Below are 288,358 nucleotides of genomic sequence, written 5' to 3'. Positions count from 1 at the left end.
TACATGTGCGTGCACTGGTCGCAAGCTTTGAACCACTCCTTTTTGGGGATAGCTGGTCAAAAAGTTTGAAAACCACTGAGCAGGTGCAGCACAACCTCAAATTGTAGGGAGAGAGGATTGCCATAAATTAATATGCAGCTTTAAAAAAAAAAGTGGTAATCAATAATATGAACCGTTTACTTTGCATGTTCATCAGCAATGGGGTATCAAGCAACAATTACTAGCATGTCTTCTGGTCTTTTGGTATGTAAGAATAGCTTGAAATGTATAATTTACTTATGAAGATTGCATTTGGAAATTGTTGTTAAAATGTATTAAGTAATCAAAATGAATTGTAGACAAAATAGTGAAAAGGGCTGTCTGGTAGCCTCAATAAATAGACAAAGATTTGTAGTCATTGCCTGTACAGATAATGTTTTACTTGACTTGAGACTTGAGTTGAAAAAAAAACTTGATTTGACTTGCTCTTAGAATGCACAACTTGGGACTTGACTCGAGACGATCCGTTCTACTTGGGACTCGACTTGGACCTTGTGACTTTGCTTGTGACTGGAATAATAGTGACTTTGTCCCACCTCTGTTGCCAACCACCCACCCATGAGTCTCTGTTTGATCACAAGGTGTTATCATCAGGATTCCATATGATGCAACTGGAGGGAAAGGCTCATGGATACCCTGCCCAAGGCTACATTATAGAACTATGGAACTACATTATGGCATTCCCACAACAACACGTGTCATGAGTCATTCCGTCCCTGGATTGTTTGTGGGCAAATGCATTACAGATGGTGATTAGATTTGTTTGTTTGTACTATGTGAACAATTCCCAGTTACCGTAGGGAACGTAATCAAACACATATTGGATATTTAGGATCCTTAAGTATGCATGAACATTGCAATATATAGCAATTCTGTGTAGTAGCCATGACGGGCATTATATTACAATGCTATTACTATGCAACTACATTGCTGTAGTCTTTACTTATAGCTGTTCTAGTTTTGCATAGGAGATGACAGTCTTGGTCAGACTCTGTTGCTGCGTTTTGTTCTGGATAACTTATGCAACCATTACGAAAACTGATGGCCGGTGTGATATTTCTAAAGATTACCGTGCGTTGTACTTGGCTATTGTATCGGCGGATTTATATTTATATAAAGAGGGGTTGTGGTTGTCAGTGATAACAAATGCACTGACAAATACCTGGACAGCGTGCCATTTGGAATTCATTTAACAGGCAAGGTAAAGATAAACCTCCCTGTCTGGGCTCCGGTCGGTAAATCACGGAAAAGAGACAATGAATTAAACAGGTGAAGAAGTCGGCTCTGAAGGACAGACAGCGCCAATGCAGACCTGGGTTCAAATATTATTTGAAATCTTTGAAATACTTTTGAGTGTTTGCTCTAGTCAGCCTTGAATATCAGATGGACACGGTTTGCAGTTTTCGGATTGTTCTATTGGTTTTGTTTAGCCATGAAAGCTCAAGCAAGCGCAGCTGAAGTATTTGAAATTTATTTGAATATTATTTGAACCCTAGACACTGTATATTCATCAGAGCCCAACGTCCTGCCTACAGACGCTATAGGTCACTGCTCACTCCGCCAAAACGTCACCACGCTGTCCTTTTTGGAAATGTTAGTGCAGTCAGCAGTAACAGAGTTAGACAAATATCTCACATTTTCATCTCTGGTTTCTGAGGATTCAATTCTAGGGAGTCATACAAAGGACACAATCTCCTTCAATCATGCGGTGACCCTGAGGAGAGAAGAGAGGATAAACAAAGGAAAAGAGGAGAGTGAAGTAAAGAGCACATACTGGAAGGAATAAACAAGCCAGGCTTATCTTGACCATCTGGGTTAGTGATATGTGTGCCAGACCAGCTACTGTACTGTACCTCTCATTGTAACGGTTGTCGTCTGGAGATAGAGGACCAAAGCGCAGCGTGGTTAGTGTTCATCTTTTTAATGGAAAACTGAACACTTCAAAAACACAAAACAACAAAGTGACAACCGAAACCGTTCTATCTGGTGCAGACACACAAAGACTGAAAATAACCACCCACAAACCCCAACAGAAAACAGGCTACCTAAATATGGTTCCCAATCAGAGACAATGACTAACACCTGCCTCTGATTGAGAACTATATCAGGCCAAACAAGAAACACAACCTAGAAACACAAAACATAGAATACCCACCCAACTCACGTCCTGACCAACTAAAACAAATAACACAAGAACTAGGGTCACAACGTGACAGTAACCCCCCCCCCCCCCCCCCTTCCCCCCAAGGTGCGGACTCCGGCCGCAAAACCTGAACCTATAGGGGAGGGTCTGGGTGGGCATCTGTCCGCGGTGGCGGCTCTGGCGCTGGACGTGGATCCCACTGCACCATAGTCTTAGTCCGCTTCTGTGGCCTCCTAGGAACGGCGACCCTCGCCGCCAACCTATGACTGGCAACTCTACGAAAGGGCCACGCTGGACTGAGGGGCAGCTCCGGACTGAGGGGCAGCTCCACACTGAGGGGCAGCTCCGGACTGAGGGGCAGCTCAGGACTGAGGGGCAGCTCAGGACTGAAGAGCAATTCCTGCATCGCCGGCATGACAGGCGGCTCTGGCAGCTCCTGGCTGACTGACTGCTCTGGCAGCTCCTGGCTGATTGACGGCTCTGGCAGCTCCTGGCTGACTGACGGCTCTGGCAGCTCCTGGCTGACTGACGGCTCTGGCAGCTCCTGGCTGACTGACGGCTCTGGCAGCTCCTGGCTGGCTGGCGGCTCTGGCAGCTCCTGGCTGACTGGCGGCTCTGGCAGCTCCTGGCTGGCTGGCAGGTCTGGAAGCTCCTGGCTGGCTGGTGGCTCTGGAGGCTCCTGGCTGGCTGGTGGCTCTGAAGGCTCCTGGCTGGCTGGCTGGCGGCTCCTGGCTGACTGGCGGCTCTGGCGGCTCCTGGCTGACTGGCGGCTCAGGACAGACTGGCGGCTCTGGCGGCTCAGGACAGACTGGTGGCTCAGGGCAGACTGGCGGCTCTGGCGGCTCAGGGCAGACGGGCGGCTCTGGCGGCTCAGGGCAGACGGGCGGCTCTGGCGGCTCAGGGCAGACGGGAGACTGGCGGCTCAGGGCAGACGGGAGACTCTGATGAATCTGGACAAACGAGGCGCACTGTAGGCCTGGTGCGTGGTGCCGGCACTGGTGGTACTGGGCCGAGGACACGCACCTCATGGCGAGTGCGGGGAGCAGGAACAGGGAGTACTGGACCCTGAAGGCGCACTGGTGGCTTAGTGCGTGATCACGGCACTGGTGGTACTGGGCCGAGGACACGCACCTCAGGGCGAGTGCGAAGAGCAGGAACAGGGAGTACTGGGCTCTGGAGACGCACAGGAATCCTGGTGCCGTGGGCTGCCACCGGAGGGCTGGTGCGTGGAGATGGCACCGGATAGACCGGACATAGAAGGCGCACTGGAGATCTGGAGCACCGAGCCTGCCCAACCTTACCTGGTTGAATGCTCCCCGTTGCCAGGCCAGTGCGGCGAGGTGGAATAGCCCGCACTGGGCTGTGCTGGCAAACCGGGGACACCATGCGTAAGGCTGGTGCCATGTATGCCATTCCAAGGAGACGCACTGGAGACTAGATGCATAGAGCCGGCTTCATGGCACCTGGCTCGATGCCCACTCTAGCCCGGCCGATACGAGAAGCTGGAATGTACAGCACCGGGCTATGCACACACACCAGGGACACCGTGCGCTCCACCGCATAACACGGTACCTGCCCGGTACAATGCCCTCTCTCTCCACGAAAAGCATGGGGAGTTGGCGCAGGTCTCCTACCTGCATTAGCCACACTCCCCGTGTGCCCCCCCAAATAATTTTTTGGGGCTGCCTCTTGGGCTTCCTTGCCAGCCGTGTTCCCTCAAAGCGCTGGCTCCCTTTAGCTGCTGCCTCTGCTCTCCTGGCTGCCTCCACCTGTTCCCATGGGAGGTGGATCCCTTCCAGGCAGGATCTTCTCCCATGTGTAGCAACCCTTGCCATCTAGAATGTCCTCCCATATCCATTCCTCCTTATCACGCTGCTCCTGCTGCTGCTGCCTGTTACCATGCTGCTTGGTCCTTTTTTGGTGGGTGGTTCTGTAACGGTTGTCGTCTGGAGATAGAGAGGACCAAAGTGCAGCGTGGTTAGTGTTCATCTTTTTAATGGAAAACTGAACACTTCAAAAACACAAAACAACAAAGTGACAACCGAAACAGTTCTATCTGGTGCAGACACACAAAGACTGAAAATAACCACCCACAAACCCCAACAGAAAACAGGCTACCTAAATATGGTTCCCAATCAGAGACAATGACTAACACCTGCCTCTGATTGAGAACTATATCAGGCCAAACAAGAAACACAACCTAGAAACACAAAACATAGAATACCCACCCAACTCACATCCTGACCAACTAAAACAAATAAATAACACAAGAACTAGGGTCAGAACGTGACACTCATCTGGAATAGACATCGCCTTTTTGCAGGAAAAGTCTAAGTAAGTCTGGCAAATGAAACTATATTGACCCACTCTGTCTTGTGGTATAAGCACCAGAAGAGGAGCAAGGTACATGCTGTCTTATAACCAATAGTGGAGACAAGACCGCTGATATAGCTGAACTTATAGCTGTAACGTAGCTAGCTGTATGCTCTCCATCCAGATGCACTGTCACTTTGCTTCAGACATGGTTAAGGCATTTGAATGGAGACCGTAGGTTCAGCTAAACGCCATCTCCACTACTCGTTTATACAACCTTTATACAACGGATGGGTCTAATTCTGAATGCTGATTGGTTAACACCGCATTCCAGTGTCTATACCACATGTTACCACTGGCTAAATTTATGACATTAAAATGCCTATTTACTCTGAACCATCTGAATGCAAAATCCACTGTCTCATCAGCCCAACCAGGCAATTTATAAACTTGATCTCCACTATTAGAAGCATCTAGACATTATCTCACATTTATTTTAGACTAACATTTAGTTTTCAACCACAGAGATTTGTATAAACCTTGCTGTCTGTCTCGCCGACATTTGCAACATTGTTTCAATATTCAAATTCGCATAGTAATGAACATGTCGGAATGAGACAGACAGGCAGCTTTTCTCAGCCATTCGAAATCATGAATTAGCATATTTTTTATGGATACAAAGAACTATCAATAGAAAACAGGTCAAACTAGTTTGCAACTAGTTTGCAGTCTTTCCAGCTTCAGTTTTAAGTGATTGTGTTATCTGTGTTGTTGGCTATCTTCTCTGAACAACAGTGTCCTGACGAGAGAGCACATTTCTATGCCAAGTGAAATCGCACATCATCATCTCATTGTTATGGATAAATGTCACTAGAAAACAGCTTAAACAAATGCAAATGCAGCTATTTTGTTGTTATTCTGTCTGCACTGTTTGATGTGACTGTAAATTAGCCGTAGTTGGCTAGCTAGCAAGCAAGGGATAAGAGTTTTGGCAGCCAGTATGGCAATAGAACATTTAGAACAAACGACTCAGTTGTGTCCATAGATACAGAACAAAAAGACTTAAAGACTGGGTCACATCTTTGGCAACCGAACTGATAGAACGAACGACCAGCCGGCTTGGGTAGCAAGATTTGTTTCGGGACTATATCTTGTGGAAGGATGAAATAGTATGAATGCATTTATCAAAATAAAAAAAGTTATGAAAATAAAATGTATTGGTCACATGCACGTGTTTAGCAGATGTTATTGCGGGTGTAGCAAAATGCTTGTGCTTCTAGCTCCGACAGTACAGTAATATCTAACAGTTTCACAGCATATACCCAAAATACTCGTAAATCTAAGTAAGGAATGGATTAAGAATGTTTATTTATTTCTATTTTTACCTTTATTTGACTAGGCAAGTCAGTTAAGAACAAATTCTTATTTTCACTGATGGCCTAGGAACAGTGGGTTGACTGCCTGTTCAGGGGCAGAACAACAGATTTGTACCTTGTCAGCTCGGGGATCTGAACTTGCAACCTTGTGGTTACTAGTCCAACACTCTAATCACTAGGCTACCCTGCCGGCATTGGACTAAGATACAGTGGTATAGTATAGAACACAGTATATACATATGAGATGGATGATGCAATATTTACACACAATTAAAGTGACTAAGATACCGTAGAATAGTATAGATTACAGTTTACACATATGAGATTAGTAATGCAAGATACGGAGACATTATGAAAATGGCTAGTGTTTACTTTCCTTAAAGTGGCCAGTGATTCCTAGTCTATGTCTATAGGCAGCAATCTCTGATGTGCTGGAGATGGCTGTTTAACAGTCAGTGGTGTAGGATAGAATATAATATAGTATATACATATGAAATAGGTGATGCAATATGAAACACAATTTAAAAGTGACTAAATACAGTAGAATAGGGTGGAGTGCAGTTTATACATATGAGATGAGTAATGCTAGATACGGAAACATTATTAAAGTGGCTAGTGATCCATTTCTAAAAGTGGCCAGTGATTCCTAATCTATGTCTATAGGCAGCCTCTGATGTGTTAATGATGGCTATTTAGCAGTCTGATGGCCTTGAGGTAGAAGCTGTTTTTCAGTCTCTTGGTCCCAGCTTTGATGCACCTGTACTGACTTCGCCTTCTGGATGATAGCGGGGTGAACAGGCAGTGGCTCGGGTGGTTGATGTCCTGGATGATCTTTTTGGCCTTCCTATGGCATCGGGTGCTGTAGGTGTCGGAGGGCGGGAAGTTTGCCCCCTGGTAATGGGGTGGCAGGTAGCCTAGTGGTTAGAGCATTGGGCCAGTAACCGAAAGGTTGCTAGATCGAATCCCTGAGCTGACAAGGTAAAATTCTGTTGTTCTGCTCTGAACAAGGCAGTGAACACATTGTTCCTAGGCTGTCATTGTAAATAAGGAATTGTTCTTAACAGACTTGTTTAGTGAAATAAAGGTTAAGAAAAACGCATCACACTTTGGAGAGCTTTGCGGTTGTGGGTGGTGCAGTTGCCGTACCAGGCAGTGATACAGCCCGACAGAATCCTCTCAATTGTGCATCTGTAAAAGTTTGTGAGGGTTTTAGGTGTTAAGCCAAATTTCTTTGGCCTCCTGAGGTTGAAGAGGCACCTTCTTCACCACACTGTCTGTGTGGGTGGACGATTTCAGTTTGTCAGTGATGTGTACGCCGAGCGACTTGAACCTTTCCACCTGCTCCACTGCGGTCCCATATACTGTATGTGCATAGGTGGGTGCTCCCTCTGCTGTTTCCTGAAGTCCACGATCATCTCCTTAGGTTTGTTGATGTTGAGTTATTTTCATGGCACCACACTCCCAGAGCCCTCACCTCCTCCCTGTAGGCTGTCTCATCGTTGTTGGTAATCAAGCCTACTACTGTTGTGTCGTCTGCAAACTTTATGATTAAGTTGGAGGCATGCTTGGCCACACAGTCATGGGTGAACAGCGAGTACAGGAGGGGGCTGAGCACGCACCCTTGTGGGGCCCCAGTGTTGAGGATCAGCGAAGAGTTGTTTCCTACCTTCACCACCTGGGGGCGACCCGTCAGGATGTCCAGGACCCAGTTGCACAGAGCGGGGTTCAGACCCAGGGCCTCGAGCTTAATGATGAGCTTGGAGGGTACTATGTTGTTGAATGCTGAGCTATAGTCAATGAACAGCATTCTTATATATGTATGCCTCTTGTCCAGATGGGACAGGGCAGTGTGCAGTGTGGTGGCGATTGCATTGTCTGTGGATCTATTGGGGCGGTAAGCAAATTGAAGTGGGAGGGGCAGGTAAGGTGGAGGTGATGTGATCCTTGACTAGTCTCACAAAGCACTTCACGATGATAGAGATTACGGGGTTAGAGTACTACGGGGTGATAGTAATTTAGTTCAATTACCTTTGCTTTCTTAGGTACAGGGACAATAGTGGCCATCTTGAAGCATGTAGGGACAACAGACTGGGATAGGCAGAGATTGAATATATTTGTAAACACAGCCAGCTGGTCTGTGCATGCTCTGAGGATGCGGCTAGGGATACCATATGGGTCGGCAGCCTTGCGAGGGTTAACATGCTTAAATGTCTTACTCACATCGGCCACAGAGAAGGAGAGGCCACATTCCTTGATAGCGGGCCGCGTCGGTGGCACTGTATTATCCTCAAAGTGAGAGAAGGAAGCAAGATGTCTGTGTCCGCGATGTGGCTGGTTTTCATTTTATAATCCGTGATCGTCTGTAGACCCTGCCACATACGCCACATACATCTCGTGTCTGAGCCGCTGAACTGGGACTTAACTTTGTCCCTATACCGACTTTTAGCCTTCTTGATTGCTTTGCGAAGGGAATAACTACACTGTTTGTATTCTTCCATATTCCCAGTCTTCTTGCCCTGGTTAAATGCGCTTTCAGTTTAGCATGAATGCTCCCATCTATCCACAAATTCTGGTTGGGGTAGATTTTAATAATCACAGTGGGTACAACATCTCCTATGCACTTCCTGATAAACTCATTCACCGTATCGGTATACGTGTCAATATTATTTTCTGAAGCTACTCTGAACATATCCCAGTTTGTGTGATCAATAATGTAAATCATTATTTGAATATTTTGGTAACCCGTTGTATAAAAGTATTAATGCCCTCGGAGCCAGTGTTTGGGCTTAGCAACATCTGTGCCAACATATCCTCCAAACACCAGCTTTATCACTTCAATAGCTCAACCTATTGGCTACTGCTGAAAAGAGTGTATAGTCTAGCTGAACCTACAGCCCTGTCACTTTGATTAAGACATTGTTCAGGAATCTCATGTCATGGCTTTGTTGGTGATGAATTGATTTCATGAGCCATGTCATTTTTAAAGCGACAAGTCATTTACATTTTCCCCTTTTCAATTTCTGAACTCGAATGTGCATCTTAGAACTTGCTCTTGTTTTCAGTGCAGTGCAATAGAGATATTTCATTTTTAATAAGCATCAATGATACACTCTTAGAAAAAAAGGTGCCATCTAGAACCTTAAAGGGTTCTTTGGCTGTCCCCATAGGACAACCCTTTGAGGAACCCTTTTGGTTCCAGGGATAACCCTTTTGGGTTCCATGTAGAACCCGTTCTACATGGAATCGAGGAGTGTACTGAGCTCATTTGCGAACAGTATAGTATTGAGTGGCTGTCGGGGAAAATGAATTGATGGCAGATGATAAGAGATACAGATAAGAGATACAGATTGTTCTTCTAAATTGTATTCAATTCCATATGCAGAAGATATGTCAGCAAATTCCTTGAACTAAAGAAGAAACTAAAGTAGTGCAAATACAGAGAGTCACTTCAGATCCATGATATTGCCATCTTTACAGAAGATCTCTACAGTTCAAACTTGCTAAGCGGGTTCATACATGATGCACCTTTGAGTTGGAATAGTACTGTATGTGAAGTGTGGATATGGAGATATGAATATACTGTATTTCCTCAAGAGCGATAGATGAAAGGGTTCAACCATGGGTTGAATTGGTGAACAATAGATCATACTTCCTGTTCTAATTCAAGTAGACAGTGACTACCTCACACACACGGTCATTACCAGTGGCGGTCGGTGACATTTATTTTCACCTGTTTATCCCCTTTTTGTTCAATTTGCTTCCGTTTAAGAAAGGTTTTTCAACAGAATCGGCGGAATGAATACAGCACTGGTCACACTTACACCCCTGAACACACTTTCATAGCAGCCACATACAAACAGCAGGAACATTTTGCTTGTTGTATCACGTTTCAGGTAAGACCCAGATGCAGACAATGTTGAAGTAACAACAGTTTATTAATTGAACAGAGGCAGGCAAAAAGCAGGTCAAGGGTAGCAGAGGTCAGTAATCCAGATACAGTAGGTGGGGCAAAGGTGCAGGATGGCAGACAATCACAAAGACAGATGAAACACATTTTGGTGTGACACGTTGTATAATTCCTTCTATATTCTATGCACCCTCCTCCTATCACCTCTTCGCTTCTGACTTCATTGCACAACACATCAGCTCTCTGTAACCATTATATTATAACCGCTAACCACATCCTATTTCATTGTCACCATATCAGCTAATGATGTAGTAACATCACAGTCAACATAGCTGCTAGAACTAACACATTAGTACACCTGCTGCAATCATGTAGTACAATGTACAGTCGGCAAGCAGTTTAGCAATTACACCGGCGGGCCCCCGTGGCAAATTAATAAAACCAAAAGCTTACCTTGACTTGGAAGACTTCCCGTGTTGGATAGCCATAGCCAGCTAGCTAACATAACATCCCTCTATGTTTGAACCAGGTGTTTGAGTAGGCTAAACTAGCTAGCTGCATTCGCTAGCTACAGTATGTGAAAGTGTAAAAAATACAACTAAATCTCGCTCTTTCTCTCTCTCCCTCTTCTTCATTTTTAAAGAAATGTATTTATTAAAAACTGTTCAATTGTCTCTCTTTGAGCTACTCACCACATTGTATGCACTTAAGGGATTACTAGCTGTAGTTTATGCTTTCAGTACTAGATTAATTATCTTTGATTGGGTGGACAACATGTTAGTTCATGCTGCAAGAGCTCTGATATATTGAAGGACATCCTCCGGAAGTTGACATAATTACTATGTTAGTCTATGGAAGGGGGTAAGAACCATGAGCCTCCTAGGTTTTGTATTGAAGTTAATGTACCCAGAGAAGGACGGAAACTAGCTGTCTTCCGGCTACACCATGGTGCTATCCTACAGAGTGCTGTTGAGGCTACTGTAGACCTTTGCAAAACAGTGTGTTTTAATCAATTATTTGGTGACATGAATATATTTAGTATAGTTTTATCTAAAATGGATAACATTTAAAAAATGTTTCACTATTTACAATTTTATAAAATTCACTGAGGAGGATGGTCCTATCCTTCCTCCTCTGAGGAGCCTCCACTGCTCATTACGCGGTTTAGAGGAGAGAGCAGGCCAGGCACTGGGGACATCCTTACGGCTCTGTAAATAAGTGCCAGAATGATGGCTGATCCCTGCTCCCTGTCGTGCGTGTGTACGGCTCCAGGTGCGAGTTAGTTCTCCATGCTGTGGGCTTGGGGGAGAGGCTTTACCAGGCTTTACAACCTGTATGTTTGCTTTGTACCTTCAGGAGGATGGATGGATCCACAGATTGTGATGGAGGACAGATGTAACTGACAACCAGCGTGTGTCAGCTGGGTGAGGAGCCTCTGTCCTGCCTCAGGCCTTTGTATAAATCACACAGAGCTCACACAGAACTCTTAACACCACGACTAATGGACAATGTTGCTTCAAGTGGTGGAAGACATATGTATATACTGTATATATTCAAGACTGAGTTTTACTCCCAGCTGCCTGCTGGGAGGATGGATGGATTCACAGGTTAGGATGTGAGACAGAGGTAAGTGAAAATGGCACCCAGTTGTTACTGGGTGAGGACGTAACTGACAACCAATGTGGTTCAGCCGAGTGAGGAGCATCAGTACACATTCTCTCTCCATCCTCTATGGGATTTCGTATGGGCAGTTCCATGGCTTGTACAGGCATGACGGCACTGCATGGACACCCGTGGATGCAAACTAGGAGAGGATCCTGCTACTCTCTGTCTTTGTCTGTCAGTGGTGTTGCTGTTCTCTGGCTGTCTGTTAGATCTCATGTGATATGCATTATATAGCCCTATCCCAGCTCTCCCTGAGGCTCTCCCCATGGGACCAGTGGTAGATGTAGGACCGGTTTCCTGGACATAGATTAATCAAATCAAATTTTATTTGTCACATGCTCCAAATACAACAAGTGAAGACTTTACTGTGAAATGCTTACTTATGAGCCCTTTCCTAACAATGCAGTTAAAAAGTAAGAACATTTTACAAATAGATAAAAAATAGTAACAATAAAATAACACAAAATAACAATAACGAGGCTTTATACAGGCTATATACAAGGAGCACCCAGTACCGAGTCAGTGTACTGGACTACGAGGTAGTTGGGGTGATTGATTGAAGTAGTATGGACATGTAGGTAGGGGGTGAAAAGCAGAAAGTCCGGGTAGCCGTATAATTAACTGCTTGGCTTTCTTACAGCTTTGGGGTAGAAGCTATTCAGGAGCCTTTTGGTACCCGTGTTTAAAAGTCACATGTACAGGGTTGCAGGTGTGATTGCAGGGTACAGTGAAAATCTTAGGCTCTGAGTTCCAACATGCAGGACTAAGTGAAGTAAAATAATGAAAAACAATAATAGAAATAGAAATATACACAGTACCAGTCAAGTTTGTACACACCTACTCATTCAATGTTTTTTATTTATTTTTTACTATTTTCTACATTGTAGAATAATAGTGAAGACATCACAACGAGGAAATAACACATATGGAATCATGTAGTAACCCAAAACATGTGTTAAATAAATCAAAATATTATTTTATATTCGAGAGTCTTCAAAGTATCCACCGTTTGCCTCGATGACAGCTTTGCACACTCTTGGCATTCTCTCAACCAGCTTCATGAGGTAGTCACCTGGAATGCATTTCAATTAACAGGTGTGCCTTGTTAAAAGTTAATTTGTGGAATTTCTTTCCTTAATGCGTTGTGACAAGGTGGTATACAAAAAATACCAAGTCCATCTTATGGCAAGAACAGCTCAAATAAGCAATGAGAAATGACTGTTCATCATTACTTTAAGACATGCAGGTCAGTCAATTTCCAGAACTTTGAAAGTTCTTCAAGTGCAGTCGCAAAATCTTCAAGCGCTATGATGAAACTGGCTCTCATGAGGAACATTCGAGTTAACTGCACCTCAGATTGCAGCCCAAATAAATATTTCAGAGTTCAAGTAACCGACACATCTCAACGTCAACTGTTCAGAGGAGACTGCATGAATCAGGCCTTCATGGTTGAATTGCTGTTAAGAAACCACTACTAAAGGACACCAATAAGAAGAATAGACTTGCTTTGGCCAAGAATCATGAGCAATGGACATGAAACTGGTGGAAATCTGTGCTTTGGTCTGATGGGTCCAAATTTGAGATTTTTGGTTCCAACTGCTGTGTCTTAGTTAGACGCAGAGTAGGCAAACGGATGATCTCCGCATGTGTGGTTCCCACCGTGAAGCATAGAGGTGGTATGATGATGTGAGGCTGCTTTGCTGGTGACACTGTGATTTATTTTGAATTCAAGGCACACTTAACCAGCTTGGCTACCACAGCATTCTGCAGCGATACGCCATTCCAACTGATTTGTGCTTAGTGGAACTATCATTTGTTTTTCAACAGGACAATGACCCAACACACCTCCAGGCTGTGTAAGGGCTAAATGACCAAGAAGGAGAGATGCTGCATATGACCAAGATGGAGTGCTGCATCAGATGACCTGGCCTCTGCAATCACCCGACCTCAACCCAATTGAGATGGTTTGGGATGAGTTGGACAGCAGAGTGAAGGACAAGCAGCCAACAAGTGCTCAGCATATGTGGGAACTCCTGCAAGACGTTTGGAAAAGCATTCCAGTTGAGGCTGGTTGAGAGAATGCCAAGAGTGTGCAAACCTGTCATCAAGGCAAAGGGTGGCTACATTGAAGAATCTAAAGTCTAAAATATATTTTGATTTGTTTAACACTTTTTTTGGTTACTACATGATTCCATATTTGTTATTTCATAGTTTTGATGTCTTCACTATTATTCTACAATGTAGAAAATAGTAAATATAAAGAAAACTATTGAATGAGTAGGTGTGTCCAAACTTTTGACTGGTACTGTACATCATAACATCTGTATCAGTGATGAATCAATAAATGTTCATTGAGGTGGAGGCAGAGTAAAGACTATTTAGGGGATGGGGTGGAATGAACATAGAGGGAGCAGCATGACCATTGATGGGGTGTGGGGACCAAGTGATTTATTTTTTTAAACAAAAAATATATATATTAACAACTGCAACAGGGATTAATGCATGTGTGTGGGGGGGGCATAGGGGGATAAGCAGGTAAGGAAAGTGACCATTGAGGGGGTGGAATGTCCATAGCGGGAGCAGCAGGGGGGATGGGGGAGCAGGTTGCAGACTAGTGGTGGCTATTCATTAGCCTGAGGGTAGAAACTATTGGCCAGTCTTCCAGTTTTTGCTATGATGCTCCTGCACTTCCCGCGTCTTAGTGATTGAACAGGGGATGGCTTGGGTGGCTGGGGCCGAATTTCTTCAGCATCCTGAGGTTGAAGAGTCGCTATTGTGCCTTCTTCACCAGTGTCCGTGTGGTTAGACCATTTCAGCTTCCGTGTACGCCGAGGAATTTGAAGTTATTGACCATATCCACTGCTGCCCCATTTTGGAGGGTGGGGGGCGTGTCCAGCCTAGTTCATCCCGAAGTCCACAATCAGCTCCTTTTGTGTTGCTAACGATGAGGGAGAGATTGTTTACTTGGCACCACGTGATCAGAGTACCTACCTCCTCCATGTAGGCTGTCTCATCATTGTTGGTAATCAGGCCTACTAGGGTTGTGTTGTCAGAGAACTTGATGAAGGAGTTGGAACTGTGTGAGGCCACGCAGTCGTGGGTATACAGGGAATACAGGAGGAGGCTAAGCATGCACCCCTGAGAATCCCCCGTGTTGAGGGTCATATGTGTTGTTGCCTACTCTCACCACCTGGGGGTGGCCCGTCAATGTCCAGTATCTAATTGCAGAGGGACGTGTTCAGTCCAAGGGTCCGTAGCTTAGTGATGAGCTTGGGAGGGCACTATGGTGTTGAACGCTATGTTTTAGTCAATGAACAGCATTCTCACGTAGTTGTTTCCTTTGTCCAGGTGGGAAAGGGCAGAGTGGGATGCAATAGAGCTTGTGTCACCTGTGGATCTGTTGGGGCGGTATGCGAATTGGAGTGGCTCCAGGGTTTCTGGGATGGTGGAGTTGATGTGAGCCATGACCAGCTTTTCAAAGCCTTTCATGGCTACAGATGTGAGCGCCATGGGGTGATAGTCAATTAGACAGGTTACCTTGGCGTTTTTGGGCAGGGAACTATGGTTGTCTGCTTGAAACATGTGGGTATTACAGACTGGGTCAGGGACAGGTTGAAAATATCAGTGAAGATACTTGCTAGCTGGTCAGTGCATGCTCTGAGTTCACGTCCTGGTAATCCGCCTGCCCCTATGACATTGCAAATGTTAACCTTTTTAAAGGTCTTACTCAGATCGGCTACGTCGAGGGTGATCACAGAGTTGTCTGGAACAGCTGATGTTCTCATGTATGGTTCGGTGTTGCTTGCCTTGAAGTGAGCATAGAAAGCATTTAGCTCATCTGGTAGGCTTGCGTCACTGTGCAGCTCGCGTCTGGGTTTCACTTTGTAATCCGTCTTAGTTTGCAAGCCCTGCCATATCCGACGAGTGTCAGAGCCGGTGTAGTAGGATTCGATCTTAGTCATGCATTGACGCTTTGCGAGATTATTTATAAGTGTCCAGATTTGTGTCACGCTCCTTTAATGCGGAAGCTCTAGCCTTTAGCTCAGTGTGGATGTTGCCTGTAAGCCATGGCTTATAGTTAGGTGGGGACTATGTCATTGATCCACTTATTTATGAAGCCAGTGACTGATGTGGTAAACTCCTCAATGCCATCTGATGAATCCTGGAACATATTCCAATCTGTGCTAGCGACTGAGTCCTGTAGTTTAGTGGCCGCTTCATAGGACCATTTCCGTATTGAGCGCATCACTGGTACTTCCTGTTTTGAGTTTTTGCTTGTATCCAGGAATTTAGAGTATAGTGTTATGGTCAGATTTGCCAAATGAAGGATGAGGGAGAGCTTTGTATGCATCTCTCTGTGTAGAGTAGAGGTGATCTAGAAAAAACAGCTTGATTTATATTTTCCATCTCCTTGTTCAGCCACGACTTGGTGAAACATAGGATATTACAGTTCTGCAGATCATGTTGGCAGGATAGCCTTGAACGGAGCTCATCCAGTTTATTTTCCAATGATTGCACATTCGCCAATAGAACGTAGGGTAATGGTGACTTATCCACTCGCCTTCGCAGTCTCGTTAGATATCCCGCACGCTGACCTCTATGAGGCTGCTTCCATCTCCTCCAAGTGACGGGGATTTGGGCATGGTCTGGGTGAGCATTATGTCCTTCGCCTCCGATCGGTTGAAATAGATCCAAATCGAGGTTAGTAATCGCTGTTTTGATGTCCAGAAGCTCTTTTCGGTCATATGAAACGATAGCCAAAACTTTATGTACAAACAAAGTTAGGATCAGGTAAAACAATTATAGCACAATTGGTCAGGAACCAGTAAAGCGGCAGCCACCCCCTCCGGTGCCATTATATAACCCTGTAGTCCTGGACTAAAAAACATTATGGATGGAGAATCTCCATTCAACATGGTTCTTGTCGATTACTACTCACTGGGAAAAAACTAGTTGAATCAACATTGTTTACCGTAACTTCAACAAACGTGATGACGTTGAATCAATGTGGAAAACTGATTGGATTTGCAAAAAGTAATGAACGTAAATCCAATGACATTGTGAAATGTTTTTATATTCAAGGTAGTTGACAACTCGACCAAAAGTAAATCAAAACTAAACGTTGAACTGACATCTGTGATCAGTGGGTAGGCTTAATCTATGTCCAGAAAACCTACCCTTCACTCATTTCATTTCGTAGCACCTCAACATTATTCTCTCAGAAACTGGCCTGTAGTTTTTACATCTCTGTTTCCTGGTAAATTACAGAGTAGAAGTAAAACAAATTGGGTAAGTAAGCAGTGTGCTACTGAAGCACACCTGCCCATAATTTGTAGCTTCGTGTATAATGATTTTATAATAGCCCCAAACTAGAGAGCAGAGATAAAGAGCTGTAGAGCTTGATATAAGAATAATGCTTGTCTGTTTGTCTTCCAAAATGTCATGAGAAATAGAGCTAACATAATTGAGCCAAGGGCATTCAGATTCATTCAAGATGCAGCTAACTACAGCTTATTCATATCAAACCATAGTACCTTTGACCTTTTTGTACCCCAGGGAACAACACTGTACCTTAAAACGAACCCTAATTTTGAGTGTGTGGATATACAGTGCAAATAGAAACTCTACACCCCCTTGAACGTTTTCACATTTTTTATAAATTTTTTCCTACCTACTCCACATTTTCAAAGTGAAAGTTATAGAACATTTTCCAAATTAAGAAAGAAAATAACTGAATTATCATAATTGGATAAGTCTCCACCCCATTAGTGGAAGCACCTTTGGCAGCCATTACAGCTGTGAATCATTTCTACCAACTTTGCACTCTTAGGGCAACATATATCCATTGCTTTTATCAAAATTGCTCAGGCTCAGTACATTTGTACTAGGCTACTCTGTTTTTTCCAGGCAAAACTGGGAAAATTAAACAAGTGCTTTTTGGTCATTAATCTGGATATGTGTGCCCGCCTTTGCGTGCCATTGCTGATGACTGGTCATTGGTCAACAGTGAAGATGCACAACGTTTTGGTTCTGAAGCACAGAATAGATGTTTTTGAAACAAGAATTTGGTGCAATGCAGTAGGCCTATGTTAGTGACCAAATCGGATAAGCAAAGGTATAAATATAAAATACAAATGGTAGGCTATATGTAGCCTATTAAAATATATAGGAAAATAATTACCCCCAAAACCTTCTTGTGACCCCCACTTAGAGAACCACCGTGCTAGCCATATGACCTGTGTTGATTGACAGTTTGCTGGTCCAATCAAAGGGCAGAGTGTGAGTTTCACTAGCACGTTTATTTTTCTGCAGGTGCGATGCTGCTGCTACTGTTTCTGGTTGCGTGGAGAATAATCCACATAGACTCTGTGCAACAAAATGAGTAACAAAACGTTACAAAACCTGGCCAGATAATTTCAAGTCAATGTCAAATCCCAAGTCTTGAGGCTACAAGTCCAAGTCAAGTCTCAAGTTTTTATTTTCTATCAAGTCGAGTTTCAAGTCATCAAATTTGTGACTTGAGTAATAATCAGAAAAGTATAGTATAGTCCAGTACAGTACAGTACAGCAGTGGTTCCCAAACAGTGGGTCGGAACCCACAGGGTCGCGGCAGGGGTCTAGGTGGGTCAAGGGATGACATGTTTTGTGCATTGCAAAAGTACAGTAGAGTAAAGTATTGAAAAGCTAATTTAGTGTTCTGTATTATACCCTATTTTAATGTACTCTACAAAACTAAACTGTACTTTACTCTCCTGAATTAAACTATACTGTCGACCGTATTACCTCTCAAGAGATTCTCTTCGGTTATAGTCACAGCCGTGTATATTTTCCCCCAAGCCGATACCACAACGACTCTCAAAGAACTTCACTGGATTGTATGCAAACTGGAAACCACATATCCTGAGGCCGCATTTATTGTAGCTGGGGATTTTAACAAAGAACATAGTGGAAAAATGCTACTGAAGTTCTAAAACACTCGACCACTACTACTCCAACTTCCGGGTTGCCTACAAGGCCCTCCCCCGCCCTCCCTTCGGCAAATATGATCACAACTCCATTTTGCTCCTCCCTTCCTATAGGCAGAAACTCAAACAGGAAGTACCCGTGCTAAGGACTATTCAACACTGGTCTGACCAATCAGAATCCATGCTTCAAGATTGTTTTGATCACGCTGACTGGGATATGTTCCGGGTAGCCTCCGAGAATAACATTGACGAATACGCTGATACGGTGACTGAGTTTATTAGGAAGTGTCTAGGAGATGTTGTACCCACTGTGACTGTTAAAACCTACCCTAACCAGAAACCATAGATGGCAGCATTCGCGCAAAACTGAAAGCGCGAACCATCACATTTAACCATGGCAAGGTGACTGGGAATATGGCCGAATACAAACAGTATAGTTATTCCCTCCGTAAGGCAACCAAGCAGGCAAAACGTCAATATAGAGATAAAGTGGAGTCGCAATTCATTGGCTCAGACATGAGACGTATGTGGCAGGGTCTACAGACAATCACGGACTGCAAAAGGAAAACCAGAAAATGCCTCCAGACGTCTTGCTTCCGGACAAGCTAAACACCTTCTTTGCCCGCTTTGAGGATAACACAGTGCCACCGACGCGGCCCGCTATCAAGGACTGTGGGCTCTCCTTCTCCGTGACCGACATGAGTAAGACATTTAAGTGTGTTAGCACTCGCAAGGCTGCTGGCCCAGACGGCATCCCTAGCCGTGTCCTCAGAGCATGCGGCGCAGACAAGCTGGCTGGAGTGTTTACAGACATAATCAATCTCCTTATCCCAGTCTGCTGTCCCCACATGCTTCAAGATGTCCACCTGTACCCAAGAAAGCAAAGGTAACTGAACTAAATGACTATCGCCCTGTAGCACTCACTTCTGCCATCATGAAGTACTTTGAGAGACTAGTCAAGGATCATATCACCTCTACCTTACCTGACACCCTAGACCCATTTCAATTTGCTTACCGCCCCAAAAGATCCACAGACGATACAATTGCCATCGCACTGCACATTGCCCTATCCCATCTGGACAAGAGGAATACCTATGTAAGAAAGCTGTTCATTGACTATAGCTCAGCATTCAACACCATAGTACCTTTCAAGCTCATCATTAAGCTTGAGGCCCTGAGTCTGAACCATGCCCTGTGCAACTGTGTCCTGGACATCCTGACGGGCAACCCCAGGTGGTGAAGGTAGGAAACAACACCTTTACATCGCTGATCCTCAACACTAGGGCCCCACAAGGACGTGTGCTCGGCCCCCTCCTGTACTCCCTGTTCACCCATGACTGCGTGGCCACGCATGCCTCCAACTCAATCATCAAGTTTGCAGACAATACAACAGTAGTAGGCCTGATTACCAACAATGATGGGAGGAGCTGAGGGCCCTGGAAGTGTGGTGCTTGGAAAATAACCTCTCACTTAATGTAAAAAAAACAAAGGAGCTGATTGTGGACTTCAGGAAACAGCAGAGGGAGCACCCCCCTATCCACATCGACGGGACCGCAGTGGAGAAGGTGTAAAGATTCAAGTTCCTTGGCATACACATCACTGACAAACTGAAATGGTCCACCCAAACAGACAGTGTGGTGAAGAAGGCACAACAGTGCCTTTTCAACCTCAGGAGGCTGAAGAAATGTGGCTTGGCACCTAAAAACCCTGACAAACTTTTACAGATAAACAATTGAGAGAATCCTGTCGGGATGTATCACCGCTTGGTACGACAACTGCACTGCCCACAACCGCATGGCTCTCCAGCGGGTGTTGCGGTCTGCCCAACGCATCACAGGAAAGCCAGAAACATCATCAAGGACAACAACCACTGCCTGTTCACCCCACTATCATCCAGAAGGCAAGGTCAGTTTAGGTGCATCAAAGCTGGAACCGAGGCGCTGAAAAACAGCTTATATTTCAAGGCCATCAGACTGTTAAATAGCCATCACTAGCACATTAGAGGCTGCTGCCTTATATAGACTTGAAATCACTGGCCACTTTCATAATGGAACACTAGTCACTTTAATAATGTTTACATATTTTGCATTACACGTCTCATATGTATGTACTGTATTCTATCCTATTCTACTCTTAGTCTATGCCGGTCTGACACTGCTCACCCAAATATTTATATATTCTTATTTCAATTGCTTTACTTTAGATCTATGTGTATTGTGTGTATTGTGAAATTGGTAGATATTACTTGTTAGATATTACTGTATTTTAATGGAGCTAGAAACACAAGCATTTCGCTACACCCGCAATAACATCCGCTAAACACGTGTATGTGACAAATTAAATTTGATTTGATTTTTACTGTACTGTACTCAATTGTACTGTACTCCACTCTATTAAACTGTACTGTACCATACTAAACTGTGCCGTACTATACTGTGATTTTCAAACTTGTGAAACATAGAGTAGACGTCTATGATTCGTTCAGAAAGTTAAATCTAGAATTGGCTTCCTATTTCGCAACAAAGCCTCCTTCACTCATGCTGCCAAACATACCCTTGTAAAACTGACCATCCTACCGATCCTCGACTTTGGCGACGTCATTGACAAAATAGCCTCCAATACCCTACTCAATAAATTTGATGCAGTCTATCACAGTGCCATCTGCTTTGTCACCAAAGCCCCATCTACTACCCACCACTGCGACCTGTACGCTCTCGTTGGCTGGCCCTCGCTTCATACTCATCGCCAAACCCACTGGCTCCAGGTCATCTACAAGACCCTGCTAGGTAAAGTCCCCCCTTATCTCACCTCGCTGGTCACCATAGCAGCACCCACCTGTAGCACGCGCTCCAGTAGGTATAGCTTTCTGGTCACCCCCAAAAACCAATTCTTACTTTGGCCGCCTCTCCTTCCAGTTCTCTGCTGCCAATGACTGGAACGAACTGCAAAAATCTCTGAGACTGGAAACACTTATCCCCCTCACTAGTTTTAAGCATCAGCTGTCAGAGCAGCTCACAGATTACTGCACCTGTACATAGCCCATCTATAATTTAGCCCAAACAACTACCTCTCCCACTACTGTATTTATTTTGCTCCTTTGCACCCCCATTATTTCTATCTCTACTTTGCACATTCTTCCACTGCAAATCTACCAATCCAGTGTTTATTTTTTAAATTAACTTTTTACTTGCTATATTGTATTTACTTCACCACCATGGCCTTTTTTGCCTTTACCTCCCTTATCCCACTTCATTTGCTCACATTGTATATAGACTTATTTTTCTACTGTATTATTGACTGTATGTTTGTTTTACTCCATGTGTAACTCTGTGGTGTTGTACTGCTTTGCTTTACCTTGGCCAGGTCGCAATTGTAAATGAGAACTTGTTCTCAACTTGCCTACCTGGTTAAATAAAGGTGAAATAAATCAAATAAAATAAAAAATTTGATCTGGTCCGCAAAGAAATAAATACTATCCATCATGCTTTACATTTATATTTTGGTCATTCAGCAGATGCTCTTATCCAGAGCTACTTACAGTCAGTGCATTCAACTAAGATAGATAAACAACAACATATCACCGTCAGTAGTTGAAGTGTTCTTTATTTTCTAGGTTGGACTACTTTGAACATTATCGCTGCCAGTTTTAAAGCTTTTGAAAAAGTTAACATAAGTACATTTGACAGATGGGAGTAACTCTAAATGTTCTGTTGCAATCTTCTGCTGGCTCCTCTTTCGTATATTAAGAGGCTTGAAAAATTACGCTTACAAAAATTGAGAATGTATGTGCATTTGAAATTTGTATGTACAATGTTCAATGTCGGAAAATACTTATTTTCAATTTCCAGTAAATACGGGTTTTAACCTTTTAATTCAGCACCTAAAATGCACCTAATGTTAGCTGGATATCTACAGTACATCTCCATTACTGGAAAACATTTATGGAAAAGGCTGATGCCACAGTTCAAAAGAAACCATCACCCCGTTATGGCCTAAGAAACACATATGAGGAATTATTGATAACTATCCATCCCCATCGAGCCATTCCAATACCAGACATTATCTGAGAATCACGTCTCCAGATTAATGGTGAAATAATGCAGTCTGGTGCTGCAGACACTTGCCTGCTATCTGCAGTGTCTTTATCCAGCACTAAACATCACTGTATTCCCAGACCCAGCTGATACCTTTTTGATTCGGTCTATCAAAATATAATTATGGCAGCCACGCAGTGACATTATTGCTATCCGGCTTTCTATTTTACCCAAACAGCATGAGCCCTGGAATATAAATAATAAATAAAAAAAGCAAACTATATTTGTACTGGATGTAATGAATAATTGAATCCAAGACAGAGGTAAAGTTCAGACTAGACAGGCTTCTGCTCTGAGCATACAGTGCCATCTAGAGGCCGACTGGGGAATAGTCCAATAAAACTAATTGCTGCATATGTATGTGAGTGTGTACATGTTTTCCTACACTATCAGGACCAGAATGTCGTGACAAGGTAGGGCATTTTTTTGGAAGGGTTAGAGTTAAGTTTAGGGTTGGGTTATGGAAAATAGGATTTTGAATGGGAATACATTCTTACTCCCCAAAAAGTCCTGAAATTTCATTTTAAAAAAGCTGTATGTTTGCATGTGTGTGAGTATGCGCACTAGCCTACGTCCATATCTGAAAGGGGAAAAAAATACCTCTTCAAAAGAAAGTGGTTAAACGGGCCGATGGAAAGATCAGAGTCCCGGGGTTGTTGTTAATTCCAGGGGAATGGTCATTCCTGGTGCCACAGAGGGTCTGGTCAGGGCACAGGCTGCCTACCAGGCTGCCTGGCCCAAAGGTGCGTTGAGTGTTAGGTTATTTTCCTGACACCACACTCCGAGGGCCCTCACCTTCTCCCTGTAGGACGTCTCGTCGTTGTTGGTAATCAAGCCTACCACTGTAGTGTTGGCCGCAAACTTGATGAATGAGTTGGAGGCGTGCATGGCCACGCAGTCGTGGGTGAACAGGGAGTACAGGAGAGGGCTCAGAACGCACCCTTGTGGGGCCCCAGTGTTGAGGATCAGCGAGGTGGAGATGTTGTTACCTACCCTCACCACCTGGGGGCGGCCCGTCAGGAAGTCCAGTACCCAGTTGCACAGGGCGGGGTCGAGACCCAGGGTCTCGAGCTTGATGACGAATTTGGAGGGTACTATGGTGTTAAATGCTGAGCTGTAGTCGATGAACAGCATTCTCACATAGGTATTCCTCTTGTCCAGATGGGTTAGGGCAGTGTGCAGTGTGGTTGAGATTGCATCGTCTGTGGACCTATTTGGGCGGTAAGTAAATTGGAGTGGGTCTAGGGTGTCAGGTAGGGTGGAGATGATATGGTCCTTGACTAGTCTCTCAAAGCACCTCATGATAACGGAAGTGAGTGCTACAGGGCGGTAGTCGTTTAGCTCAGTTACCTTAACTTTCTTGGGAACAGGGACACTGTATATGCACACACACACAAACATACGCACGCACACATGCACATGCACATACACACTGGCCTTCCAGCCTGACATGGCGAGAAGCCATGCGCAAAGTTTTATCAGCTTGTAGACACCAGCAGAGTGATTATCCCTCAGCACATTAGAGAGGCACTGCAGATAGATTTTTCTTTGGTATCAACTCAAAGGGTAGTATGTTTCAGGCCTCCCTAGGTACGCTGTTGTCTCTCTCCTGTCTGTATCTGTGAACCTCCCTGTCCCTTACACATTTCAGACTCCCATCCTCCCTCTCTCCCCTGGTGTTTTTTTGCCAGGCTGGGCATAAGGAACCTTTCCTGTATTGTTAACTAAAATTACCACCCCAGACTGCTTTCCCTTCCTCCCTCACAGACACATACATGCACACAGACACAGACACACCATCAATGCCACCTTCCTCTCTCTTTGTGTACAGGTAGTAGGAGTCTTTCTTTATTGTCAACCACAAGCCTGCCCTACCTGAAACACATGTGCAAGCTTTTACATACACACACATACTCTTGTACAAACACACAGCCTCTTCCACCCTCCCCTAGGCACCAGCTCTTACAGCCAGTTGTTGTTCCCGTAGTGGATTCCCATAATGGTTGTTGGTGTTTATTGCTGGCAAGGCTTGAGGTTTCACTGACTGGCCATATTCCCAGATAGTGTGCAAAACTCCGGGGAAATGGCAGCCATTTTAACTTCCCTCCTCCCCATCTATCTCTTCCACTCTGCATTCAGTGCTTGGTTGGTCTGTTTTCTTTTATGACAGTGGTGACATACATGCTGTTAAAACTTCTTGATGCACCCATCCCGTTAGCGGGATCATTTTCGTCAACATCTGCTGAATTGCAGAGCGCCAAATTCAAATTAAATTACAAAAAATATTTAATATTCATGAAATCACAAGTGCAATATAGCAAAACACAGCTTAGCTTGTTGTTAATCCACCTGGTGTGTCAGATTTCAATAAAGCTTTTCAGCGAAAGCATACCAAGCGTTTATGTAAATACATCTCAGTAGACAAAATATTACAAACAGCTACCTGCCAAGTCGATTGGTCACGAAAGTCAGAAAAGCAATCAATTAAATCGCTTATCTTTGATGATCTTCGGATGTTTGCACTCACGAGACTCCCAGTTACACAATAAATGTTCCATAAAGATTATTTTTATATCCAAAATACCTCCATTTGGTTGGCACTTTATGTTCAGAAATCCACAGGTTCGAGCGGTCACGACATCGCAGACGAAAATTCCAAATAGTATCAGTAATGTGTGTAGAAACATGTCAAATGTTTTTTATAATCAAACCTCAGGGTGTTTTTGCAATATATAATCGATAATATATCAACCGGTACTGTAGCTTCTTCAATAGGAAAGAGAGAGAAAATGGCTGCTCCAAGCTGTTGCGCATGCAAAACGTTGCTGGCACAAAACGTTGCTGGCACCCAGCCATCCCCTTACGCGATGTGATCTTTCTCGCTCATTTTTCAAAATAAAAGCCTGAAACTATGTCTAAAGACTGTTCGCACCATGGGGAAGCCATAGGAAGAGGAATCTGGTTGATATCCCTTTAAATGGAGTGAAGGCAGGCTATGGAACATGGAGCTTTCAAAATAGAAGCCACTTCCTGGTTGGATTTTCTTCAGGTTTTCGCATGCAATATCAGTTCTGTTATACTCACAGACAATATTTTGACAGTTTTGGAAACTTTAGAGTGTGTTCTATCATAATCTGACAATTATATGCATATTCTAGATTCTGGGCCTGAGAAATAGGCAGTTTCATTTGGGTATGTTTTTCATCCAAACATCAAAATACTGCCCCCTACACTCAACAGGTTTAAGAGTGACAGAACAAGAGTCTCCCCTCTCTCCACTGGGATTCTCTGCCTCTAACCCTATTACAGGGGCTGAGTCACTGGCTTACTGGTGTTCTCCATGCCATCCCTAGGAGGGGTGCGTCACTTGAGTGGGTTGAGTCACTGACGTGATCTTCCTGTCTGAGTTGGCGCCCCACCTTGGGTTGTGCCGTGGTGGAGATCTTTGTGGGCTAAACTCGGCCTTGTCTCAGGATGGTAAGTTGATGGTTGAAGATATTCCTCTAGTGGTGTGGGGGCTGTGCTTTGGCAAAGTGGGTGGGGTTATATCCTTCCTGTTTGGCCCTGTCCGGGGGTATCGTCGGATGGGGCCACAGTGTCTCCCGACCCCTCCTGTCTCAGCCTCCAGTATTTATGCTGCAGTAGTTTATGTGTCGGGGGGCTAGGGTCAGTCTGTTATATCTGGAGTATTTCTCCTGTCTTATCCGGTGTCCTGTGAATTTAAGTGTGCTCTCTCTAATTCTCTCTCCCTTGGAGGACCTGAGCCCTAGGACCATGCCTCAGGACTACCTGGCCTGATGACTCCTTGCTGTCCCCAGTCCACCTGGCCGTGCTGCTGCTCCAGTTTCAACTGTTCTGCCTGCGGCTATCGAACCCTGACCTGTTCACCGGACGTGCTACCTGTCCCAAACCTGCTGTTTTCAACTCTCTAGAGACAACAGGAGCGGTAGAGATACTCTGAATGATTGGCTATGAAAAGCCAACTGACATTTACTCCTGAGGTGCTGACCTGTCGACAACCACTGTGATTATTATTATTTGACCCTGCTGGTCATCTATGAACATTTGAACATCTTGGCCATGTTCTGTTTCAATCTCCACCCGGCACAGCCAGAAGAGGACAGGCCACCCCTCATAGCCTGGTTCCTCCCTAGGTTCTGGCCTTTCTAGGGAGTTTTTCCTAGCTACCGTGCTTCTACACCTGCATTGCTTGCTGTCTGGGGTTTTAGGCTGGGTTTCTGTACAGCACTTTGAGATATCAGCTGATGTATGAAGGGCTTTATAAATAAATTTGAGTTGATGTATAAGATTGCAGGTTTGTTAAAAAATCACTGATGCTGGGCTTTAGCCACTCTCCTCTATCCTCTTTGATCCTCTCCTGTCCTGTATCATAGCAGGGGTTTGGAGTGTTTGTGAGAGAGAGTGGCCTCCGCACCACACCTCACAGTACAGCACAGCAAAGCATCGACAAAAAGGGAAACTTTTAATTAGCTACATGGAACACAGCTATGTTTGTTGTTCTCTGAAAAATATATATTTGTCAGAAGTGCAGGCTGCAGTAATACTGAGGCAACACCTGAAACTAATACCAAAAGGGACCAGGGACCATAGGGTTCAATATATACCCACTGGGCAAAAACTGGTTGAATCAGCGTTGTTTCCACGTCATTCAACCCCAAAAGTCATTGTGATGATGTTCAATCAATGTGGAAAACTGATTAGATTTGCAAAAACTCACTGAAACTGTTAACCTAAATCCAATGACAGGGTGACATATTGTGTTGAATATTTGTTAGTTGGCAACTCAACCAAATGTAAATCAAAACTAGACGTTGAACTGACATCTGTGCCCAGTGGGTAGGGTGCCATTTGTAGCTATTATTGAGTTATCAATCGGATTATATGTGTAGCACAGGGGACAATTTGTCTGTAAACTTGGGAGAGAAAGTTGGAGTAGGAATCCTCCCTCCTCTAAATAAAATCATCAGCACCATAATCATCTGTTCTGAGATGGGGCTTCTTTATAAATATGCTATATTCATTCAGTGTGACGGTGGTCATACAGAGGGTGGAATGTTGAACAGATTCCTGTTTCAATCAGTCAACTGTAGATACATCCCAAATGTCACTCTATTCCCTATATTACCAGAACCCATAGAACTAGTATATGGGATAGAGTAGGGTGCCATTTGAGACGTACCCTGTGTGTTGCACCATTTCACTAATAATTATTCAGATGAAATTTATTTTATTCACCCTCCTGAGCTTTCCTGTATTTTTACAACAGGGAGTTGGGAGGCTTCTTGTTATTTTGTATTATGCAGCCCCCCTGGGTATACTTCAACAACTCTAAAACCTCCACAATAGCCTTATGAATGCAGAGGTAGTTCACTGTCATAAAGAAAAAATTCACTGTCATAAAGAAAATGAAATCCACTTGATACAGGACCTTTTGGATCATTTGCCTGCCAGTAATGCTCTGTAATAAAATGAAATATGACACGCCAATTTAATTACGGCTTCGGGAAGGCTCGTCTTCCCTTATAGTATAAATATTGAATCAGGGCTTCACTCTGCCTCTTTTCAAAGCTCCTCTCCCTTGTAAATGGTGCCACTCGGGGCATAGGCACACATTTAGAGGGGAGTCAGAACAACTGGTGGGGAGGAGAGCTAGGAAGGCTCTACAGTAGTGTGTTTTGTGTGTGTGTGTTTGAGAGACTTCACACAGAGCCTCTCTTCATCCCTCAGCAGTGTGTCTGGACTTCCATAAACTCTTTGACCCCTCTGCTCAGGCCATTCCCTCCTGAGTGTACAGTGGGTCAGACTCATAGTAGACCTGACCTGTCGGAGAGTCTCTGTGAGAGCTTCCCCGTTGAGAGGTATAGACCCGCTTATGCATTCACTGCTCATGTGTGCGGGTGGCTGCCTAACCACCATCGCCATTCAGAGAAGAAGAAGAAGCTTGCACAAAGGAAGGTTGTGGACGGAATGAAACACAATGAGCTGGAGGATGGATGCCCTTTTAATCATGTAAATAAAGACACTACACACAGACACACACATACCACAGGCATGCTATTCGGGTGCTTCCTCTCTAAACCTGTCAACCCATTCGCTCTCAGGGTACTCAAACTTCCATTTTATAATGACTCACATGTGAATCATTACAATATAGCCTTAAGGGTGACAGAGCTTGCCAGCTTGACGCATTGTTAACACCATGCCGCAGAGACAGGGGTTTCATCCCAAATGGCACCACCCTATTCCCTACATAGTGAGCTACTTTTGACCAGGGCCCATAGTCAAAAGACTCTGGTCAAAGTAGTGCACTTTGTAGGTAATAGGGTTCCATTTGGGACGTATCCAGGACCTGCCAGAGGATTAAACTGCCTAACATGGGACAGGGGCCATCGACGTCGTGCTACAATCCTATTCAGATCCCTACCAACTCTGACTGTCAGTACAGGCTAATGTAAATGTGTAATTGGAGTGTACATGAATGCAAGCCTACTTCTCTTACAGGGTGGCATGAGTCTTTCATAGAAGTAGCAGTTCTATTTTTCAATTACTCGTTAGATCTCACTTATGGGTAGCGTCCCCGTTTAGGGACAGAGTCTAGGAAGATCCAATCACACGTCTGCCGTAGAAAGACAGGAGCAACGGCCAATAGTGGACCACTCCACTTCCCATATAAGGGGCCGTATTCCGCTCCTCGCTTAAATTTATTCATCTTCTTTACTAATTCGATTAAGATCCTCTACTCTCCTCACCTATCGACCTGGGCCTGATTTCCCGATAGCGATGGAATTTAGGCTTACGAGTGTTTTAACAATGCATTGTTCCTACAATGGCCGAAGATGTAACATTGCGTGGTGTTTTGGGAAACCAGAGAGAAGGGTCGCAAAGTGCATCTTAGGAGCATGTATCGATACTGATAGGATCGAAAGAAAGGGAGTGCTGCTCTCAGATCAGCTTTTTCGATTCAAATCTTTCCTTAACATAATTATTTCGCAATACTGATGTGAAATATCTCCTAGAGACATAACCACCTACAGCTGCAAATATTGAGGCGACTTATTCTAATGTTTACCCAATAAAAATGCACTAAATCACCGATTGTGCATGTTAGGCTACACAAGTTAGGGTACACATCATGAAATATATTGAGACAAATTACAGACAGTAGCCTACAAGTGGCAAAACAGAACTCAATTGATTGAACATGAATGTATTTCAATATGATTGAAATAGGCCTATAGCCTACTGTTTATATTTTAATATAGTCATCCCGTGTTTTTGTTTGTAACAATTAAAGACATTGACAACTTTGTATTTTGTAGTGAACTTTGTTCTAAAGTTATCGGTGGTCACAGAGAGATGGATAAACCATGTGATTCTATGTTTAGCAGAGTTCTTCTGTTTATGAAGTGAGGCGGGATGGCAAAAAAAGCATCTAACAATGCACTTAGATGTTTGCATTTACGATTGGTCCTAGGCAGGCGTTAGATTAGGAGCGGTTTCAAGTGCAATTTAAGAGATTTAACGACGCTCCTACAAAGGTTCTAACAATGAGTTTAGCCTTAAGATGCTTTTGGGAAACTGGGCCCTGGACTTCTGCTTACCTGTTCACAGGTGGACCATCAAAGACTCTACCACCGAGCGCAGGACAGCAGCTTCTCATCGAGAAGATTGAGCTCACACTGGCTCAGCTAGCGTCACACAGCTAGCTCTCGTGAAATGCTTATGTTTCTAGCTCCAACAATATCTAGCAATACAATAACAATACACACATAATCCAAAGTTTTTCTTTTTAAATAACAAGAAATTAAGACGTACTGAATCAGAACGAGCAATGTCAGAGTCCGGATAATAAATATATTTGTATGTGAATGGTGTGTATAGACAGTATATTAATAGAAAAGGTATGTATAGCAGTAGTTATATAGGATGAGTATTGACTATAATACAGTATATACTGTACATATTAAGTGGGTAAAATAGTAAGTAAACATTATTTAGGGGACCAGTGTTCAATGACTATGTACAGTGCATTTGGAAAGTATTCAGCCCCCTTGACCTTTTCCACATTTTGTTACGTTCACAGACTTATTTTAAAGTGTATTAGAAAGAAAGAAATCCCCTCATCAATCTACACATAATACCCCATAATAACAAAGCAAAAACAGGTTCAGACATTTTTGCAAACGTATTAAAAATATCACATTTACATAGGTATTCAGACCCTTTACTCAGTGTTGAAGCACCTTTGGCAGTGATTACAGCCAACAAGCCTTCTTGGGTATGAAGCTACAAGCTTGGCACAACAGTATTTGGGGAGTTTCTCCCATTCTTCTCTGCAGATCCTCTCAAGCTCTGGCAGGTTGGATGGTGAGCGTCACCGCACAGCCATTTTCAGGTCGGGTTCAAGTACGGGCTCTGGCTGGGCCACTCAAGGACATTCGGAGACTAGTCCAGAAGCCACTCCTGCATTGTCTTGGCTGTGTGCTTAGGGTCGTTGTCCTGTTGGAAGTTGAACCTTCGTCCCAGTCGGCGGTCCTGATCGCTCTGGAGCAGGTTTTCATCAAGGATCTCTCTGTACCTTGCTCTGTTCATCTTTCCCTCAATCCTGACTGGTCTCTCAGTCCCTGCCGCTGAAAAATATCCTCACAGCATGATGCTGTCACCACCATGCTTCACTGTAGGGATGGCGCTGGGTTTCCTCCAGATGAGACGCTTGGCATTTAGGCCAAAGAGTTCAATCTGGGTTTCATCAGACGAGAGAATATTGTTTATTATGGTCAGAGTCCTTTAGGTGCCTTTTGGCAAACTCCAAACTGACTGTCATGTGCCTTTTACTGAGGAGTGTTTTCAGTCTGGCCACTTCCATAAAGGCTTGATTGGTGGAGTGCTGCAGAGAGGGTTGTCCATCTGGAAGGTTCTCCCATTTCCAAAGAGGAACTTTGGAGCTCTGGCCTTCTCACCCGATTGCTCAGTTTGGCCAGGCCAGCTCAGGAAGAGTCTTGGTGGTTCCAAACTTCTTCCATTTAATAATGATGGAGGCCACTGTGTTCTTGGGGACCTTCAATACTACAGATATGTTTTGGTACCCTTCCCCAGATCTGTGCCTCGACACAATCCTGTCTCGGAGATCTACAGACAATTCCTTCGACCTCATGGCTTGGTTTTTGCTCTGATATGTACTGTCAACTGTGGAACCTTAAATAGACAGGTGTGTGCCTTTACATATAATTTCAAATCAATATAATTTACCACAAATGGTCTCCAATCAAGTTGTAGAAACATCTCAAGGATGATCAATGGAAACAGGCTGCACCTGAGCTCAATTTCGAGTCTCATAGAAAAGGGTCGGAATACTTATGTAAATAAGGTATTTATGTCTATGTTTAATACATTTGCAAAAACCGGTCAGCCTGGCCAGCAAGAGCGCTGGTAAGCTAGGTGATACTACCGTGTAGGTCGAGAGAATAGTTGTCTAACTTAGCTACCTGATTCATGCTGCTTATTCCCACCAAGGTGGAGGAAAGGAAAGAGACTTCTGAGATTTGGATAGCCACACTAAGCTAACCTAGCTAGCTGACGAGGAATGCACAGTGTGCGTTATCTCCACCCGGCCCAGCCAGAAGAGGACTGGCCACCCCTCATAGCCTGGTTCCTCTCTAGGTTTCTTCCTAGGTTTTGGCCTTACTAGGTAGTTTTTCCTAGCCAGCGTGCTTCAACACCTGCATTGCTTGCTGTTTGGGGTTTTAGGCTGGGTTTCTGTACAGCACTTTCAGATATCAGCTGATGTACGAAGGACTATATTTGATTCGATTTTGCTTGCTGTGCACTTGCTCTAGCTAGGCTATTAACCCTTCAGGTGAACGCTAGCTAGCTAAATGCCAGGACTAGCCGGCAGCACAGCTAAGCATCAGCGAAAGCACACGACTAGAACTAGCTCTCTCTACCTACACGGTAGTATTCTTCTCTCACCTAGCTTACCAGCGCTCTTGCTGGCCAGGCTGACCGGTCCTACCTTCCAGTAATGCGGTCTTGAAAACCCTCTAGGCTGTACAGCAACTCCACCTTGCGGTGCTCTCTGACTTACTGCGTGCCATTTATGACAGGTTTGGAGCCCACTCCACAGAGTCATGGCTACCGCTTCCCCTTGTGAGGATAACCCAAGCCAGGCACCGGAGCCCCATCTCTGCCCCTGTGGCCTTTGCATCCCAGAGAAAGGCTTCCACCCTCTCTGCTTTGCCTGTTTGGGACGAGAGCATTCTCGAGAGGCAGTCGACTACCCAGAGTCTTGTCTGCACTGCAGCACACCGTCTAAGGTTAGCAGGAGAAGGATACTAAAAAAGACAGCTCCTGCTCCACTGGCACCCCCGCCTCTGAGCCACCCCACAGGGTAGGGGACAAGAGCTCTACTGTACCCAGCTGGGCAGAGGTGATGCATAACCTTGATTATCTTCATTTACTGAAGACATGATCTCGGGAGAGGGGAGATAACAACGCTCATGTAAATAGCAGCCTCTTCAACTTTGAACCAGAGGATGGAGGGGGAGCCCCCGCTTCCTCTTTCACAGGCACCTGCATCTGTCCCCAGGCGCCTCGCCAAGCGCAAAGCTGGTGAAGAGGTCGCAAATCCCCTCCGGGATTACAAGCTCATCGACATCTGCAAGCAAGCTGCGGCCAAACTCGCAATCGAATGGCCCAATGTCTCTCTGGACCAAGGGGGAGGCAGGGATTTGTACGATGGGAGAAGACTCCCACCACAAACGACCACGACCAAACCTAGCATTCCGGTGGTAGCGTCTTGCCTAATCGAGTAAAAATGTTCCTGGGAAAAGCCTATTTCCAGTAGACTAACCCCCAGTGGTTCCCCTACCCTGAACATGCAGGGTATGGATGAGTCCAGTTTCCATAAGCCCCCTCCGGTGAAGCCCCCTTTGGCTAACTACCTTAACACTTTCCCGCTACCATTTGTCATAACCGCAGCCCATTCGGTCAGAGCACTTATTAACATGTCCACCTTACTTATGGCTTATCAAGCAGAGCTGCTGGAAAACATGGCAAGTCAATGCACAGCTGACCCTGCTATGTATATGGGAGGAGATCTGTGTCATCTGGAATGCCCCTATTACACACAGTGGGTTGTTTGGAAAACATGTCAGAAATGCGAAATCCTTAGGACGGAGGACAACGTCTGCATACCCCGCAGTCCCGGGCCCTGTGGCGGATCACAAATGCCCCATGGGGGTGTTTGGAAAGGGACAACGAATAAGCCTCAAGAGCCCTAAATCCTAGCCTCGCAGCGAAATATTAATACCCAAGCGAAGTCCCACACCCAGGGCCGACCCGGACAAACAGTCCTTCGCTGCAATCACTACGAAATTCTGACCTCTCAAGCAGGTTAGCGTTTTTCGTCATGAATCTTGTTCTGGATGCAGCTCTAGTCATACAATCTGGTTTTAAATCAAACCCTAACCTTAACCACACTGCTAATCCTAATGCATAGCCCTAACCTTAAATGTAGACTAAAAAGCACATTTTTACAACATAGCCAATTTTGACTTTGCAGCCGGCCTATCGAAAGGAAAATCGCTCACTCGTGTCATACTAATATGGCATGGTGGCTATAGGACCATCTGATATGTGTTTCCAAGGGTTATGCCTCTGTTACAGATCTTCAGCTCTGCTCCCTGGTACAGTGCCTTCAGAAAGTATTCACACCCTTTTACCTTTTTCCACATTTTGTTGCGTTACAGCCTGAAATGTTGATTTTGTGTCATTGATCTACACACAACACACCTTAATGTCAAAGTGGAATTTTGTTTGTAGAACATTTTTTACATGAACTAATTAAAAGCTGAAATTTCTTGAGTCAATAATTATTCAACCCCTTTGTTATCGGAAGCATAAATAATCATAAAATTGCATAATAAGTTGCATGGACCCATTCTATGTTCATTAAGTTAATTCATTTCAGTGCAGGTGTTTGTTTACACACAAGCATATATGTACACAAGCACATATATACGCACGCACGGCTGCACACACACGGACAGACACAAACATTTCTGTACGGTGCTTGTCAGCAGGTGGTAGCCTACTAGTATGAGTTCAGTAAACATACTACTTGATGAATTGTGCATGTGGTGCTCCTGGGTAAATATGGTTAGACAGCACTGTAACCGTTTCCTACAGCCACTTGTTTCCATGCCAACCACAGCCCCTGCTCTGCTGCAACTTTACAGCACGATAAACACAAAAGGCTGATAGATTTCATTGGTCCTCTTTCTGTTACTGATCTGGGAGGATGAGAATGTATAAGAACAAAGTGACAGGAGAGGAAGAGAAAAGGTGGCATTATTGCAATCTGTTATGAATTTTGCCTCAATGTCCTAGATTTAGTGGTTGATCTTTGATTCTAAATTCAAACCTTGTGAGTTGATTGTTGACTGCATAACATGTATGATTTCAGTCCATGACATTCGTGAAAAACTCATACCTTATTTGTTCAGTATATACCCCTGTCTGTGTGGACTTTGTGTGTGTGCGAGCTTTGTGGAGACATGTCTTATCATGTTATGAGAACATGGCCATGTCAGACCTCACGGCAGGTATTGAATTGATGTATTACGGGGCGGCACGGAAAAATAAAACCTTGGGCTTTTCCTCTGCCTGGCTGCCGTTATTGCATTTGACAGGACAGTGACCACATAACTCAATCTTGTCAACACTCAAATTGAGGCCCTTGAGAAAGTGTTCCGCCATTGACCTGCAAATTCTTTCTGAGCCTTGTGGCCAAGACCATGTTTGCTCACTTCACAGTTGTGGGTTGTGTGCAGATTTGGGTTCAAATAGTATTCGTTCTCTTTTCAAATACTTTGATCGTTTGATTGAGCCTGCCTGAGAATGGCAGATTTGACTGACTTTGCACTGTTGTGACTATGTCAGTGTCTCAATCACACCAGACAATCTCAATCAAGTGCAGCTGAAGTATTTCAAAGAACACAAATACAATTTGAAACCCCGGTCTGGTTGTGTGTGTGCCAGGAGGGTGGGATGTGGGCTCTAGCCCTTCTAGTGTGCTGCAGAATCAGGATGCTGAAAGAAAGTGACGAAGCCCTGGTGATACTCGCTCAGTCTTCAGTTTAACTTTTTTTCCAATCATTGGAGTAGAGCAGAATTAATCACTCTTAGAGCTGTCTGTTCCCGTCAGCCAGAAGCAATCCATCTCTGAACCGGCATCTGTAATTTGGCAATAACTGTTATTTTGATTAATTCGCTGACTGAAACGGTTCCAGGACTTCCAGGAGAAGTCAATCGACAATGACAGATTGATGATGCGTACCCTTTAAAAGTCAATGCCCCCAAACTTCGCAATGATTGGGCTATATAAAAGATATTACAGATATATGTTGTAACCTCTTAAATGTGATGATGTAGGGATCACTGTGTTGGATGCTCCTTTGTAGCGTGGGGGCCTATACTTCAAATGCACTTTGTCAGCGGAAGGAAGCTTCAAGCTTGTTGCTTCTTCAACAGACACACGTTATCATTAGCCTCTAGCTGTGACTGAGGGCTGAGCTGCTGAGTGTTAGGGTGTGTCTCAAATCACACCCTATTCCCTACATAGTGCACTACTTTGACCAGAACCTTATGGGCTCTGGTCAGAAGTAGTGCACTATAAGGAATAGGGTGCCATTTGGGACACACACTTAGTGCTACTGGAGATACTTTACAGCGTTAGCTTGTTGTGTTGCGTTTTCAGACTTTGCTTTCTTGTTGCTGCTGGAGAAGCACAATTGGTGACATTCCTCAAGCTAACCACGTCCCTCCTGTCTTCCCAAAGGTACGGAAAGGGATTTAGGTATCAAAATATTTGAGCTATCCCACAGTGTTTATCAAAAGAAAAAGCAGATTCAGCATGTGTTGTTCACATATTTTCTCTTCACCTTGATTCTTCTTTTTTTTTCATCTATTTTTTTTTTACAAAATTCATGTTCACTTCAATCCCTCCCCCTCTCAAGAGATTGCAGGGATGGAAAACATTGCTGATGTATTTTGTCATTTCATTTGACCAGACAGAGAGAGAGAAAGAGCCACACCCCCCAACCTTGGGGATGTTTGTTTTAAACACCTGGCACAAATCTTTCACGGACAAGACCATTTACACTGTGAGAGGAATGTGAGATTGTCTCACTTCCACTATGAATGGGTAATAATAAGTGGTGTGGCAACATTAGGATTCATCAGCCACTTCAGTCAGTCTACTATGGTAGACTGACTGAAGTGTACAAAACATTGTGTACAAAACATTAAGAACACCTGCTCTTTCCATTCCATAACATAGACTGACCAGGTGAATACAGGTGAAAAGGTATGATCCCTTATTGATGTCACTTATTAAATCTTCTTCAATCAGTGTAGATGAAGGGGAGGAGACAGGTTAAAGGATGATTTTTAAGCCTTGATACAATTGAGACATGGATTGTGTATGTGTGCCATATAGAGGGTGAATGGACAAAACAAAAGATTGATCTGCCTTTGAACGGGGTATGGTAGTAGGTCCCAGGCTCACTATTTTGTGTCAAGAACTGCAATGCTAATGGGATTTTCACACTCAACAGTTTCCCGTGTGTATCAAGGATGGTCCACCACCCAAAGGACATGCAGCCAACTTGATACAATTGTGGGAAGCATTGGAGTCAACATGGTCCAGCATCTCTGTGGAACGCTTTTGACAACTTTTAGAGTCCATGCCCCGATGAACTGAGGCTGTTCTGAGGGCAAGCGGGGGTTGCAACTCAATATTAGGAAGGTGTCCTTAATGTTTTGTACATCGGCTATGCATCCCCTTCATGTCTGGAATAAGCAAGAGGCATTTATGCATTCCCTTAGCCTAATTAGTCATCTTTGTTTATCTTCAAAGTATGTTAACCAAACTCATACACCTGCTAACAAGCACCTTAGACGTTTTTGTGTCTGTCCGTGTGTGTCCGTGTGTGCAACCATGCATACATACGTGCGTGCATATGTGTATTTTATCCTGTCTTTGGCCATTTGATGGATATTTATATTTACATTTTATTTAATCAGGGGAGCACAATTGAGACCAGGGTCTCATTTTCAATGGTGCCTTGCATGAGGACATAAAATTAAATATAAAACTACAAGATACAATAACAAGTGCATTATATTATAACATCACAGGCATCGTAAGCAAATTATTAAAGTCAATCAAAGCAATTGCACACCTCTGAACTCATTTATCATCAGGGTTTTAAACTGTGGTTCCAAACATGTGGAGAATTTAAACTAAAATCAAATTTACCTAGTTCGGTGGAGACCCGAGGAATCTCAAGAGAGTTAACCAACCCTGTGGGTTGGTATATCATGTTTTTATACTTTAGAAAATAAATTAGGTAAACAAAAAGTGATCTATGGGACTTTAATGAGGGACCAGCCAACCTTTTGATACAGGATATTGTTATGCGTATCAAAACTATCACCTGTGATAAAGCGAAGGGCGGTATGGTAGACGGCATCCAAAGGTTTAAGAGTAGTGGCTGCTGCATTCCGATAAATGGTGTCACCATAGTCAAGAACTGACAGGAAAGTTGACTGTACTACTTGCCTCCTGCTGTTCAGGAAGAGACATGATCTATCTAGTTCTATAAAAGAAGCCTACTTTAAATCTCAGCTTCTTAGCTAGCTCCTCCGTATGTTTTTAAAATGTCAAATTATTAGCAATCCAAAAGCCCAGATGTGTATAGGCAGGAACCTGCTTGATGAAAGAACCATCCAAGTGTGTAAGACATCTGAAATATTTCTGAGAATTAGAAAACAGTATACATTTATTTTTCCCCGCATTAAGTACCAATCAACAAGGTGTTTCTGCAAGGAAACAAAATCAGATTGCAGCTCCAACATAGCCTGGTCAGCTGTAGGGGCAATAGCATACATAAGTGTCATCTGCATACAGATGAATGTAAGGTTTTTGCAGATAGACCAATATTATTTATATAAATAGTAAATAGGACAGGTCCCAAAATCGACCCCTGTAGGACACCTTTAGTATTGTCGAGGTAACTCAACACCAAACCACTTACAAGACGCCTGGTTGAGGCCCATTTCAGACATTTGAATGAGTAGGGGATGGTTGACAGTATCAAAAGTCTTGGATAGATCTACAAATATGGCAGCACAGTGATTCCTATGATCTAAGCAATTTAATATATAATTTAAGACAAGGGTATCTGCTGAAACTGTGCCATGTCCAGGTCTAAAACCAGATTGGTGCACATTAAAGGGATACGTCTGTAACGGTCGTCGTATGAAGGAGAGGACCAAAGCACAGCGTTGTAAGTGTTCATCTTGGCTTTTAATAAGAATAATGAACACTGAACAAAACAATAAACGACAACGTGAAAAAAACAAATGGAAACAGTTCCGTGTGGAACAAAACACTGACATGGAAAATAAATCACCCAAAACTCAAAAGTGAAACCAGGTATGGTTCTCAATCAGGGACAACGATTGACAGCTGCCTCTGATTGAAAACCATACCAGGTCAAACACAGAAATCCCAAAACATAGAAAAAGGAACATAGACAACCCACCCAATTCACGCCCTGACCATACTAAAACAAAGACATAACAAAATAACTAAGGTCAGAATGTGACAACGTCGGGATTTTGGCAAGGAGGTTCTTTATCTAATTGCCCAGAGTCAGCATGCTAGCAGATACCCATAGACTTCGTCATTGCACTAATTGCTAGTTAATATTGGCTCGCAAAGCTCCGTCTAACTTCCTTCATACTGGACAGAGAGAAATAGAAATGGCATCCACAAGTTCATAAGACTCTGGGGAAGTAGATAAAGGGCCTCATTGCCAAAATCCTGAAGTATCCATTGAAGAACATAATGTGAAGTTAAAAAAAGTTCTTAGCTGAGAGTTTGCCAGTGATTCTAATACTTTTGCATGGCAAGATAGTTTATAAATTGGGCAGTAGTTATCTAGGTCAGAAGGATCCCCACCTTTGTAAAGGAGGTGGACATGCACCGCCTTTCAGATCTTAGGGACAGCAACAGAAGCAATTGTTAAATAAAACATGTGGGTCAAAGGTTCTACAATGATGGGGGTAGAAATGGATCAAGCGAATCAGCTACTGTAGATTTCTTTACATCAATATTTTGCAAGGCACTTACATCATTGACACAAAATGGTTCAAATGAAGAAGAAAAAAAGACTAAGTGCATGGAAGTGCATCATTCTCTGCTATTTGTTTAGAGGTGAATAAAGGACTTCCTCTAGTGGAACTTGACGTATTTCCAGAGACCAGTCTTTCAAATAGATGGCCAGCTGAGGCAAAACGGTTATTAAAAGCACCACAAATGTATTTTTTTGTCTGTTATGGGACCGGAGCCTGTCATAACCTGCTGGGGCAATGAGGGGATTGAGGGGTTTTTTCTCCAAATATTTGTCCAGAATATAGATAGATTTCCACCACTCTTAGATACAAAATTCAAGAAGTATGTTGATTTTGCTTTTCTAACCAGAGTAAGACACGTATTTCTCAAATGTCTGAAGGACTGCCAGTCAGAGGTAGAATCAGCAAATCTAGCTTTAGTCAAAGCAAAGTTTCTTTCATGAAATCTTTCAGACAATTCATGCGTAAACCATGGGTTAGACCTGTCCTTTACCCTTAATCTCTTATATGGGTCATGCTTATCTGCAACAGAGTCAAACAGAGAGGTAAAACATTTAAGGGCCTGATCCGAATCAGAGATAGATGACCTGGGAATCATGCATCCCCAGGTCATACAAGAAATGTTGCTAAAAATGTCTCTTTGAAATGATGCGCAGGTAAGATTTCGGTAGCTTAGGATCTCTAATGTAGACAATGGGACAATCGTCACAGCTCATTAGCAAAGATTCCATTGGCTGTATACTTATGAGGGGTGTTTGTCAGAATGATATACAAAAGAGTAGATTTTTCAGGGTATTTCAAGTTGGTTTAGATATCAGTTGAGTTAAATTTAGCTCAGTACAAATATATTTCAGTCTATGATACTGGCATCAACCAATCCAGGTTAATATTAATAATTCAGATTTAGCATAGTTAGACAGCAAGTCAAACAATTTGTTATGAACAACTAGGAGGGCCGATGGATGGCGATAAATTCTCACTAACGTTAGTTGGGCATTATACAATAAAAAACAAAATGGTAGTATACCCAATGAAGAACACAGCATCATGAAAAGAGAAGAGGTTCAAAAGGCTACATCATCAGAGCCACCGACTGACACCGCTGTGAGATACTGTGTAGGTAGAGGATGTCGGAAGGTAAGGAGAGAAAAAGGAAATCTCTCTCCAGGGGCAAGAGATTACCACACCACTACACCAAAGGAATGGCTGGTGGTTGTTTTTATTCACACACCTCAAATTCAAACAACTTCAAAAGAACCTGGGGAAAAAAATTGCTCAAACAATATCTCAGAGGCTTCAATGGAACATCGAAGTACTGTTAGATCCCTCTGAATTTTCCAGATGCACCAGAAGCCTGCTGCTCTGCCAATCTTTAATTAAAATCTGACCCGGAGCTCCCATATGGAAAACACACTCTTCAGAGGAAAGAGGTACTGTGATAGTCACCACTCCAGCTATTTGATACTTGTTGTTATTGAATTTGCAGTGTTAGGGATCAATTTAGGTACAGCCCGAATTTCATCAGATCTTTCTATTGATTGGAATGCAACGCAAGGTCACCGACAGTCACCTTGTGATCATTTCTAATAGAGGGAGCGAGAGACCCAGGATGTCTTTCTAAACCAAAAGTATCCTAGTATTTATGATGTGAAGATACAATGTCGCCAAGAAGATGTTAGGTGCCTGCATGCCACTTTCCTTCCTACCACAGCATCAAAGGCCTTTAATTGGTGTTGTCTACATCAAGTAGTAATTCAATATGATTTCAGGAGGAACACATAGGAGATTTTGGAAGGGTAATTGCCTAACAACTGGTTTTTGGAGGGTGATTACACATTCTGGGAAGACAAGGGGATTTAGAAATTAAGTGACAGGGCCTGAGTCACAGAGCAAACACACACACACACACACACACACACACAGTGTATTTCTGCCTGATTACTCTGAAAGGAACCACCAGCCTGCTGCAGTGAGTCTCTCTCTCACTCTCCTCCCCCAGGAATGCACTACTCACAAAGACAGCCTGATTGTGCTGTATTTCGATTTGACAATATGAATGTGTTTTAAATGGGAAGAAATAACCCCTTGACAGCCTTCATATTTGTATTTATTATGGATCCCCATTATCCGCTGCCAAGGCAGCAGCTACTCTTACTGGGATCCAGCAAAATGAAAGGCAGCCATACAACTTTAAAAACATTACAATACATTCACAACACAATGTATGCCCTCAGGTCCCTACTTCACCACTACCACATATCTACAATACTATGTGTATGTGTGTGTATAGTGCGTATGTTATCAGGTGTGTATATTTTTGTGCTGCTTCACAGTCCCCGTTGTTCCATAAGGTGTATTGTTATTGTTTTTTTAAATCTAATTTTACTGCTTGCATCAGTTACTTGATGTGGAATCAAGTTCCATGTAGTCATGGCTCTATGTAGTACTGTGCGCCTCCCTCAGTCTGTTCTGGACTTGAGGACTGTGAAGAGACCTCTTGTGGCCTGTCTTGTGGGATATGCATGGGCGTCCGAGCTGTGCGCCAGTTGTTCAAACAGACAGCTCGGTGCATTCAACATGTCTATACCTCTCATAAAAACATGTAGTGATGAATACAGTTTAGTGAATGATTTGCCCCAAATACAATGCTTTTAGTTAAAAAATGATTTAGGACTCATTTATTCCTTGCTACCCACTCTGAAACTAACTGCAGCTCTTTGTTAAGTGTTTCAGTCGCTGTAGTAGCTGACATGTACAGTGGTTGCGCCACTAAAAGTTTTGCGATTATGCTGCGGGACTTGGAGGTCATTTGTGGTTTAGTACGGTACCCTGCGTCACCACTTCATTGCTCCAGCAAGGGGGAGTTAGAGCACTGATTATGCTTTTGGGTGTCTGACAATGAATGAGCGACATAAACCTAAATAGAAACTGATAATTGTGCACGACGTCAGTACTACCTACTAAAACTGTTGTTACACTAAGGTTTTATTATTTTATTTTGCTCTTACTGTAGGCCACTCCCAACCGTCACGTTATACAGCACCTGGGTGACACAACGGTCTAAGACACTGCATGTCTGTGTTGCTACAGATGCTGGTTCAATACACGTGCCGCCCTCGACTGGGAGACCCATGAGATGATTATAGGTTTTTGGTTTCTCTCCGTCTAAAAACTGAAATAAATAATTCTAAATAACAAAGTGGCTTTATTTACAAATTAGTAACAATGTCTCACCACATGTTCAAGAATGGCCTTTTTCTCACTCATTTTATATTATTTGATAACAAAATCTCAAATATTTTTTAAAACAAAGCAATTAATATTAATTTAGAATTATATAAAAGCCTGTTGGATATTCTCACAGATTATTATTAACCCTGTTATTAGCAGGACAATATATATTGGTCAAGGCTCCCGAGTGGCGCACAATGGGACTGACTTTCAGTTCTCCAGCTATATCCACTGAAAGCATGCGAGGTTCAAGGCACGAGGGCAGGGGGCATGGGATGGGCCACAGAGCCGCGCACAGAAGACCGACCTAGCCCATGGGCAACACTTTAAGGGGCATTGCACTAATAATGGCGCTGACGAGGGAAACGTTCCCGCTGTTCTGTTCTTAGTGCCAGTCTGCATGTTCAAAATATAACAACATAACTAATAATGGCATCTTTATGCTTTCGTTAATAAAATAATGATAAAAATACTCTTTCAGAATGCAAAATGCTTATTTAGTTATGGATCCATAACAAATTACTATGGGAATAAATATCACTGAATTACAGAAATACCCTCCAATCCTCTATATGTAATTATTGTCATGTCATATTTTTCGATATACTGTCGGCCTACCGTAGGCAACATGAGTCTCACTAGTGTTGAGTAATGTGCTGTTAAAAGTGGTGGTCTTGTTTATTTAACCTGTTAGTCCTATAGGGGCAGTATTTCATTTTTGGATAAAAAGACGTGCCCGTTTTAAGCGCAATATTTTGTCACGAAAAGATGCTCGAATATGCTTGGAATTGATAGCTTTGGAAAGAAGACAGTCTTACGTTTCCAGAAATGCAAAGATTTTCACTGTGAGTCCCTTAGAACAAATGCTTCGGGCAAAACCAAGATGTATGACCGACCAGGAAATGCACAGGATTTCTGAGGCTACGTTTTCCATGATCGCCTTATATGGCTGTGAATGCGACAGGAATGAACGGACTCTTTCTCTTGTTTCCCCAAGGTCTCTGCAGCATTGTGACGTATTTGTAGGCATATCATTGGAAGATTGACCATAAGAGACTACATTTACCAGGTGTCCCGCTAGGTGTCTGCGTGGCAATTGGTGCGCAAAAGTCAGGTCCCGGTATTTTTCCATTCAAATCTCAGAACAAACCAGGCTACAAGGACGGTGCTTTCAATGGAGAGAAATATGACAAACCACCTTCAGGATTGATTCAAACGTTTTCCATGTTTCAGTCGATATTATGGAGTTAATTCGGAAAAAAGTTCGACATGTAGGTGACTGAATTTTCGGTTAGTTTCGGTAGCCATATGCATAGTAACAAAAGGGTGTGTCCTACACAAGAATCTTTCAGGAAAAACTGGACATCTGCTATGTAACTGAGAGTCTCCTCATTGAAACATCTGAAGTTCTTCAAAGGTAAATTATTTTATTTGATTCCTTGGCTGGTTTTTGTGAATATGTTGCGTGCTAAATGCTAATGCTAACGCTAAGCTAGCTATCACCACTCTTACACAAATTAGTGATTTTCTCTGAGACGACAGGATTGTTAAGAAAAGGATAAGCTTGAGAACATGCATATTTATTTAGTTTCATTTGCGATTTTTAAAAATCGCTAACGTTGCGTTATGCTAATGAGCTTGAGGCTGTAGTAACGATACCGCATGCGGGATGGGGCGGACTAAGAGGTTAAAGAGCATATTGAAGTTAGAAGCAACAGGATTTGAAGCAATAGCCTACAACTATTTTAGCACCATTTCGCGCTGCTCTGAGACAAGCATGGGGACTGGTCTTTAAGTCAATGAGATTTTTATTTTCACTGAATCTCCGTTTAGGTATTGGTTAGACTAGAATTAGAAAATTAGGATGTGCAAATGTTATGCTCTTAGTGTAAACTTTATTTAACTAGGCAAGTCAATTTAAGAACAAATTCTTATTTACAAGGACAGCCTACTCCTTCCTCCCCATCGGGGAATTGAACCCCGGTCTCCTGCGTGTCCGCACGACATGGGGATTGTTTAGCTAAATAACCCAGTACTTTACTCACGACTGTCACGTTGTACAGCTCACGTTATGTCACGTTATGTTCCATCCGAACGGAAACCCAAATTCTTATTTTCAAGGACAGCCTACTCCTTCCTCCCCGTAGGGGAATTGAACCCTGGTCTCCCAGGTGCCTGCATTCTCTAGTACAGCCACTATTGAAGGCTATCAAATGCTTCTCAAAGATGCCCTCTGGTGGTCAAACTAGCACTAAATAGCATTAATAGTACAAGTGGTTCACACTTAAATAACGTGCCATAGAATTCTGCAGCACCATGCAAGCTGCGCTGCAGTACGTTGCAACTTTTAAAGGACGAACCACTGTATAGTGATGAGTAATCCGCATACAGACACACTGGCTTTACTCAAAGCCAGTGGCATGTCGTTAGTAAAGATTGAAAAAAGTAAGGTGCCTAGACAGCTGCCCTGGGGAATTCCTGACTTTACCTGGATTATGTTGGAGAAGATTCCATCGGATGTGCAGCCAGACTTATTTGCCATTTCTTTTGCCTCATCCCTGTCAGCCATACAATGTTTTAATTCCTCATAAATCCACAGGGATTTAATCGTTTTTACAGTCATTTTCTTAATGTGTGCATGCTTATTAGTAAATGGAATAAGCCATTTCATAAAAGTGCAGCGTCTGTTTGCTCCTCATTACATACCACAGACAAACAAATATTCTTTACATCAACAACATAGGAATCACTACAAATTTATTGTATGACCTCTTATACACTATATTAGGCCCAGTCTTTGGAACTCTGGTTTTCCTAGATATTGCTACTATATTGTGATCACTACATCTGATGGAACTGGATACTGCTTTCAAGCTAATTTCTGCAGCATTAATAAAGATGTTATCAATAAATGTTGATGATTTCATTCCTGTGCTGTTTCTAACTACCCTGGTAGGTTGACTGATAACCTGAGCCAGGTTTCAGGCACTGGTTACAGTTTTAAGCTTTTTCTTGAGTAGGCAGCTTGATGAAAGCCAGTCTATTGAAATCACCTAGAAAATATACCTCTGTTGATATCACATACATTATCAAGCATTGCACACATGCTATCCAGATACTGACTGTTAGCACTTGGTGGTCTATAGCAGCTTCCCACAAGAACGGGCTTTAGGTGAGGTAGATGAACCTGTAGCCAGATTACTTCTACAGTATTTAACATGAGATCCTCTAAGCTTTATAGAAATGTGGTTCTGAATATAAACAGCAACACCTCCACCATTGGCTTTTCAGTCATTTAAAACCTTGTATTACTACCACTGTATCAAAGCTATTATCTAAGTGAGTTTCAGAGATAGTCAGAATATGAATGGCATCTGTTATTAGCAAATTATTGATTAAGCTACCTATGTTAACATGGGCTATTTTGAGCACTTTTCTTCTGGGATGCTTACTTGTTTTCATTGTTTTACTAGGAAGCTTAGCAGAAGTAGATATCCTCATGTTATTTGTGTTAGTGCAGGGTGACCTGCACACAATGGACTTTCTTACTAGGGTACACTGCCTCAGTGCTAACAGCATAAATCTGGTTCATAGGCACATGACTACTGCATGCAATAGCTGTAGGATCAGCAGAGGCATTCAGGGCAGTGAGAGGGACATTTTGCTGAAACATTAGGACAACTCAACGTCAAAATGAGTTGGCTTCGGCTTCTCCGGCTCATGACATGCGACCAACATTGATTGCCTTGCTCCTCTTGCTGTGCTCCTTCGACTCCGCTATCAGATGGGGGAGCTCCGGGCAACACTGGCCAGATGGATAACGACAAGGCAGAGATGCATCCAACAAGTGTGAACGCCGTCCAGACACCGACATTGAAAAGGTTAAACATTCCACTCTGCCTTTTCCGGTTTCTTAAGTAGGCTGGCAACCTGCGTGATCAAGGAAGCCACCTCAAGTCTATAATCCTCGGCAAGCAAACAATTGCCGTATTGGAACTCTGAGTGATCCAGTTTGTCCCGAAACAAAGCGTAGTAGATACAGCTTCTACAGTGCTGGAACCGTTCATTTATTTCTCCAGACAATGAGGGCTCCATTGCAAAACTCATCTGGGACTAATTTTGTCGGCTTGATGGCTATCAGTTTAGCGGCTCTGTCAAGCAGGCTTCAACCGGTCTTAAGCGGGATTCCGGGACAAGAAATACCAGTTCTAACTGTTAAAAGCTAACCGCGTCGTGGAATCCACATAAAAACAAGTTTGGTATTTATAATTAACGAATATTGGTTATGTTTAGGTCAAAAATTTCAAACGGAGTGTTTCCAGTATAGTGTTCAGCTGCGCACCCTCGCAGACTTGAGATCCTCAGTCTACAAGATAATGGAACAGCAGGATAGGGGCAACGGCTGGAGTCACAACAAAATCAAATATAATGTTGCGGAAAAAGTTTGGAATGACATTTCATGTGTAGAACATCTAAAGACCTGTATCACTACACTGACAGCTTTCTAGTTTCTAACAGGATGTATTTGGGTCTTTTTGGAGCCTTGGTTCATGTTATTTCAGGACCCTCATACTACACAATGATGAGGTGGTGATTTTTGTTTCTCAAAATCAATTGAAATCACTAAAACGGTGTCTGGACCCTTCTATAACATTTCATTTACATAACAAATAAAGATTTGCTTGTAGAAAAGAAAACTTTCATTTAAGACCAAAATGTAAGTTTTTCTTTCATGACTTTTTACAATATATTTGACTTTGCAGCTGGCTCATCTAGCATAAAGATTCATTACAATAAACGTCAACCTGTGAGCCAGGATGAAAACAGACCCGGACAGTGTTTTTAAATATTTTTTTACACAATATAAAACATAACTGCAGCCAGATACAATAGAGAATGCAATAGAACCCCTGTGGTAATGTTTTTTTTAATTATTCAATACTGTAATTGGAAAAACAACCCCACAACAAACGGTGAACATGAGTTGTATCTAAATGCGTTTGGCTCAGATTCAGATCGCCTATCATATCACTGCATGTCAATGTTCACAAGCTTCCTATGCCTACAGGGCACCATTTTGATGGCACTGGTAGTACAAATTATGCACTGACAAACCACGTGTTAACCTTATGCAATGATCCTATCATCCCACTGCCATCACAAGTCATTAGTCACAACTTCCTATCTGTGTTTAATGTTCCACATTAGAGGGAAAGTGGCATAGAGTATAAATAGCTCAAAATATGTAAACAACAACAAGGTCAGGGTCAACAGAACAGACAGACGCACTACAGCTTGAGTGCAGTCTAGTGCTGGCAGGAGTTCACTTCTTTGGCCTAACACTGTGTTGGGGTCCAGGGCCTCATGGCTAGAGCCGGGATGGGTGGAATAACAAAGAGGACATATGTGCACTCAGTAAGAAGTAATGCCATATTCATGAGACGAAAATAAGTGGGGGAGGCCATGTAATGCCATATTCAAGAAAATAACAACAGAAAGTGATAAGATAATAGGTTGGAGGCAGCATGGAACCTTTAACAGTGGCAGATAATGTAAGGGATAAAGCCAACTTTCTGTACATCACCTTAGAAACAATGGACAACGCAGTGGGATGAGGTGGAGCCGGGTCCCTTCCTTTCGATGTGGTGGAGCCAGGTCCCTTGCCCGAGTACATATTCACAGGTAGAAATTAATGCTTTTTTTAAATAAAAATATTTTTAAAAGTAAATTCGAACTTTTCCATCCTCCCACCAAACCTGATTGATAGTCCATTGCCTAAGACGTGACCCAGTTGTTCATTCTTTCTGTTCTACATCTAGGGCCGCAACCCAGTGGTTCGTTATTTTTATTTGGTTGCCATGCTGTCAGGCAACGTTCTTATCCATTGCTAGCTGGCTAGCCAACTACGGCTTACACAGTCAAGTCAACCTCTGCAACCTCCCCCCCCTAAAAACTAAAAACATTTCTCATAAGAAACTAGCTCCCTGGTATACAGAAAATACCCGAGCTCTGAAGCAAGCTTCCAGAAAATTGGAACGGAAATGGCGCCACACCAAACTGGAAATCTTCCGACTAGCTTGGAAAAACAGTACCGTGCAGTAGCCTTACTGCTGCTTGATCATCTTATTTTTCCAACTTAATTGAGGAAAATAAGAACAATCTGAAATGTATTTTTGATACTGTCGCAAAGCTAACTAAAAAGCAGCATTCCCCAAGTGAGGATGGCTTTCACTTCAGCAGTAATAAATTCATGAACTTCTTTGAGAAAAAGATCATGATTATTAGAAAGCAAATTACGGACTCCTCTTTAAATCTGCGTATTCCTTCAAAGCTCAGTTGTCCTGAGCCTGCACAACTCTGCCAGGACCTAGGATCAAGAGAGACGCTCAAGTGTTTTAGTACTATATCTCTTGACACAATGATGAAAATAAACATGGCCTCTAAACCTTCAAGCAGCATACTGGACCCTATTCCAACTAAACTACTGAAAGAGCTGCTTCCTGTGCTTGGCCCTCCTATGTTGAACATAATAAACGGCTCTCTATCCACCGGATGAGTACCAAACTCACTAAAAGTGGCAGTAATAAAGCCTCTTGAAAAAGCCAAACCTTGACCCAGAAAATATAAAAAACTATCTTCCATTCCTCTCAAAAAATTTAGAAAAGGCTGTTGCACAGCAACTCACTGCCTTCCTGAAGACAAACAATGTATACGAAATGCTTCAATCTGGTTCTAGACCCCATCATAGCACTGAGACTGTACTTGTGAAGGTGGTAAATTACCTTTTAATGGCATCAGACCGAGGCTCTGCATCTGTCCTCGTGCTCCTAGACCTTAGTGCTGCTTTTGATACCATCGATCACAACATTATTTTGGAGAGATTGGAAACCCAAATTGGTCTACACGGACAAGTTCTGGCCTGGTTTAGATCTTATCTGTCGGAAAGATATCAGTTTGTCTCTGAGAATGGCTTGTCCTCTGAGAAATCAACTGTACATTTCGGTGTTCCTCAAGGTTCCGTTTTAGGACCACTATTGTTTTCACTATATATTTTACCTCTTGGGGATGTCCTTCGAAAACATCATGTTAACTTTCACTGCTATGCGGATGACACACAGCTGTACATTTCAATGAAACATGGTGAAGCCCCAAAATTGCCCTTGCTAGAAGCCTGTGTTTCAGAAATAAGGAAGTGGATGGCTGCAAACTTTTTACTTTTAAACTTGGACAAAACAGAGATGCTTGTTCTAGGTCCCAAGAAACAAAGAGATCTTCTGTTGAATCTGACAATTAATCTTGATGGTTGTACAGCAGTCTCAAATAAAACTGTGAAGGCCCTCTATGTTACTCTGGACCCTGATCTTTTTTGACGAACAAATCAAAACTGTTTCAAGGACAGCTTTTTTCCATCTACGTAACATTGCAAAAATCAGAAACTTTGTCCAAAAATGCAGAAAAATGTATCCATGCTTTTGTTACATCTAGGTTAGACTACTGCAATGCTCTACTTTCCGGCTACCTGGATAAAGCACTAAATAAACTTCAGTTAGTGCTAAATACGGCTGCTAGAATCCTGACTAGAACCAAAACATGTGATCATATTACTCCAGTGCTAGCCTCCCTACACCTGCTTCCTGTCAAGGCAAGGGCTGATTTCAAGGTTTTACTGCTAACCTACAAAGCATTACATGGGCTTGCTCCTACCTATCTCTCTGATTTGGTCTTGCCGTACATACCTACACGTACGCTACGGTCACAAGACTCAGGCCTCCTAATTGTCCCTAGAATTTCTAAGCAAACAGCTGGAGGCAGGGCTTTCTCCTATAGAGCTCCATTTTTATGGCATGGTCTGCCTACCCATGTGAGAGACGCAAACACGGTCTCAACCTTTAAGTCTTTACTGCAGACTCATCTCTTCAGTGGGTCATATGATTGAGTGTAGTCTGGCACAGGAGTGTGAAGGTGAACGGAAAGGCTCTGGAGCAACGAACCGCCCTTGCTGTCTCTGCCTGGCCGGTTCCCCTCTTTCCACTGGAATTCTCTCCCTCTAACCCTATTACAGGGGCTGAGTCACTGGCTTACTGGTGCTCTTTCATGCCATCCCTAGGAGGGGTGCGTCACTTGAGTGAGTTGAGTCACTGATGTGATCTTCCTGTCTGGGTTGGCGCCCCCCCTTGGGTTGTGCCGTGGCGGAGATCTTTGTGGGCTATACTCGGCCTTATCTCAGGATGGTAAGTTGGTGGTTGAAGATATCCCTCTAGTGGTGTGGGGGCTGTGCTTTGACAAAGTGGGTGGGGTTATATCCTTCCCGTTTGGCCCTGTCCGGGAGTATCATCGGATGGGGCCACAGTGTCTCCTGACCCCTCCTGTCTCAGCCTCCAGTATTTATGCTGCAGTAGTTTATGTGTCGGGGGGCTAGGGTCAGTTTGTTATATCTGGAGTACTTCTCCTGTCTTATCCAGTGTCCTGTGTGAATTTAAGTATGCTTTCTCTAATTCTCTCTTTCTCTCGGGGGACCTGAGGCCTAGGACCATGCCTCAGGACTACCTGGCATGATGACTCCTTGCTGTCCCCAGTCCACCTGGCCATGCTGCTGCTCCAGTTTAAACTGTTCTGCCTGCGGCTATGGAATCCTGACCTGTTCACTGGATGTGCTACCTGTCCCAGACCTATTATTTGACCATGCTGGTCATTTATGAACATTTGAACATCTTGGCCATGTTCTGTTATAATCTCCACCCGGCACAGCCAGAAGAGGACTGGCCGCCCCTCATAGCCTGGTTCCTCTCTAGGTTTCTTCCTAGGTTTTGGCTTTTCTAGGGAGTTTATCCTAGCCAACGTGCTTCAACACCTGTATTGCTTTCTGTTTGGGGTTTTAGGCTGGGTTTCCGTACAGCACTTTGAGATATCAGCTGATGTATGAAGGGAGCCAAATACAGGACCATTCTGGAAGAAAACCTGATGGAGTCTGCAAAAGACCTGAGACTGGGACGGAGATTTGTCTTCCAACAAGACAATGATCCAAAACATAAAGCAAAATCTACAATGGAATGGTTAAAAAATAAACATATCCAGGTGTTAGAATGGCCAAGTCAAAGTCCAGACCTGAATCCAATCGAGAATCTGTGGAAAGAACTGAAAACTGCTGTTCACAAATGCTCTCCATCCAACCTCACTGAGCTCGAGCTGTTTTGGAAAAAATGTCAGTCTCTCGATGTGCAAAACTGATAGAGACATACCCCAAGCGACTTACAGCTGTAATCGCAGCAAAAGGTGGCGCTACAAAGTATTAACTTAAGGGGGCTGAATAATTTTGCACGCCCAATTTTTCAGTTTTTGAAAAAAAAAAGTTTGAAATATCCAATAAATGTTGTTCCACTTCATGATTGTGTCCCACTTGTTGTTGATTCTTCACAAAAAATAGTTTTATATCTTTATGTTTGAAGCCTGAAATGTGGCAAAAGGTCGCAAAGTTCAAGGGGGCCGAATACTTTCGCAAGGCACTGTAATTTGGATTTGATTTGCAGCCGGGTAACAGCAAAGTATCTGCATATTTAATCTGTTTTCTTGTGACATTCATTTGCATGCATCTATAACAATTAGCTGATGATGCACAAATTTGCCTGGCATAGGAAGATGTTCCTTCTCATCAGGACACTGTTCATTACGAGATCACATTGTATATCAAACCCTAGGCTAGAAGCTAGCTAAATAGTTTGTAGCTAGCAAACATGCCAATATGAAAACACACACAAAATAAAAATAAAACACAAACATGCTGTGTAGCTAAGGTAACAGATATCCCAGCTGTTAAATCAGAGACTGATGAAGATAGACTATTACCTGATAATAAGACTGGTGGTGTTCTGTGAGGAACCAACCACACAGTAATGAGTAAAAGGACCACATTCATTCTCCATTGGTTCAGACCTCAATCATAGGGTTCTCTTGTACCTTCTGTACTCACCAAATATTTGTCCCCAAAAGGAGCAGCAGTGTCAGCTAGAGTTATATGAGTGAATATGATAATTTTACATTCCTTGTTCTGCCACCATTTCCAATATTAAACAGTGAGCCACACTGGCAGAATCTGTATTTTTTGGGTCCAGGCTGATAATTGGCTGTTTCACCTTTGGTTTCTGTCATTTCTGTGAGAAACTTACAAGGACCATCATTTATTTTGTTGTTATATCACTTTCAGTTATAACCCTCAGCTTGCCAGTAGCAGAACCAAGGAACCGACTAGAACCAAGGAACCGATTAGATAGACAAGCAAACAGTCCCCAAATGTTTTCCCTTTACACTAAGTCCAGATGCCATGAAGCAGCAGGAAAACATTTGATATTTTTGCTCCATTTCCTTTCCCACTTACTGCCAATAGCTAAGCCTACCTTTCTTAAATCTAAAGCCACATGCCCCTAGTTCATTCCATCATGCATTCCCATCCAAGTCAATTTGCTTCACCCCTCCCCTCCATTTTCTTTCAAATTACATTTCAAAGAGTCCTTGGAGACAGCAGTGGCCTGAGAGTTGGTGGATCACATTTTCTCATTAATATAGTGGCACCGTAGATGCCTTCTGATTACAGCATGAATAATAAATATGCCACTGCTGAGTCTCCCTTCAGTGGGTTAAGCCCTACTGTTTAATTCACGGTCAATCCAACAGTATTAGGGAAACTGCTTCTCCACAGTGGCAAATGGAACACGACATTGTTGTTCCAGGCTTAATAAACAACTAGTCAAGTCCTGTAACTGTAGGGAAGGATATTCTCAGAGAATCACAGTCAGGGCTCATGAGAATAGTCCTGTTGCGTTTGACATGCCGTTTCGATTTGAGAAAGTAAACTGTGTTCCTTAATAGCAGTTTCAGATTGTGTGTTGAATGTCATAACATTCACAAATTAATTGGTCGCTATATCTTTATGGTTCTGGTTCTAATAGTTGCTTGAGTGCCATTCTTAAACTAGTCCATTTTCCATTTAGTCTGACAAATCACATAACAAGATCTGTATTCACGTGGAGTTCCATAAAAGCATAAATAAACAAAAGGGAATACATTTAAGCTTGATTTTCCACACTTCAATCCACTGCAGATGAAAAAACAACAAATTCAAAACAAATGTCTGGGAGTGGTCCCTAAGCGACGGCTTCACTGGCTCAATATGCAGTTCATGAACTAACAATTACACGGCGATCTGAGGGCTCCTGAACATGCAGCTAATCTTTATGTCTGAATAACATAATATACATTACCAGTCAAAGGTTTAGACACCTACTCATTCAAGGCTTTTTCTTTTTACTATTTTCTACATTGTAGAATAGTGAAGACATCAAAACTCCAAATTAACATGGAACCAAAAAAAGTGTTAAACAAATCTAAATATATTTTAGATTATTCAAAGTAGCCACCCTTTGCCTTGATGACAGCTTTCTCTCAACCAGTGTCACCTGGAATGCTTTTCCAACCGTCTTGAAGGAGTTCACACATATGTTGAGCACTTGTTGGCTGCTTTTCCTTCACTCTGCGATCCAACTCATCCCAAACCATCTCAATTTGGTTGAGGTTGGGTGATTGTGGAGGCCATGTCATCTGATGCAGCATTCCATCACTCTCCTTCTTGGTCATATAGCCCTTACACAGCCTGGAGGTGTGTTGATTCATTGTTCTGTTGAAAAACAAATGATAGCCCCACTAAGCGCAAAACCAGATGGGATGGCGTATCGCTGCAGGATTTTTGGGTTGCAGTTTCTGAGGCTGGTAAATGCTAATGAATTTATCCTCTGCAGCAGAGGTAACTCTGGGGCTTCCTTTCCTGTGGCGGTCCTCATGAAAGCCAGTTTCATCATAGCGCTTGTTGATTTTTGCCACTACACTTGAAGAAACATTAAAAGTTTTTTTACATTTTCCAGATTGACTGACTGTTATGAGCCCCTTTGGCCCTGCAGTCTAGGGGGGATGGAAACGAGATCCGTAACATATCTCATACAAATCATAACAGTGAAAAGGAACAGTGAGAACCTAAATCTCCCGTCAAACACTAAAGGTTTTATTGCTTAAACACACGGTAATGGGGGGGGCTGAGCTGGACCCAAGGAAAGAAAGATCCAGAAAACCCTAAGCTAGTCTTACCTGCTTCAAGCACAGCTAGCTAACTAACCAATAAAATACCGTGGGTGGTCCGCCCAGTTCTAACTAGGGTATTTAGACAATGTTTTCCTACGGGTAATGTATGCCCATGGGCGATTTTTGGCTTGGTATCCCCTTTTCCTACCAACAAACAAACAGTGATACACCACAACAATACATACTCACAGGATAACGGACAAATGTGACATGTAGGCGCAAAAATAAAAGAGAGATGGCTCAATCCAAAGAGAGATAGAGAGTTTGGGAAAATAACTGACTGGGTTTTAAAACCAAGTGAAAGGGGATGTGATTGGGTAAGGGAAAAGGAGCAGGTGTGTCTTCAGTGGCGACTGATTGGCGACTGATGAGTGACACCTGTGACTAGGGCAGAAGGAAATAAAACAAATACACACACAGGATACTTGTATCAGTAACACTGACCTTCATGTCTTAAAGTAATGATGGACTGTCGTTTCCCTTTGCTTATTTGAGCTGTTCTTGCCATAATATGGACTTGGTATTTTACCAAATAAGGTTATCTTCTGTATACCACCCCTACCATTGCACAACACAACTGATTGACTCAAAAGCATTAATTCCACAAATTGACTTTTAACAAGGCACACCTGTTATTGAAATTATTATTGACTACCTCATGGAGCTGGTTGAGAGAATACCAAGATTGTGCAAAGCTGTCAAGACAAAGGGTAGCTACTTTGAGGAATCTCAAATATAAAAGATATTTGATTTGTTTAACACCTTTTTGGTTACTACTTGATTCCATGTGTTATTTCATAATTTTGATGTCTTCACTATTATTCTACAATGTAGAAAATAGTCAAAATAAAGAAAACCCCTTGAATGAGTAGATGTGTCCAAACTTTTGACTGGTACTGTATATGTGGCATACATAAATAATGCACAATCTTTCTAATTATGTGAAGGGCATCCTTTTGGTTCAGGCAGAGAAAGTTATGTGCTGCTATTCTTCCTCCAGTATTTTCAAGGAAGTATGTCTCCCGCTACAGGTTACAAGGGGTATATTCTCAACCCGCATCACCCCGTGTGACTCAACAACAGTCCGTAATAACAAATGCTATACTGATAGGCAAGATAATCATATGTAAACTTTGTGACTGCAGTATTTAAATCACTGACAATAACATGTCTGTTTGTCACACATCATTGCTCTTTCTCTCTCCCTCTCTGTTGTGTCCACTGAGCCGTTGGGCCCACCCTGCAACCTCATTGGATAACGCTGTGTAGGCCTCTTGCTAGCTGTCACTCAAAATGCGAGGGGCTGAAGCTCATTGGCTGAAATTCTAATTGCTAGGGGCTGGCCCACGTGGGGAGAAATGTAGGGAAAAAGGCACGGCACCGCTTTAAGAAAACAGTCGCTTCCCAAAGTGGGAGGTTTAAAAATACTTTCTTAGTCACCAAGTACCGGAGCATGTCTTTTACTACACCAGCTTAACCCTCCAATGTTGTTACGGTATTCTTTACGGGCACATCTATTGCGCAGGAGATAGTTGAGTTAAAAGCTTTTCATATAATATAATATTTTTAACGTACTCAATAATTGACTTTTGAATTGATCCATCACACAAAAATGATGGCAATGTGTCACTTATTAATATTTGACATTTATTAGTATACCTGAAACTTTAACAAATACTGTACATAATAAATAAATAAATACTAATTGTATTATTAGAATTATTGAAGACTTTCAAAACAGCTTTAAAAAGACCCAAGAAGTATCAAAACAAAGTCAACAAAGTTTACATTAGCTCTAAAAGTTTTTCCTTCACCTTGTCTTCAATGCTCGCAAAGTATTTCATTTGGGCGAGAAGTGCTTTGGCAGCTTGACGCTCTCCTGTTGAAAAGAAAAAAAACTGTATGTTGTGCAAAAGCGAAAAGAAAGTTGAACCATGTGACTGACTCACAAGCACATCTGAAAGCATCTGAATTAATACCATAAGACTGAACAGTGAGTAGGAGGGAGAGAAACATAACACTTTAGTGTCTGAGGGCAACATACCTTTGTGCAGCGATGGATCTATTTGTTCAGTCAAGTCTTTCAATTTCTCTGCAAGTAAATGGGGAGAAAAAAGTTTAAATACATTTTGCATTGAAATGCAATATGGTACAATTTCCAAAAATCACATCCCGTAAGCTTATCAAAGCCATTACTGTAAAAAATAAACAATACACTGATTAATTTTGTTGAACTCCCTTCCTGCAGGTTCAAATCAACATATTCATGAAGAAGAATAAGTAGGCTGAGTAAAATTATTATTTTAACCCACACCTTTCATAGAGGCACCTATCTTGTCCGTTTCTTCTTTGCTCTATGCCTCATCCAGAGCTTCGTTATCTCCATCAACTCCATAAGAAACATAGGATTGGCCCCATTATCCGTCCCCTCTTCTATGTGCATGATCTTCAGCTCCAGCTGAAATAGAAGCAGGAAGTCACTTACAATGACTGATTCAACCTTTTCGTTTTATGACATGGAATGGAAGACAACATTCCACCGGTTGTCACAGATAGCAGGCAGTCACATAAAAAGACAGGATTCAAACGGTTCATTTTCCGACATTGAAGGGAACACAACATTCCACAACTGTCTGGGATGCTACAAAAACAACCAATTAAAAGTCTAGATGGACTGACGGAGGCTTTGTGCTGCTGAATGCTATTTAGGGGGTCAAGGCTGGGTAAATGTAAAATACGTTGTGACAAATATTGCTGTTAAAATAGTTAGGCTACATAAATACCATTTGATGAAATTGGTTTTAGAAAAGGGACTCAAGTGAAATGGTGCCATCGTTCATTCAAAATGGGTCTATTTTAGGGCTCTCCAACCCTGTTCCTGGAGAGCTACCGTTCTGCAGGTTTTCCATCCAACCCCAGTTATTAGAATCAGGTGCGCTAGATTAGGAGGGTTGGAGTGAAAATCTACAGGACAATCTACAGCACACGCTTTTTCAGTTCTGCCCACAAAATGTTCTATAGGATTGAGGTCAGGGCTTTGTGATGGCCACTCCAATACCTTGACTTTGTTGTCCTTAAGCCATTTTGCCACAACTTTGGAAGTATGCTTGGGGTCATTGTCCATTTGGAAGACCCATTTGCGACCAAGCTTTTAACTTCCTGACTGAAGTCTTGAGATGTTGCTTCAATATATCCACATCATTTTCCTCCCTCATGATGCCATCTATTTTGTGAAGTGCACCAGTCCTTCCTGCAGCAAAGCACCCCCACAACATGATGCTGCCACCCCCATTCTTCACGGTTGGGATGGTGTTCTTCGGCTTGCAAGCCTCCCCCTTTTTCCTCTAAACAAAATGATGGTCATTATAGCCTAACCGTTTCATCAGGTCAGAGGACATTTCTCCAAAAAGTACAATCTTTGTCCCCATGTGCAGTTCTAAACCGTAGTCTGGCTTTTTTTATGGCGGTTTTGGAGCAGTGGCTTCTTCCTTGCTGAGTGGCCTTTCAGGTTATGTTAATGTCATACTCGTTTTACTTTTGTACCCGTTTCCTCCAGCATCTTCACAAGGTCCTTTGCTGTTGTTCTGGGATTGATTTGCACTTTTCGCACCAAAGTACGTTTATCTCTAGGAGACAGAACGCATCTCCTTCCTGAGCAATATGACGGCTGAGTGGTCCCATGGTGTTTATACTTGCGTACTATTGTTTGTACAGATGAACGTGGTACCTTCAGGCGTTTGGAAATTGCTCCCAAGGATGAACCAGACTTGTGGAGGTCTATAATTTTTTTCTGAGGTCTTGGCTGATTTCTTTTGACTTTCCCATGATGTCAAGCAAAGAGTCACTGAGCTTGAAGGTAGGCCTTGAAATACATCCACAGGTACACTGCCAATTGACTCAAATTATGTCAATTAGCCTATCAGAAGCTTCTAAAGCCATGACGTCATTTTCTGGAATTTTCCAAGCTGTTTAAAGGCACAGTCAACTTAGTGTATGTAAACTTTTGTCCCACTGGAATTGTGATACAGTGAATTATAAGTGAAATAATCTGTCTGTAAACAATTGTTGAAAAAATTACTTGTGTCATGCACAAAGTAGATGTCCTAACCGACTTGCCAAAACTAGTTTGTTAACAAGAAATTTTGAGAGTGGTTGAAAAATGAGTATTAATGACTCCAACCTAAGTGTATGTAAACTTCTGACTTCAACTGTATGAATTGCCCCCCCCCCCACTCTTTAACATGTCTCCTCCACTTCATCTACACTGTTTTAAGTGGATTTAACAAGTGACATCAATAAGGGATAATAGCCCTCACCTGGATTCGCCTGGTCAGTCTATGTCATGGAACGAGCAGGTGTTCATAATGTTTTGTACACTCAGTGTATATTCTTTCATTTTAATCGTCACACTCTTCATTACCAACAGGTGCAGAATACAGTGAAATGCTTACAACAATACAGAGAGAGAAAATAGAGATATTTGAAAAGTAATAACATGTAATAATAAATACACGAGTAATGCTAACGTGGCTAATATATTCACGGGGTACCAGTACTGAGTCATTGTGCAAGGGTATGAAGTAATTGAGGTAGATATGTACATATAACTAGAAATAAAGTGACTAGGCACCAGGATAGATAATAAAAACAGAAGCAGAAGCTTATATGAAGAGTCAAAACATTTTAGTGCGAAAGGTTCAATGCAGATAGTCCGAGAAGCTATTTAGTTAAATAGTTAACCAAATAGCTACCCGGACTAACTATTTAGCAGTCTTAGGGCTTGGGGGTAGAAACTGTTCCGGGTTTTGTTGTTTCCAGACTTGGTGTATCGGTACTTCTTGTCGTGTGGTAGCAGAGAGAACAGTCTATGACTTGGGCAGCTGGAGTATTTTACCATTTCCTCTGACACTGCCTGGTATAGAAGTCCTGAATGGCAAGGAGCTCATTCCCAGTGATGTACTGCACCGTACGCACTACCCTCTGTCATGCCTTGCGGTCGGGTCGGGTGCCAAGCAGTTGCCGTACCAAGCGGTGATGCAGCCAGTCAAGATGCTCTCAATTCTGCAGCTGTAGAACTTTTTGAGGATCTGAGGGCCCATGCCAAATCTTTTCAGCCTCACTACAGCCCCGTCGGTGTGAATAGGGGCGTGCTTGGCCCTCCGTTTCCTGTTGTCCAAAATCAGTTCCTTGTTCTTTCTGACGTTGAGGGAAAAGTTGTTGTCCTGTCACCACATTGCCAGGTCTCTGACCACCTCCCTATAGGCTGTCTCATCATTATCGTTGATCAGGCCTGCCACCGTCATGTCGTCACGAAACTTAGCAATGGTTTTGGAGTCGTGCACGGCCATGCTGTTGTGGGTGAACATGGAGCACAGAAGGGGACTAAGCACAAACACCTGAGGGTCCCCTGTGTTGAGGATCAGCGTGGCAGATATGTTGTTATTCAATCATTTCATCCAAACTGCTTTTTGGTGATTGAAAGATGAATGAGGGCCACACTCCAGTCCATCTGGTGGTGGTAATGCACTTTAAAGCTAGCTAAATGTTCATGAATGCTTCATGTGTGTTTCGACCTGTCCCCAAATTAATATAGCTGGTTCACGGTTGGTTTTGGTATTTTAACCTGCATGTCATGAACGCATCTGGTGTGGCTAGACAAAATCAATAAGCAGAAGTACGGAGCCGGTTTGGTCAGCATGTAAAGGTGAGAACACAACAGTTCACCTGACAAGACTGAATCCAAACATTACACTGTTGAATTTATGTGCATTTTACATTGACTGTACTTTTCACAGCATTTGTTGAAAAAGAAAGCTGAAAATACTCTGGATACATTCAGTAACATAATAATAATACAAAATGTGGGGTAGGTGCAACATAAGACCAAGCAATTATAGAGGTTTGAGTAAGAGGACTAACTGTTGTCTCCAAGGCCACACACCTCTCCAAAGTGTGTACAGTTCCATAGCAATTTCAATGCACATTGATTACTCAAGAGAAGAACCTTCAGCTATTAGTTGCCTCTTTTTTTTTAGCTCTCCTAGCTGTGCCATTAAGGAACTAAAGCAAGGACACGTTTTGTTTTGAACACATTTTGGTTTGCATAGAATAACGTTTTTCCGCAGCTAATTTTCTTCACAATACGACAAACAGGCCAATTCTGTTTAGGACAACCCAAGGTTTGACGCCATGTCATCATTGAACCTGTACATCAAACATAGCTATAATAAATGTTGATAACGTACATAGCATGAGTTTTATCATATGGAAATGTTAAGTGCAAATTTGGACTCACAGGTGTGTGGTTTTCTTGTACGACATCAAAGCAGTATTTATTATAATCCTTTCAGAACATATCGAGTCCTCTTGATTTACACCATCTCCCTCACTCAGACAACAAAACATTTGCAAAAGTATCCCAATTAGCAGGAGGGATGGGAGCATCTTCCTTTTGAGGGTGGTCCTCACATGTGGGTCGTTCCATTTGAATTTGATTACTTTATGATCGCACCCCTTTTGATTTTAATGAAACCTATACATATTTGCCCATGGTAGAAGTGGTCAGAATGTGACTTTTTGGACCTGAATGCCAAAACATTCAGGAGATAGTGCTCAATGAGCTGAGGTAGAGGGAGGACATGCCTATGAGGGACTTAAATTGGTACTAGTAAATAAATTGGGTAAATAAATTGGAACTAGTGGATCTGGTGTCGTGTATGCCATGTTTTTCAATTGCCCTCGACAACATGTGAATGCAATGAGTGTGAATGCAATTAGTGTGAGCAAACTAAAGGGATAGGAATAGGCAACCTGGTGTCAGAGCACTTCGTATTATGTACATAAATCTGAGATGCTCTATTTAGTACGATACGTTACATTTTGTATAGTCAAATCAAATTTTATTTGTCACATACACATGGTTAGCAGATGTTAATGCGAGTGTAGCGAAATGCTTGTGCTTCTAGTTCCGACAATGCAGTAATAACCAACAAGTAATCTAGCTAACAATTCCAAAACTACTACCTTATAGACACAAGTGTAAGGGGATAAAGAATATGTACATAAAGATATATCAATGAGTGATGGTACAGAGCGGCATAGGCAAGATACAGTAGATGGTATTGAGTGCAGTATATACATATGAGATGAGTATGTAAACAAAGTGGCATAGTTAAAGTGGCTAGTGATACATGTATTACATAAAGATGCAGTAGATGATATAGAGTACAGTATATACGTATACATATGAGATGAATAATGTAGGGTATGTAAACATTATATTAGGAAGCATTGTTTAAAGTGGCTAGTGATATATTTTACATAATTTCCCATCAATTCCCATTATTAAAGTGGCTGGAGTTGAGTCAGTGTGTTGGCAGCAGCCACTCAATGTTAGTGGTGGCTGTTTAACAGTCTGATGGCCTTGAGATAGAAGCTGTTTTTCAGTCTCTCGGTCCCAGCTTTGATGCACCTGTACTGACCTCGCCTTCTGGATGATAGCGGGGTGAACAGGCAGTGGCTTGGGTGGTTGTTGTCCTTGATGATCTTTATGGCCTTCCTGTGACATCGGGTGGTGTAGGTGTCCTGGAGGGCAGGTAGTTTGCCCCCGGTGATGCGTTGTGCAGACCTCACTACCCTCCGGAGAGCCTTGCGGTTGTGGGCGGAGCAGTTGCCGTACCAGGCGGTGATACAGCCCGACAGGATGCTCTCGATTGTGCATCTGTAGAAGTGTGTGAGTGCTTTTGCTGACAAGCCGAATTTCTTCAGCCTCCTGAGGTTGAAGAGGCGCTGCTGCGCCTTCTTCACGATGCTGTCTGTGTAGGTGGACCAATTCAGTTTGTCTGTGATGTGTACGCCGAGGAACTTAAAACTTACTACCCTCTCCACTACTGTTCCATCGATGTGGATAGGGGGGTGCTCCCTCTGCTGTTTACTGAAGTCCACAATCATCTCCTTAGTTTTGTTGACGTTGAGTGTGAGGTTATTCTCCTGACACCACACTCCGAGGGCCCTCACCTCCTCCCTGTAGGCCGTCTCGTCGTTGTTGGTAATCAAGCCTACCACTGTAGTGTCGTCCGCAAACTTGATGATTGAGTTGGAGGCGTGCGTGGCCACGCAGTCGTGGGTGAACAGGGAGTACAGGAGGGGGCTCAGAACACACCCTTGTGGGGCCCCAGTGTTGAGGATCAGCGGGGTGGATATGTTGTTGCCTACCCTCACCACCTGGGGGCGGCCCGTCAGGAAGTCCAGTACCCAGTTGCACAGGGCGGGGTCGAGACCCAGGGTCTCGAGCTTGATGACGAGCTTGGAGGGCACTATGGTGTTAAATGCCGAGCTGTAGTCGATGAACAGCATTCTCACATAGGTATTCCTCTTGTCCAGATGGGTTAGGGCAGTGTGTATGAATAATGAGATGAGACGGCCTACAGGCCGACGAGTCGGCCTACAGGGAGGAGGTGAGGGCCCTCGGAGTGTGTGTATTCATTTGTGGATGTCCTTGATCCATTTTTTCGTGTGATATGTTACGAATTACAATTTGAATGATAGGTTATGAATTTGCAAAAATGTACAATATGTTACAAATGTTTAATGTTAGCTAGGTGGCTAATGCTAACGTTAGCTAGTTGGGTAACATTAGCTACGTTAGGTTAGGGTTCAGGTTAGGAGTTAGGTTAAAGGATTAAGGTTAGGGGAAGGGTTGGTTAAAGTTAGGGGAATGGTTAGGTAACATTCTAAGTAGTTGCAAAGTAGCTCAAATGTAGTAAGTAGTTGATAAATTGCTAATTAGATCAAATGCTAAAGTTGTCTGTGATGAGATTCGAAAACACACAACCTTTGTTTGCTAGACATTGCCGTTATACACCCACCCATCGACCCTCCTTTCATTTTAGAATAAGTAACCTTTTTATGTAACTATACCAAACATAACATATCATACTAATGTGAGTGTCCCGGATTTAAATTGACTAAATTACGTCTAGTCTACGAGACCTGGGGCCTGTTGCACAAAAGTAGAATTAAGACATCCGGGATAAATGACTCAGCTGAGCTCAATGAAGCCAAAACATGTGCGTCCAGGCTTAATTGGTTGCACAAAGACCAAGCCAGGATGAGCAGACACGGATTCATTAAGCCAGGTGAAACCAATCCTGGATAGGTGCGCGCTCACGGCTCACTCAAATAGACCCCGCCACAGATCACAGATTAACTGATTTACCATGGCAACTAGAGCCGCGTACTTTTCCCCGTCGGAAGCACAAATCCTCATGGAGGCATACGAGGAGGTAAAATATATAATTAAGAAGAAAGGCAACACCGCCACAGTGATAAAGCAAAGAGAAAAAGCGTGGCAAAGTATTGCAGACCGCCTGAATGCGTAAGTAGTGCACAATTACACACTCACCGCTCCGCTGAAACATCACAATTACAATTCAAATATTTAATTCACATCTCCAAAAATGCAGTTGTACTGTAATTATGAAACAGTTAAATTTTTAATTGAAATGCACTGCAGATATGAGTGAAATTGTGTAAAGTAACTCCATCACACTGTATAAAGCTATGATAAATTTTTAGATATTTTTACTGAAAACAAGACAAAAATACCAAGTAATTTTTGCAGTGTGACTCCATTAAATGTGTGTGTGTGTGTGTGTGTGTGTGTGTAGATTAAACATGAACGGGCCAAAACGGACATGGCAGCAGGTCAAAATCAAATACAAGAACATTCTGCAGAATGGTATGGTCCCTGACTAATATTTAACAAAGCACAAGCATATATTGTACCCAGAAGGTGCCTGCTCACACATTGTCTGTACTGTTTTAGCAGTGAAAAAGAATACCCACAGACAAGGCACGGGTGGTGGGTCACCAAAGGCTGACCTTACCCCAGCAGAGGACATGGCCTTGGAGCTAAATAAAGGCAGGCCCGTCTTAGAGGGGATCCCTGGGGGAAAGAGACGAGCATAGGTTCCTCCCAAGATGCCACCCGCTTCATTCAAGGTATGTCCTTCCATCTCTACATGGGATACAACCACATTCATATTGAATCAATTTGGACTGTCTGACTTTGGTTTACCTATTGCCTTGCAGTGCCTGGCAGCACTGTGTTCCTGTTAGAGCCACCAGCACAAGCACCAGACGATGCTGATCCAGTGAGTACTCCATCAAAGGCATACTGTAGGCCTGGCATGTCTTGTCTACTAGCTTCAATATGAATCCGATTAAATGTGATAGGGTGAAGGCCCCAGTGCAGCAGCAACAGCACATGATGGAGACGATGATGATGAGGAGGAGACCATCTCTCTGGATTCAGAAGGCATGAGGTATCATGTTAAGACTGTGAAAGTACTATTTACTCTACAATGGTGAGGAGTCCTCATCAAAATCAAAAAATCTAATTTCTTTTACAGGACCCAGATGCTATACAGTGGGAAAACCAGCCTGGCAACATAGTGCGTATTAATAAAAGGACACCACATCCTGCCAAATTCCAGCTGCGCTAATTGTATTGTGTTCACAGAGCTCACAAGCTATCAGAAAGTTGTATGGCAACCACCTCCGGCGCCAAATAGAACTGTCAGACATAGACATTCAGTACAAGAAGAAAAAGATGGAAAATCTTGCACTGGAGTCCGAAATAAAAAAGAGGACAATTAGGAAACTGGACCTTGAAATAAAAAAACTTGAGGGAGGTGAGATATGCCTTCAATGTACACTGTATGCTAACTGTAACACAAATGTATTAATCATTATTTTTCTTTCATCCCCCAGCTCCAAGAAGATGACACAGCTCAAAATAAAAATTAGGTATATTCTCGTAAAGTCAAGTGAGCCATGACATATGAGCTCTTATTGTGAGCACACAGGACGGTGGCATCTTTCTAAGGTTTTTTTTATTTTCCCAGCAATCAGTACAACCAAGTCATCGTTATAAGGCATCGCCCTCTTTTGCCCACCCCCCCAGCACCAGGTGTGGCCACTAGCCTATATGAAGGCCCAAAATTGTGTGTTCCTTTCTGCTCTGACAATGGCATGCCCATTCGTGCGAGATGTGGTGGATGAAGAAGCACTTGTGCTGAGGAGAGCCTTCAGGCGAGAAAGGGTCTTCAGGGACCGGTTGGACCCACTGGCCTTCCCTGATGACCATCTATATGAAAGATACAGGTTTTCTGCAGATGGCATCAGGTATCTATGCAGACTACTGGGTCCCAGGATTAAGCACTGCACGGAGCCATGCACTGAGTGTGGAGCAAATGGTGTGTGGCCTTGCGCTTTTTTGCTAGTGGAGCCTTCCTGTACTCAGTGGGGGATGCAGAACAGCTGAACAAGGCCACAATTTGCCGCACAATAAGGAGTGTGTGTCTGGCTATCAAAGCATTAGCAGATGTCTTCATCTCCTTCCCTGGCCACAGAAGACTCTGTGACATCAAAGAGGAGTTCTATAGGATTGCAGGTAAGAGGATCTACAAATTACAGGACAACTGTTAACACATAGTAGGATACTCATTACTTTGTGTGACAGGTTTCCCCAATGTCATTGGTGCAGTGGACTGCACACACATAAGGATAAAAGCCCCCTCAGGTGCCCATGAGGCCGATTTTGTGAATAGGAAATCCTTTCACAGCATTAATGTTCAGGTGAACATAACTTTTTGATATTGTCCATTGACGAACACTCTGCATTGCCAGTGATGTGCATTGATTGGTGTAATATTCCTCATCTTATGATTTCAGATGGTCTGCAATGCTGACTGTGTGATCAGCAATGTTGTGGCAAAATGGCCTGGCTCAGTCCATGACTCCAGAATCTTTCGGGCCTCTGAAATCTATCACAAGGTAAGCCACACAACCCCTATTTATAACCATCATGGCTGTGTCAAGAATATCACTGTGTTTATGAGGTAGTAATGATGAGATTTTGTGTTGACAGGTGAATTCTCTGGTGTGTTGCTGGGAGACAGGGGGTATGGCTGCCAGCCTTTTCTCCTGACACCTTTCACAGACCCCCAGGAAGCACAGCAGGCCTACAACCATGCCAGGACCAGGGCCAGAGTTGAAATGACCTTTGGCCTCCTGAAGGCACGCTTTCACTGCCTTCACAAATTAAGGGTCAGCCCTGTTAGGGCATGTGATATTACTGTGGCTTGTGCTGTCCTCCACAATGTGGCCTGCCTGAGGAAGGAGAGGGCCCCCAGAGTGCCACCAGCCATGGACTGGGACAATCCGGCAATCTTCCTGATGACGACAGTGGTCGGCTGCTGAGGGACCAATATGTGTTGAATTATTTTAGTTAGTATGTGTGCTTTCAATTTTGGTTAAATATGTCCTGCGGTGGCAGAGGAATTTGGTTTTTTTGGGTTCGTTTTTGACGAATTTGGCCTCTTATGATGTTTGTGCGGTATACTGTGTGTAATACAAGGCTGCAGGGAGGCTACTGCATCCATTCATTTGTCTGTTCAGTTGATGTGTATGGATTTGTCCTGCATTTATTTTAGTGTGCAGACATGCAGGGTGTGTTATATACAGACCTTTGAATGTGTATGTATCATTTTGTATAATATGCTTGGATTCTGTGCTTTCCATCTTGTAGAGTCACTGTGACTTCAGTTTCGAAAGGAGCTGATGGTTTACCTGCTTTGTTTTGTCCTTATTCAATAAAGGAACATAATGTTACACATTGTGTTTTTATATTCATATGGAATGTGTATTTGTTTATATGACAGAGTACTAGGGCCACACTGAAGAAAAAGGATAAAGTCATAAATTTATGAGGCTGGTTCTTTCTGCAGAAAAGCTACATATTGTTTTTACAGTTTTGATACTTATGACAATGTGATACTTAATATTCTGGCACATCAGCATGTCTTTGTTTATGAAACCATACTGAAGTACAATTTCACGAAATGCCCCACATCTGTCATTTTAACAACTGTCCTCCTTTAAAACAACTGGTTACAATATTATGACTTGTTTTTTTCCCCTCTGTGGCCCTAATATTCTATCATTTTATATATAGCCTTATAGTCTATGGGAAACTGTAAATTATCTAATGATAGCAACATCATCTAAAAATCATTTTTTATCCAAAATCATTGAAATTAATGATCACAAACGTTTAAATAATAACAGTGGGTCTAGTTATATGTGATAACAATGTATAGTGAGCAGTGAAATAACTATTGGTTTCCATTTGTGGTGACTGCTGACTGACATTAGGGATGAGATTAAATAGATCCTGGAATTTAGCCTGGTCTGGAGCAGGCTAGCTCCACAGAATAAATCTCCATGGTAATTTATACCATAACATATCCTCCTGCCCCCTATCCATCTTTAGTGCAACCGGATTACGGATCAATTGAGCCAGGATCACCAAGATATCCTGGCTTAATCCCTTATCCTAGTTTTGTGCAACAGGCCCCAGGCTGGGATAGGTTGTGTGTGTATGTGTGCACAAACAGTTTGTGCGTTAGAAATGCGATATGATCACTCACCAAGCCCTCATCTGGAGGCTGGACAAAATTACAATATAAACAGAAGAAGGCTGGAGTTTGTTCAACAGACTGTCTACAGTTCTAACAGTTCAGCTTTACAGACGCTGTGCAGAAAGTCCTTTCCAGTGAATTGACATGTTTCACCTTACTTTCATTCTGTGATGTGAAATCTATGCCGTTGTTGTGCCAAGTGTCTTTACTGCTAGTGATCGAGTTGTTGTATAGTTTTGCATAAAAAAGAGGAAGCCTTAGATACGCATTGTCTGTTCGCCAATAATGTATGTGAATGCTGAAGAGCCTGTGGTGTGCACATAATCCGCAAATTGTTCAGTGACAGCATTGTTAGCAGCTAAAAACATGGATTAGCTCACTGGTTATGATCATCTAAAACCAAAACCATTGAGCATTTCCTGGAGAAGCATATGTTTCTTCTTCTATGGTGTGACAAGCGACAAAAAGCGTACTATTGCCACCTATTGGAAACTGGTATAGGTACAGGCTGCAGTGCTCTGATAAAGACAACAGATGAACAGAAGACTAGCTAGACACACCAAAATGTATTTCTGCTAGCAGCTAGCCTGTGGGGAGCCAAACTGAGTAAGTTTTCTAATAACTAGACTCTAGTTAGCTAAAACGATATTCAACACAAGGCCTAAATTCTCTGGAGTTGTTTGTACTTATGCTGGTCGATTGAACGTTCGCGTGCTGGCTATGTTAGCTAGCTAACAAACATGCTGACAAATGTCAGCTAGAAAGCTAAGTTAGCCAACTATATAGCTATCTAACCATCTTAGCTATTAGCTGCAGTAGTAAACTAATGCTGATGTGATGCTGCTATGATAACATCAAACACTGGCTAATTACCAGTCGACTATAGCTAGCTAGCAGTTGAACTTCACAATCGTCTGCGTACCATAGACCCCACGGATAGAACAATGCGAGAGACCGGTTTTATCTGGCATGACTTGGCCAGCGAGCATGGTGATGTTAGCTAAGCTAGCTTTGTCACTAATTTAATGACAAGACGAAGGATAGCTATCTATTCACCGTAGAAATTGCATTTTGTCGTTAGAATTTTTATTAGACTATATATAATATTACTTGTATCATTTTGTCCGATTTTGCTAACTTCATCTCACATCATCAGACTGCTGAATAAACTCTTGTTAGCTACGTACGGTAACTAACCCCAGTGCTACCAGACATCATGAAAGAGTTGCTTACTAGTCCTAATTATTCTTCACTTCCCTTTTTCTTTTGTTTTGTTTTCAGATCAGCAAACCACCCATTCCTGTGAAGATAAAAGAAACCTGGGCTCATGAGGATTGCTGGGCACACACCGAGTGGGATATCCACCAAGCACTGGAGTACAGATAACACTGCACTACCACCACTGTGGTAAGAGCATCAGATGTCTTAATTCCTGCACAATTCACATAAATCAGGCTAATCTCACAGATATGTTGTCTAGACATATATTTATTTACTCGGTTTTCTATTGTCTCTATAGTATTCTTATCAGAATGCTTATGTACTTTGTATTACACAAGAATAGGAAGTTGAGTTATACATTTGGATACAGTCCCTCGACGAGTGCTGATTTAACTGTGGTAATAATGGCCCTGTAGAAAGAATTCTTACCACTAAATGCTTTTTATCAGCACTCTAAATGGATGTCTGGTCTCATAATAGGGTGAATTGGGCTGAATTGTGGTGACATTCTGTGTGGGAGTAGACTTATATGGGAGGTCTGACTGGGCTGTGGTGGGCCCAGGCAGGCGACAGACTTCTCATCTCCACAGGAATTCTGTTCTGTCTGTCTTCCTTGCTGAACAGATGAGGGGCCGGGATGGTACCCTACATTCTCAGGAATTTGTTCTTTAGATAATGTTCCAAAAACTTTGCAAATAACAGAGTTGGCGATAAAGAAAGCACATGTGGATTCTTTAATCCTACCGCATTGTATGTACTTTATTCTTTATTGGCATAGTTGCAGCAGTGTTTTTGGAACTGGTTCTAAACAACTAAATAACATGTTCCTGAAAATATAACCTAGTCTAAAGACCATCTCGAGAGGAGAAGGGCCATTAGGTGAGGGCCCGAGGCACAGCCAATGTTCCTCCCAGCAGGGAGACATCCAAGAGTAGGAGAAACGGGGTACAGTGTTAGAGGAGGAGGCAGCGCTAGCTGTCTCCAGCCCCTAAGGTAAACAGGATCTTGTCCTGAAGGTCACTGGGGTGCTCCACAAGGCCACTGGAGACAATATCCTGGGTATTATTATCGGAAACGACTAAGAATAGAGAGCAAGGTGGTTGTCGTGCTTTTGGTTTGTGTTTGGACCAGACGAGCCAAAACGGAAGATATTTCTATAGAAGTGTTACGTTTGTGAAGATAATGTTCTGGAAGGTAGTGGCACGTGAGGGGAGGGCACATGATATTTTGATTTGATTTTGATGGTAAAATGTCTGAGTTTTTTCAGCCTGTCTGTTATAGAACTTTTCAAGATTTTGAGTTCTAGCACCTAAATAGAGAAGACATATTTTGTAAGCTTTTCACAAATGGAGACTTAATGTTCTACTGTATTTTATTCCAGATTTTGTTAGTCTTATTTATTTTAAAATATGTGATACTGGGCATATAGGATAGACTACCTACACTACAAAATAAATGTACTCATATGTGTTATTCGATCATTTCAACCAAACTGCTTGCACGCGGCAACAGGCGTCTCCATAGCCAGCCGCTAAAATAGAACTTGGTTCTATTTGAGATGCTTGATGCGCTGCAAGTCCCGCTTCTCCCATCTACTCATTGGTTTTCACGAGCATACTAACCCACGTGGGTAATTGGAATATGAACGAGGAGAGACTAATCAAAGAAAACGAACTAACTAGGTTTCTCAAATAGTCCCCTACAAAGGATCCACCTAAAAAGGACCTAATGTGTTTCAGGTAAAATAACAACCCAATGTTTATCTCCCAGGACAAATTAGCTCGCTAAATGCCCATGAATATTTCATGTGTGCTTCGACCTCTCCCCAAATTAATATAGTTGGTTTTGGTGTTTTAACCTCTGTGTCATTCATGCGTCTCGTGGGGAAAGACAATCAACATACGCACGATGGCACACACGGGGCCAGTTTGATCAAGGTGTCAGTGTTTCTTACTTTATAATTGAAGTGATTTACAAGGTGGACCACACTTAAATGACTAATCTAACCGCTTATACATTAGATTACTGCTAAACTGACTTTGGTCTTCTGAGACAACGTGTGTGTTTGCCGGGGTAATAAAAATGCTGTCCAATACCTGCCCTATGGGAGTTAGATTAATTGGACCTGCTTGACAATGGTGAAATCAATAGCAAAGCAAACTCCAGTGTAATGCATCAGAGATTCAGGTGTTAGACCATGCACATGATTGTCAGTCTTTTTTCATTTCATTGCTACACCTTTCAAATTAATCATTTGGTATTTTCTGATGGATGACCTATCATGATGCCATTGATTTATGTTGCTGCCAATACAGGCTATGTAGTACACATCACATTCATTCAATGTAGAATGCTTGTCTTTTCTTTTTTTCTTATGCCAGAGGCAAGCTATGGTAGACTTCATTGATTTTGAGTGTTAAATTGCTTAAAGAATGTAGCCTGTTATTAATTGCAGTAGCTAATCTGTGTTCCATACGCCCATACCATTTTTTTAATGGCATAATAGGCTCTTTCCATATTTTTGTTATTGTATTTTAAATTGGAGGTGGAGCCAACCATTATAAATGGCAAGTATTTCAGAAAATGTTTTGCTATTCTGTAATTTGATCATAAGAACTGAAACTGGTTGTTTCAAAATTCATACTTGTGGTCTATCTAGAACATTATGCGAGTACGGACGTCAACTGTCATTTTTCAAGTGCGATTCCCAACGTAAGTACGTGAAAAGGCAAGTATGTACTAAGTTTACCGGAAGTTCCATAAGCGTACTTGGGAGGTCTTGAAAATAAAGCACGCATGGGAGCATACTTTTTCGGTCCTTTCGCAGGGAGGCTATCACATAACACCTTATGGCGCAGCAAAATAATTTTAACTTCTTAATTAATGGCGGACTAAAGTCCCTCTTGGGAGATCAATTTCCAGAGGATTAAGAAATACTTTTGTAAATTGTAAGTCTTGTGTTTTTATTCAACAAATTGTTAAAATGTTCAAATTACTTTCATATGAATTTTGAATTCAAATGTTGAGTCACTGGTGTTTATCAGACTGATAGCCACTCTCGTCGGACGTCATAGGTAGCTAGCAGTGATCTTGTCCTGCTAATCAGCTGTTTTAGAGATGAGCAACTAAACTAACTAATTGTGAAGAAGGCAATATGTCAATTGTGAAGATCCAGACATTTTTTTTATTAAAAAAAATATATATATATTCTTGCTAGCCAGCTAATGACAAATTCAAATTTGTTTTTGTCCGTTTGTTTTCAGGGACAGATAGCAACTGATGTGTTAATTTTACTCCATGGCATTGGCTTGGCAGGACAAAAGTCATGCCCGATGGTTTGGAGGTAAGACATTTTAACAACAACTGATTAAAAACTTGGGAAATCCTTTCCGTTTAAGAAACGTTAACAATCAGCAGAACGAATTCACCCCAGCACAAAAATTTGAGCAGTGAGGTTAATTCCCCCCCCCCCCTTATGTTGGGGCGGCAGGGTAGCCTAGTGGTTCGAGCATTGGACTAGTAACCGAAATGTTGCAAGTTCAAATCCCCGAGCTGACAAGGTACAAAGTCTGTCGTTCTGCCCCTGAACAGGCAGTTAACCCACTGTTCCTAGGCCGTCATTGAAAATAAGAATTTGTTCTTAACTGACTTGCCTAGTAAAATAAAAAATGTTTCTGCTCTGTTCTCCTCAGGTTGAAGCACATCCCACCCTAACACCTAGACACATGTAAAGAACTTGGAAACCTGCCGTCCACCTGGAAAGTCACCCTATCCCAGGGGTTTAGTCAGTAGTTTATTAAGCAGTGTTCAACATCACTACAGTAGATCCATACATGTTGTTTTCTATCATGCAACTTATGAAGCTCATTCTAAAATACAATGAGTTCTCTTCTAGGGGAACTTCACTGTGTGCAAGTTTTTATTCCTGCCCTGCACAAACACCTTGTTCAACTATTCGTGGTCTACAATTTACAGGAAAACAAATAAAAGCGACCATATTTATTAAAAATGACAAGTGTTGATGTCTCCCCACAGTTCTGGTTTTGAGGCTTGGCATCTGGGGGCTGCAGTTAATCTGTCAAATTCCCTACAAGGAGAGAGAAAGGCATTCATAATATTACAATGGTGTAATTATTTACTGTAATTCCTGTTTGATATGCATGCATCTAATTAAAGTGGACATTGTCCTTTAATATGCCAGTGTTTGTTTTGTATCCAATGCATTTAGCTTACACTAGGATGAAGTGGCCTTCTAATCTAGTTGTATTGCATCATATCGCCTATCATTTGTTTATCAGTGTATAAAGTGAATGTAAAACAAAGCTAGCTTGAACATCATATGCATGGGTGTTATAGTTGTGTGAATTTAGCACTGAAAGCCTGCTCTTTAGATTCACAGTGAAACACAAATTGCCAGAATATTGATCATTCTTAAACCGTAAGAAAAATAGTTTATTTAGCTTTTATTTATTTTTTGCTTCAAGCGTACCTGTCATACGTCCACAACGATGTAGCAGCAGACCAAGTAATGTGTGAGAGGAGGACCCCACATAAAATATTGATTCTGGTCGGTGTCAGCTTAATTCACTAACACGTACTGAGGAGAACAATTCTGTGTAAACAAATGTAGCTAGCTTACTGCGTGGTGATGCGGTTTCCTGTTTGTCAGTCACATCGAAGTACGCTTAAAATTTAACGGATTTTAAGCACTGCGTTCTCCATTCTAGACTGTATGCTCTCTCAGGTGTTCTTGGAAGTTCACCCTTGAAAGAACTGGTGAACGCAGGTGTGCATTTTGAAACATGGCCATACTGTATGTCATACTACTCTCCTCTTCCCAGGTAAACCATGATCCCCATCACTGAGCTGCGTTACTTTGTAGACTGTCAGCCTGCCTACCGTATCCTGAAGCCATGGTGGGACGTCTTCACCGACTACATCTCTATCGTCATGCTCATGATTGCCGTGTTCGGCGGCACGCTGCAGGTCCGTGAGCGGATATTCCCTTTTTTTCCAATGCACTTGGTCTTATTTTTGTCCAGCTCCTGTTACATTTCAAATTAAACTTAATTTGTTTTATGCACAGAAATGAAATGCTTATTTTGCTATTTTCGAGGTATCTAAAATCCTCTCGTTTCGTTCTGCAGGTCACTCAGGACAAGATGATCTGCCTGCCCTGCAAGTGGGTGGTCAACCAGACCTGCAGGAGGTATTTCAATGCCACCCTGTCGGCCCCACTGATGTTGGAGCCCAAAGGGATCCAATACAACCTGGACCGCCACCAGTACAACTACGTAGACGCCGTCTGCTACGAGAACCGCCTGCACTGGTTCGCCAAGTACTTCCCCTACCTGGTGCTACTGCACACGCTTATCTTCCTGGCTTGCAGTAACTTCTGGTTCAAGTTTCCCCGGACTAGCTCCAAACTGGAGCACTTTGTGTCGATTCTCCTGAAGTGTTTTGACTCTCCCTGGACCACCAGGGCTCTGTCTGAGACAGTGGTGGAGGAGAGCGACCCCAAGCCGATGAAGATGAATGGCTCAATGGATAAGAAAGTGTCGTGTATCAGCGAGGATGTGGAGGCTAGCGTCCCCATGCTCCAAAGGACTAAGTCTCGCCTGGAGCAGGGTATTGTGGATCGCACAGAGACTGGCGTCCTGGATAAGAAAGAAGGTGAACAGGCAAAGGCCTTGTTTGAAAAAGTGAAGAAGTTCCGCATACACGTGGAAGAAGGAGACATTGTGTACAGGCTCTACATTCGACAGACTATTATCAAAGTCATTAAGTTCATTTTGATTATCTGCTATACAGGGTATTATGTGCACAATATTCAGTTCAGCGTGGACTGTAGTGTGGATCTAGAGGACCTCACGGGGTATAGCATGTATCGTTGTGCCCATCCTCTGGCCACGCTGTTTAAGATCCTAGCTTGTGTCTACATCAGCTTAGTGGGGGTTTATGGATTCATTTGCATGTATACCCTCTGTTGGATGCTGCGGCGCTCGCTGAAGAAATACTCCTTTGAGTCGATACGAGAGGAGAGCAGTTACAGCGACATACCGGATGTAAAGAACGACTTTGCTTTCATGCTGCACATGATCGACCAGTACGATCCGCTGTACTCGAAACGCTTTGCCGTCTTCCTGTCTGAAGTGAGCGAGAACAAGCTGCGGCAGCTCAACCTGAACAATGAGTGGACTCTGGACAAACTGAGGCAGAGGATCACCAAGAACTCCCAGGAGAAGCTAGAGCTGCACCTGTTCATGCTGAGCGGCATCCCAGACACCGTGTTTGATCTGATAGAGCTGGAGGTAGTTTGTGTAGAATTACCAGTGTTCCTTGTTGGCTGTGCCTTGTTTTTGTCACACAAAAAAATCTATGTCCACACTGTAGCAACTTTGATTTGTTGTACAGTTTAGGAAAGCACTCGCACATATGAGTCTGTATGGGAATAATTAGATGATAGAAGCAGAAACTCGCACATTGCTCTTGCCTGTGTGGGTCATTTCAGTTTATTGGGCTTTCGGCCCAAATTTATTATTTGTATTATTATTGATGATATTCTAGGTGCTGAAGCTGGAGCTCATCCCAGACATCACCATCCCTCCCATCATCGCCCAGCTGGTCAACCTGAAGGAGATGTGGCTATACCACACCCCGGCTAAGATCGAGGCTCCGGCCCTGGCCTTCCTCAGGGAGAACCTCAAGTCCCTCCACATCAAATTCACAGACATCAAGGAGATCCCACTGTGGATCTATAGTTTGAAGAACCTGAGCGAGCTGCACTTGACGGGGAACCTGAGCGCAGAGAACAATCGATATATTGTTATTGATGGGCTACGGGAACTGAAGAGGCTCAAGGTAAAATTAACTTTTACAGACTAGCACACTCATCGATAGTCCTTATCAGTGAGGCATTTTTTAGCACCTATTATTGTTATTTTAACTGCCTTGTATTTTTTTCAGTCTACGTACATAGCGCTTTGAGTTTTCTCTAACACTATAAAAATGCTATATAAATTTAAATGCATTTATTATTAAGGTCCTCCGGCTAAAGAGCAACTTGACCAAGCTACCTCAGGTGGTGACGGATGTGGGGGTGCACCTCCAGAAGCTCTCAGTTAACAACGAGGGCACCAAGCTGATGGTTCTCAACAGCCTGAAGAAGATGGTGAACCTGACAGAACTGGAGCTGATACGTTGTGATCTGGAACGCATCCCACACTCCATCTTCAGCCTGCACAACCTGCAGGAGATTGACCTCAAGGTAAGTTTGTCATTGCTGTTTGTTACGTTCCGTGTACTTTTGTGTGTTCTCGCAAATATTATATGATTTTTCTTGTTTTTAGTTCATCTTGCTGATTTAATTATGTAAAGTGACTTTGGTTTCCCGGACACATTAATTATAGTCCTGGACTTAAAACCATGCTCAGTGGAGATCCTCATTTGGAATCTTTTTTGTTGTTGTTCAGGGCTAAGCTTAATCTGCCTGGGAAACTGGGGTGTTTTGAAAAGTATGAATAAAATCTATTATTATTGTCATCATTGAAGGACAACAATCTGAAGACTATCGAGGAGATCATCAGCTTCCAGCACCTGCACCGTCTGGTCTGCCTTAAACTCTGGTACAACCAGATTGCCTACATTCCCATCCAGATCGGCACCCTCAACAACATGGAGAGGCTCTATCTGAACAGGAACAAGATTGATAACATCCCCAGTCAGCTTTTCTATTGTCGTAAGCTACGCTTCCTGGACCTGAGCCATAACAACCTCACCTACATCCCAGCAGACGTGGGGTACCTGCAGAACCTCCAGTACCTGGCAGTCACAGCCAACAGAGTTAGTGCTTTCATTTTCAGCTTTGGTTTGTTGTACTAGACATTTCTGATGGGTTTTAAATACAATTTATTCTGGATTCATTATTTATGAGGAATGTGTTGTCTGTACTGTAGTTGTGTTTACTTATCTGAGAACTGAATCAAATTGCATTAACACAGTGATTTGTGTTTCATTTATTTGATTGGGTTTTCTTAGTCTGTTATAACTAGGTTTAACTCCAGATGTGTTGTCTGATAATTACAGTTTTACACATTGCAGTGTTTGTCACATATCCACCTGATATTATCTCTCTATCTGACTTCTCCCTTTTTTCTACTTCTACCGCGTTTAGATTGAGACCCTGCCCAATGAGCTGTTCCAGTGTAAGAAGCTCCGTACTCTGAACCTGGGGAATAACTGCCTGACGTCTCTGCCATCACGCTTCGGGGAGCTGACGGGGCTGATCCAGCTGGAGCTGAGGGGGAACAGGCTGGAATGTCTGCCCGTAGAGCTGGGGGAGTGCAAGCAGCTGAAGAGGACTGGCTTGGTGGTGGAGGAGGACCTCTTCAACACCCTGCCCACCGAGGTGAAGGAGCAGCTGTGGAAGGTGGACAAGGAGACGGCCTGAACAGATGGGGGTTGGAGGTGGATGTTCACTCCGTTGAAACAGCCAGGGCCCCTGGAGAGCTGGGGAGGACTACACAGACCCAGACAGCACACTAACCGAGCAGGACCTGCTCACTTTGACTGTACTCTACTGCAGGGCTGCTTTTCAAGGGAATCTATGCTAATGTCCCACCGCCATGCTACTTTTTTCCTGCAGTAACAGTTGTGAAATGCTGTTTTAAAAGGGACATTGGTAAGGAAAAGTGTTAAGTTTTACAAGATGTGTGTGGATTGAATGAGATCAGATATGTTGCATATGAGATTGCAAAATGCAAATGCAATATTCCTGTAAGAGAAAGGACTTAAATTATTAGCCAGCAGATGCATTTTCTGGTGGGCAGTGTTATTGTCATTCAGACAGGGTATATTATCCTATCGTATGGTAACCCATTTATATAACACAATGCAGTAGACTACCCTTGATCCAGATTCTCTAGGGTGCTACGGGATGTTTGGAGATTTATGGGAACGGGGCTATGGAGAAAAATGGGGGAAGGCCTCAGGGCCATGCTTTTCACATTTCAGGTGTGGGGAGGGTTTAGTAGTATTTATTTTTTATTGAGTCCTGTAATTGATCAAATGATGTTTTCTCGGTTTTAGAATGAGTTGCTTACTATATAACGATGTGTGCCCGATGCCGCCCCAAAACCCTTATTCTCCTCTGGGCACCCAATTTCAAGTGACCTATAGTCTATTTGCTATAATCCCAATCAAATGATCCATTGCTAATAGGCCTAGGCGATACGAAGTGCATGCTTGGAGAAGCACAAGGCAGTTATATTTGTAAGAAAATGAACTTCCTGAATGTTTTGTGCTGCTCTGATGGTGTAAATTAAACTAGACTACACTGCAATGGATATTCCAGTCAAGAACCCTGCCCTGCTCTTGCTGACCAAAACCTGTTTGTGCTATCTAACCAATGGCTGTGCAATGTGGCAGTTCAGGAGGTGACTCAGATATCTTCTGAAAATAATTTTTAATTCCGGCTAATTTGAGTAGGCCTAATTAATTTCAAGTCTTCATTTTAATTTGACTTTACTAACAAGAGGGCTTTGTGTTGGAGCCTATTTCTTCCTATTTTAGAAAAAGAGGTAGGCCTACCTGTTTGACAGATGAAATCATAGGATGTTATAAATAGATTTTTCTCGGCCAGTTCCTCCACCAACCATGCACTCTTTAAAAGCATCTGTCAGTGAAGGGCTTGGTGTGTTAAGTGAAAACCACGGCTCGAATTGAGGGGGTATGTGAGAGTATGCCATACCTTTTGTTAAAGAAAATGGCAAAAAGCATAGACCTACCCTTTTTATTTTTAAGAAAATAAAACGGACCCTATTATATAAAGCAATCTATAATGGTGCTTTAGTCCGTGATGCTTTATCGAGCTGTAAAATACATGGGAAAGATGAGACTCCGATGCATATGGGGATGTATTTGGTTTGTCTCTATGACATTGAGCTTGAGCTACAACCTTCTATAGCCGACGAGACAAAAAAAAATATTTTGCTTGGGAAGTAATCTAATATGTGTGATTCTGTCGCTATCAATTGAGCTATTAATTTTCTGTAACATGTTTAAACTCCAACAGCTTTTAGGGAGGTATGCAAGGTCAATGCATTCCTCTGACACAGCAAAACACATGAATAAGAGGAGCCTGCTTGTCATCAGAAACATGGATTATAACACAGCTGCAATGAGCATTACTATGGATGAAGACAAGATTAACAAAATATGGTCTTTTTACAAAAGTACAACAAATACATCATAGGAATGATAGCTGGCTATCGCTATGTAAACCTGGGATTGTATGTCAATCACTAACTGCTACAGTACTACCTTTGCTCCTTCTAGCCAAAGGTTAATACAGTATGATCCCCGAAAAAGGGATTCTTCTAAATAGGCAGTGCATGGACATTTTCCCATGTCAGTTAATGGGAGGAGAGATGTGAATAAGAAGTCGAAGAAGATTTAAAGGGATTTATTAAACATATATATATATTGCACTAGATGGATGAAATCATCTTATCTACAGTAAGAAGATAGTCTTGTATTACACCGTCGGACAAATGCACAAAAAGCACAGTGTGTAGGCTATTTATGTTATTGGAGGTTATGATGAAATGCAAATGTCCTCAGCAATGCTGGCGTAGACAATCAACTCTAATTTCATGGTGTATTTTCAGTGACATTATGCATGTTATAATGGAATTATGTACATATTAATGCTAGATTACATAGAAAGTGAGACAAGACTAACAGTAAAGACCAGATTAAGCCTAGTCCAGGACTAAAAAGCATTCTCCGTCTCAATGGAAATTCTCATTTGAAAGAGGTTTTTATTCCATGACGAGGCTGAATCTGTCTAGGAAACCGACCCTAGATGAGTCCTGCCCATCAAGCGTGGGGTGTCTTGAAGAAACTGTCCCCTTATGTCCTGTGCAATGCAGTTTTCAATATGGAAACTGCATTTGGTGCACGGGGTGTTTGTTGAAGTCTGTGAATCAATGTGTAATCCCAAGGAAACCCATTTGAATCTTTTTTTTATCTACTCTCACTCACTAGCCTAACTCACTAAATCAATCTTATTGAAGCCACTATTTTTAGGTAGGTTTATTGAGTGGTAAATGAAATGCAAGCAATACTTCATGATATTAATTTGAAGAACAGTCGCACTTAGACATTCCATTTTTCTTCAGTGTTGACAGCTATTAGTACAGTACACCAAAACCTCAGGAAATTGCCATTCAATTTTATCCTCCTTTTGTTGACATTTTTGTTTATTCCACTCAGTATTTTGATGTTAATTTAACAGTTGTTATACCACACATTTTTATATTTCTATACTTTTTAAAATGTTTTCTGGTTTTTATTAGCATTTAATATAATATGAATTGCTGGTTCGAAATTGTCGAACTTTTAATAAAATAAATCTGAAATCATACATCACATGGGGCAATTCATTTCTATGTCTTCTGTTAGTTACATTCTGAAACACCGATTTAACAATGTTAAAGGTTTCTTTTGGTTCTCACTTGAATTAAGAGTATGGAAGGAAAGTATGTTCTGTTTTTAATCTTATTTGTCATCCTTTCCAACATGTCATTTTGACACTTGTTTTTAAATCTCATTACTTTGTTGACTGACCCCCAGTTTAACTTTTCAGAGACAGTGACTAGCAGTCAGTAGTGTAGCACCAGTATTACATTTATATAAAAAAAATAATTCAGCACTTTTGGACAATAACTTTGCTATTTTGTTTACATGACATGAATGTTGTGAACTGTGTCTCATGCTAATTATCCCCTTAAGCATTATCCCCATTCCCCTCCTTTACTCTTTCATTCCTGTTATGAAATTATAGTATAATAAATGTAATTATGCACATACTGGTCTCATTTTACCATTTGTTTCCTGAATCAATTTGTTTTGATAAATTAAGTGAGCAAAAATCAAGAGGCTTTCTATGGTTATAAAATTACTATTTTGAAAAAGAGATTTCAGATTTTCTAATAGACGTTTGAACATTTTGTACTTTGTGGACAGAGAGAACCAAAGGTGTCACTCAGCACATGTAAGGAACTTGACAAAAACATTATTTTCATGGTGTTCCATTACTTTAACAGAACGTTTCCTTTAATATTCCCTAATTCCCTAAACCTTCGCCAAGTGGTTTGACATGTTTTCATATAGTTTGAGAACATTAAGAGACAAGGTTCTTCTGTGAGAATTTCAGTACTTCAATGTTTTCTGCTGGTTTCGATATGGTTCTATTTGAAGTCATGTTTTAAAACTTTCGATAAAACCCACAACACAGTAACATTCAGAGAACGTTCGAAGAATGTTATTTAAAAACATTTGCATTCGGTTCTCAGCGTCAACACAACTCTATCCTTGATCTTGTTAAATGTGTTCAGGTGTGTTGGCTGCACCCACTAATTGGTCACACCTGACCTTAATGAGTGCTTGTTTCCTTTGAAATGGGGTCTGTTTGAATATACTGAAATGAACAGCTTTGCATGCGTAAAAAAGAACATAGCATGCTAGCTCCATACTGGTGGCACAGTGGACTAATTCCATGGCTAGAGAGCAAAATATCATAGGTTTGGAATCTCACTGACACAAATGCCCCAATAAAAAAGGAATGTGTTTGCATAATTAATGCTTAAGCAAATTCCTTTCCATATGTCCTGTCTGTGCTTGGAGTTCAAAACAGTTAAGATAGCAGTGTTATTAAAAGTCTAATTGTAACATTTAGTGAAAGTTTTAAGGAAGTTATTTAAAAAACTCCAAATAACCTTTACATTTGGTTCCCAAAGATTCCCAGAATGTTATTTAATTACCTTCAAATAACTTATAATTTCCATTCTCAGAACATTAATAAAAACCACCCCAGAAAGCGTTTAGGGACCAGAGTAAAATGTTCTCAGAACCTTCCTGCAACCAAAAAAGTGAACATTCAGATTTACCGGTCAGGAAAGTTATGGATTTGTTACCAAAAGCAGTAGGAAACCAAAAATGTACACTCCCACAACCAAATGTGCTAGCTGCTAGAGCTTGAGATATATGTTCTAAATATGTATTTATATTCCTTTATCTGTGAATCAGTTTGAGTTGCGGCAGTAGTTGTCTTTGCATCATAGCATCATCGGTTCAGCTCTGAACTTCAAAACAGGGTGTAGTCCTGTTACTGTCACAGAGCTACTGGCAGTGCCAGGCTAAATATAACATGGTAAAACAAGGTATTGATTAAAACTGTTTACTTCAAAGATGTTTAGTAAATGCAGCAATGGTTCTCAGCAATAGAAAAACATTTGATCACCTATAAAAAGAAAAGAACAAATGAGAGTTTGTGGTCTCGCGCCTATTCATTTGATTTAAAACTCTTTTGTAGGATTGTCAAACATTTGCCTGCTGACAGTACTTGGCACCTCTGAACAGTGTCGGCAGTCAATCTCTTTGGTGTTCACACAGCAAAGACCCAATAATCTTTATAAACCCTTGAATGCTAATGCTATGTATTGGCCATTGAGGTTTGAAGTCGCCGATCGGCCATAATGGTACACCCCAGTAGGAACAGTCATCCATAGGAATCAAGGGTCGGAACTGGAAAATAACTAAATTATTTGAGGAACTGAAAATGAAAGTGATCTATACTGTTCTGGAACAGAACCATTATTTTTAAAAGCATGGAAACTGGTTAATAACGTTATTTTGTACATTCCAGAATTGTTTTCCAGTCCCACAAAAAAAGCACCTATGCAAAGCCCCCACTGTCACTCAGAAACTTATTCCAGCATCTCCCTGCCAGCTAGAAATCTTTGCCTATGGGTGTGCATGTGTGTAGGCTAACTGCCCCTCCCCTCTGAAGCATAAGTTACTGTAGCCTACTGATGATGTTACAAGCATAATTCAGAAATTAGGGAGAGATGTTTAATTAGAGAAGAATGGATTCACTTTTTCAATGCTAGTTAAGGATACTATAGTTATCACGTTTCACATTGGATTTGTTAACTACAAAAAGGTAAGACATTCTTTTAATTCTAGTGCTACTCTGCACACACAAGCTTGTTAGCTGTCTTGCTAAAGTTTGCTCTGGTCCAACGTTAAACCATCTCGGAAGTTCAAATATTCTGCAATCTAGAGTCGGTAGGTTCCTTACTACTGGGTCAGTACCAATGATTTATTTTTACACACTAGGTCTCTGATAGGGGGTGTTGTGTTGAAGCCCTGGTGCATCCATCTTGGCACTCCCACACCATTGTAAAAAATATACATATGCATTTATTAAAGTCTACATTAGTTTTTACCACATTTATTATATTACAGACACCTTTATGCACACTTTGAAATGATATTATGTGACCTAAACATACCAATACAAAATTTAAAAAAGGTATTATAACATTTTCCTTAAATATATATCTTTTTTAAATTACTACACTGTAATATTCATATGTGTAAACATACTGAATTGTAATTGGATGCATTTTACCGACATATCATACTGTGCTATGATTGGTTAAGACCACCCAAATGGTTAGGTCATGGGCAGTTTGATCCTGGTTGGCAATACGTGAACATGCCCGTTATAGCTAGCTAATAAAGAGCTACGTTAAGAAAAATCCTGTAGTACTGCATTTTATTATTTTGTACAAAGTGTGCAAAGCAAGACATACACCAGTACGATTTTATTTATTTTTTAAATACATGTAATTTTGTCCTTGAAATATTTAATGTAAATGCTGTAGAATTCCAGTCTTTCCTATGGAGGACTGCTCCTACTGGTGAGTGCCAATATGGCCTAGCGGTGGCTTCAAAGCCTCTCAATGGCCAATACATAGCATTAGCATTCCAGGGTTTATATACATCATTGGTCGGCACCCAGCAGGTACCGCTTTTGTTTTAACAAGGGAAGGAACGGCTAAACACTGAGATAAGTACCTGTTGGCAGTGAGATTCTCTGTGCGTTTCATGCTTTAAACTCCAAATTTGTTTGCGTGTCACGTTCGTCGTAATGATTAGACCAAAGCGCAGCGTGATAATACATTCTTCTTTCAATGAAGAATAAACACTGAACAAACGTGAAGCTATGCGACACGAGTACTGACATGCAACTACACAGACAACCCACAAAACCAAAATAGGATTTTTTTTTTTTACCTTTATTTTACTAGGCAAGTTAGTTAAGAACAAATTCTTATTTTCAATGACGGCCTAGGAACAGTGGGTTAACTGCCTGTTCAGGGGCAGAACGAGAGATTTTGTACCTCGTCAGCTCGGGGATTTGAACTTGCAACCTTTCGGTTACTAGTCCAATGCTCTAACCACTAGGCTACCCTGCCGCCAGCTGTTTCTGATTGTGGACCAATTCAGGCCACCATAGACCTACATATACCTAGACACATCAAAACCCCATAGCCATACAAAAAACCCTAGGCAATACAAAAACACACATACCACCCTCGTCACACCCTGACCTAACCCCCCTCCAAAGGTGCGGACTCCCAGCCGCAAACCTAAACCTATATGGGAGGGTCTGGGTGGGCATCTAACCTCGGTGGCGGCTCTGGGTCTGGACGCCGCCCCCCTTCTTTACCCTGAGTCTGCTCTTGTAGCACTGACCCGTCGCCGGAGGCCCCGGACTGGGTACTGTCGCCAGACGCTCTGTACTGCCGAGCCGCACTGTAGGCCTGGTGCGTGGTGCCGGCACTGGTGGTACCAGGCTGGGGACATGCACCTCAGGGCGAGTGCGAGGAGCAGGAAGAGGGCGTACTGGATCCTGGAGGCGCACTGGGGGCCTGGTGCGTGGTGCCGGCACTGGTGGTACCGGTCTGGGGACATGCACCTCAGGGCGAGTGCGGGGAGGAGGAACAGGACGTACTGGGCTCTGGATGCACACAGGAAGCCTGGTGCGTGGTGTTGGCACTGGTGGTACTGGGCTGGTGACACGCACCTCAGGGCGAGTGCTGGGAGGAGGCACAGGATACATTGGACCGTGGAGACGCATTGGAGATCCAGAACATAGAGCTGGCTCAATACGTCCTGGCTGGATGCCCATTCTAGCCCGGAAAATGCGATGAGCTGGAATAGAGCGCACCGGGCTAGAATAGCGCACTGGAGACACCTTGCACCAACCTAAATAGGATCCCCAATCAGAGACAACGATAAACAGCTGTCTCTGATTAGGAACCAATTCAGGCCACCATAGACCTATACCTAGTCATACCAAAACCCCATAGCTATACAAAAACACACATACCACCCTCGTCACACCCTGACCTAACCAAAATAATAAAGAAAACAAAGATCAGGGCATGACGGCTCCACTAGATACCCAGCTTGTCAGGACCCGGTTACGAACTCAGGTCTCCGGTGTGAGAAACTGTCACTTAGCAAACTGAGCCACTAATAGTCGGCAGAACCCCAGAAGATGAGGCAGACACAGCAGTACTTGAAAGCCTCAAAAGATAATCAAAAAGAAATAAACGAGAACAAAAACAGAGTACCACAAGAGAGTCCAACTGGAGTAACAAATGTTCACACCATCGCTGGGGCTGGGTGCTAACATTCACACACAGAGCAAAGAACTGAGGAAAACTAAACTAATAACTGGAAACAAGGGAAAATAAAAGGGTCAAAAAAGCACAATGGGGGCATCTAGTGGCCAAAACCGGAACAATCCTGGCCAAATCCTGACAGTTAGCACATTTGGTTCCTTGGAAGTTGTAGGAATGTACATGTTTGGTTTCCCATTGGTTCTGGGAATGAAGCCATACATTTCCTGACTAGTATAACTGCACATTTATTTTACGTTCTGAGAACAGAAGTGAATTCTGGGAAGTACATTTTTAGGTTTCAGGGAACAGTTTTGCTATGGTTCCCTGAATGTTTTCCCGGGAGGTTAGTCCACTGCCTCACAAGGATGGAGCTAGCATACCATGTTTTCTTTTTACTAATACAAAGCTGTTCATTTTAGTCTATTCAAACAGATCCCATTTCAAAGGAAACAAGCACTCATTAAGATCAGGTGTGCCAATTAGTGGGGCCGGCCAAGACACCTGATCCGACTTAACAAGATAGAAGATAGAGAAAGTTTTGTTGACGCTGAGAACAGAATGTAATACGTTTTTAAACAACATTGTCAGAACGTACTTTGAACGTCACTAGTGTTTTCTTGTGGTTTTTCTTGAAAGTTTTATTAATGTTCAGAAAATATGACATTAAATAAAACCACGAGGAAACCTGTAGAAAACGTTATGCTGAAGTACTGAAATTCCCACAGGAGAATGTTGTTTCTTAACTATTTGAGAACATTCCCAATGTCAAACCAGTTGGAGAACATTCCTAGAAAATTAAATGTGATTCAATGTAGCCATGTTTGAACTTTTAGGAAACATTCTGTTGAAAGTAATGAAATACAAAGAAAATAAAGTTGTTGTTTCTTTCTTGGAAATGTTTATCATTATGAATCTGTTATTTTACAAATAAAAGACCTCATCTCTAGCAGAAAAACTATACTATGCTTGTCTGCTTCCTCACTGGTCATCCACCGCAACAGAATACCTCACAGTCACACCAAGGTTCTTCGTAGTCTGGGAGGTGTACACAATAGAGTTATCAATGATGATGGAGAGGACTTGGTGCTGGCAGGCCTTCCCTAAGAATTAACAGCAGTGCTGTCTTGGAGAGCTGGAGGTTGAGGGGGTGGACCAACCTCCAAGCGGGGATATCTGCCAGACACACAGAGAACAAAAGTACACCACAGATGACTAATGAAACTCACATCACAAATTGTCCACTGAGGGGTTATGGTGGGGGGAAGGAAAGGAGAGGAATTTGTTGCTCAGAAGACAAAACTGTTGAAAACTTGTCTAATATCATCATCTGCTGTAGAGGGCCTCTCACCATCACCATAAAACAGAACCAACCAGTGAGATAGATTAGATAAGCCATACATGCAGTCAGTATAAAGACTAACATACAATCAAATGTATTCATAAAGAAATGTTTACATTAGCAGGTGTCACATGTACACTTCTACAATCTACATACACACATACTTTTTACTCCCATACTTGTGTCTCAGCAAAGATAATCATAAGATAATAGATAAGGAGAGAAAGAGGACAGACAATCATGCCGTTACACAAACTGAGCATCCACCTACTCTAAGGAGAAGCTGGGCAAAGAGAGAGAGAGAGAGATACAGAGGGGGAGTCTCAATTGGTCTGTTTTCTCCTCGACTCCTCCATCCTCCTCCCCTCGGTGACCCAGAAACCGATAAGTGGACTCTATATGTAGTAGAGTGTATCTTTGTTAATATGTGAGCATAGGAGTTTCATCCTCTCCTCAATTGCCTCCTTTGGCGGAGGATACTGAAGTGCATCCTTCTTGTATTGTTTTGAAATCTGACACACCCACTTTGAATCAGCTGTTTACACGGAGGGAATAAACATGCACACATTTAAAAACGGTATGCTACTTATCCTTTTATCTATAAAATGTCTAGCACAACTAGCTATATTTCTTTGGACCACTTTCAGTGGTTGAAAAAGTACCCAATTGTCATACTTGAGTAAAAGTAAAGATAACTTAATAGAAAATGACTAAAGTAGAAGTGAAGGTCACCCAGTAAAATACTAGTTGAGTAAATGTCTAAAAGTATTTGGTTTTAAATATGCTTAAGTATCAAAAGTAAATGTAATTTTTTAAATGTACTTAAATAAAAAGTAAGTGTAAAAATAATTTCAAATTCCTTATATTAAGCAAACCAGACTGCACCATTTTCTTGTGTTATTTATTTTCGGATAGCCGGGGGCACATTTCAACACTCAGACATAATTTACAAACAAAGCATGTGTTTTTTTGTGAGTCCGCCAGATCAGAGGCAGTAGCGGTGACCAGGGATGTTCTCTAAGTGTGTGAATTGAACGATCTTCCTGTCGTGCTAAGCATTCAAAATGTAACAAGTACTTTTGGATGTCAGGGAAAATGTATGGAGAAAACAAGACTACAAGCAAGTTGAAAGAGCGTGCTTCTACTTGGAGTAGCTGTACCAGCTAGCACATTTGGTTCCTTGGAAGTTGTGGAGTTGGTTTCACACTGGTGGTGGGAACGAAGCCATATATTCCTGACCGGGAACAGAAGTGAACGTTTTGCCTGTTCTGGGAATGTTTATTTTTAAGTTGCAAGAAGGTTCTGAGAACATTTGACTCTGGTTCCTTGAAAGTTTTCCTGGGAGGTTTTATTAACGCTCTCAGAATGGAAATTATAAGATATTTGGAGGTTTTTTTTAACGGGGAACTGCCCTCGCTGATTTGGCCTCAATCTTTTTAGCTTGCTTCTCAAGAAATGCTGGCGGCCGTGACAGAAGCCAAACGTGAGTTAGCTTGGGGTGTGGTTTGATGTGGGTGTTTTTTGGGTGTCTCCTTGACACCACCAATGCACACCCATCTGTCAGAACTTCCCCTGCAGCAGTTTCCCCCCACTCAATCACAACAAACAAACCTCCTGCAGGTTAATAATTACAGGAAGATGTATGGTGAGATGCCGGGGGAAGATTTTTGTTATTTATTTATTCATTCTTTATTTATTCAGGGAAAAAACCCATTGAGATCAGGGTCTCATTCACAAGGGTGCCCTGATCACAGCAACACAACAATCAAACACAAGATGACACAAAACAGCAATCAAATGACAGCAAATGACCTTTGAATAATTGATTTATAAAGCCCTTTTTACATGAGCAGATGTAGAAAACCCCAAACAGAAAGCAATGCAGATGTAGAAGCACAGAGTAATATGAGAATATGAGAATTTATGTAGATATTCAAATGTAGTAACAGGTCCATGTAGAATAAACAAACCGTTACATAATACCATAGGCACAGTATCTGTATCGGCTGGTCCCTGGGACCAGGAAAGATGTTAGGTGCACATTGTTATATTAGCAGAACACTGCTTCTGTCTACATTTTGTCTAGTGGTAATGTGGCTACCTTGGCAAACATGTCAGAGTGGTCATACCTTGCTGTGTGGTGTCCTTTATACAACAGGAGTTTCCTTATCATAGAATTACACAGGGTTTCTCCTCCCCATATAGACTGATACCATTCAATTGAATCATAAAAAAAAGACAATACAAGTAAAGGTTATGTCAAGTAATGTTAATGCAGAGTGCCAGGTCTCTCTCCATTCAGAGACATCAGTATCGAGCCCTGTAACATCATCTTGCAAGTCTCCAAGTGCTGTCTCCATATACACTACCGTTCAAAAGTTTGGGGTCACAATAAGGTGTAGACATTGTTAATGTTGTAAATTACTATTGTAGGTGGAAACTGCAGTTTTTTTAAATTGAATATCTACATAGGCGTACAGAGGCCCATTATCAGCAACCATCACCCCTGTGTTCCAATGGCACGTTGTGTTAGCTAATCCAAGTTTATCGTTTAAAAAAATGCTAATTGATAAATAGAAAACCCTTTTGCAATTATGTTAGCACAGCTGAAAACTGTTGTCTGATTAAAGAAGCAATACAACTGGCATTCTTTAGACTAGTTGAGTATCTGGAGCATCAGCATCTGTGGGTTCGATTACAGGCTCAAAATGGCCAGAAACAAATAACTTTCCTCTGAAACTCATCAGTCTATTCTTGATCTCAGAAATTATAGCTTTTCCATGCAAGAAATTGCCAAGAAACTGAAGATATCGTACAGCGCTGTGTACTACACCCTTCACAGAACAGCACAAACTGGCCCTAACCAGAATAGAAAGAGGAGCGGGAGGCAGAGTTCCTCTGTCCAGTGTCTGTGTACTTTTGCCCATCTTAATCTTTTATTTTTATTGGCTTTATTGTCTGAGATATAGCTTTTTCTGTGCAACTCTGCCTAGAAGGCCAGCATCCCGGAGTCACCTCTTCACTGATGATGTTGAGACTGGTGTTTTGTGGGTACTATTTAATGATGCTGCCAGTTTAGGACTTGTGAGGTGTCTGTTTCTCAAACTAGACACTCTAATGCACTTGTCCTCTTCCTCAGTTGTGGCCCGGGGCCTCCCACTTCTCTTTCTATTCTGGTTAGAGCCCGTTTGTGCTGTTCTGTGAAGGGAGTAGTACACAGCGTTGTACAATATCTTCAGTTCAAAGCATCACCCAGGTGGGTGCTACACTGTCGGCAACGGATGATCGGCTACTATGGAGGAACTGGGAACGTTGGACAAAGCAATGGACCCTGATGCCCCTGATAAAAAGCTCCTAGCTTGTCTGACTTTCTCATTGGCTGCACTGTACCATCGATTCACCCTCTGCTCAATCCATATTGACTTTTCCGAACTGCCTCAACTCCATTTGATTTCCATCTTTAATTTGTTGTTCATTTATGAATAATATATTCTGTTAACAAGAAGACCACAATGGAAAGATGTTTAAAAATGTTTTTGTGTTATCCTCTATGATTTTTAAATGCATTGTATCCACATGAGGTTGTATTATGTTTTTTTCTTTTGTCAAATAAATCAAATCATACATATCCCGCGCCCGAAGCTACATCCATAATCAGTAGAACGTTCTGATTGGAGAATGAACAGGAAACTATGAAAATCAGTTTTTAGCTTCTATGTTTTGAGCTAGAGGTCTGCTATTGGGCCAACACACACGCTATGATTCTAAACACATTCGTTAAATCAATGCTTGTAGCTCTGTTAGTCCAATAATATTATTCTGGTTTGAAATATTACTTGTGTTTTACATTTTGTACATAATAAAGTATTTATAATAAAGTGTGTGTTTTAATTTTTCCATCATGATGATAAACTTGAATCGCCTTCGTTTGTGAAATCCATAAAGAAAACTACATTCTGCCATTTATTTCTGTCTCATTTTGATGACGTCAGAAAATCGCGTAAATAACTTGGGACGGAGTTGCTAAACACTGAGTGAACAGTGAACTTGACCGATTTTACAGATTTAAACCTGGTTGTAGTCATTTAAAAGCCGTTATGGCTTCAGGGGAAGGATTTAAGGTGAGTCAGACTTATTTGTGCATGCTCATGTTAGATTAGCACACTGTCAAACGCTGCCTATTGCCTTTTCTGTTTGCTTAAATCTGTTGTAAACTCGCCGCAAGCAGCATATCGAAATGGAATCTTCACAGGACCTTAATGTTTTTGTTTACATTCTTTTTTTTTTGCCTCTTTAGGTATCATCTTTGAAAGACAAAGTGACTTTGATCACAGGTGCCAGCTCGGGCATCGGGGCAGGGACAAGCATCATGTTCGCTAAACTTGGTGCCTTGCTCGCATTGAACGGGCGCGACGTGGAAAACCTCACCAACATAGCAAAACAGTGCACGGACCTGGGTGCTGCGGAGGTACAGTCCAGTGTGCAATTCATGTCATTGTCATGTTGATACAAAGTAACATATCATTTACGCTGACATGGTGTAGTATTTGTTACAGAGTAGCTAACTATAACGTTCTACATTCAGTCCTTCTTCCCAGGTGGGTGAGTTGTCACTATAGTAGAATGGTCTAAATTAAAATGTGCAAAATCCGCACCGAGGTATAGACTCGGGTTGGATATTCGCCTGTAGCTTTCCTTACGTCCACGAACAGCAGTTAACATAGCCATTGCTCCTAAAACTTTAAAAACGGGTTCTAGCTAACACTTTTTTTTGGTGGATTTACATATCGCACTATTTTAAATTATTTATTTACATTTTTGAATTTCAATTGTCCTGACCTCAAACAAGGTTCAGAATGTCCACTGACTACCCTTCTATATTGCACACCTTTTTCATCTCACACGATTTTAAATTAATTTTTCCAAATGTAACATTTCAATAGTTCCTTGGTCATGTGACCTACTGACTACAAACAGGGTTCAGAATGTACACTCAGTGGACGTACACATTGCACACCCTTTAGTTTGTCCATTTTCATCTCACATGATTTTACATGAACTAATGTAATTCAATAGCTCTTTGGTCATGTGACCTACTGGACTCAAACTACTTTCAGAATGTCAACAGACTGGTGGAAACGGGCGCCGCGAGGCATCCAGTGAGGTAACGCGACCGATCCCTGAGAAGCTGGCGGAGCCCCGGGGAGAGTTCTCTTTTATTTGTGACGTGCAGGGTTCCCTGGAATAGGTTCGCCCTGGAAAGCGTTGCGGTTTCGGTGCCGTCCGGTGAGCTCTCCCTGGCCCTTGAAAATCCAGGGGAGAGTGTGTAAATCTTACGCCAGGCCGTACCCATATCCGCAGCAGGTCTCCAAGGTGAACAGCCTCTGGCAAGTGGGGAGTTTGACTGGGGAGGTGCACCTGTCAAACAGTAATGCAGGTGTCCTAAGGCGAGCTTAGGGAGGACATAAACTTCCCGTGGAGAAGAAGGGCTAAAGCTTGCTTGATCTTGACTTTCAGTATGAATACAGACCGTGAAAGCGGGGCCTCACGATCCTTCTGAATTTTTGGCTTTTAAGCAGGAGGTATCAAATGTTAACACAGTGATAACTGGCTTGTGGCGGCCTAGCGTTTATAATGACGTGGCTTTTCGATCTTTCGATGTCGGCTCTTCCTATCATTGTGAATCAGAATTCACCAAGCGTTGATCACTCGTAGACGACCTGATTCTGGGTCAGGGTTTAATACGTAGCAGAGCAGCTTACTCGCTGTGATCTATTGAAAGTCAGCCCTCGATCCAAGCATTTGTCGGGGACGGAAGGCATCTTCCTCCACCATCCTCCTCCTTTACTTAAGGTTTACCAGGTCCACGGAGAAGGGCCAGACACAGAGTGTGAGAGATCCCAGGCAGGTGGGTAGAAGGCATAAGACATTGACATGGGGCTCTGGATAGGTTGGGGGCTAGGTGGTGGTCGCCCGTCCTCTGGTGGGACTGTGAGTCAGGTTGGGACTCGCTGTGGAATTCAAAAGGTTACCAGGTGCACGAGGAGGCCTCCCCCAAGGCGGGGGGCACTCAGTCTGAGCAGGAGCGGCCGGACTCGGACTGGGGGCAGCACTCATGCTGTGGAGGTTGGGTTGGGGACTTCGTCTCTGAGTGGATAAAAGCGGGCAGGTCACCAGGTGCCCTGAGCTTATTTCAGGTTACCAGGTGCACAAGGAGGCCTCCATCAAGGCGGGGGGGCACTCAGATTCCAAGCAGGGGCGGCTGGACTCAGGCCATGGAGGTTGGAGTGGGGACTTGGGTGGGTTACCAGGAGCACAGAGCCTGTTTCGGGTTACCAGGTGCACGTGGTTCCTGACAGCGGGACAATAGACATCTTAGCAATTCCAGGGAGTAAGCTATATTCTAAGGCCAAGGGAGAGGGGTGTTGGCCGGGTAGGGAGAGTAGGTCTGGAGGTCTGTAGTTCCAGGGAATAAGCTATACACTCTCAGGCCCAGGGAGAAGGTGGGCAGGGAGTGTAAGCCTAGAGGCCAGGAGTCACCAGGTCAATGGGGGTCTGCCTGGAGGTCAGGAAGGCCCAAGTGAATAGGTGTGTAAGTGACACAGTCCTTCAGGGGGGCAGAGCAGGCACATTAATGTAAAATCGTGTGAGATGAAAATGGACAAACAAAAGGGTGTGCAATGTTCAGGCCCACTGTTTTGACATTCTGAACCTTGTTTGAAGTCACTAGGTCACATGACCAAGGAGCTATTGAAATTCTGAAGTTTACCAAATTTATGTAAAAACATGTGAAATGACAATGGACAAACTAAAGGGTGTGCAATATAGGAGGATAGTCAGTGGACATTCTGAACCTTGTTTGAGTCCAGTAGGTCACATGTCCAAGGAGCTATTGAAATTCAAATGTAAAAAAAAAAAAAAAAGTTTGTACTTTTTACGCTGCCTAACTAATTAAATTAGGAATACAAAATGCTGCTCACATTTCCACGTTAATTTGCTTTGCAATGCTAATAAATGTCCAAATTGTGTAAATAAGACCTGTGCAATGTTGTGCGCAATTTTTCCAACATCATGTCACTTATTTGGAGCCTGTGGCTCTAGTGGTTTGAAAGCTATTGAGGTTTGGAAGCGTGAATATCCGTCAAATGTCCAACCTGAAACTGTCTTTACCTTGGTAAAATCCGCCCACTAGTTCCCTTGGCGAGCTATATCAAACCCCCCTAATTACAATATCTGTATTATGACAGTACCACACTAACAAAAGTGATGAATGAGTAACATGATCTATCCATTGCTGCCCACCAGCCCTTGCTTGTACCAGGGGACCTGACCAACGAGGACACCGTAAAGAAGACAGTGGAACTGACCATTGCCCACTTTGGCCGGCTGGATGTGCTGATCAATAGCGCTGGCATTCTGGCCATGGGCAGCATTGAGACAGGTGACCTGGCTCAGTATGACAAGGTCATGAACGTCAACGTCAGGTAGGATTAGCAGACCTATAATACCCTGAAGAATAGACTTCATGATAGACTGAAGATTATATGTAACATAGGGCCTTGAATGACATATCTAGGGCACCACAAACTAAAAAATAAGCTTTCATTAGATGAAGCCTGTAATCTATGTTCTGTGTTTTATTAATTGCAGTGCATTGTTATGCAAAATCATGTACGAGAAGATCATTTCAGTATTTTTCAGACACTAACATCTCTACTTGGACTGTCCCCCCCGTTTCTTTCTGAATGTTTTTGTTATTCCACAGATCAGTGTACCATCTGACTCAGCTGTGTGTGCCCCACCTCATCAGGACTAAGGGTTCTATTGTCAATGTGTCCAGTGTCAACGGGCAACGATCAGTGAGTATTACCAGACCATCGGGGGTTTGTGTGTGTTTCTTTGTCATTCTTTTGTAGCGGAGGCAAGTCCGGCTCATGCTCTCTTGATGAGGTAGCCCTGCCTCTGACAAAAAATAATAATAATCCGTGTCACCTGCCCGAAATGGAAATGTACTCCTAGCCTTATGGTTAAGATGTTGGATTCCCAAACAGGAGACTGAGCTTCAGATCCCACCTGTGACACTATTCCAGTATGATTTCTGATGCACACAATTGTACATTTGTTTCTAGTTCCCAGGTGTCCTTGCCTATTGTATGTCCAAGTCTGCTATTGACCAATTCACACGATGCATAGCACTTGGTAAGAATGATTTGTTTTTCTCCCATTCACTTTTCATTCTATTTTCTGTAATATGTATTATTATTAGTGGGTGAAAATAAAGGAGATACTCATACGACTCATATTTCTCCCAGAGCTAGCTTCGAAGCAGGTGCGAGTGAACTCTGTCTGGTATGTCAAGTCTGTTTTGATACTTAATTATTATTTGTTATGTAGTTATTACGACCATATTGATCTCTCTCTGTTGTCTTTCCCCTTCCAGTCCTGGTGTGATCATAACAGATGTCCACAGGAGAGCAGGCCTGGATGAGGAGCAGTATGCTCAGGTAACCTACTATGTTATACAGGGACCTAAACACATTGCTTTACAAGGTTGTGTTCACTGGATGGCGTTCCAAAATGTATGTACTGTATATTGTAAAATGTCAATGTTTAGAGAGCTCATGGCTTACTATATGACAGAGAATGTTGTCAGTCACCTAGTTATAATGCAATATCTTTTTGTCTCTCTGAACGCACTCACTTGCTCTCTCCTACCCCGTCTCTCTTTCTCTCCATTTTCCTCTCTCCTCCCCCTTCAGTTCCTTGAGAAGTGTAAGCAGACCCACGCCCTGGGGAGACCAGGTGAGGTGGAGGAGGTGGCCCATGCCATAGCATTCCTGGCGTCAGATGCTGCCACCTTCATTACCGGGGTCAACCTACCGGTGGATGGGGGGCGCCACGCCATGTGTCCAAGATAATATCCTGTGACATGATCATTGACTGGCAGCCGATACAAACCTGAACTGTCTCCCTTGGTTTGTGTCATTTAAAAAAAAATATATTTGAGTCTAGACAGACAGAATATAATGAAATGTAATAGTATGCTATAAAAGTGAAATCATGTCAAGATCCTTTCGTTCTTCTGTGTTCAACTAGATGACTGTACGCTTAGATGGGAGATTGGGTTTCAAACTGGAACATGAGTGCCCTCGTGGTGAAGATGTGAAGTGTAAGAGTTTTTACACTTGAAAAGGGAAAACTTTTCATGTTTCAGTTTCAATAATACTTGAGCTATTTTACAACGACAACAAAAAGCCTCGGTGTGCACTATGACAATAATGAATTCAATATTTTATTGACAACTTTTATTGAAAACTAACTCCGTTCAAGGTGTCTTTGTAGCTAACCATTTAAAATGTTAAAACACAATGGTCTTCTTGAGTTTCAAATATTTATTGAACACCTGAATGTTGAAGAAAAGGAAAGTGAAAACTAGAAGCTGCAATATTTTGAAGCAGACCGAGGATCTGCAAAGATGAATGAATGAGCATTATAACCACTAACATCTATCCCTTAACCTAAACAAAAATCTGCTGTCTGACTCAGATGTGTTAAAGTAATGAAATAAATGCAAATGGAGGGCTCTGAGTTGTGTGATGAGAGGTATTCTGAGTTTATGGTTGGTGTGATGAGAGGTATTCTGAGTTCATGGTTGGTTGGTCTGTAGAGTATCACAAACATGGTCAACAATAAGGTGTAAAACAGTAAGTGTAATAGCATTAAACGGTCCAAATACAGTACAGTTTTGAAGAACAAAAAAGATAACGAAATCCATGAAGCCCCAAATGTATGCAAAATAACAAATGCTCTGATGATGGGAAGTGTAATAGATGACAAAGTCGCAAAACCCATGGACATTAAATAACATAAATTAGCATGTTGGGATCCACTGTATACAACAAAAAGCTTTGCATAATTATATACATTCAACAAGTAATAAAAACAAGACCTAAATCTTCAATAATAGCTTCAGACTCGGACAAAGGGGATACAATGATGATGCAGGGGGAAAAAGCTGTTTTGTTAGCTTGAAAAGTGAGTTTGATTTTTAAAAATGACTTGCATTTGTAATGTATAAAAAAATATTCCCTTTTGAAATATAAAAGGCATGTAGATATATTCTGTCAAGATTAAACAAGGCCCACCACGGGAGTCGGTTAATTATTTTAGCACCAGGTATCAGGTGTCATCTCTGTTTCTCAGTTGAAAGCACCATAGCTCGATGAGAGGTAGACAGACTGACACTCTTCTGGATCCACTCTCTCTTACAAGCTTCAATTCACTTGACTAGGGAAACGCACATCAGACATGTTTGTGTGTGTGAATGCAATCGTTTTTCATAGCCTGGTGGGCATTTCTTCTGCACCAAGTCACAAGTACAAGTAGATTCATACCTCGTCTGCAGACTAGGCAGGAGAAGATGGCTGGAAAGCATACACCTGTGGATGTATGATAGGAACTATTCCTACACCTGAATGTTATGATACTATTATATCCAATGTTTTGAGATCACTGTAAACCTGAATTGCTTTGAAAAGTTGCAGAACGAGATGTCTATTGCACTTTTATATTAAGATATACATGTAACATGTATAAATAATATGTATATGTGTGACATTTAACAAGATGTACTGCATAACATGCTAATACATGTATAATCTTTCCCTATTACTTTATACATCTTTCATTACATGTTGAGTGCAGACCATGAAAAGGAATAATTTAAAAACGTTGTCCAAGTATGATGTCAGAAGAGAGATTGTCATATTATTTTCTCTCACTCTGGCATTCAGGGCTCATACTGTGCAACAGTAAAACAAGTCCCTGAAAGAAGCCAAAGCTTAATATCTTCTCCTCAGGCAGGCAGTAGGAACTATAGTGTGAGATGCCCCATTGTATCTCTGCAGTTTCTCCTGGTCAGTCCCTCAATGGCGCCCCCTTTCTGTTTCTGCAGTCCGAGCATATGCTGCAGGGTAAGGGACCTGACCTGCCCTGCATCTCCTGATGGGCCCCAGTATATGGGGACAGGGAGCCCCTCCTAACCTTCACCATCCCCCTTAAGTCACTCCTATGAGGAGGCTGTGTATGTAATGTATTTTGGGCTTCTATAACAACAGGCCTCTATAGGAAGCACACAGGGCCCACCTCTAGGTGGTAGTGTGAGCCAGGCTCTGTGGCTGGTAGGTTATACACGTTCAGGATGGGGAGTAAGTTGGGGTCCTGGGTCTGGAAGATGAAATGGGTCTGGTGCCAGCGGCCATCTTTGATCTGAAAGACAAGGAAGTTCTGCTGGTTAGAAAATCTTTGAGATAAAAGAACAAAAAAACAATTTGAATATTGGAGCACGGAGTATAAAACAACATGCAGAGGCTGAACAGTATTTGGTCATGCTTTGCACTATTTGCAGATTGATATGAAATAAAGCGCCTTCTGAGAGTATTCAGTCGCATCCTTGGACTTTTTCATATTTTTGTTACAGCCTTAATTTAAAATGGATTTAATTCAGATTTGTCACCATTTCAAAGTGGAATTATGTTTTTTAAATGTTTTACAAATTAATAGAAAATGAAAAGGTGAAATATCTTGAGTCAATAAGTATTCAACCCCTTTGTTATGGCAAGCCTAAATAAGTTCAGGAGTAGAAATGTGCTTAACAAGTCAAGTTGCACAGACTCACTCTGTGTGAAATAGTGTTTAAAAATATTTTTGAATGTCTACCTCATCTCTGTACCCCACACACACACACACATGCACAATTATCTGTAAGGTCCCTCATTCAAGCAGTGAATTTCAAACACAGATTCAACCACAAAGACCAGGGTTGTTTCCCCAATGCCTCAGAAAGAAGGGTACCTATTGGTAGATGGGTAAAAAAACAGACATTGACCATTCCTTTGAGCGTGGTGAAGTTATTATTAGTTACACTTTGGATGGTGTATCAATACATCCAGTTACAGAAATAATACAGGTGTATTACGCAGTTGCCGGAGAGGAGAGAAACCGCTCAAGGATTTCACTATGAGGCCAATGGTCACTTTAAAACAGTTACAGAGTTGAATGGTAGTTACTCCATTATACTAATGTAATTGACAGAGTGAAAAGAAGGAAGCCTGACAAAACAAATATTCCAAGGCATACATCCTGTTTGCAACAAGGCGCTAAAGTAATACTGTAAAAAATATAGCAAATTCAACACATTACTGAGTACCACTCTCCATATTTTCAAGCATAGTGATGGCTGTATCATGTTACAGGTGTGCTTGTAATCATTAAGGACTGGTGAGTTTTTCAGGATGAAAATTAAACAAAATACAGCTAAGCACAGGCAAAATCCTAGAGGAAAACCTGGTTCAGTCTGCTTTCCACCAGACACAGATTAATTCACCTTTCAGCGGGACAATAACCTAAAGCACAAGTCCAAATATACACTGGAGTTGCTTACCAAGAAGACAGTGAATGTTCCTGAGTGGCTGAGTTACAGTTTTGACTAAAATCTACTTGACAATCTATGGCAAGACCTGAAAATTGGTGTCTAACAATGACCAGCAACCAATTTGACAGAGCTTAACATTTTTGAAAATAATAATGGGCAAATGTTGCACAATCCAGGTGTGGAAAGCTTTTATAGACTTACCCAGAAACACTCAGGTCTAATCGGTGCCAAAGCTGCTTCTACAAAGTATTGACTCGGGAATGGAAATACTTCTATAAATTAGATATTTTCAAAACATTTGATAAAAATGGCAAAAAAAACATGATTTCACTTTATGGGGTTTCACATTATGGGGTGTTGTGTGTAGATGGGTGAGACATTTTTATTTTATTTTATTCAGGCTGTAACAACAACAAATTGTGAAATAAGTCAAAGGGTATGAATAATTTCTGGAGGCACTGTACAACTGGGTAATTACATTCTGGTTAGATAAGTAATAATGGAGTATCCTTATTACATGGTATACTGGCGCATTCATGCAAAGTGTTGCAGAGCAATCTTTGATTGGTCAACATACCCAGCAGTCATCCCTCACAACGTGGGGCTCTAAGAGTCCTCCAGCCTGGATCATGTCTCCACTCCAAGCCTTGAAGCGCACAGCGGTGGGGGAGGGCTCCAGGGAGGAACTGTTGGCCCACACAGGGACGTTCAGGCAGTGGATGGTGACGTGTTGCACTGCCTCAGAGCTCAGGAGGTGGAGGAAGTTAATTTGGATGCGACCTACACCAATCTCCAGCTGCAGACAGAGACAAACGTCAACTACCGTTACAATTCCATCCGTAGTCTCTTGTGACAGACGAAACACCCAGCAGGCATGCAAGATTTGATTCTAGGTGCCGAGATGACTAAATCCCCCAAAATCCTATTTGAACTTAAAGGTTAGGGCTTGTCAAAAAGCCACAAAAGACAGGAAATTCAAATGAGCCAGATAGTGAGAGCAATAGAGGTTGATGCTGACCTTGGATACTGTGATGGGTTTCAGACAGGTCTGGCCGCCGCTGCTGAAGTTACACGTCACTTCGATTGTGTCAGCCGAGCAGCCGAGATTTGGGTCGACCCAGTAAGTGCCTTAAGGGAGGGAAAATAAACTGAGTGAAAAGGGATTTTGGATACAGGAGTAGTGTAATTTCACCAGAGTGGACACATATTGACAGCTGAGTTCTGAGGGGCTATGGCAAGGATGTAGTGCTTTTGGAAGAGGTATCACTAGCTTCGTCAGGTATATAGACGTATTGTTTATACCGTAGTTATAGCACATATGAGCCCAGAGTCACGTGCAGGTTAAACTATTGGCCCTAGGACCTAGTAACTGAATAAATTAACCTTATATTTTTCTGTGGAAATAATGTCACAGCTTTTCATGTCTTTCAGTTGACATTAGTTCCAACTTCCTTACCATCGTTCATCCTCTGTTCACAGTCCTTGAGGTCCCGGCAGATGCGTGCTGGGTTGTCGTGGGTGCCTAGCGGGTTCTTCAGGCTCTGGATCAGTGTGCTGAGGTAGTGGAGGGTCTTGAAGATCTCTGTACCCTGGTGGTCCAACATGGGCAGGTCCATGACATGGTAACTCTAGAATGGAATGAGGACAACGGTCACACAGCACCAATAGGAGATAAATTGCCTCTGTATAAGGCAGACACATGATAATGTGCTAAAATGTATGAAGACAAAGTCAACATATGGGGAGCCCATAATCATTGTTTTGTAAGAGACTTACTTCAGTTTTGTACATCTAACTCCATATAACGGGCACCATGTTTGATGTGCACCACACGACATTAACACACACAATTATCCTCTGGCCACATTGATGAATTCCCAAGGGATCATCTCACAGAGTACTCACCTCTGACCTCAGTGCAGCATGGGAATCAATAATGACTTGGAAAGCAGCTCCAATAGCCTCCTTTCTCTGGAAGAGATGACAAAATGACACAGTAAGACCACCCTGGAACACTTACTTTCACGCCTCTTCATCCTTCCTGACACAGTCAAGTTTTAACATAAGGGTAAAGCAGACTTACAAATGTCAGAGAACCAGGGAGACCCTAGAAACCAAAGGAAATAGAAAGTGGGTTTTAATGTATTGTGCAGTCATAGTACAGTATACAAAATAATTCATATTAAAATTAGGTTAACACTGCCACAGAGTAACATAAATAACACAAAGGACTTACTGGGGGCCCGGGTGGTCCACGTGGACCAGGAAGGCCCCTTGGTCCTTGCACGCCCTGTTTATGAAAAGAAACAGAAACACGATTGGATTAATAAACCCCCAATACACTAGACAATAATACTCCATCTGGGGACTGGTCTTGACCAATCAATATTGTGGATTTCATCATTTAAACTCCTTTACCAGGAGAAGCAAAAGCAGCATCAAGCAGCAGTCATCTCTCACTGTCTGAAATTATTCCACAACAGAGGAGGACTAAGGGAAAGGGAAAGGGCTTTGGGCGTCGAAGCTAAATGTACTTTAAGTAGTGTGCTCTCCACACTAAGCAATGGGTTGTGTCCGAAATGGTACCCACTATATAGGGAATAGAGTGCAATTTCAGACGCAACCTGGGTCTATAGGGGATCGGATTCATCAAAGATATGGACACGCACCGTCTCCCCTCGACTCCCTTTGTCACCATGGGGTCCCTGATGGGGAGAGAGAAAAGAAAGAGGGGAAATCCCTCCATTATTGCCAAATAAGAGAGAGGGTTAACATGTGTTGCATATCAGAAGGTATGAGATTTAATGATGTACATACTGGACTACCACTGGGTCCGATGATACCAACTGGGCCTATGGCACCAACATTGCCCTGGAGAGAGAGAAACACCATGGTGATAAAGTAGAAGTATAGGTAGATATCTGACTAGGCAGAGAATCATTTTTACCTGGCCTAACCAGGGGGATAAAATGGCTTTGTAGTTACAGCTACAGCCCAGAGTTTTCCCTGTACAGGTAAAAACTCAGGATCATAATGTCCACATTTTTCTTTTCTCTTCTTACCATCAATCCATGTGGCCCTTTTGGTCCGTGTATCCCGGCTGGGCCGAGATCTCCTGGAGGTCCCTATGGAGATACAACAGCCAGGTCACTCGTTATACAAGTCAGTATTCAACATCCATCCATGTCTGAGGATGTCAGGATATGTGGAAACTGGCCACTAGAGGCAACAGTGAGCGCTTTTACCTTCAAGCATGTTTAGATTTTGCTAGGGTGTTGTGGACGGGGAAGCATCTTCCGATTCCAAAGGTTGCAAGTTCGAATCCAGCGATAAAAATATGTTTTTGATATTTTTGTTTTAAGCTTATCACAAACCTTAACTCTTACCTTAACCATTCAGAGTTAATGATTCAACTTAACCTTAAACACTTCACTTTGGAACAACTTTGAAAGTTGATGTTTGAAGAACATGGATTAACGTCTAATTCTGACATGAGACTGAGAACTTGTTGGATACAAATACGTGTGTTGACAAACATACATGTTGATAATGCACACTGAATGTGAAGTATGACGATATGGGCCAAATGAGTGGAAGGTTGCACCATATGGGTGTATCATCTGTTTAGCATCCTCTGTTGTGTGACTGTGCGTACACTGTATATCAAACTGAAACACTAGGAAAATCTCCAAGTGGAGCACTGGCAGTCATACAACACACTAAATTACTGCCTAAAAGTTCAGTAAAGCCTGCTAACGTCTCTGTTTTCTCAGCTGGCCAGCACCTGCAGAGCAACATCACTACAGAGTAGCAGAGTAACAAAAAGTTATGGCATGTTAAGTGACGTTATGCGTGGGTGCGTTTAATTTATTGTGGACCGTTCTTCTGTCCAAATGCAGCAGTCTTTAATTCTGATTTATCCCTTTCAGGGCAAAAACAAAAAAATGCTACCAAACCGTTTGAGGCTTTAAATTCCTCTCAAGCTCTCTAATAATCTCCAGCCAATCTCTGATTTACCACTGAAAATGGGTTATGCTTTTTGGCGTTGTTTTATCAGAACCATATTTTTGGCCAACTGAGAAGGAGAGGGTCCTTCACTAGAGACATTTAACTATTTGAAATGTTTATGCAAGTATTAATTCAAGAGCAAGATGTGTTTGCTGTGTTTCATTCATTCACCATTGCAGGATTTTTTTCTGGATCAAAAAAGGGCTTAGGTGGTGGGTGTGGCAGGGGGCGTGGTAGGAGGCGTGGCAATGAGCGTGGTCGGCCGTTGCGTGGCTACATTTGAAAGAACATTTTCTTGGCGCTGCAGAGAAAATGACGAAATTTTATGCTAATTTCCTGCAATTCTACAAATTTCTCCCTGGAGCTGAGAATTTGTTTTGCAGTTTAAAAGCTAACTGCCTCCAACTCGACACATTTTGCCATGCAACTGAGAGAAAATGTTGCGGTTTTAAAGCTAATTTCTTGCGATTCAATATAATGTGCCATGGCGTTGAGATAACATTTTACAGTTTTAAAGCTAGTTTCCTGCAATTCTATGCATTTTTCCATGTTATCCACTTTTGCTGTGTTCTTTTGCTCAAACATAAAACAATTAATACTGCTAAATTAATTGTTTTTGGAATTTTCAATTCTCCCTGACTGTCTCCTTTTATTTTGGTGATTGTTAGTTGTCACTAGATTATATTGTAAAAATATATATACATCCATTATCTTCTCTACATACTTTATATCTGGGTTTAGTTGTTTAAGTTTATACTTAAAACATTTTTCCATCCCGAAAATTAATGAGAGAAAAAGAGAGAGAGAAAAAGAGAGAAAAAGAGAAAGAGAGAGAGCAGAAGAGAGAGAGAAATAGAGAGAGAAAGAGAAGCGAAAGAGAGAGAGGGAAAGAGAACAACCACAATTAGTGAAAGAGAGAGAAGCTTCCATTAAAGAAAACCCTCTGAGTTCTATTAGATAGATACCTCTGAATCCACAATATGGCTATGGTCAATAATATCAAAGGCTGGACTGAAATCTAACAGTACAGTTCCCACACTCTTATTATTATCCATTTCTTTCAACCAATCAGTAATTTGTGACAGTGAATGCCCTTCTCTATAAATAAGCATGCTGAAAGTCTGTTTATAATTTGTTTACAGAGAAATAACATTGTATTTGATCAAACACATTTTTTTCCAACAATTTGCTAAGAACTGGCAGCAAGCTTATAGGTCTGCTGTTAGACCCAGTAAAGGCCGCTTTCCAACTCTTGGGTAGCGGAAATACTTTGGCTTATCTCCAGGTCTGAGGACAAGGACTTTCCTCTAGGCTCAGATTAAAGATATGACAGATAGGAGTGGCTATAGAGTCGGCTGCCATCCTAAGTAGCTTTCCATCTAAGTTGTCAATGCCAGGAGGTTTGTCAAGATTGATTGATAACAATCATTTTTCCACCTCTCCCACACTAACTTTACAAAATTCCAACTTGCAATGCTTTTCTTTCATTATTTCCTTTTGTGTGCGTGAATATGATGGCTCACTGTTCGTTGTTGGTATTTCCTGGCCAAGTTAGCCCAATTTGCCAATAAAGTAATCATTAAAATAATTGGCAACATCAAATGGTTTTGTGATGAATAAGCCATCTGATTCGATGAAAGATGAGGTAGAATTTGTCTTTCTGCCCATAATTTCTTAGCTAAGAGAGAATGGCATGCATAGTATTGATATCAGCTCTCTTCTTGGTCACAGACACCTTCAAAAGAAAAGGTAGGGGTGTGGAGCAGAAAACCTGTCAGTATCTGCTGTGACCACCATTTGACTCATGCACCACGACACATCTCCTTCGCATAGAGTTGATCAGGCTGTTGATTGTGGCCTGTGGAATGTTGTCCCTCTCCTCTTCAATGGCTGCGCGAAGTTGCTGGATATTGGCGGGAACTGGAACACACTGTCGTACACGTCGATCCAGAGCATCCCAAATGTGCTCAATGGGTGACATGTCTGGTGAGTAAAGCAACCCATGGAAGAACCTTTTGTGTACAGACCCTTACAACATGGGGCTGTGCATTATCGTGCTGAAAAATGGGACGATGGCGGTGGATGAATGGCATGGAAATGGGCCTCAGGATCTCGTCACGGTATTTCTGCTGTAAATACATTTGTACACAACATTTGAGAGAAATAAGCTTTATGTGCGTATGGAACATTTCTGGGATCTTTATTTTAGTTAATGAAACATGGGACCAACAGTTTACGTGTTACGTTTATATTTTTGTTGAGTATATAGAGAGAAAGAGAGAGGAAGAGAAAGAGAGAGAGAGAGAACAACCACAATTAGTGAAAGAGAGGAGCTTATATATATATATATATTGCTTTCCACACCTGGATTGTGCAACATTTGCCCATTATTCTTTTCAAAATTCTACAAGCTACGTCAAATTGGTTGTTGATCATTGCTAGACAACCATTTTCAGGTCTTGCCATAGATTTTCAAGTAGATTTAAGTCAAAACTGTAACTCTGCCACTCAGGAACAGTGCAGTTGCGGTGACCGTATTACCGCCACATCGGCGGTCACAATCCATGAAGGCAGTCAAATTCCACATGACCATTTAGTCTCAGTAATTAGGAATCCAAAGTTCTGATGCTGCTGTTGGTTATTAGTAGCCTACCAAACTTGCTAACTGCCTGGTACTCAGCACTCTGTTGTCCCTCTAATCCCTCTGACATCAATGCAAATGTATTTGAAAATCTAATCAAAGACATCATGAGAACCCATGAGCTCATGTATCGCAACATTTCTATAGGTTATGCAATTGTGTGAGAAAACAGAGTGATGGCCTCTATTAAAAAGAGGTTCCCAACAGCTTTCTATAGGCTCGGCCTACTATATTTAGTTCTAAACTTTCCTAATATTAATCATATTGTTTATCTTTACAACAGGAGTATACCCTACCTGGCTGGCATGAAAATGAACCGTGGGAAAAGTCATTTTTTTGCGACTTTTTTGAATCACACCTCATGTAGCCTAGCCCATAGTCCTATACGTTTTGATAAGGTTTGTATCACAACAAAAGTGGCCAAATTAAGCACATTCATCTGCTTTACAAGGGCTGTAGAGCCTAACTGGCATACAGAAGCAGCACGTGAGTTTATAGCCTACTGCTGTGTGCGCATTGCTGCGCTTATAATGTGAAGAAATACTGTAGAAATGTATTAACATTTTAAGCTAAACGTTCTGAACTGCGTAAAACAGTTTTTTATGCCAATGTTTGTATTAATTTGGGATCTATTGCATTCCACAACTGTCCTAGACTATGTTTGGAGTATTTATTTTATCACACAGAATAAGTCAACTTTTGTACTATGGGAATAGTAGATTGACATAGGCTAATGCTTTTGTTGTTCGTTAGGCCTTACTCATCTTGTTGGCTGATTTGCCCAAAATATAACGCTTCAGGACAAAAATGGAATTCCTTTGCCACATTTTTTGCAGTATTACTTTAGTGCCTTGTTGCAAGCAGGATGCATGTTTTGGAATATTTATATTCTGTACAGGCTTCCTTCTTTTTACTCTGTCAATTGGGTTAGTATTGTGGATCCATCCTCAGTTTTCTCCTATCACAGCCATCAAAGTATGTAACTGTTTTAAAGTCACCATTGGCCTCATAGTAAAATCCCTGAGCGGTTTCCTTCCTCTCTGGCAACTGAGTTTGTAGTGACTGGGTGTATTGATACACCATCCAAAGTGTAATTAATAACTTTACCATGCTCAAATGTATATTTATTTATTTATTTTTACTCATCTAGAAGAAGGTGCCCTTTCTTTGCAAAGCATTTTGGGCTCCCGAGTGGTGCAGCCGTCTAAGGCACTGCATCTCAGTGCAAGACTACAGTTCCTGGTTTGATTCCAGGCTGTATCACATCCGACCGTGATTGGGAGTCCCATAGGGCAGTGCATAATTGGCCCAGCGTAGTCCGGGTTTGACTGGGGTAGGCCGCCATTGTAAATAAGAATTTGTTCTTAACTGACTTGCTTAGTTAAATAAAGGTTACATTTAAAAACAAATTATAATAATTGAAAACATCCCTGGTCTTTGTGGTTGACTCTGTGTTTGAAATTCACTGCTCGACTGAGGGACCTTACACACAATTGTATGTGTGGCGTACAGAGATGAGATGTTAAAAACTATTTTTGCACACAAAGTGAGTCCATGCAACTTATTATGTGATTTATTAAGCACATTTTTACTCCTGAACTTATTTAGGCTTTTCATAACAAAGGGGTTGAATACTAATTGACTCAAGACATTTCAGCTTTTCATTTGTAATTAATTTGTCAATTTAATCCATTTTAAATTCAGGCTGTAACACAAAATGTGGAAAAAGTCAATGGGTGTGAATACTTTATGCTGGGACTGTAATTAGATTGTTGCTCATGCCACAGCATAAAACAGGTGTGTTCAGAATGTTCTAGCGAGTCCATGTCTGAAAGGGAAGCTGTTGTTTTTAGCACCTGATAATGCCAAGCTGTTATTGTTTTATCTTGCACCCTTTGCACAATAAATCAAGTTGTATTCTCAGTGTACGTTTTAAGCCTTTAAGCGCACAAGGTGACAGCCAGCCTTGTCACACCCACATTTACGGATTAGGTCATTCTTGTGGGGGAAAATGTATAGATGATTAATGAATTGTTTCCTTTGATCATGTGACTCAGGTGGGAGATGAAAACGGAGGGAAGTGTAGCGTACCTTTGGTCCAAACATTCCGAGAACCCCTGGGTACCCTGATTCACCTGTGTCACCCTGAGGAGAGGAGAGAGACGGAAACATCTTCATCTTCATCAACCAGCATCATCACATATTCTAGTCATTACCATAAGTCTGTGGTCATTACTCATTACCAACCAAATAACCTTTGAGTTACAGATGCAAACGATGGCAAACCGGTTTGGTGACCAAGAATTTTCAGTCAAGTGAGACTGAACAGGGCTACATAATGAGCAACTTCTTCTCTGACTCCGCACTATTGCTATGTTACTCACAGGCTGTCCTTTGGGCCCCTGGTGACCCTGTTTCCCTGGCAACCCCATTCCACCAATGTGGCCTCTTTTCCCTAAAGGTCCAGTTTGGCCTGGGAGACCCCTCTCACCCTGTGACACACGCACACATGGACAGAAACCAGTTTTAATGGAATAACAAGCAAAGTGCATATTCCTTTTTCTTAACACCGTAAACAATGTCTAACATGATAAACATGATGGGTCTCTATAGTTCATTCTCGCATGTTCTCTTCTCTCTCACCTTCGATCCAAAGAGGCCCTGATCGCCTGGAAGCCCTGGCACTCCCGTTTTACCGTGGTTTCCAGCTTTGCCGATAATACCAAACTCTCCGTCGTCCCCTTGCTCACCCTGAGGAGTGAACACACAGAGCTGATGGTGACTGAAGCCTTACAGAAAACATAACTTGAGCATTAAGATGCATTGATATTTACGAGCACATAGAGAGAACGTTCGCTAAGTCTTTTGTTAGACCATGCTTCGATATTGATAGGATCGAAAGAAAGGAGTGCTGCTCTCGGATCAGCTTTCTCCATTTAAATCTTACCGTAACATTATAACTATTCCACAATACTGAAAACGAATCAGCTCCTAGAGAGATATTACCAGCTATGGCTGCAAATAGGCTATTGAAGCAGCTTATTGTGGTTACCCAATAATAGTGCAGTAAATCATTGCACACATGTTATGACACATCATGAAACACATTGAGGCAAGCCTTTTTTGTGAGTACATACCGTGCATAATGGCAATAATGACTATAGTTGCTCTGCGAAACTCCATATTTTGGTGAGTACCAAATGTATTTTGATGTTATAACATCTGCAGAGTAGGTTAATGGGACTTTGAATTGAAGGATCCTGGGTGTCAGGATCTCCCCAAGCCCAGATACTGGTTCATTGTAGCCTATGTACTTATTAATGCAGTCATCTCGGTTTTCATTTGAAGCATAATTTTATCCTTCACTTGTTTGTAGCAATTGCAAATACTTTGTATTTTTAGTCAACTTTGTTCTGAAGTTATTCGCAGTCACAGTCAGATGGATAGCTTAAATAACTTGATTCTATATTCAGCGGAGATCTTCTGTGAACAAAGTGATGTGGAAGGGCAAAAAAGCATCTGACGATGCACTTTGGCTGCACTATGAGTGTTCTGGATCACTCGTAGATGTGCAACAGTATTTAAGAGCCATGTTACCAAAGAAAGGCTCTGGGAAACACCTTGGCTACTAAAGATACATTCTAAGAAGGTTCTAACAATGATCTTAATGCTAAAAAGGCTCTGGGAAATGAGGCCCTGGTCATTTCAGTCAGGGAGGAGTACACAGTTATTGTCTGTTCTTACCTTTACTCCTTTGTCTCCGTCTTTCCCAGGATGGCCGTCCATTCCAGGCTGGCCCTCAAGGCCTTCTCTGCCCACAACTCCCTTTGGGCCAGTATGACCCTCTGGACCCTAGGAAATACACAGAAATAAGCATATATTTCATAACCTGCATTCTAGTACATGAGAAATCCCGCTATGCCCTCCGGCGAACCATCAAACAGGCGTTAATACAGGGCTAAGACTGAATCCTACTACAAAGGGAAACACAGCCATGAGCTGCCCAGTGACACAAGCCTACCAGACGAGCTAAATGACTTCTATGCGTGCTTTGAGGCAAGCAACACAGAAGCATGCTTGAGAGCACCAGCTGTTCCGGACAACTGTGTGATCACGCTCTCTGTAGCCGATGTGAGTAAGACCTTTAAACAGGTCAACATTCACAAGGCCGCAAGGTCAGATGGATTACCAGGACGTGTACTCAAAGCATGCACTGACCAACTGGCAAGTGTCTTCACTGACATTTTCAACCTGTCCCTGACCGAGTCTGTAATACCAACACGTTTCAAGCAGACCACAATAGTCCCTGTGCCCAAGAACACCAAGGTAACCTGCCTAAATGACTACAGACACGTAGCACTCACATCTGTAGTCATGAAGTGCTTTGAAAGGCTGGTCATGGCTCACATCAACACCATTATCCCAGAAACCCTAGACCCACTCCAATTTTCATACCTCCCAAACAGATCCACAGATGCCGCAATCTCTATTGCACTCCACTCTGCCCTTTCCCACCTGAACAAAAATAACACTTATGTGAGAATGCTATTCATTGACTACAGCTCAGCATTCAAGAGCCCTCAAAGCTCATCACTAAGTTAAGGACCCTGACTAAACACCTCCCTGTGCAACTGGATCCTGGACTTCCTAACGGCTGCCCCCAGGTGGTAAGGGTAGGTAACAACACAACTGCCACACTGATCCTCAACACGGTGGACCCTCAGGGGTGTGTGCTCAGTCCCCTCTTGTACTCCCCGTTCACCTATGACTGCATGGCCAAGCATGACTCCAACACCATCATTAAGTTTGCCGACAACACAACAGTGTTAGGCCTGATCACCGACAACGATGAGACAGCCTATAGGGAGGAGGTCAGACACCTGGCAGTGTGGTGCCAGGATAACAACCTCTCCTTTAACGTGATCAAGACAAAGGAGATGATCGTGGACTATAGGAAAAGGAGGACCGAGCACGCCCCCCTTCTCAATGACGGGACTGTAGTGGAGCAGGTTGAGAGCTTCAAGTTCCTTGAGGCAACTGCTTGGCCTCTGACCGCAAGGCACTACAGGGGGTAGTGCGTGCGGCCCAGTGCATCACTGGGGCCAAGCTTCCAGCCAATCAGTACCTCTATACCAGGCGGTATCAGAAGAAGGCCCTAAAAATTGCCAAAGACTCCAGCCACCCTAGTCATAGACTGTTCTTTCTGCTACCACACGGCAAGCGGTACCGGAGCGCCAAGTCTACTTCCAAAAGGCCTCTTAACAGCTTCTACCCCCAAGCCATAAGACTCTTGAACAGCTAACCAAATGGCTACCCAGACTATTTTTTATTTATTTATTGTTTACTTCAGTTTATTTAGTAAATACTTTCTTAACACTTATTTATTTTCTTAAAACTGCTTTGATGGTTAAGGGCTTGTAAGTAAGCATTTTAACCTAAGGTTGTATTCGGCGCAGGTGACAATTACAATTTGATTTGATTCAATCAATGAAATTAGGTACACGTTGCATTGCTTTACAAACTAGGTGTCCCACTTACCAGTGGTCCTTTGGTCCCAGATTCACCTCGCTTCCCCCATTTGCCTTTCTGACCCTGGAGTAGATCAGAGTACACAACAGTCAACAACCAACCGTGACATGATGTCATCATACCATAGGTTAAAATCAATCACACTGTGTCTGGTTCAAACAGATGTGTCATGATGTGAAGTGAACAGGTGTTATGGTATACAATGACACTGGATACTACAGATATGTTGTTACTTGTCAAGGTCTGTTGTCCTTACTTGATCACCTTTGGATCCTTTTGGCCCCTGTATTCCCCTTGATCCAGGATGTCCCTACAATAGGAATGCATACATGATGAATAGCTGGATACTGTATTTATGTGGATACTGTCAGTGTAAGTAATCACATATTAGCAGGTCATAAACATAACCATTGGCTCACAGGTAGTCCAGTTGCTCCAGCCTTGCCTCTTTCTCCATCCACTCCTTCCTGGCCCTGAGAAGTAGACGTGTGTTAACATTTCCACGCATGAAGCAAGTTTATTCAAGTAAAGTAACTTTCTTACTAGATTGGTTATTACCCCTATTTTATACAGTATATCCTGGCCAATGAAAGAATAACGTCAAAACGATGTCCCACTCACTAAGTATCCGGGGTCACCTGGTTCTCCTCGGACTCCCCTGTCTCCAGTAGGACCCTTGTTTCAGATGAGAAACATATACAATGAAGCATATAGATAATTAGCTACAGCCGCACACTAACACCAAACACTGCTGTAGGTCGGAGGGATACATGATGTGAGGAACTCACTCTGTCACCTTGTGGACCAGGAGGGCCTTCCACCTTACTGTCTTCCCCCTGTTCCCCCTGGAAAAAAATCATACAGGAAAACATATGTCGTTTTTTATGCATTGTATGTATGATCATAGCTGCAAAACCAATTTGCCTCCAGGATAATACATTTAAACTTCAAACTTGAACTTGAGACTGTGTAAAGTGAAATTATGTGAAATTTAATTGGATTCCTAAACAATGGAGTATTCAAATAAATCGAGGGCTTTTGTTGACAGTAAACCGGCAGCTTCCAATTAAATGGAATCAAGACTGCATTAAACGTTCCAGTGGACTTTACATGGACTGATGAATGATGTGGGATGCTTGTAGTATTATATAGTGCATGTGTTGTGTATGTGCTTGGAGATATAGAAGAGGAAACAGGGGAGAAGGGATCCAAAACGTAACGATTTATGAGCAGTGGCACAATTTGGGTCTCATTAGAAAGTAAGCAAGGTTGTCAAATGTCATTATGAGTTTATCATTATCGGTAAACAGGAAACTGCTTAATATCGAAGTCCTATTTATCACAGCTGAACCATGATTGATCTCCTGAATAATGATGACAAGGAGTATTCCAAAGCAGTTTGTGGCCAATGTCCCCTGAGTTAATGAGATGTGCCTTGGTGCATGCCATCAAACAATTATATTTGATCACTTCTTGCAGGATTATCAAACTATAACAGCAACACAGGCAGTGAGGTCGATTCTCTCAGTGTATGCACACATGCAGCTATTACCAATGGGTAGGGCTAGGAGTTTTCCTGACCACCTGGCCTGACCAGGAGAAACTCTGGAACCCTAAAGTTTTGTACCTACCTAGTCAGGATAGACTAGCCATACCAATTTGTTATAACAGGATATGTGGGACATAATGTGGATTGACCATAGAACAGACAAACAAAATAACAGTCAGTGTTGGGTCAGTCATCACTAAACCCAAACCGTCACAGGCCATGAGTCCAGGCCCACTTGGATAGTAGAATTTGAGAGAGCTATTACAAACAGACAGGACTGTGGGAAGTGTACCTTTTCACCTTTTGGTCCAGGAGGTCCCAGTGTGCCCTGTCGTCCTGTGTGGCCCTAAAATAACAGATGGTGTAAGTCATCACGGAACACAACTCAATACCTCTGACTTAGTTTGGGCAACCTATTGTGCAAAATATCACAGACGACAATGCTCTCTACTGATCAATCATCTTTAGTTTTTCTAGATTCTACAAAAATCTCAGTAATATTGAGTCAAAGACACCCGATTCAATGATATAAGGGTCATTCTTACCTCATATCCTGGAATGCCTGGTTCACCTTGTTGGCCCATTCTACCCGGGGAACCCTGTGAACATCACATGATCCGTCTTAGTGACCTACAACACTAAGAAACCTCCACATCAGAGTCAGATCTGTAGAAGAGCCTTACCACTGGTCCAATGGTTCCTCTCGATCCTTTTGGCCCGACAAATCCTGCCTCTCCTTGTTCACCAATTGGCCCAGTCTCTCCCAGGTGACCCATATGACCCTTGCTGCCCTGGAGAAGGGTCGCCAAAGAGCAGGCATACAATATTAGCAAGGTCACCTTTCTGTCATTAGGAAGTGGTGTGTGGATAGATGTACTATGTCAACTGTCCATTTTAAAACCGCCCATTGGCTGAGCACTTTAATCATAGTGTGGTGACTTGGAAGGCCATTGACCCTTATGTCTGTTGACCACAATTACAAGCAGTCACCAAAGTTTCTTTACAAAACAAGACTATGGTAAAACGACTAACAGGTTTCAGGGAATTAAATGAGAGTGTCAGACGGAGGCCTATTAAAGAACTGCAGGCACTGAGCTGACATACAGTACATACCTTCTCCCCTGGTTTTCCTCTTTCACCAAACTTGCCAGGTTTACCCTCCTGACCCTGGAAGACATGAGTCAATAGACCATTACTTGAACTGCAATAAACATATAATAACATATGACAAAGACGAGGCAATGGTTAGAACAATGTCATAAGCAGTTTGCTTTCTACTCTTAAGAAAGTAAAACAATTGTTTGTTGGAGAGACAAAGAAGTGTTATGAATCCTACAGTATTTGGCACATAGTAGACTACATTGTTCATCCGACAACCAGTGGAGTTAAGTCTGACTTACGTGAACCTGAGAGTTAAGTACAGGAAATGTAAGGTTACATTTCGGAATGTAATAATCCTACGTTTGGACACTCACCCTCAAGCCCACTAAGCCAGGAGGTCCAGGAGACCCTTCCTTTCCTTTCAGTCCGATCTCACCCCTCTCTCCTTTACCCCCCTCCGGTCCCATGTCACCCTTCTCGCCCTGAGCACAGAACCATAGGGAAGATGCACTCAGACGTGACCAGATACAATACTTCACCGGTGTAGATCTTGGTGGTAGTAACAGATATTCAAATAACTTTGAAGGCCGACGTGGAGAAGTGTTCCATGTGAACAGCAGTTGAATATGGTGCAGACGTGCATCTGTGAGTTTTAAGGCGTTAAGCCACTGCACTCCTAGTAGAGTTGTCCTGCATCGTTTGACTGACAATTGGTAATATGTCGATTGCTGGAGAGAGGATAATGATGCGCGCGTGTGCGAGCAAGCGCTTCTGTATGTGTGTGTGCGTGCGTGTGTTCACGCACAACACAACACTTACTATCCAGCAGCTTGGCTCAGATGGACATGGAACCTCCTTGTGCTTCTCTGAATCACCACTGTATTTCTGTCAGAACTCCTGACAGACGGAAGAGCTCAAAATAGGCCAGCTGCCTATTATTTTCACTCAGTGTCAACAGCATACAGTACATATACAGTACTTGAGTCTGACTGAAAGTAACTGTCATTCCAGCTAAGTGTACAGTACAGTTCATTATCTTCATATGAATATAGCTGTGATGATCTAATAAAGGTTTGAATCGACCTTCTCTTGTGAATGGCTGATTGAAATAGTGAAAGTTATCATAAAAACACCCTCTTCTGATTTACAAATCATTGGCTATCACATGGCTGAATCCTATTTGGAGATACAAGGGTGCAACTCTAACTGGCAGGGCCTCCCGTGTGGCACAGTGGTCTAAAGCACTGCATCGCAGTGGTAGCTGTGCGACTAAAGGTTCTGGGTTCGAGTCCAGGCTCTGTCGCACCCGGCTGCGACCGGAAGACCCATGGGGCGGCGCACAATTGGCCCAGCGTCGTCTGGGTTAGGGGAGGGTTTTGCGGCCAGGAATGTCCTTGTCCCATTGTGCACTAGCGACTCCTGTGGCGGGCCTGGCGCAGTGCACGCTGACACGGTTGCCAGGTGCACAGTGTTTCCTCCGACACATTTGTGCGGCTGGTTTCTGGGTTAAGAGGGCATTGTGTCAAGAAGCAGTTTGGTTGGGTTGTGTTTCGGAGGACGCACGGCTCTCGACCTTCTTCTTTCCCGGTCCGTACGGGAGTTGCAGCGATGAGACAAGACTGTAACTACCCATTGGGGAGAAAAAGGGGTGGCACCAAAATTGTCCACTGATGTCAAAGTTTATACAGGCAGCCCAATTCAGATCTTTTGCCAATTATTTGTATATCTGATAACTATCTGATTTTTTCCAGAATGTGTAAACAAAAAAAAACAGATGGAATCTGGACTTTTGACTTCCGATTTATATCACCTTCTTAGGGTGGCTGTGAAAACACAGCCAAAGAGACAATGACTGTCAACTCTTGGCCGAGACTTTCAACTCAAGTTAGTCATTGTGATGGATCCTATTACCATAGTGTTATCTCTTACCTTAGGTCCATCTGGTCCACTCTGTCCAGCCTCCCCATCGATTCCCATCTCACCCTGAAGTAGAGGAGGGTTCAGTACAAGTTAATAAGGCCAATGTTACTACTAGAGGAATCACCAACATGGGTACAAGTGAACTTTGGGGTACCCACCCTCTGTCCGATGAGGCCTTGCTCTCCGAGGTTTCCCGCTGGTCCAAGGGCACCCTGTCACACAGATCAATAACACACTAAGCACATGGATTGTGTGGCCTATGGACATGCATACAGTAGATTGATATACAGACTATTACTGGTTCGGTAAGTTAGGGCATTGGAAGTGAGATGTTGAGTGACCCCTTGATAGAAGTGTTGTTGAATACATCAACTATTTTTCTGAGCAGTTGAGTGTATTATCGTACCTTCTCTCCGGGTTCTCCTGGCAATCCCCACTCCCCAACCTTTCCAGGGGGACCCTGTCATAGAAAATTCCCCATTGACAATCAAATTAGACAGATAGTGTTCAGGCTCCAATGACCAATGCCTATGTGAATGGCACACTACACGGGCAATTACAATAACCTATAGAAGCCACAATACTACCGTTTGGCATGTTTATGGAGTGTGGTGAAACTTACCTTGAGGCCCATCTGTCCCAGGGGACCCATTGTTCCTGGTGGCCCAGTTGGTCCCTAGGATGATAAGACAGAGGCAGTGTAGTGATGATTGAACACACAAATACATAGGCCTATGCAGCCCTTATATCATAGTAACTACACTTGAATAACTAAGTACATTGCGGATTTAAAAAAACTACACCGGAATAACTAAGTCCATTGTAGATAATAAGCGAATGTAAGGGAACACAGCAAGGATAGAAATGTGAAACAGGCAGCAAGGATTATAACGCGAAAGAGGCATTGAGGATAAAAATGTGAAACAGACATTGAGGGTAAATCAGGGAATGGTGGAGATAAATGAATCTAGACTTGAGATCCAGATCAGCTCCTACTGCTAGAGACTTAGAACACAGAGCCAAAGCTTTTGTAGGCTATGTGGTGGAGAAAAAAACCCCAATGTTCACATAAAGCTGCCTCTCTGCCTCTGCAGGAAGCTCTGAGTAAATCATCTTATCTTACAGTATCACTGTATCTCTCTCTCTCCATAATGCAGGATTAGGCTTCCCTGGGCTACTCAACCAGCAGATGCTGCACCATTTGAGGTATCGGAATGAAGACGTACTGTAGACGCACACCGAAGTTTACAACACATGAAGATGCAGATATTTTGGGACATTTCCCCTGGTCACTTCCTCTCTAAGATGTTGATTGGATCCAATAACCCCTGATTTCAAGTAGAGGAGCAGTAGAAAGACACCCAAGGAAGGGTATTTGTATGGAGACAATACAGTAAACAAAGTTAGGGGAAGTAATGAAATCAAAGACAGCTTTCTGGCTTGAAGGTGAAATATAACGCTAACCTGATGTGGCATTAAGTGTTGAGCTCTATAGGAATTTAAACACAGGATATAACTCCCATATCCCTGGCTGGGCCAGAGACACTTAGGACTGACAAGGATTTGGCAGATAAACCCTACAAATATTTAGACATAAAAGGACTTACCAGCTCTCCTGCTATTCCTTTGGCACCTGGAGGTCCTGAGAGTCCTTGGCGACCCTGAAATAATATAAACCCAGTTGTTATAAATGCAGATAGCATTTAACTAAGGTCACAGGAAGACAGACCATTTCCACTATACACATATCACCCCTTTTTATCCCCAATTTCATGATATCCAATTGGTAGTTACAGTCTTGTCTTGTCCCATTGCTGCAACTCCCGTATGGACTCGGGAGAGACAAAGGTCGAGAGCCATGCGTCCTCCAAAACACTACCCTGCCACGCCGCAATGCTTCTTGACACAATGCTCGCTTAACCCGGAAGCCAGCCACACCAATGTGGAACAGGAAACACTGTTCAAACGGCCACCGTGTCCTGTGCATGCACCCGGCCCGCCACAGGAGAGCACCCATCACGCTAGAGCATGATGGGACAAGGACATCCCGGCCAGCCAAACCCTCCCCTAACCCAAGATGAGGTCCCGGTCGTGGCCGGCTGCGACACAGCCCAGGATTGAACCCGGATCTGTAGTGACGGATCTTAGACCGCTGCCCCACTTGGGAGGCCTATTCATACACAGCTTTAATGTACTAAGTGCTACTCACAAGCCTCTCTTTTCCCATAGCTAATGTTTGTCCACAGACCCATAGCAACTCTCAACTTCATATTCTTTATATATTTTTTCCCCATATTCTTTATATATTTTACCCCATATTTTACCAGGTAAGTTGAGTACGACCCTGCCTCACACAGGAAGCGGCGCAGGTCCTAATCCAGGCACTTGTCATCTCCCGTCTGGATTACTGCAACTCGCTGTTGGCTGGGCTCCCTGCCTGTGCCATTAAACCCCTACAACTCATCCAGAACGCCGCAGCCCGTCTGGTGTTCGACCTTCCCAAGTTCTCTCACGTCACCCCGCTCCCTCCGCTCTCTCCACTGGCTTCCAGTTGAAGCTTGCATCCGCTACAAGACCATGGTGCTTGCCTACGGAGCTGTGAGGGGAACGGCACCTCAGTACCTCCAGGCTCTGATCAGGCCCTACACCCAAACAAGGGCACTGCGTTCATCCACCTCTGGCCTGCTCGCCTCCCTACCACTGAGGAAGTACAGTTCCCGCTCAGCCCAGTCAAAACTGTTCGCTGCTCTGGCCCCCCAATGGTGGAACAAACTCCCTCACGACGCCAGGACAGCGGAGTCAATCACCACCTTCCGGAGACACCTGAAACCCCACCTCTTTAAGGAATACCTAGGATAGGATAAAGTAATCCTTCTCACCCCCCCTTAAAAGACCTAGATGCACTATTGTAAAGTGGCTGTTCCACTGGATGTCATAAGGTGAAAGCACCAATTTGTAAGTCGCTCTGCTAAATGACTTAAATGTAAATGTTGACTGAGAAAACATTTACAGCAACGACATGGAGAATAGTTATACAACTGCATGCCCTCTTCACAAGCCTCTCTTTTTCCATTGCTAATGGTTGCCCCTCTAACCTGTGTCCACCCTAAAGGCATGATTAACCTAAAAGAGCACTCTGTTAGCCCCAATCACTTACTGGAAATCCTTTAGGCCCAGCTTCCCCAGGCTCCCCAATATTTCCCTGGTGCAAAATAACATGGAGAGAAATAAGGGTTGAAATTAATATCAAGCACATAATATGGTCATTAAGCGGAAACATTATGGTTGTTTAGCAGACACATTTATCCAAAGTGACGCACAGTTAACATTCAATTCATGTATTTAGTATGTGTGAATGTCCCATACAAGAATTAAACCCACAACCTTAGCGTTGTAACTTTAAAGCATCACACTCTAACTAAATGAGCCATTGGGCCATTGGAACCTCTAATGAAAATGTGTTAACAAGTTGAACATGATATGAATGGGCACTCATAGTCCTACACTATTCATTACCAGCCAGGAAATGATGTGAACACTAAATGAGGGGTAAAGCGTGCAAAGTCAACATGCAAAGTAAGGTAGGAAAGACTATACCCAAAAGCCCATGAGTTGGACATAGCCATGAGTAGGAGGGTTTGAGCAAAAACTGTTATTAAAAACATAGGGATCTTGAAATTGCCTGTGCGTACCATCTCCCCTGGGAAGCCACATTTTCCTGGTGGACCATCAGGACCCTGTAAGAAAACACGTGTCAATCTCACTTACAGCTTCACACACTTTACACATAAGAGCTCTTGTCCTAGATTCCCCCCTTGAGTAAAAAGTGTCCTTCAGATGTTGAAAATAATCCAACTATTTAAAGACTTGAACAAAGCCAATTGAAAAACTCTTATATGGACATATTTAAGTATCAATTTAACACCTAAACCAATGCCGCAATGCAGTCCATTGCCACGTGAAGTAGGGGTGCTGAGGGAACTGCAGCACTCCCTGATAAATTGAAATAATTTTGCCAAATTATACTGTATAATTACTCCTGTCTGAACACTGACTGAATTTGGGCAGCATGCTGGCCAAATATCGAACAACTTGTTGCGTTGCAGCCATAGAAATATAATCCATAGAAGGGTTTTGGCTCACCCTGGCAATTTGACTGGTAAACTCATGGGTACATTGAAAATGGCTGCCAGTCCTGACTTGAATGGGTACTTTCGTTCTATGGATTCTTTCTATGCATTCCATTTCTCTTCGCACTTTCAGTGAATAGCAATAGGCCTTTCACAAATTTCTAAATACAATTTTGGTAGAGCAAATGCCTACTGCTGAAAAGAGAAGACTAATCTGTCAGTTGAAGCTACCATTGTTTTCACAACTCACTGATTTTGATAGTAGCTCAGGCCCATCTTGAGACGATCACCAGTCAAAAGCCTAGGCTACGCATATTCATGCTATCTTCATCATTGGGTGAGTCAGTGCCCCTGGAAAGTTGATTTAGTAGCCTATAATATCCAGTATATTTTCTTCTAATATTGTACAATCTGCGTCTCCCTTTTTTTCATTAGCCCGGGCCAGGTCAAGACCAGTTCATTTGTATTGATCTGTTTGACAGTGTTAGAGTAGCCACTCATTTCAGTCATTTGTGTAGTATAAAAAAATATTCTGATGTCTTTTGTCACGTAGGCCTAAACGTCACAGAATTGCATGATATGCGTTTTTTAAGGCTCCCCCAACTCAAAACATTTTCCCGCGGCTGTGGCAGTATCCATGTTTTCCATTGGCTGTGGCTAGTGTGTTCCGTAAAGGTCGTAGCATTCAGTAACTGAGTCAAGTCAGATGAAGTGAAGCTATGGAGCAGAAATACTGTATTAATAGTGTAGACTTTGACATATGAGCTTTGAACTTCATCCTCACCTTTCCGCCAACTGACCCCTTTTCCCCAGCGGGACCATCAGGACCCCTCGGACCCTGTAGGAGAGAGGGGGGAGCGAGAAACGAGAAAGAAAGAGAGACAGAAAGAGAGAGATTAATTGATGAAATATGAAGTATTCTCTTCACCATGACGGGCACTTCAGTCAGAAAGGCTAAATGTTCACACTTAAATGTTCCCATCCTAATGACAGTGTTAATTTGGGAAATTGCTTAAAAACACAAATCCGTGGTTACTGAGAAGAAAGAGGTATTATTGGAGACAGAGGGAGATGACTGTGGTTGGTTCAGTAAACGCTCGTGGTTTTCCCTATACAATGCACACTGATGTCTATGTTCTTTTTTCCAAGACCAGCTATTGTATGACCATGGTATTCAACTGAACATTCGGGAACAGTGTCACACAGAGAACACATGACCTTTACAAGACTAGAGTCTTACTGCTGACTAATCATGACCTGTCATGACCTTTCCATCTGACTGCTGACTAATCCTGTCACGACCTTTCCATCTGACCCTACCAATTAGATGTGAATGCCTATACGGCTCCATACTAGGATCACTGTGGAAAAATGTAGTCATATAATTGAATGGTTTCACAAATTCCTATTCATTTTGATAAAGATTTTAAGAAATTCTATCCATGTGCTTCAGGCATCTAGCATAAGTACATAGGAGATTAGATACTATTCTGAAACTTGGAAAAGTTGATAGATGGATAGCCACAGGGGAAATAGGAGGTCTGGGAGCCATATCCAACAGTGAATTGGGCTCAGAGTAGATAGTACTGCTAGGACAGCCCTGATATCCCCAAAGACATTTCAGTGATCTTGGGAGTTTCAGCAGTCCAGTACATCTGCTGATGAGGGTACTGTACTGCATGGCACAGGAACAGACAAGAATGTAAATACAGTCATACAGTTTGCTGAGTTCTCCCATCTGTCTCTCTCTCTCTCTCTCTCTTTTCTCTCCCAGAGGACCTGAACACTAGGACCATGCCTCAGGACTACCTGGCCTGACAACTCCTGGCTGTCCCCGTCACCAATCCACCTTCGTGCTGCTGATCCAGTTTCTGTGGTTCTGCCTGCGGCTATGGAATCCTAACCTTTTCCCCGGTCGTGCTACCTTGTCGTGCTACCTTGTCGTGCTACCTTTTCCCGGACATGCTGTTTCGACCCCCTCCTCTCTCTCTTTACCACACCTGCTGTCTTGACCTCTGAATGCTTGGCTATGAAAAACAAACTGACGTTTACTCCTGATGTGCTGACCTGTTACACCCTCCATAACCACTGTGATTATTATTTGACCCTGCTGGTCATCCATGAACGTTTGCACATCTTGAAGAACGATCTAGACTTATTGGCCATGTACTCTTATAATCTTCAGCCAGCACAGCCAGAAGAGGACTCGCCTCCCCTCAGAGCCTGGTTCCTCTTCAGGTTTCTTTCTAGGTTCCAGCCTTTCTAGGGAGTTTTTCCTAGCCACTGTGCTTCTACATCTGCATTGCTTTGCTCTTTGGGATTATAGGCTTGGTTTCTGTATAAGCACTTTGTGACAACTGCTAATATAAAAAGGGCTTTATAAATACATTTGATTGATGGGAAATGGCCGGTCCTGTTTCTTTTGGAGCAGAGATGATCATGACGCGGACAATTCTTCCCTCACGACACTGGTCCATTCTCTCCACTAACAGGGAATGACATGATTCGTTCTGCATCGTATCTAGTCAACCAGACCATGGGTTACTGCTGTGTCCCTCGTTCATTTTCATCTCTGTGAATGCTACGGCTCTTGGTCTTAGAGACTGGGTGTACGGTTGAGGTCAATGATTCAAGGTGGCCAACATGTGCTTGGTAAATTGCACACATAGGATTCAACGAAATGCATCCCTTGAGGATTGAAGAGTCATGAAGATAACTCACACCAGAGGGGGTTAGAGTCCACGACAGAGCTGAATGTATAACCTCCTTGTTCCTCTCTTACCTAATTCAAAGCCTCACTGGCTTCGTCTGTCCAACCTCAACAAACGCAGCAAACACACAATTAACAAAGGAGGACTTGGAATGATGCTATTGAGTAAACAGTGCTATCTGTTGTTGGAGAAGTGCTCTTACTATCCTTCTCTCAGACATAAACGGTATGTCTCATCTCTCTCCCCAGTGCCACTGTGGTATTATCTGGCAGGGTCTGAGTCAGGGCAGATCTTTGTTTGTGGTACTTCCCTGCCCTATATAAGATATGATTGTTTCACTTTGTTCTTTCTCAGACACATACTGAATCTATCATCTCTCTCCCCAGGCTGTTGTGGTACTGGCTTCTGGAGTCATTGCAGATCTTTGTTGGTGGTGCTTTGCTGATCTAAAGGATATCACTGTCTGGCAGGGTTTGGGTAAATCTGTATTGGAGGTACTTTATGAATACGGATTTGTGAATACTGATATACTGTAAGAAGATTGTTTCACCACTAAAAAATCTCTACCCCTTTTCCATCGCTTAATGTGCCACATCTGAGTTTAATTGCATTGATCTTCTATGGTTGATTTTTATAGACCTTTTTTTTTTATCATTAACAGCTATTATAGGTTATTAAGTATTCAATCTGTGATTGCTTCGAATATTAAACAGGTTATGCAAAATGATTCAACAATATCCCCAAATGATACCACTTATGCATATTAGAGCGATCAGTCATACAGTTGAGCAGTCCTACAGTGCAATAAATGGTAACCCTTTATCCAGGCAGTATGTTGTAGTATATTGTACTTTGTTGTACTATATTGGTTCTCTCACACCATGACCACGGAGAGAGACTGTCAAACAATACAGCAAAGAGAGGCTGTTTTTATGAGTAAGTTTTTATTCAGCACTTTTAACACTGTTTTTATTCAACACTATTCCAAAACATAAAACACGCATGCTGCAGCTGCAATTAATTAGTAGCCAAGTGTATCGATAAGCCTGCATTTGTATTATTATCAGCAGCTCATCGTGTCTATTTTAATATTGAGGAATATTTCACTTTCTCTGGTCATAGGAACAACATGAATTTGCGCATGAGGCAGATTCGGTGCAACTCGAGTTTCGCCATTAGGTGAAAGACGATGTCCCATCTCTCTGGTCACTATCACCAGAGGAAAGGAAAGAGAGAGCAGGGACCGTGAGAGGCAGACCCTCTGCTGCTCTCTCCCTCTGCTGAGACTAATGCCGTGTTCAAAACAACTGGGAACTCAGAACAATCCGACTTCAGTGCGTTCAAGACAACTGAGTACTCAGAAATAACGAGATTAGACTGGGAAAAATCGTTTTGAACTCCAAGTCGGAATTCCAAGTCGGAAACTCTGGCATCTTTCTAGAACTCCAACTTTCCGACCTGAAGATTACGGACATCATGATTTGACCTTGTTATGTTCGGAGTTCCCAGTTGTCTTGAAAGCACCATCACCATTCGATGCAGATACCATCAGTCCAGTAAAATAAAAAAGCAAATTATTTCAATTTAAGCTCTGCAGTGCCTCACAAGTTCTACATCAACTGATCTATTTTGTTATCAAAGCTTGAGCCTTTAACACAAACTCCTGGGATGGCCAGCTGAGTATAAGACTGTATCATCTGCATATAAATTGATGGGAGAGGTTCCTACTGCCTGAGCATTGTTATTGATGTAAATTCAGAAGAGCATAGGGCCAGGGATTGAGCCTTAGGGTACTCCCTTGGTGGCAAGCAGGGGCTGAGACAGCATAATTCTTTACTTTATACACTGCATTCTTTGAGAGAGGTAGTTAGCAAACCGAAGACCAAAGACCCCTCTGAGACACCACTACTCCTGAGCCAGCCCACAAGAACAGAATTGTCTACCGTATCAAAAGCCTTGGTCAAGTCAATAAAAATAGCTAGCAGCACAACATTGCTTAGAATCAAGGGCAATGGTGACATCATTGAGGATCTTTAAGGTTGCAGTGACACATCCATAACCTGAGTGGAAACCAGATTGGATACCAGAGAGAATACTATAGACATCAAGAAAGCCAGTCAGTTGATTTACAACACATTTGATAAACAGGGAAAAATAGAAATAGGCCTATAACAGTTAGGATCAGCTTGATCTCCCCCTTTAATAACGGATGACCTGTGGCTGCCTTCCAAGCAATGGGAACCTCCCCAGAAAGAAGAGACAGGTTAAAGAGTTTGAAGATAGGCTTGGCGATGATAGGGGAAGTCACCTTGAAGAAAGGGTCTAAACCATCTGACCCAGATGTTTTTTGGGGGTCATGTTTCAGGAGCTCCTTTGGCACCTCAGACTCAGTGACTGCCTGCAGGGAGAAACTTTGTAGCGGGGCAGGGGAAGAAGAGGGAGAAGCATTGGGGATAGTCGCATTAGAAGGGGTGGGAGATGAGGAAATGTTGGACAGGCAAGGAGGCATGGCTGAGTCAAATAGGAATCCTGGCTTAAATTAAGTGGTGATTAAAGAGCTCAGCCATGTGCTTCTTGTCAGTAATGACCACATCAACGTTAAAGGACATGGGCCGCTGTGAGGAGGAGGGTTTATTCTCCATGTCTTTAACAGTTTTCCAGAACTTCTTGGGGTTAGACCCACAGAGAGAGAACTGCTCCTTAAAGTGACTAACTTTGGCCTTCCGAATAGCCTAAATGCACTTATTTCTCATTTGCCTGAACGAGAGCCAGAGTATGCGTGTGCTGAGCCTTTCGCCAAATGGAATTCTTAAAGTGGAGTAACTCGACTCACGGTCGAACCAGGGGCTGAACCTGTTTTTAATTATAATTTTCTTTATGGGGGCGTGTTTGTTAACAATACCACTGAAAATATAAAAAAGAAGGTCCAAGCGTCTTCGACAGAGGGGATCAAGCTGATTCTATACCATTTTACAGAGGCCAGTTCATGAAGGAAAGCTTGCTCATTAAAGATTTTTAGCAAGGGTCTATGACAAATCAGGACAGGTCGTTTCACTGAGCAGCCATTACGAACACGGGCTATAAAACAGTGATCACTAAGGTCATTACAGAAAACACCTATCAGGATTATTTGTAGGATAACATCAAGAAGATGAGCCTTTTCTGGGTGCTTGGAGTCATACTTTGTCGGATTGGTAATAATCTGAGAAAGATTTTGGGATTTCCATTGCTTTAGGACTAGGTCAGGTGGTTTAAGCATGTCGCAGTTTATGTCAACATTAGTATTCAAAACACTCTTCCTTAACCATGTCTCAGTAATGACCAACACATCTGGATTGATCAATTTTAGGTAATGAGCTTCTATTGTTAAGGTGCAGAAAACCCAGGCTTTTACGGGAGCAGAAATCAGTGAAGCAGATATCAGAGCACAAGTCAGAATTGGGGCAAGCAACTGTAGATGGGCCAGGGTGTACATGTATATTTCCAGATATCATCAACAGTAATACAATCAAGGCACGGCAGAGGACAGTGTTTATTTATGACATCTGAATGTGCATCAGACGGCAGCAAGATCATATTGTACAGCAATTTCATCAGGTAACATGAATACAAAGACGGCGAGAAGTGATTAGAATGGGATGGGAGGCCAAAAGTATGTGGAACCAATAGAGAGTCAGAGTCCCGAGTGTGGGAACAAACATAGTCTGTCCCACGGTTGAAAGTTCGTAGTCAAAGCAGGCAGGAGTCATGAGACAAATAGCAAAATGCACAATAATTAAAAAAAACATATATAACGACTTGGGGCTAGGCATTGTAAGTTCAGACACACTCTGAACTTAACAATATTGACAGGCCAGGCATATTGCCAATATGCTGTGATAATGTATTTAGCCTACTGCCCAAACCTCATTCCTACAGAACTGTTTTATTCGGTTAATGTTCCAGTTTTTAAGTCATGTTAAAAAAAACTATCTGAGCGGTAGATTTCGGCTGGCTTTTTGACTGCGAAAATGATCTTGGCTCAGAAAAGCTTGGTGACCACTGATCCACGTCAATGCCACCTTGTGTTACACAGCAAGTTCATGACAACCATAGCAATTCATAGCAGAAAGTACCGATGCTTAAAGAGGAAACCTTATTCCTTACCCTCCTGCCTTTGATTCCTCTGATCCCACCGAGACCCCTTGATCCGGCTTGGCCCTGCAGGAGGAAGAACATCACAACACAATTATATGACGGAAGGCAATAACGTTAGAACACTCACTGAGACGAGTTGCAGGACTGACTAATGAGAGTTGGACTGGGTCTCCAGGATGCTAGTGAATGCCATTCATCCCTATCATGACCAAAGAGCTGAGATCATGCACTTGAAGGACATGTGTTTTAGTCATGCTTCTAAAAGAGATTCTATTGATGTCCTTTTCAAAGAACACCTGGTCAGAAGTTGAAGAGTATGTTCCACCTTTTAGAGTAAAGTACTCGCCTGCTGTCTTCCGTGCAGTTTGCTAAAGCAGCTCTGAGACAGTCCGGCATGTCTTGCCACAACTTGTGTGATGTCAGTGCACGGCGTAAAGAGACTAGAGACATGTAGACATGCTATAAAGGCAAACGGGTGGGAGCTGCATTAGCTTTAGCCAGAGGTACTAAAGAAGCGTTTACTGCTGCCTGTTTGAGTGAATGACTGTCACTCTCACTCCCCATCAACAGAGGTATGTGCGAGGAGGAATTTCTCCCAACCGCCCCTTTGTGTGAAGAACTCTTGTCTTTGGTCTCCAAATGAGCGAAGAGTAAAAAGGACTTAGCGGTGTTACTATATGGGCCTCGTTACAGACCTTTATTGGCTATGTTTACGTAGCTGGATTCCAAACAAGAAAGGCAACAGACCTTTGAGGAGCCAGAATGGGTAGTAGACTTAGAGTTCTAGTCTGACCTTGAAAGACACTTTAATAAACTACACTCACTCTATGCTATGATGATGTGCCAAATAGAACACAAGTTCTAACTTGAAGTCTCATTCAGTTTGTGATTCAGTTTCTGTTTACAGCAGTGATGTCTTGCTTCTGAGTTCATTCTGCCATGCTGTATTTTATTTTATTTAACCTTTATTTAACTAGGCAAGTCAACAAATTCTTATTTACAATGACGGCCTACTCCAGCCAAACCCGAACGACGCTGGGCCAATTGTGCACTCCCAATCACAGCCAGATGTGATAGAGCCTGGATTCGAACCAGGTACCATAGTGACACCTCTTGCACTGAGATGCAGTGCCTTAGACCGCCAAATGCAAATGACAAAGGATGGTATTTGAGAGTAGTGTTGGTGTGATGGGGTTTGTTCTTGTAAATCTAGAGGGCGCAGGACGTTTAAAATGGTACCATAACCTTATGGGCCGGTTTGAAAGACCCAATTTAAGACTACTCCATGGACAACAACAAAAATCTCCATTGAAAGTTGTTTTTAGTCCAGGATTAGGCTTAATCTGGGTCCGGGAAACTGGTCCCAGAAAGGTAAAGTGAGCAGGCTTTACTTACTGGTATCCCTAGAGGTCCAGAGGGGCCACACTCTCCAGGAGTTCCGGGATGACCCTGATAGACAGACAGAACACCACAACACCATGAAGACATCCATCATACTTCAAACCCATTTAACCCATTTTTTACATACTCTAAATAATACTGAAAGTAAACTGGTGACTATTGACAATATGTTGTCTGTTCAACAATTTTGATGTAATGTATCTATTCTTCGCCTGCATGATGTGGCTGACTGGACAGTTTGTTAGTTTAGGTACGGAGTTATACTGTATCTGGCCTACTCCAGTTTTCCTCAATAGCTGCATCATTATGTTTGTTGTCATACAATAAACAGCTTGAGTAAAAACAACTAAGTTGACTGAGAACACATTCTCATTTACAGCAACGACCGCGGGAATAGTTACAGGGGATAGGAGGGGGGTGGAATGAATGAGCCAATTGGAAGCTGGGGATCATTAGTTGGCCATGATGATATGTGGGCCAGATTGGGAATTTAACCAGGACACTGGGGTTAACACCCCTACTCTTACAATATAAGTGCCATGGAATCTTTAGTGACCACAGATAATTGCCAAAATAAGGGAAACACCAACATAAAGTGTTTTAATTGGGCTTGGGCCACCACAAGCCAAAACAGCGTCAATGCGCCTTGGCATAGATTCTACTGGAGGGATGCGACACGATTCTTCCACCAGAAATTCCATAATTTGGTGTTTCGTTGATAGTGGTGGAAAACACTGTCTTAGGCACCACCCCAGAATTTCCCATAAGTGTTAAATTGGTTTGAGATCTGGTGACTTATCAAACCATTCAGTGACCAATCGTGCCTTGTGGATGGGGGCATTGTTATACTTTGGGGGCATAGCCATGGCAGTCAAAATAATGGCCAGCCCAAAATGTTTATACATGGCCCTAAGCATAATGGGATATTAATTGCTTTTAATTAACTCAGGAACCACACCTGTGTGGATGAACCTGCTTTCAATATACTTTGTATCACTCACTGTTTCCATTATTTTGGCAGTTACCTGAAGATGCAAACAATATGGCACCTCCAGCTGCCTTTCAGCTGTGTAAGCAAATGTTTCTGCTTTTACCATACTGGGTATTAAGTTGAGAGGCTTGTAATTGAGATTAGATATAAAAATAACTTATTTGGAAACTTCTGCACACTTAGATCCAAAATAAATACTCTTCTCGCTACAGTTCATCTCAACATGAAGTCGGCCAGTATGACCTAACAAAAACGTCATTTCATACAAGATATACAAGCTCAATACATAACTCTTTTTCAGTGATACCTATCTTAGTACCCCATTCCTTATCGCCAAGCCCCCACATGACACCCTGTCCTAACCCTAGACCCCCACATGGAACATTACCCGACCCATATAGAGTTGAATGCCCCTTGGAAGACAGACGGGGTCCAGACTTACTCCTTACCATCGCCCCCTTTTCCCCTGGCGGTCCAGGCAAGCCCATCTCCCCACGGTCCCCCTGGGAAAACAAACATAACTATAAGGGCCCTGTATCACATAGGTAAGGCCAGGATTTTTTCCTGACCACATGACCTGACTAGGAAAAACTCTGGGCCTGGAGTTAGTCCTAGTCAGGTCACAAGGTCAGGGGAAACCCAGGGTAATAGTTACATTGCCTTCAGAATGTATTCATAACCCTTGACTTATTCCACATCTTGTTGTGTTACAGCCTGAATTCAAAATGGATTAAATCTTATTTTTTTCCCCTCACCCATCGACACACAATAGCCCAAAATGACAAATTGAAAACATGCTTTCAGAATTATTTGCACATTTATTGAAAATTAAATACAGAAATATTCAATTTACATAAGTATTCACACCCCTGAGTCATGTTAGAATCACCTTTGCCAGTGATTACAGCTGTGAATTTTTCTGGGTAAGTCTAAGAGCTTTGCACACCTGAATTGTACAATATTTGCACATTGTTATTTTTAAAACCCTTCAAGCTCTGTCACGTTGGTTGTGGATCATTGCTAGACAGCCATTTTCAAATCTTGACAGATTTTGAAGCCTATTTAAGTCAAAACTGTAACTATGCCACAATGTCATCGTGGTAAGCAACTCCAGTGTATATTTGGCCTTGAATTTTAGGTTATTGTCCAGCTGAAATGTTCATTTGTCTCCCAGTGTCTGTTGGAAAGCAGACTGAACCAGGTTTTCCTCTAAGATTTTGCCTGTGCTTAACTATATTCCATTTATTTTTACTCCCTAGTCCTTGCCGTGACAAGCATACCCATAACATGATGCTGCCACCACCATGCTTGAAAATATGAAGAGTGATACTCAAGGATGTGTTGTTAGATTTGCCCCAAACATAACGCTTCGTTATCAGGTTCAAGTTCTTTCTTTGCCACATTTATTGCAGTTTTACTTTAGTGCCTTATTGCAAACAGGATGCATGTTTTTGAATATTTTTATTCTGTACAGGCTTCCTTCTTTTTACTCTGTCATTTAGGTTAGTATTGTGCAGTAACTACAATGTTATTGATCCATCCTCAGTGTTCTCCTTTCACAGCCATTAAACTCTGTAACTGTTTTAAGTGTTTTCCTTTGTTTGTATCTTTGTATTGACTGGATGTATTGATACACCAAAGTGTAATTAATAACTTCACTATACTCAAAGGGATATTCAATGTCTGCTTTTTTAAAATATATTTAAAAAAATAATAATTATCGCATAACACTATTATTGCACAGTGAGTTCCTGCAATGTATTATGTGACTAGTTAAGCACATTTGTACTTCTGAAGTTGTTTAATACTTTGACTCAAGACATTTCAGCTTGACATTTTTTTAATTATACATTTCTAAACATTTTGAAAAACAATTCCACTTTGACATTATGTGTTGGACAGTAACCCAAAAATCTCAATTTAACAAAATGTGAAAAAAGTCAAGAGGCTTTCTGAAGGCACTGTAAATCTCAAGACATCAACAGGCAGCAATCCCAGCAGGCAAAACTGGTCGAAATTGCTTCATTAGAACCAGATTACAACTGTCTGTAATAGCATAATCTCAACCAGTTTAGCACGCTGGGAAAGTAGAACAATAACATATATGAATCAGAATCTCTTTCAATATGGCAACATAAGATATATGACATGAGAAGTCTTCCTGCAATGTCTAACGTAAAGATGCACATCTAACCTTTTCTCCTGCTAGGCCTGTCTCCCCATTAGGCCCGATAAAACCCACAAGTCCCTACAGAGAGCAACACAGGAAAAGACAGTCAAAGTCCTGTACTTACATCATTGCCTTTGGAGCAGTGGGGCAAAAGCAAAACACAAACTCACACACACACAGTACACACACAGAGTACAGTAAACAAACAGAGAGAGAGAGAGAGACTCCGAGTACACAGTACACACACACAGTACACACACAGAGTACAGTAAACAAACAGAGAGAGAGAGAGACTCCGAGTACACAGTACACACACACAGTACACACACAGAGTACAGTTAACAAACAGAGAGAGAGAGAGAGACTCCGAGTACACAGTACACACACACAGTACACACACAGAGTACAGTTAACAAACACAGAGAGAGAGAGAGACTCCGAGTACACAGTACACACACACAGTACACACACAGAGTACAGTAAACAAACAGAGAGAGAGAGAGACTCCGAGTACACAGTACACACACACAGTACACACATAGAGTACAGTAAACAAACAGAGAGAGAGAGACTCCGAGTACACAGTACACACACACAGTACACACATAGAGTACAGTAAACAAACAGAGAGAGAGAGAGACTCCGAGTACACAGTACACACACACAGTACACACATAGAGTACAGTAAACAAACAGAGAGAGAGAGAGACTCCGAGTACACAGTACACACACACAGTACACACATAGAGTACAGTAAACAAACAGAGAGAGAGAGAGAGACTCCGAGTACACAGTACACACACACAGTACACACACAGAGAACAGTAAACAAACAGAGAGAGAGAGAGAGACTCCGAGTACACAGTACACACACACAGTACACACACAGAGTACAGTAAACAAACAGAGAGAGAGAGAGACTCCGAGTACACAGTACACACACACAGTACACACACAGAGTACAGTTAACAAACAGAGAGAGAGAGAGAGACTCCGAGTACACAGTACACACACACAGTACACACACAGAGTACAGTTAACAAACAGAGAGAGAGAGAGAGACTCCGAGTACACAGTACACACACACAGTACACACACAGAGTACAGTAAACAAACAGAGAGAGAGAGAGACTCCGAGTACACAGTACACACATAGAGTACAGTAAACAAACAGAGAGAGAGAGAGACTCCGAGTACACAGTACACACACACAGTACACACATAGAGTACAGTAAACAAACAGAGAGAGAGAGAGACTCCGAGTACACAGTACACACACACAGTACACACATAGAGTACAGTAAACAAACAGAGAGAGAGAGAGACTCCGAGTACACAGTACACACACACAGTACACACATAGAGTACAGTAAACAAACAGAGAGAGAGAGAGAGAGAGAGAGAGAGAGAGAGAGAGAGAGAGAGACTGCGAGTACACAGTACACACACAGAGTAAAGTAAACAAACAGAGAGAGAGAGAGAGACAGAGACTCCGAGTACACAGTACACACATACAGAGTAAAGTAAAGAAACAGTGAGAGACAGAGAGAGAGAAGCCTTTACCCTCTCTCCAAGCTTTCCGACCTCTCCAGTTATTCCCGTCTCACCCTATAGCAGAAGACAGAATTAGCATTTCATCAACAGATTCAGACCTTTTTAAAGCTCAGATCAGCCAGAGAGAATATGGTGAGAGGGCAGTTCACCTGGTAGTAGAAAATGTATGTCAAATTTACACAGTTAAATAAGACTTTACAGGTTGGGATAAAGAGAGACAGAAATAGAGAAACAGGCCAAGAGAGACAAAGAGAAACAGGCAGAGAGAGCATGGGAGACCATGTTTAACGACAGATGACAGTGATAATGATAGACTCAGGCGGATGGCGAGAGAGAGACACTCAGCCAGTTGAATGGTGCATCGTTTCAATAGGATCTGACCTTCAATCCTTCGGTTCCTGTTTCCCCCGGGAATCCATGCCTTCCAGGTCTGCCCTGAACAGAAGACAAACATGAACCATAGTACAGTACTTCATCAGATTTAGAGTGATTAATAGTCACATGTACAGGGTTGCAGGTGTGATTGCAGGGTACAGTGAAAATCTTAGACTCCGAGTTCATGAAGCACTCATTTTAATAAAATAATGAAAATGGCAATAAGAAAAACAATCTAAATAGAAATAGCAGTATATACACATCATAACAACTGTTTCAGTGATGAATAAATGTCCATGTCCATTGGGGGGAGGCAGAGTAGTGACTGTTAAGAGGGTGGGGGAGAAAATCCATATGGGGAGTAGTAGGGGGAGGGGCGAGCAGGTAGCTGACTAGTGGTGGCTATTCAGCAGCCTGATGGTCCGAGGGTATAAACTATTGGCCAGTCTTCCAGTTTTTTGCGATGATGCTCCTGTACTACCCGTGTCAGATTGATTGAAGTGGGGAGAACAGGGCATGGCTTGGGTAGCTGGGGTCCCTGATGATATTCTTGGCCTTCCTGCAACACCTGGTGTTGTAGGTGTCCTGTAGGGCAGGCAGTGTGCACCCAATGGTGCGTTCGGCTGCAAGCATCACACTCTGAAGCGCATTGCGGTTCACAGTGGTGGAGTTGCCACCCTAGGCTGTGATGCAGCCTAACAGTATGCTCTCGATGGTGCTCCTGTAGAACACTGAGGGCCCTCAGGGACAGGCTGAATTTCTTCAGAATCCTGAGTTTGAGGAGTCGCTGTCGTGACTTCTTCACCACGGTGTCCATGTGGTTACATAATTAATTGTAACGATGTGCGCTGAGAGTCGGGAAGCAAGTTCAAGGAGTGAGTTTTAATAAAATAAACAGAACATAATACAAACAAGAAACACTAACAGCACATAGACATGAATCTTAAACAAAAACAATGACACCTGGGGAAGGAACCAAAGAGAGTGACATATATAATGCAGGTAATCAAGGAGGTGATGCTGTCCAGGTGAGTCTGATGATTCGCAGGTGTGCATAACGATGGTGACAGGTGTGCGACCGGTCACCTCTGCTTCTGCGACTGGTCGCCTCCACTTAGACAGACACCTAACAAACCGGCTGAGGCGTGAGGGCCTGATGAGCCAGCTGAGATCTCCCCGGTTGCTTCAGTCAAGGCACGGGAACCTGTTCACCAACTGAGGCATGGGAGCCTATCGAGCCAGCTGAGGCATGGGAGCCTATCGTGCCAGCTGAGGTATGGAAACCCGTCGAGCCAGTTGAGGCAGGGGAACCCAACAAACCAGCCGAGGCCTCCCAGGTAGCTCCGGTTCGGACACCCGGATCCGATATCACCTCCAAAAACAAAACAATCTAATAAAAATCACCCCCTGACGCTTCCGTTTGGTGATGTGTCATTCTATAACGATGTGCACAGAGAGCCGGGAAGAAAGTTCAGGGAGTGAGTGTTTTAATAAAATAAACAGAACCAAAGGGAGTGACATACAGTTGAAGTCGAAAGTTTACATACACTTAGGTTGGAGTCATTAAAACTGTTTTTTCAACCACTTCAAAAATGTCTTGTTAACTAACTATAGTTTTGGCAAGTCAGTTAGGACATTTACTTAGTGCATTAACACAAGTAATTTTTCCGACAATTGTTTAGACCTCCACAAGTCTGGTTCATCCTTCGGAGCAATTTCCAAACACCTGAAGGTACCACGTTCATCTGTACAAACAATAGTACGCAAGTATAAACGCCATGGGACCATGCAGCCGTCAAACCGCTCAGGAAGGAGACGCGTCTCTTTGAGATGAATTTACTTTGGTGCGAAAAGTGCAAACCAATCCCAGAACAACAGCAAATGACATTGTGAAGATGCTGGAGGAAACAAGTACAAAATTAGCTATATTCACAGTCAAACGAGTCCTATATTGACAGAACCTGAAAGGCCGCTCAGCAAGGAAGAAGCCACTGCTCCAAAACCACCATTAAAAAAAAGCCAGACTACGGTTTGCAACTACACATGGGGACAAAGATCGTACTTTTTGGAGAAATGTCCTCTCGTCTGATGAAACAAAAATAGAACTGTCTTGCCATAATGACCATCATTATGTTTGGAGGAAAAAGGGGGAGGCTTCCAAGCCGAAGAACACCATCCCAACCGTGAAGCAAGGGGGTGGCAGCATCATGTTGTGGGGGTGTTTTGCTGCAGGAGGGACTGGTGCACTTCACAAAATAGATGGCATCATGAGGCAGGACAATTATGTGGATATATTGAAGCAACATCTCAAGATATCAGTCAGGAAGTTAAAGCTTGGTCGCAAATGGGTCTTCCAAATGGACAATGACCCCAAGCATACTTGCAAGCAAAGTATTGGAGTGGCCATCACAAAGCCCTGACCTCAATCCCATAGAAAATATGTGGGCAGAACTGTGTGTGCGAGCAAGGAGTCCTAGAAACCTGACTCAGTTACACCAGCTCTGTCAGGAGGAATGGGACAAAATTCACACAACTTATTGTGGGAAGGTTATTGAAGGCTACCCTAAACATTTGACACAAGTTAAACAATTTATAGGCAATGGTACCAAATACTAATTGAGTGTATGTAAAGTTCTGACCCACTGGGAATGAAAGAAATAAAAGCTGAAATAAATAATTCTCTCTACTATTATTCTGACATTTCACATTCTTAAAATAAAGTGGTGATCCTAACTGACCTAAGACAGGGAATTTTTACTAGGATTAAATGTCAGGAATTGTGAAAAACTGAGTTTAAATGTATTTGGCTAAGGTGTATGTAAACTTCCGACTTCAACTGTATATGGGGCAGGTAATAAAGGAGGTTATGCATTCCAGGTGAGTCTGATGACGCGCAGTTGCACGTAATGATGGTGACTGGTGTGCGCCATAACGAGGAGCCTGGTGACCTAGAGGCCGGAGAGGGAGCACACGTGACATTAATCTTCTGAGATATGTACGCCATGGCGGCCCCGTTGTTGAGGATGCGGGCGTGTCCAGCCTGGTTCCTCCTGAAATCCACAATTAGCTCCTTTGTTTTGCTAACATTGAGGGAGAGTTTACTTGGCACCACACCGTCAGAGTGCCTGGCTCCTCCTTGTAGGCTGCCTCGTCGTTGTTGGTAATCAGGCCTACTACCGTTGTGTTGTAAGTAGAACCACAGTATTGTACCTTACAGTCACTACTACCAAATCTACATTACTACACATACTACGGTAAGTAGAACCTAGATTCAAGACTTGATGTGTGTCTGTATTGATATTTGCAAATGAGGAAGTTTGCAATGATACTTTCATACACCTCCATTGTGTGTCCAAGACGTGTCCCCTTATGGACTAATTCGTATTCTGTCTTATCTTCCTGAAACCAGTGAGTGACATGATTAATGTCTTTATTATTTAGAATGAGTGATAAGAAAACATTCCAAAAAGTTATTAAGAGCGCCAACAAAGCACTCAGCTTTTACACAAATTTGGTGGAATATCTTCCGCTATTGTCGAAGTTTAACGTGCAAAAGAATCTGTGATACTTTTGTATGGTTTTTGCTAAAGGCTTTTTCCTGGCCGAGAATAGAAACGTCCCTATCCCACTCTATATTTTTCAATGACTCATAAACAATTCAACATCAAAGTTCCCTAATGCGTTACAGTATTAAAGGCCCAATGCAGACATTTTTATATTAATATGAAATCATTTCTGGGTAACAAATAAGTACTTTACTAACTAGGTTTCTTTCCATCCACAGTTTTTATGAGAGGAAAGTCATACCAAATAAAAACAAAAACAAAATCTCGACAGCTGTGATGGAAACAGGAACTTTGGATACTTTTTCAGAAATGCCAACAGATAATTTATTCGTTTGACACGGTGGGATCTGTTTGTGTCTGTAAAATGTATCATGCGATAAATGGCGATGGAAAAACCTTTATGATGATTATTATATCAATATTTGTACATGTCGCTGTAAACTTGGAATCACACAATGGTATGGTGTGTCATCCTGCCACCATGACTTGGGAAACAATGCAATTTACTGTATTGGACTATAGATGTAAGTTATGATGAACTTCACATGGTGGTGAAACTGCACGGTGATGAGCTTGATGCTCCGGGGGTCTTATTCTGGTGACATGATGGTCAATGCTTGACTACTGTATGACAAAAATAAAAACATTCTTGCACTTGTCCATTCTAATCTCATCATGTATACTAGCCGCCTGCACTGTATCTGCAAACTGCTGGCTGGAGCGCAGGTGCCAAGACCAAAGTCGGCACATTTGCTATTTAATGCACCAGTTTTTCTGACAAAACTATTGGTAGTGTTGAAAATGCGATGGAAACCCATTGAATTTGAGATTTTTTTTTTTTAAACAAAAGCGAAAAAGAAAATGTGTTTACTACCTCATTGCACACAGTTTGGTGGAAACACAGCACTGGTGGGAAAATGCAAATGTTTTCTTAATGCAGATTTTAGAATATTCTGAAAATCTGTCGACAATTGTATGGAAACCTAGCTACTTCCATTAAAATGGGCAAAAATATATTTTTTTTACCAAAACACTACTTCTCAAGCAAGAACTTTGCTAGGACTGTCTGGGAGTGGTCTGAGTGGGGAGGAGAAATTGGCAGAGAGATTTGGAATTGGCCTATTAACCAATTTCCTGCATGTTGATGTCACCATGGAAAGCCAAACTTTCTGTGCATGCAAACCTGCTGATTAGAAGGTCTTGTATTGCATTTTCAACCAGCAATTATCAGGAAATAACACGGATCACATTTCTTCACACTGTTACAGTCTTAGTTTCATCAGCTGTTATGATATTTAAACACAGGAAAACGTCATTTTGACTGCACTGGGCCTTTAAACTATAATTGGATCAAATGTGTTATGTGTTATATTGAATCAGTATATTCAGTTCGTTGTGGTTTCCATCTTTTGGAGATGGCAGTTTAGAATCCTCTGTTATTTAATGTGCTTAGTCAGATGTATGAACTTCGGGTGACTCCAGATTAACTCTCTATTCAGGCTATGATGGATGCAAATTGGATGTCTCTGCAGGAAGATGCAGTACGGTGGAATCCAAGGCTACTATCTACATCCCAAATGGAACCATAGTCCCTATATAGTGCACTATTTTTGACCAGGGCCACTAGACCCCTGGTCAAAAGTAGTGCACTTTATAGGGAATAGGGTGCCATTTGGGATGCATACACTAACTGACACAATCAGAGGTTTGGCTTTCAGACCTAGCTTAATGGATCTAGGAGAAGAGAAAGAGAGAGTCTATCCTCATAGATATCCAGATGTTTATGATTATTTAGAGTAAGGAATGGGAAATCTATCTGTCTACGTTGGAGGAGTTTGACTTAACAAGCTCACAAAATATTAGGCAAGAGAGATCGAAGAGTTATAATTTCACAACAGCCATTCCAACTGACGTTTTTTTAAATAAAATGTTCAGTATTTTAATGAGGCTTGACATTTACTATCAGTGTTTAGCAAAATGGCAGCGTTCCAAAAGCAACAACTTTAAAAATGAATGCAGGAAGCAGACATTTGGACAGTTTCTTATTTCAAAGAAATCATAATTCTCTAACTGGGATAGCTGACTAGGTGCATAAATGAGTGACTTTATTTTCATTGGTTTAAAACCATAAAGCTTTGTTTTTTATAATCCCATCTCTTCCAATGGTGTTGTTTTTGTATCACAGATGAGCACCATGTGGTGGTAGCACAGCAATTTTACTGACCAAACCGTTGCCACAAATGCACAATAAGCGTTGAGCCATCTATCAAAATAGATTTTCTGCACAATAGACTGACAGCTAGCCAAGTGCTGCTGGTATGTAGCTAACCAGATCATAGTGATTCAGCTGGATTTAAACACGGACTGCAGCAAATTGCCTCCCACTCTGAAGTGCCATTGTTATGAAACAGGCTTTTTGATGGTGGAGATGAACATTTGGGTGTTTTCATGTGCTGAGTGACCCATATTGTGTTTTCTGACTTCCTTGTTTTGGTTCTGAGCTGTCCAATTAGCACTCACCTCTGGTCCTGTTGACCCAGGTGGTCCCAGTGGCCCCTCGTCGCCCTGGAAAACAATATGGAGACAGAGGGTCAAGGCAGGGACAAAAGCACTATGCATAAAAAAACACTTTGTTTCTCTGGCCTATGTGGCAATGCCAGATTTCTGTCTTATCTCTTACATACATTCTACATACATAGCCAAAGTAAGACTAAATCTTGACATGTTTAGTAAATACAGAACACTAAAGACAATCCCACCTCTAGTCCAGCTGTTCCTCTAGGCCCTGGTAATCCTCTGTGCCCTGGCTTCCCCTGAGGAGAATGATACAGAATGTTAGATTGCATAAGGAATCCATGTTGCTATCCATAATGCACCACTGGCAGTAAAACAGGACTGGTCCCCAGCAGTCACCACAGTCCCCAGAAAAGGCCTCAAAGGTCCATGCGCCTGCTCTTTGCCACCCACCGTTCTTTGTATTCACTAAAAACCAACTGAACCTCCCAGACCACTTCTCAACACTTGCTCATAGAAGTGCTTGATCCAGCCGACTACGCCAAATGAGGATGTTAAAACCCCTTAAAGCTAGGGGGCAGAATTGTCACTTTTGGATAAATAGCGTGACCAATTTCAACTTCCTGCTACTCGTGCCAAGAATATAAGATATGCATATTATTCATATATTTGGTTAGAAAACACTCTGAAGTTTCTAAAACTGTTTGAATCATGTCTGTGAGTATAACAGAACTTATGTAGCAGGCAAAACCCTGAGGACTAACTGTTGAGATTTTTTATTTTTTCCCCCTCTCTGTTCCCTAAATTGTCTTTGCCATTGGATATTTAATAGGAACCTATTTTCAGTCCCTACCGCTTCCACTGGATGTCGCCAGTCGTTGGAATATGATTGAGGTTATTCCTTTGTGTTATGAAGAAGTAGGCCAACTCAGAACTGGGGACACTTTGTGAGTTGCGCAAGACGTGAAAAGCAGTGCTGGTTTCTTTTCTTTCCTGTATTGAATACAGATTGCCCCGTCTACAATTTGATCGATTATTAATATTTAAAAATACCTAACGTTGAATTACAAAAGTAATTAGGTAAATATTACAAAATATTTTGGTAAAGTTTATAGGCAACTTTTGAAATATTTTGTAGTGACATTAAGTTTTTGTAAGCTGTTTTTTTTTATCAAACGCGCTTTATAAATGGACATTTTCGATATATATGGACGGAATTAATCGAACAAAAGGACCAATTGTGATGTTTATGGGACATATTGGAGTGCCAACAAAAGAAGCTCGTCAAAGGTAATGCATATTTTATATTTTATTTCAGCGTTTTGTGTAGTGCCTGCTATGCTAGCTCTTTTGTTTACTGCTGGTGCAGATGGTGCAGGCTATCAGATAATAGCTTCTTATGCTTTAGCCGAAAAGCATTTAAAAAATCTGACATGTTGGCTGGATTCACAACGAGTGTAGCTTTAATTGAGTATCTTACATGTGTGATTTAATGAAAGTTTGAATTTTATAGCATTGGGGCGGCAGCGTAGCCTAGTGGTTAGAGCGTTGGATTAGTAACCGGAAGGTTGCGAGTTGAAACCCCCGAGCTGACAAGGTACAAATCTGTCGTTCTGCCCCTGAACAGGCAGTTAACCCACGGTTCCCAGGCCGTCATTGAAAATAAGAATGTGTTCTTAACTGACTTGCCTGGTTAACTAGTTGCTCCTACCCTCTACTTTTTTGAACATTTTGTTAAAAATCGCGCAACATTTCAGCGCCCTGCTACTCATGCCAGGAATATAGTACGTTCATATGGTTAGAATGTGTGTATAGGAAACCCTCGGACGTTTTTAAAACTGGTTAAATCACGACTGTGGCTATTACATAACGTGCGTTACATCGGAAAGCGCAGGAAAACCTGATCACAGAAATAAATATCCTTGCGCCACTTCCAGCAATTGTTAACAGTGAGCCGAATTAGATAAGACCGAGCATTCAACTCCCACAGCATCCCCATGTAGTCGAGTATCTTGTGAATTTAATCCTCTTTGATTCTTGGTTGAACCGAAAGAGCTCTCTCCTGAAATTTTTTCCAAGACGACAGCTAATGATATGTACATCGCCTACGGATGATTTTTATCGCTTATTAACGTTTACTAATACCTAAAGTAGCATTACAAACGTATTTCGAAGTGTTTTGTGAAAGTTTATCGTCTACTTTTTGAATTTAAAAAAATGACGTTACGTTGTGAAATCGCAGTTTTTTTCGTTTATCACACAGTCTACATATAACGATATCTTGGCTTTATATGGCCCGATTTAATCGAAATAAAGACCCAATAGTGTTTATGGGACATCTAGGAGTGCCAACAAAGAAGATGGTGAAAGGTAATGACTGTTTTCTATTTTATTGTGCGGTTTGTGTAACGCCGAAATGCTAATTATTTTGTTTACGTCCCCTGCTGTGCTTTTCTGTTGTAGTGTATTGGTGCATGCTATCAGATAATAGCTTCTCATGCTGTCGCCAAAAAGCATTTTAAAAATCTGACTTGTTGCCTGGATTCACAACGAGTGTAGCTTTAATTTGATACCCTGCATGTGTATTTTAATGAACTTTTGAGTTTTAACTAATACTATTAGCATTTAGCGTAGCGCATTTGCATTTCCAGAGCTCTAGTTGGGACGCAAGCGTCCCAGGTAGAGGTAAGAGGTTAAATAAAGGTAAAATTAAAAATTAAAAAAGATACGCAGAAAGATAGTGCCAGTATACATACCTTTGGGCCTTCAGGGCCGTTGTGACCTGGTGGGCCGATGTCTCCTGGGAAACCCTGTGGACAACCAGAGAACAGGTTGAATATAATCCATTACTCACCTCGTACTAGACAAATATTTTTTAATTAACGAGTTGGACACAAAGGATTTACTTCAGACACCAGACAAGGCCCAAATCCCCATCATTCGCATGAAGAAGAGACTGAGATATAGGAGTTATAGGTCGGGGTGCCTTATAAGAATCTGAAGGCGAGTGGGTAACCCATTTCTACCATCAGTCATATTAGCCAACGTGCAATCATTGGATAATAAACTGCATGAACTCCGATCAAGACTTTCCTACCAACGGAACATTAAAAACTGTAATATCTTATGTTTCACCGAATCGTGGCTGAACGACAACATGGATAACATACAGCTGGCTGGGTTTTCCGTGCATCGGCAAGATAGAACAGCTGCCTCCAGTAAGACAAGGGGTGGTGGTTTGTGTGTATTTGTCAATAACAGCTGGTGTACAAAATCAAATATTAATGATGTCTCGAGGTTTTGCTCGCCTGAGGTAGAGTATCTCATGATAAGCTGTAGGCCACACTATTTACCAAGAGAGTTTTCATGTATATTTTTTGTAGCTGTCTATTTACCACCACAAACCGATGCTGACACTAAGACCGCACTCAACGAGCTATATAAGGTCGTAAGCAAAAAATAAAATGCTAATCCAGAGGCGGCGCTACTAGTGGCCGGAGACTTTAATGCAGGGAAACTTAAATCAGTTTACCCTAATTTGTACCAGCATGTTACATGTGCAACCAGAGGAAAAATAATCTCTAGATCACCTTTACTCCACACACAGAGATGCGTACAAAGCTCTCCTACACCTTCCATTTGGCAAATCTGACCATAACTATATCCTCCTGATTCATGCTTACTAACTAAAACTAAAGCAGGAAGTACCATTGACTCGCTCAATACGGAATTGGTCAGATGACGCAGATGCTAAGCTACAGGACTGTTTTGCTAGCACAGACTGGAATATGTTCTGGGATTGTTCCGATGGCATTGAGGAGAACACCACATCACTCACTGGCTTCATCAATAAGTGCATCGATGACATCATCCCCACAGTGAGCGTACATACATACCCCAACCAGAAGCCATGGATTACAGGCAATATCCGCACGGAGCTGAAGGGCAGAGCTTCCGCTTTCAAGGAGCAGGACTCTAACCCAGAAGCTTATAAGAAATCCCGCTATGCCCTCCGACAAACAATTTACAGTGATTGATGAACGCTAGTCGGATGTGGCAGGGCTTGCAAACTATTACAGACTACAAACCCTGAGCTGCCCAGTGACACAAGCCTACCAGACGAGCTACAGTGGCAAGTAAAAGTATGTGAACTCTTGGAATTACCTGGATTTGTGCATAAATTTGACATAAAATTTGATCTGATCTTCATCTAAGTCACAACAACAGACAAACACATTGTGCTTAAACTAATAACACACAAATTATTGTATTTTTGTTGTCTATATTGAATACATCATTTAAACAATCACAGTATGGGTTGGAAAAATTATGTGAACCCCCTAGTCTAATGACTTCTCCAAAAGCTAACTGGAGTCAGGAGTCAACTAACCTGGAGTCGAACCAATAACACGAGATTGGAGATTTTGGTTAGAGCTGCCCTGCCCCATAAAAGCCCTCACAAAATATGAGTTTGCAATTCACACGAAGCATTGCCTGATGTGAACCATGCCTCGAACAAAAGAGATCTCAGAAGACCTAAGATTAAGAATTGTTGCCTTGCATAAAGCAGGAAAGGGTTACAAAAGTATCTCTAAATGTCAGTCCACAGTAAATCAAATGATCTATAAATGGAGAAATTTCAGCACTGTTGCTACTCTCCCTAGGAGTGGCCGTCCTGCAAAGATGACAGCAGAATGCTCAATGAGGTTAAGAAGAATCCTAGAGTGTCAGCTAAAGACTTACAGAAATCTCTGGAAGATGTTAACATCTCTGTTAACGAGTCTACAAAACATAAAACACTAAACAAGAATGGTGTTCATGGGAGGACACCATGGAAGAAGCCACTGCTGTCCAAAAAAAACATTGTTGCATGTCTGAAGTTCGCAAAAGAGCACATGGATGTTCCAGCGCTACTGGCAAAATATTCTGTGGACATATTCAACTAAAGTGGTGGTGTTTGGAAGAAACATACAGCAATATGTGTGGAGAGAACAAAAGGCAAACCACACCAACATCACAACCTCATCCCAACTGTAAAGTATGGTGGAGGGAGTATCATGGTTTGGGGCTGCCTTGCTGCGTCAGGGCCTGGACAGCTTGCTATCATCGATGGAAAAGGAATTCCCAAGTTTATCAAGACATTTTGCAGAAGAATGTAAGACTGTCTGTCTGCCAATTGAAGCTCAACAGAAGTTAGGTGATGCAACAGGACAACAGCCCAAAAGACAGAAGTAAATCAACAACAGAATGGCTTGAGTAGAATAAAATACGCCTTCTGGAGTGGCCCAGTCAGTCCTGACCTCAACCCGACTGAGATGCTGTGGCATGACCTCGAGAGTGGTTCACACCAGACATCCCAAGAATATTGTGGAACTGAAACAGTTTTGTGAAGAAGAATGGTCCAAAATCCCTACTGACCGTTGTGCAGGTCTGATCCGTAAATACAGAAAATGTTTGGCTGAGGTTTTTGCTGCCAAAGGAGGGTCAACATTTTATTAAATACAAGGGTTCACATACTTTTCCCAACCTGCACTGTGAATGTTTACACAGTGTGTTGAATAAAGACATGAAAAATTATTGTTTGTGTGTTATTAGTTTAAGCAGACTGTGTTTGTCTACTGTTGTCACTTAGATGAAGATCAGATAAAATGTTATGACCAATTCATGCAGAAATCCAGGTAATTCTCAAGGGTTCACATAATTTTTCTTCCCAATGTAAATTCCTTCTATGGTTGCTTCGAGGCAAGCAACATTGAAGCATGCTTGAGAGCATCAGCTGTTCCGGACGGCTGTGTGATCATGCTCTGCGTAGTCGATGTGATTAAGACATTTAAACAGGTCAAAATTCACAACGCGGCAGGGCCAAACGGATTACCAGGACATGTACTCCAGGACATGACCAACTGGCAAGTGTCTTCACTGACATTTTAAACCAGTCCCTGAGTCTGTAATGCCAACATGTTTCAAGCAGTCACTGTGCCCAAGAACACCAAGGTAACCTGCCGAATTGACTTCCGACACATAGCACTCACGTCTGTAGTCATGAAGCGCTTTGAAAGGCTGGTCATGGCTCATATCAACACCATTAACCCAAAAACCTTAGACCCACTCCAATTTGCATAGCGGCCCAACATATCCACAGATGACGCAATCTCTATTGCACTCCACTCTGCCCTTTCCCACCTGGACAAAAGGAACACTTACGTGAGAATGCTATTCATTGACTACAGCTCAGCGTTCAACACCATAGTGCCCTCAAAGCTCATCACTAAGCTAAAGACTCTGGGACTAAATGCCTCCCTCTGCAACTAGATCTTGGTCTTCCTGACGGGCCACCTCCAGGTGGTAAGGGTAGGTAACAACACAGCTGCCACATTGATCCTCAACACGGGGGCCCCTCAGGGGTGCGTGCTCAGTCCCCTCCTGCACTCCCTGTTCACCCATGACTGCATGGCCAAGCACAACTTCAACACCATCGTAAAGTTTGCCGTCAACACAACAATGGGAGGCCTGATCACCGACAACGATGAGAAAGACTGTAAAGAGGAGGTCAGAGACCTGGCAGTGTGGTGCCAGGATAACAACCTCTCCCTCAATGTGATCAAGACAAAGGAGATGATTGTGGACTAAAGAAAAAGGAGGACCGAGCACGCCCCCATCCTCATCCACAGGGCTGTAGTGGATGAGCAGGTTGAGAGCTTCAAGTTCCTTGATGTCCACATCACCAACAAACTAGAATGGTCCAAACAAACCAAGACAGTTGTGAAGAGGGCACGACAACGCCTATTCCCCCCTCAGGAGACTGAAAAAATTTGGCATGGGTCCTCAGATCCTCCAAATCTTCTACATCTGAGAGCATCCTAATAGTTTGCATCACCGCCTGGTACGGCAACTGCTCGGCCTCTGACCGCAAAAGGCACTACAGATGGTAGTGCATACATTCCAGTACATCACTATGGCCAAGCATCCAGCCATCCAGGACCACTATACAGGCGGTGCCAGAGGAAGGCCCTAAAAATTGCCAAAGATTCTAGCCACCCTAATTATAGACTGTTCTATCTGCTACCACACAGGAAGCGGTACCGGTGTGCCAAGTCTAGGTCCAAAAGGCTTCTTAACAGCTTCTACCCGAAATCCATAAGACTCCTGAACAGCTAACCAAATACCACCACCCCATTTTTACACTGGTGCTCCTCTTTGTTTATTACCTACTTATGGTCACTTTACCTCTACATATGTACATATTAACTTGACTAACCTGTTTCTCTGTACCGGTACTCCCTGTATATAGCCTCAATATGTTTGTTTTTTTAAATTGTTGCTCTTTAATTATTTGCTCTTTAATTATTTGTCATTTTTTTATCGTTTACTTCAGTTTATTTAGTAAATACTTTCTTAACACCTATTTTTTTCTTAACTGCCTAGTTGGTTAAGGGCTTGTGGGTAAGCATTTCACTGTAAGGTCTATCTATACCTGCTGTATTTGGGGCATGTAACAAATCACTTTTGATTTGATATAGGTCATGTGTAATCTTTCCACCCACACACAGATCCTTACCTCTTGGCCAGGAGGGCCAGGTATACCATCAGGTCCTTGGTCACCGGTCACCCCCTAGGGGAGAGATTTCAAAAGTGATAACCTAGTAGTATACTTTACATAGTCCCAGGTACACAGATAGGTCTCCATCATCAGAAGACCCCTCTTTCAGAACAAGGGAGAGGAACCAGACCACTAAGAGAAAGGACACTACCACTGTGTGGACAATCAGAGTTACACCCGGTAACATAGAAGTGTCACCATCAGTGGAGAAGTTATAACTCGGTCCACGAGGAGATACCCCATCGGAGACCTTTGACACATAATTACATCATTATATTCTGACCCATAAGAGCGGCAGTTCGGGGCAAGGCTAGGGTTAAACTAAGCATAGTTTACAAATGTACCTAAGTGTGCTTTTCTCTCATGCACTCTCTTGTTTGAAATCCCCATTTTGTGTAACAAGTGTCATATTGTGTTGGCCTTCTAGGGACCTGTTTCTTTGTAGTACGTTTTAATCAATAGCCTAGACTGTGTGTATGTGTATCTTATTTATCATTTTAGCTTGTTAGTAAATAAATAATCTTCTCAATTGTTGTGGTACGGATTTACTTAGTTGGACTCAGGTTTGTGCAGATTCCCAGATTATGCGACATTCAGAATGAGACTGTAGAGGAAATTAATTAATTAGTAACTGTTGTAAAATCGATATTCTGATATTCGTTGAGTTAATTTGGGAAATAGAATCTCAATAAAGCCAAACTTTCCCATGGTGCCCCAGGTTACTGAGTTAATAATTACCTGATTCATTTAATCACGTAATTATGAACAGTTAATCATTCGATGAACAGCAGTCGTCACATTAATCAATCCAACGCCACGACAGGTTAATGGACTCACCTGTTGCCCTGGTTTCCCTTGAACACCTAGCAACCCAGGTGAACCCTGGATACCCTGTAAAACAATGAGAGCACTTCTGTGAAAAGAAGTTATCCACAGTTAAAACCCAGACACAAAGACTCAGACGACAAACATCAGCACCATTTGTCAGGTGGTAGCGGAGTGAAATACCTTGTCACCTTGGAATCCATTCTCTCCTTGCTCCCCTGGAAGACCAACGTCACCCTGAAGAATGAGAGGTTAGAAGGTTAAGAATACACTAACAAATGTACACTATAAATCCTCATCTCTATTGATGAGTACTATAGCCAGCTGTGGGCATGAGGCAGATCCAGTATGCCCAGTAGGCAGCTCTAGGGATGTCATCTGGTGACCTGTCGAGTGCAGATCTGCCATTGTTATACACGTGCTGTGCTCAGCAAATATGTGCATTTTTACTAAGAAAAGCACACATTTCTCATTAGCTTATTATGTGATACATGGAGCACATAGCAAGCCCAAGCTCTAAATTTGCAATGATTGATGATGAGTATCATCTTGTAGGCTTCGGAAAGTCTTTAAACTATTCCTGAATCAGATTTCTAGAGATGTCTGTAGGTTTACCACATGTAACCTCCTCCCCAGAGAGCCAGCTAGTGGACGAGACTATTTGGCATGCATAACTTGATCTGATGGTTTATTTACGTACAGTAGGCCAATAATGAGGTATTCAGATCACCTTATCACCTTTCAGTCCTGGTTCTCCTGGATTTCCTGGTACCCCCTGAAATTGAACCAATCACTGATGAGCAAACAGGCCTGGTGTTGCGCTGAGAGAAACCCCTCCTGAGATTATGACACCTCCTGCATTGTATTACATTTACAACATTTTGTAACAGCATGTACAGTAGATGTGAGTAAAGCAGTAGGTCAGTTACCTTGAGTCCACATGGTCCTGGCAAACCCATCATCCCTAAAGGACCCATGTCTCCCTGCCACCAACAACACACAGAACACACACTTAGAACACTGTAGATGGAAATGCAGACCTACAGCTGTAGGACAATTATGTCATGCACATTCCTAACATATGCATACAGTAGTTAAGTTGAATGATAGAGCAAGAGTATATGGAAAAATTTGGGACTTATATTTATCTGTTTATCATCAACAAGACAAATTATAAACTGGGTGGTTCGAGCCCTGCATGCTGACAGTCGCGGTATATCAGACCGTATACCACGGGTATGACACAACAGTCATTTTTACTGGTCTAATTACATTGGTAACCAGTATATAATAGCAATAAGGCATCCCTGGGGTTTGTGTTATATGGCCAATATACCATGGCTAAGGTCTGTATCCAAGCAGTCCGCGTTGCGTCGTGCAAATGAACAGCCCTTAGCTGTGGTATATTGGCCATATATCACACCCCCTCAGGCCTTATTGCTTAATTATAAACAGGCATCCCCAAACCAATCAGTGTCCTAGAGAGTGCAGTGGAGCAGAGAGTGACGGTGCACAATTAGAAAGAAAAGTGCTATCTAGAAGCACAGAGAGTTTTACATGGAACCACGAAAAGGGTTCTACCTGGAACCAAAAAGGTTCTACCTGTAAAGAAAAAAGGGTTCTCCTATGGGGACAGCCGAAGAACCCTTTTAGGTTTTGGATAGCACCTTTTTTTCTAAGAGTGTGCACCTTCACTCTCTGCTCCACTGCACTCTCTAGGACACTCTGCATGTAGAACAGAGGGTTCTACATGGAACCCAAAAGGTTCTACCTGTAAAGAAAAAATGGTTTTCCTATGGGGACAGTTTTGGAACACTTTAATTCTAAGAGTCACATGGCTTTTTATACTCACAATGAGCCCGGGCACTCCATTAGGACCAGGGGCTCCCAGCTCGCCCTGAGAGAGAGAGAGAGAGAGAGAGAGAGAGAGAGAGAGAGAGAGAGAGAGAGAGAAAGAGAGAGAGAGAGAGAGAGAGAGAGAGAGAATTTCTCTCTAAGGTTATAGGCTCTATTCTAAACAAACACAGGCAGAAGAGAGGCACAGTGTTCCTTACGCTTCTGGTAGAAGGAAGGGGATAGGCCCTAGCTCTCAGAATGTGTGTTTTGGTGTGTGTTGTCCCCCCCCCTGTTTGTGTAATCTCCAGCTCCCATCTCGCGGGTCAGGGCAGCCTGATGAAAGGGGGGCTGGCGCGACACACAGAGAAGGGCTTGTTGTCCCCGGTAACTACCCCACTGCTACGTGTCATGCCCACATCCTCTCCAGGTAGAGAGAGAGAGAGAGAGAGATACTTGATCTGTGAACTGAAATAAAAAGAAAGCTGAGCAAGCTTGGAAAGAGCTAGTAAAGAAATCAGCAATAGAAAATATAAATGGAGATTATATACCATACAGATGTCTGCTCTCTTAAAGGCAAAGGAACATTTTAAAAAGTAAAGTAAGGAGAGAATCACCCGAGACCTTGGTGGCAGACTTCTCAATACTATAGAGGAAGAAAACCTCAATAAATCTCTTATTTCATACTGACAGCCCCTCAGCCTGGCACCCTGTTGTGCACGAAATACCCAAAACATTGAAAAGATAACAATTAATGAGGACAAATTAATGAGGACAAACTGCCCCTGCCTCACCGTTAACGTTAATCATATCGGCACCATCATGGTCCAGGGAAAACAGCCTGAGGAAATTCCAGGAAGACTTATAGTCCCTAAGAGAAGAAGCAAAGGAGCAAGCAGCCTCTCCACAGATCACAATCCAGGAGAAGACAACCCCTCCAAGCCCTGACAGCAGACTCGTCTCTCTAAGACTCTCCTCCGACATCAAATCTTTCAGAAAGTCTATCTGTTCTAGAAAGATACTTTTCTGAGTTCAGGTAGAAATCATTGACCTGCCAGAGCAGAAGCAGCCAAGAGCCCGACAGAGGAAGACACCAGCCTGGTGACTCAGGGGAAACAGCAGCCCAGTGACATCAGGGAGCAACAGTCAGCCACTAGAGAACTGGAGGAGGACAACCAGGCCCTCAGGATGTAAGTGTGTCGCCTGAGAGAGATGCTGGCTACCACTGTCGATCACAGCCACCTGCAAGACCTGCAGAGAGAGCTAGAGGAGCTGGAGGAAGAGGTCATCAGGCACCAGCCCGGCCACACTGCCAGGAAAGAGTCATCAAGCTCTGGTGCCCCACCACATACACTGCCATGGAGTTGCTCTCAGAGGAGAGTCTGAAAGAGGCAGAACACATCCATATTTACTCCAGGACAAACAACGTGACAGCATGCAAGGACAACCTGGACAGAGCTCTGAGCCAAGTGGCTACCAAAGATTTTGCTTCAGCCAGAATCATCCATTAGTCATCGACACCATCAACACAGAGGTATCACAGGCCTGTTCCCCTCTGACAAAGGTGCATCTGGTGCATCACTAGGACATTCAACCTCATCACTTCTATGACCATGTGCACCTCAGCAAGAACAGAGTCAGGCTCTTCGCAAAAGCCCTGAAAGACACTGCTGGGAACAGGTCCCCCTCCAATACCCACACTAAGCCCAGAGACTCTAATCAGCACTACAAGAGTCCCAGGGCCCCTCAAAATCCAAGGAGCCTCAAACTACAGAGAGCCCAAATTCCCACTGGCCCCAGTCACCATGCTGCTACTGGTCAACCAGAGCCAGATAAGAGACCTGTTGGCTGTAATCTGCTTTAAAGATACGAAATACTGAACTAAAAACATACATCCACTACAGATGACATCCAGAGTAAAGTACTAATGTAGCATATGATATGTAGCCGAGATAATAATGAGAAAATAAAGTTTTTTTTATTGTTTAATTATTAAATGTTTTCACCTAACTATTATTTTATCCCCATAACATGTTATAACACATGATAACACCCACAATGAACACATTGGTTCACATATTAAGCATTTCACTGTTAAACACATAAAGGAGCATTTGAAATTATAGCATCCTTAAGGATAAGCAGCTATAACATTCAGGGTTGTGCTCTTCAAACTTTGGTGTGAAAAGCACAGACCCAGACTTTGTAGGTAATGTAAAGTTTCCTGTTTCAGCATGACAATGCTGGTTTGTCGAGATCGGTGTGGAAGAACTTGACTGGCATGCACAGAGCCCTGACCTCAACCCCATCTAACACCTTTGAATTGCCATTGATAAAATGCAATTGTGTTTGTCTGTAGTTTATGCCTGCCCATACCATAACCCCACCACCACCTTTGGGCACTCTGTTCACAACGTTGACATCAGCAAACCTCTTGCTCACATGATGCCATTCTCGTGGTCTGCAGTTGTGAGGCCGGTTGGACATACTGCCAAATTCTCTAAAACGACATTGTAGTCAGTTTATGGTAGAGAAATGAATATTCAATTCTCTGGCAACAGCTCTGGTGGACATTCCTACAGTCAGCATGTCAATTGCACACTCCTTCGAAACTTGAGACATCTTTGGCATTGTGTTGTGTGACAAGGTGCACCTGTGTAATAATCATGCTGCTTAATCAGCTTCTTGATATGCCACACCTGTCAGGTGGCTGGATTATCTTGGAAAAGGAGAAATGCTTACTAACAGGGAAGTAAACAAATTTGTACCAAATATTTGAGAGAAATAAGCTTTTTGTGTGAATGGAACATTTCTGGGGTCTTCTATTACAGCTCATGAAACATGGGACCAACACTTTACATTTTTGTTCAGTGTAAAATAGCTTGTAAAACACTGTGCTTCTACACCTGCATTGCTTGCTGTTTGGGGTTTTAGGCTGGGTTTCTGTACAGCACTTTGAGATATCAGCTGATGTACGAAGGGCTATATAAATACATTTGATTTGATTTGTTGCAATGTGGCCATAGACATATAATCCATAGAATGATTTTGGAACCTCTAACCTTTGCACTCTGACTGGTAAACTCAGTGGTACACTAGCGATGGCTGCCAGTCCTGACGTGAATGGGAACTGCCATCTATGGATTATATTTATTTGTTTTGTTGCGGCTGTCAATCTGTCAAATGCCTACTGCTGAAAAGAGAAGACCAATCTGTCCGTAGAAGCCAACAACTTTTTTCAAAATGTTTGAGTGATTCTGAGCGAACAGCACTGTTTTTCAAAGTAGCTTATCTTGAGATGGCTATTGGCACAAGTGCATCAGCCATCACCAGTGATTAGCCTAGGATTCATCATTGGGTGAGTCAGTGTCACTGGAAAGTTTATTTTGTAGCTACCGTGGCCTGTATGTGTGTGTGTGTGTGTGTGTGTGTGTGTGTGTGTGTATTATGTATGTGTATATATATAAATATACATATGTATTTGTGTGTGTGTGACCCGTTCCAGGAAGCTAGAAATGTGTCGCGCGTCACTACTTCACAGGAGAAGCATTTGACTGTAAATATATATTTATTTGATCAAAATGTGTTTTTTTTGGCCTTGTTATTTATTAGTTATTTATTATTAAAAGTCACTCCCTGGACTTGCTTCCCAACTCCCAGCGTATACTTTACAAGTCAATCACCACCTTCCGGAGACACCTGAAACCCCACCTCTTTAAGGAATACCTAGGATAGGATAAAGTAATCCCTCTCACCCCCCGCCCTTAAAAGATTTAGATGCACTACTGTTCCACTGGATGTCATAAGGTGAATGCACCAATTTGTAAGTCGCTCTGGATAAGAGCGTCTGCTAAATGACTTAAATGTAAATGTAAATGTACAAAGAACAAAGAAGTTTTGAACAAGCTATATTTCAGAAATGACCAAGAAAGGTGTCACGCCCTGACCATAGAGAGACCTTGTTTCTCTATGGTGTAGTAGATCAGGGCATGACTAGGAGGCATTCTATCTTATAATTTCTATGTTGTGTTCTAGTTTATATTTTCTATGTTAGTGTTTTGTATGATTCCCAATTAGAGGCTGTTGGTAATCGTTGTCTCTAATTGGGGATCATATTTAAGTAGATATTTTTCCAACCTGTGTTTGTGGGATATTGTTTTGTGTTTGTGCATGTGCACCACGTAGTCACGTTTCGTTGTTCGTTTGTTGATATATTTTGTTTTGCTTAAGTTTCACTTTGGAATAAAGATGTGGAATTCCAATCACGCAGCGTCTCTCCACAAAAATGTGACAAAAGGCTAGTGCCTACCATACCCAACAAATGACAGCAATAGGCTAATTATATTTATTTTACAACAGGCCTACTTAACTATCTTAAACTAAATACGGAAAACACAATTCAAAAGACATATCAAACTTAATTTCCACATCTTGCAAAAAAAATTCTGGTGACCCTAAGCAACTGGCCCAAAAGCACCAGCTAAATTAAACTATTCGACCACAAATAACAAATTTAAAATAAATACAAATTTCTAATCAAAATACATACACTAATCATTGGCAAAACAAAAGAAGGAGAAAGACTGTGTAAGCACTGTGGGTTGGGTGAAGTACAGAATGAGCCGCACTTCCTAGTCCACTGCCCAACATTTAATTAAAGAGTTGCAGGATTTAGGAGAAAATCTACATTTTGTTAAAAGAAAATGTAGAGACAGTAGATCTTGCTGCAGATTATGTCCAGTTCTGTCATAATAAAAGAGAGACAATAGTTTCAGTCATGTCATACACATGAACCCTTGTATATTAAATGTGTCAATTGTTGCTGTTTTGTTTACTTTTTCCCCACAAATGTTTCCACAAATTGTTGTTGATATATATTATTATTTTTGCTCAAACATATTGTTAATTTATGTGATACTTCATATACAATCCTCTGGCAACAATGGCAACCACCCATTCATGCCAGGAAGGAAGGAAGGAAGGAAGGAAGGAAGGAAGGAAGGAAGGAAGGAAGGAAGGAAGGAAGGAAGGAAGGAAGGAAGGAAGGAAGGAAGGAAGGAAGGAAGGAAGGAAGGAAGGAAGGAAGGAGAGAGAGAGAGTTTTTCAAAGAGGGGAAATAGATGTTACAGAGAGGTGTTACAAACCAATTTTAAAGTGTGGCCTTCCGGACCCCTCCACCCTTCTCTCCTCTTCTAACTTCACTATGAAGGAGAGGTTACTCAGCCAACTGGAACTTGCCCTCTCCTCGGTTGGAAAGACACGTGGTGTTGGAGAGGTCCGCAGAGGTCAGCCAATCACAGTATCACGATACAGCTGCCACTCAAGGAGATGTCAGGGTCAAACTAAGAGAGCAAATGTATCTGTATGAAGGACCGCAGCATGCCTCTATGTCAAACTAGGATGTGTGGATAGAGTGGGATTGGATCTAAGGAATTGCTTTGGTGAAGACATTATTCCCCTTTTGACCCTTCTGAAGTATAGTATCCGCTTCATTGCTTGGAGGGGAAAGTTCCCCCTACTGGCCTACAGACAGCATGTCCATCAGTGAGCTGATTTTCCCAGTCGTCCCCAATTCAGCTACTGAGTAGTGCATGGGAGTGCATACTGCTCTAGAAAGAGTCTACAATACCTATAAACACACTTGGCATGTGAGTACTCAATAACACTTCATTTTAAAAGGGTCCTTATTACAGTGTTATAACCAATGTAAACTTGATCGTTGCAAATGAAAAATCTGTGCAACTTCCAGTGCATTTACTGTGAACACAGGCTGTACCCACATTAAGCTAGTTTTAGCAATGGTCAATTAGGCTACTGTGGCTATTTGATCATAATGTAGGCCTACCAGAGTGGCCTACCATCAAAAACAATGGAGAAAATGCATCCCATAACACTTTAACATGGAAATAGCTGTTTTGTCGTTCAGCGTACAGTAGCAGCCAATGTGTGGTTTTCAATGTAGGCCTACATTCCATGAGACTTTTGAAAAAAAACATGCAGGGCTTGACATTAACCTGTTTATACACTTATACACTTCAGATGGAGGTGACTGAAAATGTTGTGTTGTTTGTTTGATGCAAGAAACCACTTTACAAAATTAAATGCATCATTATTCCCATAGCACTATTACAGAGAATCAGACAAATTATGCTACCCATAGCTCATTCAACAAAACAAAGCTCTTTATCTGACTTGCTTTTCAAAGATGTCTAGAAATGCACACGTTTTAATCTTGTAGGAAGCAATCCCTCCCCCATTGTTGACTACAAATGATCTATAACTGGGCTAATAACTCACTAACTAGCAAAGGATATGAACACATGTAGAAATGTGCACACATCGCTACATGTAGCTCTCACTTTGATCTCAAAACAAGCGCATCTACTCACGACTGCTGATGCTGTAAAAACAGTCCAGTTCAAAGTGAATGACACAGATCCATATATGGCAATGGTCTATTTGCATATAGGCCTACTGCAGTTAAGGTGCACCGGTCTGTGTAGAGAACGTGCCTGAGTCGTGCCTGTCAATGCAATATATATGCCTGTGCTATTCTGCCTGTTTGGCCTTGTCCGGGGGTATCGTCGGACGGGGCCATAGTGTCTCCCGACCCCTCCTGTCTCAGCCTATAGCATTTCTGCTGCAGTAGTTTGTGTCGGGGGGCTAGGGTCAGTCTGTTATCTGGAGTATTTCTCCTGTCTTATCTGGTGTCCTGTGTGAATTTAAGTAATTCTCTCTCTCTTTCTCTCTTTTTCTTTCTCTCTTTCTTTCTCTCTCTCGGAGGACCTGAGCCCTAGGACCACGCCTCAGGACTACCTGGCCTGGGGACTCCTTGCTGTCCCCAGTCCACCTGGCCATGCTGCAGTTCAACTGTTCTGCCTGCGTCTATGGAACCCTGACCTGTTCACCGGACATGCTACCTGTCCCAGACCTGCTGTTTTCAACTCTCTAGAGACAGCAAGAGCGGTAGAGATACTCTGAATGATCGGCTGTTAAAAGCCAACTGACATTTACTCCTGAGGTGCTGACATGTTGCACCTTCGACAACCACTGTGATTATTATTATTTGACCATGCTGGTCATCTATGAACATTTGAACATCTTGGCCATGTTCTGTTATAATCTCCACCCGGCACAGCCAGAAGAGGACTGGCCACCCCTCATTGCCTGGTTCCTCTCTAGGTTTATTCCTAGGTTCTGGCCTTTCTAGGGAATTTTTCCTAACCACCGTGCTTCTACACCTGCATTGCTTGCTGTGTGGGGTTTTAGGCTGTGTTTCTGTACAGCACTTTGTGACATCAGCTGATGTAAGAAGAGCTTCATAAATAAATTTGATTGTAAAATAAAATCTCTTGTATAGTTAGTTTTGCATACTAAACTAGCACAGTTCGTTTTGTTTTGGTATGTTGCATTGAAAGTGGATTATACTGCGTTGATTCAATCACAATTCCCACAGTAAAGGGAAACGTTGATAGTGTTACGAACGGGGAAAACTCTATAAAGTTGACTGAAGTTCAAACTCATGCTTCTCTGCCCGCACTGATATTTCTTCTAAGTGGTAGTTCCTGGGAGCTAGACAGAACATTAGATATAACATATGTAATTACGCTGTTACAAGTATTGTAATTAATTTGAATAATTCATAGTTACACTAAACTAACAACAAGCAACTGGTGGTAATTGCAGTCTGTAATTACAGAAATGTAACAACGAATGCTTGTTCAAGTTTCCGATAGCAACCGAATGCACAATCTTTTCAGTCTGCACGATCCACATTGATGATACCCAGGCACGAGTCGACCTTTTGTTTGAAATGCATGGAAGCTTATGAGCGCTATTGCAAAAACGAGGGGTTTACATATATATATATATTTTTAAATAGTTAAATAATTGAATGCTACATTTGACCTTGAAAGCAACTGTAGCTAAGGATGGCAGGGCTTGACAACGGGTGAATTACTTTATTAAGCATCAATCAAACATTTTTAACACATGAATAAAAAGTTATGGCTCTTAATAAACAGTTATTCATAAAATTGTGAGATAGTCATTCAGAGCTGGCCAAATTGTGAGCCCATTAAGCTTGGTTGAATAATGGTTAATAAATGCACAAAATGGTCGTAAGACAACCTCTTATTTCATCATGTAACCTTGCAAGGGTTTCACGATGGAAGAACATTCTCACTTTTGGATGGGATGCATTATTTGTATATTAAACTATCCAGTGTTTACCGATTTCTATTAAATATTATTTATAATTACTTAAAATATGAGTGAAAAAGTTTTCCTTACATTTTTTTCATTAAGTATGTTACCCCAACAAGAGAATGGTGTGGGCATATGTAGGTCATAAAACATATTCATGCAAGTAGACCACTGATTGACCACTGATTTGTTTGAGGTGGGGTTTTTGAAGTATTTTTTTCTCCAATGTATACTTTGGCCACAAATACCAGTACAGATGTCGGATTTTAATATGACCCATTTAGTCACAGATTGATTGATGAGGTTTTGATGTTTGTGTGCTGTGCCTTTTTTTCTCCAAACAACAACTTTAGTTTCATCTGTCCACAGAATATTTTGCCAGTAGTGCTGTGGAACATCCAGGTGCTCTTTTGCGAACTTTTTTGGACAGCAATGGCTTCTTCCATGGTGTCCTCCCATGAACACCATTCTTGTTTAGGGTTTTATGTATTGTAGACTTGTCATCAGAGATGTTAGCATCTTCCAGAGATTTCTGTAAGTCTTTAGCTGACACTCTAGGATTCTTCTTAACCTCATTGAGCATTCTGCGCTGTGCTCTTGCAGTCATCTTTGCAGGACGGCCACTCCTACGGAGAGTAGCAACCGTGATGAAATTTCTCCATTTATAGATATTTTGATTTGCCGTGGACTGAATTTTAGAGATACTTTTTTAACCCTTTCCTGCTTTATGCAAGGCAACAATTCTTAATCTTAAGTCTTCTGAGATCTCTTTTGTTCGAGGCATGGTTCACATCAGGCAATGCTTCTTGTGAATTGCAAACTCATATTTTGTGAGTGTTTTTATGGGGCAGGGCAGCTCTAACCAAAATCTCCAATCTTGTCTCATTGATTCGACTCCAGGTTAGTTGACTCCTTACTCCAATGAGCTTTTGGAGAAGTCATTAGACTAGGGGTTCACATACTTTTTCTAACCTGCACTGTGAATGTTTAAATGATGTATTCAATATAGACAACAAAAATACAATCATTTGTGTGCTATTAGTTTAAGCAGACTGTGTTTGTTTAACATTTAACATTTAAGTCATTTAGCAGACGCTTTTATCCAGAGCGACTTACAAATTGGTGCTTTCACCTTATGACATCCAGTGGAACAGCCACTTTACAATAGTGCATCTAGGTCTTTTAAGGGGGGAGAAGGATTACTTTATCCTATCCTAGGTATTCCTTAAAGAGGTGGGGTTTCAGGTGTCTCCGGAAGGTGGTGATTGACTCCGCTGTCCTGGCGTCGTGAGGGAGTTTGTTCCACCATTGGGGGGCCAGAGCAGCGAACAGTTTTGACTGGGCTGAGCGGGAACTGTACTTCCTCAGTGGTAGGGAGGCGAGCAGGCCAGAGGTGGATGAACGCAGTGCCCTTGTTTGGGTGTAGGGCCTGATCAGAGCCTGGAGGTACTGAGGTGCCGTTCCCCTCACAGCTCCGTAGGCAAGCACCATGGTCTTGTAGCGGATTTGTCTGTTGTTGTGACTAAGATGAAGATCAGATCAAATTTTATGTCAGATTTATGCAGAAATCCAGGTAATTCCAAAGGGTTCACATACATTTTCTTGCCACTGTATCTGACACGAATAACAAGTAACAGAATCAATCTCCTCAGTACCTATTAATGAATGAAGTTGATACCGGCCAGAATAATTATCCTATGGTATAAGGTCTGCTGCTCCATCATTTTGAACATGACAGGTAAGCTTGCATGCATGATATCATACAGGCTACGATTTTTTGAGATTTTACTGACTGTTTAATAGCCAGAATAGTGATGTTTCAATGTGAAGCTAATATTGCATTAGAGCTATTCATATTTATTTTTATTTTCTAACGAGTAGGCTTGCTTTGTGATTAATTCATACAACGATCACAACCGAGCATATTACTAAATGATACCAATGTTGAAGATAACATGGTTGTAAATTCATTGAAAACTAATATTGAAATGTGATATGATGTAATCTAAATAGATTAGGCCTTGGCTACTTCATCCTAAAGTAAGGTAAATGCATTGGCTATCAAACAAACACAGGCTGTGATAAAGGATAACATATTTATATCAAACAGGAATATACGTTCAATGAAATGAATACAGTATTGTCATATTATTGATATCTTTCTCTCTCCTTGCCGGGGATTAGACAGATGAACTGTAGTCACCAGATGCCCAAGCCCCAAAAAGAAACGTGGAGACATCAACACTTGTCATTTTGAATAAAAGTTCTGTGTATGAGTCCATTGTACAAAATAAGTCATTTCCCAATGAGGGATATAAAGGAAATTAACCTCCAACATTCAGAAATTGTTCAGTACATGAGGGCAAATTTAGTCTTGACACCCATAGGTTTTTTTTATAGACAGGACAGGAGTTTAAAAAACCATAATTCAACACATTTTTGTCAATACTGAAGACTTGCACAGAGTGCAATCCGCTGGGACAGAAATCACGTCTGCATTTTAGAATGAACTTTACAATGTCCTGACAAATCTGCATTATAAAAAATAACACGGGTGAATCTATTTCTAATTTCAGTGCCGGTTCAAGTCGCTGATGCCACAATTACCTTTATTAAATGTACAATCGTTTTGTTCACAGTTTTGTATATTTTTAGGCTTGGTATAGTTGTTTACAGTAAGAGTAGAATAACTTAGTTACTAACTAACTAATGTTAACTAGTAACACCAACCCCAATGGTGCAACACAATAGGGGATGAGAAAGTGGCAAGATAAAGTTAGCTAACATTAACTTGGTAAACAGACACTGCATGCAGGTAGCTAGCACAATAGACTCATCACCAGAATTCACAAATAACTTGGCTGGCTAAACAGAACACAGTTGGTTGTATTTCCTACGTTTTTTAAAATCAAATGTTGTTAAAATGTCTTACTTCCAAACGAGTCGAGTTACTTAACCTTTATTTAACTAGGCAAGCCAGGCAAGAACACATTCTTATTTGACAATGATGGCCTACTCTGGCAAAACCCTGATGGCGCTGGGCCAATTGTGCGCCGCCTTACGGGACACCCAATCACGGCCGGATGTGATGCAGCCTGGATTTGAACCAGGGACTGCAGTGGCGCCTCTTGCACTGAGATGCAGTGCAAGAGGCGCCACTCGATGCAGTGCCTTAGACCGCTGCACCACTCGCCAATGCAATGGAGTAAAATGTGATTACAGTTACTCAACAGTTGAATGAAAAATTCATATGACAATCATTTGTTGAACATTTTAACATAATTTGGTGAATAAATAAACGTTATACCTACATTTCGCAAAGTTATTACTTATTCTTCAGGAATATGTTATCCCAAGGGGGACTTCTGTCCGATGTTAATTATGATTATTATTATATATTTTTCACTGCACCGCTAAGTGTTATGGGATAGCTTTCCCGACTAAGGATACATGGGATTGGGACATGCCAATTTTGACGTCCTACCTAGAAATCCTGCCTCAAAAGGAAGCATCCTTATTATTGCCAGCTAATGTCTCGTTAAACCATCAATACTCGCTAAATTCACCCGCACAGCTGATCTCAAGTGCAACCGTTATTGGTCACTTCATTATCGTTCCCTAAAAGATGACGACGGTGTCCTGCTTGCAAGTCTTTCAAGATATGTTCGCCCTCATGTTGGTATTGTCATCTCAACTTATGTCATAGCCTAATGGAGACCAATATCTATCTTGTGTTATTAAGATATATAAAAGGATGGTTGATATGTATAGATGCATTTCAGATAAATGTTTGTACATTTGAATGTTGCAGTAATAGGACCAAGACCTAGTATTTGAGCGAGCGAGAGAGAACATTATTTTGATAGCAAGACTGGATCTCAATGACTTGACTGCCCTCACATGGAGAGAAAGAGAACGGCTCAGTTTCAGCCACTCACAAATCTGAATTTCCTGATGGATCACGCAAATTCTCAGCAAAAAAAAGAGTGATCAAGTTAAGATCCGACATCTGTATAGGACTAGTCAACAACATTATTTGGATATGAGTTAACAGAATAAGAATAGAATAAAAGTGAGATTTTCACTGGGAAGTTAGTTTAAGGCATCACGTCAAGATCTGCCCATCTGCGCAATGCGCTCGAAATAACAACAACCTCGATCATGCCCACAATTTGTGTTTACACTGACTCCTAGTGACAGTGTGCAAAGAACTGGGATCAATAAGAAGGTAATGTGCAAAATGCAGACATAAGAGATTGCTGCGAAATAAACAAAGTGTGGTAGAGACAAAAACGTACACACAGGAGAGAGTAGGTAGGTTTTCCATGCAATTTGTTTTGATTTTTGTATACTTGTGGTAACTCACCTATGAGTAGTTTCTTTTCGATGTAAACACTAGCTAGTTTATTAATGTGAGCAAGCACCATTATTAGTATAATGCTAGCTTTGTACCATAACAACTATGTACTGTAGCTAGGCCTAGCAATAGGCCTAAACCCTAAATGATAGAAATCATGATAATAATGATAGCAGACATATCGGAGGAAGGATTCTATACCGTCTCTGATTATAGCTACCTAGTAGGCTAATTGTTGTGTATTTGCTAAATTGTCATAAGTTATTTTTCTCCACCACAGATTTCCATAAGGTCTCAGAGTCCAGAAAGAAACAGACGAAGACAGACCGTTGTCGATTTCCTAGCCTAGACATGTGCTAGCCTAGACATGTGCACTATCATCTAGGATCAATGGTTCTTCACAGGTCACAAAAGGGTTCTTTACTCTTTTAATGATAATTGAAATGTAGGGGAGGCGGCTTATTCAAATATTTGAGGGTGTGGTTTGGACACAGCTCGTTTTGTTCTTTATAGAAGCATTCTGCATAAAGGTTATGTAAAATAACCATTAAAAAAGGGTTCTATATAACCCCAAAAAGGGTTGTAACCAAAGCGGAACCGTTTTTGAATATGTAACCTGTTATATAAAAGAGATAATTCCCTCGAAGCCGGTGTATGGAGGATATTTTGGCACGGTTTGCCGGCCCTTGATATAATATATCCTCCAAACATTGGCTTCTCTGCCATTATCACTGAAGTACCCCTCAAGATACACAGGATTTAGCTCGTTAAAATTAAGTGTAACAACTAGTAATTACATTTCACTCATGCAGATAGTACTCTATGGTGTACTAGTGGGTTTATCTTCCCACTTGGATGGTAAAGGAGACTTAGGTTGTCATAATGGGAAACATAAACATTAATTCTAAGTCATTTTGAATTGTACAATCTGGGATGACACCCGTATGGTAGCCCCCAGTCAGAGAGGTTGACGTATATCTGATCTGTTTTTGTAAACTCAACCAAGTTAACCCAGATTATACACTTTTGGGGTTAACTTCCTAGCAACAATGTGGAGATTTTAAAGAGTGTACATTTACGGGTTGGTAATTATAGCCTAGGGAGCCTTCAACCTTTCTAATCTTGGACACCCAGTGCAACTGTCCACAAGAGATTACAACCTTGTGAAAGTTGTTACTAAATCGGATGCTGTCGAGAAGAAACAAAACACTAAATTGGTGAATTTAGTGGAAACTTGCCCACATGTAAAAAGCATGGTAACACACATTTGTTGTACACCTCTGTAATTACAGACTGTAACAATCACAAGTTACATGCTGTTTTTATAGTGTAACTATGAATTATTACGATTAACTACAATACTTGTTACAGTGTAATTACACATGTTATTACATTGTAATATAATGACCCCTTAAAATGTAGTGTTACCAGGTACTCTATGTCTCTAAGCATGTCAATGAATGAGCAAACGTATGAATGTGCAATGAACATGCCAGGTTATAGTTCACACTTTCTCCAGATATCACTGAGTCCACAGAAAGCCAAGTTAACAAACACAGACCATTTCGAGTCCCACCGTACCTTCTCTACCATGCAATCAGTTTTCCGAGCTGGTCATGGGTGCACCTCAGCCACGCTCAAGGTCCTAACTGATATCATAACCACCATAGATAAAAGACAGTACTGTACAGCTGTTTTCATCGACCTGGCCAAGGCTTTCGACTCTGTCAATCACAGCATTCTTATCGGCAGACTCAATAGCTTTGGTTTCTCAAATGATTGCCTCGTTCACCAACTACTTCTCAGATAGAGTTCAGTGTGTCAAGTCGGAGGGCCTGTTGTCCGGACCTCTGGCAGTCTCTATTGGGATGCCACAGGGTTCAATTCTCGGGCCGACTCTTTTCTCTGTATATATCAATGATGTCACTTTTGCTGCTGGTGATTCTCTGATCCACCTCTACACAGACGACACCATTTTGTATATATCTGGCCCTTTCTTGGACACTTTGTTAACAAACCTCCAAACAAGCTTCAATGCCATGCTTTATCTTGGCCAGGTCGCAGTTGCAAATGAGAACTTGTTCTCAACTAGCCTACCTGGTTAAATAAAGGTGAAATAAATTTTAAAAATTAAAAAATTCAACACTCCTTCCGTGGCCTCCAACTGCTCTTAAATGCTAGTAAAACTAAATGCATGCTCTTCAACTGATTGCTGCCCGGACCTGCCCATCCGCCTAGCATCACTACTCTGGACAACAGAGTAGCATCACTACTGTGTGGACAATTACAAATACCTAAGTGTCTGGTTAGACTTTAAACTATCCTTCCAGACTCACATTAAGCATCTGAAATCCAAAATTAAATCTAGAATCGGCTTCCAATTCGCAACAAAGACTCCTTCACTCATGCTGCCAAACATACCCTCGTAAAACTGACTATGCTACCGATCCTCGACTTTGACGATGTCATTTACAAAATAGCCTCCAACACTCTACTCAGCAAATTGGATGTAGTCTATCACAGTGCCATCTATTTTGTCACCAAAGCCCCATATACTACCCAACACTGTGACCTGTATGCTCTTGTGGGCTGGCCCTCGCTACATATTCGTTGTCAAACCCACTGGTTCCACGTCATCTATAAGTCTTTGCTAGGTAAAGCCCCGCCTTATCTCAGCTTACTGGTCTCCATAGCAACACCCACCCGTAGCAAACACTCCAGCAGGTTTATTTCACTGGTCATCCCCAAAGTCAACACCTCGTTTGGCCGCCTTTCCTTCCAGTTCTCTGCTGCCAATGACTGGAACAAATTGCAAAAATCACTTAAGCTGGAGACTTATAGCTCGCTCACTAACTTTAAACATCAGCTGTCAGAGCAGCTTACTGATCACTGTACCTGTACATAGCCAATCTGTAAATAGCACACCCACCTACGGCATCCCCATATTATTACTTACCCTCTTGCACCCCAGTATCTCTACTTGCACATTCATCATCTACACATCTATCACTCCAGTGTTAATGCTAAATTGTAATTATTTCACCACTATGGCCTATTTATTGCCTTACCTCCCTAACCTCACAACATTTGCACACACTGTACATCGATTTTTCTATTGTGTTTTTGACTGTACGTTTGTTTATCCCTTGTGATACTCTGTGTTGTTGTTTTTGTCGCACTGCTTTGCTTTATCTTGGCCAGGTCGCAGTTGTAAATGAGAACTTGTTCTCAACTGACCTACCTGGTTAAATAAAGGTGAAATAAAAAATACTTTTTTTTAAAATCCAGAGCTCCTTCATGGTGTGGAGGACTGTGGTATAAATGATCAAAGACCAAACAGTGAATTGACTTGTGGCATATAACTATGTAGCTAACGGTAACACTTAATAACTAACTATGTAACAAAGTCTCAGACTGGAATCATTATCCGCTCAGGACTCAGGAGTAGAAAATCTTCAGGTCTTACTTCCAGAAAGAAACAAGTAAGATCAAATGCAGTGCGAGGTCTACATATTTTCAATTCATCAAGTGTGACTTATGTTTAGCATGTCTTTCCCCATACACATTTTGTGTGTGTGTGTGTGTGTGTGTGTGTGTGTGTGTGCCTGCGTGCGTGTGTGTGTGTGTGTGTGTGTGTGTGTGTGTGTGTGTGTGTGTGTGTGTGTGTGTGTGTGTGTGTGTGTGTGTGTGTGTGTGTGTGTGTGTGTGTGTGTGTGTGTGTGTGTGTCTGTGTGTTGAGTTAAGGACTGCCTGGAAGCAAACAGCCATGGTGTGCAGTTTCACTACTTCAGTGCACCCATGAAGTGATCAAGCCCTCTTAACTGCTGTACTGAAATTATGCAAATCAGTCATTCAAATTCTGTAAATAGATAGTTTCTGTTGTTTTTGCTAATCAATGAATCCAAACAAAGGTATTAAATCAAGTAGACATATGACTGTATAAAAACAACAAGAGAAACCTTCAAAAAGACATGCTGAACCTAAAATAGCATTTGTTTTCTCTTTGATTGAGCCTGCCTGAAGTGCCAGATGGGCAGTCATTTCACTTTTGGGACTATTCCAGTTGGTCCATTGTGCCAGGCAGACTCTACCAAGTGCAGCTTAAGTATTTGAAAGAAACAATATAGGCTGTTTTTTTTTAACCCAGGTCTGGAGTGATGGACAAGGGTGTTCAAGGGGACAGGGGGAGACCTGCTGTTTCACTTACTGGGTTTCCGTCTGGTCCTGGTGGTCCCCGCTCGCCAAAGTCCCCGGGAAACCCCTGAGTAGACAAACACAGAGAGAGGAGAGAACAGACATGTTATCACTCTGTACAGCACAGAGCTGTTACACACCGTGGAAGAAACTTAGAAACACAACAGTCTGCAACGCAGTAGGCAACCAAATAGCAGTAATGGAAATAGAATGTACTAGACCATAATTGACATGGCCAACCATTACATACCATTATTTTCCCAAACCCAGAGTTGACCGTGAGAAAATGTTCTTGGAATATTAGGCTTCCAAGGATTAATCACATTGGTGTGGCTATTATCCACAAAGCTACAGTGTTCCATAAAGTGCACTATAGTGTTTTATGTTGCTTAACATTCAGTTCAACACGGAAGCAGATAAGAACACCGTGATGATGATCATAAATATACTCATAGTGGGTATTTGTTAATGTATGATTAACACATTTCCCACTGTTTTGTTACTGTACATATTGACAAAATACACTGAACAATAATATGAACACAGCATGTAAAGTGTTGGTCCCATGTTTCATGAGCTGAAATAAAAGACCCCGAAATTTCCATATGCACAAAAAGATTATTTCTCTCAAATTTTGTGCACAAATTTGTTTCCATTTCTGTGAGTGAGCATTTCTTCTTTCCCAAGAAAATCCATCCACCTGACAGGTGTGGCATATCAAGAAGCTGATTAAACAGCATGATAATTACACAGGTGCATCTTGTGCTGGGGACAATAAAAGGCCACTCTAAAAATGCAGTTTTGTCACACAACACAATGCCAGAGATGTCTCAAGTTTTGAGGGAGCATGCAATTGTCCACCAGAGCTGTTGGCAGATAATTAAATGTTCGTTTCTCTACCATAAGCCGCCCCAATGTCATTTTAGAGAATTTGGCAGTACGTCCAACTGGCCTCACAACCTCAGACGTGTATGGCGTTGTGTGGGCAAGTGGTTTGCTGATGTTGACTTTGTGAACAGAGTGCCCCGTGGTTGCAGTGGAGTTACTGGCAGGCATAAGCTATGGACACTAACACAATTGCATTTTATCAATGGCAATTTGAATGCACAGAGATATTGTGATGAGATCCTGAGGCCCATTGTCTTGTCTTTCATCCGCCGCAATCACCTCATGTTTCAGCATGATAATGCACAGCCCCATGTCTCAATGATAGGTACATAATTCCTGAAAGCTGAAAATGTCCCAGCACTTCCATGGCCTGCATACTCACCAGACATGTCACCCATTGAGTATGTTTGGGATGCTCTGGATCAACGTGTACGACAGCGTGTTCCAGTTCCCGCCAATATCTAGCAACTTTGCACAGCCATTGAAGAGGAGTGGGACAACATTCCACAGGCCACAATCAACAGCCTGATAAACTCTATGTGAAGGAGATGTGTTGCGATGCATGAGGCAAATGATGATCACATCAGACACTGACTGGTTTTCTGATCCACACCACTATCTAATTTTTAAGGTATTTGTGACCAACAGATGCATATCTGTATTCCCAGTCATGTGAAATCCATAGATTAGGGCCTAATTCACTTATTTCAATTGACTGATTTCCTTATACGGTCTGTAGCTCAGTAAAATCTTTAAAATTGTTGCATGTTGCATTTATAATTTTGTTCAGTATACATTTACATTCTCAAAACACAAAGTCAGCACTCAGTTAACAAACTCCATCCCCTTCATAGAGGTTTGCAGAATAAAACCCCAAGCAAGCAACAATTCAAACTGCACCCTGCAAACAAGCTCCTTGGTCTCTTCATTCCTAGTAGACTGCGTGCGGTGGCATGAAATTCCATGGCTGAGTGTTTGGGAGGGCTCCATGCTGCGCTGAGCCTCGCTGGCAGGAGCCCTAACCAGCCTGGGGGCTGACTGGCCTGGCTCTGGATCTGCTGACTGTGCTCTTCCCTTTCCTCCTCCTGGCTCCAACTGTTCCATTATAGAATCAGAGAACAAGAGCTGTGATGCTCCGATAGGCTAGACTAAGGCTCTGGGAGGCTGAGGGTTCTGCTAGGCCACACGCTCAACGTGTGCCGCTTGTCCCGTTGCCAAGGTCAACAACAACCTGCTACTGCTTCAGCTTCAGTGTTTACCTTTCTCCACCACAGGAGACAAGCGCTGTAGTTAGAGTATATATTGTCTGCATGATGAATGGCACTATTAGTAGAGGTCTTCTAGCCCCACAGAGTGGGATGGAAAATGTAACATTAGATGAAGCTATGGAGATCTTACAGGCAGTTCTATTACATGAGATATTATTCAGATCATTGGTCTAAATATTGCTGTGGCAGGCAATCTTGAGTAAAGCATTAGTCAAAGATCTGGGGGAAAGTAATAAGCTGGTAATTGCTGCAATGTGATGCCATCGAAAATGTGGAAAACAGCACTTCTCTCCAAAACTCCAATAGTACACTCTTAAAAGAAAGTTGCTATCAAGAACTTAAAAGGATAACCCTTTAAAGAACCATTTTTTTGGTACCAGGTAGAACCATTTTGGGTTCTATGTAAAATCATTTCCACAGAGGGTTCTCCCTGTAACCAAAAAGGGACTAAAAAGCGTTTTCTTATGGAGACAGACAAAGAATCGTTTGGAACTCTTTTTTCTACGAGCGTACTAGTTTAAACAAAAACATATGACTCCTCCTCAGCTTTTGCATTGTTTTTTAACTCAAAGATGTTACTTGAAAGATTGTAGGTAGTATGACCTCTGCTGCAAGGTAATGCATCTGATTCCACATTTGATTAACTGTCATATGCAAGTGCCACTGAACTTCCGCTAGTTACTGTGAAAAGATGTTCAGAGGACTGAATGTAAAGAGGCAAAACTAGCTACTGAAGATGAGAAGCAGAAAGAGAAAGGCCGGTATGGCACCACAGAGACAAACACACAAGAGATGCCATCATCAAATGCTGAGGCAGCACTCTCCTCAACATCTATTGCTGTTCTGTGCCAGCTTTAATTCTTGTTCAATGACCATCATCAGTTTAATAAACCACTTCATCATGTACCATTGTAAAGCTATGCTTGGAAAAATATCTCTATTATATAAGTCATTTGGGAACATTAGGATTTTCCATGTAAGCACAACTCAATATGTTTATGTGAGAATTGAAAATTCCCATGCAGGCGCCAATGAATATACTTCCCTGGTCTGTGGCTAGCTGCTCTGGAATTCCAAAACCAAAAGTTCCTTCACCACATTGCTCCAATGTAATGGACTTTGTAATAGTCTTTAGATGAACAAAATACAAAACACAGATATGCTCTGTGAACTACCCTTTGAATGAAAGCCATTCAGATCTCAATGTTATCAATGTTCAACATTAATTGATTAAATAAAAAAAATAAATAGAACTTGGTGTTAATCATATGTAATTACATACACTGAACAAAAATATAAACGCAGCATGCAACAATTTTGAAGATTTTACTGAGTTACAGTTCATATAAGGAATTCAGTCAATTTAAATCAATTCATTAGGCCCTAAATTATACATTTCACATGACTGGGAACACATACCTTTAACAAAAGTAGGGGCATGGATCAAATAACCAGTCAGTATCTAATGTGACCACCATTTGCCTCATGAAGTGTGACACATTTCCTTCGCATAGAGTTGATCAGGCTGTCGATTGTGGCCTGTGGAATGTTGTCCCACTCCTCTTCAAAGGCTGTGCAAAGTTGCTGGATCTTGGCAGGAACTGGAACACGCTGTCGTACACGTCAATCCAGAGCATCCCAAACATGCTCAATGGTAACATGTCAGGTGAGTAGCAGGCCATGGAAGAACTGGGACATTTTCAGCTTCCAGGAATTGTGTACAGACCCTTGAGACCTGGTGCAGTGTATTATCATGCTGAAACATGAGGTGATGGTGACGGATTAATGTCATGACAATGGGCCTCAGGATATCATCAAGGTATCTCTGTGCATTCACATTTTCAGCAATAAAATGCAATTGTGTTTGTTGTCTGTAGCTTATGCCTGCCCATACCATAACCCCATCATGGGTCAATCTGTCCACAACGTTGACATCAGCAAACCGCTTGCCCACTTGACACCATGCACGATGTCTGCCTTCTGCACGGTACAGTTGAAACCGGGATTTTTCCGGGAAGTGTACACTTCTCCAGCCTGCCAGTGGCTTTTGAAGGTTTGCATTTGCCCACTGAAGTCAGTTACGATGTCAAACTGAAGTCAGGTCAAGACTGGTGAGGTCAACGAGCAAGCAGATGCCGTTTATGAGACAGTTTCTGCAGAAATTCTTTGGTTGTGCAAACCCACAGTTTCATCAGCTGTCCGGATGGCTGGTCTCAGATGATCCCGCAGGTGAAGAAGCCAGATGTGGAGGTACTGGGCTGATGTGATTACACATGGTCTGCGGTTGTGAGGCCGGTTGGACGTACTGCCAAATTCTCTAAAATGATGTTCGGAGGCGGCTTAGTGTAGAGAAATTAACATTAAACATTCAACATTCATCTCTAGTGGATATTCCTGCAGTCAGCATGCCAATTGTACACTCCCTCAAAACATCTGAGGCATTGTGTTGCGTGACAAAACTGCACATTTTAGAGTGACCTTTTATTGTCCCCAGCACAAGGTACACATGTGTAATGATCATGCTGTTTAATCAGCTTCTTGATATGCCACACCTGTCAGGTGGATGGATTATCTTGGCAAATGAGAAATGTTCACTAACAGGGATGTAAACAAATTTGTGCGTAGAGAAGATTTGTGGGATCTTTTATTTCAGCTCATTAAATAAGGGTCCAACACTTTACATGTTTATATTTTTGTTCGATGTATAATCACTGGGATATTTGGCAATAGTGTCAATTGGTGCCATAGCTGTACTCCTTCCAACTCTCATCCTATATTTTCTAATTATATACTGAATAGACTATGGAAATATACAGACTTATGACTCAAGGGGTAGCCAGCCATCTCCAGAGTGAAAAGACTAATCTTCCCCTCTGGTTGTGTGGAGGTTACCACAACATAAATTACAGATGTATGCCTAAAGTCAAGGGGGCTCCATACACACTCAAGACTTCCTGTGAATAATAGACATGGCATGCCCACTAAACTACCCTAGACCTACAACTTCTAGGTATCAGAGAATGGAAAAAATAACAGTTGATTTCAAAGTATTGGAATTGTTATAAAAAGGTATTTTGAGAGAAAACTTTACCGGCCTACCCATCTTGCCCTTCTTGCCACGATCACCTGGAATACCCTAAGGAGGTAGAGAAAAATAGGGATGAAAGAAGGAAGGAAGGAATATGAGGAAAGGTAGAAGAGAAGAAAGACCAAGAAGAGGAGACAAAATGTAAATAATATTTCATATTTATTTTACAAGTAGATTAGGAATGGTTCTTAAACATAGCCTACTAAAACCAATACAAATATCAAACACGTCCAAAGAGACTCTCTCTACTATAAAATTTTGCACCACTGGACTGAGTCCTTCTGGGAATATGAGTCTATGAGTTCTGGTCAGGCTAATCTGAAGCAGCTCTTGCTCCAGCTCCTTAGTATTAGCTCCTGACTATTATCCCAAACAGTAGGGATGGCTGGAATTCCACCAGAGCTTGATCCTGTGCAAATATTTTGAGAAGGGCCTAGGGCTACTCCAGTCATCTCTTGGTGGTTTGGTGGAGCGTGCTTACTGGTAGCATTTCATCCAGTGTAAGCACCTTTACTTCACAAACGTTTAAACTCACTAAGAGTCACACCTGACAATCGTGACTGACAACTAATGCACATAGGAGAGTTTTCAGCTATTGTGCATTTCCCCCCATAGGACTAAGACATGTACAGTAGGGTGTTGTTTGCATTGCTAATGCATGAAGTAGTAGTAGTAATAGTAGTAGTTCCAAGAGGTAGAAATCATACCTTTCTTGGAATGTAATGCTTTTAGTGTCTTTGTCATATTCCTATTTTGAGTACTGTATTAAGAGTTATTCTGGACTACTTACTCTCTCACCATCAGGTCCAGGAAGGCCAAAAAGCCCCGCGATTCCTATGAAACCCTGCAAAGAGAGTTGTGGAATTGGGGTGAGAGGGGGGGTGAAAAGAGGGTAGAGTTAGAGCATAGGAAAGAAGTGAAGAAAAGGATAGGATGAATGGATTGAACGGGATTAGGGATGAGGAACAAAGAAAATACACATTAGAATTAAGTGATATACATCTCTTCTTTGGTATCATCCCATCAGTGTTACTTTAGTCATTTTTGGGAGTTTCTGTTGTCTCCAGGCAGGTGGCTCTTCATGAAGAACCAAGCCTTGAGGCAAGTGTATATGCCCATGGACTGCATGGTGCTGCCTTCCACGATGTAGTCCAAGGGCACATACCCTCACGTCAGGGATCTCTGATGAGTCCGGGCCAAGGGGGCTGCTCAGGGATGGAGGGTGAGAGAGTTGGAGGGAGGAGAGGGAGGAGAGAGAGGGGGAGAGCAGGGGGAGTCACAGGGGAACTGAAGAACAACGAGTGATACAAATGTTAAAGGGAAAAAATACATGAACTGGACCATGTTGAGATTCAGATGAGCTATACAAGCAACAACAACAACATCAGCAACAACACTTTACATTCAGGCAACAAGTGATTCAAGACAGTATTAAACAGAAAGTATTTCCTTGCTTAATTGCTTGTACAGTACTTTAAATGTCTTGTTGTACCAACATCAACACAACATCATCACAGAAAACTCAATTGTAATCATACCCAGCTAGCACATTTGGTTCCTTGGAAGTGGGAACATATGTTTTTGGTTTCACATTGGTTGTGGGAATGAAGCCATTTTCTGACCGGGAAACTGAACGTTTTTTAAACAGAAGTGAAAGAAGGCGAGAACAGAATTGAACATTTTGCCTGTTCTGGAAGAAATGAAAAAGTTATGTTATATGGAGGTTCTGAGAACATTTTACTCTGGGATGTTTTATTAACACTCTGAGAAGGGAAGTTCTAGGTTATTTTTAGGTTTTTGAATAACTTCCTCAATGTTTCATTAAGACTTTTAATAACCCTACTAATTAATATTGGGTTAACTTTTTGGAAGCACAGATGGATATTCATTTCCTTAGGTATTAGTCATCTGAACACATTTATTTTTTTATTGTGACACAGCATCAGTGAGATTTGAACACATCTGTTCTCTTTCCATGGAATTAATCCACTGCGTCACCAGGATAGAGCTAGCATACCATATTTATTTTATGCATACAAAGCTGTTAATTTGAGTACATTTTTGGTATTTTATCTCATTTTTCGTGATATGCAATTACAATCTCATCTCTGAAACTCCCCAACGGAGAGAGGCGAAGGTCGAAACATGACCTGCAAAACTGCGCTTCTTAACACCCGCCCGCTTAACCCGGAAGCCAGCTGCACCAATGTGACGAGGGAAACACCATTCACTAGTTCTGTCATTGTACTAAAATTCCCACAGAAGAATGTTGTTTCTTAAAATTCTCTGAATAATTTAAGAACATTACTTTAATCAGAATCATGAGGAAACCTGTAGGAAACGTTATGCTGAAGTACTGAAATGCCCACAGAAGAACGTTGTTTCTTAACACTGAACTATTAGTGAGAATTCCCAATGACAAACTAGTTGGAAAACATTCCTAGAACATTACCAACATTGAAATGAAATGTTTGAACTTTTAGGAAACGTTTTGTTAAAGTAATGAAATAACAAGAAAATAACGTTTTTTTGTCAAGTTCCTTAAATGTGTTAATAATGTTCCAAAGCCAAGCAACTATCCTTCACCATGTCCAGAAAGTTCTGGGAATATTGTATGCAAAATAACCATAGGACAACTGCGCTCTCACCATGCTCTAAGAACGTTATGTGCTAACTGGGTGGTGAGTTAACAGGGTTGTCTTGGACAAATGACATTTATATAATGTCTATTTTTATGTGACCACTCTGGTTCTATTGATTCATATAACATGCTTTTCACAGTTCATTTAACACAGCAATTGGCAAGAGACATTTGGAACAAAGTCATCTTCAGAGTGGGGTGTACTTTACTGTAAAAAAAAGAGGAATTGACTGTACGGTGTTTATCTTTGTCTGTATACACCTTACTGTGAATCTGACCTGGGTTCAAATAGTATTTGTTTTCGTTCGAATACTTTGAGCATTTGATAATATATGCCATTTAGCACAGACGCTTTTATCCAAAGCCACTTACAGTCATGTGTGCAAACATTTTACATATGGGTGACACCAGCGGGAATCGAACCCATGACCCAGCCTGTCTAGGGTATCAGACGGATGGGTTTTGCACTTTTGGGACTCAATGAAGTGTAGCTAAATTATTTATAAGAAAACAATGAATACTTAAACCCAGGTCTGCTGTCAATCTGTTACATGTATATGTTGAGCATGCAGGCACTTTGGCTGACAGCGATGCTCTTTGGCCATTGAGAGAAGTCAACATCTTCTAGTGATGACTGTATATGCAGTGTATTTATACTGTAAGTAAACAGAACATGATAAAAAATCTAAACAAACAGGGCTCTTTTAAGTAAGTAAGTTCATCCTGTATATATCATTCCATGATTACAAAGATCTAACATATCAGATGGATTGCACTAAAACACTTAAACAGAACAAACAGCGCACAGGACATATCTTGAAAAAAGGACGAACCATTTACAGTACAGTACAGAGATGTTACTTTGTTCATGAACATTTGTCGACCACTCACCCGGACTCCTTTAGGCCCCATAATTCCAACAGGTCCAGGTAAACCCTACAGAAAAAAAAGGCATACAAAATGACATTAGAAATGCATTTAGATAATGCGTTCCCTAATGCATACAACACTTTAAATGTACGGATGAAAGTGTAAGTGGATTGGACTCGAATTGTGATGAGTGCTTTCACCATAATAACTGATTGACAACAATTGGTGTTGGCTGAATAATTCCAAGATGTATTTACCAGCATGCAGATCAGTGGAGTGATAGTCTCCATTATGTAATCTCGAAGATGAGCCGACCTTAATGAACATGGACTCTATTTAGACTGTCTCAAGTGATTCACAGTCTACAGATGGAAAGGGGGTGCTAAAACCTAATCCATCAGTCTGGCGTGTGTATCTAGCTAGGGAGTTACAACAGTGTGTGCGAGTGTGTGAGTGCCCGCCCATGTGTGTGAAGTGTGTGTCTATCTGGGGAGTTACAACAGTGACAGAGTTAGAGCACCAAAGGAACAAAGACCCAGGCCTGAACTCTAAGCTATTATAAACATTGTGAACAAGCCAAGCTGAGAGCTATTTCCCAGCTGCGCGTTTATGTCGGCGGCTTTACAAATGTGCGTTCTGGAGAGTAGGGAGGAAGCATGTTTTACAGTGCAGAGAAACCCACATACTACTCAGCAATGAGGGACTGTATCAAATGTATTCAAATGACTTTCTCAAAAGAGGCAGCGCTGAATGAAACTCACAGTGTCAGCTCCTAAAGACTGATGAAAACGTATTTGCATTGAGGGAGCAGCTTACATTAATCACAGTTTAATTGCAGTTACATTACTTTTTCAGTAAAGGCATGGCTTACTAAGTAAAAGCCTTTGGCACTTTATTTTAGTCCGGGGGCACCAATAAGCAACCAAAAATGTGCAACCCTAATCCTGACACAGGTGCTCTTGACAGTCTTACACTTGTGTGTCACTCTTCCAAAGACTCTCTTTATTTCAATCACCTATAAAAGTCTCAACAGGTTGTACTGTTTCCATTCCCAATCCCAATACCAGTGCCACTCTCTAACCACTCACTGAAATGGGCTGAGTGTGTTTGGTGTGTGTAGCCCTGCTTAGCATTTCTGTAAAAGTACTGTATGGTGTGTGTGGACCCTTAGCTAGCACTGCAACACTAGATTTACTGCACCTGCCTGCCAGGATAACCTTTGGCCCCTGGGCTTCCGTGTGCTCCTTGCTCACCCTGCAGAAAGAGAGAAAAGAAGGAGTGAGTGAGACAGAAGACAAGGAGTGAGACGAATAGCTGTTTCATGCCACAATAAATGTGTCATTCAAAATTCCAGCTTCCCTGGCTTTGAATTGAATCTGTGTAGTATAGGAAGAGAATAATGGAGAAAGAGGAATTAGGCACTTGATAAAGAACCTTTGTGTGGTCAGCAGTGCGTTTGGAAGGCAGCAGAACCATTGCTGATATTGGCTCTATCTACAGTATAGGCAAAAAATTGCCCAAAAATATCATCAATAGAAATAGAATGGGCGTCCCCACTCAAGTCAATGATACCATAATGGGTGGAATGGCGGCCAGTGCAAGTGTACACATAGGAGCAAAGCATTAATTAAAATCAGGAAGTAAAAGCAGGAAGTGTTTCCATCAATATGTGCTCTGATTTCTTAATTCAACTCAATTCGACATAACAAAAAATACATCCCATTGCATGAGCCACATCAGTTAACATCATTTGAATGAACATTCTACATTACCATGGGCATTATTGCATCACAATACCAGGCAGCCATTGCAAGTGTACCCATTAGTTTACCAGTCAACTTGCCAGGGTTAGAGGTTCCAAGCTTGTTCTATTGATTCTATTTCTATGCATGTGTTCGTAATTTCGCTCGGAGTGTGCTCTGGGAGTTTGTAAATTCAGAGCGTTTCGATCTGGCCGAGGAGTAGGTTTGATCTGAGCATTCTGACCTCACAATGGCAGTCAAGCACCCAGGCTAACTGGCTAAAGTTGGCTAGCTTGCTAGCTACCTCCAGTTCTAGTAGAGCTGGTTAGGCTGCTTTTATGTTATCTAGAGCAGTTGGTGACTGTAGCTGTGCTATTGGCCCAAATATATATTTTTAATATATATATTATATATATATTTACCCCATTTTCTCCCCAATTGGTAGTTACAGTCTTGTCCCATCGCTGCAACCCCCATACGGACTCGGGAGAGGCGAAGGTCGAGAGCCGTGTGTCCTCCGAAACACAACCCAGCCAAGCCACACTGCTTCTTGACACAATGCCCGCTTAACCCGGTAGCCAGCCGCACCAATGTGTCAGAGAAAACTCTTACACCTGGAAACCGTGTCAGCGTGCATTGCGCCCAGCCCGCCACAGGAGTCAATAGTGCGCGATGGGACAACAACATCCCTGCCGGCCAAACCCTCCCCTATCCCGGACGACGAAGGGCTAATTGTGCACCACCCCATGGGGGGGAATTGCCTAGGCAACTGAAGACAAAGTTTCATCACGTTGTTAAGAGTCCATGTTACAGTATATCCTGTATTTTAACGGTTATGAAGGTCTTCATCCATAACTGTCGGTTACACTGCAATTCGGTAATTGTGCCAGCCCTAAGAACTCTGGGCCAAAGTGAAAACCTTTAAAGGGATACTTCAGGATTTTGGCAATTTGGCAAATAACTTTTATCTATATCCTCAAAGTCAGATGAATTTTTGGATATCAGTTTTATCACAGATAAAACAATGAGAGATATTTCACCAGATGTATAAATGTGAAGCATCCTCTTGGCATTTCCATTCACTACCAAATATTGTAGTGAGAGGAAGCTCGCTGGCCGGCAGTGAGAGAAAACGTAACAATATGGATTTTGGTCGCAATTTCTGCACATTTCCTCATTGATGAAACATTCGATCTCAATAAAGTTTTCTGTTCCCAAAACTAGAATATGTTATGAACAGAGTGGACAAAGTTTTGTAGAGTACCCTTTGAAAAAGTTTTAAAAAGTCACATTATTTGGAAGGAGTGCAAAAGTGAATTGAGTTATTGCACTTCACAGACTAGGCGTGACCTAAAGAAAATATGCAGATGCATGCTAGAATGCACCAATAGGATCTTGCAAGCTCGTGCTTGGCTCTGCCCACCTCCTTGCTTGTTCTGCCCACTATGACTCATTTGTTCCCATTGGAAACATCAGGCTGTGATCTATTTGGCTTAGTTATAAAAAATCTTTGGTTTTCTGTCTCTATGTCCAGTATAAAGGAAGTTAAAGGTAGTTGCAAGCAGATACCCATATATAGTCGGAAGTTTACATACACCTTAGCCAAATACATTTAAACTCAGTTTTCACAATTCCTGACATTTTATCCTAGTAAACATTCCCTGTCTTAGGTCAGTTAGGGTCACCACTTTATTTTAAGAATGTGAAATGTCAGAATAATAGTAGAGAGAGAGATTTATTTCAGCTTTTATTTCTTTCACCACATTCCCAGTGGGTCAGAAGTTAACATACACTCAATTAGTATTTGGTAGCATTGCCTTTAAATTGTTTAACTTGGGTCAAATGTTTCAGGTAGCCTTCCACAAGCTTCCCACAATAAGTTGGGTGAATTTTGGCCCATTCCTCCTGACAGAGCTGGTGTAACTGAATCAGGTTTGTAGGCCTCCTTGCTCGTACACGCTTTTTCAGTTCTGCCCGCACATTTTCTATAGGATTGAGGTCAGGGCTTTGTGATGGCCACTCCAATACCTTGACTTTGTTGTCCTTAAGACATTTTGCCACAACTTTGCTTGCAAGTATGCTTGGGGTCATTGTCCATTTGGAAGACCCATTTGCGACCAAGCTTTAACTTCCTCACTGATGTCTTGAGATGTTGCTTCAATATATCCACATAATTTTCCTCTTTCATGATGCCATCTATTTTGTGATGTGCACCAGTCCCTCCTGCAGCAAAGCACCCCCACAACATGATGCTGCCACCCCTGTGCTTCACGGTTGGGATGGTGTTCTTAGGCTTGCAGGCCTCCACCTTTTTCCTCCAAACATAACGATGGTCATTATGGCCAAACAGTTCTATTTTTGTTTCATCAGACCAGAGGACATTTCTCCAAAAAGTATCATCTTTGTCCCCATGTGCAGTTCCAAACCGTAGTCTGGCTTTTTTATGGCGGTTTGGAGCAGTGGCTTCTTCCTTGCTGAGCGGCCTTTCAGGTTATGTCGATATAGCGATATAGGACTTGTTTTACTGTGGATATAGATACTTTTGTACCTGTTTCCTCCAGCATCTTCACAAGGTCCGTTGCTGTTGTTCTGGGATTGAATACCTAGGATAGGATAAAGTAATCCTTCCCCCCCCCCTTAAAAGACCTAGATGCACTATTGTAAAGTGGCTGTTCCACTGGATGTCATAAGGTGAAAGCACCAATTTGTAAGTCGCTCTGGATAAGAGCGTCTGCTAAATGACTTAAATGATGTCTTAAATGTAAATGATTTGCACTTTTCGCACCAAAGTAATTTAATCTCTAGTAGACAGAATGCGTCTCCGTCCTGAGCATTATGACGGCTGTGTGGTCCCACGGTGTTTATACTTGCATTCTATTGTAATGTACAGATGAACGTGGTACCTTCAGGCGTTTGGAAATTGCTCCCAAGGATGAACTAGACTTGTGGAGGTCTACAATATATTTTCTGAGGTCTTGGCTGATATCTTTTGATTTTCCCATGATGTCAAGCAAAGAGGCACTGAGTTTGAAGGTAGGCCTTGAAATACATCCACAGGTACACTGCCAATTGACTCAAATTATGTCTATCAGAAGCCTATCAGAAGCTTCTAAAGCCATGACATAATTTTCTGGAATTTTCCAATCTGTTTTAAGGCACAGTCAACTTAGTGTATGTAAACTTCTGACCCACTGGAATTGTGATACAGTGAATTATAAGTGAAATAATCCATCTGTAAACAATCGTTGGAAAAATGACTTGTGTCATGCACAAAGTAGATGTCCTAACCGACTTGCCAAAACTATAGTTTGTTAACAATACATTTGTGGGGTGGTTGAAAAACAAGTTTTAATGACTCCAACCTTAGTGTATGTAACCTTCCGACTTGTTCTGACCAAAACAAATGTGAAAAAGTATTTCTCCACGAGTTGCAAAATACATGACTGTCAAATACTATTAGTGTAAAATGTTGAAATATTGATATGTACATTTAGGCAATTCTTGAAGGTCTGTAACAGTTGCCATGATAGATAGCCATTGATATATTGCCCCATGTTGCTTTTGGAGAGACAGAAGATATATGTAGTTGCCAACCTAAGTGTATGTAAACTTCCGACTTCAACTGTACTTCCCAGCCATTGCGTTAAGGCTGGTTAGCATTGGGTCGCCAAACTACCTGCAACTTCCTTCATACTGGACACAGAGACATAAAAATGGTATCCACGAATTCATCTGACTATGGTGAAGTGGATAAAGGGCCTCATTGCCAAAATCCTGAAGTATCCCTTTAACTAGGCCAATGTTCTTCCCTGGCTAGGCCATGTGGTCAGTGAAAACTCCACGCTCTTTGTTCTGATAGTACACTACAAATTGCACATTCTTCAGTACACTTAACACTATTTGTAGTTTTTTAAGGAATCTCGGGGAGTAGTGACCTTAGGGTGTCCAGACTAATTGGCCCACTTTAAGCTCTGCCAGAAACTAAATTTCACTGGCCAAGATTCCTTAGGTACTAATGTGTTCATGTGTAACATCCTCCCTTCAGAATAATTAGTTTCCTCTCTCTCTCTCTCTCTCTCTCTCTCTCTCTCTCTCTCTCTCTCTCCCTCTCTCTCTCTCTCTCTCCCTCCCTCCCTTTCTCTTTTCTTCTCTCTTTTCAGGAATTTATGTTTTGGTCTTCATGGAGCAATGTGTTCTGACAGCCGAGCCATAGCTTTAGCTTTGTTGGGTAAACAGATGGAGAGTCTTTTGTCTGATGTATTCCACTCTAACAGCAGTGGTTCAAACTTCAGACCCAGTCAGGTAGACAGACACATTAACACCAGCAGAGACGTAAAGACGGCAGCTGTTAGAATAACCACTGAAAAATGTACAACCGCATGAGGATGTCATTCATTATGCTAAGTTTTATGTAACTGCATTGTTGAAGCTGCCCTATAAGTTTATGTATTGTTAAGTAGAAATTATTGATAAGATATGATCACTGAGGAAAGATAAATGTCATTCTCATCAATACTCACAGAATCTCCTGGTTGACCGGGGGGACCAGGGTGTCCTTTCTGTCCCTGCAGAGGAAAAACATTAGACAACTTTGAATGGATATTATTTTGATCACCTAACTCCCCATAATATGTACTGATAGGCTATGCTTCGTTTCAATTGCTGTATACTACCAAGATACAGACTCACATGTACTCAATCAGAGCCCTCTGGGAAAAGAGTATGGTAATATTAACCTCCCGGGTAGAGGATATGGAGTTTCTGATGATCACACTTCTTATGTAAGTCTACAACACACACACACACACACACAGAACTGCAGGGTACTGAAATCATGCCCCTCCTCAGCATTACATCGTGGAAATTCCTCACCTCGTTAGCTTGTAAAGGAACTCATAAACTGTTTATTTAAGAAGCTATGGATTAAATAAACCCCAAAAAATCAACAACAACCAACAGCAGGCCATTAATCAGCCATAAGGTTGTGAAATTGTCTCAGTATACGCTACACAGGTACAATGCTTCTATGTGCAGCACTCTACTAATTTCAAATATCCTTGAATTATGCATATTACATATTCTAATATATTATTAACATTGTTGATTACATTTAGTATTAAAGTGGTGGCTATTCCAACATCAGGATTTGCATAGGCTCTTGAGGAACTCAGACACTTCTGTAAGCTACAAAACTGTCAGTGTTCAACCTTAACATGTGATGACAATACAACATAACAAATGAACAGGACATTTACTCTCACGGGTGGCCAAAAATAAAAGCCATGCCCCTACCAAGACACGCCTCCAGCCTTCTGATCTGTCCCGCTGGGTCATATCTTAATAACTCAGCATCAACAACCCAACCTGGCTCTTTTTAAATAAAACAACCCAACTAAGTGACCCAATGCCTGCAACCCAGCAGTTGGTTCATCCAAACAACCAAGCAATTGTAAGAGTGTATGCTAAGTTGAAGATACTGTAGCTACAGTGCATTCGGAAAGTATTCATACCCCTCCACATTTTGTTACATTACAGCCTTTATAAAAAATTAAAATCATAAAAAATTTAAATCATTAATCTACACACAATACCCCATAATGACAAAGAAAAACTGGTAATTGTTTTTTAGCAAATGTATTAAAAATAAAAAACTGAAAAACGTTGTTTACAATATTATTCAGACCCTTTGCTATGAGACTCGAAATTGAGCTCAGGTGCATCCTGTTTCCATTGATCATCATTGAGATGTTTCTACAACTTAATTGGAGTCCACCTGTGGTAAATTCAATTGATTGGGCATGATTTAGAAAGGCACACCCCTGTCTATTTAAAGTCCCACAGTTGACACTGCATGTCAGAGCAAAAACCAAGCCATGAGGTCAAAGGAATTGTCCGTAGACCTCAGAGACATGATTGTGTCCAGGCACAGATCAGGGGAAGGGTACCAAAACATTTCTGCAGCATTGAAGGTCCCCAAGAACCCACTGGTCTCCCTCATTCTTAAATGGAAGAAGTTCGTAACCATCAAGACTCTACCTAGAGCTGGCCGCACGGCCAAGCTGAGAAGGGCCTTGGTCAAGGAAGTGACCAAGAACCCAATGGTCACTCTGACTGAGCTTCAGAGTTCATTTGTGGAGATGGGAGAAACCTCCAAAAGGATATCCATCTCTGCAGCACTCCACCCATCAGGCTTTATGGTAGAGTGGCCAGTCGGAAGCCACTCCTCAGTAAAAGGCACATGACAGCCCGCTTGGAGTTTGCCAAAAGGCACCTAAAGACTCTCAGACCATGAGAAACAAGATTCTCTGGTCTGATGAAACCAAGATTGAACTTTCTGGCCTGAACCCAAGCGTCACGTCTGGAGGAAACCTGGAACCATCCCTATGGTGAAGCATAGTGGTGGCAGCATCAAGCATCGGGATAGAGGGAAGGATGAATGGAGCAAAGTACAGAGAGATCCTTAATGAAAACCTGCACCAGAGCACTCAGGACCTCAGACTGGGGTGAAGGTTCACCTTCCAACAGGACATCGGCCCTAAGCACACAGCCAAGACAACACAGGAGCGGCTTCGGGACAAGTCTTTGAATGTCCTTGAGTGGCCCAGCCAGAGCCCAGACTTGAACCAGGTCGAACATCTCTGGAGAGACCTGAAAATAGCTGTGCAGCGACGCTCCCCACCCAACCTGACAGAGGTTGAGAGGATCTGCAGAGAAGAATGGAAGAAACTCCCCAAATACAAGAAGACCTGAGGCTGTAATCAAAAAAGTAGTGAGTAAAGGGTCTGAATACTTATGTAAATGTGATATGTTAGGTTTTTTTTCTTTATAAATTTGCAAAAATAAATAAAAACCCGTCTTTCTTTGTCATTATGGGGTATTGATGAGGCAAAAAAACTGTTTAATCCATTTTAGAATAAGGCTGTAACGTAACAAAAATGTGGAAAAAGTCAAGTGGTCTGAATACTTTCCGAATGTACTGTAGCTTGCAACCTAAGCCAACACCTAATAATTATCCTCATAAACAAATTCCATTACCATCACAATAATCTTTTCGGAATTAAAACAGGCTAAAGTCATATAGTATAATTGGAAAAGGGGGATACTTAGTCAGTTGTACAAGTTGTCTTCCACATTCAACCCAACCTCTCTAAATCAGAGAGGTGCGGAGGGCTGCCTTAATCGACATCCACATCTTCTGCGCCTGTGGAACAGTGGGTTAACTGCCCTGCTCAGGGGCAGAACAACAGATTATTAACTTGTCAGCTCGGGGACTCGATCTAAGCTCCTACCCGCCAGGCTACCTGCCGCTTGGCTTGACAGACAATGTTGTATTATTCAACATTGCTATTAAAATAGTACTCATATAGGAATGGGTAATTATTTTTACAAGTTGCTAGCTATCGCATAAAGCCATCGTCATATTTGCATCTTTTTCTGAGTCTGGCAGTGCAACAAATCCAACGGCGAAATAAATTCAAAGTGCTCCGCATGCGCCAGCAAAAAGGTTCCTCCAGGAACCCCTTGCTACATTGGAATATTAAAATATTCCTCCAAGAACCCCTCAACTAACCAAAGGTGCAAATATGAACCCAGTGACTGCAATGGTACTGCAAACATACTATAAACCTTAGTATGAAAATTCCCAGAGGCCTACTGTCAATCAGTGTATCAGGGGACAGTTTGGAAACAACTAGCTACAGTAGCAAGACTGAGGGCACTTCTGTTATTTCAGAACCTGCATATCTGACTCCTGTGGAACTTAGCTGACAAACTCCTGGGGAGACAGAGAGACAGGAGTGTATCCCCTGTGTGTGTGTGTGTGTGTGTGTGTGTGTGTGTGTGTGTGTGTGTGTGTGTGTGTGTGTGTGTGTGTGTGTGTGTGTGTGTGTGTGTGTGTGTGTGTGTGTGTGCAAGCATGTGAGTGTGTGGGTGCGTGTGTGTTATGTGTTTATGTGTGAGTGAATGTATCCCCTTCAGTTGTGCCTGTGACTGTCACTGCAGGATCCTGCTAATTAGCATGCCTTTCAGCAGCAGCAGCCACACTGAGTAAACCACTGCATGCCAACACCACCATAGAGACAAATACACCAAACACCAAAGCACATATTGCCAAGTCCCACAGTGTTACGCGGAGTGGAACAGGGGAACCTAAGAGCAGACTCAGACGAGGAGACTGGGATAACGTAACCAAGGTACAGTATTTATTGAAACACAGGGGGAAGATGGAGTGCAGGTCAGGGGAAGCTCGGGTGGGTTGCTGGAAACCAGGTGCGGAGGCTGAGGCTGGAGCGAGAGGGGTTGAGACAGAGTAAGCAGGTCCGGAGGAGAATCCAGGACAGAGTAGCAGGATGACGAGACGTGGGACTGGAGACAGGGACCAGAGTCAGAGCGGGCAGTACTGTAGCGGAGAGGAAAACAGCAGTACTGTAGCATCAGGCAAGGAAAACAGGCACAACAGGATAACAGGATCTGCATAGTAACAAACGGCTAGAAACGTAGACTGATTGAGCAGAGATTACGGTCTGGCAGCCGGGAAGTGGCAGGGCTGAGTATTAGTTTAGTAAAGGTCTTGATTATGGAACAGATTGCAGCTGGTGGGGATCTGCTCTGACTCCAGCACACCTGTCTCCACCCACACAATCACACACACACACACACACACACACAGAGAGGGAAAGAGCACTGGGGAAGGCGGCAGGTCAAATAGACACAGGAATAGCAGTAGAGGGCGTTGCAGGAGTAGGTGTGACACACAGTTTACATACAGAGATGTTGAGATACGTCTATGAAGCCCAGTCGCTGTCTTCAACGGGTGATTCTAAACAGAAGGCCCAACAGATTATTATTTTTTTTAAATTTTTTATTTTTTATTTTTACAAATAATCCCTGCAACCAATCAGCCAGCACTTGAAGACAGAGATGACAATTTCCCAGCCTCAGCAGACCTCGTCTGTGTCCCAAATGGCACCCTACTATATTCCATTTATAGTGCACTACTTTTGACTAGAGCCCTACGGGCCCAGCTCAAAAGTAGTGCACTACAAAGGGAATAGGCTGCCATTTGGGACTCTGGAAATCTGTTCTATAAAAGCGTCACTACCCAGCCCCCTGGAGCAGAGTAAAAAGTCATGGCTGAGCCACTGCACAACCATGGACAAGGGAAGGGGGGAAGAATGCGTCTGAGCTCCAGAGCCAGCGACATACAGCTGAGTATAGTAAAAGGAGGGAAATGCTGCAGTCTCTGATCTGAGAGTCCATGCCAGAGAGACAGAGGAGCAGTGTGTGAGCATGTGTCTGAATGTGCAGTCCCGTGCACATAGCCATGGCTCACAGCTCCAGAGAGGAATATTGGTACTCTCTCATTCAAGATGAGTTATTTATTAGACTAGCGGATGTGTAATCCATGGTCCGATTACAAACATTTGCCCAGTTTTGCATCTGTTGGTATACATTAGAATTTTTATAATTTCAAGGCAGAATGCAAAAGATTTTTTGCAAACATCATACTTATGACGCAGTAAGGTATTGTATAACCCCTCTTGTATGAAGCAGTAAAATAACTTTAGCAGACAGAAAATATTCTTTCCATTGGATTTATGTATTTTAAATGAGAAACTGGTTTCATATTCTCAACTCTTTCATCCCCACTATTCAATATTGACTGTGAGGGATTATTAGAAAATTTCATTTTGCACAAATCAACATCTCCTGAAGAAATAGGACACCTAACCAAGGCCCAGCCACCAAATGTGTCAGATCATCACCTACGTATAGTCTGGAATACGAGAGGAAAGTCTAGTAGAAAAAATACAATGCCATCACGGCTGGGCTGGCTGTGGAAAGGGCAGGGTCGGCCAGGACCAGACCCATGTGAGCAAGCACACACACACACACACACACACACACACACACACACACACACACACACACACACACACACACACACACACACACACACACACACACACACACACACACACAGACACACGCAGCTCCAACACCGTCCAGATGCTCTACATAGTGTGTCAGTTTCCCCACCGCCTGACTGCCTCTTCTGATTTGCCAGACAACCCTGACTGCAGGGTAACTTCGCCCATTACATCTTTTACACGTTTCCCACCGAGGGAGAGGCTCTGCCAGGGACAAGGGCATGGTTACAACTTCAAGGGGGGCGGGGGGGGGACTAGATGTTTAGGTAACAAATGCACCATTTAACTGCAACAAATGTAAAGTGTGAGATTGTCATTGCTTTACAAACTATCGTTTTATGTTCCAGCAATGATGCAATTTAAAACATACATAGTAACTGTCAGTCACCTCATTATGGAAAAAAGGAACGGCTATTTTCCCATAAACTCCTCTTTCCATTACTCACATCATACAGGCTGAATTCCAAATGGCACTCTATTCCCTATGTAGGCTCTGGTCAAAAGTAGTGCAACAGGGAATAGGGTGGCATTCATAAAGTAGTGCAATAGGGAATAGGGAGCCATTTAGGACGCAAAAACAGAGAGAGCTGAAAGAGACCCCCTTCTTCCCTATTCAGATCGGAGTCTATTTTAGAGTGAATGAAACAACCTTGACTGTAGCCTAGACCAGATGGTCTTTCACCGTCAGCTTGTCCTACTACGTAACAGATTGTTGTTATGCCAGGTTTAGACTTTTACTGCTCTCATACAAATGTGTCCAAAACAGACTACATGAATATTGTGTGTGTTGCTAAACAGATCATTACGGCGCCGGTGATAACTTCTAAATTAGCACCCGGATCAGCCCTCAAGTTAAATAGTAGTCTTCTGTCACTTCAGGTAGACTCAACCATAGGCTCAAAGTATTTGAACGAAAACAAATACTATTTGAACCCAGGTCAGCACCAGTTGGTTCGAGGCCTAAAGTTCCCCTGGCTGTACTGTACTCAGAGTTACTGTTTCTTCCTGCATTCACAGATTTCTTCTCCCTCTGGCAGTGGACCATGTGTGGAATAACCATGAATCACTGCCTGCCAGCAGTAATTTAGGAGAGGTAGTGTCTCCAAGTCTTTTTCCACCAGCTTTTATTGTATTTTCTGGTAATGAATAACATGTGTTTGCTGTACGGCAATCAGGTAACTTGAATGTAATATTTTTTGCAATGATGTTTAAAGTAAAGTTTTGTGTTGAGTCTTGTGAAAATCCATACAGCTAATTATGTATCCATTAGTCAACAAATATCTGTATCCCTAACATGGAATAAACTGTGTGTGTGTGTGCGTGTGTGTGTCTGCGTGTTTCCGAGTGCATGTGTGTGTGTGTGTGCGCATGTCTATGTGTGTGGTTGCATGTGTGTGCGTATCTGCTCATGCATGTGCCTGCGTGCATGCCTGTCAGTGCATGATGAGTATGTGTACGTGGGCACGGAGCAGATTTCCTTCTTCCCACCTGAGTGTGTGTAATAGTCTCCCATGGTAAGTGATTAAGCTGTATTACAGGCCCAGGGCAAGGGCAGGACTGGAGTGAAGTCCCCAGAAGTGCATCTTAAGACAATGACTTATGAATGAGCACATACGTCTCTGTACACTAGCAATAGGATGTGTGTAAATTGAGTTGAGACAGTACATGAAAAAGAACTCAAGCTCTATAACAAAATGCCATTAAGATTTCAGCAGAACACTACTGAGTATTGAGGACAATTGTCAAAGAGAGGGAATTACGTCATTTATTTTACACTGCGTGTGATTCCCACTGATTCCCGCCCAAAAAAAGACTCTCCTCAATCACCCTCATCGTGTTGGAAGCATTGACAATGAGGTCACAACCCAGCTAGTATATTCCAGCTATTCCAGAGTGTGAGCCTGAAGAAGAGTCGGTCTGAACACAGGTGCACTAATGTACAGTACTACTACGCCTGCACAATGTTAGGCTCCTCTCCAAACAAGAGAAGAAACATCCCGTGAGAAAAATGCTCTTGGCTTCGGGTCCTCCTAAACAGTCCTGTCTGAGAAATTCCTGTTGAACACTGCTCATAGGGATTTAGGAATGGGCAGGCAGGGTTGGGGTGTAGCGTAGGATTTAGTGCACTTCAATGTGGTCCTCTGTACTCATTCGAAGAATCTGATTCATACAGTATCATGTGTGGCAGGGTTACGGGTAAAGTGGTTTCCTACCTTTCTGCTAACTTGACCAGTCAGTCCAGGGGGTCCTGAAGCACCACGGTCTCCCTATAAAGATAATAATGATTTATACAGTATATACTCTTCATTCTCAGGCTAATTGTAAAGTAGTGAATACATGTAAAACCAGTGATGTCATGGAACATGTCTCTGCTACTTTAGTTGCTGAACGCCAGCTAAGACAGATAACACAGTAAGTCATATCGGACAATTGAAAGAATTGGGTTATCGCAAAGCGTGTTTCCATTTTCTCGAGTAACTCTCTATGACCGAAGCAAAAATTCTCTGTAACAGATAACTTATTACATTATTGAATTGTGACATTATCCGGTATTATTACTTTATCCGGTGTTACACTCTCCTTTTCAGAGAACGACACAGTGAAACACGAAACACAAGATGCTCACTCTTTCTCCTTTTGGTGCTCTGCCAGGTGAAAGGCCAGGGTCTCCTTTTCGTCCCTTGAACACACACACACACACAGAGAGACAGAGAGAGCAAAAAACAAACGGTTTAGTTTAGACAGATTCCGCTGATTCCCATGACGTCTTAGTCTCCAAATAACGAACAGATGTAGATTTCTGAAATATTTAAAGAAGGTTCAGGACGGAAACTTCCCCTCAATAATATTAATTGCTGATACGTTTTGGTGCAAGCTGCTTCGGCAAAGCCCGGATGTTGATTTCTCCCTCATACTTAGACTTAAAGAGCCTACTCAATTTTATGAGTCAGTGTTAGGTCTAAATATAATGGCTTTATTTACATGTTCTCTACCATGACATGCAGAACTCAGGCGCTAAAGTTGACATGAAGGCCTTACGGTACTCCCTGCCAGTCAATGTTAGTGATCCGGTACACGCACGCAATAGCTTGACGTAATAGTGCATTTACACATTCTCTGCAGAGCTATGCTGTTTAATCACACAAAGGTGGAAACATTACAGTACATGCTTGCATGCAGTGTAAAGGGAGGGAATGGGTTCGCACACAATAGTAGCAGTTGTGTTTACACAAGACAGAGTCCATTAATATTTCAGTTTACAGCAAAGCCTCTGAAAAGCCATTGGGAGTGACCAGGCACATTCCTTGTCCTTTTCAGGCAGCAGTGGGATGTGGTCTGACTGCTGCTGTACTCCAGGGAACTGGGAAGGGCTTACTTTTAAATCTTACTAGTGTACCATAAAGACGTCGGACACTATTCATCTATGGCCTCAATCACATATAAAGTCAGGACCCTTGTAGGGGCCCTCGTGATGACCTTTAATTTATAAGTCGGGCCCAGAGTTTTTACTGGTCAAGTCAGGTGGAAAGGAAAACAATCGTCAACACATGTTAATGGAGCCATTCAAGGATTAACACAGAAACATTTGCAACCAGCTGTAAAATCTGTGTTTGTTCAAAGGAATTGGATCAAAATTAAAAATTATTTTAAAAACACTGGGCTTCTGAACAAACACTGTACGTGAGTAACTTTTACGAATGCTCTCCGGCAGTTAACGACTTTCTCCTGTGTGCCTACAATAAAAAAAAAGATTGGGGAGCGATTTTACATCTCCACCTCTGAATGCACCAGGCCTATTTCAGCAGGTAATCCAGGTAACAGTCACGCTCCTGTTGGTTGTAAAACTGTGAAAAGGCTTAAACGGACACAAAATAATACAATTATTCCACAAGGTCATTGATGGTGGAAATATAAGCTTCTCCATTATCACCTTCTTTGCACCATTAAATTATACATTTTCATATGAGCCCCAACTTGGCATGAAAAGGGTACGTGTCCCAAACAGCACTCTATTATCCTTGTAGTGCACTACTTTTGACCAGAGCCCTGTGAGCCCTGGTCAAAAGTCGTGCACTATGTATAGGCAATAGGGTGCCATTTGGGACACTGCCAAGGTCTTTCTTTAAATGTCCCTCAGACCAGCCTCACCTGGACACGAATGGGGAAAGGAGGTTGTAACTGGTGCCACACTCAGGAACATTGTAGGATTTCACTGTCCATCACTCTCTTTTATCGGAGAGGAAATTTAAAACAAGTGAAGCAGTTTATTTACACTTGAGGGCCCATTGTAAATAAAAAAAATAAGTTATTTAATTGTTTGCCTTAAACTCCACAAAAGTCAGCTTTCTCCCTCTCACTGTCTATATCAGAAGTGTCACGGGCACAGTTCTAAGAGGACAAGACCACATACTGGGTAATTGCACTGGGGTTGTGTCAAAAGGGACAGGGGTTGCACACAAATGAGCTTTTTCCATCATTCAAAAGTTGCGTGTATATACAGTAGGTCAAAGTGAGATGGACTACCTTTGGTGACGCGCCAGCTCAACTACTACTCGCTATATCCTCTCTCTCTCTCTATATATATATATATCCCTCTCTCTCTCTCTCTCTCTCTTTCTCTCGCAAATCAATTTCAATTCAATATTGACATGATGTAACAATGTGCATCTCCCTCTCTCTCTCTCTCTCTCTCTCTCTCTCTCTCTCAATTCAATTCAATTCAATTCAAGGGCTTTATTGGCATGGGAAACATGTGTTAACATTGCCAAAGCAAGTGAGGTAGACAACATACAAAGTGAATATATAAAGTGAAAAACAACAAAAATTAACAGTAAACATTACACATACAGAAGTTTCAAAACAGTAAAGACATTACAAATGTCATATTATATATATATATATACAATGTACAAATAGTTAAAGGACACAAGATAAAATGAATAAGCATAAATATGGGTTGTATTTACAATGGTGTTTGTTCTTTACTGGTTGCCCTTTTCTCGTGGCAACAGGTCACAAATATTGCTGCTGTGATGGCACACTGTGGAATTTCACCCAAAAGATATGGGAGTTTTTCAAAATTGGATTTGTTTTCGAATTCTTTGTGGATCTGTGTAATCTGGGGGAAATATGTCTCTCTAATATGGTCATACATTGGGCAGGAGGTTAGGAAGTGCAGCTCAGTTTCCACCTCATTTTGTGGGCAGTGAGCACATAGCCTGTCTTCTCTTGAGAGCCATGTCTGCCTCTCTCTCTCTCTCTCTCTTTCTCTCTCTCTCTCTCTCTCTCTCTCGGCCTCTCTCTCTTTCTCTATGTTCTTCTCGCTCTCACACTTTCTCTAACTGTCTTTCTGTCTCTCTGTGTCGCTCTCTCTCCTTCTCCCTCGCTTTCTCTTCTTCCATTCTAACACATAAATAAGTGTTATGGTGGTATGAACATGGGCTCCAGTCAAAGGCTGGTATCAATGACTTTTTACTATTGTGAACATGGAGTGGAAAAAATACCAGTTGAAATTGAATGTGCCCATAAGGATTAAGTATGGAACAATAACATGAAAATGTTTCCATTCTAGTTTAGTAACTTATTACTTGTGAATTCATAAAAGACGCAGTCAACAGTCTCGCAGTTATCCATCCATCCATGATTCAGAGAGTGTGGAACAGTAGGCTATGTTTTATGACTGATCTGGGTGTACATGTAGTGAATTTGAACAATATATACACTATCTACACATGAACTATACATTAGCTATACATGCCAGGGACATTCAAAGATGTCATTCAAGTACAGTAACCTCCGAATGTATTTGCACCCTTGATAACAGCAAACAATATTATAAAACTGGTTGTTTGGATCCTGGATGCTGCTTGGACGAGCAGCGTTCCAAGCCGTGCAGTATTGGCCATCACAGACACACCTACAGTTTGTCTGCTAGCAGTTCCATCTGAAAATGAACACTGTGCCTCCATAAGAATATCGTGTTCATGTTGCTGTCCAAAGAGTCTATTGTATTTATCTCAACGTGCACATTATTTACCCTTGCTTCCAGCCTAGCATTTAGTTTGGTACAGCCAGGGTTAATATACTGTATGCCTCGCTGTCTGTCTGTCCGACCTCGGAAACAATGTTTCACTTTTGAACTTCGATCTCTGTAGTACCACAGATAGAATGAACATTACCCAGACAAGACAACCTTTTCTGAGAAAGTCGAAATCACACATCAACGTCATTATCTTGGACATATCCAAGTAAATGCCAATAGAAAGAAATTCTCAAACAAACAGAAATGCGGCTAGTGTACGGTCATTCCAGGTTCAATGTATGACGTGACTGAGTTAGCTGAAGTTGGCTAGCGCAAGTGATAAGAACTTTATCCAGCCTGCATCGCAACTGTTTTGTATAGAATGGACGACCAGTCCAAAGATTTTTATTACTAAACCTAATTGTTCTATCTGTGACCAGTCCTTTTGCATAGCACCTACAGTTGAAGTCGGAAGTTTACATACACTAAGGTTGGAGTCATTAAAACTCGTTTTTCAACCACTCCACAAATGTCTTGTCAACAAACTATAGTTTTGGCAAGTCGGTTAGGACATCTACTTTGTGCAAGACACAAGTCATTTTTCCAAACAATTGTTTACAGACAGTTTATTTCACTTATAATTCACTGTATCACAATTCCAGTGGGTCAGCAGTTTACACACACTAATTTGCCTGTGCCTTTAAACAGCTTGGAAAATTCCATAAAATGATGTCATGGCTTTAGAAGCTTCTGATATCATTTGAGTCAATTGATATCATTTGAGTCAATTGGAGGTGTACCTGTGGATGTATTTCAAGGCCTACCTTCAAACTCAGTTCCTCTTGACATCATGGGAAAAACCAAAGAAATCAGCCAATACCTCAGAAAACAAATTGTAGCCCTCCACAAGTCTGGTTCATCCTTGGGAGCAATTTCCAAACGCCTGAAGGTACCACTTTCATCTGTACAAACAATAGTACGTAAGCATAAACACCGTGGGACCACGCAGCTGTCATACCGCTCAGGAAGGAGACGTGTTATGTCTCCTAGAGATGAACGTACTTTGGTGCAAATCAATCCCAGAACAACAGCAAAGGACCTTGTGGAGATGCTGGAGGAAACAGGTACCAATGTATCTATATCCAGAGTAAAACGAGTCCTAAATCGACATAACCTGAAAAGCCACTCAGCAAGGAAGAAGCCACTGCTCCAAAACCGCCATAAAAAAAGACAGACTACGGTTTGCAACTGGACATGGGGACCAAAATCGTACTTTTTGTAGAAATGTCCTTTGGTCTGATGAAACAAAAATAGAACTGTTTGGCCATAATGAACATCGTTATGTTTGGAGGAAAAAGGTGGGGGGCTGCAAGCCAAAGAACACCATCCCAACCATGAAGCACAGGAGTGGCAGCATCTTGTTGTGGGGGTGCTTTGCTGCAGGGGGGACTGGTGCACTTCACAAAATAGATGGCATCATGAAAGAGGAAAATGATGTGGATATATTGAAGCAACATCTCAAGACTTCAGTGAAAGCTTGGTGGCAAATCGGTCTTCCAAATGGACAATGACCCCAAGCATACTTCCAAAGTTGTGGCAAAATGGCTTAAGGACAACAAAGTCAAGGTATTGGAGTGGCCATCACAAAGCCCTGACCTCAATCCTATAGAAAATGTGTGGGCAGAACTGAAAAAGTGTGTGCGAGCAAGGAGCCGTACAAACCTGACTCCGTTACATCAGCTCTGTCAGGAGGAATGGGCCAAAATTTGCCCAACTTATTGTGGGAAGCTTGTGGAATGCTACCCGAAATGTTTGACCCAAGTTAAACAATTTAAAGGCAATGCTACCAAATACTAATTGAGTGTATGTAAACCTCTGACCCACTGGCAATGTGATGAAAAGACAGGGTATTTTTACTAGGATTAAATGTCAGGAATTGTGAAAAACCTAGTTTAAATGTATTTGGCTAAGGTGTATGTAAACTTCCGACTTCAACTGTATGTAAAAAATAATTAATGACTGGTTTGCGTCTGTAGCAACATGACCAACCAGATTTTTGTCCGCACTATATCTTCTAGTGGAAGATTAAAATTGTGTGAAATATGTAATAGAGCACTGCCTCACGTGCCTTATTGCTTAAATACAAATGCTGAGCTATATTGTATGCTCCCCAAAAATTGTAATATCTTCTTTTATACTATACAATTGCTAAGAGAAAGACATTTTGTTTAACAAGTCGCAATGGGAGGGTACCGGATAATCATTTTGACCATCTTAATAAAAACATTTTTTATATATATATATATATTTCCTGTTAAACAAAATATTTTATGTATTAGTATAAAATAATATAATTTCCCCCTTTTATTTTAGCATACAATATATATATATTGTATTATTTTTTTTATACCGTTGTTTTTGCTCATCTTTATCAAGGGTGCCAATTATTTTGGAGGCTGTACATTACCAAGCACTCCAGACAATTTTAGAGCATGGTGAGAACCCGAAAGAGAGAAGCTATTCATTCTCACCCATACACTATCACTTATATCAGTCTCTATATTGTCCCTCTAATATTGTCCCAATCTAATAAATACATACCTTGAGTCCAGGGGGTCCCGGGCGACCAGGGTTTCCATGGGGACCAGGAGGACCCTGCAAAACAGGAAGACGCAATGTTGAGGAAAATTAAGATTAAGGAGAAAACGGGTTCATCAAGCACACATTTGTTTCAAAGGAGTCACTGGAATCCCTATCTGAGTAATGTTACCGCGTGTGGAGTTTCCACTCTCTGGTCAGAGCTGAGCTCTTTCTCTCTCTCTCTGTGTGTTTCTGTAGGTGCTCTGTGGCCCATATGCCAATGCCTGTCTGTCTTTTTGTATTTCTGTCTGTCTGTCTGACTGTTTCTCTGCCTGCCTGCCTGTCTGAGTTATGACATATGGATGTGATTTTCCTCATCACTTTTCCAACAGCATCCCAGAGGCTCACAGAGAAGAGTGAAGGCAAGGCCAGTCACCCATTCCTATAGTCACAGTGGATACTCTGTCTCTCTTACAGAAGTTGTACCACAAACTGTGGGTACATGTATACTCCTTTTGGACCAGGCCTGCCAAATGTTTTAGCAGGGGACAAACTAAATATAACAACCAGATATACATCCACCGGTGATTAATGGTAGGATAAGTCCTTTTGGGGAAACAGAACATAAATTCCAAACTAACCAAGTCGGCCCCATTCAACAGGGACAGGGACAGGGACAGGGACCGATAAGACTAGGGCTGTGCGGTGATCGTATTACCACCACACCGGCAGTCACGAGTCATGAAGGAAATAAAATTCATGGTAATTAGGCTTCTCCAAGATCTTATGCTGGTGATGGTCATTAGTAGCCTACCAAACGTGCTAACTGCCTGGTACTCAGCACTCTATTGTCCCTCTAATCACTCTGACATCAATGCAAATGTATTTTGAAAATCTCATCAAACACTTAATGAGAGCCCATGAGCTCATGTTGCGCAACATTTCAATAGGCTATGCAATTGCACGGGAAAACAGAGTAATGGCCTCTACTAAAAATAGGAGGATCATCTTTCTAGGCTAGGCCTACTATATTTATTACTCAACTTTCCTAATATTAAGAACATTGTTTATTTACAACAGGAGTATAGCCTTCCTGGCTGGCATGAAGATAAACCATGGTGGAAAGCGTCCTCCATTCGCTATTTAAGTGCATAGATGACATATTTTTTTTTTCCTGCTGACTCTGATAATAATGGTCCATATCAAATCAAAACAAATTATAAGACATATATTATTTAGTGTATGTAAAGACAAGATGAAATGAAGAATAGTCTGATGGGTGACAATATTAGCCTTTCACTTGTGAATTATATATTATCACTTGAGAATGATGCCCAGCATAAGAAACAATGCCTTTTTTGGGGGACTTTTTCAAATCATAGTTGCACCCATAATGTAGCCTAGCCCATAGGCCTATAAGTTTCATTAGGTTTGTATCACAACTAAAGTGGCCAAATAACTTCTTAAAATGAATCACATTAGTACGCTTTACAAGGGGTGTGTAGCCTAACTGGCATACATAAGCAGCATGTGTGTTTCAATTTTGGGGAAGATAATTTTCAATATAAAAAGGCACCTTTATAATAAAAGCATTACATTTCGATTTAGAGCATTAAAAAAATTGAATAATTTATCTGAGCAAACCAGAAACCTTTCAATATATACATTCAAACAATACTTTAGAGCCATTTAAATATAATACATTGGAAGGTTGTGCGGGACTATGGTAGATGAAGAAATCAATCTATCTTTTTAGACTGTTAAGAGTATTTATCTGGTCATTATGTTAGTGCATTATGTCTGTTTGTAACAATATGTGAAAATTGGATCTTATTATAAATTGTGTTTTAATGTTTAAGGACTCTTGGAAGATTAGTCCAAATGAGGACTATGCATAATTGCATTTGCGGTCCCTTTTGATAATGCTGTTTTCTGCTAATGGAACATTCGCGCTCATAGCCTACTACCATGTGCGCTTTGCTCTGCTTATAACGTGAAGAAATAGCCTAATAGTTTATCAGTATTTTAAGCTAAACGTTCTGATCTGTTGAGTCAGCAACATTGTGTAAAAAAGTTTTTGGGATGCTAGTGATTGTATTAATTTGGGATCTATCGCATCGCACAACTGTCTCAAACTATGTTCGGAATATTTTTTCTCTCACACAGAATAGAATAGGTTGACCTTTGCACTATGTGGGATTGGCAGATTCACATAGGCTAGTGCTTTTCATGTTCGTTCGGCCTACTCATATTGTTTTGTGACGAAAAGTAAATGTGGACAGTTTTTCCAATATTTTCAACATGAACCTCGAATTGGATAAGGACGCGCGCAGTTGCATCCCGATTGTGTGTGTCTTCACTTTTAGCCCGTGAGAAAGACCCGATCACGTGATGGAGCGTGCAGCACTCAGGGAGAAGAAAAGGGTATTCCGCCGTGATATTCTTGGCATTATGAAGGGGTTGTCAATTTACTGACATTGTGTGTACAGCCTGCGCAAAAAAAACAAAGCAGAGCTCAAGCAACTTTTTCAAATCATCATTAGAGTCACATCATGCAGCCTTACAATGTCTTAACATATAGCCCAACGTTTGTAGAACAACTAAAGGTACATTAATAACTCTAAATTAAGCCTTTACGAAGACCTATTTCTTTGTTAACTGCTCAACACAGAATAGCCACATGTGTGCACTCCCTCAAATCATTTGTAGAAAAGATCCTTTCTATTTTATTCAGCTTTGTTCAATTTTATTCTTCATACTATAAAATAATGCCACGGAATTCGAAGCAAATCTTGTCTGCTAAATGAACTAGTGTAGCCCACTGCCATTTGGCATAGCCACATCAGGACCTAACATAAGGACAACTCAGAGTATGCCATTCTGTTCTTCTGAAGTAGACTACATTTTCTTCATGTCATGCTTTTTTAGACCTGTCTAAAATAAATCATGAATTTATTGGGAAGGTGTAGGCTATATTGCATGGATTTATTAGACTTTTTAAAATGTTCCAAAGGTATGCATCAGTTGATTGTGTGGAAGCCAGGAGATGCTAAATGTGTTTATGTTAATTACTGTTAATTACCATGAGACTGACAGTTATTTGCTTGACAATCACCCGCTGACAACATTTTGACCGCCACAGCCCTAGATAGGACCCCTTGGAAAATAGCATAGTGAAGGTGTCTTGTGAGTAGCCTGATATTAAATTATGTTGGAGAGAGATTAACTGCTGAGTTTAGACAGCGTTGGACGTGCTGGGGTTATGTCCATCACAAACACCTCTGGTGACAGGGATCATGACAGTTGAAGTTAAGACTTAAATGTGTTGATTTAGTTGTACGTGAAAAAGAAATGAGCTAAAAGCATTCTTGAACACAAAACCCTCTGACTCCCCAGGTTTCCTTTGTGGAGGAGAGAAGAGACAGGGGGAATTCATTTCAACCACATCCAGAGGAAGAGGAGAGACAGAGGAGAGAATGACGAGGGACTGACAAAAGACAACAACAAAAAAGACAGTGGAGAGACAGGGGATGGCCAAGTGCAAGTGTCTGGTTTAGTAATCCCGCCTGTCTCTGTTATTATCTATGCTTTATTATCAGCCTGCGGAAAAGGCAGCAGCTCACTCTCACCTCCACATGCTGCCCTGTCCCCTTAGCCCCAGGCCCAGCAAAAATAGCTGCACACAGCACACTGGCTGGACATATGGAGACACTTACCAGAAGCTCATCTACAGATTTTCTCTATTCAACCATTCAGTGCATCTCACTGGATTTGCATTAGCTTGATATTATTAAAACATATGGAAATCATTATCTCCAAATACAAAGAGGGGAAAGAAAAGAAAAGAGAGAGAGAGAGAGATTCAGAGAGATACAGAGAGAGTGAGAAGACAGAGAGAGACAGAATGTTGGAGAGACAATATCGTTAAAAGTAGACACACATGCAGAAAGTAACAGGTTAGTTTACACATGGTGCAAGTAATCGGAAGGTAGAGATATGTGGAGACACCTGACTCTCTCACCCTGGCCTGGGCCTGACCAGGTTTACAATGTGGACCAACGATTCTTACAGGGGTGACGCGTAGAGTGTTATATTCTTCAATCATAATAATACTAATAATCATTTTATTTTAAGTGCTTTTCAAGACACCCAAAGTCACTTGAAATACACAAGAAAATCAGCAGGATAAAAAGCAATAAAATCACACATTAAAATAAGGAAGTACAGTGCATTTGGAAAGTATTCAGACTCCTTGACTTTTCCCACATTTTGTTACATTCCAGCCTTATTCTAAAATGTATTAAATTGTTTGTTTTTCTGTGCCTGGACACAATACTGTCTCGGAGCTCTACGGACAATTCCTTCGATCTCATGGCTTGGTTCTTGCTCTGACATGCACTGTCAACTGTGGGACCTTATATAGACAGGTGTGTGCCTTTCCAAATCAAGTGATTGAATTTACCACAGATGGACTCCAATCAAGTTGTAAAAACATCTCAATGATGATCAATGGAAACAGGATGCACCTGAGCTCAATTTCGAGTCTCATAGCAAAGGGTCTGAATACTGAATACTTGTGTAAATAAGGTATTTCTGTTTTTGTTTCGTTTTTTAAAAACCTGTTTTCACTTTGTCATTATGGGGTATTGTGTGTAGATTGATGAGAAAAATGTATTATTTAAGGCTGTAACGTAACAAAATGTGAAAAAATTTGAAAAAAGTGAATACATTCTGAATGCACTGTATATTCAAAGTACACTAAACATTAGACATTAGGACAGAATAAAAAAATGGAGAACACTAAACAAGGCTAACCAGGGAAGTGAATTAGACAGAGAGTAAAAGCTAAGACAACATATAATCAGCTAAGCCTGTATGGAGAGGTGTGTCTTTAGTGTGGAAAATGCGTATCGATTGTGAGGTTCTGACAAGGAGAGAGGGGGAGTTCCAGAGTTGGGAGACTGCACTGCTAAAAGCTGTTTTACAGCCCATTAATACAGAACAGACATTCTAACACGCTCTGAGGCCAAACGGATCGGAGAGAAACATGACGCCTGGAGCCAGATGACTTGAAGTCAGATAACAGACTTCTCAAAGCTCGATTGTGCTCTACAACACGAGGGTTTAGAAATAAAAGGGGAGAGTATGTAGATCACATGAAATGACATCAAGGAAGTAACATAATGAAACTGTTAAATACAGTTAACTTAATATTGCAGTGGTTGGTTTTTCCTGGTAGAAAATGTGTGTGTACTGTATGAACAATACCCCAAATGTTATAAACAGTGAATGGAATGCCAGTACAATGCCGAACGGCACTATGATCGACCTACATCAGCATTCTGTCAGAACCCACTGATAGGCAGCTCCCCTTGGAAAGAACAGCAATGTCCTGATTTGGACCCAGGAACAATCATTTTGACATCCTTTTCAGTGGCACTACCAGGCTTCACTACACTCAGTTTCACTTTCCTTTCTACAGACTTTTCTTCATGACACAGTGAGCGTAATAATTAAATTAGCAATCATGCTAATGCCCTTCTCTCACTCCATTCAAGGCCTACTTCAGCTACTGCACTGCTAGCTACTGAACTACACAATATACCACCTTTACACTGCCCCTGCTGTCTGCACTGCACTGAGGGTCAGTTCCCTACCACAAAGCCTCCTTTGACTGCGGCCAAGGCACCAGGCCTTTCCCTATAGGGCTGGGTGATATCGTCCTCAGGCAGGGCTTTCTTTGAGTGCTAGCCGGCTAGCCGCCCGCAGGCTTGACGACTGGGCTGAGGAACGCAGGTGTGATGCTATCACGTGTCTGAAGAGGAAGAGGTGGAGGAGGTAGTGGTGGAGGTGGTGAGACTGTCTACCCACAGTCAGACATGACACCTCTCTGTCAAGAAGAGATAGCGCTTAGCGAGCTAGCAAGCTAGTGGGTTTGCTCACGTTTACACAGCACCGACCGCCACCAACGCTACTACAGAAGCTGAGCTGTGAAGATAAATGTGGGATAGTTATACGTCTAGACGGCTCACGTGTGCTCTCTCCCTGTGTGTTGAGCGACGGTTGCTAGATTACATATCGCGTCTCTGTGTCAAAGGTGAAAGGTCAAATGAGGTCAAGGGCTTATAAACGCTTAGGTTTCACTACTTGCTTCAGTCCTGTGAAAATCGTTTTCATAATTAGTATCCACCTTCCAGAGCAATCAAGGACAGTTTCAGAAAGTTTACGAGGGTCATGGAAAAGAAGCGGCGTCTTACTGCAATGTATCATGTCTTTGTCCAGATTAGAAGCATCAAAGTGGTTCCTTTGTGTTTCTGTTTGCTGAGCCAAAGAGAAGAGATATCCAGATCCACTTGACAGGCAGGCAGAAACTCAACCACTTACTTTAGCCATCATACAGTCTTGGGGGCGAATCTTAACTTTCACTTAAGTCACATTTTCACTAAGTCTCCCATTGACATCAATGCATGACTAAGTGAACATTTGAGGATTCGACCGCCCCATATAGTATAAGATATTGCACCGCCAAATCACTCAAGAATCATTCATTCCATAGTGAATTGGAGTGAGTGGTCTCAGGCTCTTGATCATGAATGAACTGTATGGAGGTAGTGTACTGGAGGGAGGTGGTAGTGAGCACTAGGTTAGCTCTTAAATGAATTTAATGAGATGGGGACAAAGCCCTCTTTCTTCAGTTAAAGTGATTGGGTTCCCACAGCCTACCCCTCTGAGGCCTCGTCCCAGCCCCCAGCCCAGAGACACAGGGCAGGCATAGTAGCAGTCTCACAGAGTAGGCAGGTACTGTAGCTCCTGCACACGCACATACAGTACAACCTAGCCAGAGGGCATCTGTCTCTTTCTTAACTCACTTCCTGTACTCCATCCTTGACATCTATTTATCCCAAACACAGAAGATACAGTATCTTGTTTTTCTAAAATAGAAAATCCCTGACAAGCCAAATAAGAGAAGAGCTGATGCTCTATCTTACATATCAACTCTTGATCCCCTGATCCACTAGTTTCATGTGATACTGATATAACTCTGCTGGGGGTGGATTTAATCCTGCTTAAAGTCTATACTGAGCATCTATTTTAATATGACATGGCTTTGATGGGTTAACATGGGTTAGATTGAAAGTTCAGAGAAAATAATTACCCTATTAGGTCACAGAGAGTCTAACCCCAACAACAACAACTGTCAGAAAGACAAAACATCAACACGTTTTTTGTTCATAAGCAAACTCCTATACTGTTTTCAAACGCAGTCAACGATTGAAAATAGGTCCCCAAGTGGAGAAGACTGGCAATAGTGAAGGATTCGATGTACAGCACCAACACACTGAAGATACAGTGCCTTGCGAAAGTATTCGGCCCCCTTGAACTTTGAGACCTTTTGCCACAATTCAGGCTTCAAACATAAAGATATAAAACTATTTTTAGTGAAGAATCAACAACAAGTGGGACACAATCATGAAGTGGAACGACATTTATTGGATATTTCAAACTTTTTTAACAAATCAAAAACTGAAAAATTGGGCGTGCAAAATTATTCAGCCCTTTACTTTCAGTGCAGCAAACTCTCTCCAGAAGTTCAGTGAGGATCTCTGAATGATCCAATGTTGACCTAAATGACTAATGATGATAAATACAATCCACCTGTGTGTAATCAAGTCTCCGTATAAATGCACCTGCACTGTGATAGTCTCAGAGGTCTGTTAAAAGCGCAGAGAGCATCATGAAGGCACTGTATGTACCTAACATAGTAGAAGTACCTAACATAGAAGCTAAGTGAAAATGAAGCACTAGCACTGTATAAATACCTGATAGTATGGTATTTTCATACTAATCCAGAGATCTTTATCTCAGTTTTGCATAACGTACTCATTCTTTAACTGAATTGCTCCTATATTCCCCATACATTGAGGACCTTATGCGATGAACTCAATGACTAGGTTTCACTCACTCATTTGGCTTAGGCACCATTGACTATCATAATGTTGCAGCTATTTCTTGTTCTCCAGCTTTAGAGGCATACTTTGGCAGCAGACAAACAGTGTGATCAGAGCCAATGGAAACTAAACCTAGGATGATTTATGCTCCATAATCCAAAGATGTTATTGAGTACTTAATCATAATGCTCAAAAAGCCTGTCTGTTTCAAGTCACAATTCATCCAATTAAATCAAATTAAATGTTATTTGTCACATGCGCCGAATACAACAGGTGAAATGCTTACTTACAAGCTCTAACCAACAATAAAAAATACCTTAAAAAAATACGAATAAGAAATAAATGTAACAAATAATTAAAGAGCAGCAGTAAAATAACAATAGCATGGCATTATACAGAGGAAACTGGCACAGAGTGAATGTGCTGGGGAACCGGTTCGTCAATATGTAAATGCAGGTAGAGTTATTAAAGTGAATTTGCAAAGAGGGGAGGGGGGCAATGCATATAGTCTGAGTAGCCATTTGATTAGATGTTTAGGAGTCTTATGGCTTGGGTGTAGAAGCTGTTTAGACTTGGCGCTCCGGTACCACTTGCCACGCGGTAGCAGAGAGAGCAGCCTATGACCAGGATGGCTGGAGTCTTTGACAATTTTTAAGGCCTTCAGTGTCACCCAAGTGACACTGCCTAGGATAGAGGTCTTGGATGGCAAGAAGCTTGGCCCCAGAGATGTAATGGGCCGCTCGCACTACCCTCTGTGGTGCCTTGCGGTCGAAGGCCAAGCAGTTGCCATACTAGGCAGTGATGCAACCAGGATGCTCTCAATGGTGCAGCTGTAGAGCCTTTTGAGGATCTGAGGACCAATGCCAAATCTTTTCACTCTCCCGAGGGGGAATAGGTTTGTCGTAACCCCTTCACAACTGTCTTGGTGTGCATGGACTATGTTAGTTTGTTGGTGATGTGGACACCAAGGAACTTGAAGCTCTCAACCTTCTCCAGTACAGCCCCGTAGATGAGAATGGGGGCGTGCTCGGTCCTCCTTTTCCTGAAGTCCACAATCATCTCATTTGTCTTGATCACATTGAGGGAGAGGTTGTTGTCCTGGCACCACACGGCCAGGTCTCTGACCTGCTCCCTATAGGCTGTCTCGTCGTTGTCAGTGATCAGGCCTACCACTGTTGTGTCATCAGCAAATTTAATGATGGTGTTGGAGCTGTGCCTGGCCATGCACTCAAAAGAGTGACCAGGGAGTACAGGAGGGGACTGAGCACGCACCCCTGAGGGGCTCTGGTGTTGAGGATCAGCATGGCGGATGTGTTGTTACTTACCCTTACCACCTGTGTTGTTACTTACCCTTACCACCTGGAGGCGGCCCGTCAGGAAGTCCAGGATCCAGTTGCAGAGGGAGGTGTTTAGTCTCAGGGTCCTTAGCTTAGCTTTGAGGGCGCTATGGTTTTGAACGCTGAGCTGTAGTCAATGAATAGCATTCTCACATAGGTGTTCCTTTTGTCCAGGTGGGAAAAGGCAGTGTGGAGTGCAATAGAGATTGCATCATCTGTGGATCTGTTAGGGCGGTATGCAAATTGGAGTGGGTCTTGGGTTTCTGGATTAATGGTGTTGATGTGAGCCATGACCAGCCTCAAAGCACTTCATGGCTACAAACGTGAGTGCTACGGGTCGGTAGTCATTTTGGCAGGTTACCTTAGTGTTCTTGGGTACAGGGACTATGGTGGTCTGCTTGAAACATGTTGTTATTACAGACTCAGACAGGGAGAGGTTGAAAATGTCAGTGAAGGCACTTGCCAGTTGGTCAGCACATGTTCTGAGTACAAGTCCTGGTAATCCGTCTGGCCCTGCGGCCTTGTGAATGTTGACCTGTTTAATAGTCTTACTCACCTCGGCTGCGGAGAGCATGATCACACAGTTCTCCGGAACAGCTGTTGCTCTCATGCATGTGTCAGTGTTACTTGCCTCGAAGCAAGCATAGAAGTATTTTACTTCACCTGGTAGGCTCGTGTCACTGGGCAGCTCTCGGCTGTGCTGTAGTCTGTAATAGTTTACAAGCCTTGACACATCCGACGAGCGGCAGCTCTACTCTTTAGCTCAGTGCGGATGTTGCCTGTAATCCATGGCTTCTGGTTGGGGTATGTACGTACAGTCAATGTGGGGGGGACGTCATCGATGCACTTATTTATGTAGCCAGTAACTGATGTCGTGTACTCATCAATGCCATCGGAAGAATCCTGGAACATATCCCAGCATCTGCTTCATCTTACCACTTTGTTATTGACCGAGTCACTGGCTCTTCCTGCTTTACGTTTTGCTTGTAAGCAGGAATCAGGAGGATACAATTATGGTCAGATTTGCCAAACGGAGGGCTTTGTATGTGTCTCTGTGTGTGGAGTAAAGGTGGTCTAGAGTTCTTTTCCCTCTGGTTGCACATTTACAATGCTGGTGGAAATTTGGCAAAACAGATTTAAGTTTCCCTTTATTAAAGTCCCATGTCACTAGGAGAACCACCTCTGGATGAGCATTTCCCTGTTTGCTTATGGTAGTATACAGCTCATTGAGTGCAGTCTTAGTGCCAGCATTGGTCTGTGGTGGTATGTAGACAGCTACAAAAATATGGATGAAAACTCTCTAGAGTTACAGCTTATCATGAGATACTCTACCTCAGGCGAGCAAAACCTTGAGACGTCCTTAGATATCGTGCACCATCTGTTGTTTACAAATATACATAGACCACCACCCCTTATCTTACCAGAGGCTGCTGTTCTATCCTTCCGATACAGTGTAAAACCCGCTAGCTGTATGATGTTCATTTCGTCTTTCAGCCACGACTCGGTGAAACATGAAATATTACAGTTTTTAATGTCCCGTTAGTGGAATGATCTTGTACATAGATCATCGATTTTATTTTCCAAATATTGCATGTTTGCCAATAGAACGGATGGCAGTGGGGTTTTACTCGCTCGCCTAAGAATTCTCAGAAGGCAGCCCGACCTCCGCTCCCATTTTGTACGTATTATCTTTGCGCAAATGACGGGGATTTGGGCCTGTTCCCGGGAAAGCAGTATATCCTTCACGTCGGACTGGTCGGACTCGTTAAAGGATAAAGCTTCTACCAGATTGTGGTGAGTAATCGCTGTTCTGATGTCCAGAAGTTATTTTTGGTCATAAGAGACGGTAGCAGCAACATTATGTACAGAATAAGTAAAAAGATAAGTTACAAACAATGAAAAAAAAAATGTTTTTAAATAACACAGTTGGTTAGGTAGGAGCAAGTAAAATGTCAGCCATCCTCTCCAGCGCCATTCTAATGGTGTTATTTGTATGTATTGATGTTGGAATATAGACAGTACAATGGATCAGACAAGGGAACAGGATCCACAGTGCTTAGCATAAAGAATGTAGCTAGCTACAGTACGTGATTCTGAATGGAAAGAAAGAGTGAAGGATGGGAGTTTTTTTTTTATTAAGCTTGTCTGTCGTTGGTTATAGTGCATAGGTTCTCAATCTTTTTCATTTCGAGGTCCACTGAAACTCCCAGAGGGGTCATAGGCTTCCTGGTTGAAAATGACTGTTTTAGTGTACACCAAGAGAATCAGGAATACAACAAAGAGAAACTCACCCGTGACCCACTCTTCCCTGGCATCCCTGGTTTCCCAGGAGGTCCTTGAAGTCCCTGGAAAGGGAAAATAAAAGATGTCAATGAATCAAAGCAGGAAGTAAGAACACTAACCAACTGTTTACAAGAAAGGACTTGAATTGATTGATTGAATCCACGTGGGAGAACAGTACTTGAATAAAAAGAGTTGTGAAAGAACTTGAGAGTTGGAAATGTAACATGCAATCCACATAATGACATGTCATTGATAGGTAAGATAATTGCCTTCATTAGCCTTAATTAAGTTGGCAGTAAAACACCTATCCATCCACCCAGTACTGCTATACTTGGCAGCCTCAAAACCCATTTTCAGAAATTGCATATCGAAACAAGGCTTCGTTCTTTTCCTTGCCATTCTGTGTAGGCTATTACATTCAGTACAGCTTAGGTCTTTAAGGTTTAAATGTTGGCAGAGTTGCTGAGAGTGTATTGTTAAACCTGCTACGGCTCACTCCCACTGAAACCAATATCATACCAGTTCCAAAACCACTACAGTGCTTGGATATGGAAGTGTGAGTCATTGTACTGGGAGCAAGCAGGGGGTCCTGGCCTGGACGGTGGACCAGGGCCTGCGTTGCTTGAGTCCAACCACAGCCACTCTTGTTAATTATGGGCATCAGCTAGCTTTAAACCAATTACACACATGGATTAGCCCAGCTCTCAAATGTCATTGCTAATGAGGGGTCAGCCTCTGCAAATCCAAGCAGAACAGACTATTAGTTTGAAATGTTAGGTTTGGTTCCCATTTCCACATTTCCACTAGCACCAGGCTCATAAAAACACAGAGGAAAGAGGAAATGAAAAAAAACAGCTTAATATGACATTCGGTTTTGTTAACATACAGTAGGAACTTAATGGTGTACATATAACAGACTTGCCCCGGAGAAGGCTTGATATTTCATAGAATTGTTGATATTTGGACACTTGAACTACCCTACTAAGACTTTAACTTCTACTTTTTTTTTTTGGGGGTTCGGAGTTGGAGCTGAGTCTGAAAATGCACCACAAGACTACTACTAAGACTTCTTTAAGCAGATATAGAAACAAGTCTCTATCGAACAAGCCTGTAAGTACCCATTGAAGAGACCTGTTCTTGAAGAGTGCTGCTGGACTAGAGTGCTGAAAGAAGACTGTTTATGCTCTGGTGTGGTCCACAGTTGAAATGACACTGACAGCTTGAATATATCAAAGACCATTGTGGGCTATGCCAGGACCCATGTGTAGCCTCACAGATGCCAAGCTTGCACCGCAGTGGGGTTCAACAGTGTTTGAAGACTACAATAGTCAGACTGGCGGTCACAAACTCACACGTGAGCAAGGCCCTCAAACGAAGATTCGCGACAGTTCTATCAAAATTTGTAGAATTGCACTGCTATGAAGAATGTCTACTCTATAATTCTACTGACGTGAATAGAAACAAATTGTAGTTGTGGGATTTGTCCGTTCTAAATCACAGAGTTATTCTAGCTGGTGTAAACCTAGGAAACAGACCTGTGTTTCATAGCAGTGGAACTTGAAAGGCATTCTTACACATTATCATGCCAGAAGAGGAGACACACACTAGGCCTAGATCCTGGTAATGTCAACCTTGACCAAGCATGAGGAGGATGGATCCAGCTCTGCATCAGCTAGCTCTCCAATAAGCATGTTAGGTGGCTATGACGTACATAGCAGTGTGGATGCCCTCACTGCAGAAGCACGAGCGAGGCTCTTTGGGCCACAGTTAACAATGGAAAATGTGGGTAAACGTCATCAGTACCCCAGGCTAATGAATTTCTTCACAACAGGGCCTGCATACTGTATTCAATATAACGAGTAACAGCCATTATATATATATCCAAAAATGAGCTATGCCATACTTTAAGTACAATGAATGGTCTGAAAAGGTCTGAAAAAAATATCTGAGATCAATATTTGATTTAGCTTTGGACAGAGCTAAGGGCAGACATTGACATAGTAGCACAAGCAAGTGTTATCATCTACTACATCAACATAAAACATTGTGAGAATATTTTTGGTCGCTTTGGACGCCACAATATTAATACATGAAAACATCTGAAATAGTCCATGACATAGGGACACATGGTGAAGGCCAAGAAGTGTCTGACATGACTGATAACTCACATTTCATGAGGTCTTTCAAAACAAGCAAAGCCTCAAGCCTGCAATCACATCTGGGCACCATAACATTGCAAGGTTCCAACAAGAACAAATGACCTACACGCTATGAGCTATCAATGGTCTGTTACGAGCTGGACAGTCATGCTTGTTATAGTTTTGAAAGCTGTTCAAACATCTGACATGAGTCATAAAAAGGCAATACAATGTGAGTTTGCTTTCTTGGAAATCCATTTATAATTTTCATTGATTCCCCAAGACGAGAAAGACACTTCCCAAGACACTTCACCTTAAAAACCTCCACCATAACCTCCACTACAGGCTTCTAATCCCAACACAGGTTTAACTCAACAAAATGGACCAGAATCGTCATTTTAACACACTCAACAAATCCCATTCCAATCCCAACCATCAAGCCAAGCATTCCTTGCCCTTCATATTAGCACTTCATGCAACGCATGGTGGGTTCCGAAGCTGTCAAATGCCCCGAGGTGCTTCATCCACCACGACCTTTGAACCTGCTCTAAAGGTCTCCATTCTTCCTACAGTCACACACCCTTCTGGGAGGAATCTCTCACCCTGGCGTCAAGCCCTCAGTTCAGACACACAGACCACTGGCTGGCGGGGCACTTCTATGGGCCCGACTATTTCTACCCATCCCGCTAAAAAGGAAATCTCACTTTAGCAAGCAACACTCTGAAGAGTAGCTAGCACCGGCCCACAAGCCGTTTATACTTGATAAGGGGGGGCGCTAGCGAGCAGGCTATAGTGTAGGACACATTTTGGTGAGCTCCTGCTGAATTACTAGATAGAATAATATATATATTTTTAAGAGATACTGTAGATGAAGCCTATGCAATGTGTTCCAATAAACTGAACAGATGCAAAACTGAAATCCGGTTAACTATTAAAAATGACACCATACAGACAGGGCTCGGGGGGGCACTTCGATGTCTGTAACCCATGGAAGGACTTCGTGTCAGGGGCTTTTTAAGAGGGCCGAACCTACTCCACCCACCCAACCCCCTACCGCCTCGCCATCCACAGAGCGACTTAGCATCAAGCTCCCTGCTTGTTTAACGTAATGGGTGGAGAAGGGATTAGGGGCAGAACAGTACAGAACAGCTCCCAAAGCTCAGTGTGAAATATAGCAGGAGTTTAAAACATCAGCCTGCTGCCACACATGCCAGGCAGGTTAGGAGTCCCTCCTGTGCATTGAATATATACATACTGTACATACACACACCAGTGGAGGCTGCTGAGGGGACAACGGCTCATAATAACATCCAGAACGGAGCAAATGGAATGGCATCAAACACCTGGAAACCATGTGTTTGATGTATTTGATACCATTCCAATGATTCCGCTCCAGTCATTACCACAAGCATGTTCTCCCCAATTAAGTTTCCGCCAACCTCCTGTGACACACATCTCTATTTAAAAACGTGTTCTTACCGCTGGTCCTGGTTCTCCCTTTAGTCCAGGTGGTCCCGGCCCAGCCAGCAGTGAGAACTGGGTCGGTTCCAGGTCCCAGGTTTGGAAGCCATCTGTGGCAGGCGGAGTGACAGAGATAAACAAGGTGGGTCTGACAGCCTCCACACTGGTCACTCTGGGCTCAGGTTTCTTTGCAGCCAGCACGGTCAGCTGCTTTCTCTGGATGTAGAGGATGGAGGTGTTTGAGTTTGAAGAAGAGCCTTGTTTGGATGCTGCCGTGGTTTGGAGGTCTGGCTTCCTCTTTAGTGGCCGGGTGGTGGCGGAAAGGGTTGGCGCAGCAGCCAATCTGCTCCCTATGGGCTTTGGGGTTTTAACACCAGGTTCCACCGCCATGCTCTTTTTAGTACTGCTGTCGCCACTGGATGTTGGCTTTGGGGATGTTTGTGTTCCGCTGGTCCTGAGGGGTACAGTAACAGTGTGAGTCTTGGCCATTAAGGGGTGCTCTAATCCTGGCCTGGCCATTGTCGGGGCGACAGTCGCAGGAAGGGACAGGGACATAGTTCCAGACTTTGGTGTGACAAAAATCTCACGCACAGAGAGGGTTGGCGCCACTGTGGGGCGGCTGGTCGGGACAACAAGCTTAGTCCGGGTTCTGTCCCCAGTCAAGACCAGACTAGGACTCTGGACTTTCCTGGTTACCTCAGTCGACAGCAGAGGAGTGTTGAGGGTGACAGTAAAGTTTGGGTTTGAGGGGATCAGAGGTAGCAGGGGTGGGAGATATACAGGCCTGTAGGTGTCGGCCTCCCTGCAGTGTTTCTTTATGTACTTACAATAGTTATGAGCTGCCTTGGCAGAGGGGTAAATATCAAACTGGCAAATGGCACCCTCAAACTGCACTGAGTTCTGGGCCATCTTACCCAAGAGGAAAGAGCCCTCGGGATCCAGGGCCTCTTCTTTTTTAGAATGCAGATCTGCATGTACACTAGTCTTCCCACAAGAAGTATATAACGAGACCCTCTGGCCTCGGATGTCCAGGGCCAGGCTGTGCCACAGGCCGTTGTGAACGTCATAGTCAAAATGGACAAAGTCCTTCTGGCCAACGTAGACCAGGACCTTCCCCGGGATGAACTGGACCCCCAGCTGCAGTCTCTTCCTCTTGGACAGGACGGTGAAGAGGAAGGCGCTGTTGATGCGGTGGGAGCTCAGGCTGAGGATCAGAGAGAGGTTGGTGGTGGGATAGGAGGCAGTGGGGAGGATGGAAGACAGGGGGGCCTGGACCCGGGCCCGCTGGGTGAGGATGACCCCAGACTTAAAGGGGATGACCCCCTGGGGAGCAGCACGGGCCCCTGAGGACGATGAACCCCCTCCGCTCCTTGTCCCTGAGAGCCCCAGCTGCTGTAAGACATCCACATCTACAGAGAACCAGAGGAAACACACCATCAGACACATCACACAATGGCCACGTCTACAGAGAAAGAGGACAGAGACACACAGATCACAGAAATCCCACCATGTCTACATCTATAGACAAGCAGAAGAAACACACCATCCGACAAATCACACAATGTCATATATCTACAGAGAACCAGAAGAAACACACCACAGATCACACAATGACCCTATCTCATACAGTAGGAGTGCAAAACATATTCAGACAGTCTAGACAGAGAATGGAAGTTCAATAGGGTTAAAAAGTGTTCCAAAACAGGCGTGTTATAGACACAAAGACTCAACATCAGGGTGCTAATGGACAGTTTACAGATGATGCCAGATTACTGGTTGCAAAGGTGTGATGTGACAGCAAGGTGGCATGGTATTTATCATGATGTCTGTCTTTTCTGTCTGCCCTCACTAAAGAAGAAGTGCTTAATAGTGATGTGGACTTGACGTTCAGCCATCTTTACAGGATTTCTGAGAGCCTCTTTCTGAGTTGCAAAATGTAAACAACGTGTTTGGTTTAATTCAGTAGTGGCATTCAAATGTTGTCAAAGTCATAGACTGGCAATTTGGTCCATCAATCATGGCACACTTTAAGCAAAACAACAGTGAAGATGCAGTGAAAATCTGAGAAGCATAGTTTTATTGTGAACAATGCATTAATTTTCTGATACCAGACATCACTCATGCACTAAAATAGATGGTGAATGCCTTTCTGATTCCTCGTGGACAGTGTTCATTGTATTCAAGTACAGCTGCAGGATCAATTCATTTTATAGTCTTGGGCCTAAGTTAATTTGTGGAATTTCTTTCCTTCTTAATGCATTTGGGCCAATCAGTTCTATTGTGACAAGGTAGGACATTAGACCAGTGAAAATGTGTCCTCGTCTGATGAGTCCAAATTTGAGATTTTTGGTTCCAACCGCCGTGTCTTTGTGAGACGCAGAGTAGGTGAACAGATGATCTCTGCATGTGTGGTTCCCTACGTGAAGCATGATGGAGGAGGTGTGATTGGTGGTGCTTTGCTGATGACATGGTCTGTGATTTATTTAGAATTCAAGACACTCTTAACCAGCATGGCTACCACAGAATTCTGCATCGATACGCAATCCCATCTGGTTTGCACTTAGTGGGGCTATCATTTGTTTTTCAAAAGGACAATGACCCAACACACCTCCGGGCTGTGTAAAGGCTATTTCACCAAGAAAGAGAGTGATGGAATGCTGCATCAGATGACCTGGCCTCTACAATCACCCAACCTCAACCCAATTGAGATGGTTTGGGATGAATTGGACTGCAGAGTGAAGGAAAAGCAGCCAACAAGTGCTCAACGTATGTGGGAACTCCTTCAAGACTGTTGGAAAATAATTCCAGGTGAAGCTGGTTGAGGGAATGCCAACAATGTGCAAAGCTGTCATCAAGGCAAAGCGTGGCTACTTTGAAGAATCTCAAATATAAAACATATTTTGATTTGTTTAACACTTTTTTGGTTACTACATTATTCAATGTGTTATTTCATAGTTTTGATGTCTTCACTATTATTCTACAATGCAGAAAATAATTTCAAAAATAAAAAAAACCCTGAACGTCTAGGTGTGTCAACTTTTGACTGGTACTGTATATATTTCCATACTATGAGATAGGAATAATACTGTGAAATTGTGAAATTTATGATAATGCCCTTTAAGAGTAAGAGCTGTTTGAAAACACCACCTGAAATGTCTGCCTGTTTTTGTGGGATGGAGTTTTGGCCTACCTGGTGACATCACCAGGCGTTAAATTAGTTTATAGACTAATAAGAAAGAGAGCTCCAAACCTTTCTGCCAATAACAGCTTGTTTTTAGTTTCCCCCTCCCCACTCAGAACACTCCCATAGTCCTGGCAAAATTGTTTGTTGAGAAATTGCTCTTTGCTAAGAAGCAATTTTTTGTTTTGTTTTACCATTTTCATTGAAAACAATAACAATACGGTACCAAATTGTTACTCAGAAATGATTTAATGTTGATCATTTGAAAATTGGACCTTTAACAACAACGAATATCCACAGATCTACAGCGCAGACAACAACAAAAAATATTTTCTTTGTCTGGAAATAATATGTTCTGCTGAGTAGAGTGTAAAGATGAGGACTGGAGCTGACTGTAAGAGGATGCCAGATTTAAGGGTTATTAAGTTGCATTGTGGAAATATTACAGAAGCTTGGATGTACCATTATTTAATTACATCTTATGGGAATGAATGGAGGTTAAATATAATTGTTGTAACCATATGCCAGTTACAGTGCTTTGTTTAAAGTGTTAGTTATTCCATAAATATTTTATATGTGCAGATTTCAAATCAGTGCATATTTCAGGTGAATTGAACTCAAATATAATTTCTAGCGACAACCATGACTCCTTTAACCAAGACTAGAAATACTGCATAGTGAAAGTTTGAAGTTTCATCTGCCATCATCTTTTTTATTTAACCTTTATATAACTAGGCAAGTCAGTTAAGAACAAATTCTTATTTACAATGACAGCCTATCTACGGGGTCAGCCCCTGGAGCAAATTAGGGTTAAGTGCCTTGCATAAGGCCACATCAACAGGTTTTCCACCTTGTTGGCTTGGCTATTTGAATCAGCGACCTTTCGGTTACTGGCCCAACGCTTTAACTGCTAGGCTATGTGCCGCCTCTGCTAGTAAGAAATACATTTTTTAAAAGCAGCTTTACTTACAGGAGATCAAATGGTCCAGAAAGTTTATAATAAATCAGATGAGTTGTTGTAGAAAAACTTTCAACACTTGTTACAACATTGTCACACCTCACTTGGGTTTAAATAGCTGATAGGAGATAAACCAGATACAGTCCAGTCCAGTCTCTACACCAGGGGTATTCAGCTCTTACCCTACGACATCCGTAGCCTGCTGGTTTTCTGTTCTACCTGATAACTAATGCACTCACCTGGTGTCCCAGGTCTAAATCAGTCCCTGATCAGAGGGGTACAATGAAAAAACGCAGTGGAACTAGCTTCAAGGTCCAGAGTTCAGATTGAGGGCTCTACACTGTTAAAATAGCATGACTCAAAACACCCTCGTTGTGAAATAAAACCATGGGAATTAATGCACCTAAGTTGAGATCTGGTGTTTTGGAGGTTGTTTGATACACAGAATGTGTTTGAAAACAGAATGGATGTGCTCTGAAACATCCACTTGTTCTTCACGTGTTTGTAAGAGAGTGTTGTGGAAAACATTTGCGGTTTCAGTGCACCTAAAAAGCAGCATCAAAACACATACAATCAAATTGTTTATAAATGCAAATGGTTTTATAGCCTAAAGATTGAATGATGATCATTTTCAATCAATATTTTACAACTTATTGTAGGCTATTACAGTTTGCACATGAGTTTCCAGTGATCAAGAGACAGAGCTGTCATCCAGTATTTTTCCACAACTTGTTAACAACATAAAGAAGATGGATATATTGGATCTAGTGGGTATATGGAGGCTTAAATATCTGGATCTAGTGAGATATACATGGTGGAGGCTCAATCAAGCTAGTCGTCTTGACAACGTTCTTATTCCATTCTCGCTGGCACCAAAAGTTTAAAAAGTGATGATAGGGGACATAATGCGGTCGGACCATCAAATAACTGGCAAATACATTACTCTTACAGAATTTCCACATGGGAGAGGATATTGTAAATTTAATCCAAGCCTATTGGATGATAACATGTTTTTAACGGGGACAGAAGAATTTATAACGTGCTTTTTCCAACATAACATAGGTACAGCAGATCCCTTTATTGTATGGGACACTTTTAAATGTGCCTTTAGAGGCCATGCAATTCAATGCTCATCTTTGAAACAAAAGCAATTTAGGTCAAAAGATGTTCATATTAACAAAGGAAATAGAAGGACTAATAGTACAGATAGATGACAATAAAAAAAAACTGTGCCATAGAGGCACAGAATAAGTTAGAGGAAAAACAAAAAAAATGGAGGAACTTATTTAGGAAAGATCAAGTGTAATATATTTAAAACATTAAGCCAACTGGATGGAATACGGGGGAAAATGCACCAAATTATTTTTTAATCTTCAACATAGAAATGCTACCGAAAATAATTTACTGAAACTTGTTACAAATGACGGAGTAACCCATGATTCACCAAACAAATCCTAAAGAAGACACTGAATACTTTTCCTACTTTTCCTAGGGTAGACAAAAGGCAGTAACTGCTCAATTTGGTCGAAAATGAGTTAATGTCATTTTTCCTACATTAAATGCATGCTTAATCATGTGGACAAGTATCCTGCCTCTTTTGTATTGTGTTTTGGGGAAAATGGGGGTCATGTTAGCAGTAACTGCATAAAGTTACTGTGAAACCAATGGAAATAAAAATCCATTTTTCTCAGTTCCACGTCATGAGCAGTTACTGTCTTTTTGCTTGGTAGAGCAGTATAGGGCTACTACAGTTGTCAGGCCCATTGTGAGGTTAAAATGACGTTACAATCCAAATGTTTAGGGCTATGTAAGTTATAGCAGAAGTAGCATGAGGTAACATACATAATGTGGGCATCTGATATTTGTGTGACAAGGTGGATTTGTATCTGCTGCTTGTCACGACACTGACAAAGTCCACTCAGACATTCTTCAGGAATCAACGGTTGAACTGATCGACCATTGTTACACGACCATGGACTTAAGTCAATATTTTTTTTGCTGAATACTTGAACTTCTCTCAAGTCTAAATAGATGGGTTGGTTGTTTAGCAACAAAACCAATGTGCGTGCAACTATAGGGCGAAACAGACGGGATTGACTTAGATTGTTGACAACATGTAAACTATATTTTGTCTCCAATGTTTATTGAAAACATAAAGACATTTGCACAATGAGCACTTGTGGTCTATCAAATACACTACATCGTTACAGTTGTTGGTTAGCTAGCTAGCGAAATCAGTCAAAATAACTCTAAACAAAATATGGTATCAATAACAAGATGAAACTAGCAGAAACGAGTCCCGATTTCCCAAGTGGCAGTTTCTTGTCATTGATGTTTAGCTATCTGGCCATCCACAATCACAACAATTAACAAACTTCTGCCCCATTGAATCGTGCGTATCGTTTCCGTGACGTTGTCAGCTAACCCATCTACAGGGCCTATGGAGAATATTTTTGTGGTATTTCACCTTTACTTTTCCTATTCATTATTTACACAGATTAGAAACAGGAGAAGACAGAGAAGAAGTGGGACAGTTTATTTAATCTGTGACTTCTGGGGCAGTAAGATGACACATTTTGTAATGTTACCCATTCAAGCACACGTTCCATGTGAGGAACTTGTTAATCCCATTGAGCTAAAGCCTGGGCCCCCATATCAGAAAACAAATGTTTTGATTAAAATATGAACTTCAAACATTGTTCTGTTGTACTGTTCAGAATTTCCCCAGTCTCGGGCATGAAGGCGGATGAACCCTCTACTAGAAAACTATATTGTCAAGTATAAAAACAGGCAAGTTTGCAGGCACCTCCTCTTGGGCCACGAGGTAGGTGTAAGATGGCGGGCAGGGAAAAAAAATGAAAAAAGTGTGTGTGTGTGTGTGTGTGTGTGTGTGTGTGTGTGTGTGTGTGTGTGTGTGTGTGTGTGTGTGTGTGTGTGTGTGTGTGTTCAAACACACATGCGTGTGGGGGTCTGGGAGAGGAAGTGTGTCCATCTGATAAATGGGCATGTGGCTAAACTCAATTCTATACACTAATTGCACCGGGAACACCACATGTGTACAAAAGTTAAATAAAACACCCAAAATGTAATGAAAATCATCCAAATGTATTTTGTGTGTTCAGCTGCCCTGTATGGACAAAGTCATGGAACCTTATGACAATCAGATAAAATTAACTACATTTTTTAGAGAGAAAACTTCGGTCCAATTCGACCGGAACACAGCAGGAGGGTTAAAGAAATGTAGCCAATGTATTCATTACTAAATTTAGCTGACATTAGATAGATAATCCAGAGATTCTAACCTTTGCCTTGATTTGGCAGTCTCGTCCAGATCATCATGGCATTTGTAGTTCATTATGATAGCCACATTAGCAGCTAATTAGCATTTCATTTCTGGGGGGTAATAAAGCTGAATATATTGATAAAAGTCACCTTGTCTGAGAGATTTACACGGTTATCAAAATGTCACGACAGGGTAAGCCTACACAAAACCAAGCCCTTATTTTAAGTGTTACTTAAATCCCCTGTTGGGAAAATGAATGGTGGAAAAACAATTGGATCCATTTTTTCTTGTTTGACCGCTAGGTGTTATGGGTATTATGACTCATACTGTGGTCCTCTGTCATCACAGGAGGTTGGTGGCACCATAATTGGGGAAGACGGGCTCGTGATAATGGCTGGAGCGGAATCAGTGGAATGGTATCAAACACATGGTTTGATGCCATTCCATTTACTCCGTTCCAGCCATTATTATGAGCCGTCCTCCCCTCAGCAGCCTACACTGTCATATTCTCTTGATTTTGAAGAATATGATAAATACCTTACAGATCTTAGAACTGTCTTACTTTATCAATATACCATGTGAAAGACCTGTTAATGTTTTGTTGTCATTGGATAATTTGCCACAGAAAAAATAAAGCATTTGATGCTTTAAAATCAGGTCGTGAAAAAGTAATATGTACTCATTCATTATTATCCTGGACAATCTTATTCATTTGCATTTTCATAAAGCGATCTTTTCTGGTGTCTTTTATTTGAGAATAATACTTAACCTTTGACCTTTTGGTGTTACCAATGAGGGGTTTATCAACACACACGGTGTGACACACCATATAAGAGCGGGGAATACGAAATAAGAGAACGGACTCCCATTTACAGTATTTGAAAACTCCAGAAGAAAGGATGTAATTCTGCACTGGACAGGATTTGAAACACAAATAATAGTGTTTTCAACATTTTCCAGTAGCTTTCCCAATCTCTGGCAAGGTATTGCACAACTCTTGATTAAGTGGTGTTACAACACCATGTCATGTTGCAGAACATTTCAGGATTATGAGTTTTAACAACTAGCAAAGTGAAGGTTTTGTCTCCTTAACATTGGTGGCAGCTCAGTTGCCGCTAGTTGTAGTGTTACAAAACACTTTTAACGGTGTATGGCTCACCTACAGTAAATGGTGTATTGCTTTATACAAATCATCTCTCCTTCATCTCTGTCTAACGTGAAGTAATGTAGCTGAAATATGGTACCGTAATAAGCCATCTGGTTACCACCAGGTACAGTGGTTGTACCATGCTGTTTGAGGCCAATAAAGTCTGAATCTGGTGTTTAAAACTTCTTAGATCAGCATTAAAACAACCCCCTGTTTCTCCAGCTTGGTCTAGAGGTAGCGCTGCCGCCCCTACCACCACACATTGTCCCTGGAGGGAGTAGTTTGACTGCTGTTTATGCCAATCACTTTCTGTGATATATCTTTCTCATCAATCTCCCCATCTCTGTATCTGTCTCCCAAACAAAATGTTTAACTCTCTGCACCAGGTTGAAATAAGGTGGTTGAAACGATTAATCCTCTTCGTGACCCACATAAAGACTACAGTACATGGCTTCAGATGTGAAAGTACAACTTCCCCTTGGCTAATGCAAAACAAATGTGGGCAACAGTCAACTAAACACTGAGTTGAATTATAGTGCTACAATAGAGAGGAAATACAGAACAGTACAGACACTGCAGCTATGATTCTTAAGGGCTGTTGAGCCATAAGTCATGTTAGGGGGGAAGGAAGGGGGTGGGCTGTACATTATGCAGCGTCCCAAATGACAACCTATTCCCTATTTGAAGCACTACTTTTGACCAGGGCCCGTAGTGGTGCACTATATAGGGAGTAGGGTGGCATTTGTGACATTTCTATGTGCAGGCAAGTGGGAGGCAGGGAGGGCATGATCACTGGACAGACCTCCCTACACACGGAAAGGACATCAAACTGAAGCTGAACTTGAAGACAAGAACAAAAACTTACTTCATCAGCAGAATATCCCATGATACTGTAGCTTACAATTATCTGTATAATGGTTCCGAGAGATTATTTTACAGTCTGCTAGATACAAGATGAAATGTAATAACATAATGGGAGTAAGTAGAATAACATAATGGGAGTAAGTAGTCTGTTATAGGAAGGGGGACAGTGAATGCCAAAACTCTAGGTTTGACCCTATTACATCCAGATCTTCACAAACATCCTTTATTAGAACATCTTGGCAGAGTTCCACAGTAAACGCAGCCATTGCATCAGAGACAGAAGAGGGAAGGATATCAGAAGATTCAGAAGATGCAATCCCCGTAGAATCTTCAGTACACATCTCCCACTCCCACAATAGAAATAGAACAGAGAGCGTTTTGTCTCCACAATCTCTTCACTTCCACACCGGAAAGAAGTAAAGGAGATAGCAACTACTGTTGGAGAAAGGATTGTTGCCTCTCTCAGAATAAACATGCTTCAGCTGAGCCTCTAGACAGACAGACAGACAGACAGACAGATAGATAGATAGATAGATAGATAGATAGATAGATAGATAGATAGATAGATAGATAGATAGATAGATAGATAGATAGATAGATAGATAATCCTCAACTTCACGAAACACGTTAAATGATAAAGGACTTATGTTTGGAAGGCTTGAATGAAGTAAAGCTGTTTCAGCTGGGTTATGATACATTTTACAGTCCACATTTCACCCCTTTACATTATTGTATATCATACACGTTTTGCCCCAGCACTTTCCAAGTGTGTTTTTACTAGGCTGTACCAATTTGACACTGACAATATGCAATACGATGTTCTGCTGTACAGCTATAACAAAACTCAATAAAAATACATGATTGGATTTTTGAATCCTTACTTCAGAATGAAATAATGAAACCTCACCTTCAGGGTGTGCTTGAGCTAGCCCCAGGAAACAGGTACAATAGAGAATAGTCCAGAGTATCAGAGTTCTCCTGTGGGGTAGAGAGAGAATATGGTTACACACACTCATCCATAGGGAAGTGATGGAAAAAGTACTTCATTTTCATACTTGAGAAAAAGTAAAGATACCTTAAAAGAAAATGACTCAAGTAAAAGTGAAAGTCACAAAGTAAAATGCTACTTGAGTAAAAGTCTAAAAGTATTTGGTTTTAAATATACTTAAGTATCAAAAGTAAAAGTATAAATCATTTAAAATGTCAAACCAGACGACACAATTTTCTTGTTTTTTAAATATACGGACAGCCAGGGACACAGTTCAACACTCAGACACAATTTACAAATGAAGCATTTGTGTTTAGTGAGTCTGCCAGATCAGAGGCAGTAGGGATAACCAGGGATGTTCTCTTGATAAGTGCGTGAATTAGACAATTGTCCTGTTCTGCTAAGCATTTAAAATGTAGCGAGTACTTTTGGGTATCAGGGAAAATCTATGGAGTAAAAAGTACATTATTTTCTTTAGGAATGTAGTGGAGTAAAAGTAAAAGTTGTCAAAAATATAAATAGCAATGTAAAGTACAGATACCACAAAAAACTAATTATTTTTACTTAAATACTTTACACCACTGCCATAGAGTATAGGTTATAACAGGGTTTGTAGAAGGTTTAAAAATTCATTTCTGCACTCATTTCATCCTTAGTTTCTAAGTAGTAAATATGTGGTTTATGACATTATTGCTCCTAGTCAGATCTCATGTATAGTAACCCATGGAGGCAGCAGCATAAGCAGCACCAGCATCAGAAGTACTGCTTCTACACAAAGCCCATCCAGCTGGTTCAAGTCACTGGGGAACTTTCCTATCCACATGGCAGATAATCTGACCTACAGGGGGGGCTAGGTGAGTACTGCTCCCCCTTAGTCTCCCTCTGACTGCTTTTCATCTGAGCCCCTATTCCCTATATAGTGCAATACTTTTGATCAGAACACATAGGGCTCTGGTCAGAAGTAGTGCACTACAGTGCATTCGGAAAGTATTCAGACCCCTTGACTTTTTCCACATTTTGTTACGTTATAACCTTACTCTAAAATTGATTAAATTAAATGTTTTCCTCATCAATCTACACACAATACCCCATAATGACAAAGCAAAAACAGATTTTTAGTCATTTTGCACATTTATAAAAAAACAACAACAGAAAAACCTTATTTACATAGGTATTCAGACCCTTTACTATCAAACTCAAAATTGAGCTCAGGTGTATCCTGTTTCCATTGATCATCATTGAAAATTTCTACAACTTGACTGGAGTCCACCTGTGGGAAATTCAGTTGATTGGACATTACCTGTCAGCCCAACAGCTGACAATTGCATGTTAGAGCAAAAACCAAGCCAAGAGGTCGTAGGAATTGTACGTAGAGCTCCGAGACAGGATTGTGTCGAGGCACAGATCTGGTGAAGGATACGAAAAAATGTCTGCAGTATTGAAGATCCTCAAGACCACAGTGGCCTCCATCATTTTTAAATGGAAGATGTTTGAAACCACCAAGACCCGCCCGGGAAAACTGAGGAATTGCGGGAGAAGGGCCTTAGTCAGGGAGGTGACCAAGTATTTGATGGGTTGATGGTCACTCTAACAGAGCTCCAGAGTTCCTCTGTCGAGATGGGAGAACCTTCCAGAAGGACAACCATCTCTGCAGCACTCCACCAATCAGTTCTTTATGGTAGAGTGGTTAGATGGAGGCCACTCCTCAGAAAAAGGCACATGACAGCCCACTTGGAGTTTGCCAAAAGGCACTTAAAAGACTCTCAGACCATGAGAAACAAGATTCTCTGGTCTGATGAAACCAAGATTGAACTTTTTGGCCTGAATGCCAAGTGCCACGTCTGGAGGAAACCTGACAACATGCCTAAGGTGAAGCATGGTGGTGGCAGCATAATGCTGTGGGGGTGTTTTCAGAGGCAGGGACTGGGAGACTAGTCAGGTTCAAGGGAAAGATGAACAAAGCAAAGTACAGAGAGATCCTTGATGAAAATCTGCTGCAGAGCACTCAGGACCTCAGACTGGAGCGAAGGTTCACCTACCAACTGGACAACGACCCTAAGCACACAGGGAAGACAATGCAGTGGCTTCGGGACAAGTCTCTGAATGTCCTTGAGTGGCCCAGCCAGAGGCCAGACTTGAACCTGATCGATCATCTCTGGAGAGACCTGAAACTTGCTGTGCAGTGATGGTCCCCATCCAACCTGACAGAGCTTGAGAGGATTTGCAAAGAAGAATGGGGGAAACTACCCAAATACAGGTGTGCCAAACTTGTAGCGTCAAGAAGACTCGAGGCTGTAATCACTGCCAAAGGTGTTTCAATAAAGTACTGAGTAAATGCTCTGAATACTTACGCAAATCTGATATTTCATTTTTTTTAATACATTTGCAAAAATACTAAAAAACTGTTTTTGCTTTCTCTTTTTAGGGTATTGAGTGTAGATGGATGAGGGCAAAAAAACAATTTACTTAATTTTAGATTAAGGCTGTAATGTAACAACATTTTGAAAAATTATTTTTTTGACACAGCCTCTGACTAAGGTCTCCAATGGCTTGTAATTGCATTACCCCCGCCTATGGTTCTTAGAAATCAGGGAAGCAAAGATAAGGGGAAAATTAAGAAAAGGGCAGGGGGAGACAAACATCTGGAAACATCAACACTAAGAAACTCAACACACTAAATCATCAGTCAGCACTTCCAGTTCAGAGTCCGACAGTGACGTCACATACATAACGAGGTTGTATTATCCTGTGAGTTTGTTTTTCAGTCCCATGACTACGTACTTCAAACTAAAGATAAGGAAAGTGAATGTGGCCAAAGGACGAGTCTCAATGATGGACTGGGAATATCACTGAGTAGTTTTCAGCCTGGATGTTAGCCTGGATAAGTGTTGGAATCCATTAAGACCAAAGTGTAAAAGTGCATGTTATGCCTGTATTTGGTTTCGCCAGCAATGCAGTATTCACCAGCAATGAGTACTTGAGCTGGATGAGAATGCTTTACAGTATGTGGTTACGGCACATCTACTTGTCCACAATCTGAAAAACTCATTGACTTCTGCGGTTTCCTCTTACAGAGTGAGGCCTCTCAATGACCTGCAGGCCTGGAGATTCCAGCCAGGCAGCCAGGGAGGCAGGGAGACACTGAGTGTTACTCCAGCAGAAAGTCACCAAGTGACCACAGGCTTATTACACTTACTACCTCTATAGTCACTTCTACATCCTCAGCTTTCTGCACCTTTGCCTCATTCAATATTTTAACATTACATTCAACATTTATATTTGCAGAAAAGCATATAAGGCATCGAGGTTTGCTGAGTTGTGACGACAACTAGTTTGAATGTAATAAACTCAGCAAAAAAAGAAACGTCCTCTCGCTGTCAACTGTGTTTGTTTTCAGCAAACTTAACGTGTAAATATTTGAATGAACATAACAAGATTCAACAACTGAGACATAAACTGATCAAGTTTCACAGACAAGTGACTAACAGAAATGGATTAATGTGTCCCTGAATAAAGTGGGGGTCAAAATCAAAAGTAACAGTCAGTATCTGGTGTGGCCACCAGCTGCATTAGGTACTGCAGTGCATCTCCTCCTCATGGACTACACCAGATTTGCCAGTTCTTGCTGTGAGATGTTACCCCACTCTTCCACCAAGGCACCTGCAAGTTCCTGGACATTTCTGGGGGGAATGGCCCTAGACCTCACCCTCCGTTCCAACAGGTCCCAGATGTGCTCAGTGGGATTGAGATCTGGGCTCTTCGCTGGCCATGGCAGAACACTGACATTCCTGTCTTGCAGGAAATCACGCACAGAACAAACAGTATGGCTGGTGGCATTGTCAGGACGGTCATGTCATGATGAGCCTGCACATGAGGGAGGAGGATGTCTTCCCTGGACCACACAGCATTGAGATTGCCTGTAATGACAACAAGCTCAGTCCGATGATGCTGTGACACCATGATGGACCCTCCACCTCCAAATCGATCCCGCTCCAGAGTACAGCCCTCGGTGTAACGCTCATTCCTTCGACGATAAACGCAAATTTGACCATCACTCCTGGTGAGACAAAACTCGTCCGTGAAGAGCACCTTTTGCCAGTCCTGTCTGGTCCAGCACCTGTGGGTTTGTGCCCATAGGCGACGTTGTTTACAACAGGCCTACAAGCCCTCAGTCCAGCCTCTCTCAGCCTATTGTGGACAGTCTGAGCACTGATGGAGGGATTGTGCGTTCCCGGTGTAACTCAGTTGCTGTTGCCATCCTGTACCTGCCCGCAGGTGTGATGTTGCCCGCAGGTGTGATGTTCGGATGTACCGATCCTATGCAGGTATTGTTACACGTGATCTGCCACTGCGAGGACAATCAGCTGTCTGTCCTATCTCCCTGTAGCGCTGTCTTAGGCATCTCACAGTACGGACATGTCCACATCTTCAGTCCTTATGCCTCCTTGCAACATGCCTAAGGCGCGTTCAGGGGACCCTGGGAATCTTTATTTTTGTGTTTTTCAGAGTCAGTAGAAAGGCCTCTTTAGTGTCCTAAGTTTTCACAACGGTGACCTTAATTGCCTACCATCTGTAAGCTGTTAGTGTTTTAACGACCATTCCACAGGTGCATGTTCATTAATTGTTTATGGTTCATTGAACGAGCATGGGAAACAGTATTTAAACCCTTTACAATGAAGATCTGTGAAGTTATTTGGATTTTTACGAATTAACTTTGAAAGACAGGGTCCTGAAAAGGGGCGTTTCTATTTTATGCTGAGTTTATAATGCATTGGTGAATTGTGTATTCCCCCACCCACTCACTGAACTAGCCAATCAGCAGAGTGAGATTTAAGAATACATTGTTTTGTGATTTTTTTACGAACTCCGTCAGGGTCTCAACTAGGGATGTGGCAGTCACGAAATTTCGTCAGCCTTCAAGCAAATAACTGTCGGTCTCACAGTAATTGATCGTTAACTAACATAAACACATTTAGCATCTCCTGGATTCACACATAGCATACAAGCCATTTTAAAAAGTATAATACATCCATGTAATATAGCCTACACCTTCACAATAAATTCATTATTTATTTTAGACCGGTCTAAAGAAGCATGATATGAAGAAAATGTAGTCAATTTCAGAAGAACAGAATAGCATATTCTGAGTTGTCCTTATGTTAGGTCCCGATGTGGCAATGCCAAATGGCAGTGGGCTACACTCGTTAATTTAGCAGATAAGATTAGCTTATAAATCCGTGGCATGATGTTATATTATTTTATAGTATGAAGAATACAATTGAAAAAAGCTGAATAAAATATAGATATTTTCTCCAAACGATTTGAGGGAGTGCACAAATGCGGCTATTCTGTGTTGAGCGGTTAACAAATAAATAGGTACTCCTATATCCTTAATTTAGAGTTATTCGTGTAACTTTAGTCGTTCTACAAGCGTTGGGCTATATGATTCGATTTTTATACATGTCAAGGCTGCATGATGAGACTCTAATGATGACTTGAAAAATGTCGCTTGAAAGGCAGTTTTTTTTGCACAGCCTGTACACACTCAAAAAGTCTCTCATTCACAATTTGACAAGCACTTGATAATGCCTAGAATTTCACGGTGGAATCCCCTTTGTGGCTGTAATGCACTCTAAAAAAAATACATGCCTTTTGCGACCCGGTGTGCTGCGTTGTGCGCTTCTCCCTGAGTGTACTGCGCAATCCAAATTGTCTCTCACTCACGCCGCTCTCCGTCACGTGATCGGGTCTTTGTCACAGACTACAAGTTAAAACAGACACATCCAGGACGCAATTGCGCGTGTCCTTATCCAATTCCGAGGTGCATATTGAAGATATTGGAAGAACTGTACATATTTACTTTTCGTCAGCCAACAAGATGTGTAGGCCTAGCGAACAGCAAAAGCACTAGCCTATGTCAATCTACTATCCCCCATAGTACAAAAGCCGATATATTATATTCTGTAAAATCAATAAATATTCCAAACATAGTCTGAGACAGTTGTGGAATGCGATCACAAATTAATACAACCACTAGCATCCCAAAAACGTTTTTATACAATGTGACTGAAGCAACAGATCAGAACGTTTAGCTTAAAATGTTGATAAACTATTAGGCTATTTCTTCAAATTATAAGCGCAGCAATGCGCACATGGTAGTAGGCTACAAGCGCGAATGTTCCATTAGCGGAAAACAGCATTATCAAAAGTGACCGCGAATGCAATTATGTATGTAATGTTTGTATTATAAAGGTGCATTTTATAGTCAAATTATCTTCCCCAAACTTGGAACTCACACTATGCTTATATATAACAGTTAGGCACTACACCCCTTGTAAAGCGGACTAATGTGCTTCATTTTAAGAAGTTATTTGGCAACTTTAGTTGCATACAAACCTTATTGAAACATATAGGCCTATGGGCTAGTCTACATGAGGTGTGCAACTATGATTCGAACAAGTCGTAAAAAAAGGCAATGTTTCTTATGCTGGGCATCATTCACAAGTGAAAATATATAATTCTCAAATGATAGGCTAATATTGTCACCAATCAGACTAATCTTGATTTAATCTTGTCTATACATAATAATATATGTGTGACATTTGTTTTGATTTAGAATGGACCATTATCATGCACCTGTATCGAACCAGGGGCAACGAGAAAAAAATATGTCACTTAAAAGCGAATGGACGACGCATTTCCCCGTGGTTTATTTTCATGCCAGCCAGGTAGTCTATACTTCTGTTGTAAATATAAGCAATGTGCTTAATATTAGGAAAGATGAGAAATAAATAGAGTAGGCCTATAGAAAGATGATGGGCTCCTCCTATTTTTATTAGTGGCCATCACTCTGTTTTCTCCCACAATTGCATAGCCTGTAGAAATGTTGCACAACATGAGCTCATGGGCTTTCATGAAGTGTTTGATTAGGTTTTTGAATACATTTGCATTGATGTCGGAGTGATTAGAGGGACAATAGAATGCTGAGTATGAGGCAGTTAGCAGGTTTGGTAGGCTACTAATGACCAGCAGCACCATCAGAGCTTGGAGAAGCCTAATTACCATGACTAAACGGTCATGTGGACTTTGACTGACCGCCGGTGTGGCGGTAAGACGGTCACCGCACAGCCCTAGTCTCAATTTACTGTTGCGAGTTACAATAGTATAATGCACAAGGTGCAATTTAGAAATGTGATTGTGCATCAGCAGATTTTCTCTTGTTCTGTCAGTCACTTAGCCAATGTCAGCTAAATAAAATCAAATTGCTAAATTAGTTTAACGGCCAGCTATCTAAACTTCCTATCATGGTCGAATTACCAGCCGGGGTGCCCACATCGATTTTGATAGTCAGTTTCACTCAAATATTATATAAAAAACTGCAAACATTTCTCTCCATCTCATGGGGCGGCAGGGTAGCCTAGTGGTTAGAAAGGTTGCAAGTTCGAATACCCGAGCTGACAAGGTACAAATCTGTCATTCTGCCCCTGAACAGGCAGCTAACCCACTGTTCCTAGGCCTTCATTGAAAATAAGAATTTGTTCTTAACTGACTTGCCTAGTAAAATAAATAAAAATGGCAAAATGTGTAGAATTGCAGGAAATGAGTTGGAAAACAGCTGATCTTCCTCTCTGCCCCATGGCAAAATGTGTAGAATTGCAGCAAACTTAAAAAAGAACTCTAAAACGGGGCTTCCCAGGTGGCGCAGTGGTTAAGGGCGCTGTACTGCAGTGCCAGCTGTGCCATCAGAGACTCTGGGTTCGCACCCAGGCGCTGTACTGCAGTGCCAGCTGTGCCATCAGAGACTCTGGGTTCGCACCCAGGCTCTGTCGCACAATTGGCCTAGTGTCGTCTGGGTTAGGGAGGGCTTGGCCGGTAGGGATGTCCCTGTCTCATCGCGCACCAGTGACTCCTGTGGCGGGCTGGGTGCAGTGCGTGCTAACTGAGGTTGCCAGGTGTTTCCTTTGACACATTGGTGCGGCTGGCTTCCGGGTTGGATGCGCGCTGTGTTTTAAGAAGCAGTGCATCTCTCCCGAGCCCGTACGGGAGTTGTAGCGATGAGACAAGATAGTAGATACTTAAACAATTGGATCCCACGAAATTGGGGAGAAAAAGGGGTACAATTCAAAACACACAAAAAAAAACTCTAAAACCTAAAAAATTTCTCTCTGCTTGAGGGGTGCCACTATAATATTTTACTCACAATGTGTGTGTTTATGGGTATGCAGACCTCACGAGCAACTTCGGCCCATTATGATGAATGAGTTCAGATTTTTTGTGGCCCCCATCGCCCTCAAAGTTTCCCATCCCTGCTCTAAACCATCCCAGCTACTCACTCCCACAGCGTTCATTTGGCAGCAGTGCACAACTGCATAAGCAGCAGAGTGCAACTTCAAGTCCATTGGCAGAGTTTATAAAAGGGTAATGCTTATACTTTCAAAAGTAAATGTTTTAATTGGAAGTTGTATCTTACTTAGACATTGCAATGCACAGTCTGAAATCCAAAATGTGTTATCGCTATCATTAATAACTGTAATAATTATTGATAGTATATAGCCACCAGCTCTACTGGAATCCAGAACACTTTTCACAGGCTATTCAACTTTTCTCTAACAATGTTTCTGCAAGCAGGGCCGGTTTAATGCAGGGCCTTCCAGGGCCTGAAGCCCCTGGGCCCAAGAGGTAGAAAAAACCCACAAGATGTTTCAGGAGTCCGCTCTCAATGATTGTACAGCCTGCTGCTGCTCTGCTAATCATCAGATGCGGGAGGAGAGGAGGTAGGGGCACACGTGGGTAACTGTGGATAAAAGGTTTTAAATAAACTGCATAATAAATACATGTGACTGGGCAATTGTCTGAGTCAGGGGCAGGCACAAGTACACAGGGGGCCCATGAGGCAAAACATAAAATCAAATAAATCACATTCTTTTTTTTTATTATAATTTTTTTATACAACCACAGGAGCCCGTTCTCAATGTTCAAATTATACCAAAGAGCATAATTTAGCCACAGAGGATCAATAGTTTCAGAAAAATTACTGTGGATTACATTTTATCACCAGCACAGAAATGTAACTGCCAAAATAAAGGAAACACCAACATAGTGTCTGAAAGGCGCTGCGCGGTCAATCTGACGTCAGCAGTGGTCGTGCAGCGTTTACGCTGATACGGCCTCTGCAGAAGTCAGGGCATTCATACTTCTTGCGCTTCCCGGAGCAGGGCAGAGCTGCTGTGAAGGAAGTGAGTTTGTGTTTATACAGGACCTCCCCCACCTACCATCAACCAATCATGTCAATGCAGAGCTATTTGGAGCCCTCCGCATTGTTACAACATTTGGGAGGCACACGGCGATGCTGTATGGAGCTCAATTTGGCCTCTGCATGCCTCAGGAGGCTCCGCAATTGCGTCACACCCTCCATATGGACCCTCCAACCACATTTTCGGATCAAGCATAAATGAGATTTTAGTGTGTTTGGCCACCACCAGCTGCCAGAACAGCTTCAATGCGAGTTGGCATAGATTCTACAAGTGGACCTAAACCATGCCAGGAAAATGCACCACTTTCCTTTCATTCTGGCAGGTACTGGTTGCCTACAGTCGGGAAGGCTGCAAATTGGCCAGCATGCTTGCCAAATATACAACTTGTTCGGGTTGTGGCCATAGACATATAATCAATCCATAGGAGGGTTTTGGATCCTCTTATCCTGGCAATTTGACGATTAAACTCATGGGTACACTAGCAACAGCTGCCTGACTTGAATAGGAACTGCCATCTCTGGTTTATATTTCTATGGTTGGTTGTGGCTGTCTGTTGGCCTTTTGCAAATGTCAAAACACACCTAACACCTAACACACCTAAATCTTAACCCCTGGGAAAAAAAACATACCGTTTGGAAATGCCTACTGCTGAAAATAGAAGACGTGTGAACCAATAGAAATGTTTTTTTTAATCAACAACACAATTTTTTGCAAACAGCAGCACTGTTTTTCAAAGTAGCTCATCTTGAGATAGGCTATTGCCAAGACGTGTGCATCGGTCATCACAGTGAGTAGAAGCCTACTGTACATTAACTCCTAATATTGTACAATCTCTTTGTCGCTTCATTGGCCTGGGCTATTGTTTGTTGAATTCAAGATTGATCTCAGTTTGTCAGCGTCAGAGTAGCCACTCATTTCGGTTATTTGTGTGGTATTAAATAAGATTCAGCTAATGTCTTTTATCATGCAAATGACGTAGAATTGCATGAAGTTCGTTTTTAAAAATCCTATTTTTTTCGGACCCTGTTTTTTCGGACCCTTCCAAAAATGCCTCTCCTCAACAGTAGCCTAGGACACATGACACGTGTTATTATGGCTTTATTAAATGGGCTTTTTCTTCAACAGTATTTTTTTTAAGGAACTCCGGCTTTCAACGGACTCTTGAAAGTTGTAATAGTAGGATGCATTTTCAAAATTGGGTAGTGCATCACCAGTTTTCCTCTTGTCATGTCCGTCAGTGCATACCTTAGAGCAGGGTTTCCCAAACTCGGTTCTGGGCCCACAGAACCAAGTTTGATGGTAAGTTGCTTATTTGAATCAGCCCCAGGATCGAGTTTGATGGTGAGTTGGTTATTTGAATCAGCCCCAGGATCGAGTTTGATGGTGAGTTGGTTATTTGAATCAGCCCCAGGATCGAGTTGGGGAAACCCTGCCTTATAGAGCTATTTATAACCTGTCAGAAATGTCCAGATCAACTAGCCCATGTCAGCTAGATTTTGTTGTAATATTTGAGTCACTCAAATATCACATGAATACACATTAGACATGACTAAATGTATAGAACTGCTACAAAAAAATTGCTTTAAAAAAAGGCTAAATGTTCTAGGCACCCCATGACGAAATATGTAGAATTAAAGGAAATACGTTTTAAACCTGCAAAATGTTCTCTCTGCCAACAAGAGGGGTGTGAACAGTTTGTGTCATGAACAGTGCTTGTGCCCACAGAAATATAGATCCCCAATGCTGGAACGGGGGCTTCAGTAAAAATGTTTGGGAACCCCTACTCTAAAATATAGGCTTTTAGTTCAGACAAATAACGTGTTTATGTCATAGCTGATAAATCCAAAATGAAAATAGTAAGGAAAAAGACTAGCCCACACATTGGGATCACAAAATAGGGATAATTCATTCATTGACACAGCCATGATTCCCACTTTGTATTATTGTGTGCTCTCAAGAAAGTGCACGTGCATTTCTTCTGGAATGTATGGAAACGCATTGGAGTTAAAACAGCTGCACAGATGTTCAGAAGTGAGTTAAATCTTGATCAATCTGATAGATAAGAGATGAAGGGGAGAGCTGTTTTGTTTGGATAATTTGTACTCACCCCCCAACTCCAGCTGTTTTGAGTTTGGAGTACAGGGCATTGTCCGGCTCCATAGCGGTTACTTCATTCTTTCTTGAGAGTTTTTACAACGGTCCAGAGTGGCAGGAGACATACGCAAATCATTTCCATTGCAGCTGGTCCTTAAAACTTCGAAAGGGAACCAAAAAAGCACCGGTAATAAGAGATCAATAACGTGTCTTCCTCCTTTCTCAATGTCGTTCCGTTATCTTCCTTCAGGAGTTCTTTACATAGAAGAAACTTCGACCCACAGAGCTCCATCGGAGTGTTACTTTTCCGCGCGAAAGAACCGACTCCAGGTAAATGTCTGTGGGGAGAAGTACAATCTCTTACACACTCATACGAGCACGGTGAAATGAATGTATGGTGACCGCCTTGTACGCCGACGTTTCTAATATACAAGATATCATGGAGTGAGTGAGGGAATTCTCTCCTCGGGACTCAGAGAAACACACCTCCTTCTTTCGCCTCAGCTGATATTGAAGGAGGAAACAAATGTAACACACATGAATGGTGTAAAGAAGAAGAGACATTTCTTTGGAAAGTGTGTCTTGCTTGGAAAGCAAAACCTTCTACATTTGCACTTTTCCTTAGTAAGTAGACCATGTATGCAGATTTAATTTAGTGCCATACATGACCTAGACCTCTGACTTCATCAGAAACAGTCTTGTAAGCCTGGTCTCATAGACTAGACTTAACATAGTAAACGTAAATCCATTACACTCACATTAGTATATGTTATGTTTGGGATGGTTACACAAGACAGAAGGGTACTTAATAAGGCAAAAACGAAAGTAGGGTGGTTGGTTGGGCATATAACTTGCAACCCAAAAGTTGTGTGTTTGAATCTCATCACGGACAACTTTAACATTTTAGCTAATTAGTAAACTAGCGATTACTTACTACTTTTGAGCTACTTTGCATAGCTTAGTATGTTAGCTAACCCTTCCCCTAAACCTTAAACCCTGAATCTAATTATTAACCCTAACCTTAACTCCTAACCCCTAGCATAGCTAATGTTAGCATTAGCCACCTAGCTAACATTAGCGACAACAATTTAGAATTCGTAACATATCATACGTTTTGCAAATTGTAACAATTTGTACGAATTTCAATTCACACCACATACAAATTGTAATACATATCATGTGAAATGGATGATGGACATGCACAAATTAATACATACCATACCTATCATACTGTGCGTGTTGGTGAGTGTTGGATTTACTATGTTACGTCTACCCCTGAGTCGAGGTTGGCCTTGTCTCTGGATAGGTAAGAGTAGTCTTCAGCTGTCCAGTTATTTATGGGCCAGGTGACAGGTCTAGACTGTAGACAGCTGGATGGCTGATTGTTTGTTTACCCAGCACACTTGTTTTGTCTGGGGCAAGGTGCCTGGTGCCACCTTGGTGTTTCACTCCTCTCCAACACAGCACATTTACATTTACATTAGGGGAAATGTAAAAGAGAAACAGATATAGCAACAAAAAAATGCAATACCTGCTACAAAAAAAAGTATATCCTTATTCCTTCTTAGTCCTTGCAGTACCAGGCTAGTTACATAATGTATTTTGATTTCAGTACACCAGCCAATTTTTGGTTGTTTCTACGGTCTCCCGACCCAATGAAGAGGACTACCATGCATGCCTGACAAGCTGACAGTGACAATTTCATTGCTCAGGAGATTTCCTCTGAAGTTACGAGTTGCCTGTCATCCTTATCATGTTCTACAAAACCAGAGAGTCAATTGCTACGGAGAAGTCACAGTCAAATGGCCGGGTGGCGAGGTGCCTGTGAGATGTCTTCAATGAAGAGTGAACTGTGCTGCCTGCCTGCAGAGGACATGCTCATCTCCCCTGTTGAACTCCTACCTCTGGTTCCAACTTAACTGTCGCTCCATCTGTTGCAGGCTTGAAACACCCAAAACGTTAAACTCGGGCTCAAAATCGTACTCCAGACCTACTCTATCATATATCTGTATTATTTGATTCGTGTTTGTTTTGCTTTTTCGAGTGCTTTGAGATAATATTTGTAATGAACAGCGCTAGACAAGTTGAATAAATGATTATTATTTGTTTGATTTATTTTCTATTGTATCCTGTGCTGTTCACTGACTTTTTAGTGTTCCAGGCCATATAGCTGCCTATCCTCCCTGCCCACCTTACCTACAGTCAGTACTGTATGTACGCTCATGCCTGTGAGCCGGAGCCAGAGTAGAGCTCTGCTGCCTACCTAGCCCAAAGGCCGGCAGATGGCGATATTGAGTCGTTTCAGTTTTACCATCCAAACGCATTGTATGCAGCTGGCAATACACTCCTATATACCCCGTGGACCGGTTTGAACCTAAACATTCTCCATTCACGCTGCAAAGGCATCCATTTCTTCCTTGACTAGATTTATTGGAGAGAAGGTGAAAAAAAAGGAGGAAACATGCAGACATTATAAAACACCATTTTCCATCACAATGCTAAAGTGGCTAATGCCTAGGAATGCGAGTCGGGGCGCAACATCAGGAGTACTACTAGCCACTAGCATGGTGGTGGAAAATGGTGTTTCATAAATAAAGTATGCAGCTTTTCCCAGTTTTTTTTCTGCCTTGACATTATCTAAGGAGGAAATCGATGCCTTTGCAGCCTGAATGGAGAATGTTTTAGGTACAAACCAGTCCACACGGATACGAGTGTATTGCCGGCTGCATACAATGCGTTTGGACGGTAAAATGAAACCGTCAATCCAGATGAAATGTCGCCATCTGCTGGCCTTTCGGATACTGCCTACCCTGCTGCTGCTGCAGTCGTGTGCTGTGAAATTCCTCTGTCCTCATTGACCCGCCCTCAACAAACACGCAGTGACAGTGTCCAGCCGAGCCCCAACAGAGCGCCGATTCAGCTCCCTGCAACTGGATCCCCCGTTCCTGAGCCTGGGCTCCCAGCACACAGAGCCCCTCACAGTTCTCCACTCACAGCCAGCTAGGACTAGGGTTGCGTCCCAAATGCCACCCCATTCCTTATATAGTGCACTATTTTTGACCAGCTCTGGGCACTATAAAGGGAATAGGGTGCCATTTGGGATGCATCCCAGGAAGAGTGCACACCACCTTGAAAGAGCACATCCCATGTACCTGTCTGAGCTTACATGTCTGATGGTAGATTTTGTTACTTCAAACTTTTAGTTCGCAGACAATGGAGGCAATGTCCGAGAAGTCGAAGCAGAGCAGGCACAGCAGAGCAGTTAGGTTTTGAGTGTTGAGGGGTTTTTGTTTCAGCACTGTAAGTTTGCGATGAGTGATAGCTTAGGTTACTGTACGTAAGTCGTGCGAGCAAGCAAACTGAGAATGGATCAACATTGTAGTTACTCCACAATACTAACCTAATTGACAGAGGGAACAGAAGGAAGCCTTTACAGAAAAACAATATCCAAAACATGTATCCTGTTTGCAACAAGGCAATAAAGTAATACTGCAAATAATTAAAGTTTTTTTGTCCTGAATAGAAAGTGTTATGTTTGGGGCCAATCCAATACAACACATTAGTGAGTACCACTCCATATTTTCAAGCATAGTGGCGGCTGCATCATGTTATGGGTATGCTTGTAATCATTTCAGGATAAAAAAGAAACAGAATGTAGCTTAGCACAGGCAAAGTCCTAGAGGAAAACCTGGATCAGTCTGCTTTCCACCACTTCACCTTTCAGCAGAACAATTTGACAGAGCCTGAGGAATTTTTTTAATAATAATAATAATGTGAAAATGTTGCACAATCCAGGTGTGGAAAGCTCTTAGAGATTTAGAAAGACTAACAGCTGCAATCTCTGCCAAAGGTGCTTCTACAAAGTATTGACTCAGGGGTGAGAATACTTATGTAAATGACATATTTCTGTATTTCATTTTCAATAATTTTGCTAACATTTCTAGAAACATATCTTCACTTTGTTATTATGGATATTTCATGTAGATCGGTAATAAAAATAATTTTTTATTTATTTAATACGTTTTGAATTCAGGCTGTAACACAACAAACGTGGAATAAGTCAAGGGGTATGAATAATTTCTGAAGGCACTGTAGTAAACAGCTCCAACAAATATCATACAGTAAAACCAGGTTTCAAAAGAGTGAAAGGCCAAGACCTGGAGGCCAGTTTATATATGTGTTTTATGAGTTGATTTTCTACCACTAATCACTTATGACTGCCATGTTGGAACCCCTGTCTTTAACTATTGGCAGGTGTGGACGACTCTCTGATCATTCTTTATTCCAGACTAGGGAAGTAATGCAAGTCATCTGGCCGTTTATACCCTGGTATTACAATGGAAGGTAGAAGTTCCGTGTCTGCAGGAAATTGGAGGATTTTCCTGCAGACAGAGTCAATGTGTATGGCCAGTAACCCTATACCCTATCTGTCCAGTGTCCATATGGATCACATGCACATACTAGACCAGTCATGTATAGAATTGATGAGTTAAATTTAAAATCAAATCAAATCAAATTTATTTGTCACATACACATGGTTAGCAGATGTTAATGCGAGTGTAGCGAAATGCTTGTGCTTCTAGTTCCGACAATGCAGTAATAACCAACAAGTAATCTAACTAACAATTCCAAAACTACTGTCTTATGCACAGTGTAAGGGGATAAGAATATGTACATAAAGATATATGAATGAGTGATGGTACAGAGCAGCATAGGCAAGATACAGTAGATGGTATCGAGTACAGTATATACATATGAGATGAGTATGTAAACAAAGTGGCATAGTTAAAGTGGCTAGTGATACATGTATTACATAAGGATGCAGTAGATTATATAGAGTACAGTATATACATATTCATATGAGATGAATAATGTAGGGTATGTAAACATTATATTAGGTAGCATTGTTTAAAGTGGCTAGTGATATATTTTACAACATTTCCCATCAATTCCCATTATTAAAGTGGCTGGAGTTGAGTCAGTGTGTTGGCAGCGGCCACTCAGTGTTAGTGGTTGCTGTTTAACAGTCTGATGGCCTTGAGATAGAAGCTGTTTTTCAGTCTCTCGGTCCCAGCTTTGATGCACCTGTACTGACCTCGCCTTCTGGATGATAGCGGGGTGAACAGGCAGTGGCTCGGGTGGTTGTTGTCCTTGATGATCTTTATGGCCTTCCTGTAACATCGGGTGGTGTAGGTGTCCTGGAGGACAGGTAGTTTGCCCCCGGTGATGCGTTGTGCAGACCTCACTACCCTCTGGAGAGCCTTACGGTTGTGGGCGGAGCAGTTGCCGTACCAGGCGGTGATACAGCCCGCCAGGATGCTCTCGATTGTGCATCTGTAGAAGTTTGTGAGTGCTTTTGGTGACAAGCCGAATTTCTTCAGCCTCCACGATGCTGTCTGTGTGAGTGGACCAATTCAGTTTGTCTGTGATGTGTATGCCGAGGAACTTAAAACTTACTACCCTCTCCACTACTGTTCCATCGATGTGGATAGGGGGGTGTTCCCTCTGCTGTTTCCTGAAGTCCACAATCATCTCCTTAGTTTTGTTGACGTTGAGTGTGAGGTTATTTTCCTGACACCACACTCAGAGGGCCCTCACCTCCTCCCTGTAGGCCGTCTCGTCGTTGTTTGTTGGTAATCAAGCCTACCACTGTTGTGTCGTCCGCAAACTTGATGATTGAGTTGGAGGCGTGCGTGGCCACGCAGTCGTGGGTGAACAGGGAGTACAGGAGAGGGCTCATACCCTCAAGACATACTAACCTCTCACCATTACCAATAACAGGGGAGATTAGCATGTCTTGGGGGTATGATCTTTAACCCCCTGTTACTTTCTCACTCATCTGAAACACACCCAAAAACATTGCAAATGCATCCAACAAGTTTGCAGAGTCACAAGCCTGATGATGATTTTTGCTAAGATCCTCATTAGCTGACGCCAATGGCAACACCTAGTCTTCCTGGGGTCCGACACATAACAAACTTTAAAATGTACATACATTTAAAACATTAACATAGACATTACAGACTTACACTACTGTTCAAAAGTTTGGGGTCACTAAGAAATGTCTAGTTTTTGTGAGAAAAGCACATTTTTTATCCATTAAAATAACATCAAATTGATCAGAAATACAGTGTAGACATGGTTAATGTTGAAAATGACCATTGTAGCTGGAAACGGCTTATTTTTGGAATATCTACATAGGCGTTCAGAGGCCCATTACCAGCAACCATCACGCCTGTGGTCCAATGGCACGTTGTGTTAGCTAATCCAAGTTTATCATCTTAAAAGGATAATTGATCATTAGAAAACTTTTGCAATTATGTTAGCACAGCTGAAAACTGTTGTCTGATTAAAGAAGCAATAAAACTTGCCTTCTTTAGACTAGTTGAGTATCTTGAGCATCAGCATTGGTTGTTTCGATTACAGGCTCAAAATGTCCAGAAGCAAAGACGTTTCTTCTGAAACTCATCAGTCTACTCTTGTTCTGAGAAATGAAGGCTATTCCATGCGAAAAAATTGTCAAGAAACTGAAGATCTCGTACAACGCTGTGTACTACTCCCTTCACATAACAGCACAAACGGGCTCTAACCAGACTAGAAAGAGGAGTGGGAGGCCCGGGTGCACAACTGAGCAAGAGGACAAGTACATTATAGTGTCTAGTTTGAGAAACATACACCTCACAAGTCCTCAACTGGCAGCTTCATAATAATAAATAGTACCCACAAACACCAGTCTCAACGTCAACAGTGAAGAGGCGACTCAGGGATGCTGGCCTTCTATGCAGAGTTCCAAAGAAAAAGCCATATCTCAGACTAGCCAATAAAAAGAAAAGATTAAGATGGGCAAAAGAACACAGACAGTAGACAGAGGAAGATTGGAAAAAAGTGTTATGGACAGATGAATCTAAGTTTGAGGTGTTCGGATATGTCTGTTGCCAAAAATAAATGCAATTCAATTCAGTAACAAAGAAGAACGTTTGTGAGACGCAGAAAAAATGTCCCGTACAGTCACCGGATCTCAAACCTATTGAACTGTTGTGGGAGCAGCTTGACCGTATGGTACGTAAGAAGTGCCCATCAAGTCAATCCAATTTGTGGGAGGTGCTTCAGGAAGCATGGGGTGAAATCTCTTCAGATTACAAATTGACAACTAGAATGCCAAAGGTTTACAAGGCTGTAATTACTGCGAACTGAGGATTCCTTGACGGAAGCAGTTTGAAGGACACAATTATTATTTCAATTAAAAATAATTATTTATAACCTTGTCAACGTTTTGACTATATTTCCTATCATTTTGCAACTCATTTCATGTATGTTTTCATGGAAAACAAGGATATTTCTAAGTGACCACAAGCTTTTGAACGGTAGTGTATATATACAACATATAAAACATCTACTACAAGTAAATAAAAAAATAAACAATACAACTAAAAAATAATCATGAGTGTAAAGTGTCGAGTGCGTGTTTGTGCATCATCAGTTACACATACATGTCAGTTCATACCAGGGTTGGGGTCAATTCCATTTCAATTGCAGTCAATTCAGAAAGTACACTGAAATTCCCATTCCAATTCTCTTCAATGCTTTTCAATGAGGAAAATGTGGAATTGGAATTTTGTTTACTTTCTGAATTAGGCCACATGGGGGAGAGGCGTTGTGCCGACGAAGTCTTACTTTATTTGTTTAAAAATAAATCAGGTTTGCTGTTCACTTGCGCTACATGAGATGGAAGGGAGTTCCATGCAATCATGGCTCTATATAATACTATACGTTTTCTTGAATTTGTTCTGGACCTGTGGACTCTCCAAGCTATATGTAAGTTGATTATACAGACAATTTTGAGTTTTCAACACATTCATATTTATCACAAAAACAAGTGTTGAAGCAGTCAATCTCTCCTCTACTTTGAGCCAAGAGAGACAGGAATGTATACTTCTGACATTAGCCCTCTGTGTACATTGAAGGGCAAGAACTGCTGCTCTGTCCTGGAGCAGCTGCAGCTTTTCTAGGTCCTTCTTTGCGCCACTTGACCATATCACTGGGCAATAGTCAAGATTAGATCAAACTAGAGTGTGCTGGATTTGTTTGGTCGACTGTGGTGTTCAAAATGCTGAGCATCTCTTTATCACAGACAGACCATCTATACAACAATCAAATCAATGTGCCTTGACACTAACAATTTACAGTCTAAGGTGACACCAAGAAGTTTAGTTTCCTCAACTTGCTCGACGTCCACATAAATCATGACCAGCTTCTGCTGAGGTTTAGAGCTTAAGGAACGTATCAAATGCAATGTTTTTAGTTTTATATATATATATATTGTTATCTCTACACATCCTAGTCTAATTTTACCCCCCCCCCCCCCCCCCAGGCATCTTCTATCAGATGCAGCAGTCGTTTCATGTCAGGTTAGTGTGATAACAATGGGAAGTCTTGCAGGATTATCGGAGATACTTTTTGTTTTTACTGCCATGTCTTTAGGAATTAGGCCTCTATCTGGACACAACTGGATCCAGTATGGCATCTCCCGAGGCAACACTCTGTTGATCCATTCCATACATTTAAACAGCACATTTGGAGAAAATATCTATTAATTCAGAGTGAAAAAGTTTGGCTTCTTACCTTACCATGTACATATTGATGTGTAAGCCTATACTGAGTTTTGTGTTATGGTGAATGCGTGAGGTAAGTACAGTTCATATTAGCACACCTCCGAGAGTGACTTAGTACCTTGACTTTTGAAACCCTGATGAAGAACAAAAGAACAATACCATGTTGTCATTTGTCATTTCAGACGCATATTTGTATGTTTTTTTTTGTGCGTCCGGAATAGAGTAAAGACTTGAACATTTTAAGTGAATATCTTATGACGTCATCTGGTCTGCAGAGGAGCCATACAGACGCCATTTGGGTGGTATTCCAGGCATGCCAGGTGTTGAGGATGTCTGTGGTTTTTGAATAGATCCTACTCGTGAACGTGTGAAAGGGAAGAACGGTGTGCAGACCGGCACTTGAGTGGTTGGTTAATGTGTGTGTGTGGTCATTCCTGTGAGGGGGCTACATACCAGAAAATGTGTTGAAATTGACAGCAATAAATATGGCCATGACTGTACTAAAACTATTTTAATTGTATTATGTACGACTATCAGTGACAGAGACCAATCTTAACGTGTTAGTGTTTTTTAGTGTATTATAATATCATATACATTTTTGTATTAAAGTACATTTTTAGATTTGTTCATGTGAAGTATATGTCTTGGACTTGATTAGGCCTACTCTAACTTGTTCTTGAGGGTCATGTAGAAAAGGTCTGTTGCATGTGAATTGTGTATAATACTGCTCTTAACAATGTAGTTAAGAATAACGTTGCTGATATCATTCCACATAGACTTGTTCAGGAGAAGAGTGCCCACTGTGTGAGGTGGAAGGGGGAATGATGTCACAACTGAGAGGTTCGACCTGGGTGTTCTGTGGTTTTCCATCCCCCTGAGTCAGACAGATTCAAGGCCAGTCTATCTACTGTATAAGACATAATCTTCACCAGAGCTCACTGAATACTGACAACACACATGGTGTTGATCTCAAGGAAAATTAGGGGTTGGGTGGGACCATACCCTTATTCAGCCCTTTATTTATTTATTCTGAATTTAAGGCTCTAGGTGGGACCTTCAAGGAGAGAGTCTTCACTGAACAGTAGTTTAACTCAATTTAGAAAAACTTTGAGGCCAGGAAGGTACACAGAGTATTTATGTTTGCTTAAATGTGGCATGTTGTGCTGTAAATGCGGTGTGAACGCTTTCATCCCAAAATCATTTAATTTACAAGCATTCCTAGTCTATTGTCACAACGCCTGGAGTGGTGGGTGCAGAGGAACGGGGAAAACCGGACTTTATTTCGGTTTCCAATGCGAACGCCCAAAACAACAGGCAAAAATAATCACAAAATGTCCAACCCAACACAGGGCACAATGGACAGGAGCACTACACGCACCACCTGACTAACAGAAAACAAGCCCGCACAAAAACAGGCGGGCCTAACAGGCTTAAATAGTACTGAATCAAAAAACAAAAGAAGAGACAGGTGCAACCAATAAGACAAAACAAACAGAAAAGGAAAGGGGGATGGGTGGCAGCTAGTAGACCAGCGACGAAACGACTGCGGAGCGCCGCCCGAACAGGAAGAGGAGCCACCTTCGGTGGGAGTCGTGACATCTATCGGTACTGGCAAGTACAGTTGAAGTTGGAAGTTTACATACACCTTAGCCAATTACATTTAAACTCAGTTTTTACCATTTCTGACATTTAATCCTAGTAAAAATTCCCTGTCTGTCACGTTCTGACCTCTATTTCCTTTGTTTTGTCATTATTTAGTATGGTCAGGGCGTGAGTTGGGGTGGGCAGTCTATGTTTGTTTTTCTATGATTTGGGTATTTCTATGTTTCGGCCTAGTATGGTTCTCAATCAGAGGCAGGTGTCATTAGTTGTCTCTGATTGAGAATCATACTTAGGTAGCCTGGGTTTCACTGTGTGTTTGTGGGTGATTGTTCCTGTCTCTGTGTTTGCACCAGATAGGGCTGTTTTGGGTTTTCATGTTTCTTGTTTTGTTAGTTTGTTCATGTGTAGAGTCTTTATTAAAGAACCATGAATAGAAACCATGCTGCATTTTGGTCCGCCTCCCCTTCATCACATTCCCAGTGGATCAGAAGTTTACATACACTCAATTAGTATTTGGTAGCATTAAATGGTTTAACTTGGGTCAAACATTTCGGGTAGCCTTCCCACAATAAGTTGGGTGATTTTTGTCCCGTTCTTCCTGACAGAGCTGGTGTAACTGAGTAGGGTTTGTAGGCCTCCTTGCTCACACACACGTTCTGCCCATACATTTTTTTTTATAGGATTGAGGTCAGGGCTTTGTGATGGCCACTCCAATACCTTGACTTTGTTGTCCTTAAGCCATTTTGCCACAACTTTGGAAGTATGCTGATGTTCATTGTCCATTTGGAAGACCCATTTGCGACCAAGCATTAACTTCCTGACTGATGTCCTGAGATGTTGCTTCAATATATCCACACACTTCCTAATGAAGCCATCTATTTTGTGAAGTGCAACAGTCCCTCCTGCAGCAAAGCACCCCCACAACATGATGCTGCCACCCCTGTGCGTCATGGTTGGGATGGTGTTCTTTGGTTTGCAAGCATCCCCCTTTTTCCTCCAAACACAACGATGGTCATTATGGCCAAACATTTCTATTTTTGTTTCATCAGACCAGAGGACATTTCTCCAAAAGGTACGATCTTTGTCCCCATGTGCAGTTGCAAACCGTAGTCTGGCTTTTTTGGGCGGTTTTGGAGTAGTGACTTCTTCTTTGCTGAGCGGCCTTTCAGGTTATGTCAATATCGGAGTCGTTTTACTGTGGATGTAGATACTTTGGTACCTGTTTTCTCCAGCATCTTCACAAGGTCCTTTGCTGTTGTTCTGGGATTGATTTGTACCAAAGTACGTTCATCTCTAGGAGACAGAACGCATCTCCTTCCTGAGCGGTATGACGGCTGCGTGGTCCCATGGTGTTTATACTTATAAATAGCTCCCAAGGATGAACCCACCTTGTGGAGGTCTACAACTTTTTTTCTGAAGTATTGGCTGATTTCTTTTGATTTTCCCATGTTGTCAAGCAAAGAGGCACTGAGTTTGAAGGTAGGCTTTGAAATACATCCACAGGTACACCACTGATTGACTCAAATGATATCAATTAGCCTATCAGAAGCTTCTAAAGCCATGACATCATCTTATGGAATTTTCCAAGCTATTTAAAGGCACAGTTAATTTAGTGTATGTAAACTTCTGACCCACTGTTGTGATACAGTGAATTATACATGAAATAATCTGTCTGTAAACAATTGTTGGAAAAATGACTTATAATTATAAGTAACCGACTTGCCAAACTATAGTTTGTTAACAAGAAATTTGTGGAGTTGTTGAAAAACAAGCTTTAATGACTCCAACCTAAGTGTATGTAACCTTCGGACTTGGTCCTGTTCTGATCAAAACAAATGTGAAAAAGTATTTCTCCACTAGTTGCACAATTACATGACTGTCAAATACTATTAGTGTAAAATGTTGAAATATTGATATGTACATTTAGGCAATTCTTGAAGGTCTGTAAAAGTTGCCATGATAGATAGCCATTGATATATTGCCCCATGTAGCTTATGGAGAGACAGAAGATATATGTAGTTGCCAAGTCATAGAGATAGCTGTGGTGACATTTTATGGGTGGATCAAACACCAATAAACTACTGTACATTGAAAGCATGTTCTTTTTGCCAAATATGAAACAGTAGCATGAGCCATTGTTTGTAAAACAGGCCCCTGGCATTTTCCAGTGAAATTACTAGGATATGGTCGTGAATAGAAAATGAATGGCAAAGTGGCTAACAAACTTCCAATAACCCATATCTGGGAGTGGGACATGCCTCAATTTTAGATGTTCTCGTTTCACTGGGTAGTAATAAAATAAAATAATTGAATTGATACATTCTCTTGATATGAAGAAAACAATCTGACGATTGAATTCCAAACCTCAACTAGTTATTTTTGGTTTCAAACAAATATCCCCCAAATGCCATGTATTAATATCTCTGAAGTCAAGTATAGAATAGCTCCATTTTCATGATGTGCAATGGGATTTTCTATTTGTTTTGGTTTTACAGTACCCCCAGTGCGTCATCTTCTGACCGCTCTACACAGAGCCGGAGCCCTTAAATAAATCACTGTACAGTGAGATCTTTCCAAAATCTTTCCAAAACCCGTCCCAGCCGGAGCCTTCATCCCTCCCCAGCCGGAGCCTTGGTGGTGGGGTGCCCAGCAGATAAACAGCCCTACCGACCGACGGGAGAAATCTCACTGTAGCGCTACATCTCACAGATATATAGATCCCTTTCTCTCATCCTGTCCACTGGCATCCTCTAGCTATTCTATGATGGCTTGTCCAGTTATGGGACCGCTATTTTTCACATAATGGATGGAGATCTTTCTCTTGGGGTGATTATGATGAGGAGGAGGATGATTAGGATGATCATGATGAATAGAGAACTTCATCATTTGTTGGGAGATGGAAGAGTTCTGTAATATCATCGTAACGGTTACCCGATTTTGTGTCATCCTATTAATATCAGAGCAATATCAGGCATACAGTGTCAATTGGAAACTTTTACTGCATGTTTTATTCCTGCATCCACTGAATGGTAAACAGGAATGCCTTACTGTTACACAACTAACTGATAGGCCACCTTAAGCACTGGCTCTGCTGGCTCTTCACGACACTTGTTAAATAATTATTTAGAGTTGAAAGTAAACAACGTGTTGGTCAAACGATGCCAGAAACATCTTATTGGCTCCGACCAGACAAAAACAAATGAGGCTGGTGTACGTGTAGAGCCAGTACAGCGTGAACCCAAACGGACCCAACAGAGGCTCTGCTGTTCAGCCACAGGTACTAGTCTATACACCGCCTCCAGGCCTCTGTACACACAAACACACTGACTGGCTCTTTAAATGGAGGGACTGGGAGAGACCAGGTCTACACTACAGTACAGCACACACACACACAAACACACACACATACACACTCACTCCATCCGAACCCTTTCCTGTTCCGAGACAGAGACAGAGGGCTGACTGACCCTCAGTGGCCACACTGACCAAAGAATGGGCACAAACCATCCTCTTATGGTCCCTACTATTTGTTTATGGTGGTGCTGTGAATGGGATGGTTGTCTGAAGGTATTGGTATATTCTATTAACCACACTGGACAGTCACATTATTATGTCTGTCTTTTATTGAGTGTTTGATAGCATCCTAGTGTTTACAGTTGGCTGAGAAAGGTTAAGAGAAGATTTTAATTACTGGAAGAAACAAACCTTATTTCCTCATCTAAACCTCATTAAACCTGTCTCAGTCAGTTTGTTGACATGTCTGTGTTTTGCTACTGTAAACCTACTGTAGAGTAATTCTGATTTCACTCACTACGGGCATAAACTCTCACCCGCTGCCCAGACAGACATCCACACATTGACAAAAGGGGTGTAACCAGCTCAGACATAACCATGAAAGGTAAGACGGATCCATGCACAGAGAGGTACAGAGAGAGACCTGTGTGTGTGTGTGTGTGTGTGTGTGTGTGTGTGTGTGTGTGTGTGTGTGTGTGTGTGTGTGTGTGTGTGTGTGTGTGTGTGTGTGTGTGTGTGTGTGTGTGTGTGTGTGTGTGTGTGTGTGTGTGTGTGTGTGTGTGTGTGTGCGTGCGCCCTGACTGACTGACGAAACTGAAGCTAAATGTTAACTCAGTCACTCACTCAATCTGCCATTTGAAACTTAGAAAAATTGTTAATCGATTGAGGCTATGTTGAGGCCTATATTGAATGGAGGCTGTTAATGTCTATAAAAAGGAAGGTTTTGTTTGTTACAAAGATGCTACATTTTTTTCAGGGTAATTTTTCACTTCATACTGTGTAATGTCTGTAATCATGATGAAGTCAATTACAAATACTGTACCCTGTAGATACAATACCAAGCATTAAATAGAAAGCATACCTGTAAATGCCTTGAAGATGGAGGATCTATTATCGGGCCCTGTATTTGGCAGAGAGAGCAGTTGAAAGAGTCTTGAGAGCCTTGTAACATTACAGTGGTCTGCAGGCAGCGAGAGAGAGCAGTTGAATGAGCCTTGTAACACTACAGTATTCGTTTGAGGGCTGATTTAGATAACATTGGTGGGGAGACAATGGGGTGACTCATATGGGTCCAGCTGTAACAGAAAAGTCTGAAGGTCTTATCTTTCGTCAGCGGATTACAGTCCTTCTCCTTGTTAACCGGGCTGGTTTAACAATAAGAAACGATGTTAATGCATTGGAGTGAGACAGTCATTTAAGTTGTGGGACATTCAGACAAAAATGAAACATGGAAAAATAGATAAAAATGAGTGTTCATATTTATTTCGCTGGGTTCCATTGTTTTCCCACCACAGAAATGATGATACTTCCTGAATGTGGTTTCATTGTAGGAAGGGGTTGTTTTCTTAAATGGAGAATTACAACAAACTAACAGGGTGGAAAGGTATCAGGGACACACAGCAAACCTGAAATAAAATAAGAGAATTTAACCAGGACTATAAAATAATTAAGATAGAAGTTTTTTATTAATTTATTACTTATATTTTCTCATGGAAGTTGATGAATAAAACCCAGGGACATGGCAAAAACGTCTACATCCATTGAAAAAAACGTGTTCAAAATGCATACAATTTCCTTTTGAGATCCATTTTTTGTGTTTCTGAAGTAAAGGTCAACTGATACATTTGACACTAAATAATCAGTGAGATTTCCTGGGGACAGAAAAGGCACTGCAGAGTAGGAATGACCCCTTTGCGAATTAAGGTATATATAAAAAAAAAGCTCTGCTGGTTAGAGCACAGATGCATTTTAGTAGGCCCTTAAAGTGCCACCATGAAAATGGTTCAGAAATAGAACATAACAATCTTTTGACTTTCCTATCAAAGCGATACAATATCCATCCAGGATCTATATACTAGGGTGGTATCAGAAAAAGTCTCTAAAAATTGTTAAGGATTCCATCCACCCAAGTCATGAACTGTTCTCTCTGCTACCACACGGCAAGTGGTACCGATGCACCAAGTCTGGAACCAACAGGACCCTGAACAGCTTCTACCCCCAAGCCATAAAACTGCTAAATAGTTAGTCAAATAGTTCACCAATAGCTACCCGGAGTATCTGTATTGACCATTTTTTAACTCGTTTGACTCATCACATGCTGCTGTTACTGTTTGTTATCTATCCTGTTGCCTAGTCACTTTATCCCCACCTATATGTACATATCTAACTCAATTACCGCGTATCCTTGAGCATCGACTCGTAACTGTTACCCTGTGTATATAGCCAAGTAAGTTACTGTTAATCACCCGGGTAGCTATTTCTTCCTCGTGTTATTATTGATTTATTTTTCTATTATTTGTCTCTGCATTATTGGAAAGGGCCCGTAAGTAAGCATTTCACTGTTGGTCTACACATGTTGTTTACGAAGCATGTAATAATTAACATTTGATTTGATTTATGAGGAGTTTCACAGAACTGAAATAACATCCCAGTGAAGATACAACAAAAGTTGTACAAAATGTATATCATGACTGAAAGAGCATGACGGGACAAAATCAAGACAATATACACTACCGGTCAAACGTTTTAGAACACGTAGTCATTGAAGGGTTTTTCTTTCTTTTTTAAAACTATTTTCTACACTGTAGAATAATAGTGAAGACATCAAAACTGTGAAATAACAGATACGGAATCATGTAGTAACCCAAAAAAAAGTATTTGAGATTCTTCAAATAGCCACCCTTTGCCTTGATGACATCTTTGCACACTCTTGGCATTCTCTCAAACAGCTTCATGCGGTAGTCACCTGGAATTCATCTCAATTAACAGGTGTACTTTCTTAAAAGTTCATTTGTGGAATTTCTTTTCTTCTTAAATGCATTTGAGCCAGTCAGTTGTGTTGTGACAAGGTAGGGGTGGTATACAGAAGATAGCCGTATTTGGTGCAAATAAAGAAAAACCCTTGAATGTGTAGATGTTATTAAACTTTTGATCAGTAGTGTACATTCCAAAATTATTCCCACACCATCCTGTCAGTGTGAGCTATTGTACAAACATATTGCGCTAACCAATTGAGCTAACTGAAATCCTCAGCTAAGCTCTGTAATCTTCAGGTGCACCAGTCAGTCAGTCAGTCAGTCTCATCCATCCTTCTGTCAGCCCACATAGAGGCTCATAAAGGATTCTTATCGGGGGCTGCAGAGAGGAAACCAAGCCAGGGGAGGAGGACTACAGAGGAAGGATGGAGGGATTGGTTTCAGAAGCATGGAGGAATGGAGGGATAGAGGGATTGGTTTCAACACAGCAACTATTGGCAGCAGCCCTGACCCTGAGCCTGGGGGTAATCACTATGACGACAAGCTTTGATCAGACGAATACAGTCATTCTACAGTTATTCTCAGTATGTCAGTTGGTCCAAAGAACAATACCATGGTCCATACCGGAGCCAAGACTCTCTCTCTCTGATAGCCTACATTTTGTGCTTGTTTTCGTCTGATTCTGAAAGGAAGTATTGTATAACTTATAAAGGACTGAGAACACTGAAATTACAGTAGGCTATACATGACCTGGTTTGGCTTAGTTCTTAGTAATCCCTTTTTGATTTGTAAAAAGTTTGTTTTCTTAGACCGGAGACAATGATCTATTGACTGACAGCTATTTAAACCCTATATCCCTATTCTCAACCAGTTGGTAGAGCATGTTTAGACAATGTATTTAGAAGTGGATATTATTATTTTTTTCACTTGAACTTGATTGGTCAACTCCCCGAGCCCTCCTTCACCAAAAACATAACTTGTATCCTTTTGGGTTGCTGCAGTTCAATGTTGTGGCACTCTAGCGTTGCCCAGGGGGCTGTAAAGAAACTCAAAATCAGTCACCAAAGACAGCAGGAATTCAGTTGGTGAGAGATAAATATTGCACCATTCCTGTTAGTAGAGATCTTGGAGAGCAGGAATATGATAATAAATCGTTTAGAAGTGTAGAAAGTGTAGAAAGTGTAGAAAGTGTAGAAAGTGTAAAAAGCAATATTTTTTGTAAGATATGCTCAACCAAGCGGTTCATATGTGAGTAGAAAGTACAGCGGACTAAGAATAGGCTACATTTAGTTTTTATATATATTTTTTTATTTTAGTGAAAAATATGATTTGAATTGTTGACAACACTATATTAGGCAACATAAATAGGTTAAACTACGTTTCATGACCCACGGGGTCAATTAATCATTATTCAGACTGAAGGTGGGATATAAAATAATGCCGATAGAATAGTAATACAAGACTGCACTTTATCTAAAAATGTAGTCTGGATCATTAGAAATTGAAGAAAACCATTTTGAGGGACATTGTACTATACACCACTTGGAAATGCATTAATTTCAATGTAATCTAATATGTTTGGACATACAAAATTACCCTCAATTGTTAAACTTTGACATCAGTCCTTATTTAACAATGCTTACCTACCTATAAGCCATTGACGCAGACCTAAAGTAATTTTTGTAATATTGTTGAGATTAGTAAAAAGGCTATGCAAATTGACTTTCTATTGTGGCATTGCTGGTATGACCCTCTTTTGACTTCTCAACCGTCTCGTAGAGCTCTGTTATTTCCAAAATAAACATCAAGTAGACATTTGTTTTTTTATTGGAAGTTCTTATTTGAGTTGTTAGTTACAGGAATTTAAGATGAAATATTTTTCTGAACATGTTTTTCAAGAAGAGACAGTTAAAGGGTTCAAATACGGTGTATAGTGTACATTTCAGATTTAGATAGAGAGGATAGAAGATACAGTTTTACAAAATTCTACCACACTGTAAACAGTAAACAGTTAGTGCCTTGCAAAAACAGTATTGCAAGTCTTTATTTACCTAATGTCCATTAAGCTCAAATATCACTTAAAAGTAGTTATTTGGTCATTATTGAGTAATTACCATTTTAAAGTGTAATTTCGAGGTAAATACCATGTAAATAGCACCCTATAATGTAAAGCATATCCAAATGCTCTACTTAACATTTCTAAATGTGTGCCCCTCTGAACACTCCCACATGTATGTGACTTTTTCCCCTCAAATCTTGATCCTCATATAATAAAAGCATTGTGTCTTTTCTTTAGGAAAGAAAAAGGTATATTTGAACCAGCAGCTTATTTTGGGCAAAAATGTTGTATTACAGGGTCTTCATGTTCCCACTATCCACCATCTCATTTCACTTGAAGAGACAAGTGACTTTGTGTGTTTCTTATGACTCCACCTTCAGTCCACCTAAGGCTGCTCTGTCAAGTGCATTTCCTACTGAAACCAAACATCCTGCATCTTGGAAGAACTCCCTGCCCTCTCCCGTCTTTCCCTCTCTTTCTCCCTCTCTCTCTTTCTCCCTCTCTCTTCCTCTCGCTCTCCATTGACACACACAAACACACGCAAAACACGTTTGGTCATTATGTCAACACAATTATGGATATATTATGTGATGGATATATTTATTTTTTTATTAGATTTTCCTCATTCCTGCCTTAAAAAAAATACAGTAGATACTGTATAAATAAATGTTTACATTAGTATCTAATAGGAAGTACTGTTTAATTGTGCCACTTCATGTTTGCATCACCATGGTTACGATATATGGATATTTCTCCCAAATTTTCCAGGGGAATACTAAACTTTAGGGAATAGCAAGCGTCAACAAGGAGGGGAGTGTGGTCCTGAGGGCAGCATTTGTGAATAAATCAGGGTGGGAAGAAAATAGCACAAGGTAAACATCCTGGCCTGGCCTCACCACAGGTTCTGGGAAGAAAGACTTACTTTACAGGGCTTTTCTCTGACGTCTCATCCATACCACAGAGCAGCCTAGCTAAATCCCAACGCAACTCCTACCTGCTGAGCTGATGGCCATGTCTGTGAGCTCTACAAAGATATTTAAATCAGGGCCACCAGTAGCAGAGGGAAAGGCCCTCCATCTGAGTTGGCAAAGATAGTCAAATGTTTTTCCAGTTTTATTCCACTGACCTGCAATTTACATTGACTGAGCTCCAATTGAGATGATTCAACATAGATGTGAGAAGTAATTTATTAACAGTGAGGAATAGTCTAGTCTCGTGTACAGTAGCTAGATGCTGATCTTGTGTAGAACTAGTCAGACAAATCCATATTATTTAGTCTTTTCCGCAACATCTATTTTGACTGTTCCTCTTTTGTGCTATGCGCTGTGCCCTACCTTGTTCATCGTTTTGGATAAATTCCAGTTCTGTAATATGTAAAAAAAAAAAAAACATGTTTCTGTCAGTTAAATCTCACTTCCTGTTGAATTCTACCCATTAGTCCGGTGCTGATACCATTCCCCTCCAGACTCAGGTGTCTCAGCGGAAACTGTGTCCTACAAAGCAGCGCCTCTATGATTTCACTTCCTCCCACCTCACCAATCCCATTACTGTCCAGATCCACCTGCCTCAGGCTCTGATTGGCTCTCAGCGTGTCAGCGAATAGCCTGGCTCCCTGGTCTCCTAGGTTACTCTCATCCAGGATAATATGGCTGAGGGTCACGTTTCCCTTCAGAGAGTCAAACAGCTCCCGCCATGCCTCTAGGTCCGCACCAGTGGTCCGGGCCAGCCCCAGGTACTGCAGTCTTGAGTGGAGTCTCATGTAGGATGTCAACATCCTCAGGCCATTGCTGCTCAGCCCGTTTCCTCCTATGTCCAGCTCCAACAGTGAAAAGGGGTAGAGAGTGCCCCTTGTGGTTGGAGGGAGGGGGACAACTGAGTGTGTTAACGGGTTCTGGCCCTGGACCTGGGGAACTTCAATCCATGGTAGTGATGTTGGGTGTCTCGTTGTTATCTCCTGGAGTTGAGCCAGTCCACTAAGTAGTGTCAGAACTCCAGGGTCTCCCAGTTGGTTTCCAAACAAGCTGTAGAGAAGAAGAAGAATCAGCCGTCAATCACAACTTCCAACAAACATTTTCATTTTTCTTTGAAGTGGCTCACCTAACATGCGCTGAATACAACATTTCACCTTACCGTGAAATGTTTACTTACAGGCCCTTAACCAACAATGCAGTTCAAGAAATAGAGTTTCCGGGATGATGGTGTTGATGTGTTAGTCATTTAGGCAGGTTACCTTCACTTTCTTGGGCACAGGAACTATGCCAGCTAGCCTACTTCAGCAGTACTGTATCATTTTAATCATTTTAGTCAATAAGATTCTTGCTACGTAAGCTTAACTTTCTGAACACTCGAGACGTGTAGTCCACTTGTCATTCCAATCTCCTTTGCATTAGCGTAGCCTCTTGTGTAGCCTGTCAACTATGTGTCTGTCTATCCCTGTTCTCTCCTCTCTGCACAGACCATACAAACCGCGTGGCCGCGGCCACCCTAATCTGGTGGTCCCAGCGCGCACGACCCACGTGGAGTTCCAGGTCTCCGGTAGCCTCTGGAACTGCCGATCTGCGGCCAACAAGGCAGAGTTCATCTCAGCCTATGCCTCCCTCCAGTCCCTCGACTTCTTGGCACTGACGGAAACATGGATCACCACAGACAACACTGCTACTCCTACTGCTCTCTCTTCGTCTGCCCACGTGTTCTCGCACACCCCGAGAGCTTCTGGTCAGCGGGGTGGTGGCACCGGGATCCTCATCTCTCCCAAGTGGTCATTCTCTCTTTCTCCCTTACCCATCTGTCTATCGCCTCCTTTGAATTCCATGCTGTCACAGTTACCAGCCCTTTCAAGCTTAACATCCTTATCATTTATCGCCCTCCAGGTTCCCTCGGAGAGTTCATCAATGAGCTTGATGCCTTGATAAGCTCCTTTCCTGAGGACGGCTCACCTCTCACAGTTTTGGGCGACTTTAACCTCCCCACGTCTACCTTTGACTCATTCCTCTCTGCCTCCTTCTTTCCACTCCTCTCCTCTTTTGACCTCACCCTCTCACCTTCCCGCCCTACTCACAAGGCAGGAAATACGCTCGACCTCATCTTTACTAGATGCTGTTCTTCCACTAACCTCATTGCAACTCCCCTCCAAGTCTCCGACCACTACCTTGTATCCTTCTCCCTCTCGCTCTCATCCAACACTTCCCACACTGCCCCTACTCGGATGGTATCGCGCCGTCCCAACCTTCGCTCTCTCTCCCCGCTACTCTCTCCTCTTCCATCCTATCATCTCTTCCCTCTGCTCAAACCTTCTCCAACCTATCTCCTGATTCTGCCTCCTCAACCCTCCTCTCCTCCCTTTCTGCATCCTTTGACTCTCTATGTCCCCTATCCTCCAGGCCGGCTCGGTCCTCCCCTCCCGCTCCGTGGCTCAACGACTCATTGCGAGCTCACAGAACAGGGCTCCGGGCAGCCGAGCGGAAATGGAGGAAAACTCGCCTCCCTGCGGACCTGACATCCTTTCACTCCCTCCTCTCTACATTTTCCTCTTCTCTCTCTGCTGCTAAAGCCACTTTCTACCACTCTAAATTCCAAGCATCTGCCTCTAACCCTAGGAAGCTCTTTGCAACCTTCTCCTCCCTCCTGAATCCTCCTCCCCCTCCCCCCTCCTCCCTCTCTGCAGATGACTTCGTCAACCATTTTGAAAAGAAGGTCGACGACATCCGATCCTCGTTTGCTAAGTCAAACGACACCGCTGGTTCTGCTCACACTGCCCTACCCTGTGCTCTGACCTCTTTCTCCCCCTCTCTCCAGATGAAATCTCGCGTCTTGTGACGGCCGGCCGCCCAACAACCTGCCCGCTTGACCCTATCCCCTCCTCTCTTCTCCAGACCATTTCCGGAGACCTTCTCCCTTACCTCACCTCGCTCATCAACTCATCCCTGACCGCTGGCTACGTCCCTTCCGTCTTCAAGAGAGCGAGAGTTGCACCCCTTCTGAAAAAACCTACACTCGATCCCTCCGATGTCAACAACTACAGACCAGTATCCCTTCTTTCTTTTCTCTCCAAAACTTTTGAACGTGCCATCCTTGGCCAGCTCTCCCGCTATCTCTCTCAGAATGACCTTCTTGATCCAAATCAGTCAGGTTTTAAGACTAGTCATTCAACTGAGACTGCTCTTCTCTGTATCACGGAGGCGCTCCGCACTGCTAAAGCTAACTCTCTCTCCTCTGCTCTCATCCTTCTAGACCTATCGGCTGCCTTCGATACTGTGAACCATCAGATCCTCCTCTCCACCCTCTCCGAGTTGGGCATCTCCGGCGCGGCCCACGCTTGGATTGCGTCCTACCTGACAGGTCGCTCCTACCAGGTGGCGTGGCGAGAATCCGTCTCCACACCACGTGCTCTCACCACTGGTGTCCCCAGGGCTCTGTTCTAGGCCCTCTCCTATTCTCGCTATACACCAAGTCACTTGGCCCTGTCATAACCTCACATGGTCTCTCCTATCATTGCTATGCAGACGACACACAATTAATCTTCTCCTTTCCCCTTCTGATGATCAGGTGGCGAATCGCATCTCTGCATGTCTGGCAGACATATCAGTGTGGATGACGGATCACCACCTCAAGCTGAACCTCGGCAAGACGGAGCTGCTCTTCCTCCCGGGAAGGACTGCCCGTTCCATGATCTCGCCATCACGGTTGACAACTCCATTGTGTCCTCCTCCCAGAGCGCTAAGAACCTTGGCGTGATCCTGGACAACACCCTGTCGTTCTCAACTAACATCAAGGCGGTGGCCCGTTCCTGTAGGTTCATGCTCTACAACATCCGCAGAGTACGACCCTGCCTCACACAGGAAGCGGCGCAGGTCCTAATCCAGGCACTCGTCATCTCCCGTCTGGATTACTGCAACTCGCTGTTGGCTGGGCTCCCTGCCTGTGCCATTAAACCCCTACAACTCATCCAGAACGCCGCAGCCCGTCTGGTGTTCAACCTTCCCAAGTTCTCTCACGTCACCCCGCTCCTCCGCTCTCTCCACTGGCTTCCAGTTGAAGCTCGCATCCGCTACAAGACCATGGTGCTTGCCTACGGAGCTGTGAGGGGAACGGCACCTCAGTACCTCCAGGCTCTGATCAGGCCCTACACCCAAACAAGGGCACTGCGTTCATCCACCTCTGGCCTGCTCGCCTCCCTACCACTGAGGAAGTACAGCTCCCGCTCAGCCCAGTCAAAACTGTTCGCTGCTCTGGCCCCCCAATGGTGGAACAAACTCCCTCACGACGCCAGGACAGCGGAGTCAATCACCACCTTCCGGAGACACCTGAAACCCCACCTCTTTAAGGAATACCTAGGATAGGATAAAGTAATCCCTCTCACCCCCTTAAAAGATTTAGATGCACTACTGTTCCACTGGATGTCATAAGGTGAATGCACCAATTTGTAAGTCGCTCTTGATAAGAGCGTCTGCTAAATGACTTAAATGTAAATGTAAATGTAAATGAAAGATGTAGGTACTACAGACTCGGTCAGGGAGAGGTTGAAAATGTCAGTGAAGACACTTGTCAGTTGGCCCGCGCATGCTCGTAGTACACGTCCTAGTAATCCATCTGGCCCTGCGGCCTTGTGAATGTTGACCTGTTTAAACGTCTTGCTCACATCAGCTACGGAGAGCGTGAATACACAGTCGTCCGGAACAGCTGGTGCTTTCATGCATGCTTCAGTGTTGCCTCGAAGCAAGCATAAAAGGTATTTAACACGTCTGGTAGGCTCGCACCACTGGGCAACTCACAGCTGGGTTTACCTTTGTGGTCCGTAATAGTTTGCAAGCCCCGCCACATCCAATGAGCGTCATAGCCGGTGTGGTAGGATTCAATCTTAGTCCTGTATTGACGCTTTGCCTGTTTGTTCATCTGAGGGCATAGCAGGATTTATTATAAGCATCTGGATTACTGTCCCGGTCCTTGAAAGTGGCAGCCTTGAAAGTGGCAGCAGTCTAGCCTTTAGCACGGTGTGGGTGTTGCCCGTAATTCATGGCTTCTGATTGTGATTTGTAAGTACGGTCATGTAGCATTCGTGTCATCTGACCACTTCCGTATTGAACGAGCCACTGGTACTTAATGCTTTAGTTTTCGCTTGTAAGCAGGAATCAGAAGGATGGAATTATGGTCAGATTTTCCAAATGGAAGGCGAGGAAGAGGTTGAGCATTTTCTTGTTCTTGTCCTTAATATTAGACATTGCGCAACAGTTGTTATTGACAAATAGATACATACCACCACCCCTCGTCTTACCGGATTTAGCAGTTCTGTCCTGTCGATGCACAGAAAACCCAGCCAACTGTAAATTATCCATATCGTAGTTCAGCCACGACTAAGTGAAATATAAGATATTACATACAGTTTTTAATGTTCCGTTGGTAGGATAGTCTCGAACAGAGCTCATCCAGTTTATTCTCCAGTGATTGCACGTTGGCCAATAAAACGGATGGTAGGGGCTGGTTACCCACCCGCCAATTCAATTTTCACAAGGCACTTCGATCTCCGCCCTCTGTACCTCCGTCTTTTCTTCACACGAATGACAGGGATTTGGGCCTGGTCTCGGGGAAACAATCTATCCTTCACGTCGGAATCATTAAAGAAAAAATCTTCTTCCAGTGTGAGGTGAGTAATCGCTGTTCTGATATCCAGAAGCTCTTTTCAGTCATCAGAGATGGTAGCAGCAACATTATGTACAACATAAGTTACAAACAATGCGAAAACACACACAAAACAGCACAGTTTGTTAGGAACCCATAAAATGGCAACGATCCCCTCCGCCGCCGTTATCCACCTGTTGTTACCAGGTTTTCCCATTGCGGTCCATACATCTATTTTTCAAGGGAGCGCTGAGGGCATTCTCACCTGACATATCTTCTTGAGAGATATAACGTGTATGCTTGTGCGTCCATGGGTCAAGCAATAGTTGCTAAAGGTATGACATATTAGCTGGAACTAAACATCAAAGGTTTTGTGACAGTCAGAGTAGCCCTCTGACCTAGGGTTTGGCTCACAGCAGGATCTTCTTGGGAGATATGGAGCCTACACTTGTCCTGATCACTTGTGTGTAAATGGGTTTACAGTATGACATTGGCGTCCTGGAAAAACCTTGTATCTTCAAAAAGTCAACTTCATTCACAATGTCCTAGGCTCATGAAACTTTCACAGAACAATTTATGTAAAAAAGAGAGATTTAAAAAAATTTTTTTTACAGGACACCGATTTATTAATATGACATACAAGCTGGAGCTAAACAAAGACTTTGAATGTCACCTACAGCAGTCCTTTGACCTGGGGCTAGACACTCACTCACTCACTCACTCACTCACTCACTCACTCACTCACTCACTCACTCACTCACACAGTGACTCACAGCAGTCCTTTGACCTGGGGTTTGGCCCCCAGTAGGTCCAGGAGGATGTGGGCCCCTTGGGGTCCGAGGTGGTTGAGGTTGAGATTAAGGAATGTGACCTCCGAGGCGCTCCTCTTCAGGGCTGCGGCCAGGCTCAGTAGGAGTGCGTCTGTCAAGCCAGTGTTCCTCAGCACCAGCTGCTCCACCTCGTCAGACGTGTTCAACACCTGCATCATCACATCCAGCTAGAGACAGAGATAAAGACAGTGAAAAGTACTGTGAGATAAAAACAGAGAGACAGATGTCAATGAAAGCAGAGAAGAAAAAAATGTATTCTATTGAATTAAAAAGTAGCCCCCTCATGATGAGTCCAGCTAGGGAGATGACAAGGAGAGTTGGCAGTGATAACTCTTCTATTTAGACTTGTCATTAGATCTGTCAGAGGTTGTTTGTGTTATATGATTTAGAGAATAAGCAGAACTCATCATCAACTTATGACATACAGCTATGTGTTTTGGAAGGTTCTACAGTGCGCACATTCTGAAATACATCTGTCACATCCTATTGAGGAATTACAATCCATATCTACTGGCTAGAATGATGTAATACTGAGACTTTTCCGAATTCAGACAGGAATTCCTCATATTGGCACAGAGTTCAATAAATCCAGCGATTCCTGTCGGCACCCCAGTCACATTTGATCGATATTAAACAGATTTTGGACCCTTAATCTGTGAGCAGAGGATCGAGACATTTTCTGTTTGTCTGTGAGGATAACTGAGGAATGTCTTAGACAGGTATCTGACTGGGAATGTGGTGGTATGGACCAAGGAGGTATGTAGGTATGGAGTGAGCAGACCTGTGTTCAAATACTATTTGAAATGTATTTAAAATACTTACTCAAACTGTGCTTGATTAAGATCTGCCTGTTGCAATGGAACCAATAGAAAAGTCCCCAAAGTGCAAACCCTGCCAATCTGGCACTCCAGACAGGGGGGAGACACTACCTAACTTGAGAAACTAACGTTATGGTCTGGCCACTGTCCACATGCAGCGGCCTAGACTGTGTGGAATGTTTCGGCATGCTATATCAGGTGATCATATGATGGATGCGATTGAACTGAACGCTCCTTCATCATCTGAGGGTGATGATGAGGCCAGCGCCTGTTGACCCCACATTAACAAACACAGACAGATGCCCTACGACAAACTGCACTGTGTAAATGTACTGTATTTAGCTTCATGTCATTATGAGGTGTATTTTAGAGTACCTTCCAAAGGGCAGCTTCTAATGGTTTTTCTACACCTGTTCTCAACAAATTAGCACCATTTCTATTTCTGGTGCTTGTTTCCGTTGATTTTCACTTCCTAGAAGTATGTGTACAGAGTTACTATAATCACAGCTTGTTTATTTCACATCATGTAGCCTACCTGGGCCTGTAGATCTTGTTCTATCGTTGAGATGTGTGTTTGACTCGTGTTGAGTACAGCTCGGTCCTGGTCCCCTGGCTGCCTGTCAGGGTGCAGAGCACTGTCACTCTCCTCACTTAGCTCCACATCTGAGCCCGAGGGGTTGGGACAAGATGACAACTTCTTCTCCAGACGCCGCCTTTCCAGTACTGGACACACAGACATGGAAAACAAATAATGCACCACCTGTTCACTGATTGGATGAAATTGAAAAGTGGTGGATGTAAGCATGAAACACTTCATCATTCTCAATTCAGAAAACCATGGATATTAGGTTTATATTCTAGATAACGCATTGATATGTGTATTGCAGTGTATATAAATCAGTTACAGTAAGTACTCTGAAGGTATACCAGCCCGTATTGAGCCGGGGTTTATTTACTCACTGTTTGCCTTGAACCAGTGCTGTTTGTTTGGGCTCAGGTCCAGCCCAGTGCTCATTTCCATACATTCTTCATAGAAGTCCTTCAGTCTTTCCCCATTTCTGCTTTTCCCATTTGATCCCAAATCCTTATTTTTCTTCCCGTTCTGCTTACTCAGAGCTTCCTCATCCTGCAATGAATCTTTAAAAAGCAACACTCTGATTCGTTCCAATTTCTCTCCAACTCACAAAGTACATAAATGGAAATACCTTCATGAAGATTAATGGCGGGTCATCTGTATCTTAACTTCAAAGTACGGTAGCATGATGCCAGACTCTTCTGCCATTAACCATTCACTCATCTCCAGGAATGACACTCACACACACACACACACACACACACACACACACGCACGCACGCACACACACACACACACACACACACACACACACACACACACACACACACACACACACACACACACACACACACACACACACACACACACACACACACACACACACACACACACACACACACACACACACACACACACACACAGAGGAGGTGAAAAGAGTAAAATAATACTCACCAGGGATGTTGACTCTGTTATTGGACTCTTTTTGTGGGGTCTTGGCATTGTCTTTGTCTTTCTCTGGGGTCTTCTTAACTTGTCTGGTCTTTTTCTGGTGTGTTCTGCTCTCTGGGCCAGACAGAGATAGGTCCTCACACTCACCTGTGAACCCTGACCCCTTGCTGTCTTCTCTCTCATTAACCAGGGCCATGCTGTCATCTCTGTGATTTGCTGGAGCCTTGCTGTCCTCTCTCTCATTGGCAGTATCCTTGATGTCTTTTGTCTGATGGGATTGGCTCTTGCGTCTTTTGGGCTTCCTTGCCTTCACGTTCTTCTTCACGTTGGTACAAGCAGGATCTTCAGTGTCTGTAGACCAGCTGCCAGTGCTCCCGTCCTTCAGGTTCTTCCTAGTTCTCCTCCTCACAGCCTTCTTTGGCTTGGTTTCTGGTTCGGCTGGGAGAAACATAGGAGACGAGGGACAAGATTCAACTACTGTGCCTGTACAGAAGACATATTATTATGGTACAGTTTTTATCACTTTGGTGCAAAGTACAGTATATGGTACATTTTCACAACTCTTAGTATAAAACTCAAAACAGATCATCAAAGAGGCAGTTGTTTCAAACACAACCCAAAATCATACAGTCACTTTTCACCAAAATAAATCAGTGTTTCATCAAGAAATACATAAAGATTTTTAAAATAAAGTAATTGCCTTTCACAGTACAATTATCACAACCTTTTTTATATGATTGTCTTTTTGCTAAAAGACATTTTACTCTAACTTAATAACCTGACTGCTCTTAATTGATGATCACGTAAACATTTGGTAAACCTATAGATTTTCCATCTGGTTTGTCTACTACAAATTTTGAGAACAATATACAGTTGAAGTCGGAAGTTTACATACACTTAGGTTGGAGTCATTAAAACTAGTTTTTCAACCACTCAACAAATTTCTTGTTAACGAACTATAGTTTCGGGCAAGTTGGTAAGGAAATCTACTTTCCAACACTTGCTTACAGACATTATTTCACGTATAACTCAATGTATCATAATTCCAGTGGGTCAGAAGTTTACATACACTAAGTTGACTGTGCCTTTAAAAAGCTTGAAAAATTCCAGAAAGTTATGTCATGTCAGGGACAGGGACTTTATATTAGGATTAAATGTCAGGAATTGTGAAAATTTTTTGTTTAAATGTATTTGGCTAAGGCGTATGTAAACTTCCGACTTCAACTGTAATGAAAATGTATGTCTATAAAGTAGAAACATAAAAAGTATGATAAATGCTTGAATATACTACTATGATGATGACTATTATAATTTTACTTCACAGTTAAACCATATATATAAAGTGCATTTGTAAAATATTCAGACCCCTTGACTTTTTCAACATTTTATTACGTTACAGCCTTATTCTAGAATGGATGAAAAATGTTTTTTTCCTCATCAATCTACACCCAAAACCCTATAATCACAATGTGAAAACAGGTTTATCAACATTTTTGCAAATGTATTAAAAATAAAAACCATAAATACCTTATTTACATAAGTATTCAGACCCTTTAAGAAGAGACTCGAAATTAAGTTCAGGTGCATCCTGTTTCCATTGATACTCCTTGAGATGTTTCTACAACTTGATTGGTCTCCACCTGTGGTAAATTCAATTGGTTGGACATGATTTGGAAAGGCACACACCTGTCTATATAAGATCCCACAGTTGACAGTGAATATCAGAGCAAAACCAAACCCGATGGTCACTTTGACAGAGCTCCAGAGTTCCCCTGTGGATATGGGAGAACCTTCCAGAAGGACAACCTTCTCTGCAGCACTCCACAAATCAGGCCTTTATGGTAGAGTGGCAAGACGGAAGCCACTCCTCACTAAAAAGCAAATGACAGCCCGCTTGGAGTTTGCCAAAAGACACCTAAAGGACTCTTAGACCATGAGAAACAAGATTATGTGGTCTGATGAAACCAAGATTGAACTCTTTGGCCTGATTGCTAAGAGTCATGTCTGGAGGAAACCTGGCACCATCCCTACGGTGAAGCATGGTGGTGGCAGCATCATGCTGTGGGTATGTTTTTAAGCGGCAGGGACAGAGAATCTAGTCAGGATCGAGGCAAAGATGAAGGGAGCAAAGTACATCTCTGGAGAGACCTGAAAATAGCTGTGCAGTGACACTCCCCATCCAACCTGACAGAACTTGAGAGGATCTGCAGAGAAGAATGGAAGAAACTCCCCATATACAGGTGTGCCAAGCTTGTAGCGTCATACCCAAGAAGACACGAGACTGTAATCTGTGCCAAAGGCGCTTTAACAAAGTACTGAGTAAACGGTCTGATTACTTATGTAAATGTGATATAGTTCAGTGATTTTTTTTGGGGGGGGCAAAATAAAAAAAATAACTGATTTTGCATCGTCATTATGGGGTATTGTGTGTAGATTGGTGAGGAAAGAAAATTATTTCATCAATTTTAGAATAAGGCTGTAACGTAACAAAATGTCGAAACAGTCAAGGGGTCTGAATACTTTTGAATGCACTGTATGTACAAGATCAGATATCAAATCAAATCAAATTGTATTAGTCATGTGCGGCGCAAATACAACAGGTGTTGACCTTCCAGTGAAATGCTTACTTACAAGCACCTAACCAACAACACAGTTTAAAAAATATGAATAAGAATTAGAAATAAAATTAATAAGTCATTAAAAGAGCAACAGTAAAGTAACAATAGCGAGACAATATACAGGGGGTACTGGTACAGAGTCAATGTGCGGGGACACCGGTTAGTTGAGGTATTTGAGGTAATATGTACATGTAGGTAGTGTTATTAGTGACTATGCATAGATAATAACAGAGAGTAGGAGTGGCGTAAAAGAGATGGTGGGGGGGTGGGCAATGCAAATATTCTGGGTAGCCATTTGATTAGATGTTCAGGAGTCTTATGGCTTGGGGATAGAAGCTGTTTAGAATCCTACAGTAGACCTGGCGCTCCGGTACCGCTTGCCGTGTGGGAGCAGAGAGAATAGTCCATAGTGGCTGGAATCTTAGACAATTTTTAGGGCCTTCCACTGACGCCGCCTGATATAGAGGTCTTGGATGGCAAAGAAGGTTGGCCTCAGTGATGTACTGGGCCGTACGCACTACCCTCTGTAGTGCCTTGCAGTCGGAGGCCGAGCAATTTCCATACCAGTCAGGGTGCTCTCGATGGTGCAGCTGTAGAACCTTTTGAGGAACTGAGTACCCAGTTGCAGAGGGAGGTGTTTAGTCAAAGGGTCCTTAGCTTATTGACGAGCTTTGAGGGCACTATGATGTTGAATGCTGAGTTGTAGTCAATGAATAGCATTCTCACATAGGTGTTCCTTTTGTCCAGGTGGGAAAGGGCAGCGTGGTGTGCAATAGAGATTGCATCACCTGTAGATCTATTATTGCGGTATGCAAATTAGAGTGGGTCTAGGGTTTCTGGGATAATGGTGTTGATGTGAGCCATGACCAGCCTTTCAAAGCACTTCATGGCTACAGACGTGAGTGCTAAGGGTCGGTAGTCATTTAGGCAGGTTGCCTTAGTGTTCTTGGGCACAGGGTCTATGGGGGTCTGCTTAAAACATGTTGATATTACAGACTCAGACAGGGAGAGGTTGAAAATGTCAGTGAAGACACTTGCCAGTTGGTCAGCGCATGCTCGCAGTACACGTCCTGGTAATCCATTTGGCCCTGCAACCTTGTGAATGTTGACCTGTTTAAAGGTCTTGCTCACATCGGCTGCGGACAGAGTGATCACACAGTTGTCCGGAACAGCTGGTGCTCTCATGCTTCATGAGATGTTTCAGTGATATTTGCCTTGAAGCGAGCATAGAAGCAGTTTAGCTCGTCTGACAGGCTCGTGTCACTGGGTAGCTCTCGGCTGTGCTTCCCTTTGTAGTCCGTAAAGGTTTGAAAGCCCTGGCCACATCCGACGAGTGTCAGAGCAGATGTAGTACGATTTGATCTTAGTCCTGTATTGATGCTTTGCCTGTTTTATGGTTCGTCAGAGGGTAGAGCGGGATTTCTTCTAAGCTTCCGGGTTAGAGTCCCACTCCTTGAAAGCAGTAGCTCTACCCTTTGCGGATGTTGCCTGTAATCCATGGCTTCTGGTTGGGGTATGTACGTACAATCACTGTGTGGACGATATGGTGTACTCCTCAATGCCATCAGAATAATATTTTTTTATTTTATTGATTTGACCTTTATTTAACTAGGCAAGTCAGTTAAAGAACTAATTCTAATTTTCAATGACGGCCTAGGAACAGTGGGTTAAGTGCCTTGAATCCCGGAACATATTCCAGTCTGTGCTAGCAAAACAGTCCTTTAGCTTAGCATCTCCTTCATCTGACCACTTTTTTATTGACCGAGTCACTGGTACTTCCAGCTTTAATTGTCCCTTGTAAGCAGGAATCAGGAGGATAGAATTATGGTTAGATTTGCCAAATGGAGGGTGAGGGAGAGCTTTGTACTCATCTGGAGTAAAGGTGGTCTAGAGTTTTTTCCCTCTGGTTGCACATTTAACATGCTGATAGAAATTTGGTAAAACGGATTTAAGTTTCCCTGCATTAAAGTCCCCGGCCACTAGGAGCGCCGCCTCTGGGTGAGCATTTTCCTGTTTGCTTATGGTGGAATACAGCTCACTGAGTGCGGTCTTAGTGGCAGCATCGGTCTGTGGTTGTATGTAGACAGCTACAAAAAATACAGATGAAAATTCTCTAGGTAGATAGTGTGGTCTTCAGCTTTTCATGAGATACCCCACCTTTGGCTAGCAAAACCTCGAGACTTCCTTAGATATCGTGCACCAGCTGTTGTTTACAAATATACATAGTCCGGCCCTCCTTGTCTTACCAGACACCGCTGTTCTATCCTGCCAATACAACGCATAAAGGGCTAGCTGTATGTTGATAATGTCATTGTTCAGCCACGACTCCGTGAAGCATAAGATATTACAGTTTTTAATGTAGTTTAATCTTCCTCGTAGGTTGTAGATTTTATTTTCCAATGATTGCATGTTAGCTAGTAGAACGGAAGGAAGTGGGCGTTTATTTGATCGCCTAAGAATTCTCAGAAGGCAGCCCGACCTCAGTCCTCTTTTTTCCGTCTTCTCTTCATGCAAATGACGGGGATTTGAGCCTGTTCCCAGGAAAGCAGTATGTCCTTCACGTCGGGCTCGTCGGACTCATTTAATGGGAAATAAAAGCTTCTGCCAGTCCGTGGTGAGTATTCGCTGTTATGATGTCCAGAAGTTATTTTCGTCCATAAGAGATGGTAGCAGCAACATTATGTACAGAAAAAGTAAAAAAATAAGTTACAAACAATGAAAAAAATGAACAAAAAACACATTAGGTTAGGAGCATGTAAAACGTCAGCCATCTTCTCCGGCGCCATCATACAATGTACTGTACTGTAAATGTAAACATACCGTATGTAACAAATACAGTTTTCTTTTATCGCTTTGGTACTATTTTCACAAGTACAATACACAATTACAATAGAGGTGGAAGATGCATGATTGCTATCCTCATGAGCGTACCACCCTCCTTCAGGCCATGGATGGAGGCATGCAATGATTTCAATCCAGACCTACTGTATGTCAGGCTTGGATTCGCCATGCCAACATGTTTTCCCCAAGTGCATGATGAGAACCTGTGGCCAAATGATCAAGACTTTATGCCAACTCGTGCCTGCTAAACATTGTTTCTTTCGTTTTTTTTCCCATTGGATTACATTCAATGATCTAACCTTCGATCACACATGGAACAGTGATGTTCAGTCAATTGTAATGGGTAGTGCAAGTGTATTTCCTAATGTAAAAATAGTGTAATGTACTGTAATTTACAGTACTGTAGCATACGACATTCAAAGGGCAATTTTGAAACATGTACAGTATCTTACATTTTGTGCTATTGGATTAACTTGTTGTTAAAAAATAACTCAATTGCGAAGATATCATTATGCTGTGTTTTGGTGAATAGTTCAATGTTCTCGTTATATTTCACAGTGAAACTGTGTTTTGGATAAATGGCTGTGTGGTGAAAGATATCTACAAACAAAATTAATACACAATGAAAGGTTTTGAATCTAAGACTACAGTGTTACCAGTTTGGAGTTTTGTACGAGTTTTCAGAATTCAGCACGTTCCTTTGAAGTAGTATTAAAGCAGATGAAAAAAAAAACTAACTTAGTGGGGGACTAGATATCTAATCCATTCATACACATAGCATGCTATTAGAACAATAAAATCAATCGTGCAATTGAATGTGTCATTTATTGAATAAATAACTTTCAAAATGTTTGCTGTGCTTTGCTTCTTAAATAGCCGACAGCATGCTCAAACAGAGACTTCTGAGAGGCAGCGGGTTTGTTTCTGAAATGAGGACCACGCAGAACATTAAAAACAGGAATTGTTGATGAATGAGTAGGAAAGTTGATGACTTTGAGACAGCCCTTCATTTCCGTGCTTTATACCATTGCCAGGGTTTTGGTCTGGAGGCAGACTGAGGTTCTCTTGTGTGCCATTGTTCAGCTGCTGGTAGGAGCTGTATTTGTTTCGGAAACTTGTACATCTGAAAATAATGAAAAATACATTTTGAACGTGACTTGTAACATTCCTGTTGTAGGTCGGTCAATAGGAACACAGTGGGTAAAAGTCATTGCTCACTGCCATAAGACATGGGCAGGGATCTTCTCGCTTTCTGTCAGTCTGTGTTCAGGTTTTTATAGTAAACATCAAACGTTGTTATAGCCAGGGCTTTGGTTAACGGTGACATTGATGTGAAGGCTAGAGGATAAAGGGATACTTCGGGATTTTGGCAATGAGGCCCTTTATCTACTTCCCCAGAGTCAGATGAACTAGTGGATACCATTTTTATGTCTCTGTATGAAGGAAGTTAGAGGTAGGTTTGCGAGCCAATGCTAAATAGTGTTAGCGCAATGACTGGAAGTCTATGGGTATCTGCTAGCATGGCAAAATCCCGAAGTATCCCTTTAAGCAGAAATAGCCCATCATATGTAAGCAATTTCTACTGACTATTTATTGCTTGTTTGGCTTTGTGTGTGTTTATTGTTTGAGAAATCGAACAGAAAAATCCAACAAATGGCTATAAATAAGCTTAAACTAGGTTGCATGCTTACCTAAACTGACAATAATTTGTAAGCGAAGAAGTTGAGCTGACATGATATTAATTTGTAGTCTTACTCCATCATCTGAGAGAGGTTGAATCATATATATAATATCAATATATTGTCTATCTATGGGTTGAATGCTCACCTATAGCAGGGCATCCCTCCAGCCAGCCAGGTGAGTCTGAAGCAGCTCTTCTTGCCCTGCTGGAAGCCCAGGGCATAGCGGTACTCACAGCAGGAGCTGATCCTAGCAGCGATGAGGCTGTTCACATACATGGTGCCGCTAAAGGGGTAACCCCGGTGCCTCTGGGAGACCCACTGGAACTGCTCTGCAGGAGGGGACACAGGAGACAGAACAGGAGAGTTAGAGGTGAGGATATAAAGGGATATAAGAGGATCAGTTCAACAAAGTCTACATGCTACAAAACTTAACCTTGGTTCACCCGTAAGACATTGTTCTCTCCCCTCACACCCTTTATCCCCACTTCTCTGAGACACACACATAAAAACAGCTCACAGAGAGGCTGGAGTATGAGAACAGGGTAAGCCACGGTGCACCTCGATTTAGGATGAAGGGCTGTGTCATCTACAGGACGCACTTTTTCCCCCAATAATTGAGATGCAGCGCTATAGGGAGAACTCCACATACAGAGAAGTGGTGTGTAAAATTCAGTTTTTTGTTTTTTTGTTGAAACTAAGTTGAATAGCCCAAAAATAAAATCAACACCATTTTGGTTGCATATGCTCCTAACTATTCTTGCTGTGATTAGACATTTTGATTTGGTAGTGGTGTAGAATACTACTGGCCACCCTTCAGAGCCTGGTTCCCCTCTAGGTTTCCTCCAAGGTTCATGCCTTTCTAGGTAGTTTTTCCGTGCTTCTACATCGACATTGCTTGCTGTTTGGGGTTTTAGGCTGGGTTTCTGTAAAGGCACTCTGCTGATGTAAAAAGGGCTTCATAAATACATTTGATTGATTTGGTAGCACTGTGCGCCTAACAAAATTCTACGTATTCTAAGAGAAGTTACATTTGTATAATTTGAGCAGCGCACATTGAAGCCGTCATCATCAACTCAAGGTGTTACAGACCAAGAACTGAAGGAGGGTTTATGTATTTCAAACTGGCCTAGATTCAGGGACCAATCACAATGGGAATAGAAAACAAAACATGATGTGAATGGTAAACGGAAAAAAATCTGACCAACAGGATGCCATTTTGAAATATATAAAAGCCTCCACTTTCCGAACTGCAACACCGTTCTTTGGGGTGATAGGTGGCACGGGGAGATGGCGGAAGCAGAAGTGTCTTTTTATAGCTGAAAGCAAGTCGAGTACAGTTATCCAGAAAAAGTAGTGGACAACAATGAAGTCCAAGAATGGAACAAAAAGGTCTGAAATCATGTGTATATATAGAGCAAAAGGAAAGGGAGTCATCCAACAGACTCCCATCCAGAGCGACACACAGAAGCAACTAGGGCCAACGCCCCGCTCAAGGGCACGTCGACAGATCCTCCACAAGGTCAAAAGCGGGGACCCGAACCAGTGATCCATCAGCCACTGGCCCAAACACCCCCCCACACACACACAGTTCCCCAAGAGCTGCCCCTCAACCATCCGAGACGCCTCCCACAGTCCCCCCCACCCCCTGAGAAAGTAAGATAAAAAATAAATAAAAATACATTCCTCACCCCCAAGACCCTCCCCAATAACCAATAAAATGAATAAAAGAGAAAAGAGAGAAAGACAAAGCAAAAAAGAAAACAACAATGCAAAAAACGAAATACATCAAGGACAACAAGAATCATAACAGCAAGGCCAACTGAATATGTTTGAGTGCATGTATGGCACTATTTACATGTGTGTGTGTCCGTGTAAGTGCACATTTGTGCATTTGAATGAGTGTGTGTATATGCATGAGTACAAACACCTGCACAGCATCAGCCTCAGGCAAACCAGCATTAGCTGTAAAAACACTTCCCCCTCAGTGTCATTCAAACATACTTTTTTGTTATGTTTTATTGTGACTTTATTTTTTATACTTTTATCTTTGACCGTCATTCTATCCCCCACCCAGAAACTCCACTCTCCAATTACACATCACAACCCTCAGCCTATCCCACCTATATCTGCTGGCAATCCCTCTTCAGATTTCTATGCACCAAATATCTTTAAACTATGTATTTTTCAACATACAATTTCAATCTATCTAATCGAATAGAATCCACAGACTGTGAGTTGAAGATAAATACTTTTACTAAGGGTATTAGTATATTAGGAATGGACTGACACGGCCCCTCCAGATCTCCCAACAGTACTATTTCTAGGGTAAATTTAAGATTTTCAGCCATTCCTGAAACTGAGACCAGAAACAGGCCACCTGAGGGCAATACCAAAATAAATGGTCTATTGATTCTGTATCCTCGCAACAAAATCTGCAGAGCTTCGATGATTGTATGCTCCAAATATTCAACATTTTGTTGGTGGCAAGAATTCTACTTAGCCACAGTTATTAATTGTACTGCACAAGTGTCCAAGAATTCCAAGAAGTTGGACATCATATCTGCACCCGAGAAGTTTTTGGGCCTCCAAGATTTAACGGCAGAAGCACTACAAGGACTACTGTCACCAGGAAATGTCCCGCCACCACAGGATCCTTCTTAGTCTGTGTAGGAACCTGATTAGAACAGAAAAGAAGGCTGATTTAGTTTCATTCAAATGTTGATATTGATAGTTTGTATGGATTTTTTAGATTTTTTTTTATGTAATATGAATCAAATCAAATAAATAACATTATCCCACATTTTTTCCATTTGGGATCTTTTTATCCACCTGTACAGTAGGTGGCGTACACCATTATATGGCTGAAGTAAACATGTTCTATTTGAAAGTTGCTGGAAAAGATGAGCGTGAGAATGAGAAAGGAAACAAAAGGAAGGAAGTCCCTGCAAATGGAAGGAAGTCCCTGCAGAAATGTTCCAACATCTAGTGGAAAGTCTTCCCAGAAGAGTGGAGGCTGTTATAGCAGCAAATGGTGGAACAACTCCATATTAATGGTAGGAATTGTAATGTGGCTCATATAGCAAGGTTCGATACACTGCCCCCTCCGAACGGGAAGGCATGTCCCTATAGTTCGATTGCTCAGCCCCCTCACATGTCTGGGCCATGCGTTCCAATGGCTTCACATTAAAAAGACATTAGCTTGAAAAACAAGAAAGAAAGTGGCAATATTACTGTTTGTACCTCTTGAGACACCATATCAACAACATACTCAGTAGAACTACTCAGAATAGTTCAAATCAATCTAAGATAAATCAAGAAATCTGTCATTAATTTTGATATCTTTGCCAAGGAGGTCTTAGTCGCGCAATTTTACATCTAAGATGTTTGGTGCAATATTTCTCAAGCAAAAATAGCATGACACCTAGTCATCTGTTGTTGAATAACAACAAATCCCAACGAAAGCAGGAAGTACCAGTGACTCGCTCAATACGGAAGTGGTCAGATGACACGGATGCTACGCTACAGGACTGTTTGCAAGCACAGACTGGAATATGTTCCGAGATTCATCTAATGGCATTGAGGAGCAGACCACCTCAGTCACCAGCTTCATCAATAAGTGCATAGACGATGTCGTCGTACCCACAGTGACAGTACGTACATTTCCTAAGCAGAAGTCATAGATTACAGGCAACGGGACACTAATCCGGATGCTTATGAACTCAGCAAAAAAAGAAACGTCCTCTCACTGTCAACTGCGTTTATTTTCAGCAAACGTAACATGTGTAAATATTTGTATGAACAACAAGATTCAACAACTGAGACATAAACTGATCAAGTTCCACAGACATGTGACTAACATAAATGGAATAATGTGTCCCTGAACAAAGGGGGGGTCAAAATCAAAAGTAACAGTCAGTGTCTGGTGTGGCCACCAGATGCATTAAGTACTGCAGTGCATCTCCTCCTCATGGACTGCACCAGATTTGCCAGTTCTTGCTGTGAGATGTTACCCCACTCTTCCACCAAGGCACCTGCAAGTTCCCAGACATTTCTGGGGGGAATGGCCCTAGCCCTCGCACTCCGATCCAACAGGTCCCAGACGTGCTCAATGGGATTGAGATCCGGGCTCTTCACTGGCCATGGCAGAACACTGACTTTCTTGTCTTGCAGGAAATCACGCACAGAACGAGCAGTATGGCTGGTGGCATTGTCATGCTGGATGGTCATGTCAGGATGAGCCTGCAGGAAGGGTACCACATGAGGGAGGAGGATGTCTTCCCTGGAACGCACAGCGTTGAGATTGCCTGCAATGACAACAAGCTCAGTCCGATGATGCTGTGACACACCATGACGGACCCTCCACCTCCAAATCGATACCGCTCCAGAGTACAAGCGTCGGTGTAAACGCTCATTCCTTCGACGATAAACGCGAATCCGACCATCACCCTTGGTGAGACAAAATCACGACCTGTCACTGAAGAGCACTTTTTACCAGTCCTGTCTGGTCCAGCGACGGTGGGTTTGTGCCCATAGGCAACGTTGTTGCCAGTGTTGTCTGATGAGGACCTGCCTTACAATAAGCCTACAAGCCCTCAGTCCAGCCTCTCTCAGCCTATTGCGGACGATCTGAGCACTGATGGAGTGATTGCACGTTCCTGGTGTAACTCAGGCAGTTGTTGTTGCCATCCTGTACCTGTCCCACAGGTGTGATGTTCGGATGTACCAATCCTGTGCAGGTGTTGTTACATGTGGTCTGCCACTGCGAGGATGATCAGCTATCCGTCCTGTCTCCCTGTAGCGCTGTCTTAGGCGTCTCACATTATGGACATTGCAATTTATTGCCCTGGCAGTCCTCATTCCTCCTTGCAGCATGCCTAAGGCACATTCACGCAGATGAGCAGGGAACTTGGGCATCTTTCTTTTGGTGTTTTTCAGAGTCAGTAGAAAGGCCTTTTTAGTGTCCTAAGTTTTCCGAACGTTGACCTTAATTCTCTACCTTCTGCAAGCTTTTTGTGTCTTAACGACCGTTCCACACGTGCATGTTCATTAATTGTTTATGGTTCATTGAACAAGCACTGAAAACAGTGTTTAAATCCTTTACAATGAAGATCTGTGAAGTTATTTGGATTCTTACGAATCATCTTTGAAAGACAAGGTCCTGAAAAAGGGAAGTTTCTTTTTGAGTTTATATACACTACTATTCAAAAGTTTGGGGTCACTTAGAAATGTCCTTGTTTTTGAAAGAAAAGCACATATTTTGTCCATTAAAATAACATCAAATTGATCAGAAATACAGTGTAGACATTGTTAATGTTGTAAATGACTATTGAAGCTGGAAATTGAGGATTTTTTATGGAATATCTACAGAGGCGTACAGAGGCCCATTATCAGCAACCATCACTCCTGTGTTCCAATGGCACGTTGTGTTAGCTAATCCAAGTTTATAATTTGAAAAGGATAATTGATCATTAGAAAACAGTTTTGCGATTATGTTAGTACAGCTGAAAACTGAAAACAGGCCTTCTTTGGACTAGTTGAGTATCTGGAGCATCATCATTTGTGGGTTTGATTACAGACTCAAAGTGCTTCCTTCTGAAACTCGTCAGTCTATTCTTGTTCTGAGAAATGAAAACTATTCCATGTGAGAAATTGCCAAGAAACTGAAGATCTCGCTGTGTACTACTCCCTTCACAGAACAGCACAAACTGGCCCTAACCAGAATAGAAAGAGGAGTGGGAGGCCCCGGTGCACATCTGAGCAAGAGGACGAGTACATTAGAGTATCTAGTTTGAGAAACAGAGACCTCACAAGTCCTCAACTGGCAGCTTCATTAAATAGAACCCGCAAAACACCAGTCTCAACGTCAACAGTGAAGCGGCGACTCCGGGATGCTGGCCTTCTAGGCAGAGTTACAAAGAAAAAGCCATATCTCAGACTGGCCAATAAAAAGAAAAGATTAAGATGGGCAAAAGAACACAGACACTGGACAGAGGAACTCTGCCTAGAAGGCCAGCATCCCAGAGTCGCTTCTTGACTGTTGACGCTGAGACTGGTGTTTTGCGGGTACTATTTATTGAAGCTGCCAGTTGAGGACTTGTAAGACATCTGTTTTGAACCGAGTTCAATCTTGGTTTCATCAGACCAGAGAATCTTGTTTCTCATGTTCTGAGATTTCATTAGGTGCCTTTTGGCAAACTCCAAGCGGGCTGTCGTGCCTTTTACTGAGGAGTGGCTTCTGTCTGACCACTCCACCATTAAGGCCTGATTGGTGGAGTGCTGCAGAGATGGTTGTCCTTCTAGAAGGTTCTCCCATCTCCACAGAGGAACTCTGGAGCTCTGTCAGAGAGACCATCGGGTTCTTGGTCACCTCCCTGACCAAGGCCCTTCTCCCCTCATTGCTCAATTTGGTCGCTCGGCCATCTCAAGGAAGATTCTTGGTGGTTCCAAACTTCATCCATTTAAGAATGATGGAGGCCGTTGTGTTCTGGGAGACCTTCAGTGCTGCAGATGTTGTTTTTTTTTTACCCTTCCCGGATCTGTGCCTCGATACAGTCCTGTCTCGAAGCTCTACGGACAATTTGTTCGACCTCATGGCTTTTTGCTCTGACATGCACTGTGGGACGTTTTATAGACAGGTGTGTGCATTTCCAAATCATGTTCAATCAGTTGAATTTACTACAGATGGACTCCAATCAAGTTGTATAAACATCTCAAGGATGATCAGTGGAAACAGGATGCACCTGAGCTCAATTTTGAGTTTCATAGCAAAGGGTCTGAATACCTATGTAAATAAGGTATTTCTGTTTTTTATTTCTAATCCTACATTTCAAAAAAAAAAATCACGTTGTCATTATAGGGTATTGTGTGTAGATTGAGGAGGGAAAAAAAGAATTGAAACAATTTTAGAATAAGGCTGTAACGTAACAAAATGTGGAATAAGCCAAAGGATCTGAATACTTTCTGACTTCAACTGTGTATATATATATATCCAGTATATGCTGTCTTATATTTTTCCATTCTATTATTTTACTTAGTATTATTACTATTATTGTTTCACTCACATCTCTTTGACCTGCACTGTTGAAGCTTGGAACATAAGAATTTCACTGTACCCTGCAATTACATCTGCGACTCGGTGCATGTGACTAATAAACTCAGTTGTATTTGTATTTATTATGGATCCCCATAAACTGCTGCCGAGGCAGGGGTCTGTCAAAATTAAGGCAGTACTACAATTTTAAAAACATTACATTCATAACAGATTTCACAACACACTAAGTGTGCTCTCTCAGGCCCCTACTCCACTACCACATATGTAGAATACAAAATCCATGTGAGTATAGTGCGTATGTTATCGTGTGATGTGCTCTCTCAGGCCCCTATTCCACTACCACATATGTAGAATACAAAATCCATGTGAGTATAGTGCGTATGTTATCGTGTGATGTGCTCTCTCAGGCCCCTATTCCACTACCACATATGTAGAATACAAAATCCATGTGAGTATAGTGCGTATGTTATCGTGTGATGTGCTCTCTCAGGCCCCTATTCCACTACCACATATGTAGAATACAAAATCCATGTGAGTATAGTGCGTATGTTATCGTGTGTGTATGCATGTGTCTGCCCCTATGTTTTTGTGTTTGCTTCACAGTCCCTGCAATTCCATAAGGTGTACTTTTATCTGTTTTTTAAATCTGATTCTACTGCTTACATCAGTTACCCAATGTGGAATAGAGTTCCATGTAATCATGGCTCTATGTAGTACTGTGTGCTAGTTGTTTAAACAGACAGCTCAGTGCTTTCAACATGTCAATAACTCTCACAAATACAAGTAGTGATGAAGTCAAGCTCTGCTCCATTTTGAGCCAGGACAAATTAACATGCAGATTATTAATGTTTGCTCTCTGTGTTCATCCAAGGGCCAGACGTGCTGCCCTGTTCTGAGCCAATTGCAATTTACTAAGAGTTGGTAAAAGGCTGATTGGTCGGTTATTTGAGCTAGTAAAGGGGGCTTTACTATTCTTAGGTGGCGGAATGACTTTTGCTTCCCTCCAAGCCTGAGGGCACACACTTTCAAGTAAATTGAAGATATGGCAAATAGGAGTGGCAATTTCGTCGGCTATTATCATCTAATTGTCCATCCAGGTTGTCAGACCCCGGTGGCTTGTCATTGTTGATAGACACCAATCATGTTTTCACTTCTTCCACACTCACGTTATGGAATTCCAAATTACAAATCTTGTCTTTCATAATTTGGTCAGCTATACTTGGATGTGTAGTGTCAGCGTTTGTTGCTGGCATGTCAAAGTTCGCTAATCTTGCCAAAGAAGAAATCATTAAAGCAGTTGGCAATAACAGTCGGTTTTGTGATGAATGAGCCATCTGATTCAATGAATGAGTTGATTTGTTGGCAGAGAGAAAAAAAACATTGGGGCTCATTTTCTGCAATTCTACACATTAGGCCATGGAGTGAAGGGAAAATGTAGCAGTTAAAGCTAATTTCATGCAATTCAAGACATTTTCCATGGCTTATGTGTGTTCATATGATACTAGGAGTCAAAACCCGACTGAATGCCCCCCACCCAACTTTTTTTATTGTGACCCGCAGTCCTTGTTTGACCTATTCTGGGTCGAGATTACGACCTGCGGTCCACCAGTTGAGAATGTGCTGTGACCTTGCCATAGAGCAGCCATAGGGGAAAATATATTCTTTATCACATTTAAAGAGTTGTAGCATACACCTGCAATTGACACAAACTTCCATGAAAGGATGGAGAGGCACTACAAGGACAGGGAGTAGTTGGTTTTCAGAAACACACAGAATTAGCACTCCAGCGCATCAGGAAAGTTCAAAACTTTTATTGGAATTAACAAACTTGAGACGTGATGTTGCAAGGCTTTTCACATTTTCCACAGTTGAGGAATGAACAAATTCACGTTAAAATGACCCAGCGTGACAGCGGAATTGTGCAAAACTAGATCAGATAGTTAGTGAGGACTATCAGTTGGTCACAATGTGCTCCATATCCCCCCCCCCCCTCCTTTGGCCCTAACCCATTGATGTCTGTGGATATGAAGGCTTTGGAAAGGTAGAAGCAGTGTAGTGGTGGAGGGTCCACCCTACAGATCTGCAGACATCCAAGGGTCAGGTTCACATACTGGTTAGGACCAAGAGCGTAGTGATAGGGAGCAAATTGGGACCAGCTGCAAGACAAGAGAGTTGGGCAAATAGAGGAGTAAGTACAAGAGCAGATAATCACCAGACAAATACCAAGTCACTGTGTTGATACTTAAATCAACAGAAGAGTCTTGTACGTGTCAGTGCTGCACACAACATGCATCCTGAGATCACACAGCAGCATAGGCTAATATGTGCTTAAAGTGGTTTAACAGCAAAAATGGCAGTCTGTTTAAGCATTAGATATCCTGCAGCATAGTCTGGGCTGGCTAATGCTAGAACAGAATGCCATCCCGGTCAGTAGTTTGTTTCACATCTAAAACAACACAAAAGCTTGTCGGTATGAAATGCATTGAGCAGCTATGATTTTCTCTCAGGTCAACACTATCTCCAGGGAGTTGAAACAAAACCTACTCCCCATTTCACGTATACAAAGCACAGGATTCAAAAAGAATACTGCAACAGAACTGCTCTTACAACTTCTTGATGCACCCATCCCGTTAGCGGGATCATTTACATCAACATCAGCTGGATTGCAGCGAGCCAAATTCAAATTAAATTACAAAAAATGTTTAATTTTCATGAAATCACAAGTGCAATATAGCAAAACACAGCTTAGCTTGTTGTTGTTAATCCACCTGGCGTGTCAGATTTCAAAAAAGCTTTTCGGCGAAAGCGATCCAAGCGTTTATGTAAGAACATCTCTCTCAGTAGACAAAATATTACAAACAGCTAGCCACCAAGTAGATTGGTCACGAAAGTCAGAAAAGCAATAAATTAAATCGCTTAGCTTTGTGGATCTTTGGATGTTTGCACTCACGAGACTCCTAGTTACACAATAAATGTTCCTTTTGTTCCATAAAGATTATTTTTATATCCATAATACCTCCATTTGTTTGGCTCGTTATGTTCAGTAATCCACAGGCTCGAGCGGTCACGACATCGCAGACGAAAATTCCAAATAGTATCCGTAATGTTCAAAGAAACATGTCAAACGTTTTTATAATCAATCCTAAGGTTGTTTTTTCAATATATAATCGATAATATATATCAACCGGGACATTAGCTTTGTCAATAGGAGAGAGAGACTGTTGCACAAGCAGAACTCTGGGGACACCCAGTTATACACTGACGCGATGTGATCTTTCTCGCTCATTTTTCTGAAACTATGTCTAAAGACTGTTCACAACATGGGGAAGCCATAGGAAAAGGAATCTGGTTGATATCCCTTTAAATGGAGGGAATGCATTCAATGGAACATGGAGCTTTCAAAATAGAGACCACTTCCTGGTTGGATTTTCCTCAGGTTTTCGCCTGCAATATCAGTTCTGTTATACTCACAGACAATATTTTGACAGTTTTGAAAACGTTAGAGTGTTTTATATCCTAATCTCACAATTATATGCATATTCTAGATTCTGGGCCTGAGAAATAGGCAGTTAAATTTGGGTATGTTTTTCATCCAAAACGTACTCATTCAGGAAAATAAAAAAATAAGTGCACTCAGGCTATCCGGAAGGCCAAAGTTAGTTTCTTTAAGGAGCAGTTCTCTCTCTGTGGGTCTCACCCCAAGAAGTTCTGGAAAACAGTTAAAGACATGGAGAATAGACCCTCCTCACAGCTGCCCATGTCCCTTAAAGTTGATGATGTGGTTGTTACTGAGAAGAAGCACATGGCTGAGCTCTTTAATCATCACTTCATTAAGTCAGGATTCCTACCTGACTCAGCCATGCCTCCTTGCCCGTCCAACAATTCCTCATCTCCCACAGCTGCTAATGCAACTAGCCCCGATGTTCCTCCCTCCTTTTCACCTGCCCCACTACAAAGTCTCTCCCTGCAGATGGTCGCAGAGTCCGAGGTGCTAAATGAGCTCCTTAAACTTGACCACAAAATAATATCTGGATCAGATGGTTTAGACCCTTTCTTGTTTAAGTTTGCAGCCCCTATTAATCGTCAAGCCTATCTCTGACCTTTTCTCTCCTCTCTGGGGAGGTTCCCATTGCTTGGAAGGCAGCCAAGGTTAGTCCTTTATTTAAAAGGGGAGATCAAGCTGATCCTAACTGTTATAGGCCTATTTCTTATTGCCCTGTTTATCAAAAGGGTTGGAAAAACATGTCAATAATCAATTTACTGGCTTTCTTGATGTCTATAGTATTCTCTCTGGTATCCAATCTGGTTTCCACTCAGGTTATGGATGTGTCACTGCAACCTCAAAGTTCCAATGATGTCACTATTGCCCTTGATTCTAAGCAATGTTCTGCTGCTATTTTTGTTGACTTGGCCAAAGCTTTTGATATGGTAGACCATTCCATTCTTGTGGACCGGCTAAGGGGTATTGGTGTCTCTGATGGGTCTTTGGTTTGCTAACTACCTCTCTCAAAGAGTGCAGTGTATAAAGTCAGAACATCTGATGTCTCAGCCACTGCCTGTCACCAAGGGTGTACCCCAAGGCTCGATCCTAGGCCCCAAACTCTTCTCAATTTACATCAACAACATACAGTGGGGAGAACAAGTATTTGATACACTACCGATTTTGCAGGTTTTCCTACTTACAAAGCATGTAGAGGTCTGTAATTTTTATCATAGGTACACTTCAACTGTGAGGGATGGAATCTAAAACAAAAATTCAGAAATCACATTGTATGATTTTTAAGTAATTAATTAGCATTTTATTGCATGACATAAGTATTTGATACATCAGAAAAGCAGAACTTAATATTTGGTACAGAAACCTTTGTTTGCAATTACAGAGATCATACATTTCCTGTAGTTCTTGACCAGGTTTGCACACACTGCAGCAGGGATTTTGGCCCACTCCTCCATACAGACCTTCTCCAGATCCTTCAGGTTTCGGGGCTGTCGCTGGGCAATACGGACTTTCAGCTCCCTCCAAAGATTATCTATTGGGTTCATGTCTGGAGACTGGCTAGGCCACTCCAGGACCTTGAGATGCTTCTTACGGAGCAACTCCTTAGTTGCCCTGGCTGTGTGTTTCGGGTCGTTGTCATGCTGGAAGACCCAGCCACGACCCATCTTCAATGCTCTTACTGAGGGAAGGAGGTTGTTGGCCAAGATCTCGCGATACATGGTCCCATCCATCCTCCCCTCAATACGGTGCAGTCGTCCTGTCCCCTTTGCAGAAAAGCATCCCCAAAGGATGATGTTTCCACCTCCATGCTTCACAGTTAGGATGGTGTTCTTGGGGTTATACTCATCCTTCTTCTTCCTCCAAACAATGCGAGTGGAGTTTAGACCAAAAAAAGCTATATTTTTGTCTCATCAGACCACATGACCTTCTCCCATTTCTCCTCTGGATCATCCAGATGGTCATTGGCAAACTTCAGACATCAAACTTCAGACGGACCTGGATATGCGCTGGCTTGAGCAGGGGGACATTGCGTGCGCTGCAGGATTTTAATCCATGACGGTGTAGTGTGTTACTAATGGTTTTCTTTGAGACTGTGGTCCCAGCTCTCTTCAGGTCATTGACCAGGTCCTGCCGTGTAGTTCTGGGCTGATCCCTCACCCTCCTCATGATCATTGATGCCCCAAGAGGTGAGATCTTGCATGGAGCCCCAGACCGAGGGTGATTGACCGTCATCTTGAACTTCTTTCATTTTCTAATAATTGCGCCAACAGTTGTTGCCTTCTCACCAAGCAGCTTGCCTATTGTCCTGTAGCCCATCCCAGCCTTGTGCAGGTCTACAATTTTATCCCTGATGTCCTTACACAGCTCTGTGGTCTTGGCCATTGTGGAGAGGTTGGAGTCTGATTGAGTGTGTGGACAGGTGTCTTTTATACAGGTAACAAGTTCAAACAGGTGCAGTTAATACAGGTATGAGTGGAGAACAGGAGGTATTCTTAAAGAAAAACCAACAGGTCTGTGAGAGCCGGAATTCTTACTGGTTGGTAGGTGATCAAATACTTATGTCATGCAATAAAATGCAAATTAATTACTTAAAAATCATACAATGTGATTTTCTGGATTTTTGTTTTAGATTCTGTCTCTCACAGTTGAAGTGTACCTATGATAAAAATTACTGACCTCTACATGTTTTGTAAGTAGGAAAACCTGCAAAATCGGCAGTGTATCAAATACTTGTTCTCCCTACTGTAGCTCAGGCAGTAGGAAGCTCTCTCGTCCTTTTATATGCACATGATAGTCTTATACTCAACTGTCCCTCCCCCAGATTTGGTGTTAAACGCTCTACAACAAAGCTTTCTTAGTGTCTCTGCCCTTAACCTTGTTCTGAACACCTCCAAAACAAAGGTCATGTTGTTTGGTAAGAAGCATGCCCATCTCCCCACAGGTGTGATTACTACTTCTGAGGGTTTAGAGCTTGAGGTAGTCACCTCATACAGGTACTTGGCAGTATGGCTAGATGGTATACTGTCCTTCTCTCAGCACATATCAAAGCTGCAGGCTAAAGTTACATCTAGACATGGTTTCCTCTATCGTAATTGCTCCTCTTTTACCCCAGCTGCCAAACTGACCCTGATTCAGATGACCATCCTACCCACGCTAGATTGTTTAGATCGGCAGGTATGGGTGCTCTTGAGTGGCTAGATATTCTTTACCAATCGGCCATCAGATTTGCCACCAATGCTCCTTATAGGACACATCACTGCACTCTATACTCTTCTGTAAACTGGTCATCTCTGTGTACCCTTCGCAAGACCCACTGGTTGTTGCTTATTTATAACACCCTCTTAGGCCTCACTCCCCCCTACCTGAGACATCTACTGCAGCCCTCATCCTCCACCTACAACACCCACATTCTGTTAAAGGTCCCCAAAGCTCACATATCCCTGGGTTGCTCGTCTTTTCAGTTCGCTACAGCTAGCGACTGGAAAGCGCTGCAACAAACACTCAAACTGGACAGTTTTATCTCAATCTCTTCATTCAAAGACTCAATCATGGATACTCTTACTGACAGTTGTGGCTGCTTTGTGTGATGTATTGTTGTCTCTACCTTCTTGCCCTTTGTGCTGTTGTCTGTGCCCAACTATGTTTGTACCCTGTTTTGTGCTGCAACCATGTTGTATTGCTACCATGTTGTTGTCATGTTGTGTTGCTACCATGCTGTGTTGTCATGTGTTGCTGCCATGCTATTTTGTGGTCTTTAGGTCTCTCTTTATGTAGTGTTGTGTTGTCTCTCTTGTTGTGATGTGTGTTTTGTCCTATATTCTTATTTAATTTATTTGTATTTTTAATCCCAGCCCCTATCCCCACAGGAGGCCTATTGGTAGGCCGTCATTGTAAATAAGAATTTGTTCTTGCCTAGTTAAATAAAGGTTCAATTAAATTAAAATTTAAAAAAGATTTCCAAAACAGTACCGCAAGCAATGTGTGTTAACTTTCAGCCTGAGAGTCGGGGCTCCTAACAAAACTCCCCCGGTAAAGAAGATACTATCGTCAACAGGCACTAAATTAGTTAGCGTCTATGAATGGGGTAGATACCTGGTAACTTGACGGCACTGGAAGAAGGGGGGCTCCTGTAATGTAAGCTTGGGCCTAAGCTAGATAATCAATTTAAATAAAAAAATGTTTTGCGCTAAATACTATTTGGTGCTTCTAACTTTTTAAAGTGAATTTAGAGCCCTGTATGGATTTAAGGGGACCTACCTCCTGGTTGTACCAAGCCCTTGAAGACACAGATGTTCTCTCCTCCACAGATCTGCTGGAGCACTTTCAGCTCGTCCTGCTGTGACCCTGCAGACCCCAGGTGACCAAGTGACCCCAGGTAGATCATCGTCACGGTGACATTGGATCGCTTGGCCTCCTTCAATGCTTTTAGGTTACTCTGGTACAGCGGACGAAGGTGAGATGTGATCGAAAAGAGAGAACATTTTCTCATATTTGTTTGAATGCATCTCAGTATCTCAGTCATGAGTCAGTCAGATTAGTTATCAAATCATTGTCACATGCGCCGAATACAACAGGTGAAATGCTTACTCACAAGACCTTAACCAAAAATGCAGTTCAGGAAATAGAGTTAAGAGAATATTTACTAAATAAACTAAAGTTACCTGTTTGTTCTTGTTATAGTCTGCAGTTCTCTGTGAGCCTATGGAAGAGAAGGATCCTCTGCGTTCGCTGTACAGATAAGGACAGGAAGCGCTCAGAGAGCCTCTGACTGAAGCCAGACTAGAGGCCTTGGCTGTGATGGCAGGGAGGTAGACATGTCCCGTCCCTCCTACCCCTGGGTGCGCCACTGGTTTATTAAGCTGTGAAAAATTATGTCACAACCTGTTATGGTGAAAGCTGAAACAAACCAAGAGACCAGAGTGAGTATTTTGACTATAATTAGTGTGGAAAGGATGTTTGATTATTTTAAGTGTTTTGACATGTTTTGGTTATATGTCCTTACACTCCTTACAGTAGACTGGATTTGAATCCTTCAGACATGCACCTTCAAAACTGGAAGAACTGTCTGACCTATGACTAGGTCCGTCATAATGAGAATAAGACAGTAAATACAGAATAGTACATTTTTAAAAATGATCTGTTTTATTGTCACATACACTGTAGATTTCCACAGTGTCAGGGCTTTCCAGCAGAAGAAGCTTGCTCTTCCCACTGATGATGCTGGCAGCTACAGTCTTATTAGCAGTTCCAGATTGTGCTGGTATCTGTAGGAAGATGTAGAAATCACATACAGTACATGTCAGGTCAAGATTTTCCCATCTTATTTAACCTTTATTTAACTAGGCAAGTCAGTTAAGAACAAATTCTTATTTAAAATTATGGCCTACCCCGGCCAAACCCTAACCCAGATGATGCTGGGCCAAATTGCGCGCCACCCTATGGGACTCCCAATCACGGCCGATTGTGATACAGTCTGGAATTGAACCAGGGTCTTTAGTGACACCTCTAGCACTTATTAAGCACTTATTAAGATAAAAACCAAGACACATTTTTCCACCCTCTTGACATATGCACTTACAGGTGTGTCTCTGTCCCCAGCTTGAACACCCGTGTAGAAGAGATCCCGAAGGAGACTCTGGCTGTGTCTTCTCATCCACCGCACAGACTCCTTCTGATATAACTCCATCATTGCTGGTTGCTGTTTCCCTTGTCTGCAGGAAACCACACTGTATCCAGACACAGAAATATCATCGTTTTGCCTAACTCTCTTATTATTAACTTTCAATTTTGAAGCTGGTCAAATTCACTACACAAGAGGAGAAGGAGATGAGATGCCATTCAAATTAGCATTGTCACTGACATGGCTAGTGAATTAACAAAAGGTGCTGTGTTTGTAATCTAATCTCAGGCCGTCATCTGCAAGACAGATAGGAGGAGTAGAGTTGGAACAGAAGGCAGCAGGCTGCCAGCATCCACACACAGAGACATTCATCTCATTTGGCCCAGCGCTTAGGTTGCAGTATGCATGAATGACCACAGAATCAGATGTATGGTAACAGGTATTGACTGTAGGCTGCTCTTATTATGAGACACGACTAATAGCCCTGGACTTCCTGACGGGCCACCCCCAGGTGGTAAGGGTTGGTAACAACACATCCACCACGCTGGTCCTCAACACAGGGGCCCCTCAGTGGTTCGTGCTCAGTCCCCCCCATTCCTCCCTGTTCACTTATGACTGCACGGCCAGGCACGACTCCAACACCATCATTAAGTTAGCCGATGGTTTTCCTGATCACAGTTGTAGGCCTGATCACCGACAACGACGAGACAGCCTATAGGGAGGAGGTCAGAGACCTGGCCGTGTGGTGCCAGGACAACAACATCTCCCTCAACGTGATAAAGACAAACGAGATGATTGTGGACTACAGGAAAAAGAGGACAGAGCACGCCCCCATTCTCATCGACAGTGCTGCAGTGGAGCAGGTTGAGAGCTTCATGTTCATTGGTGTCCACGTCACCAACAAACTAACATGGTCCAAGAACACCAAGACAGTCATGAAGAGGGCAGGACAAAACTGATTCCCCCTCAGGAGACTGAAAAGATTTGGCATGGGTCCTCAGATCCTCAAAAGGTTCTACAGCTGCACCATCGACAGCATCCTGACTGGTTGCATCACTGCCTGGTAGGGAAACTGCTCGGCCTCTAACCACAAGGCACTACAGAGGGTATTGTGAACAACCCAGTACATCACTGGGACCAAGCTTCCTGCCATCCAGGACCTCTATACCAGGCGGTGTCAGAGGAAGGCCCTAAAAATTGTCAAAGACTCCAGCCACCCTAGTCATAGACTGTTCTCTCTGCTACGGCAAGTGGTACCCGAGCGCCAAGTCTAGGTCCAAGATTTTTCTAAACAGCTTCTACCCCGAAGCCATAAGACTCCTGAACACTTAACCTAATGGCTAACCAGACAATTTGCATTGTCCCCCCCACCCTTTCACACCGCTGCTACTCTCTGTTGTTATCATCTATGCATAGTCACTTTAACTTGTTGAGTGTAGGGGGCAGTATTTTGATGTTTGGATGAAAAACGTACCCAAATGAAACTGCCTATTTCTCAGGGCCAGAATCTAGAATATGCATATAATTGTCAGATTAGGATAGAAAACACTCTAAAGTTTCCAAAACTGTCAAAATATTGTCTGTGAGTATAACAGAACTGATATTGCAGGCAAAAACCAGAGGAAAATTCAACCAGGAAGTGCTGTTTTACCTGAAAGCTCTCTGTTCCATTGAATGCCTTCCCTCCATTTAAAGGGATATCAACCAGATTCCTTTTCCTATGGATTCAACATGGTGTGAACAGTCTTTAGACATAGTTTCAGGCTTTTATCCTGAAAAATGAGCGAGAAAGATCCCATCGCGTCAGTGGATGGCTGGGTGCCAGCAGCGTTTTGCATGCGCCAACAGAGTGGAGCAGACATTTTCTCTCTCTCTCCTATTGAAGAAGCTACAGTCCGGTTGAAATATTATCGATTATATATTGTAAAAACAACCTGAGGATTGATTATAAAAAACATTTGACATGTTTCTACGAACTTTACGGATACTATTTGGAATTTTCGACCGCTCGAGCCTGTGGATTTCTGAACATAACGCGTCAAACAAATGGAGGTATTTTGGATATAAAAATAATCTTTATGGAACAAAAGGAACATTTATTGTGTAACTGGGAGTCTCATGAGTGCAAACATCCGAAGATCATCAAAGGTAAGCGATTCATTTGATTGCTTTTCTGACTTTCGTGACCAATCTACTTTGCTGCTAGCTGTTTGTAATGTTTTGTCTGCTGAGAGAGATGTCATTACATAAACGCTTGGTATGCTTTCGCCGAAAAGCTTTTTTGAAATCTGACACGCCAAGCTAAGCTGTGTTTTGCTATATTGCACTTGTGATTTCATGAAAATTAAATATTTGTAGTAATTTAATTTGAATTTGGCAATCTGCAATTCAGCGGATGTTGACGAAAATGATCCTGCTAACGGGATGTGTGCGTCAAGAAGTAATATTCAAAAATGTGAACTTTTTTTTTTCACCCACAATCTGCATTCAGAATAACTAACAGGTTTAGAAAGATAAATGCATGAAACTGGAACAACCATTCCCTAATGGGTGCAATAAGTCTAACAGATTGGATAAATACAAAAAAATATGCTATTTATCTTTGTGTAGCGTAAGTTGAAATAATCAATGTACAGTCGTGGCCAACAGTTTTGAGAATGACACAAATATTAATTTTCACAAAGTGTGCTGCCTCAGTGTCTTTAGATATTTTTGTCAGATGTTACTATGGAATATTGAGGTATAATTACAAGCATTTCATAAGTGTCAAAGGCTTTTATTGACAATTACATGAAGTTGATACAAAGAGTTAATATTTGCAGTGTTGACCCTTCTTTTTCAAGACCTCTGCAATCCATCGTGGCATGCTGTCAATTAACTTCTGGGCCACATCCCGACAAATGGCAGCCCCTTCTTGCATAATCAATGCTCAGAGTTTGTCAGAATTTGTGGGTTTTTGTTTGTCCATCCGCCTCTTGAGGATTGACCACAAGTTCTCAATGGGATTAAGGTCTGGGGAGTATCCTGGTCATGGACCCAAAATATCGATGTTTTGTTCCCCGAGCCACTCCACTTAGCCACTTTTGCCTAATGGCAAGGTGCTCCATCATGCTGGAAAAGGCATTGGTCATCACCAAACTGTTCCTGGATGGTTGAGAGAAGTTGCTCTCGGAGGATGTGTTGGTACCATTCTTTATTCATGGCTGTGTTCTTAGGCAACATTGTGAGTGAGCCCACTCCCTTGGCTGAGAAGCAGCCCCACACATGAATGGTCTCAGGACGCTTTACTGTTGGCATGACACAGCAGTTATGGTAGCGCTCACCTTGTCTTCTCCAGACAAGCT

General features: G+C 42.2%; 4 protein-coding genes and 2 long non-coding RNA genes across 10 annotated transcripts; 3 read left to right on the top strand and 3 right to left on the bottom strand.

Annotated features, from left to right (window-relative positions):
• Positions 1-56,746: 56,746 nt before the first annotated feature.
• LOC115111901 (uncharacterized) lies at positions 56,747-57,531 on the bottom strand. The gene is made up of 3 exons (XR_003860852.2): positions 57,394-57,531; positions 57,124-57,171; positions 56,747-56,958 (listed from the first exon to the last, which is right to left on the bottom strand). It is a non-coding gene; the product is annotated as an uncharacterized LOC115111901 (long non-coding RNA).
• Positions 57,532-65,385: 7,854 nt separating this feature from the next.
• Positions 65,386-67,431, top strand: LOC135565322 (uncharacterized). Of its 3 annotated transcripts, none has more exons than XR_010461519.1 (6): positions 65,386-65,773; positions 65,853-65,888; positions 65,987-66,534; positions 66,604-66,719; positions 66,816-66,917; positions 67,012-67,431. It is a non-coding gene; the product is annotated as an uncharacterized LOC135565322 (long non-coding RNA). The 3 variants fall into 3 exon arrangements; XR_010461518.1 differs by lacking the exon at positions 66,604-66,719 and having other exon boundaries at positions 65,388-65,533; positions 65,602-65,773; XR_010461517.1 differs by lacking the exon at positions 66,604-66,719 and having other exon boundaries at positions 65,393-65,773.
• Positions 67,432-68,878: 1,447 nt separating this feature from the next.
• Positions 68,879-81,654, top strand: lrrc8ab (leucine rich repeat containing 8 VRAC subunit Ab). 3 transcript variants are annotated; one of them, XM_029638433.2, is made up of 8 exons: positions 68,879-69,169; positions 69,845-69,970; positions 74,626-74,770; positions 74,932-76,095; positions 76,352-76,645; positions 76,827-77,051; positions 77,336-77,626; positions 77,958-81,654. In XM_029638433.2, the coding sequence occupies exons 3-8, from the start codon at positions 74,633-74,635 to the stop codon at positions 78,231-78,233; spliced, it is 2,388 nt and encodes a 795-aa protein (XP_029494293.1). In that variant the 5' UTR covers positions 68,879-69,169; positions 69,845-69,970; positions 74,626-74,632; the 3' UTR covers positions 78,234-81,654. The 3 variants fall into 3 exon arrangements, 1 of the variants encoding a protein (XP_029494293.1); XR_003860850.2 differs by lacking the exons at positions 74,626-74,770; positions 74,932-76,095; positions 76,352-76,645; ... (1 more) ...; positions 77,336-77,626; positions 77,958-81,654 and adding exons at positions 72,444-73,127; positions 73,477-73,984 and having other exon boundaries at positions 68,898-69,169; XR_003860851.2 differs by lacking the exons at positions 74,626-74,770; positions 74,932-76,095; positions 76,352-76,645; ... (1 more) ...; positions 77,336-77,626; positions 77,958-81,654 and adding exons at positions 73,048-73,127; positions 73,477-73,984 and having other exon boundaries at positions 68,950-69,169.
• Positions 81,655-91,650: 9,996 nt separating this feature from the next.
• On the top strand, positions 91,651-97,252 carry zgc:101858 (uncharacterized protein LOC449555 homolog). Its single transcript, XM_029638432.2, has 8 exons — positions 91,651-91,785; positions 91,962-92,132; positions 94,970-95,148; positions 95,430-95,523; positions 95,794-95,863; positions 95,977-96,013; positions 96,105-96,168; positions 96,424-97,252. Exons 1-8 carry the CDS (start codon positions 91,762-91,764, stop codon positions 96,580-96,582), a joined length of 798 nt encoding a protein of 265 aa, XP_029494292.1. The 5' UTR covers positions 91,651-91,761; the 3' UTR covers positions 96,583-97,252.
• Positions 97,253-97,359: 107 nt separating this feature from the next.
• col27a1b (collagen, type XXVII, alpha 1b) lies at positions 97,360-233,824 on the bottom strand. Its single transcript, XM_029638431.2, has 60 exons — positions 233,387-233,824; positions 221,945-222,015; positions 211,623-213,013; positions 208,014-208,067; positions 196,458-196,511; positions 190,461-190,514; positions 190,048-190,101; positions 182,426-182,470; positions 177,364-177,417; positions 176,185-176,229; positions 173,443-173,496; positions 172,656-172,700; positions 167,422-167,475; positions 150,672-150,716; positions 149,749-149,802; positions 149,550-149,594; positions 149,003-149,056; positions 148,832-148,885; positions 147,953-148,006; positions 143,151-143,204; positions 140,640-140,693; positions 140,401-140,445; positions 134,321-134,374; positions 133,949-133,993; positions 132,410-132,463; positions 130,665-130,718; positions 129,219-129,272; positions 127,833-127,886; positions 121,760-121,813; positions 120,538-120,582; positions 120,003-120,047; positions 118,453-118,506; positions 117,468-117,521; positions 117,252-117,305; positions 117,004-117,057; positions 116,855-116,908; positions 115,300-115,407; positions 114,938-114,991; positions 114,508-114,615; positions 114,370-114,423; positions 114,117-114,170; positions 113,064-113,120; positions 112,897-112,950; positions 112,695-112,748; positions 112,532-112,585; positions 112,285-112,338; positions 110,491-110,598; positions 109,390-109,497; positions 109,131-109,238; positions 108,838-108,891; positions 103,160-103,222; positions 102,915-102,968; positions 102,767-102,802; positions 102,334-102,387; positions 102,181-102,204; positions 102,003-102,068; positions 101,554-101,725; positions 101,116-101,225; positions 100,675-100,893; positions 97,360-98,932 (listed from the first exon to the last, which is right to left on the bottom strand). Exons 1-60 carry the CDS (start codon positions 233,437-233,439, stop codon positions 98,786-98,788), a joined length of 5,190 nt encoding a protein of 1,729 aa, XP_029494291.1. The 5' UTR covers positions 233,440-233,824; the 3' UTR covers positions 97,360-98,785.
• A 34,157-nt stretch (positions 233,825-267,981) lies between these two features.
• LOC115111073 (uncharacterized) lies at positions 267,982-285,143 on the bottom strand. The gene is made up of 6 exons (XM_029636959.2): positions 284,973-285,143; positions 284,551-284,658; positions 284,056-284,253; positions 283,652-283,829; positions 268,990-269,173; positions 267,982-268,285 (listed from the first exon to the last, which is right to left on the bottom strand). Exons 1-6 carry the CDS (start codon positions 285,081-285,083, stop codon positions 268,111-268,113), a joined length of 954 nt encoding a protein of 317 aa, XP_029492819.1. The 5' UTR covers positions 285,084-285,143; the 3' UTR covers positions 267,982-268,110.
• Between the last annotated feature and the right edge of the window lie 3,215 nt (positions 285,144-288,358).

This window comes from Oncorhynchus nerka, linkage group LG27 (genome assembly GCF_034236695.1).
Source record: "Oncorhynchus nerka isolate Pitt River linkage group LG27, Oner_Uvic_2.0, whole genome shotgun sequence".
NCBI classification, from domain to species: domain Eukaryota; kingdom Metazoa; phylum Chordata; class Actinopteri; order Salmoniformes; family Salmonidae; genus Oncorhynchus; species Oncorhynchus nerka.
The sequence above is the reverse complement of the archived record's forward strand: the minus strand, read 5'-3'. Positions and strand labels throughout refer to the sequence as shown.

Excerpts from the sequence above, each read along its gene's own strand:
- lrrc8ab (XM_029638433.2), top strand. The coding sequence starts at position 74,633 with ATGATCCCCATCACTGAGCTGCGTTACTTTGTAGACTGTCAGCCTGCC. Across the intron at positions 74,771-74,931 it reads TGTTCGGCGGCACGCTGCAG|GTCACTCAGGACAAGATGAT; the intron begins GTCCGTGAGCGG and ends TTCGTTCTGCAG. Across the intron at positions 77,052-77,335 it reads TGCAGGAGATTGACCTCAAG|GACAACAATCTGAAGACTAT; the intron begins GTAAGTTTGTCA and ends TCATCATTGAAG.
- zgc:101858 (XM_029638432.2), top strand. The coding sequence starts at position 91,762 with ATGGCTTCAGGGGAAGGATTTAAG. Across the intron at positions 92,133-94,969 it reads CGGACCTGGGTGCTGCGGAG|CCCTTGCTTGTACCAGGGGA; the intron begins GTACAGTCCAGT and ends GCTGCCCACCAG. Across the intron at positions 95,524-95,793 it reads GTGTCAACGGGCAACGATCA|TTCCCAGGTGTCCTTGCCTA; the intron begins GTGAGTATTACC and ends ATTTGTTTCTAG.
- col27a1b (XM_029638431.2), bottom strand. The coding sequence starts at position 233,439 with ATGGAGCCGGACAATGCCCTGTACTCCAAACTCAAAACAGCTGGAGTT. Across the intron at positions 112,951-113,063 it reads CTGGTCCACAAGGTGACAGA|GGTCCTACTGGAGACAGGGG; the intron begins GTGAGTTCCTCA and ends ATCTGAAACAAG. Across the intron at positions 102,388-102,766 it reads AAGGGAGTCGAGGGGAGACG|GGCGTGCAAGGACCAAGGGG; the intron begins GTGCGTGTCCAT and ends TTTCATAAACAG.
- LOC115111073 (XM_029636959.2), bottom strand. The coding sequence starts at position 285,083 with ATGATGGAGTTATATCAGAAGGAGTCTGTGCGGTGGATGAGAAGACAC. Across the intron at positions 284,254-284,550 it reads ACACTGTGGAAATCTACAGT|CTTAATAAACCAGTGGCGCA; the intron begins GTATGTGACAAT and ends AATTTTTCACAG. Across the intron at positions 283,830-284,055 it reads ACTATAACAAGAACAAACAG|AGTAACCTAAAAGCATTGAA; the intron begins GTAACTTTAGTT and ends CCGCTGTACCAG.